The sequence below is a fragment of the Hippocampus bargibanti genome, linkage group LG19, assembly GCF_051943395.1.
Source record: "Hippocampus bargibanti isolate YZ-2025 linkage group LG19, ASM5194339v1, whole genome shotgun sequence".
Lineage (NCBI taxonomy): Eukaryota > Metazoa > Chordata > Actinopteri > Syngnathiformes > Syngnathidae > Hippocampus > Hippocampus bargibanti.
Genome location: NC_142752.1, coordinates 2,490,541 through 2,710,780, shown reverse-complemented (window position 1 = coordinate 2,710,780; position 220,240 = coordinate 2,490,541). Strand labels below are relative to the sequence as shown.

General features: G+C 39.9%; 11 protein-coding genes and 7 non-coding genes across 48 annotated transcripts in view; 16 read left to right on the top strand and 2 right to left on the bottom strand.

Annotated features, from left to right (window-relative positions):
- Window positions 1-1,591: 1,591 nt before the first annotated feature.
- kif3ca (kinesin family member 3Ca) lies at window positions 1,592-9,513 on the top strand. The gene is made up of 8 exons (XM_089022767.1): window positions 1,592-3,509; window positions 6,388-6,489; window positions 6,555-6,677; window positions 6,741-6,859; window positions 6,929-7,045; window positions 7,135-7,243; window positions 7,312-7,457; window positions 8,644-9,513. Exons 1-8 carry the CDS (start codon window positions 2,097-2,099, stop codon window positions 8,729-8,731), a joined length of 2,217 nt encoding a protein of 738 aa, XP_088878893.1. The 5' UTR covers window positions 1,592-2,096; the 3' UTR covers window positions 8,732-9,513.
- Window positions 9,514-13,749: 4,236 nt separating this feature from the next.
- dtnba (dystrobrevin, beta a) lies at window positions 13,750-33,024 on the top strand. Of its 9 annotated transcripts, none has more exons than XM_089022773.1 (21): window positions 13,750-14,002; window positions 18,492-18,596; window positions 18,666-18,746; window positions 19,671-19,884; window positions 19,965-20,050; window positions 21,536-21,690; window positions 21,823-21,922; window positions 22,004-22,170; window positions 22,262-22,368; window positions 23,385-23,456; window positions 24,522-24,602; window positions 25,129-25,207; window positions 26,071-26,150; window positions 26,227-26,340; window positions 26,551-26,647; window positions 27,976-27,996; window positions 28,791-28,938; window positions 29,011-29,100; window positions 29,198-29,245; window positions 29,715-29,745; window positions 31,055-33,024. In XM_089022773.1, the coding sequence occupies exons 2-20, from the start codon at window positions 18,506-18,508 to the stop codon at window positions 29,717-29,719; spliced, it is 1,836 nt and encodes a 611-aa protein (XP_088878899.1). In that variant the 5' UTR covers window positions 13,750-14,002; window positions 18,492-18,505; the 3' UTR covers window positions 29,720-29,745; window positions 31,055-33,024. The 9 variants fall into 9 exon arrangements, with proteins under 9 accessions (XP_088878899.1, XP_088878897.1, XP_088878894.1 ...); XM_089022771.1 differs by having other exon boundaries at window positions 13,751-14,002; window positions 22,244-22,368; window positions 31,059-33,024; XM_089022768.1 differs by having other exon boundaries at window positions 13,751-14,002; window positions 22,244-22,368.
- Window positions 33,025-33,876: 852 nt separating this feature from the next.
- Window positions 33,877-58,432, top strand: dnmt3aa (DNA methyltransferase 3 alpha a). 4 transcript variants are annotated; one of them, XM_089022696.1, is made up of 23 exons: window positions 33,878-34,021; window positions 35,968-36,049; window positions 36,539-36,729; window positions 42,525-42,702; window positions 44,261-44,298; window positions 44,455-44,571; window positions 48,176-48,382; window positions 48,645-48,803; window positions 48,891-48,998; window positions 49,646-49,793; window positions 49,870-50,013; window positions 51,105-51,149; window positions 51,309-51,388; window positions 51,555-51,667; window positions 52,791-52,974; window positions 53,785-53,869; window positions 53,944-54,089; window positions 54,169-54,259; window positions 54,337-54,485; window positions 55,571-55,656; window positions 55,758-55,827; window positions 56,976-57,094; window positions 57,169-58,432. In XM_089022696.1, exons 3-23 carry the CDS (start codon window positions 36,661-36,663, stop codon window positions 57,308-57,310), a joined length of 2,478 nt encoding a protein of 825 aa, XP_088878822.1. In that variant the 5' UTR covers window positions 33,878-34,021; window positions 35,968-36,049; window positions 36,539-36,660; the 3' UTR covers window positions 57,311-58,432. The 4 variants fall into 4 exon arrangements, with proteins under 4 accessions (XP_088878823.1, XP_088878822.1, XP_088878821.1 ...); XM_089022695.1 differs by having other exon boundaries at window positions 55,731-55,827; XM_089022697.1 differs by lacking the exon at window positions 57,169-58,432 and having other exon boundaries at window positions 33,877-34,021; window positions 55,731-55,837; window positions 56,976-57,082.
- A 3,453-nt stretch (window positions 58,433-61,885) lies between these two features.
- LOC148883551 (dihydropyrimidinase-related protein 5-like) lies at window positions 61,886-79,099 on the top strand. 2 transcript variants are annotated; one of them, XM_089022701.1, is made up of 14 exons: window positions 61,886-62,317; window positions 66,812-66,926; window positions 67,761-67,910; window positions 70,991-71,149; window positions 72,516-72,695; window positions 73,079-73,147; window positions 73,256-73,300; window positions 73,392-73,467; window positions 73,639-73,795; window positions 74,982-75,123; window positions 75,227-75,369; window positions 76,426-76,633; window positions 76,716-76,893; window positions 77,179-79,099. In XM_089022701.1, the coding sequence occupies exons 2-14, from the start codon at window positions 66,828-66,830 to the stop codon at window positions 77,262-77,264; spliced, it is 1,692 nt and encodes a 563-aa protein (XP_088878827.1). In that variant the 5' UTR covers window positions 61,886-62,317; window positions 66,812-66,827; the 3' UTR covers window positions 77,265-79,099. The 2 variants fall into 2 exon arrangements, with proteins under 2 accessions (XP_088878827.1, XP_088878826.1); XM_089022700.1 differs by having other exon boundaries at window positions 61,886-62,332.
- Window positions 79,100-79,233: 134 nt separating this feature from the next.
- On the top strand, window positions 79,234-88,979 carry LOC148883550 (microtubule-associated protein RP/EB family member 3-like). 5 transcript variants are annotated; one of them, XM_089022137.1, is made up of 9 exons: window positions 79,234-79,868; window positions 81,880-81,947; window positions 83,062-83,207; window positions 83,275-83,420; window positions 83,492-83,648; window positions 83,764-83,805; window positions 85,186-85,322; window positions 85,451-85,603; window positions 87,082-88,979. In XM_089022137.1, the coding sequence occupies exons 3-9, from the start codon at window positions 83,087-83,089 to the stop codon at window positions 87,151-87,153; spliced, it is 828 nt and encodes a 275-aa protein (XP_088878263.1). In that variant the 5' UTR covers window positions 79,234-79,868; window positions 81,880-81,947; window positions 83,062-83,086; the 3' UTR covers window positions 87,154-88,979. The 5 variants fall into 5 exon arrangements, with proteins under 5 accessions (XP_088878263.1, XP_088878264.1, XP_088878265.1 ...); XM_089022138.1 differs by having other exon boundaries at window positions 79,234-79,872; XM_089022135.1 differs by having other exon boundaries at window positions 79,235-79,868; window positions 83,055-83,207.
- Window positions 88,980-89,874: 895 nt separating this feature from the next.
- Window positions 89,875-103,748, top strand: tmem214 (transmembrane protein 214). Its single transcript, XM_089022474.1, has 17 exons — window positions 89,875-90,111; window positions 92,532-92,722; window positions 93,840-93,990; window positions 95,080-95,214; window positions 95,307-95,389; window positions 96,464-96,569; window positions 96,879-96,960; window positions 98,279-98,380; window positions 99,365-99,506; window positions 99,582-99,673; window positions 100,325-100,373; window positions 100,483-100,590; window positions 100,696-100,813; window positions 101,775-101,871; window positions 101,959-102,127; window positions 102,916-103,067; window positions 103,149-103,748. Exons 1-17 carry the CDS (start codon window positions 89,877-89,879, stop codon window positions 103,273-103,275), a joined length of 2,139 nt encoding a protein of 712 aa, XP_088878600.1. The 5' UTR covers window positions 89,875-89,876; the 3' UTR covers window positions 103,276-103,748.
- A 213-nt stretch (window positions 103,749-103,961) lies between these two features.
- Window positions 103,962-104,034, bottom strand: trnaa-agc (transfer RNA alanine (anticodon AGC)). The gene has a single exon. It is a non-coding gene; the product is annotated as a tRNA-Ala (tRNA).
- A 346-nt stretch (window positions 104,035-104,380) lies between these two features.
- On the top strand, window positions 104,381-104,453 carry trnaa-agc (transfer RNA alanine (anticodon AGC)). The gene has a single exon. It is a non-coding gene; the product is annotated as a tRNA-Ala (tRNA).
- Window positions 104,454-104,544: 91 nt separating this feature from the next.
- On the top strand, window positions 104,545-104,617 carry trnaa-agc (transfer RNA alanine (anticodon AGC)). The gene has a single exon. It is a non-coding gene; the product is annotated as a tRNA-Ala (tRNA).
- A 296-nt stretch (window positions 104,618-104,913) lies between these two features.
- Window positions 104,914-112,361, top strand: snw1 (SNW domain containing 1). Its single transcript, XM_089021534.1, has 14 exons — window positions 104,914-104,953; window positions 105,244-105,397; window positions 105,538-105,699; window positions 105,778-105,873; window positions 106,032-106,138; window positions 106,239-106,343; window positions 107,217-107,286; window positions 107,376-107,441; window positions 107,516-107,632; window positions 108,758-108,899; window positions 108,995-109,097; window positions 109,168-109,285; window positions 110,058-110,221; window positions 111,021-112,361. Exons 1-14 carry the CDS (start codon window positions 104,940-104,942, stop codon window positions 111,211-111,213), a joined length of 1,611 nt encoding a protein of 536 aa, XP_088877660.1. The 5' UTR covers window positions 104,914-104,939; the 3' UTR covers window positions 111,214-112,361.
- Window positions 112,362-113,468: 1,107 nt separating this feature from the next.
- Window positions 113,469-131,410, top strand: sptlc2b (serine palmitoyltransferase, long chain base subunit 2b). 2 transcript variants are annotated; one of them, XM_089021532.1, is made up of 12 exons: window positions 113,469-113,744; window positions 116,768-116,962; window positions 117,064-117,218; window positions 118,453-118,601; window positions 118,751-118,875; window positions 119,987-120,080; window positions 120,169-120,274; window positions 122,318-122,537; window positions 122,603-122,729; window positions 124,787-124,922; window positions 125,011-125,140; window positions 130,907-131,410. In XM_089021532.1, exons 1-12 carry the CDS (start codon window positions 113,601-113,603, stop codon window positions 130,949-130,951), a joined length of 1,626 nt encoding a protein of 541 aa, XP_088877658.1. In that variant the 5' UTR covers window positions 113,469-113,600; the 3' UTR covers window positions 130,952-131,410. The 2 variants fall into 2 exon arrangements, with proteins under 2 accessions (XP_088877658.1, XP_088877657.1); XM_089021531.1 differs by lacking the exon at window positions 130,907-131,410 and adding an exon at window positions 127,647-128,185.
- A 1,469-nt stretch (window positions 131,411-132,879) lies between these two features.
- On the top strand, window positions 132,880-148,163 carry ism2b (isthmin 2b). 3 transcript variants are annotated; one of them, XM_089021537.1, is made up of 6 exons: window positions 132,880-133,008; window positions 141,230-141,478; window positions 142,816-143,137; window positions 146,367-146,507; window positions 146,588-146,656; window positions 146,942-148,163. In XM_089021537.1, the coding sequence occupies exons 1-6, from the start codon at window positions 132,904-132,906 to the stop codon at window positions 147,457-147,459; spliced, it is 1,404 nt and encodes a 467-aa protein (XP_088877663.1). In that variant the 5' UTR covers window positions 132,880-132,903; the 3' UTR covers window positions 147,460-148,163. The 3 variants fall into 3 exon arrangements, with proteins under 3 accessions (XP_088877663.1, XP_088877662.1, XP_088877661.1); XM_089021536.1 differs by lacking the exon at window positions 132,880-133,008 and adding an exon at window positions 133,062-134,358 and having other exon boundaries at window positions 146,370-146,507; XM_089021535.1 differs by lacking the exon at window positions 132,880-133,008 and adding an exon at window positions 133,062-134,358.
- Window positions 148,164-150,131: 1,968 nt separating this feature from the next.
- Window positions 150,132-150,204, top strand: trnaa-agc (transfer RNA alanine (anticodon AGC)). Its single transcript has one exon. It is a non-coding gene; the product is annotated as a tRNA-Ala (tRNA).
- Window positions 150,205-152,435: 2,231 nt separating this feature from the next.
- Window positions 152,436-152,508, top strand: trnaa-agc (transfer RNA alanine (anticodon AGC)). Its single transcript has one exon. It is a non-coding gene; the product is annotated as a tRNA-Ala (tRNA).
- Window positions 152,509-153,093: 585 nt separating this feature from the next.
- trnaa-agc (transfer RNA alanine (anticodon AGC)) lies at window positions 153,094-153,166 on the top strand. The gene has a single exon. It is a non-coding gene; the product is annotated as a tRNA-Ala (tRNA).
- Window positions 153,167-153,401: 235 nt separating this feature from the next.
- Window positions 153,402-153,474, top strand: trnaa-agc (transfer RNA alanine (anticodon AGC)). The gene has a single exon. It is a non-coding gene; the product is annotated as a tRNA-Ala (tRNA).
- Window positions 153,475-168,553: 15,079 nt separating this feature from the next.
- Window positions 168,554-171,858, bottom strand: LOC148883538 (serine/threonine-protein kinase Nek2-like). Its single transcript, XM_089022299.1, has 5 exons — window positions 171,594-171,858; window positions 169,331-169,511; window positions 169,188-169,240; window positions 168,978-169,101; window positions 168,554-168,895 (listed from the first exon to the last, which is right to left on the bottom strand). The coding sequence occupies exons 1-5, from the start codon at window positions 171,791-171,793 to the stop codon at window positions 168,617-168,619; spliced, it is 837 nt and encodes a 278-aa protein (XP_088878425.1). The 5' UTR covers window positions 171,794-171,858; the 3' UTR covers window positions 168,554-168,616.
- A 43,464-nt stretch (window positions 171,859-215,322) lies between these two features.
- Window positions 215,323-220,240, top strand: part of nrxn3b (neurexin 3b) — a 181,692-nt gene continuing 176,774 nt past the window's right edge. For all 12 annotated transcript variants that reach the window (XM_089022743.1, XM_089022745.1, XM_089022742.1 and 9 more), the window contains exon 1: window positions 215,323-215,532. The gene's annotated coding sequence lies outside the window, so the exon portion shown is untranslated. The remainder of the gene's footprint in view (window positions 215,533-220,240) is intronic.

Genomic DNA, 220,240 nt, shown 5'->3' with positions numbered 1-220,240 from the left:
CATGTCATCCACCGCCAAGTACAGACTTGACAAGTTAAGAGACAACAGTCATATAAGAACCCGATGTTATGCTGCTGTGGCGCATAAAAAAGGGATCGATGAAGTGATCTGCAAGTACCTGATCAAATATGTGAACTTTATTTTTTTTTTAAAGGTGAGACATAGCTTTAAGGTAATGTTATGTAGACATAAATACATCCATTATTTTAATTAAATACAGTTCTCTTGCTTTTCATCCGGCGAAATGCATCTAATTAAATAAAACAAGTTGCAACGGGCTGACTAAAATCCAAACTCGCATCTATTCTATTTGTTTATCCGCACTCTGATTGCACAACTTCTCTTTTCTTGCTCGCACAAATTGTTCGTATCAAACTGCATTCTTCAGTTTTCTACAAAGTCCCCCCGGGGGATCGTATTGGATGACTTTGAGAAACAAGTATTGATAGTTTCACAGCTGCTGATCTTTAAGATCAGCGAGTTATAAAGAGTGAATTTTAATTTTACATTTATATTTCAATATAATAAAATCTGCGAATCTCACATGTGCATTATATACGTGGAGAAATAAAAAAAACTTGGGTTTTTAGCCTCCTTTCATGACATTGAGGAATTCAAGGTGAGTCTGTTCCACTGTTTGTCCACAGGAGGGCACTGATGAGTAACTGGGAATGCTACTACTACTACTACTACTACTACTACTACTACTACTACTAATAATACATGTCCTTTATAAGCGCATTTCAAAACTCTCAAGGTCACTTTACAGTCACGGGATACGTGTTTCTGTGGGTGAGCAGCGGCAGCCACACGCGCCAGCGTTCACTCAACCCAGAAGTAACTCAAATAGATAGAAAGCTAGCTAGCTAATAGATAGCTAGATAGCTAACAGATGGGATAGTGAAAATATATTCTTCCTCAGGCAATGTGCTTTCTTCTTCCTGTTCTTCTTAGATAGCTAATAATAATAAGTAGCTTAGAGAGCTAATAGACTGTATAGTGCCTCTTTGCAATTTTTTGTTGATGATACTAGTGCAGCGTGTTCTACATACTTGGCAATAAAGATGATTCTGATGCTGAAACCCAGTAAGTCTATTGCACTATTTGACCACAGGACGGCACTGTAGAGTAACTGGAGGAAAATCAGTTCTTCTATTTGTCCACAGGAGGCACTGTTGGGCTGGATTGTTGACGAACTGGTGAGTTTATTCCACTTTTCTCCACAAGAGGACACAATTTGACTGGATTGATAATCACAACCTAGTTAAGTAATGGTAGTAATTATTAATTTAATCTGTGACGAATTAAAAATAAATACATTTTAAAGGAACCAGTTGTTCTAGACTAATTTTGAGTAGATTTGACATTTTTTTTACTTACATATCAACTGCAAGGCTTCAAAATATGTATTTTTTTACTCAGAAATGTAAAAAGCTTTATTTTTCTTAATAAATTCTTTAATTTTTTACTGTAATTTCGTACTTTATGTGCTTAGTTCGGAGAAAATGTATCAAAACAACCGCTGCGTGATGAACTACATTACCCAAAATACTTTGCTCTACTCCGCAGTGATGTGGGGCGTGGAGCTCGAGCTGTGACTGCAAGCGTGTGCGTGTGTCAATGCGTGCGTGTGTGCGTTTGTGCTAAATAGGAGGATCCGTCTCTCGGAGACGCGCAACCGTACGCCTCACGCAGCATCATTGAGCGGAGGGAAGGAAGATGCGGATCCACTGGGCGTGCAAACAGAAGATATGAGCAAAATATCCGCCTTTTTGTCTCGGTTTCTGGAGGATTTTTTTTCAGCCTACATGCGTGGACACGCAACGGGAATGGAGCGTCGAGCCACTCAGTGAGAGCTGATACCATTTATGCTAATTTAACAGACAGTCAGGGCAATCGAGGCATTAGGATGGCCTGTCTTCATTTGCGCCATTAAATCCAAGGCTGTTTTCATTGAAGAAATGACAACGCTATTTTTTTATTTGTCACAAGAAAAGAAACAGTGACTCAAAGCTATTAGCCAGAAAGATTAAAAAAAATATTTATATGTAATTACATTTATCGTCATTGTGTGCTCGCTCGCAAGACGCCGAACCATGTCAAAGAATAAGAGCAGTGAGTCAGTTAAGGTGGTCGTTCGATGTCGACCTCTGAACCGAAAAGAAGAGTCCAACGGTCCTTCTGGGGAGATCGTACAAATGGATCTGCGACTGGGCCAGGTGATCCTCAGGAATCCCCGAGCGTCGCACAGCGAACCGCAAAAAACGTTTACATTCGACGCCGTTTACGATGCCGATTCCAAACAACGAGATCTGTACGACGAGAGCGTTCGGCCCCTGATCGATTCTGTGCTAGCCGGTTTCAACGGAACCATATTCGCTTACGGACAGACCGGAACCGGGAAGACGTACACCATGCAGGGGATGTGGTTGGACGCGGAGAAACGGGGGGTGATCCCCAACGCCTTTGACCACATCTTTACGCACATCTCACGCTCGCAGTCCGATAAACAATACCTGGTCCGGGCGTCCTACCTCGAGATCTATCGTGAGGAGATCCGAGATCTTCTAGATCCGGGCCACGCCAGCGCCCGGGGACTGGAGCTTCGAGAGAGTCCGGAAACGGGGGTCTACGTCCCGGACCTCACTTCTTGCGTCTGTAAGAGCATCAAGGAGATCGAGGAGGTGATGAACGTTGGAAACCAAGCCAGGGCGGTTGCGGCCACCCACATGAATGAGTATTCCTCCAGGTCCCACGCCTTGTTTCTGATCACCGTGGAGTGCGGACAACCCGGTCCGGATGGGAGGAAGCACATCCGGGTGGGACGACTAAACCTGGTGGATCTGGCCGGCAGCGAGCGTCAGGCCAAGACGGGCGTCCGGGGCGAGCGCCTGAAGGAAGCGGCGAAGATCAACCTTTCACTGTCCGCTCTGGGGAACGTGATCTCCGCACTCGCCGACGGGCGCAGTGGCCACGTGCCCTACCGGGACTCAAAGCTGACCCGCCTTTTGCAGGACTCCTTGGGCGGTAATGCCAAAACCGTCATGGTGGCCACCTTAGGTCCCGCCCCCCAACACTACGACGAAACCCTCACCACGCTTCGCTACGCCAACCGAGCTAAGAACATCCAGAACCGACCTCGGGTCAACGAGGACCCCAAAGACGCCCTCCTCCGCGAATTTCAGCAGGAGATCGCTCGGCTCAGGGCTCAGCTCAACCACAGGAAGTGGAGGAACAAGCAGAAGAAGGAGCGGTCGGACGATCGGGCCTCGGATCACGACGGGGATGAAGACGGCGAGTACGAGGACGAAGAGGAGGAAGCGGAGAAGGACCCCGAGGACTATGTGAAACGAGAAGAGCAGCGTCTGGAGATGGAGAAGGAGGCCATCAGAGGAGATCGATCGCTCCTGGCCGATGAGAAGACCAGACTTCTCGGCGAGAAAGAGAGGATGATGGGGGATCTTCGCAAGGAGCAGGAAGCCACCGAGCAACTGACCGCCAAGTACAAGGTGAGGATCCCAACCTTTGACAGCAAACTAGACACGTGTTTTTGCAAATTCTCACGTTTTACGCTGACTGCGGGGCTGCTGAGCGGCGAATCAGCAAAATTCAAGAGAATTTTAGATAGCGAGCTAGCAATGTATCTATCGTATCTTTCGAGCTAGCTAGCTAGCGAAGTATCTATCATTAGAGAAGGAGATGATTGACGTCAAGTATTTCCCGGCCTCCAAATTCAAAGCTTTAGTCGTTGCGCTAGCTCTCTGAGTCGCGTTTGTCAAGTCGCTTCTAGTTCATGAATCTTCTTCTCTTGCCCCACATCAGCTTGTATTTACAGTATTTATTTATTTATTTGTTTGTGTAGTTCTTTATTTATGTACGTGTTAATTCATCTAGCTAGCTATCTGTCTATCTAGCTATCTTGCTAGATAACTAGATAGTACTAGATAGACTAGATAGTATCTATCGTATCTTTCGCGCTAGCTAGCGAAGTATCTTTCGCGCTAGCTAGCTAGCAAAGTATCTATCATATCTTTCGAGCTAGCTAGCGAAGTATCTATCATATCTTTCGAGCTAGCTAGCGAAGTATCTATCATATCTTTCGAGCTAGATAGCGAAGTATCTATCAAATCTTTCGAGCTAGCTAGCGAAGTATCTATCAAATCTTTCGAGCTAGCTAGCGAAGTATCTATCATATCTTTCGAGCTAGTTAGCAAAGTATCTATCGTATCTTTCGAGCTAGATAGCAAAGTATCGATGGTATGTTTCAAGCTAGCTTACTAGCGAAGTATCTATCATATATTTCGAGCTAGCTAGTGAAGTACCTATTGCATCTTTCGAGCTAGCTAGCTTGCAAAGTATCGTATCGTTCGAGCTAGCTAGCTAGCGAAGTATCTCATATCTTTCGAGCTAGCTAGCGAAGTATCTATCGTATCTTTCGAGCTAGCTAGATAGCGAAGTATCTACCGTATCTTTCGAGCTAGCTAGCTAGTGAAGCATCTATCGTATCTTTCGAGCTAGCTCGCGAAGTATCTATTGTATCTTTTGATCCAAGATATGTTATGAGAACGTGAAACCTCCCCTGAAATAGCCCCCCGGGGGACTCATCTTGGAGTCACTTTTGTAGGTCAAAATCAGATTGTCGTCCTTTGTCTCTTCGCCATTCTTCGGTTTCTTTGCCGTGATGGCTGAGGGCCATCACAGGGTGGACTTTGGCAGACATCTTTTTCGATGGTGACTCACACCGCCTTACGTCATGTCGCGTGAGGGTGTGCCCCGTGACAAAACAGGATGTATTTTCAGCATCAACGGACCTCGACTTGGGTGCACGTGTACACAATACGTGTATTCTTCTCGGGGGTAGATTGACTACTTCCTGCTATACTTTTTTTTCCATCTTCCTGTTTCACGGTTGAAGGGAAAAAAACATGCGAGTTGGTCCCGGCTTGCGTGTATTTGTAAGCTGATGAAGACAAACATCCCGTCCCCGCTGCGTGTCTTTCAGCGGTGAAGAACTCACTGAAATATTGATGGAGTGCGCGTCTGTACAGTGAAACGACGTTGGGAGTGTTGCGGAGCTAACGGGAAATCGGGGAAGAAATATTCCCTTGTGTCGTGTCGTAAGAGCTAGTTTGAGCAAAACAACGTCGACTATTATCAAAACGATGGCTTTGTGAAATCAACTCATTCACTGCCAGTCGATGTAATAGTCATACATTTCATTTATAAGCACCTTTCAAAACTCTAAAGGTCATTTTACAGTCACAGGATATTTTTTTTATGTGGGTGAGCAGCGGCAGCCACATGCGCCAGTGTTCACTCAACCTGGATGTAACTCAAATACTGTAGATAGATAGCTGGCTAGCTAATAGTTATCTGGGTAGCTAATAGTTAGCTGGCTAGCTAATAGATAGCTGGCTAGGTAGTTAGCTAGTTGGCTAGGTAGGTACATTAGGTAGGTAGGTCATTTGAGTTACTTCCGTGCATTTAGCTGCTGCTGCTGCTCACCCATAAAAATGTATCTTGTGACTGTAAATTGACCTTGAGAGTTTTGAAAGGCGCTTATGAATGAAATGTATTATTATAATTATTATTGTCCTAGCAGAAATGGACACAAGCGCAGACAAAAAGCGCCCTCTGGCCAACTATAAACAAAGACGCTCTCTCTCCACTGTACTACTGTCGCATGTAATTATGTTTACGGTTCACGGAATGTTCGGCTGCTTACAATTTAACACACACATCATTGTTTCCCTTTTGACAAAAAAAAATGTGGCCTCCTCATCTTTAGGGGCTCTTTTCAAACTTTTCTTCCCCCCGGATGTATATTTAAAGGACAACCGACACCCCCAGACAAGTTGTGTCCATAATTTGTAAAATCACTTCAAATGACTTCTACTGAGCGCATTGTACAATGATTCCACGGCATATAGCTATATTTTACGTTTTAAGACTCGCGCTGAATATTCAGGAAGTCTTATTTTTGAGTTGGTGACGAGCCCCACGTGACGTCACCGAAGGAACGCCCCTGACAGAGAAAGCGACACACAATGCATTTTGCGGTACTTTGTTTGGTCTGAAAACTTCGTGTTGCACCAAAAAGAGGCAGAAGAGGGCGACAAAGCTCCTTGTAAGGAATTAATCAGCCTGTGAAAACGGGCCAAGGGGGCGGGACCTTCTGAAAATGGCCACTTCTGGGTTCATTTTTTTTTGGTGTTTTTATTGGTGTTTTGCATTTGACTAAAAATATCATACTGCGTGTTTTTGGTATTTTAGATGCTATCAAACGTTTTTCTGCCCTCAGTTAGGAAACAAAAAATGGGGTTGGTTGCCCTTTAATGGTGCTTTGTATGAAGTGTTTGACTGCGAGCTCTTGTTTCTTTCTTCCAGGCAATGGAGAGCAAACTGCTGGTCGGCGGGAAGAACATCATCGATCACACCAATGAGCAGCAGAAAATGCTAGAAATGAAAAGACAGGAAATTGCAGAGCAGGTATGTTTTTACGGCGGGTATGCCGATCGGTCGCAGGTTGTCATTTCCATTCATTTTTTTCCCAGTCGTGCAACGAGAGGGAAATGCAGCAGCAGATGATGGTGCAAGATGATGAGACATTGGAGCTCAGGGAGACTTTTACCTCTCTGCAACAGGAAGTGGAAGCGAAAACCAAGAAACTCAAAAAGGTACCCGGTTCAAGAACTAACGCCATCCACTGAGTCATTTCATTTGCGCTTTTCTCCCCCTAGTTGTACGCCAAGCTCCAATGCATCAAAGCCGAGATCCAAGATGTCAACGACGAGCACGTGAGGAGTCGTCAGGAACTGGAGCAAACGCAGAACGAGCTCACCAGAGAGCTCAAGTTCAAGTGAGGGAACGAGTTCTGAGCTAAATCCGCTACGCTACGTGTTAAAACCGCAAACGCTTTCTTGCTCAGGTACCTCATCATCGAGAACTTCATCCCTCCAGAGGAGAAGAATAAGATCATGAGTAGAATGACTTTTGACCCCGAAGAGGATCAATGGAAATTCCAGCCTCTGGTTCCCGCTGAGAGGTCAGTGTTAGAAATGGATCGATTGATTGGGCGGCGCGTGAATGTGCGATACCATTGATTTCCACCCCCCTACTTCTTTTTCTGTTCAGCAAACCCCTGCAGATGAAGAAAAGGCCAACATCTGCAGTCGGCTACAAAAGACCAATCAGCCAATATGCCAGGGTTGCCATCACCATGGGTGCTAAAAACAGATTCAGGGTAAGCCATGTGGGCTAGCGAATGACATAGCATGGTCGTGATGATGATGCAAGTGTGTGTGCGTTCAGGCTGAGAACATCATGTTTCTGGAGCTGGACATGAACCCTTCAAACTCCGCCTCATTGGGTCGCTTGAAGGATGCAGAGCTGAACCGGAGATTCTCTGTGGACAACTTTCCCACCAACGATAGAGGCGTTCACAAATCTCCATCCTGGTAAGTCAAATAGTCCAAACAAATATTGGCTATGAAATATGTGGGTGGTGGTATTTATTGATTTATTGACTTATTTGTGTGTTTATTTTTCTATGTATTTATGTGCATGTTTGTTTTTTTGGTGTATTTTTGTGTATTTTATTTATTTATTTGTGAGTGTATTTATTTATTTATTCATTCATTCGTGTGTTTCTTATTTATGTATGTATTTATTTATTTATTTATTTATTAGTATATGTATTTACTTGTGTGTTTATTTATTGGTTTGTTATTTATTTATTACTATATTTATTTATTTGTCTATTTTTGTGTATTTGTTTATTGTTGGTTTGTGTATTGATTTATTAGTATATTTATTTATTTGTCTATTTTTGTGTATTTGTTTGTTTGTGTATTGATTTATTCATTAGTGTGTTTTTATTTATTTATTAGTCTATTTATTTATTTGTGTATTTTTGTATGTTTATTTATTCATCAATTTTACATATTTATTTATTTGTGTATTTTTGTGTGTTTGTTTATTTATTTATCAATTTAATGTATATTTTTATTAATGCGTTTATTTATATATTTATTTATTTATGTATGTATTCATTTGTGCATGTTTTTATTTGTTTGCTTGTTTGTTCACTTATATATGCTATATTTATCTATTTATTTATTTATGTATGTGTCTACATATTTATTTATGATTATTTATTTGTAGTTATTTTTCATTTAAATTGAGTTTTGTGCATTACATTTGACATGATTCTGTTTTGTTAAAATATATACTTTTGTCAATTTTAAATGTATGCAAAAAAATATCTGGCAAGATCTAAGGTAAAAAAAAAAATAATAATTAATTATTAATAATTAATTATTTAATATTTTTTTTTAATGTGTCATTTTTTGCTCAACAGATGTAGCACTTAAACTCCCACAATGCATTAGCCCTTAATGGAAATCTCCATTTTTACTCATCAGCCCTTTTCCGCAAGTGCCGACGGGTTTCCGTATCGCATCGTAATGGAATTAGTCCGGATTAGACACCCTCATCACTCTCTCAGTAGCCTGTAATCTCATTGTTCATTTATAGTCTACTTAACCTGCGATTCGGATTTTCAGTCATTTATCTGACATGCTGATTTTTAAAAAAAAAAAAAAAAAAAACACATCTTTATTTTATTCTTATTTTTTTTTGCAGGTGTAAAAACCAAAAGTCTCTGACTTCTTCCTCTTCCAACGTTTCCCTTTCGTCTTGTATCACTGCCACGCTGGCGTCGGCGCAGTGAAACGCTAAAGCGTTGCTGCAAAATACAGCGCTGGGACATACAACAACACCCTTTGAGCAACACAACAAACAAACAAAAAAGGGTTTGCTGGTGTCCGAAGGACCTGAATGAGCTCATGAAATGAAACAAGGTAAAAGTTGGTCGAACGGGAGAGAGAATCGAGTCGTAAATGTCTGTGCGGGGGTGTGTATGTACAGTTACAGTATGCTTGTGTGTCACCAAAGTGGCTTCTATCCTGTGTACATACTTTAAAGGGTCAAACGAATAATCCTGATGCATTCCAAGTCATATCTGTGTGTTCTTTTTTTTTTCCTCTCACAGTGCAAAAATATAAACACGCTGTGTCACGGGTAAGTTGGCGACGTCGCCACGTGTCATTTAAACGCGACATATGCCTTAAAATGGATTTTCAAAGAAATTTGATATATTTATTCATATCGAGTCGTGATCTATATAATGCAGACGTACGAGCCACGTGAACTTAATTGCAAACTGCAGAGGGGGCTGTTGATTCGCAAATCAACAAATAAATACATTAATAAATAAATACATAAACAACCAAATGAATGAATACACAAATGAATACATAAATAAAAATAAAAATAGATAAACAAACAAATAAATACACAAATAAAAATCTAAATATGTATGTAAATAAATATTTAGATAAATGCACTAATGAATGCATTAATAATTACATTCATAAATGCATCAACAAATCAATATATACATACATTAATACATTAATAAATACATAAATTAATAAATACACAAACAACCAAATAAATGAATACATAAATGAATCTATGAATGAATACATAAATAAATAATATATAAATAAACAAATACATATATAACTAAATACATAAATAAAAATATAACTAAATATGTATGTAAATAAATACATAGAAAATGCACTAATAAATGCATAAATGCATTAATAAATGCATCGGCAAATCAATAAATAAATACATAAATAAATGCATAAATAAAGTACTAAATTAATACATAAATAAATAAATACATAACTTCACAATTTCATAAATGAAGAAATTAAAAAATCAAGAAATCAATAAATTTATGCATGAATAATGTAATAAATTAATACATGTATACATCAATAAATTAATACATTAATAAATACATAAATGGGATTATCCAAGGCCTACATTTTATTCCTCCTTTCGGGCAGTTTAATTTTGCTCAGCATGCTCCCATTTTGAAAACAGATTAGATTCCAACCACATTATCTCCTCACGTGATCAGAATTATGATAATAATTCATATGAAAATATTGAATATTTGTTAAGATCATCCCGTAGTTGCAACGTGAAAGGATTTTGCATATCCGTAAATGACATTTTAAATATCAGGGTGAATATTAATTAAGGTTCAGTCAAACTATTGGTTAAAATGTACATTGGTAATATGTTTTTTTTTTTTAAATGTCTGATATTAATTTATTCTATAACATAAAAAGAGGACAATATTTACATGATGGCGCTGACGGTAAAGGCGGGGTGAATGTGATTTAGACAAAAAAAAAATGTCTTTGTTCGTTGTCTTTGGGATAGCCTGTTAGACGTGCCGGTGATGTCACTGTTCTGTGTCGGCCTCTGCGATATATTGTATGACCGTGAGAGTGCTGGGGGGGAGGACTGATGGTGGGTCGGGGGTCAAAGGGCGGAGGAAATGACATGCCGATGGAAAAACGAGGCAGGGGGGCGGGGTTAAAGGATTTGGATGGAAGCAGTGAGCCAAAGACACTCAGGAAGTGAGGAAGGACTTTCGGGGGAGGAGGTGGAGGTTGAAATATGGAGCCAGTCTCCATGGTAACCTGCCAGTGGCGGAATGGTAAGAGGAGTAGGGGGTTGTGGGTCGACGAGGATGGGGGGGGGGGGGGTCGCATGTCTTTCATGGTTGTAAAATGGCAAACGCTCATCTGTCTGGGTAAAAAAATAATAATAATAATAATAAAATACATGAATAAAAACACTAACATGAGCATTGTGTTGTGTTATATTGAATAATAATAATAATAATAATAATACATTTAATTTATAAGCGGCATTCAAAACTCTCAAGGTCACTTTACAGTCACAGGTTAGGTTTTTCTGTGGGTGAGCAGCGGCAACCATACGCGCCAGCGTTCACTCAATCCGGAAATAAGCCAATTACTGTAGATAGAAAGTGAGCTAGCTAGCTAATAGATCGCTAACAGATAGCTAGCAAGATAACCAGCCAGCTAGATAGCTAGCCAGCCTGCCAGATAGCTAGCTAGATAGCTATATAGCCATATAGCTAGTAGATAGCCAGCCAGCTAGATAGCCATATAGCTAATAGATAGCTGGCTATATAGCCAGCCAGCCAGCTAGATAGCGAATAAAACCAATGAACAGTATTGACTTTAAGGACTACATAAAGACGCTCTTCTTTCATCGGAAAAAAATAGCTAATTCCTAAGTTATATGGGTGTGGAGTTATATGAGCTTGAAATGGGGGTACAATACATATTGATTAAAATTAATGCTATTTGTTGCCTTTTTTTTTTTGCTAATCATGCTCTAATCTAGCATGCCGCTAGCCTGTTCTATTCAAGCTTAGTGGCACTGAAAAAAGATGACTATTTATTTGTATTTACGTCTATTTCATCCATTTTTTGAAGGCGCACATGCGCAATTTCCCCCCTTTGTGCAACGTGAGTCTTCTCAGCAGATGATTTTCAGGCAAAGAAAAGGCCTCTCCATCACCTCCTGCCTTTGCAATTAAATATTTCATGATCCGTTTGCATCTTTATGACGACAGCGCGAGTGTATTTTGCAACCGTGTGCTTCTGCAATGAGCCGTTGATTTCACACAATTCCGATTATTGTTAATACTCAAAATGAATTAAATAAAAACATCATTTCAATGCCGTACTTTTTACTGTTATCCAAATAGCATTTATGATTCATTCCATTTTGTAATGAAATATTTAAACGTGCCTATAAAGCTGATTGAAATCAATATGGTGCTTGATGCAATGTCACAGAGGGGGCCACTGAGGTTGCCTGGTGGAAGGACAATGTCGTCCATCTGCTGGCTTTGGGAATATTAGCTCCATGCTGCTCTCTGCTGTTGAAAAGAAATACAGGCTTGCAGCTCCCACAAAAGCTTTCATCATCTTGAAGTTGGGAGGCGTTCCATGCACAAAAAAAAGTTGACCTTTGCCCCTTTTCACTATCATGTGTTGCCCTTATCACACTCATAAAATCTTATTCTAGCCTTTGGAAGTTCAGTACTGAACCGTGAATGAAAATAATAACAATAATAATAATAATAATAATAATAATAATAATAATAGTTGCTCAATCCGAAAATGCCCAAAACCTAAAACTGATTCAATTACATATTACATGCATTTATTTAGTTATTTTATTGTATTATTTATCTAGCTATATATCTAATCTAGCTATACTGTACAGTATAGCTAATTGAGCTAGCTTGCTTTCTTCAGTTTGGTTAGCCCGAAACATGACTTGAAACTGGATTTTCCCCCTTTGGAGTACATATTACTTGCATTTATTTTGTTATTTTATTGTACTATCTATCTAGCTATCTAGCTATGTAGCTATCTATACTGTATATCTAATCTAGCAAGCTAGCTATCTATCTAGCTATCTATACTGTATATCTAATCTAGCAAGATAGCTATCTTGCTATACTGTATATCTAATCTAGCAAGCTAGCTATCTATCTAGCTATCTATACTGTATATCTAATCTAGCAAGCTAGCTATCTTGCTATACTGTATATCTAATCTAGCAAGCTAGCTATCTAGCTATACTGTATATCTAATCTAGCGAGCTAGCTATCTATCTAGCTATCTAAACTGTATATCTAATCTAGCAAGATAGCTATCTATACTGTATATCTAATCTAGCAAGATAGCTATCTTGCTATACTGTATATCTAATCTAGCGAGCTAGCTATCTAGCTATACTGTATATCTAATCTAGCTATCTAGCTAGCTATATATCTAATCTAGCGAGCTAGCTATCTCGCTATATATCTAATCTAGCGAGCTAATGAGTTTTCTTCACAGTTTGGTGAATCCAAAATATGACTTCAAACTGAATTTTCCCCCTTTCATTTATAGATTCTGGTTTTGCGACAGGAGGAAAAATGCCTGGTATTCCAAAATGAAAATTAGCTTGGCAAATTCATTTTTGTTTCGTCTCGCTTGTTAGCATAAACTACAGTACGTTCCAATTAATGAATATTCAAAACACTACTGGTCTTCTTACAAATACAAACCAGTGGTTTTCACAGTCAGTCATAAAAATGCATGTGTATTTCGGATTATTAAAAAAACAGTAAATATAACACTCCAAGGATTTTAATCTCCCCAAATGTTTTGGTGTCTGCAAGTGTTTGTGTGCCATTTGATCACACATTGCTGATGAATTTCACGATTGGACAATGGAAGCTAGTTAAAGGGGCACTTGAAACATACAACCCCCCCCCCCCCCCCCCCCCCCCAACCACAAGGCCAACTCAATATTTGAAATAGACCCTCACAGTTTTGGAAATTGTTGTGGAAACATGCACGTCATGCAACAGGATGCGTTGGTTGCAGTTTGTATTGACTGCAGACCAATGGCGGATGACGTAAAAAGAAGCATTTCCGGTTTATTGTCGATCGGATTGGATGTACTATACCTTTATTCGTCTCGCAGTGGAGAATTTTACATTCCACATCAGCAAATTTATGAAAGGTAGAGGAAAAGAAAGAAAAAAGTAGTAGTAGAAAAACAAAATACAGGAGCTGCTGGAAAGGCAGCCACTTCCATCTTGAAATCAAAATTGTTATTATCACGATTGCGTAAGTGTCGTACAACTCCAAATTGTGCAGTGTGCAATCGAGGCGAAGCTTAAGCAGGAAATCACGAGAATGGGAGGGAACAAACTGCAAAGAGGAGTGTCTTCTTTCAAAAAAAATGAGAAAAAAAAAGCTCCTTTCCGTGCAGTCAGTCAGCGGTCACCCGCCCGTACAAGGCGGGCTGGAAGTGGGACGCCGTCGACCCGCAGGCTGCACGATCATGGCGAGCAACGACGACAATCTCAAACTGGACGTCCATGAAATGTTTTAAACAATAAACGAGGCCAAGAAGAGACATTGTGAGGGGCGCTGCGATCATCGTGCAAAGAAGGCAAGAAAAGTTGGAGGAGTACAAGTCGAGCCTCGTGTTGGTTTGTTGATATCTGCAGAGCTTCAAGGAATACCCGTCGGTGAGTTAAATTTAAGTTTTTATTTCCACTCCAATGCGTGTAAAAGTCGGTTAAATCAACACTTGGTTGTTTTTGTTGTCACCTTGTGTGTTTGTTTGTGGTGAGCGACTTTAATCAACAATAGTTGCTGACGTCATAAGCACGCAAGTCACTACATTGATTAAAATGAACTTTTTTTTATGTTATGGTAGTTTAAATCATCTTTAGAAGAGTTGTGTGTTTTTAAACAGTTTTGTTTTGTCCACAGCGGCGTCCCACCCTTCCTTGTGTGTCATATTACTCGAGACTCGTGCCCACTTTTGTTCCCCTTTTTTTTAAACATCAGGACCACTGTTTGACTTTGCTCTTGTTAGTAGTGCTCTATTTTACCCCCACCGGCCAAAAAAACGGACCCCAATCCAGAAATAGACTCAAAGTGTGAAAGTTTCAAGTCCACATCTGTGTCATGCAATGATTTTTTTTATTATTATAACGTTGATGGGCGAAGCATCTTTTTGCTTTTCATATATTTATTGCACATCTCAGTGTTGCGCTAGTCATTCTGGAACACATACACTAAGTAAATAAATACATAAATAAATACACAAAATAAATAAACAAAGAAATACTATAAATAAATAAATAAATACACAAAATAAATAAAGACATACACAAAATAAATAAATACACAAAATAAATAAATAAATACACAAAATAAAGAAAGAAATACACAAAATAAATACATACACAAAATACATAAATAAATAAATAAATAAATAAATAAATACACAAAGTAAAGAAAGAAAAACATCCACAAAATAAATAAATACACAAAATAAATAAATACACAAAATAAATAAAGAAAGAAATACACAAAATAAATACATAAATACACAAAATGAATAATTAAATACACAAATGAATAAATACATACATAAATACACAAAATAAATAAATACACAAAATAAATAAATAAATACACAAAATAAATAAATAAATACACAAAATAAAGAAAGAAATACACACACAAAATAAATAAATAAATAAATACACAAAGTAAAGAAAGAAAAACATACACAAAATAAATAAATAAATACACAAAATAAATAAAGAAATACACAAAATAAATACATAAATACACAAAATAAATAAATACATATATACATATATCCATGTATACATTAAATTAAAATTTCATATTACTTAATCTATCTAAATAATAATGATAATAATAATGATGATAATAATAGTGATAATAATAATAATAATGATAATAATAATAATGATAATAATTAATGGTAATGATAATCATCATCCCAATAATAATAATAATAATGATAATAATGATAATAATAATAATAATAATAATAATACATTTAATTTCTATGCGCCTTTCAAAACTCTCCAGGACACTTTACAGTCACGGAATAAGAACTTTTTATTTTTCATTTTTTTATTTGATCTATTTACTGTATGAGGGTTAAAGCGCCGTGGAGCAAAGATATACTGTAACCGTCGTGTGTATTTCTGGCACGTCTGTCCAGAGTTATTCTGATGGCGAGCGCATCATGCATCGTGCACGCACGCCCAGCGAAGAACCTGTCAGGGTACACATGAGAATACGGAGCAGCTGCAAATGGCTATGTGCTCATGTGGTTTGCTAGTGTACGTCTCTGTATTTGTGCGTGTGGCGTCCCAAAGGGTAGTAAACACCCTCTTTAGTCCGCCTTCGCCTGCTTGACGCCTCTTTCTTCTTGTCCGAGTCTTCCAACGGTTCTTCTGTGAGTTTGCTTCGCCTTCAACCGTTGTGGGGAATTCTTTTTGGGCCGCCAGTTCAGTAGTTTGCGTGTCTGTTTTAAGCCGGGCGCCACTGCCAACAGGTGTGTGTGTGGGTTTATTTGGGTGTGCAAATGACACATTGGAGTTTGCATTGAGTTGAATTTGTTGAAGTCTCCATTTTAATTGCATTTATTTATTTATTTATTTTTTGATTTGTTTATTTGTTTGTTGGTTGTTTATTTATTTAGTTTTTAGTCATTCATGTATGTACTTATTTTTTATTTATTCATTCACCTGTTTGGTTTATTTATTTATTTATTTATTTATTTGTGTATTTATTTGTGTATTTATTTATTTAGTTGCAAATGCCACTTTGGAGGTTGCATTGAGGTGAATTTGTTAAAGTCTCCATTTTAATTGCATTTATTTATTTATTGTTTTTTTTTATTTGTTTGTTGGTTGTTTATTTATTTTGTTTTTTTAGTTATTCATTTATGTATTTATCTTGTATTTATTCATTCACCTGTTTGGTTTATTTATTTATGTATTTAGTTGTTTGTTTATGTATTTGTTTTTTTTTTTAGTCATTCGTTTATTTGTTTATTCATTTATTTAGTTGTTGGTTCATTTATTTGTTTTTTTAGCTATACATTTATGTATGTATGCATGTATTTATTTATTTATTTATTTATTTATTTATTTCGTTGTTTATTTAGTTGTTTATTTAGTTGCTTATTAGTTTTTTTAGCTATTTATTTATTTGTTTATTTATTTATGTATTTATTTGCACGTGTGGTTGTCTGCGACCTGCAGTTAATATATATATATATATATATATATATATATATATATATATATATATATATATATATATATATATATATATATATATATATATACAGTAAAGTCTCGTTATATCGATATCGGATATATCGATAGTCCTGGTTATATCGATACTATTTCTATGCACGCACGGAGAAAATTACATGCAAACAGGGTCGGATATATCGATAGTCCCGGTTATATCGATATTTTTTCGGACTCCCTTGAATATCGATATAACGAGACTTTACTGTATATATATACTTTTTTTAATGTAGTTGTATTTACTGTGTGCCCGTTGCAGCTATTTCAGATGACAGTCATGGCGCGCTTACTTACTGTACTGAATTTAGTGGGTGGGTAACTGTGGCTTGAATTAGGATTGACCAAACATTGGTTGGCCAAAGTGTATTTGTTTCCAACACAGCTTGGTAAATGTAAACCATCATAAAACACCATAGTGGGAAAAAAAAGAGCAACACACACGTCGTCATCCGTGCATTTGTTTACGCTTTAAAAGGATTTTCCATCTGAAAACGGGCTAAAATATCGCAGTCCATTTTAATGTCCCACGAGCCCGCCGACATTTTGTTTCGTGTCATTTCAGAGAAACCGCTGGTAGCAACGACACTATTCCTGTCGTGACCTAGTTGGGTGTCATCAAGGCAAGGACGGTTTTAAACTTCTAAATAAAAAAAAAAAAGAAATGGGAGGACCTTGAATACCAAGCTCCTACACGTCAAGTAGTCCCACCGTAGTTGCGCCGCTGAACAAATTACACTGGACTAACCGGGATTAAAAACTAAAGTTTGTGCGTGTGCGTTGAGCGAAAGCCAGAATCTGTCTTTTGTCTGACAGAAGCAGCACGAGGCCTCCTGGGAAGTGTTCAAATCCTCTCTGGAATGTGCCCGTGGGGTGGTGGTGGTGGTGTGTGAATGGGGGCGGGGCTTAGCCTGTCACCATCTTTCCACAAGGAAGGAATGCTAATATTGGTGTCCATTTCACATTTCTTGCTTCCTTTTCCAAACAGATTTTCTAAAAAAAAAAAAAAAAAGACATCAAAACATTTTTTTTTATTAACTTCATCTTGCTTATCATTTGAATTACTTCCCGGAGTTTGTCTACTAGTTTTAGCTCCACGTCTCTTTACTCACATACAGAAAATAGCTCACATAATATAGAAAAATAGATTAAATAATATCACATCTCAATTTATTTATTTATTTATTTAATGTGTTTATTTATTTATTTATGTTACGTGTTTATTTGTCTATTTTTTGCTTATTTATTTATTTGTTTATTTATTTGTGTGTCTTTATTTTCCTATTTATTTATTATTTATTTATTTGTGTGTCTATTTATTTATGTATTCATATTTCATGTATTTATTAATTTATTTATTTATTCATTCATTTATGTATTTATTCGTTAGAAGTAGATTAAATAATATCACATATCAATGTTATTTGTATTTATTTATTTGTCCATCTATTTATTTTCCTATTTATTTATGTATTCATATTTCATTTATGTATTTATTTATGTATTTATTATTTATTTATTCGGTTATAAGTAGATTAAATAATATCACATGTCAATGTTATTTATTTGTCTATTTATTTGCGTATTTATTTATTTGTCTATTTATTTGCCTATGTATTTTAATTTCTTTATGTATGTATTTTTATTCATTTATGTATTTATTGTTCTTTTTTTATTTGTTTATAAATAGATTAAATAATATCACATGTCAGTGTTATTTATTTATTTAATATTTATATATGTTTCTTTGTTTATTTTTGTCTCAGCTGTGTATAAATGGCGAGTGATTTTTTTTTTTTTAAGAAACCTGATCACACAAGTGTCAAAGTAAGCAAACTACTAAGCGCATTCCCTGATTGTGTTGTAGGTGTTTGATGCAAGATGGTGATGGAGGAGCGGGGCCGATTCGATAGAAGGAGGGCGGATCCACTTGCCGTGGGAGCATCCAGAAGGCAGATCCTGGCGGAACTCGGTGAGTGGCGCGTTTGTTTGGCCTTTTGATTGAAGCTTTCGTCAAATGAATGTCACTTCTGCGTTACAGCGGATCAGAACCTGGATGCCATCTGTCTCTCCACATATCGAACAGCTTGCAAGCTGAGATTCATACAGAAGAGATGTAACTGTAAGTCTTTATATATATTATTCGAATATATAAATATATATACAGTGATACATTGGCTTACGAACTTAATTGGTTCCCAGACAGAGTGTGTAAGGCGAAAAGTGTTTATCCCAAAAATTAATTTTCCATAGGAAACCATTAAAATGAGAATAATCCGTTCCCAGGTCCCCATAAAACATTATTTTCTACAAAATAAGCCTTAAAACTACACAAAATATACCTTATTGTACATATAATAAATGTGCTATTGTATTGTAATGAAAGAAATGTACTGTATAATAAAGTTGTTTTATTTACGTTGGTGATGGTCGGAGATGGCTTAATGGCATGCATAGCTTTTTGCAAGTGTGTCAAGGACAAAATAATAGAGGACAAAAACAAGTTGGCTGCCATTTTATTGTTAGAAGACCGGGCTCGTTCGCGAACGACACATCACTCATTGTGGCGCTGCGTGTGTATCCCGAAAATGGTTCGTATTCCAAGGTTAATTTTTCATTAATTTAACGTTCGTAAACCGAAAAGGTCGTAAGCCAAGGGGTTCGTAAACCGAGGTATCACTGTGCATACAGGTAACATCCGACTTACGACCGAGTTCCATTCCGACAAAACGGTCTTAAGTCAGAATGGTCGTAAGTTGAAACCCATTCACAATGTGAATGGGTTCCCACTCTGGTGCCATCACACGGTCGATTGCTGTGCGAGAGTAAGATGCAGACTGGCTGGCCAAAATTGTCGTACGCGTTGCTACTAGCGAGCGGATTGGATTGGATTTGCCTTTATTAGTCTCGGTGCGGTGCCAGGCGTAGAATTAAAAAATTTACATATAGGGTCTGGAGGTCGTGGTCATAAGTCGAGTCGAATATTGGTCGTAAGTTGGATGTTACCTGTATTATCATTCAAACTTTCATTTCCCCCCTTTTGCAGTGCATCTGATCGACATCTACAACGTCATCGAAGCGGTGCGCGACGCCGGTTTGAATGCCGTAGAATTGAACGCTGGCATTTCTGTGACCAGGCTGGAGAACTTGGTGTCCTCCTTGTTCAACCAGTTAAGCAAGCGTCTGCCTACCACGCATCCAATCAAGCCACATGAGAGTACCAGACTGTTTGTTGATTTCGTACTGGCTGCCGTTGAAAGGTAAATAACGCCCAAAAAATTGTTAAAAAATAACTTTTCCTAGAAACTTGCAGGTAAATTTGGCATCTAATTTGTTTCAGTGAACCGCAGAGCCGCCTAACAGCGTTCTCGGTCAAGGCGATTCTGGCCGTGCTATGTGGAGGGAAACTAGTGGACAAACTTCGCTGTAAGTTCCGCAAATTTTCATTTTTGGTGGTCATTTATAAGCCACTTTGGGCCCAGATTTGGTGTGTTAACTCATTCATTGCCAGACAATGTGCAAGAATGTGTCCACTCCAGTGCCAGGGTTTTTGTCATTTTCACCCGAATTGCAAGACCCATAGAATATTGAGTTTTCAGACTACATAAACATTCAATTGAGCGTAAAAAAACCCTTAGTCTCTCTTCTTTCATCAGGTAAAAGTAGTTAATTCCTAAGTTCTATGGGTATGGAGTTATCTGAGCTTGAAATGGGGTGTACAAAATACAATACAACACATGCATCTTGATTTATATAGTGCTTTAACAACGACTAAAGCTGTAACAAAGCGCTAACATGAAAAAAAGGGAAATGCTGCCCCCTCGCGGAAACAGATGAACATTGCCACAGGTCTGACCAGTGCTTTATCGGCACCCAAACAAGAAAAAAAATGAATTCAGGAATGGCACTCCATGTCATATTATCCATTCCTGAATTATTTAGTTAATAATTAAACTTTTTTTAATAACAGTTGAACAGAAGTAATTGTTGCTTTGTTGATTTTCATTATTTTATGGATAAAAAATAGAAAATTGAAATGGTTTCATTCAGGGAATGACTCATATACTGTCTTACTTCCAGGTAGAGTGAACGCTGGCGCGAATGGCTGCCGCTGCTCACCCACACAAAAAAATCCTGTGACTGTAAAGTGTCCTTGAGAGTTTTGATAGGCGCTTAGAAATTAAATTTATTATTATTATTATTATTATTATTATTATTATTATTATTATTATTATCTAGCTGGCAGGCTTTCTAGCTAGCTCTCGGTTAGCTATCTGTTAGCTATCTGGCAGGCTGGCTAGCTATGTGTTGGCTATTTATTAGCTATCTATTAGCTTGGTGGCTCACTTTCTATCTACAGTATTTGGCTTACTTCCAGGTTGAGTGAACGCTGGCGCGTGTGGCTGCCGCTGCTCACCCACAGAAAAACCTATCCTGTGACTGTAAAGTGACTTTGAGAGTTTTGAAAAGCGCTTATAAATTAAATGTATTGTTATTGTTATTATTATTATTATTATTATTATTATTATTATTATTATTATTATTATTATTATTGTTATTATTGTTATTATTGTTATTATTGTTATTATTATTATTATACTAATTTGCTGTTCCTGATTGAGCCTCTAGATAGCAGCACTTAGCACATGCTAACAGCGCTACTGCCCAATGAATTTTACATGCAGGCCAGACGTTATTAATATCATAACAGAGACTGTGGGCCGAATGAAAATTGACCAAGGGCCACATTTGGCCCGCGAGCCGGTGTTTGGAAATGGCAATGCCTTCCTCCCTTTCAAAACTGAACCCATTTAAAATGGATCTAATAAATTTGCTGACCATCATTTATCCTGAAAAGCGTCCCGTTAGCGCCGATGTTCACCCCCCCCTAACCGGCGTTTGGTGCGCAAGATGTCTTTTCTCAGGTCTCAAATTCCCGCGGCGAAATGGTGACGTCCAAATTTGACCAATTTCTCATGGAGGCTCTCAATTTGCCTTGCGCCGTGCAAGAACGACCGTCTTTTGGCTACACCAACAACGTTGCTCACTCTTGCTTCCCCCAACAGGTAAAAGTGTGTTTTTTATTGAGATATTTAGATTCACCGGAGTGATTTTGTATGGATTCTTTATCCTCTTTTATGATTTTTTTTTTGGGTATTATTTCCGAATGAAGAATTTGCATATAATTGTTTTTATAGAAGAAAGTGATGCTCAACACCTTCCTGGACATTGTATCTGAGCCTCCTCCATGTCTTGTCTGGTTACCCCTCATGCATCGTCTCGCCAATGTCGAAAACGGTAAATGGCAAAAATAAAGAAATCCCCGCACGCATCCCCAATGTAATCTTTTTATCCATTTTTTTATTTTTTGTCTCTCAGTCCACCATCCCGTCTCATGTTCCTACTGCCGTAGCGACGGTATGACGGGCTTCCGCTATCGTTGCCTCCGTTGCCGTAGTTACCAGCTGTGCCAAAACTGCTTCTGGCGTGGAAATGCCAACGGTTCCCACAACAGCCAGCATCAGATGAAGGAACACTCGTCCTGGGTGAGTCTCGACGGTCACAAGGAAGTCAACCTTTGTGTACTTTTGACCCGTTTTTGGTTTGTCTTGAATGTAGAAGTCGCCTGCAACCAAGCTGGGCCGAGCTTTGGGGAAAACGCTGGGTTGTGTATCGTCCAGGGAAGCCCCCCACCCTGTTTACCCGGAAGAACCTGAGAAGACACTTAATCTTGCTAATATTGTGTAAGACTCCACACACACACACCTTTAACAAAGTGTCTCTTTTCCCACAGAAGTCGCATTAAAAAAACTGCCTTTCATTCATTCATTCATTCATTCATTCATTCATTCATTGTCTTGGATTAGCCTTTATTAGTCTTGCAGTGGAGAAATTTACATTTCACAGCAGCAAAGTGATGAAAGTTAAGAGGAAAGGAAAGGAAGAAGTAGAAAAACAAAATACAGGAGCTGCTGTAAAGGCAGCCACTCTCGCGGCGCCATTTTGAAGTCAACAACAACAAAAACTAAATAATACATAATCTAACACAACGCAAAAGACCATTTTTGTTGTATGAAGCAGTTCAAAATGGCCCTAGTCAGGCGCCATCTTGGACTTCTTTGTCTTTCATTCATTCATTCATTCATTCATTCATTCATTCATTCATTCATTCATTGAACTTCAATACCGCTTTATCCTCAATAGGGTCATGGGGGGGTGGTGCTGGAGCCTATCCCATCCATCTTCGGGCACTAGGCAGGGGACACCCTGAACCGCTTGCCAGCTAATCGTAGCCCACACATATAGCCAAACAAACAAATTCATGCTCATCATCACACCTCGGGACTATTTAAAGTGTTCAATCAGCCTTCCGTGCATATTTTTTGAATGTGGGTGGAAACCGGATAACCCGGGGAAAAACCCACGCGAGCCCGAGGAGAACATGCAAACTCCGCACATGGAGTTTGGAGCGGGATTTGAACTCACGACCTCTGCGCTGTGAAGTTGGTGTGCTAACCACGCCCCCTTTCTGCCATTTTTTTTTGGGTGGGGCGTGGCGTGGTACCTTGTGATCTTTGCCCAGTCTGTGTTTACACTGACTCGAATCATTCAGCGTTGCATGACTACCCCGAAGTGTGTGACAATGTGAGCCTTGAATGAGGTTAGCTTGAACGTTGCTCTTCACCAGTTGATGAATATTCACTTTTGTAGTTATTTTTTATATAGTTTTTCAACGTGATCATTGTCATTGTACACGCAGCCCTTCTCGACCCGTCGCCAAGCCGAGTCCAGTCATGCTGCTGTCAACATCCGCACCAGAGTCCTCCAAGAGGTAACGTTTGCGTAGCATTTGTGTCGTATATGCATCAGATGCGTGATTCGAATTGTTTTGTCTTACCCGCATGCGAATACAGTGATACCTTGGCTTACGAACTTAATTGATTCCCAGACAGAGTGTTTAAGGCAAAAAGTGTGTATCCCAAAAATTTATTTCCCATAGGAAACCATTACAATGAGAATAAACCGTTCCCAGGTCCACATAAAACATAATTTTTAAATTTTACAAGCCTTAACACTGCACAACATATACCTTATTTTATGTATAATAAATGTGCTGTGGTATTATAATTAAAGAAATAAATTGTACTGTAGAATAAAGTCGTTTTATTGACCTTTGTGATGTTCGTTGATGACTTGATGGAATGGGGTGGCCGGTTTCATCAGCATTAAACACTTGATGAGGAACGTAGCCTTCTTCTTTCACCATCTTGAGGAATGATCCCTTGTAGGCGCTTTCTCTGTGATAATTTTACCTTGTTCCTCATCAATTGTGTTCTGTTTAGCTCTGGTTGATAGCTTTTTTGCATCAAGTGTACTGTATGGCTTGTGCGGGTTATTTGTGGAGCCTGATTGATGGAAATTTTAACCTTGCAGTCTACACTCTGCCTTTGAACTATCAAAGTTGTAACAAGTCCAAATTCCACTGTTTTCTACCCATTTTGTCACTCTCTCTCTCTGTCGTCTGCCTGTCTCTTGAATGTTTAAACCACCTCCCCTCACTGCTGCATTCCTGACCAATCACGTGGCTTTAACCGATGACTGGGGGCGGGGAATAGAGGACCAAAACAAGCCGGCTGCCATTTTCTTTTAAGAGAACGGGCTCGTTCGCGAACGACACATCACTCATTGTGACAGCTCCGTGTGTATCCCGAAAAATAGTTTGTATGCCAAGGTAAAATTTTCATGAATGTAACGTTCGTCAACCAAAAAGTTCGTTAGCCGAGGGGTTTGTAAACCGAGGTATCACTGTAACTTCATATTACGGAGTGTCCCGAAACTTTTGCCCGTGGAGCGTCCACACGCCATGCTTAACTTTGCCGTGTGGGATTTTTGTCAGCAGTTTGGCGGCGGCTCAGCGCATGAATGAGGAGCACGCTTTGATCGCCGCATATGTCAACCGTCTTCAAAGTAGCCCACGGTGAGAGGCTTCAGCTAGCGGCTAGCGAAATCCGACTCGAAAACTCGTCGGAACCGAAGGTTCTGCTAGTTCGTTGTTTGTTTTTTTTAACTTTAACAAATGCGCTAACCGGCTGCTTTTGAACACGTTTGATTTTAATATTAATAATAATAATACATTTTATTTGAAAGCGCCTTTCAAAACTCTCAAGGTCACTTTACAGTCACAGGATCGGTTTTTCTGCGGGTGAGAAGCGGCAGCCGCATACGTCACTCAACCCGGAAATAACTCAAATAGATAGAAAGCTAGCTAACAGATGGCTAATAAATAGCCAGCTAGACAGTTAGCTTACCAGCTAGATATCTATATAGCTAATAAATAGCAAGCTACATAGCTAGCCAGCTAGACAGATAGCAAATACATAGCGAGCTAGACCGTTAGCTAACTAGCTAGAGCGCCACATAGCTAATAAATAGCATGATGTGCCTAAAAATGTGTTTTGGAAAGCGATGTTAAATTCGGACTCAATCTGTTCTCGTTTTTAAAGCGGCGTTCACAGACAAGACGAAGAGCACAAACTTATCGCCCGCTACACTTCCCGACTGGCAGAGACTGAAAGCTCAGGGGTGAGGTCATCCTTCCATTTACTATTTTCATTATTTTTAACTCATTCACGAATTTATTCGGCATTTGAAAATGTCACATAGAACGCCATTCCCGAATTTTTTCGGGTTTTGTGTTTTCATGCGTGGGTGCTGATAAAGCACTGGTCATGGCCTCTGGCAATGTTTTTTTTCCCTTCCACAAGGGGCAGCATTTTCCATGTTAGTGCATTGTTCCAGCTTCAGCTGTTGTTAAAGCGCTATATATACCAATATTATATTGTATTTTGTACATCCGCCCCCATTTTAAGCTCAGATAACTCCAGACCCATATACACATAACATCCGACTTACGACCGAGTTCCATTCTGACCAAACGGTCGTAAGTCAAAATGGTCGTAAGTCGAAATCATTTCAAAATGTTGAATAGAGACTTGGAGGCTAAACGACTCGCACCCCCCCCCCTCTGGTGCCATCACGCGGTCGATTGCTGTGCGAGAGTGACATGCTGGCTGGCTGGCTAAAATTGTCATACACGTTGCCGGCCTGCTAGCGCGTTGCGGTGCCTGGCGTAGAATTAAAATACAAAAAATAGGATCTGGAGTTCGTGGTCATAAGTCCGGGTGGTCGTAAGTCGAGCTGGTCATAAGTCGGATGTTACTTGTACTTTAAAAAATAACTTTTTTTTCTAATGAAAGAAGATAGTCTCAGGTTTCTTGCACTGTATTGAATGCTTACGTAGTCCTAAAACTGAATATTCTGCGGTTCCTGGAATTCAAGTGACAATGACAAAAACCCTGGCACTGGTGTGGACACATTTTTGCACATCGTCTGGCAGTGAATGAGTTAATCACACACAGAGTGATTGATTGGTTTTGTGCGTTTAGGTGATACCCACTCGTAGCATCAACTTCGATGTCAACAAACAGAAGCGAGAGCTCATCGCTCAGCTGGAATCCAAAAACAGGTACAAAAAAAAATCACCCCGGGTCATGTTGAGTTACCCTTTGACCTTGACCCATTGTTGTTTTGTCATCACGCAGAGAGATTTTGGCCGAAATCAAGCGACTCCGATCAGAACACGACGCCGTATGCCAATCCGGTTCTGAAAAGGGCGGTACCAACCCGACTCTCCTGGCTGAGCTTCGGCTACTGAGGTGCGACGCTGAAACGTGTCCGTGGGGGGGCCTTCGTAGCAGATGGAGATGACAGATTGATGTTTGGAAACACACACAAAAAAAAACACGGAAAATTCAACTAATGTAACAACAACAAACCAAGCAGGGGGTGGAAGAAGGGGTTCTATGTTGTTTGGGGTGTTACGAGACACTGATTTTACTTTGTCACGACTCCATTCTGCGTTTTAGACAGAGGAAAGACGAGCTAGAGCAGAGGATGTCGTCTCTGCAGGAAAGCAGGAGAGAACTGATGGTCCAGTTGGAGGGACTGATGAAGCTGCTCAAGGTGACACGCCTTCATTGGAAAGCGGGAAGCTTGTCATTTCACACATATACACACACACACACACAAACACACATTTCTGTTCCAATGGTTTTGTGAGGACCGGATAACTCCAGATAAAGGAGTGAGGACCACCGTTGCTGATGAGTTTAGAGAAAAAACAAGTGTTACATTTAAACACTAAATGTCACCATGCCATTTCCCACTTCATCTTCTTTAAAAACAAAGCAATAAAAAGTGGACTTGAAACTGAAATAACAGCAGGAGTGAGGTTTCTGAATGGCTACATTCAAAGTCCTCACCCCTGTTGTGAATTTGGTTAAAATATTTTACTTTTTGTGGTATGAACTTGTTCTTCTCATTAATAACGCACACACACACATACACACACACAGTGAGTAAAAAGTGTGTGTATCCAAGTGAAATGAAATTACACACACCCAAAAATCATTCTGGGTGAATTTGTGAGGACCTCTCTGAAACTTTAACAGATGCATATACAAGCCCTCTAGAAGCCTTTCGAATGAAAAACTTGTGAGGACCGGCCAAAATGTCCCCAATTGTCAAAATGTCCTCACTACGTATGGTATAAAATGTTAGTGGTCCTCACAAGACCGGTCATACAAACACACATATTCTCTCTACTCCACAGGTGTCAAAGTCAAGGCCTGTGGGCCAAATCTGGTCTGCCACATGATTTTATTCGGCCTACAAAAGTAGCTTCCATGATGCTTTCTAAAGTCCGAATCAAAATTTCATAACAGTCTTTATTTTTTTTTTACTTCAGATTTGAAAAGTAGTTATTTATTAATTTGGAAATTGAAAATATGCTATATAAATCAATATGTATGTATTGTGTTGTATTGTATTTTGGACATCCAACCCCATTTCAAGCTCATATAACTCCAGATCCATATAATTTACGAATTCACTCGTTTCTTCTGATGAAAGAAGAGAGTTTTTTTCATGTTTATGTCGTCCTGGAATTCGAGTGACGATGACAAAAACCCTGGCATTGGAGTGGACACATTTTTGTATGTGTGGCAGTGAATGAGTTATTTTGTTACGTACTCTATACTGTATGTAATAGTATGTGGAGGGGATGAAGCATTGAAAAAAGTTCCCCAAATTTAAAATGGCCGCCGACCAAAAAAAAAAGACTTTGACAGCCTTGCTTTACTCGCTGCTATTAATTTTCGCTAAAATTCACCTTGCTTCGTTTTCTTGTTCCACCTTGAAGGTCTCACTTGTTCTATCGCTCCTCATATCTAACATCTTTCTTTTCACCTTTTCTGCATTCGTTTCCACCTGCTCGTGCTCTGATCTGGCAGGATGAGGAACAGCGACAGGCAGTAAGTGTCAACCCCCCCTTATAATACAAATACTCCATGATCACAATCGTTACATATTTCCCCCAAATAATAATAAAAAATACATTTCATTTATAAGCGCCTTTCAAAACTCTCAAGGTCACTTTACAGTCACAGGATAAGTTTTTCTGCGGGTGAGCAGTGGCTGCCACACGCGCCAGCGTTCACTCAACCCGAAAGTAACTCAAATACATAGAAAACTTGCTATCTAAGCTAATAGATAGCCAATAGAAAGCTAGCTAGATATCTAGCCAGCCAACTAGAAAGATATACAGCTAGCCAGCTACATAGCTAGTTAGCAAAATAGATATATAGCTAATAGATAGCCAGCTAGATAGCAAATAGATAGCAAATAGACATTGGGAAATGGTTAACGTTTTTTTTTCCATCAAGAATAAATAATAATAATAATGATAATTCATAATAATCATTTTATTCAATAATTCATAACAATCATTTTTAAGCGCCTTTCCAAACGCTCAAGGTCACTTTTCAGTCACAGGATAAGTTTTTTCTGTGGGTGAGGGCAACGCACAAGTAACTCAAATAGATAGAAAGCTAGCTTGCTAACAGATAGCTAATGGATAGCCGATAGATAGATAGATAGATAGATAGATAGATAGATAGATAGATAGACAGGTTGGTAGCTGGCTATCTAGCTAGATAGCCAGCGAGCTAGGTAGCTAGCTAGATAGCCAGCTTTTATGGCAGTTGTATTGAAATAGAGCATACTCACTCACTCAATAGTGATAAGTCATTGCAAATCTTTCTTTTAGGCTCAAGCCGCGGGATCCCCTCACGCTTATCCGTCACGACCGAGCCCTTCTCCTTCCCGCTCGCTCGGTACGGCTTCGCCTCAGATGTATTCTCCCCAAGACTCCCTCGCCGGCGTGGGCGGAGATGTCCGAGAGGCTTTCGCCCAAGGTAACGTCGTCAAAAAATGATTCCGCGGTCACTTTACCGCTTTGAATTTTCCATGTCGTTCAATGTTTTCAGGCAGCAGGAGAAACTTGAGGAATGATCTTCTGGTAGCAGCCGACTCCATTACCAACACTGTGTCCTCATTGGTTAAAGAGCTTCATTCTGGTACGCATAGGCTGATTATTGCTCGGTTTTCAAAATAAAATAAATTAAAACATGGATAAGCTATTTACATCCCTCTCCCCCTTTTTTTTCTCCGCAGATGAAGGCCGAGAGGAAGAGGAGCGATTGATCAACGGGAAGGACAGAGGTAATATCGTTCGGTTGTGTTTTCCAGCATCAAATAACACCAACCGTCTTTTATTGTGAAGGAAATGTTCCCCAACCAAAAAAATCTGTTACAGACAGACCATAAATATATTTTCCTCATTAACCGTCCTCTGTAATGTACGGACTACTTCCTGGAGTCCCTCAGGGTTAAGCCTGAACGCTCATTAGGACGCTAACACTTTAACCCGATGACCTTTACACATAACAAGCGTTCCAGCTCGACATTATTCCACCTGGTTTTGATTTTCAGATTTTTATGAAATAATACTTTTCATGGGCACATTAGGGAATCCCGCTGTGATCATGCATCTGCATCTCTTGAGGCCCATGTGGTTCTTATGAAGTTTTTTGTGGTAGCAACATATTTTCACATGAGCGCTTTTGTTGTCTGTGGATTTTTTTTTTCCTCCTGGTTTTCTCATAAAGCATTTTTTTTTTCTATTCGACAGGTTAAATTTCACTACGGGGCAAATAAAAATGGTACGTATGATCCCTTTTTTTTTTTTCAAAATAATATTCATGCGAATACACCGGAAGGAAAGATGTCATTTACGAGTGGCAAGAGACAAAAATGCTACTTTTCCATCGTGTGAGTGTATCCACACCTTTTTTTCTCCAATGAACGATGCACTTGATTATATCTGATAAATGCTCACGTAAAAAAACAAAAAAACTAATAATGTAATTGATGCAGTGCATGCATACAGTGCTTAAAGCTGTTCAAACAGACCCCCTTTAATCCCCTAGTAGCTCGAAATACATCCCACCGGGTCTTTGTCGTGACAACGAGGCACTCTAAAGTGTCCGCATCAGTGCAAAACGCCGGTTTTGGCAGTCCCAAATAAATAAATAAATAAATACATAAATAAGTAGATAAATAGAAAAATATACAAATACATAAATATAAATAAATAAATACATGTATGCATAAATGAATAAATACATAAATGAATACAAACAAATACACATATAAATAAATAAATACATACATAAATAAAGAAATAAATATATAAACACATGAATAAAGATCAATAAATAAATACATCCATTAATAAATATATGTATATGCCATATAAACAAATATATAAACACATACATAAACACATGAATAAACATCAATAAATAAATACATCCGTAAATAAATATATGGATATGCTAAATAAACAGATAAATACATAAATAAATAAAAACATAAATACACATATGAACAAATACATACATAAATAAACAAATATATAAACACATACATAAACACATGAATAAATGTATCAATAAATAAATACATCCATAAATATATATATATATATATATATATATATATATATATATGAATGTATGAATGTATAAATAAATACATAAATAAAAGATGCATAAATACACACACAAATAAATACACAGATAAATAAATGAATAAATACACAGATAAACAAAAAAATAAATAAATAAATAAATACATACATAAAAAATGCATAAATACACACACAAATAAATACACAGATAAATAAATAAATAAATACACAGATAAACAAAAAATAAATAAATAAATACATACATAAAAAATGCATAAATACACACAAATAAATACACAGATAAATAGATAAATAAAAATAAATAAATAAATAAATAAATCAATAAATCGATCAATAAGTACATAAATAAATACATAAATAAATACATAAATAAACACAGTCACTCGACTGACAACGAGGCACTCTAAAGTGGAGAAAGCGGGGGATTAACACCCAAGCCGATCTTTGAAATCAAATAACCACAATTCCACTCTTCTCAGCCAGTGTGGTTTCCTCATCCCATCTCCAAAAGAAGAACGCAAAAGCGGAGACAAGAAACTTCCTCATTAGTTAGAATCGGAATGTTAAAAGCCAAGGAAGCAATCATCATGCTGGATACCAAACTTGAGTCGAATTTACTGATGTCGACCTCTGAATCAATGTTTGTCTTGTCACTGTGACATATGTGAGCATAGCTAAGGAAGCCAAAGCCTTGTTTTTATTCAAATGTGTGTGTTTTATTTTAAATGAGGGTTAAAAGTAAGTAAGAGAGAGGACGCAGATGTGAAGCTTTAATTCTTGTAGCGCAGGGGTGTCAGTCATTTTTTGCCGCGGGCCACATTGTAGTTATGGTTTCCTCTCGAGGGCCGTTATGAATTTGGGGAACCCTTTAGAATGTTTAAATTCCTTCAAATATTCCATATAGAGCACACAGCAAATTAATGAATAACTCGTTTTCAAATGTGAAGTCAAGAATAATGACTTTTATTGTGGTTGACATCCAAAAATATGAAATTTTGGCTCAGATTTTAGCAATCGTCATGAAATTTAACAAGTTTGATTTGCTTTCGCGGGCCGAAAAAAAAAATAATGTGGCGGGCCAGATTTGGCCCGCGGGCCTTGACTTTGACACCTGTGTTGTAGCGGATGTAGCGGATGAAAGAACAAAGAAAGTAGGTCAACTGTTAAAAGGAAAAAAAAAACAAACAAAGTGCGAAGAGATGAAATGATAACCTTTCAGCACTGTGTGCTATGTATTTATTAATTTTTGCTTCGGTTTGATTGATTTTTTTGCCAGCTAGTCGTTTGTTGTGAAAGTCAATATGCATATAAAGAAGTGGTCAGTCAAGCCCTGCTGAGACATAAATCTTGAATCTGCATTTTTATTTGTTTTTTTTTTTTTTGCCATCATGTGAACGATGCCACAGGTGCTCGTATTATAGCATCTCGGCGTGGCTGTTCTGGTGCTGAATTGAACTGAGAGTGTACAATCTGTGTGTGTGTGAGAGTGTGACAAAGGTTAAAGGACAACCGACGTCTCCGGACAAGTTGTGTCCATAATTTGTAAAATGGCTTCAAATGACTTCTACTGAGCGTATTTTACAAAGATGCCACGGCATATAGCTATATTTGACGTTTTAAGACTCGCGCTGAATATTCCGGAAGTCTTGTTTTTGAGTTGGTGACGAGTCCGTACGTGACGTCACTGAAGGAACGCCCCTGACCGAAAAAAGGACACATTGTAGCAGTCTTTCCGTCACGTCAATGCATTTTGCTGTACTTTGTTTGGTCTGAAAATTTCGTGTAGAACCAAAAAGAGGCAGAAGAGGGCGACAAAGCTCCGTGTAAGGAATTAATCAGCCTGTGGAAACGGGCTGATTAATTTCTTACACGGAGCTTTGTCGCCATTTTCTGCCTCTTTTTGGTGCTACATTTCCCCCCCCACCCAGATACCTCAAAATGGCACGGAATAAATTCTTTAATCGATTGCAAACATGTATGTAGGGGGCGGGACTTTCTGAAACTGGCCACTTCCAGGTTCATTTTTTTTGCAGATTTTGGACACTATAAGTCATTTTTATTGGTGTTTTGCATTTGACTAAAAATATCATACTGCCGTTTTGGGTATTTTAGATGCTATAAAACGTTTTTCTGATGTCAGTTAGGAAACAAAAAAGTGACGTTGGTTGTCCTTTAAATAAATATTATTACCGCAAATTGTTTTTATGTAAAACCAAAGTGAGAGGAGACATAAACACAGAAGTGAAGTCAATTCATTGTGTTAGCATGGAGGTTACAATGCTGCCTCAAACTGCTTTAATCCATTAGAAACAAAATGGCTGCATGTGCAAAAGCTGAACCAAAGAAACACGCGTGGCAAGTTCAAATGGCCTCAATGAGGAGCGGCGAGCAACAACAACTTATGTGAGCGATGTGTTCGAATCCGCAATAAATTCTACGCATGATCAAACTGGATCCAGTGTTTCTTCTTAGCGCCTACAACATGGCGGGACCATAAATGGGAAGTTGCCGTATGGACACTAACCAATTTTATTTTTGATGAGATTTTAACAATATATTATTATTATTTCATTATTTGTGTTAGTATTGTTAATTTCAGTATTAATATTAAATTAGTATTATCAATGTTAGTAGTATTTTGAATTTCATTCATTTTAATTTATTATTTTTATTAGAAGTAGTAGTAGTAATAGTAGTATTGTTGTTAATGTCATTATTAATATGAATTCATTATTATTTATGTTAGTATTACCGAGCTAGCTATTTGCTATCTATTTGCCTTCTATTCGCTATCTAGCTAGCTAGCTGGCTACCTCGCTAGCTATCTATTTGCTATCTTTTCACTATCTAACTAGCTAGCTGCTACCAAGCTAGCTATCTATTTGCTATATTCGCTATCTAACTAGCTAGCTAGCTATCTATTAGGTAGTTAGCTAACTTTCTATCTAATGTATTTGAGTTATTTCAGGTTGAGTGAACGCTGGCGCATGTGGCTGCCGCTGCTCACCCGCAGAAAAACTGATCCTGTGACTGTATAGTGACCTTGAGAGTTTTGAAAGGCGCTTATAAATGAAATTTGTTATTAATATTATTATTATTATTATTATTATTATTAGTGTTTTTGTGATGATGATGATTATTATTATTATTGTGATGCTGATGATGGTTATTATTATTATTATTATTATTATTATTATTATTATTATTATTATTATTATTATTATTATTATTATCAGCAATAACTTGGTCGGCTTTAGGACCCGGTGGAAACTTTCGCTGGTGTACCAGCGTCTGCAGCGAATGACAGAGAGAGACGGAAGCGGGGGGGAGGCTTGGAGGGGGCAGCGGACTGAGAAGACCCGGTTGAGCGAGGAAGGGAGGGAGAAAGAGAGGTCGGGAGTGATCGCGAGGAGGGGAGAACGACGGCCATCAGGTCGGACAATACGGTAAATACAAAGATTGCATTTGACTTTTGCAGCTCTTTGCGTTTCGCTTGCAAACACACCGCTTCGGATGGCGATCGTTGCGAAACGGGGGTTGAGGAAGGGAGCTTGGAGCTATTCGCGAAGCCCGTGAGTGAACTTGGGAGTTTTTTTTTTGACTAGGGTGGGAGGAATGTCAAATCCAATATGGGGGGGCGGGTTGGCCGTAATGCAAACATATTGCAACGCTGCTTCACCGCCTCCAAGTGACACCGCCAGGTGACGTGAAACCGGAACGATCGACGTGCGTTTTTTTTTTTTTGGATGGCAGATCAACGGGGACGCATCGGCGCGTTGCACCGTCGACTCCACGGCGGCGGCGGCGGTGGGGGCAGAGCGGGCACTTGGGGACGAGCCTCCGGGGTGATTGGGTGCGTCTTTTACCTGACCTAGCAAAGATTATCGCTCTTCCAGACGCACAAACAACTCCGTGTTTACGACTGTCGGATTAGACACTCCTTTATTTTTTATTTATTTATTGGGGGACATGTCACCCGAAGAAGGCCACCTGAGGTCCCTCCTAAATGCTGATTGTCACAAATTGGAGGTATGTCATCATAATACTACATTTTCTTTCAAGCGCCTTTCAACGCTCTCAATGACACTTGACAGTCGCAGACAAGATACAATAATCAATAAAATACAATTATAAATACAACACAATAAATACAATACAATGTTAGCTAGTCATGTTAGCTTCAGGACTAACCCCCTCTCCCCTCTGCTTGTTTCTAAAATAAAAGTTTATTCTCCTTATATCTCCTTTCGTTGACTTTAGTCCTCTATCTGCCACATTTGTTTTACATTTGCACCTCTATGCTTTTACATGTAACAAGACGGATTGTAGAAATAGCACCCCGGAAATGATTTTCAAGAGACATTTCCATAACTCGCTACATCTTGCTAATATTAGCTTGTAATATGTGTCACCTAACAATCTCCATAAGTTGATTTATCAATGCAGGATTTTGCTCTCCATTTGGCAACAATTTTCATCTCCCCCCTCAGTGGCGCAAGCAGGCTTTTTCTTTGGACCTTTGAATGGAGACAAATTTAAAAACCAGCTGGCAAAACAGCTGGAACAATTTTTGCTATATACACTTTCTATAGGAATGTAGGCTCTGAATGTGTGAGTGGGTGTGTGTATGTGTGTGTGAGAGACCTACATCCAACTGACTTAGAAGGAATTGGCCTGCAAATTGAGCCGTGCAGGATTTTTAAATCAAGATGGTGGTTTCCTTTTGTTGTGATGATTTCTAAGCCTTTCGATCTCATCTTGGTTTCCATGTTAAAAAGTCCGCCATTGATTTTGCTTGCATCGCCTAAGCAGGCTGTTGTACGAACGATCCAAATCGAACCTCACCCCACCATATCGGTTTCGTGAAGGATTTAGCTGTTTTATGAACATCGCTTCTTTTACTCCACTTTCAAACCATCTATGTTCTTTCGCTAAGATTTTAACCTCATTGTCGTCAAATGAGTGGTCGCTAGCTTTTAGGTGCATATGTACTGCCGATTGACGCCCACTATGGACTTTTTCCACATACTCCCCCACACACATTCTAAAAAAAAAAAAGCATGCTTGGTTAATTATAGACTTGTGAACGTCAATGATTGATTGTTTGTCTCTGTGTGTCTTGCAATTGGCTGGCGATGAGTGTCAGGTTCCATTTTTCACTATCTACAAATTGTTTAACGAATGATTTGTTTTGTGTGTCTACTTTCCGCTCACCGATAGCATGAATGTGAGTGTGATTATCCGGTTAGCCTCAACTAGCCGAGCGGTATTCTGGAAAAGTGATAGTTAGATGGAATTGTGTGTTATGGAATAGAAAATGGGCGGACTGAGTGAAATGTGGCAAAGTGAAGCGTTTTCTCACAAATGATCACCCGCTATGTCATCCTCGTAGGCTCCAGCTTATCCCCTAAGGAGGCAAAGCACGTCAGAAAATGGATGGATAGAAATGAGATTTATCCATGGCGCCAGATCAGGTGAGGTTACATTCAAACATGTATTTTTTTTTGTGTGCGCTTGAATAGGTGCAGTCCCCTCCCTAAAAAAAATAAAAAATCCACGCCTTCCGCCCCTTGATGGTTATGTCACACTTTCACATGACCAGTTGTTGCTAGGCAGAATTGTTGTCATTAATTTTCATGTGTGGAGCAAATCCCAATGTAAAAAAAATAACTATATAATAAATAAACAAATAAATACATACATACATACATACATACACGCACACACACACACACACACACACACACACATACATACATACATACATACATACATACATACATACATACATACATACATACATACATACATACATACATACATACATACATACATACATACATACATACACACATAGAGAGAGATAGACTTGCCTTTTTTAGTCTCGCATTGTCCAAATATCTCCTATGCAAGCTTCCTGTTTTAATTCATTCATGTTTTGCATATTTCCTCTGCGCTTTTAGGAAAGGGGGAGGACCGAGTGATTGTCGGGCAGTTTGAATGACGGCGCACCGGCTGATTCAGAGGGGACTTTGATTTTTCTCCATTTTTTTTGGCAATTCGATTTTGTAAAATTGCTTTGGTCATGCCGTCCAACAGTCCCGCAGTCACCGAAGTGTCTCGGACACCCGAAAACAAAAGCTCCAATGATGTGGTAAGTTGATTGTTTTTGTTCTTGTCGTTGGATGACAAATGAAACGGATGTCAGCGTTGTTGTAGATCAATATGGATGAATTTGGCAGTGGAAATTATATTATAGCTGTATAATTAACAAACGTATAATCAAGTTATATTCTAGTCGTAGGATATTTTTTTTTGTTATCGTCCTCTGCTGCTTCAACTAACGTGAACAAAGACGTTCATTGAATGTAGTGTTTTTAGAAGGACTTTGTCTTGCATTGGTTACTTTTGGTTTTATTTAAAGTCGAGTTGGGCAAATTTTGCACATTCCTATTTTATATTTTGAGCTATTAAACATCCTTGTAGAAATTCTTTAAAAAAAAGTCAAAAAGAAATTAAGCAATCCCTGAATTGTTGTATATATATAATTTATTTATTTATTTGTTTGTTTATTTATTTGTCCATTTCTCAATTTCTCTATTTATTTATTAATTATTTTTGTATTTATGCATCCATTCATGCATTTATTTACTTCTGTATTTATGTATGTATTTAGTTATGTAATTAGTTATTTATTTATCCATTTGTGTATTTCTCTATTAATTTATTATTTATTTTTGTATTTATTTATTTATTTATTTATTTATTTATTTATTTATTTATCAATTCGTGTATTTATTTATTAGTTATTTTTATTTTTTATTTATCTATCCACCCATCCATTCATGCATTCACCCACCCCTTATGTATGTATGTATGTATGTATGTATGTATGTATGTATGTATGTATGTATGTATGTATGTATGTATGTATGTATTTATTTATTCATTCATGCATTTATTTATTTATTATTTTTATATTTTAATTTATCCACCCATCCATTCATGCATTCACCCATCCCTTATTTATTTATTTATTTAAACTCTGTACTTTTTTTTTTCAACGGCTGCTTTTAATTTTTCCACGAGTCCCATTGTACTAAAGTAACATAAATCGTATTTGACTAACATTGTAACATAACGTAACATAGACAAATTAAAGCCTACCTTCTCCCCCCCATTTGGCAACCATCTTTGAATCGCAAAATGCTCCGTTGGCTCACACAGCGAGAGAGAAAGTAGAGAGAATAAGAGCCAGTTGGGTGCGGATATGGAAAGAGAAAGCGAGAGGACGAGCTGTCTGATGCTGATGGGATCCTCCTCATCCCTCCTGGCTTGCAGTCTGGTCGCTTAGCAACTGCAGTGGCCTAAAATAACCCGCCAGGAGTCAGAAATAGACTAAAGATATAGGAACAGATTGACCAACCTGTATGTTTGGACACTTGCTGATATGCATATGGCTGAGTGGGTTTTTCAATATGCTGCTCCAACAGCTGTTTCAAGATCGGAATATTCCGTCTTCTCGACAGCTAAGCAGGCTTTGGAGCCAGTACTTCCTGTTTGCTGTACCGTACGATCATCCAGGAAGTGGCACCGGCGCATTTAGTCAGCACGGCGGTCCAGTCGGAGACAGTTGCTAAGCAGTTTCTGCACCTTAGCAACCGTTCTCCTGAATAACATTAAAGGACAACTGCGGACCAGTTGTGTCCATAATTTGTAAAATCACTTCAAATGACAAGCGGCGAGTGGGTTGTCCTAGCAGGAAACAGTTTCTTCCCCCTGAGTACACGTCGGTTTAGGATATTCGGCCTCGAAAGTCAATTTTACTCCATAACGACCACTTTGATTGACATTCTCATGCTTTCCCGTCTTACGCAGTTGCGAAAGATCGCTGTCACTCTGTGACAAATTGCGTCTTTGGCATTAGACCGGTTGAAACTTGTAATTAGCGTGAATGCATTTCCTGCATTCCTGAGCATCAGCAATAAGACTCCATCTTTACTAAAAAGCCAAAACAGACGCCGCTTCTTTCTCTTTTTCATCGCCTGATTGTCTAAAATAGCCGCAAAACAGTCAATCATTGAGCTTTTTCGGCAAGACAAGAAGAACACGCATTTATTATACAAAAATAAGGTATATTTTGTGTACTTTTAAGGCTTATTTACTTGAAAATTATGTTTTATGGGGACCTGGGAACGGATTATTTTCATTTGAATGGTTTCCTATGCGAAATTAAGGTTTGGAATACACACTTTTTGGTATCACTGTATATGTATTTATATATCTATATATGTATATAGATATTACTTGAGTTACATTTTACAGCTGCATCAAGCAATGAAATAACACTGTATAATCAAAGGCATGAAGTTTGAAAGACTCCCCACTATACACCGCTGAGTACCTAAAATATATCTTATGAAAACATCAAGACAGTAAAAATGTTTTATAGACCCCCAAACAACGTCCGTTTTTGTTTTTTTTTTACTTTTTAAAGTCAAGGTCCACGTTTCAGCCCTCGATGTTGCTTTTCCTCTTGAATAATCTCCTCATAAGACTCATGTTAGATCAAGTGTCTTTTTCATCTCAATGCCTGACGTCAGCCTCTCATCCAAATGCCAAATATCCTCCAGAATTTGGCCTCCCCCTCTCCAAAAGATGACACACCACAAAGAATTTCCGCCTGAGGGCAGAAAAAAAGATCCTGATTAAAGTGACGGAAGTCGAAAGTGATTCTGGTGAACATTAAAGGACAACCGACATCACTTTTTTGTTTCCTAACTGACATCAGAAAAACGTTTTATAGCATCTAAAATACCCAAAACACGCAGTATGATATTTTTAGTCAAATGCAAAACCCCAATAAAAATGACTTAAAGTGTCCAAAATCTACAAAAAAAATGAACCCGGAAGTGGCCAATTTCTGAAGGTCCCGCCCCCTTCTTAGTGACATCATGGCAGGACGTCTTGCCTTGCTGGAGAATCAAAACAATAGCTTCAGATTCAGAAAAGATGCGTTCTTGTTACTCATCCAGTTATGAATATGATTAAAATAGTTCTGAAGAGGAAAGCATACATGTTTGCAATCGATTAAAGAATTTATTCCGTGCCGTTTTGAGGTATCTGGGGGCGGGAAATGTAGCACCAAAAAGAGGCAGAAAATGAACGGGCTGATTAATTCCTTACACGGAGCTTTGTCGCCCTCTTCTGCCTCTTTTTGGTGCTACACAAAGTTTTCAGACCAAACAATGTACAGCAAAATGCATTGACGTGATGGAAGGACTGCTACAATGTGTCCTTTTTTCGGTCAGGGGCGTTCCTTCAGTGACGTAACGTGAGGACTCGTCACCAACTCCAAAACAAGACTTCCGGAATATTCAGCGCGAGTCTTAAAATGTAAAATACAGTAAAGTCTCGTTATATCGATATTCAAGGGAGTCCGAAAAAATATCGATATAACCGGGACTATCGATATATCCGACCCTGTTTGCATGTAATTTTCTCCGTGCGTGCATAGAAATAGTATCGATATAACCGGGACTATCGATATATCCGATATCGATATAACGAGACTTTACTGTATAGCTATATGCAGTGGAATCTTTGTAAAATACGCTCAGTAGAAGTCATTTGAAGCCATTTTACAAATTATGGACACAACTTGTCCGGAGACGTCGGTTGTCCTTTAAGCAAACAGCATTATGATTTAAGTGGGAAAAAAAAACATGGCCGTGATAATATATCATAGTGAAAGTGATAGTCAAAATGTGCATATGTACAAATAATACAATTGACTAAATAAATGCCCATCGCCATTTTATGAGTTACACGCAAACGACATTGGGTCGTTCATCAACCCTTTTATGTGTCGCTAATCAATCCGACCGATCAAACGCTAGCAGTCAAAAAGAAAGATGGAGCTAAGCCGTCATCCATGTACGCGTCATGTGCAGTCATGTGCGAGGGGTGGGGGGTGGGAGGGCAGGTTTGAGCATGTTTGGCTGTCGAACTGAGTGGGAGGGCTTGTCTCTCACAATCCTGCACACATTGTTGCAGTTTATTCAAGCGTACTTGCGGTGAGTTCATATGACTTTAATATCTGTGACAATAGAGGGTTGCATTTGCCTTTATATATTTTGCCTGATATTTGATATCTGGCTATCTATGAATCAATCTTTCTAGTTTAGTGGTTACCATATATTGTATCACCATGATGCGTCATTTCTCTGTTTTATTGTTGTAGTTCTTTTTGGATAGAAGTATATAATTTGAGTAACATTTGAGTAAAACATGCACACACAAACACACTCACATGCAGACAACGCATGCATCCATTAAAAATACAGTAAAGTCTCGTTATATCGATATCGGATATATCGATAGTCCCGGTTATATCGATATTTTTTCGGACTCCCTTGAATATCGATATAACGAGACTTTGCTGTAATAATCATAATAATATTAATTATCATCATAATAATAACTATAATAACAACAGTAATAATAATATAATAATAATAATAATAATAATAACAATAATAATAATAATGATAATAATAATAATAATAATAATAATAATAATAATAATAATAATACATTTTATTTCTAAGCGCCTTTTAAAACTCGAGGACACTTTACAGTACGATTTTTTTTTTATATCGTGTGAGAGGGTGATGTAAGGTAATATAATGTAATATATAATGCAATATAATGCTATATTATATCATATCATATAAATACAACTTTGGAGTATATTGTAACAGTTGTTTCAAAGGTTTTTTTTCTTTCAACAAAATTTGCCTTCCCACAAAGGGAAGACCGTCGGATCATATAGAAGTACAAACAAACCAAGATTTTTAACCTTGCAGGGTGGGAACTAGGCCCACCATTTGCCATGTACTTTTATTTCACGAATGCTTCCTCTCTTTCTGCCAAATGAGTAAATAATGTGATATTTGCAACACTACAGTATTCGCCATACTTGCTCACGTGCTCCAGCAACCTACTGCTGAGTTTATGATTCGCGGGGAAATTGCTTAATGCCGCTTTAATGGCCCCCTGGGGGGGTTTCAAACAATAATTGCTGTGTGCTCACAACAAAGGCACTTGATACTATTCGACTCATTTCGAAGCAAATGACAAAACATTTGACTCCTATCCATTTGCAGCTCTTTCCATGAAAGTCAATTGCATGTCCGGACTATGTCAATTATTTTTTTATAACTCATTTTTAGACTCCATATGAGCTGGGGAAGTCCCCAGGCTCTTTTCGTCGACATATAATGCCTCCTTTCACCTGCTCATTACGGCCTCTTTCAGCTTGTTAGCACTTGCCAGCATTGAAGTACTTTGCCTCCTTTCCGTTTTTTGTCTTTTCCTTTAATTTAAACGATGTGTTTGTCAAACTCATCCGCTTTTTGCACATAAAACAGCTTCTGGCCACACAATTAGAGTGCTAATGGGGGGAAAAAAAACAATTGGCTAATAGATTTGTTCTTTACCGTGTGATTTTATTTAGCGATCTAGCTGGCTACCTAGCTAGCTATCTATTTGCTATCTATTAGCTAGCTAGCTGGCTATCTCGCTAGCTATATACTGTATTTACTATCAGAATCAGAATCATCTTTATCTATACACTATCTATAAGCTAGCTAGCTAGCTATCCATTAGTTATCTATTAGCTAGCTAGCTAACTTTCTATCTATTTGAGTTATTCGGGGTTGAGCGAACGCAGGCGCACGTGGCTGCCGCTGCTCACCCACAGAAAAACTAATCCTGTGACTGTAAAGTGACCTTGAGAGTTTTGAAAGGAGCTTAGAAATGAAATGTATTATTATTATTGTTGTTGTTGTATTGTGCGTATATTATTATTATTCCAGTTAGATGTTAAATGATTAAATCCTGACTGACAGTAGGTTACTCAAGCAGATTGCACCATCTGTTTTCCAGGAGATGGCAACGTCTGACCCCTCTGCCCCCTCGACTCAGCCGGGGGAGTTGGAACACTCCCCTTCCCCTCGCAAGAAACGCGGGCGTCGGAAACTGGAGCATAACGACGGGAATAAGGGGATTGTTTTTAGCGCCAAGTCATCTGGGGATACGGTGGAACCTGAGAAGCCTAACAAAGGTACTTGAACAATTATTTCACTTTCTATTTTAATATAAACGTTCCCATGACAAGCGTAAAAAAATAAAATTCTGATTACCTTTTAACCTTGCAGGCAATGTTAAAAGTGACACTTTAACTTTCTGACCTGCCACTCAAGTGCGAAAAACAAATAGATTAAAACACTATTTTCCCTTCTGATGACACATGCATGAGACGGTATCAGAATAAGTTAATTCGTATGATGCATGAAGTCTCCCGATATATGCTTACGTTTAGGATGGCGTCATGCATGCAACGTGGCGTTTTTCATAGCTTTTTATGTGACTTTTAATGCCGAGTTTAAGGTTCCACTGTACCTTGAACATGCCCATACGTACATTTTGATGCCTGTTGCCAATTTATGCATTCATTAGAATGAAGATATAATTCTATTCATTTTGAAAGATCTTGGCAAAAAAAATCAACTGAAAATGAAACAGTTGTTTAAACTCATTCACTGGCAGACGGTGTGCAAAAATGTGTCCACTCCAGTGCCAGGGTTTTGTCATTATCACTCGAATTCCAGGACCCACAGTTTATTGAGTTTTAGGACTACATAAACATTCAATTCAGTGTAAGAAATCAGAAAAAATGTTAATTCCTAAATTGTATGGGTCTGGAGTTATATGAGCTTGAAATGAGGGTGGCTGTTTAAAATACAATACAATGCAATACATACATATTGGTTTATATATGTGCAAAAATGTGTCCACGACAATGCCAGGGTTTTTGTCATTATCACTCGAATTCCAGGACTCACAGAATATTGAGTTTTGGGACTACATCAACATTCAACGCAGCTTAAGAAATCGTAGACTCTCTTTTTTCAACATAAAAAAAAGAGTTAATTCCTAAATTACAGTAAAGTCTCGTTATATCGATATTCTCGGGAGTCGGAAAAAATATCGATATAACTGGACTATCGATATATCCGATCCTGCGGCATTTAAATTTTCTCCTTGCGTTCATAGAAATATTATCGTAATAAGCAGTACTATCGATATAACCGATATCGATATAACGAGACTTTACTGTATATAGATCTGGAGTTATATGAGCTTGAAATGAGGGTGGCTGTTCAAAATACAATGTAATACATACATATTGTTTTATGTACCGCTTTAACAACAGCTGACGCTGGAACAAAGCGCTAACGTGGAAAAAATGGAAATGCTGCCCCCTTGTTGAAATTAAAAACATTGCCAGAGGCCATGAACAGCGCTTTATCAGCACCCAAACAAGAAAAAACAAAACCCGAACACATTTAGGAATGGCGTTTTACATCATATTTTCAATTCCTTTAATACATTTGTGAATGGCGGTGAATGTGTTAATGTTATTCTGAGTACTGAAGTAGCTGGGGTAGGGTGTTGGGGGGGGGGGGTAATGGCTGCAGCTAAAATAACTTCCAGATGGCAGTCTTTGAAGACTTTTGGACTTGTAATGTGTGCGCCAGAGAAAAGTCATAAAAGTATGGATCCTTATTAAGCCCCTTGTTAATTCAGTACAAATGGCCCATTTCCTGTCCTTTTTTTAGATGAAGCCGACGACAGAAGCTGCGACTCCCCCAGAGAGGTGAGTAAAATTGTTCCTTACCCATTCCTTTATTTTATTTTATTTTATTTTATTTTTCCTCTATACTCCCCCAAAATAAAGTGAAATACTCTCACAGTACAAGACGGTTATGTAGTCAGTTCAGGATCTACCAAGCTTTTGTGGCTGTGTGTGCAGGGTGAGACAGGGAGGTTGCGTAGGAAGCCGGTCCCCAGAGTGACTTTCCAGGCTGGAGACCCGTACTACATCAGCAGGAGACAGAAAGAAGAATGGCTCAGCCGCTGGAAAATGGAGGTGTGAGATGCAGTCATAAGAAAGATTTTCTCGACATATTTTTGTTCAATTTAAAGGACAACCGACGCATCCGGACAAGTTGTGTCCATAATTTGTAACATCCCTTCAAATGACTTCAACTGAGCGTATTTTACAAAGATTCCACCGCATATAGCTATATTTTATGTTTTAAGACTCCGGTAGTCTTGTTTTTGAGTTGGTGACGATTCGTCACGTCACTGAAGGAACGCCCCTGACCGAAAAAAGGACACATTGTAGCAGTCCTTCCATCACGTCAATGCATTTTGCTGTACCTTGTTTGGTCTGAAAACTTCGTGTAGCACCAAAAAGAGACAGAAGATGGCGACAAAGCCCCGTGATTTATTCCTTACACGGAGCTTTGTCGCCATTTTCTGCCTCTTTTTAGTGCTAAATTTCCCGCCCCCAGATACCTCGAAATGGCACGGAATAAATTCTTTAATCGATTGAAAACATGTATGCTTTCCTCTTCAGAACTATTTGAATCATATTCATAATTGGATGAGTAACAAGAAAGCATCTTGTCCGAATCCGAAGCCATTGTTTTGATTCTCGAGCAATGCAAGACGTCTTGGCGTGACACCACGAACAAGGGGGCGGGACCTTCTGAAACTGGCCACTTCCGGTTTCAAATTGAAGTAGTTTTTCGACACTTTAAGTCATTTTTATTGGTGTTTTGCATTTGACTAAAAATATCATACTGCGTGTTTTGGGTATTTTAGATGCTATAAAACGTGTTTCTGATGTCAGTTAGGAAACAAAAAAGTGGTGTCGGTTGTCCTTTAAATCATAAACAGAAATATGATCAAGGAGTCTTTTTGGTCATTGAGGCGTTGTCAGGATGTTCGTTTTGGGCTCAGACGTGAACCCGAGTAAGTTGCAGGAAGTTGTGGTTTTGTCTGTAGCACAGAAACGGAAGTCACCCCCATAGCGTCTTCAACAGAATGGGACTGCTTGGTTTTCTGTCATAAAAAAAAAAAATCTTTCTAGCACGCTACTCAAATATGGATTTTCTGAAAACTCCCGTCTCACCTAAATCCGCTTCAATTCCAAGCCGCGACACTTCCACATACGCATCGGCGCTTTGCGCTGACGCTCCTTTCTTCTCATGGCGGGCTCCTCAAGCCATGCTGGTGTATTTGTGCTGCCGAAAAGGCGCGATTTATTAGCATGCTAGGTTAAAACAATCCCATCCTATTTCTCATAAGATCGCGCATCACATGAGCGCATTTAATTTAGGATCTGTTATTCAGTAGCCATGTTGTCATCATCACACATAAATTCCCATCAGGCTTCCTTCCGCACATTGTGGGAGTTCACCTCATCGTGTGTGAGGTGAGGAAGCCTTGTAAATCAATCGCTACGTTCACGGCTAGCCAATCAGCGGAGCGTTAAGCCCCAAGAATGTTTGAGTACCACAGTCAAGGAGACGACCAGAGAGGAAAAAAGACATTGAAGAAAATGACAGAGAGAAAGAGAGCCAGGGAGGAACAATGCCATATCCTATCTGTAAGTTTTCATTGATTTTTTTTTTTTGGGCAGAATTTAAAATGTTCAGTATTATTTTCCGTGATTGTCGATTTAGTTCAGAAAATCTAATGACGTATTTTTTTGGGGGAGCACTTTTGATTTGATATGAAACATCCATTGGTGTTTTTTCTAGTTGGTTCAGAAAAACATCAATGAAAAAACAAGATGGCCGTTATTTGCAGATAACAGTTTTAGTTTAAGATTTAGTGTTTTCGATTGCAGCTTCTGTTGAAATCTGCCGGATTTCTAGTTTTGGTTGTTTGTGCTTTGGGCTAGCTGGGGTTAGCCACTTTTTTATTTTTTTTTGCCTCGTGACTCTTACCAGATGCGAACCTCGCAATCAAGGAGTTATTCTTTGTCGTTGTTGTTGTTTTGCAGCATATTGGCGAGTCAAAGATGAAACTCATGACGACTCGTATTTTGAAAGGATCTGTTGTGCAGGAAGTAAAAAAATAGCATCTATTTTTAATTGGACAGAAAAATAATAATAATACATTTCATATATAAGTGCCTTTCAAAACTCTGTCACTTTACAGTCACAGGATAAGTTTTTTTTTTCTGTGGGTGAGCAGCGGCACCCACATGCGGCAGCGTTCACTCAACCTGGAAGTAACTCAAATAGATAGCAAACTAGCTAGCGAATAGATAGCTAATAGCTAGCCAATAGATAGTTAATAGCGAGCGAATAGATAGCAAACTAGCTAGTGAATAGATATCAAGTTAGCTAGCGAATAGATAGCAAGCTAGCTAGTGAATAGATAGCAGGTTAGCTAGCGAATAGATAGCAAGCTAGCTAGTGAATAGATAGCAAGCTATCTAGCGAATAGATAGCAAGCTAGCTAGCGAATAGCTAGCGAATAGATAGCTAATACCTAGCGAATAGATAGCTAATAGCTAGCTAGCTAAAACTGTTGTATTTCCAAATATCATTCCGAAACAGCCACCTCCGTGTTTCCTCTTGCATGAAGTCACAAGATGTTCAAGAATGAAAGTCATTTTGCCTGTTGACAGTGTGAAAGGGGGTTTCAGGGGGGGTATTCACTCCTGTTTTAATGGTCCTGAACGTGTGTGCGTGTGTGCGTGTGTGTGTGTGTGTGTGTGTGTGTGTGTGTGTGTGTGTGTGTGTGTGTGTGTGAGTTCACTTGGAGGTCAGGGTCAGTCACGGGCGTTAAATGGGGGGTGTGGTTTTGAAAACGGTTTACTGGTGAGGTCACGGGGTGTGGTCAGGGGGTCACAGATCAAGGGGGGGTGAACACACTGGCCAGGTCGTAGGGTTCGTTAAAGTTCAAAGCTGTAACTCATGGCAACCTTCTTCGCGTCTTTGTTTGGAAATACTCGATGGACGCCATTTTTTTTTTTTGTTGTTGTCATTTTGGGATTATTTGAAGTAGCATCATTAGCCCCTCCCAGTTCAAATGTCAAGTTTTTGTGATGTTCAAAAAATGAGATAAGGTTGATGTACTTTGCCTCGCTGGGCCTTCTGTGTGACGCCAGTTTCCAATTGCCCATGTGACTTCATCCGCAAGGGTGAATCCTGCAGTTTAATACAATACAATACAATACAATACAATACAAATTCAACCAAATAGCTTTTACATATATTTTCATGATCTACTTTTTTGTGTCAGTGTATTGTCCGCATTTGGCCCACAGAACCGGACGATTCGAAGTTTGTAAGGTCAAAGGTCAACATCAACCGAGAAGAGTTTTGGGGTCAAATTGGGGGGAGAGTGAATGGCGGTCACTCTAACTTTTACTGTCTTTTTCAGTGAGTAATTTATGCCGTGGTTTTACTGTTGCGTGTTTCACACATTCATTCCTTTAAACATTGTTTACAGGCCATCTGGAGTCGTGAACAATGTGCTTCGTAAATTATTCTAACGTGACGAGCGCAATAGCAAATGCAGATCAGGAAGTTTTGTCTGACTTGGGCAGCATTACTTTCGGAAAACAAATATTTTTGGTTATGTTGCTTGACGTTTGGGTTACGTTTTTCACAGTGTTCCTCCCAAGTGGCCATTTTGTTTCACACCGGCCTCCATTTTAACCATTTCAGGCGGAGCGACGGGCTTACAGGGAAGCTGAGATGTGCATGATGGATGACCTCACGTCGGAAGGCGAATTTCAAAAAGAGGAGGAGCCAGCCAGTCCCGACCCTTTGCCATCCCAGCCGCAAACAGATCCCGCCTCGCCAACCGTTGCCGTAACGCCAGAACCGGTTGCCAGAGGCGACCAGGCCACGCCCCGCGAGATTGAGTACCAGGTGAAAACTCAGCCATTTTTTTTTTCTTGTTGTCATTTTAGCCATGAAACAGAGAAAAAAAAACAAATTTGAGCTAGCTGGCTAGCCTTCTATCTGTTTGAGTTATTTCCTGGTTGAGCGAACGCTAGCTCGTGGGGCTGCCACTGCTCACCCACAGAAAAACGTATCCTGTGACTGTAAAGTGACCTTGAGAGTTTTGAAAGGCACTTAGAAATGAAATGTATTATTATTATTATTATTATTTTGAAATTCCTGCATGTAGGATGGCAGAGGTTTTGGCATCGGCACGCTGGTGTTTGGCAAGCTACGAGGTTTCTCCTGGTGGCCCGGCAGGATCGTTTCCTGGTGGATGAGCGGCCGTAGCCGAGCCGCCGACGGGACTCGTTGGGTCATGTGGTTTGGAGACGGCAAATTCTCTGTGGTGAGTAAATTGATCAAACAGAGGTTCCATTTTATTCCTGATCCATCCCAAAAGCATCCACAACTTTCTTTTTCACCCTTTTTCCAGGTTTGCGTGGAGAAACTCATGCCGCTGAGTTCTTTCTCGTCTGCCTTTCACCAACCCACCTACAACAAACAGCCAATGTACCGGAAAGCCATCTTTGAGGCTCTTCAGGTTAGCGCATTTGCTTCTCCTCTTTCATAATAAACAAAGGAAAATGGCCGCTTGTCACGTTCATATCTTAAAACTAGCACTTATGTCTGTTACTGGAGAAAATTGATTTAGCAATGTTGTCATTGTTAAATATGAAAATATAGAGATAAAACCAGTAGCAATTTGTGCATTTCACACCTAGGCCTTCAGTAGTGCTATGCCTGAATCAATCCAGCCCTTAAAATCTATTTTATGACTACACAAAATTGATTGCAGCTGTCACTGTGACTCATAAAAAGTGTGGTGTGATTTACTACATGGCCACTAGAGGGTACCGTTACGCGCCAGCGTTCACTCAACCCACTCATAGCTAACGAGCCAGCTAATAGATAGCAAAATAATGGCTTAAATATGATTGGTTAAATGCTTAAATACAAAAACACGCATCCCGAAGCAGCGCAACAGGGCAAAAGCAATGAAAGGAAGCTAAGAGACAATTTAGAATTATTTCAGAGGCATTCATGGACAAAATATAATTAACATCAGTCTGTAATGCAGATATTTTCAGGCTCACAGAGAAGGCCTTGCAGGCCCTGATTGTCCACCACTGTACAAAACACATACTGTGTGCTCATGTCATTTTGGCCATATTTTTGTTCTGTATCAAGGTGGCAAGTGTGCGAGCAGGACGTCCAACCCCTTCCTGTGACCCGAGCGATGACGCCGAAGGTGTGGAGCCTCAGACCAGACAGATGATAGAATGGGCCATGACGGGCTTCTTACCCAACGGCCCCCAATCACTGGACCCCCCCGAAGGTATCTTCATACACCTACACGCACTTTAATTTCTGTGGATCTACATGGATATTTCATTCCTCGCTGATCTCCACAGAGGAACAGAACCCGTATAAAGACGTTTACTCTGAGATGTGGGCGGAACCGGAGGCAGCGTATACTCCTCCCCCGGCCAAGAAACCTCGCAAGAACGCCGCGGAAAAGCCCAAGATCAGAGAAGTGATCGATGAAGGAACCAGAGGTGAATCGGAGTTAACTCTGAAATGAACCGGCATTCTTTGATTGGCTGCTGGGTGGGTGACCCCGCCAATCAAATCAGCTCATCTGGGAATTAAAAAAAAATGGTTTTATAACAATAATAATAATACATTTGATTTCTAAGCGCCTTTTTTTCTGAGGGTGAGCAGCAACCCGTTCACTCAACCCGGAATAACTCAAATAGATCAAAAGCTAGCTAGATAGCTAATAGATAACTAGCGAGATATTTAATAGCTAGCTGGCTAGTTAGCTAATAAATCGCTAGCTAGATAGCCAGCTTGCCAGATATATAACTAATAGACAGCAAATAGATAGCCAGCTAGGTAGTAATCTCGGTAGCCAGCCAGATAGCCAATATTTCTTCCGCAGGATTCACCCTTGCGGATGATATGACGCGGGCAATAGCCTACTATTCGTTCTCAAATGTGGATATACTTAAATGGAGATTTGAACAGTTGTATGACATTGGAGGATATTGGATTAACGTAATACATTATTATTACTTTCTATCTATTTCAGTGACTTCCGGGTTGAGTGAACGCTGGCGCGTGTGGCTGCCGCTGCTCACCCGCAGAATGACTGATCCTGTGACTGTAAAGCGACCATGGGAGTTTTGAAAGGCACTTAGAAATCAAATGTATTACGATGATGATGATGATGATTATTATTATTATTATTATTATTATTATTATTATTATTAGCAATGTTACACAAGTGGGCAACATTTCCCCTTTTTTTCCATGTTAGCACTTTGTTCCAGCTTCAGCTGTTGTTAAAGCGCTATATAAATCAATATGTATACATTTCATTGTATTTTTCACATCCACCCCCATTTCAAGCTCAAATAACTCCAGAACCATATAACTTAGCAATTAACTTTTTTTTGGATGAAAGAAGATAATCTAAGGTTTCTAACACTGAATGTTTACGTATATAGTCCTAAAACTCAATATTCTGTGGGTCCTGCAATTTTTACAAAAAATGACAAAAACCCTGGCACCGGAGTGAACATATTTTTGCACATTGTCTGCCACTTGTGAATGAGTTAATCACACTTTTTTTTTGTTCCCCCAGAGAGACTTATACAGGAGATCAAAAAGAAAACGCGCAACATAGAAGGTATCATCTCCATTTATTTCTTTGATTACAGTATGCAGAAGTAAAAAAAATAACAGTATTTTAAATTGAATTTCGGTTCTAATATTGAAGTGAACACAATGTGTGATTATTCTATGTGGGTGTGTGTACCCCAAAACACCCATTTCACCCCCCCGATAGATATCTGCATCTCTTGTGGAAGCCTCAACGTCTCTTTGGAGCATCCTCTCTTCATGGGGGCCATGTGTGTGGGCTGCAAAGTAAGATGCAATTGTTGTCAGGGTAACATCAATCAACATATTTGACCAATTCAAGACAATATGTTTCGTTATCTTGTGAATAATATCGATTTTCATTTTTGGGTCAGTAAAGTATTCAAATGAAACATTGAATACCGTAATTTCATCCTCTATTCTTCTCCCATAGAATTCTTTTTTAGAATGTGCCTACCAGTATGACGACGACGGCTATCAGTCCTACTGCACCATCTGCTGCGGAGGCAGGGAGGTGCTCATGTGCGGCAACAACAACTGCTGCAGGTCAGTAATTGGTTCCCGGAAAGTGTGTGTAAGGCGAAAAGTGTGTCTTCCAAACATTATTTTCCCATAGGAAACCATTAGAAATGAGAATAATCTGTTTCCAAGTCCCCATAAAACATAATTTTATCCTAAGTAAGCCCTAAAACTACACAAAATATACCTTATTTTATGTATAATAAATGTGCTATGGGATTGTAATTAAAGAAATAAAACTTTACTGTATAATAAAGTCGTTTTATTTACCTTTGTGATGGTCGTTGATGGCTTGATGGAATGGATAGCTTTTTGCATAACGTGTCTCAAGGTGCTATGGGTTGTACATCTTAGAAGTTGTGACATTGCAACACACTAGAAACTTCATTGATAGCTGGTTCCCTTGCTTGTATTTTCTCTTCAAATTGTACAGATGACTTGTGCGGGTTATTTGTGGAGTCTGATTGATGGGATAATTTAACCTTGCAGTCTACACTCTGCCTTTGAACTATCAATAAAGTTGAAACAAGCTATTATATTGTAATTGAAGAAATAATCTGTAGTGTATAATAAAGTCGTTTTATTTACCTTTGTGATGGCCGTTGATGTAGTTGCCTCTTGATGACATCCGAGTGAAGTTGCCGTGCTTTCTCGGCGATAATACCCTCACTCACACAGTCCCCTGCTAGCTGCTTTCCGTTAATCCAAATCAACAGAAGTTTTTCAACCTCTTCTATTGCCTGAGACCGTTGCTTAGATAACACAGAAACACCCTTAGCCACACGTAGCAATGGTCGACTTAGCATACTGCTACTGGGACGCTAAGTAACACAAACGCACACCTCGTGTTTTTTGATTATCTCCTTCTTCTTCTTGACCGTAATTTTCATGGCGCTCCATGTGTTTCCCGAAAAGTAGTTCGTAAACCAAATTTATATTCTCGTGAATTTAATGTTCGTAAGGTGAAAATTTCCTTCGCTAAAGCGTTCGTAAGCCAAAGTATCACTGTATCTCGTTTAATGGGAAATTGTGATGAATAATTCTCGCTGGTGTATCTTGCGTGCCCATGAAGTCAACAGATATCAATCTAGCATCTCTTTGACCTTGAGAAAAAAAAAATCCATGTACTGTATACGCATTTTCCACTTAGGTGTTTCTGCGTGGAGTGTGTGGATCTACTAGTGGGAATCGGCTCGGCGGCGGCGGCCATCAAAGAAGATCCGTGGAACTGTTACATGTGCGGACCCCGAAACACCTACGGCTTACTGCGGCGACGGGACGACTGGCCTTGCCGACTGCAGCATTTTTTCGCTAACAATCACGAACAGGATTTTGTGAGTCTGGCGTGTTAACTTCCTGTCCCAAGTTAGCTAGCCTAATATTTTAGCCTGTCATTATTTCAAAGGCGCGTACAGTGTCGCCTATTTTTATCCAATTTGTAATAATAATAATGAGAATAATATTATTAATAATAATAATAACACATTTCATTTATAAGTGCCTTTTAAAACTCTGAATGTCACTTTACAGTCACAGGATAAGTTTTTCTGTGGGTGAGCAGCGGCGGCCACACGCGCCAGCATTCACTCAACCCGAAAATAACTCAATTAGATAGAAAGCTAGCTATTTAATAGCTATCTATTAGCTAGCTAATATATATATATATATATATATATATATATATATATATATATATATATATATATATATATATATATATATATATATATATACAGTAAAGTCTCGTTATATCGATATCGGATATATCGATAGTCCCGGTTATATCGATACTATTTCTATGCGCGCATGGAGAAAATTACATGCAAACAGGGTCGGATATATCGATAGTCCCGGTTATATCGATATTTTTTCGGACTCCCTTGAATATCGATATAACGAGACTTTACTGTGTATATATATATATATATATATGTGTATATATTAGCTATCTACATTGCTAGCTTGCTAGCTAACCACAAAGATAGCTAGCTTGCTAGCGAACTACAAAGATAGCTAGCTAGCTACATAGCTAGGTAGGTAGGTAGGTCGGTCGATAGATAGATAGATATTTTTTTTTTCACCTTGCAGTGTACTTAAATGATTTTCATCATTGTAACCGCAATCTTGTCGTTTTTATCTTTTAGGAGCCAGCGAAGTTATATGCTCCAGTCGCAGCAGAAAAGAGGCAGCCAATCAGAGTCTTATCACTGTTTGACGGCATTGCCACAGGTATGCAGTTGCAGCGTGCATCCGATGTTTATCCCCCCATACTACAAATCAAAATTTTAATGTTATTTTATCAGGACTTTTGGTGCTAAAAGATCTGGGCATCCAGGTTGATAAGTACGTGGCGTCCGAAGTGTGTGAGGACTCCATCACTGTGGGCATGGTGCGACACCAAGGACGCATCATGTACGTGGGCGACGTACGCAACGTAACCCATAAACATGTAAGTCGCATCTTTTTATGTTATTTCTAAACTGTATTGTGTCATTTTCATTTTTATTGATGTTAAATGTGTCATTCAGATCGAAGAGTGGGGACCGTTTGACTTGGTGATAGGAGGAAGTCCCTGCAATGACCTCTCCATTGTCAACCCTGCACGCAAAGGCCTTTACGGTACATATTGAAAATTCGGACTAAAAGCAACCATTTTACTCTAAATTTTTGATGACATCAAACGTTATTTTCCGCAGAGGGAACCGGTCGCTTATTTTTCGAGTTTTACCGTCTGTTGCACGAGGCTCGACCGAAAGAAGGTGACGAGAGGCCTTTTTTCTGGCTCTTTGAGAACGTGGTTGCCATGGGCGTCAGTGACAAACGGGACATATCTCGCTTTTTAGAGGTAAAAGCTTCAATGTGTGTATGGTGAAAATATATATTTTTTTTACATTTCCCCGCCAAAAACTGCAATAATAGTAAATTAAATCACATTAACTCACTCATACATGGTAGACATGTGCAAAAATATGTCCACTCCAGTGCCAGGGTTTTTGTCATTTTCACACAAATTGCAGTACCCACAGAAGATATGGATGCTACAGCATTCAACATTTAGCTTGTAGTAGACATGCACATTCCACCATGACGTCCCTGATCCACTGCTGAAAAGGATTCTTTGATCCTCTCCTCTTTCATTTAGAACTGCTTCATGTCACAAAGGGGGTACAGCAAGTGCGAAAGAATGAATGACTCTGTGTCTTTGTGTTGTCATATTATTTATTATGTAGGTTTTTTTTGTTATTCAATATGGCGCCGCGAGAGTGGCCGCCTTTCCAGCAGCTCCTGTATTTTGATTTTCTACTTCTTTCTTTCCTTTCCTCTTCCTTTCATAACTTTGCTGCCGTGTTACTTCCGGTTAGAGTGAACGCTGGCGCGAATGGCTGCCGCTGCTCACCCACACAAAAAAAAAAAAAATCAAAAATATTTTCCCGTGACTGTAAAGTGTCCTTGAGAGTCTTGAAATGTGCTTAGAAATGAAATGTATTATTATTATTATTATTATTATTATTATTATTATTATTATTAGTAGTAGTAGTAGTAGTATTGTGATTATGATAATGATGATGATGATTATTATATTATTATTATTATTATTATTATTATTATTATTATTATTATTATTATTATTATCGTTATTATTGAGTTTTAGGATGACATAAACATTCAATGCAGCCTAAGAAACCTTAGACTCTCTTTTTTCATCAGAAAGAAAAAGTTAATTCCTAAGTGAGATGGGTCTGTAGTTATCTGAGCATGAAATGGGGGCGGCTGTACAAAAGTTAAACGCGTGGGAAGGAAAAACATTGCCAGAGCTCTTACCAGCGCTTTATCTGCACCCTCTCTCGCATGAAAAAAAACAAACCATAACAAATTCGGGAATGGCAGTGAATGAATTGACGATTGAAAAGTAAATAACTCACTTTTCAGTGCAACCCGGTGATGATCGATGCTAAGGAAGTTTCTGCTGCCCACCGCGCTCGATATTTCTGGGGGAACCTACCCGGCATGTCAAGGTGAGAAAAAGACTCTCTCACACGCTATTGGACCAAATTCAATCCGCTTGAAAATAATGATAATTTTAAAGCAGCTTGTCGAACATATCGTCAACAAACAGACCCCTGAGCCCCATGACGAATGACAGGCTGGACCTGCAGGAGTGTCTCGAGCACGGTCGCACCGCCAAGGTATCAACGTGTGCGTCGATCCATGTCTTTGTCATTCTTTTGTTCAAAGTAAATACAGTGATACCTTGGCTTACGAACTTAATTGGTTCCCAGAAAGTGTGTGTAACGGCGAAAAATGTGTCTTCCAAACATTAATGTCCCATAGGAAACCATTCAAAATGAGAATAACCCGTTTACAGGTCTCCGTAAAACATAATTTTCTACTAAATAAGCCTTAAAAGTATACAAAATATACCTTAATTTATGTTTAATAAATGTGCTATTGTATTGTAATTAAAGAAATAAAATGTACTGTATAATAAAGTCGTTTTATTTACCTTTGTGATTGTCATTGATGTAGTGGCCTCTTGATGTTACCGTGCTTTCTCGATGATAATACCCTCACTCACACTGTCCCCTGCTCACTGTTTTTCATTAATCCAAATCAACAGAAGTTTTTCAATCTCTTCTATTGCCTGAGACCGTTGCTTAGACAAGACAGAAACACCTTTAGCTAGACGTAGCAATGGTCGACTTAGCATACTGGTACTGGGACGCTAAGTCACACAAACGCACACCTCGTTCGTGTTTCACTGCTCGACGGTAATTTTGTTTTGTGTCCTCTTCGGCTGACCACTAGCCTGTGGTGGGGTCTTTTTCAGTCCCAAAAAAAAGCAAACACATCCACTCGATAACAACCCACGTCTGCACTGAGTGCCGGTGACGCCGTTCGACCGTGTGGTTTGGTGTTTTTCCGCCGAAAAACAAGTCCGCCAGCCATTATGGCGCTCCGTGTATTTCCCGAAAACTAGTTCGTATGCCAAGATTACATTCTCACGAATTTAATGTTTGTAGGCCGAAAACTTCGTGAGCTAAAGCGTTCGTAAACCGAGGGATCACTGTACTTAAAATTGCATTTATGCCTGTTGTGCAAGTCAAGGTCCGGGGGCCAAATCTGGCCCTTCACATCATTTTATTCGGCCCGCATAAGTGTGAAATTCCACAATGCTTACTAAAATCCGCACCCAAAATTTCACATTGTCGTATGAAAACCACCATAACAGTCGCTCATACCCAATATCACAAGACACATTTGGGATTTAAAAAAAACAACAAAATATTTGTGTGTGTGTGTGTTTGTGTGTGTATGTCCTGGATGCAAATTCCAGTTTGAGAAGTTACGTACGATAACGACTCGCTCCAACTCTGTGAAGCAGGGGAAAGATGAGCATTTCCCCGTCTACATGGACAACAAGGAGGACATCCTCTGGTGCACTGAGATGGAAAGGTAATCCACTCCCGGTGTACATAAGCATGAAAATAGTGAATATTCTCGAAATCATAACGCATGTGTGCATCCAGGGTATTTGGTTTCCCTGTCCACTACACCGACGTGTCCAACATGAGCCGACTGGCAAGGCAAAGGCTGCTGGGACGTTCGTGGAGCGTTCCTGTCATCAGGCACCTCTTTGCCCCTTTAAAGGAGTATTTTGCTTGCAACTAGTCACGCAACAACTCTCTCTCTCGCCTCTCGCATACCCACACGACAGATGCAGTAACTGTACACAGCTTGCGTCTGTGTAAGCTCTCATTCGTACAGGAGTCGTCCATCGATGAAAAGGTTTCTTCAGCCGTCATCTGTACTTCTTTGAAGGTTTCGCTTTTCATCCAAGAGGCTTCGTCAGCGAACAAAAAATTTGCTGGTAGCTCTGACCCTATAGATATCTGTATATCCCTCCTGTCCAGAGTGGCGGTGCCAGACCTCTGATCTGATAGGTCCCTGCTCTAAGGTTGGGGGGAGCAGAGGACTATTTCCTAAAGCGACACTGATTTACTTCTATTGTCCTGACTGATTATGAAGATTGTAAAGAGCAATACATTGGGGAGACTAAACAAATTCTCAAGAAAAGGACTTTATCAACATCGCAGGGATAATACTAGTGAGCCTCAATCGGCAGTACATATGCACCTAAAAGCTAGCAACCACTCATTTGACGACAATGAGGTTAAGATCTTAGCGAAAGAAAATAGATAGTTTGAAAGGGGAGCAAAAGAAGCTATTTTTAGAAAACAGCAAAACCCTTCACTAAATCGCCACGGTGGTGTGAGGTTTAATTTGGATCGTGCTTACAACACACTTCTGAGATTGTTACCACATAGGGCCACAATGAGAAGTCTGACACCTTGAAAGAAGTAAAGATGACTGCTGAAGAAACCTTTTCATCGATGTACACGGCTTGTACATGAAGGTTGGCTGACGCAGATGAAACAGAGGACACACCACTTCATCCCTCGATCCCGTATCACCGACTGGCGAATCTTAGTCCCCAGGTGCTACATACTCGCACACATCACATCCCTCTCAAAGCATCACCAAAACATATTATTACAAATGTATGACAATACGGTAGAGGTGCTAACGTTGCAGTATCGATGCCATCCACCACATACACCAGCTAAAATCTGCGGTGCTAGCCGGGATGTCGTCAAGGTCAAAATGGTGCCATTTTTAGGTGACATTTTGATGAACTGTTCTTGGTGCTCTCTGAGATTTTGTACCTTGGCCTCGTGTGCTCCGCTGCTGTCGGGCATCAAACTAAAAGAAGGCTCGGTTGTAAATCGCTAACCAGTTGTTGCAGCTCTACTGTCTTATTTTAGTTCACAGGGATTTCAAAATGGCCTCTCGTTGTCGAGCAACAGCATCGCTGGCTTTTGCATCCGTCGGAGTGTGGAAACGGATTGTCTTGTGTTTACGTTTTGAAAATATTGCATCGTCGGTGCGCGGCGGCCATCTTGAAATTGAATGGAACACAAAACAGGGACTTTATTTTGTTACCTTAAGAAATCTTCAGTCTGGTGCTTTCGGTCTCACGTTGACCATCTTCCTCAAGATAGCAGCTAATAGTTGGACGCAAACAATCAGAAACTGTAAACTAGCAGTTTTGCTTATTTTATTGTTTTGTTTTTTTATTTTTGGCCATCATGTTTACTCTCCGTTTGTACAACCAAACTTCAGGTGCTTTTTTTTCAACCAACCTTCAGGTGCTTTTTCAACTCTACTCTTTATACAGTGCTATCTACAGTGCAGGTTACACACACACACACACAGTTGCTGGAAACACCCTCAGTGCAGTGCTGGTTTACTTAAACGACATCTACTGTTAACTCATTCACTGCCATTCACGATTTTTTTTTCGGGAATTGAAAGTATGACGTAGAGCGCCATACCCGAATTTGTTCGGGTTTTGTTTTTTTCATGCTTGGGTGCCGATAAAGCGCTGCACATTGCCTCTGGAAACGTTTTTTCTTTTCCACAAGGCAGCATTTCCCTTTTGTCCATGTTAGCGCTTCGTTCCAGCTTTAGCTGTTGTTAAAGCGCTATATGTGTGTATTTCACTGTATTTTGGACAGCCACCCTTATTTCAAGCTCATATAACTCCAGACCCATATAATTTATAATTTAAAGGAGAACTGACACCATTTTTTTGTTTCCTAACTGACATCAGAAAAACGTTTTATAGCATCTAAAATACCCAAAAATCGCAGGCTGATATCTTTAGTCAAATGCAAAACACCAATAAAAATGACTTAAAGTGTCCCAAAACTACTTCAAATTGAACCCGGAAGTGGCTAGTTTCAGAAGGTCCCGCCCCCTTGTTCGTGACGTCACCCAAGGACGTCTTGCCTTGCTCGAGAATCAAAACAATGGCGTCAGATTCGGAGAAAATGCTTTCTTGTTACTCATCCTGTTATGAATATGATTCAAATAGTTCTGAAGAGGAAAGCATACATGTTTGCAATCGATTAAAGGAGTCCTTCCGGAATCAATTCGAGCCGTCAGGACTCCAATGTAGCATCCCAGAAAATACACAAGATGGCGCCCAAGCTCCGTGGGTTGATTTGTCTGCTGGGAAAATATGTCAACTAGTATCAAATAGTAGTCTTGGTGCAAAACACAACGATTCACCATTGCGTTATTGATGTGTTTTCCTTCTAATTTCGCCATCACACGAAGTTTTCAGACCAAACAAAATACCCAAAATGCATTGTGTGTCGCTCCGTAGAAGTCGTTGCAAATGAGTTAATGCACAGAACACGCATAATCACTGTGTTTCTGCAGGACAACCGTCACCAGCAGGCCTTCTATGGCACTGCTGTTTGTGACGTCATAACCCTGCGCCGCCTTGATGCTAAAGACCCCACCCTCACCCCTCCCCGACAGATCTTTCCATTCCGATACCGCATGTCAATCTGTCCGTGTAATCTCATGTTAGATTAAGGAATAACGATGCCGATAATAATAATAATGGTCGTGTTTATTACAACAATAATCCGTTTTTGTGCGTGTGTACTGTTCCAGGTCGGTGCTCAATTCCGTTCAATCTCAGCCAATAGAGGGAAGGAGGTTTAAGGTAAAAACTCGAATTACAGTTAGTTGTCGTGACTTTGTCTTGTAAAGGAGAATTTGAGTGATAGCGAAACTAGCTCTCAAATAAGAAACGTGTTCAAGTGACACCCGGTTGCAGTCTTGCATCAAATGAGGTGAATTCAACCTTGAAATTGAAACTGGTGACATTGTTATTTGTAAAAAAAACAATTAGCGGTGATTTCTGACAGGACTACATTCCATTCTGTTGCAGCTTAAATGACAACCGCCACCATTTTTTTGTTTCCTAACTGACTGATCAGAAAAACATTTTATAGCATCTAAAATACCCAAAACACGCAGTATATTTTTACTCAAATGCAAAACACCAATAAAAATGACTTAAAGTGTCCAAAATCTGCCAAAAAAATGAACCCGGAAGTGGTCAGTTTCAGAAGGTCCCGCCCCCCTTGATCATGGCGTCACCCCAAGACGTCTTGCCTTGCTGGAGAATCAAAACAATGGCTTCAGATTCGGAGAACATGCTTTCTTGTTACTCATCCAGTTATGAATATGATTCAAATAGTTCTGAAGAGGAAAGCATACATGTTTGCAATCGATTAAATAATTTATTACGTGCCATTTTGAGGCTATAGGGCGGGTAAATGTAGCACTGAAAAAGAGGCAGAAAATGGCGACAAAACTCCATGTAAGGAATTAATCAGCCCGTTTCCATAGGCTGATTAATTCCTTACACTGAGCTTTGTCGCCCTCTTCTGCCTCTTTTTGGTGCAACACGAAGTTTTCAGACCAAACAAGTAGAGCACAATGCTTTGACGTGGTGGAAGGACTGCTACAATGTGTCCTTTTTTTCGGTTCAGTGACGTCACGTACGGACTCGTCACCAACTCAAAAACAAGACTTCCGGAATATTCAGTGCGAGTCTTAAAAGGTGAAATATAGCTATATGCGGTGGAATCTTTGTAAAATACGCTCAGTAGAAGTCATTTGGAACCATTTTACAAATTATGGACACAACTTGTCCGGAGGCGTCGGTTGTCCTTTAAGCCAGCGTAGACGGTTTGCCTATTGACAGCTTTGAGGTTGAGTTATGCACAATTTTCAACACTGATATCAGACTTTCAATCACACACACAAATAATAAGAATAAGAATACATGTAAATGACAGTTGTTCACATACACAAACGCAACACCGACAGACACGATGCCGCAGCGCATTCAGACGACACTCATCTCAAGGACTAAATAAGAAGATGAGCTTTTAGGTTAAAAAGTGGAACTGCTGGTGTTTTCAAAAAGGTGCTACATTTGTTTTTTTTTTCTCCTGAAAATAAGAAACAAAAATATATTGCTAGGAGTATAAAAAAAGTTTGTCTTGACAATGACTGTATTTAAGTTGGTTGTAGGAATGAAGAGGCACTATTATTATTTTACTCTTGTATGAATATGATTGAATTAAAAGGCATTTTATCTTTGTACTTGAACTATGTAAGGAAAGAATCGTGAATTAAAAAAAAGTTGTTTCTTGTGATTTTGGTCAATGGGTTTAATGTGTTTTCCATAACGTATTTTCTCTTATTCATACAATACACTTATAACACAGGAATGAATGCAACCCGGTCAATAATCTAAAATGAATGGAAAATTCCATTTTAATTCGGTGAAGGCGGGGCCGACAGCGCCACCCGTTGGTCGCCAACCAGATCGTGACACAATCTGGACCAACTCCTGTTATAAACAAAGTATAAAATATATATTTCTTTTTACATATCATTTATCTATAATATTTTTATATATTTGTTTGTTTAATTAATCTTGGGCCACTCATTGCGCTAGTTGCTCATTGTTGCACCCATGTAATATACAGTAGATGGAATCATGACGTCACATGAAAGACCACATTCCGATGGCATTTGAACACATCACATACGAGATGATGGACACGCCCATGTCGACCGCCATATCTCGTTCGCCATTGGTCAACTGTGTCCCCAAGTGTTGATTTCCAGGCTTCCTATTGGCTGCTGACTCGCCGTTGGTAGCATCTGTGCCTCGCGTTGTGCCCAGCTGTCCTCCTCGCACACACTGCAAGTATTCACCAAGGAGAGCAGTCTCAACAAAACGTAAGGAAATAAACGGTAAGGCACAATTAAAAAATATATACGTATAAAAATGGCAATTCCATGTTTGTTATTCGTCGTTGATTAGAATTCAGTGACAACCACCTGTCGTATTGATTATTCATATAGCCAAATTACCGTGATTGACAGCCGGGGTGTAAACGTCTCAATTTTCCGTGAAAATTATGAAAAAAAATACATATTGGTTACATTATGACGCGTTTTCATTGTTTATTTGTTTTTTTCATCTAATGATTTCATTGGAATGTGTCACTGAATTGGTCATTAGCGTTTCACAACGTGTTCACAAAATGCCCCCCCTGACGACTGTGTGTGTGTGTGTGTGCGTGTTGGCGTGCCATCATTGCAATGATAAAACCTGCATTACCCATTATGTAAGATTCGTATTCTCTTTTGCACCAAATACTGTTTTTTTTAATCATGTGTGTGTGAGCGGTGATGATGCAACGAGGACGCTCACCGGCATTCTGATTTGTCTTGTCATGCGCCTTCAATAGGAAATGTGCGCATTTGCTGATTTTATTTTATTTATATCAGCCTTAGCGCTATAATGTCTCGTTTCTCGTGATTTAACGTCTAAAATGGTGATTCACATCTATCAGGATGACATAATCTCCTTTGTAGGTGATGTCTATAAAACGTCTTTCGGTATAGGGATACGTTGCGGTTACACCTGCAGTCTATTTCTGAATTATTTCATCTCGATGAAGCTTAAATCAAATCTAACTGACTTTGATATTTTCATCAAACCCTGCTTTAATGTTTCTTTGATGCCATTTTGCTGTTATGCTAATGTTACAAATCCGCTATTTGTATGTATCAGTTCTCCACACCGGTCGTTGCTTGACAGAAGTCTTAATCCACCTTGTGTCATCTCTTATTTAATTAATCCTCTTGATGAATGAATGAGGTTGTGCCGCTATCTAAATTCGGGGAAACAGTGCAGGCGTTTTCATGAGTTATGATTAAGCAAAATAAACATTTTGTTGCCTTTTTTTTTTAGCAAAAACATGCCATGCATTGATGGGGTGAATATTATCTTTGATAAACGTGATATATTTTCATATAAAGGTCAATCAATCATCAATGCTCAATACTGAGGAGTATAAAGTTCCTTAGTCAAGGATCAGATTTCTAATAAGATTTCTATAAGATTTCTAATATTAAGAACACGGTGACACAATTGAGTTCCCTGTTTTATTGACAACTTTGAGTGAACGCTGGCGCGAATGGCTGCCGCTGCTCACCCGCAGAAAAAAATATCCCGTGGCTATAGTGTCCTTGAGAATTTGAAAGGTGCTTATAAATGAAATGTATAATAATAATAATAATAATAATATTATAATAATTATTATTATTATTATTATTATTGTTATTATTATTCTAAATTACACTGTACTCAACAAAATGAGGTATACAATACCGGGTAGAGTGAACGCTGGCACAAATGGCTGCCGCTGCTTACCCGCACAAAAAAAAATCCAGTGACTGTAACGTGTACATGAGTTTTGAAAGGCACTTAGAAATTAAATGTATTATTATTATTATTATTATTATTATTATTATTATTATTATATAATGATTATTATATTATATTATATTATATTATATTATATTATATTATTATTATTATTATTATTATTATTATTATTATTATTATTATTATTATAATGATTATTATATTATTATTATTATTATTATTATTATTATTATTATAAATGAAAAAGGTAGACACACGGGTTATTATGTTGTTACTGCCATCTAGTGGAAGCATATCGCATTGCTCTGCCTGTCACTTTAAGTGACTATCATAGATAGTTAACCAAACATGCCATGTCTATTTTTAAGCACCAATTGTCTCGTTGTCTGATATTCTGGCTTTTTATATATATATATATATATACATAGCCTACACACACACACACACACACACACACACACACACACACACACACATGCAAAATAACAAAGACATGCCTTGTCACCGCAGCAGTTTTTAAACCCCACATCAGCAGCTGTCTGCCAAGTTCTCGCTCACGACTCCAACACGTGCGTTTACTTCAGTTTTAATAGCGGAGACGGCGACGCCACTTGAACGACGACCCCCTGTGTATAATTCATGTCATATTTTGCATGGCGGATTTATTTTACCATGTGTCCATTTGTGTCCATCTGGGGATGTCGGAATGCACATGAACTGAAAGGCAGCTGGTCCGGGAGGGTGAGTGAGAAATGTCGCCTTGTGCTTGAATGAAGTACAGTGAGACCTCAACTTACGAACTTAATTGGTTCCCAGACAGAGTGTGTAAGGCAAAAAGTGTGTATCTCAAACAAAAATGTCCCATAGGAAACCATAAAAATGGGAATAATACGTTCCCGGGTTTCCATAAAATATACTTTTCAACTAAATAAGCCTTAAAACTACACACAACATACCTTATTCTATGTATAATAAATGTGCTATTGTATTGTAATGAAAGAAATACACTGCATTGTATCATGAAGTCACTTTATTTACATTTGTGATGGAATGGTGTTGGAGGTCGAAGGTCAAAGGGAATTGCTGTTTGGAAAGAGAGGCGCATTACATGAGGACTGTAATTAAACAAATAAACTGTGCTGTAAAATAAAGTTTTATTTACCTTTTTGATGGTCGTTGATGGGTGTGTATTATGAAAATAGTGCTTATTATAAGGTTTAATTTTCATAAATTTGACGTTTGTAAGAGGAAAAGTTTGTAAGTTAAGGTGTTTGTAAGTTGAGGTCTCACTGTATGCATTTGATCCCCAAATTCTTAAATCGTGACTCATTGTGACAGCAGCTAGCTCAGTGTCGCCGCTATCCTTCCGCGGCGCTGTCATGTGAACGTTTGCATGTTTATGAGCGTGTCAGGGTTTTGGGCCTTGTTTCCAATGAAAGCAGGCCACTTTCCATCTCCTGGGAAACCACCTTTTTATTCTGGCTGCCAAGCCCGAAGGACACTACTTACCATACCCTCCCTCCCTCATCCCCCCACCACAAAATATTCCCAGCATAGACATCCCGACATATAAACTGCATTGACACGGATGTCAGGTTCAGTTTGTGCTAAAGATCCACCTGAGTGACATTTGCTTTTTTGTTTTCCTCATTTGACTTTTTTATTTATTTATTTGTTTATTTATTTTCATTTGTTGACGACCCCCCACCACCACCCTGCCCCCATCCACTCTGCTCTGCTTCCCCCTCTGTTCTCATCCATCTCTTTGACTTGATTCTGTGTGACTGGGACTCAATTGTCTACTGCTTGCAAACAGGCATCCATGCAAGAACACGCACACACACACACACACACACACACACACACACACACACACACACACACACACACACACACACACACACACACACACACACACACACAATGTTTGTTCGAACCCGGTAAAGGTTTTCCCCGATATGTTAAAAACTTTAATTACATCATTTCAATCGTTTTATATCAGAAAAGGATTTTTAGCACATGCTGCAAATTAATAATAATAATAATAATAATAATAATAATAATAATACATCTCATAAGCGCCTTTCAAAACTCTCAAGGTCACTTTACAGTCACAGGATAAGCTTTTCTGTGGGTGAGCAGTGGCAGTCACACGCGCCAGCGTTCATTCAACCCGGAAGTAACTCAAATAGATAGAAAGCTAGCTAGCTAATAGATACAGTAATAATGATAATTATACATTTCAAAACTCTCAAGGTCACTTTACAGTCACAGGATAAGCTTTTCTGTGGGTGAGCAGTGGCAGCCACACGCGCCAGCGTTCATTCAACCCGGAAGTAACTCAGATAGAAAGCTAGCTAGCTAATAGATACAGTAATAATAATAATTATACATTTCATTTATAAGCACCTTTCAAAACTCTCAAGGTCACTTTACAGTCACAGGATAAGCTTTTCTGTGGGTGAGCAGTGGCAGTCACACGCGCCAGCGTTCATTCAACCCGGAAGTAACTCAAATAGATAGAAAGCTAGCTAGCTAATAGATACAGTAATAATAATAATTATACATTTCATTTATAAGCACCTTTCAAAACTCTCAAGGTCACTTTACAATCACTGTATTGGTGATAAATGTCATCATACGTCACAGGTGTCAAAGTGAAGGCCCGGGGGCCAAATCCGGCCTGCCACAACATTTTTTTTTTCGCCCACGAAAGCAAATCAAAGTTGTGAAATTCCACGATGCTTGCTAAAATCCTAACCAAAATGTCATATTTTTGAATGTAAACCACAATAACAGTCATTATTCTTGACTTCAGATTTGAAAACTAGTTATTCATTAATTTGTTGTGCGCTCTATATGGAATATGCGGAAGGGATTAAACATTGTAATGGCTTCTCCAAATTCATATCGGAAAAAAATGACTTTGACACCCCTGTCATATGTCATCGGCATGATAATTAACGTAATTATTTTGATTTATTTTTGTTGTTCAGGAGTCTGGCTGCCGACATGGGGTCCATGCGAATTCTTATTAAGGGTGGCAAAGTGGTCAATGATGACTTCACCCAGGAAGCTGATGTTTACATTGAAAACGGCATCATTCAGCAGGTACGTTGAACAAAAGTACGTATTCGGATTCAGGCCGCTCAATCCTCACCTCCATCCGCCGACAGCCATGATGGAAAATTCGGCTTTCTCGTAGGAGCATGTGAAGCGGTTTTACCTCTGCGTGCAGGCTGCAAATGAATGGCGGTCGCGTGAAGACACCGCAAGCTAATTGGAACATAAATTGCCCAATTACGGGCAGAGGAACTCGGTGTGAACTAGTTATTATGTAAATTACATAGTTCAGTAAAACTGGGCCAGAGTGCAACTCGCTAACAGGCCAGCAACAAAAGATTATTATTTTTTGTTTAATTGCACATTCCAATGGTGGGCAATGCAATCCAGAGAACAGTGGTGGACCGTGTACGTCTAGGCCTTCAGTAGTGCTACTTGTGACTAGCCAATCATAGTTTGCGAAAACTGACATTTCCAGTGCCTTCAATTGCCAACTCAAAATGTGATTGGTTAAAGCATCTCTTTGACATTTATTTTTATTCACCAGGGCCTGCAGAACTGATTGTGAAGGCGTCCAGGTCGATTTCTGACCCTGGTAACAAATGAAATGTGATTGGTTACTTGCTTAAATGCAAAAACACACATCTGGAAGCAGCGAAAAGTAATAAATGGAAGCTCAAAAATAATTTGCAATTATTTAATAAGAATTCATGGACAAAATAGAATTAACATCACTCTGTGATTCAGATATTTTTAGGCCAGCAGGGAAGGCTTTGCAGGCCTTGACGGTCCGCGACTATGCAGGCTATAAACAACAAATGTGCCCCAAGCTGCATGGTGACTCCATTTTTTGTTTCACAATACGTGTGACATGCGTTATAGGTTGGGAAGGAGTTGATGATTCCGGGTGGAGCCAAGGTTATCGACGCCTCTGGAAAACTGGTGTTACCCGGCGGGATCGACACCTCCGTCCATCTGCAGCAGACTTTCATGAATGCCGCCATCCAGGATGATTTTTACAGTGGCACTAAGGTACAAATTACAGACAAACGGTATTAAGCAGTCTTGTAATGTCGAACGGTCGAGTATATTTTATCGTTTCTATCTAGCTAGCTATCTAATTGCTAGCTAATAGCTATCTATTCGCTAGCTATGAGTTATCTATTCGCTAGCGAATAGCTATCTATTCGCTAGCTATTAGATATCTATTCCCTAGCTATTACCTGTCTATTCTCTAATTATTAGCTAGCTATTCGCGAGCTAGCTAGCTTGCTATCTATTTGAGTTACTTCCTGGTTGAGTGAACGCTGGCGCGTGTCGAAATTAAATGTATTATTATTATTATTATTATTATTATCCATTCCCTATCTATTAGATATCTAGCTATCTATATATCTATTTGCTATCTACTAGCTATCTAGCTAGCTATCTATGAATTATCTATTAGTTAGCGAGCTAACTTTCTATCTATTTGAGTTATTTCGGGTTGAGTGAACGCTCGCTCGTGTTACTATATATTAGCTCTCTACCTAGTTAGCTATCTATTTGCTTCCTATTAGCTAGCTAGTGGTCGATCTATTAGTTATCTATTAGCTAGCTAGCTAACTTTCCATCTATTTGAGTTACTCCTGGTTAAGTGAACGCTGGCTCGTGTTGCTATCTATTAGCTCTCTACCTAGCTAACGATCTATTTGCTATCTATTAGATATCTAGCTAGCTATCTATTACTTATCTGTTAGCTACATAGCTAACTTTCTATCTATTTGAGTTACTCCGGGTTGGGTGAACGCTGGCTTGTGTTGCTATCTATTAGCTCTCTACCTAGCTAACGATCTATTTGCTATCTATTAGATATCTAGCTAGCTATCTATTACTTATCTGTTAGCTAGATAGCTAACTTTCTATCTATTTGAGTTACTCCGGGTTGGGTGAACGCTGGCTCGTGTTGCTATCTATTAGCTCTCTACCTAGCTAGCTATCTATTTGCTTCCTATTAGCTATCTAGTGGGCGATCTATTAGTTATCTATTAGCTAGCTAGCTAACTTTCCATCTATTTGAGTTACTCCGGGTTAAGTGAACGCTGGGTCGTGTTGCTATCTATTAGCTCTCTACCTAGCTAGCTATCTATTTGCTATCTATCAGCTATTTAGCAAGATATCTATTAATTATCTATTAGGTAGCCAGCTAACTTTCTATCTATTTGAGTTATTCCGGGTTGAGTGAACGCTGGCTCGTGTTGCTATCTATTAGCTCTCTACCTAGTTAACTATCTATTAGCTATCTAGCTAGCTCTCTAGCTAGATAGCTATAGATAAGCAGCAAACAGGCACCACTGCGACTTAGCGCATCCACTAGCTTAACGGAATGCAGAGTGATATAGGGTGAGAGGAATCTTTTTGGGGGGCATACCCAATCCGCCACATGCCGCCTCGCCCCAGCAGTCCCCTAATCACCATCTTTCTACCCACTGACCTTGCTACCATGGCAACCAGCTTCTTGGGGGGAAGAAAAAAAAACAATCTGGATTGTGTTTGTGTGTGTAACGCGTCTTCTCACACTCTTTTGCCGCCATTTTCTCGGCATCGGGTTCTTTGCGTGTCAACTCCCTCCCCCACCCGACGACCCTCATCGAAACGCGTAGCTACTCGTTTCAGCTTTAACGCACTCATTATTTAGCACAAATATGGTGGGAAACGTTCCAATTTCTTTTTGATATTAAAAATTATACTATTGATCTTGTTTTTACCCAATTTGATGTCCCTGTTTGTCTCTTTTATGTTTCTTACATGGAGATTATTTTCACAGTAGGGGGTCTTTCCAAGGAAAGAGCGCATTTCATCTATTATTATTATTATTATTATTATTATTATTATTATTATTATTATTATTATTTCTATTCAGTTAGTACAGCTTAATATGTAAATATTATTTGCATATTATATGGGTGTTGCCTACACGCCAGGTGACATATGCAATTACTTCAAAGGTCAAACGTAATCATTTCCAGGAAGCTCTTCAACTTCTAAAATGGAAAATATATAAGGACAATAATCGGGTTTATAATAATAATAATAATAATAATAATAATAATAATAATAATACATTTATAAGCACCTTTCAAAACTGTCAAGGTCACTTTCCAGTCACAGGATAAATTCTTCTGCAGGTGAGCAGAGGCACCCACACGGGCCAAGCGTTCACTCAACCCAGAAGTAACTCAAATAGATAGAAAACTAGCTAGCTAGCCAATCGATAGCCAACAGATACCTAGCTAGATAGCCAGCGAGCTAATTAGCTAGCTCGCCAGCCAGATAGATAAATAAATAAATATTATTTTTTTTCTATCGCATTTTATATTATTAACTCATTCATTGCCATTCACAAATTTATTCCGAAATTTAAAATATGACGTAGAGCGCCGTTACCGAATTTGTTCGGGTTTTGTTTTTTCAAAGCACTGGTCAGACCTCTGGTAATGGTTTTTTTCGCTTCCACAAGGGGGTAGCATATCCCTTTTTTTCCATTTTAGCGCTTTCTTCCAACTTTAGCTGTTGCTATATAAACCAATATGTATGTATTGCATTGTATTTTGGACAGCCGCCCTCATTTCAAGCTCTTATAACTCCAGACTCATAAAACTTAGGAATTAACTCTTTTTTTCTGATGAAATAAGAGTGACAAAGGTTACTTACACTGAATTGAATATTTATGTAGTTTCAAAACTCAATAGTCTGTGGGTCCTGGAATTTGAGTGACAATGACAAAAACCCTGGCACTGGAGTGGCCACATTTTTGGACATTGTCTGGCAGTGAATGAGTTAATGGCTATACAATAAGTTAGCCATTGTAATATATTCCATTCTAGCACCGTCTGAACTGAAATAACCGATCAAAAGCGTGCAGTGATTGGAACGCGAATGTCATAGTCGAGCAGTGTCTGTTGTCATGGTTACGCAACATACTGCCTTTACTCCTGCGCTCGCGGAGGTGAGTCACGGCTAAGCGGCGCTTTGTCCTCATGTGTTTTTTCATCCCGGTTTCCTCGCCTTGTCGCTATATTACGTTCCAAATATTAAATGTCTTTCATTTTCTTTTTGTCCGCTCGACCCAGGCGGCTCTGATGGGCGGTACCACAATGGTGATGGCGTTGGTCCTTCCCGAGCAACACTGCTCCCTAGTGGACGCCTACGAGAACTGCCGAGCTCTCGCCGACGCCAAGGCGTGCTGCGACTACTCTCTGCATGTTGGCTTGACCTGGTGGGGTCCGAAGGTAAAGTTGAAGATGACGTGATATCGCTCGGGAAACACCTCTCGAGCTTTGAACCCACCGAACCAAAAAAAAAAAAAATACGCACATGGGTGAATGTGTCATGACCCAGATTACAAAGCCCACGCAAAGTAGGTTAACGCATATATTCATTGAGCACATTAGACACATACTGTGAGTCACCATCTTTTTTTTTCTGCCTTTAGCGGTGGCAACCGTGCCATATCTTCTAGTGAGAGAGTGCATATAAGGAAAGGGGGTAAAACTCTTTTTGCCACGGGCCACTTTGTCGTTACAGTTTTCCACATACAGTGATACCACGGCTTACGAACGCTTTAGCTAACGAACTTTTTGCCTTATGAACGTTAAATTCGTGAGAATATAATCTTCGATTTTTCGGGAAACACACGGAGCGCCACAATGTCGTTCGCGAACGAGCCGGTTCTTGGAGCTCCTAATCTGGAAATGGCAGCCGACTTTTTTTTGTCCTCCATTCCCCGCCCCCAGTCTTTGGTTACAGCCGCACGTGATTGGTCAAGATCCGTGGTAGAGGAGGCAGGGGACACACGCAGCAATGATGGGGTTAGGGGTTACTGAAACACAGAGCGGATTATTCATATTTTAATGGTTTCCTATGGGAAATTAATGTTTGGAATACACACTTTTCGCCTTACACACAATTTCTGGGAACCAATTAAGTTCGGAAGCCAAGGTATCACTGTACCTTACATTATACACATATCAGGTAATCCAGGAGCTAAATATCTCATCTCGTGTTCAAGTTTGATTTGCTTTCACGGGCCGAATAAAATGGTGTGGCGGGCCACATTCAGCCCCCGGGCCTTGACTTTGACACCTATTAATAGTATAAGGCAATCGGAGGCATGCCACCACTGTCTGAGATCCAAAATAAAATTCCGATTAAAAAAAGAGGGATTTGCTTTACTGTTAAATTTCACACCATTGACCGTAGTATTTGCACACGAGCAATTAAAGAGGGATATTTTTTCATTTTTCACTCATTCACTTCCAGACGACAAAAATGTGTCCACTCCAGTGCCAGGGTTTTTGTCATCGTCACTTGAATTCCAGGACCCATCGAATATTGAGTTTTAGGACGACATAAACATTCAATACAGCGTTAGAAACCTTAAAAATATCTTCTTTCATCAGAAAAAAAAAATGTTAATTTCTAAATGATATGCATCTGGAGTTATATCAGCTTGAAATGAGGGCAGCTGCCTAAAATACAATGCAATGCACACATAGCCGCGATGCGATCGCATTCTGACCGCTCTTCAAAGCTTTTTTTCACGCCCCATATAGCAAACGCGCTCATTCGCTGTGCCTCGATCTGCTGCCCGCTCAGGTACGTAACGAGATGGAGACGCTGGTGAGGGAACACGGGGTCAACTCCTTCCAGATGTTCATGGCCTACAAGGATATGATGATGCTGAGGGACTCGGAAATGTATCAGGCCTTGCAGACTTGTAAGGATATCGGCGCCATCGCACGTGTCCATGCTGAGAATGGAGAGTTGGTAGCGGAGGTACGTGACATAATCATATACTGCGGAACGAATACAAATTTGTATTTTAAGCTCTGAGTCAGGGGTTTCAAAGTCATTTTTTTGCCACGGGCCACATTGTAGTTATGGTTTCCTCTTGAGGGCCATTTTGAATTTGGGAAGACATTACAATGTTTCATCCACTCCAGATATTCCATATAGAGCGCTAAACAAATTAATGATGAACTAGTTTTCAAATTTGAAGTAAAAAATAATGACTCATTGTGGTTTACTTCCAACAATTTGAAATTTAGGTTCGGATATTAGCAACCATCATGTTTGATTTGCTTTCGCGGGCCGAAAGAAATTATGTGGCGGGCCAGATTTGGCCCCCGGGCCTTGACTTTGACACCTGTCATCTATAGGGTGCGAAAGAGGTTCTGGATCTGGGTATCAGTGGACCCGAAGGCATTGAGGTCAGCCGTCCAGAAGAGGTAAAGTCTTCTATTCTTTTCAATGAGACTCACATCACTGGGTTTGCGCCACATACCCATCAAACATATTTTGTCTAAATACCTTCTGAATGACTTTTTTTTTCATAGCTGGAGTCAGAAGCCACGCACAGAGCGGTCACAATCGCCAATCGGGTAAATCGTCACTGACGGACGGCCTTTTCGACGTGAATGAAGATGATGTGATCGATCTCACCGATTGATTATGTTTTTGGTTGGTTTTCAGGCTCACTGCCCGATCTACCTGGTCAATGTTTCCAGTATGCCTGCTGGGGATATGATTGCAGCTGCCAAGATGCAGGGTTTGTCACAGCACCATTAACTCATTGACTGCCAGACGATGTGCAAATATGTATCCACTCCATAGAATAATAATAATTAAAATAATTTATTTATTAGTTATATGGCTATGTAGTGAGTTAGCTGATTTTCTTTATTGTCTTTTTTTTTTTTCCTTTATTTATTTTTTAAAGGTAAGGTGGTCCACGCCGAGACCACAGTGGCTCACGCGGTGTTAAACGGCATGCAGTATTACCACCAGGATTGGGCTCACGCTGCCGCCCACGTCATCGTACCTCCTCTCCGCCTCGATCCCAACACGGCCGGTTATCTTATGGGACTTTTGGGCAAGTACGTGTGCAGTACCGTTGAGAATGTTTTGGAAACAATCGGCGCGAAAAAAAACGATTTGGATTGGATATACCTTTATTCGTCTCGCAGTGGAGAAATTTACATTTCACAGCAGCAAAGTTATGAAAGGCACAGGAAAGGAAAGGAAGAAGTAGAAAAAGAAAATACAGGAGCTGCTGAAAAGGCAGCCACTCTCGCGGCGCCATCTTGAAGTACAAAAAATGAAATACAGTGATACCTCGGTTTACGAACCCCTTTGCAGATGAACTATTTTTCGGGAGACACACAGAGCTTCCACAATGAGTGATGTGTCGGTCGCGAACGAGCCCGTTCTAAAAGAAAATGGCAGCCGGCTATTTTTGGTTCTCTATTCCCCGCCCCCAGTCGTCGGCTAAAGCCACGTGATTGGTCAAAAACGCAGCATTGAGTGGAGGTGGTTTAAACATTAACGAGACAGGCAGAAGACAGTGAGAGAGTTTCAACTTTGATAATTCATAGGCAGAGTGTAGACTGCAAGGTTAAAATTCCCATGAATCAGTCTCCACAAATAACCCGGACTAGCCATCAGTTCAATTTGAAGAGAAAATACAAGCAAGGGAACCAGCTATCAATGAAGTTTCTAGTGTGTCTGCCTGCATCTGTTGCTGTTGCAATATCACAACTTCTAACAACGCAGAGCTCCTTGAGACACTTTATGCAAAAAGCTATTCATTCCATCAAGCCATCAACGACCATCACAAAGCTAAATAAAAATACTTTATAATACAGGATAGTTTATTTCTTTAGTTATAATACCATAGCACATTTATTATACATAAAATAAGGCGTGTTTTGTGTAGTTTTAAGGCTTACAAATTTAGAAAGTAGAAAATTATGTTTTTTGGGGACCCGCGAACGGATTATACTCATTTTAATGGTTTCCTATGGGAAATTAAGTTTTGGGATACACACTTTTCGCCTTGCACACTCTGTCTGGGAACCAATTAAATTCGTAAGCCAAGGTATCACTGTAACAAATAACATGACGACACAAAGACACAGAGAGTCATTCATTCTTCAACACTTGCTGTACCCTCTTGCTTTACCCTCTTTGTGACATGAAGCAGTTCTAGATGACTAGGCGATTTGACTGCCGTGATGTCTTTCTAAATGTTTCACGGGCATCCCACAACCTTTTTTGTTCCAGTGACACGCTGAGCGTTGTGGCATCCGAGCACCGTCCGTTTAGCACCAAGCAGAGGGCCTTAGGGAAGGAGGACTTCACCAAGATCCCCCACGGGGTCCCTGGAGTCCAGGACCGGATGAGCGTCATTTGGGAGCGAGGGGTGGTACGCAAATACAATCGCTGCCATTGATATGTGTCGCCTTCACTGTCACCTACCAAAGCCCCTCTCACACAATCAAAAAATGTCTTTGTCCGTCCATATTTAGGTGACAGGAAAGATGGACGAAAATCGTTTTGTGGCTGTGACAAGCGCCAACGCCGCCAAAATCTACAACATGTATCCGCGGAAAGGTCGCATCATCCCCGGAGCGGACGCTGACGTGGTGGTGTGGGATCCAGATGCGACCAGGTGACTTCATGTCAGATTCAACCCCACCCTTCCCCCATCTTGTGTTATATAATAATAATACATTTCACTTCTAAGTGCCTTTCAAAACTCTCAAGGTCACTTTGCAGTTACAGGGTAGGTTTTTCTGTGGGTGAGCAGTGGCAGAAAACACGCACCAGCGTTCACTCAACCCGGAAGTAAATAGATAGAAAGCTAGCTAACTATTAGATAGCCAAGAGATATCCAGCTAGACAACTCGCGATAAAACTAATCGATAGCCAGACAGCTAGTTAGCCGGTCAGTTCTCTAATAGGTAGCAAATAGATAGCTAATAAAAAACTAATAGATAGCCGATAGATAGCCAGGTAGGCAACTAGCTATATAACTAATAGATAACCAGCCAGATAGCTATCTAGCTGGCCAGTTAGCTAATAGATAGCAAATATATAGCTAATAGAAAGCTAATAGATAGCCAGCCAGATAGCTAGATACCTAGCCAGTTAGCTAATAGATTGCAAATAGATAGCTAATAGAAAGCTAATAGATAGCCGGCTCCACAACTAGCTATATATTTAATAGACAACCAGCCAGATAGCTAGCTAGCCGGCCAGTTAGCTAATATATAGCTAATAGAAAGCTAATTGATAGCCAGTAGATAGACAACTAGCTATATAACTAATAGATAGCCAGCCAGATAGCTAACTAGCCGGCCAGTTAGCTAATAGATAGCTAATAGATAGCCAGCTATTCAACTAGATATATAACTAATAAATAGCCAGCCAGATAGCTAGCTAGCCGGCCAGTTAGCTAATAGATAGCTAATAGATAGCCAGCTATTCAACTAGCTATATAACTAATAGATAGCCAGCCAGATAGCTAACTAGCCGGCCAGTTAGCTAATAGATAGCTAATAGATAGCCAGCTATTCAACTAGATATATAACTAATAAATAGCCAGCCAGATAGCTAGCTAGCCGGCCAGTTAGCTAATACAGTGCCCGGCGAGTAACTTGCAGTCACTAAAATGATTCCATTTTGAAAACTAGTGACCTGTGACTCATGTCGCTCTTTTGTCCAGGACCATCTCCGTTGGAACTCAGGTCCAAGGGGGCGACTTTAACCTTTACGAGGGAATGCGCTGCCACGGCGTTCCTCTGGTCATCATCAGCCGGGGACGTTTGGTGTGTGAGAATGCCACCTTCATGTGCGCGGAAGGTTCCGGAAAATTCTACCCGCAACGGACCTTCCCCGATTATCTATACAAGAAGATGGTGCAGAGGGAAAAAGTATGTGTGCTCAGTAAGCATCTAAATCAGCTCGGATCTCCTCAAAGTCTTCTGACGTGATCTTTTTTGGACTTCTGGACAGGCTCAGGCGTATAAAGGGGTTGACAGGGATCCCTACTCTGGCGATGTGGTCAAAGTTGCTAACGCCGTGAAGAAGGAGCTTGGTTTGAGCCCCATCGATGGAGATGGCACTAATAAAGGTGTGGTGAGGATCCAACAGGGGGTTCGGGATCTCCACGAGAGCTCCTTTAGCCTCTCGGGTATGTTCAAAGAAACAAATTCTACCATATTTGCACAAACTAGCATTGTTCAATAAAAAAAAAAAAAAACATTCATTCGTGATGTTGTCACTCGGGCACTTGGAACAAAGGCTCGAACACAAGAAGATTGTATTTTACTGCCGGTAGGGGGCGAGTAGTTTTCATGAAGCCACTTTGTGTGCGCTTCTCAACTAACATCCGACCTCTGTAGCCCTTATAATAATAATAATAATAATAATAATAATAATAATAATAATAATAATAATGGATGTTCTCTCCCCATAGGTTCTCAAGTTGATGACCACATCCCCAAGAGGTCCTCAGCGAGGATCCTGGCCCCTCCAGGTGGTCGTTCCAGTGGAATCTGGTAAACTCTACCCCAAGGAAATCAGCCTTCCGAACCTCATTGTTTTTTTTTTCTTCTAAATAACCAAGAAAAGTGCACTGATTATAAAACACAAGTTGAACGGTAAAAAGGGAGATTGTTGTCAGCGATTGGCCATGCTACTGGCCACGCTACTGCTAGCGCCTTGCTAACTTGCTAATTTTTTTTTTCACCCCAAAATTTCAAACAAATGAAATGATGTTGACTTTAAATATTTAAAACAAGTACAAGTGGATTCAGTAGAGCATCTCGATCACACACAAAGCGTTAGTATATACACTGTAGTGACCCCCCCCCAGCGTCATTCCTTGGCTGTTCCTGTGTTTTTGTTTCCAACGGATGGACTGTGTTGTGTGGTGATGACATCCAACTGTGCGATATTTTCTGCGATTCTCCGCCCCTAACAGTCACACGTTGCCTCTTAGTGAGAAATACAAAATATGCCAGTGTAGTTCCTGTTAGAAAATTTACTGTAACGTTCTGAATTATTCATAACACACGACACAAGTCCAATACAAGTTATGAAAATTGTCATTTAAAGGACAACCGACGTCACTTTTTTGTTTCCTAACTGACATCAGAAAAATGTTTTATAGCATCTAAAATACCCAAAACACGCAGTATGATATTTATAGTCAAATGCAAAACACCAATAAAAGTGTCCAAAATCTGAAAAAAAAAAAGAACCCGGAAGTAGCCGGTTTCAGAAAGTCCCGCCCCCAGTTCGTGACGTCACACCAGGACGTCTTGCATTGCTGGAGAATCAAAACAATGGATTCAGATTCGTAGAATATGCTTTCTTGTTACTCCTCCAGTTATGAATATGATTCAAATAGTTCTGAAGAGGAAAGCATACATGTTTGTAATCGATTAAAGAATTTATTCTGTGCCATTTTGAGGCAATAAGGGGGGGGGGGTGTAGCACTAAAAAAGAGGCAGAAATGGTGACAAAGCTCCGTGTAAGGAATTAATCAGCGCGTTTCCACAGGCTGATAAATTCCTTCCATGGAGCTTGGTCGCCCTCTTCTGGCTCTTTTTGGTGCAACATGATGTTTTCAGACCAAACAAGTACAGCAAAATATATTGACGTGATGGAAGGACTGCTACAATGTGTCCTTTTTTCGGTCAGGAGCGTTCCTTCAGTGACGTCACGTATGGACTCGTCACCAACTCAAAAACAAGACTTCCGGAATATTCAGCGCGAGTCTTAAAACGCAAAATATAGCTATACGCGGTGGAATCTTTGTAAAATACGCTCAGTAGAAGTCATTTGAAGTGATTTCACAAATTATGGACACAACTTGTCCGGAGACGTCGGTTATCCTTTAAAGAGAGACTCCGCAGGGCAGGAAGATTGAGCTACACACGCTACTGAAGCACAGATCCCCCTCACCTCCTCAGAAATGTGTCATTCCATTCCATGTTTATTCCGTTTTTATTCATGACCATTTTTTGTTCACGTTACTGTACATTTAGGATGTTTTCTCTTAGTTAAATGAAGAAATGTGCCAATGTGAGTGAGTCACTCCTATTACTGCACACACCTTGCATGAAAAGAACCACGTCGAGACAGATGGATGGCCAAAGGTTCACAAGTGGTGCTGATTGTTTGTTTGTTTGTTTTTTTACAATGGTGTCAAAGGGTGTTCATTTTATTGTGGATGATCGTTGTTTCAAAGGCACTGTGAATTGTCAGTGACTGTGAGTTGTCAAGTTTGTGAATTGTTACTGTTTGGAAAGTGAACCTGTTGAAAATGTACTTTGACTGCTTGTTTCTTACCACAAAGTATTGATCAAACAATAAAAGCATTTAAAAATGTATCTTGATGATTCGATGTAAAGTCCCGTCATTTTATTTTGAAGGATGGCAATCACATCCGGATGTTGTAGCCCTGAGCGATTTGATCCAAATACATTAACATCCGGATATATGTCATCGTAGCTTTCTTGCACCCGAAGACCACGTTTTAACTCTCGAATTAACGACAGCCTACCTATTAAATCATCGTTATCGATCATAACGTGACTTTTTTGTTGTCGAATAAGTGCCAATTTGTTTGATGTCGAATAAGTGCAGCGGTTATTTAAACCCAAGCATGACCGAAGATGCACGTCAATGAAACTGAGGCGACACATTTAAAAGGAGGACCATCATCGTAGGAATATACTGTAGCCGTTGAGGAAGGAGCACACAAGACTGAACGCAGACACGTGTTTATTCCAACGACTAAAAAGTGGATCTGACTCGAACATGGAAAATGCAGTCAAATATATTTAACATAAACCCGCCCGCCCCAATACCCTTATTGTACAATATTAAACTTTCACAATGACTTCAAGGAAGCCGTTCGATGAAAAAAAGTGTTAATGACTCAAATTGGGCTTCGGTGGTTTTGCAGGAACCGACATGGAGCCCGTGCGTACAACAGTTTCACCAAATCCAACGAGAAAATAGTGCAACTGAGCTGCACATGCGCAATGGGCACCGGGAATTAAGCGTTTCGCAGGCAGAGCACTCGGTTTAGAGCAACGGAAAAGCACCTCATCTCGATCATCAGCACCGACTGCGGCCAAAGGGACTTGATCGCCTGTAAGTAAGTTCATACTTCACTTCAACGGCATTGTAATCGTTTTCGCGTCAGCATGTGGACATTTAGTGCTATGTCTGGTCTTTATTGTCGGGTGGACGGGCTAATTGCCGCAGCGTCACACGGGGTGACAGTCCTCCTTTCTTTTCGTAATGTGCGTCTTCGTTCGGGCCTCCAGAGGGGGTAACGTTAACTTGACGCAGAGCAAGTTTACGTTTTAACGACTCGTCTGTATATTTCCACTTTGATCTGAGGCCAAAGCGACGTTTGCACTCGCCACGACCCGACACCCCCCCCCCCCCCCCAAATCCCAATTTAGTTGTCCGATCGATGTTAGCAGAAGTTAGCAAGGCGCTAGCAGTAGCGGGGTTGTACTGTCAACTCGCCGAAACGCGTCCCCCTTGCATCCAAACAACATTTACGTGCATTATGAATGACTTGTCACTGCTTTGATTGTATTTGCAGCTCCCGTGTACGCTTCCGACGTTCTGTTGCTGTGGCGAAACATAAAATGCGTTCTGATCGGGTTGATGACGAGTTAGAAACGTTTTTTAATAACGATGCAATTAAATTCAATTGCATCACACCCGAAATATATTTTGCAGAGCAGCAGGTAGACACTCTCTTTTTTTCTCGGGAATTCAGTGTAAGAATCTGTATTCATTTTATCACGCCTGACGAAACACGAACAAATGGAGTGACTGGTGTGTCAAAGTTGCCTCCTTGACCCATTGACAAAATAAGTTTATTGGAAAGAAATTGTCATGCAATCGAAATGTAACTTGTTATTTAGCGTCCATTTCCAAAATGACACTCTTTATTTTCAGCTTTACAGATGCCATGTCTGATTTGCTACTAAGAACGTTTACGGTGACACATGCCGGCGGTGTAGTTGGCACAGATGACATATTTACTTTCCGCCACGCAAATGTCACAACTCGTGCAGCATGATATTAATGAACCGCCCATAAGTTAAACCCATAATTATGTATTTTTTTTGTCCTGAAAGAAAGAAGAGGTGTCTATTTCAGGTGCTGCATTTATTTATTCAGGTGGACACCTGGTATTCCCGTCGGACAGGATGTGTTTCTCTGTGTTGCCAATCGGAAAAATAATATTTGAAATGTGAATCTATTTTCCAGATTTCACTTTGCTGTGAATAGTCATGCTTCATTTCATTTAAATTTAGATTGTTTACTATAAAGTTTTTCTTCACGGTCATGCAAATTGTCTCTGTGAGTCTCTCCTGTCAGGAAATGATTATTCGGCGCAACATCCGGTGTTATTTTAGATGACGGGAAATGTTTTGGTGCTGTCTGTTTTTATTTTATTTTTCCTCCCCGTCCCCTATTATCACAGCTGCCTTTGTTAACTAGCTTTGGTTAAACCGTTAATTGGGGATTAAGCAAAACTGTTAAAGGACAACCGACATCACTTTTTTGTTTCCTTACTGACATCAGAAAAACGTTTGATAGCATCTAAAATACTCAAAACACGCAGTATGATATTTTTAGTCAAATACAAAACACCAATTAAAAATGACTTAAAACGCTGAGGTATCTGGGGGCGGGAAATTTAGCACTAAAAAGAGTCAGAAAATGGCGACAAAGCTCCGTGTAAGGAATAAATCACGAGGCTTTGTCGCCATCTTCTTCCTCTTTTTGGTTCTACACGAAGTTTTTAGACCAAACGCGGTATACAGCAAAATGCAATGACGTGATGCAAGGACTCCGACAATGTGTCCTTTTTCGGTCAGGGGCGTTCCTTCAGTGACGTAGGGTGAGGACTCGTCACCAACTCAAAACAAGACTTCCGGAATATTCAGCGCGAGTCTTAAAAGATAAAATATAGCTATATGCGGTGGAATCTTTGTAAAATACGCTCAGTAGAAGTCATTTGAAGCCATTTTACAAATTATGGACACAACTTGTCTGGGGGCGTCGGTTGTCCTTTAAGTAATTGAGTGCGTGACTGTCTTCATTCATGTTCCCTTTTTTTTTTTATGTGCCCAAGTACTTGTTTGAAGGTGATCAAGATTAATCTGCTCGGAGGCGGTTTACACCACGACACACCCGGTGAAGGTGAGCAATATGATTACATGGATGATTATTTATTTTAACCACGACAGTTGAGCTTCTCCATGTACTTTTCCTTTTAATACTCATGATATAGGGGTGCTTTATAGTTTGCTATCGATTTTAAATGACACACTCGGTGCTTCGGCTAGATGAGCTGTTGACCGCAGTACTTTCCGGCCCTCGATTAAATGTCGGTATGACAATGAAATACATTAATGTGGCGAGCACGCACTTAGCGACGGTTCACACCCAAACCTTCACACGGAGGCGAGCACTCCGCACTACCCGGCCCCGCCTCCTTAAGGCGCTGCAATTCTGACAGTGTTTTTCAAGGTCAGCTTTATTGTATTGTTTTATATAAGCCTGCTAGATAGCTAAAAGCTAGCCAGCCAGATAGCCAAAATATATTTATTTTTAGCACATCCTCATAAGTCCTGTTTGTACTATTTATTAGCTAGCTACTGACTGTCTATTAGCTATCTTAGCTATTTGTTTGCTATCCATTAGCTAGCGAACTAGCGTCCTATCTATTTGAGTTACTTCCGGGTTGAGTGAACGCTGGCGCGTGTGGTTGCCGCTTCTCACCTATAGAAAAAAACTTATCCTGTGACTGTAAAGTGACCTTGAGATTTGGAAAGGCGCTTATAAATGAAATGTATTATCATTATTATTCATTCTTCAGCACTTGCTGTACCCTCTTTGTGACATGAAGCAGTTCTAGATGAAAGAGGAGAGGATTAAAGCATCCTTTTCCGCAGTGGATCAGGGTCGTCATGGTGGGATTTGCACGTCTACTACAAACTTAATGTTGAAAGCAAACACGCAGCAATGAGGAAGGGGAAAATGCCAATACAAATGTAGTGGTGGGTCGTCAGGGCCTGCAAGGCCTTCTCTGCTGGCCTAAAAATATCTGAATGGCAAACTTGTTTTTTTCGGAGGCGTCCGTTGTCCTTTAATACAGTGATATCTCTGATTACAAAATTAATTGGTTCCAAGAAAATTTGTGTCAGGCGAAAAGTGTGTCTTCCAAACTTTAACTTCCCATCGGAAACCATTAAAAATGAGAATAATCCGTTTCCAATTCCCGATTAAACATAATCTTTTTTCAAGTCAACAGTGTTGACTTGATGTGAAGCGGGAGGATGGCGGTGAATGTCTACTCCACCTCGATGACCATTGAGAACCTGAGTCGCCACGACATGCTGGCGTGGGTCAACGACTCCTTACAGCTCACGTACACCAAAATCGAGCAACTCGGCTCAGGTAAGCGAGCGTTCGTTCGGATACGTACGCGCAATCCGGTGTTGACGTGATGATGTTTTCTTCACAGGTGCTGCGTATTGTCAGTTCATGGACATGCTGTTTCCGAGTAGCATTTTATTGAAAAAAGTCAAATTCAACGCCAAACTGGAACACGAATACATTCACAATTTCAAAGTCTTGCAGGCGTCGTTCAAGACCATGTCCGTCGATAAGGTTAGCCAAGATGGACGATTGTCGCCGGATTTCGCCACGTCTTCAAACTGTCCCCCTCCTTCCTCCCTTAGATAATTCCCGTCGAGAGGCTGGTCAAAGGCAAATTCCAAGACAACTTTGAATTCCTTCAGTGGTTTAAGAAGTTTTTTGATGCTAACGACGACGGCAAAGAATACGACCCTCTCCTGTTACGCCAGAGCCTCGAGGGAACGCCGCCGCCCAATTCAGGTGCAGTGCGGTTTGTTGTGTGTGTTTGTTGCGTGCATGTGGGGGGAAGAAAAAAAAAAATGTTCATTTCACCTTTCTTCCTCTCGACGCAACCACATCCCCACCTCCAACACAGGTCACCCCATTGTCCACAAACCCAACAGACCTGCTCGCTCAGGTAACGCCCATTTCATGGCAGCGTGTGTTACTCACTTTCCTCACCATCTTTGCTCTCAACCTGGATTGGTCTGTCCTAATGTTTGCTGTAGTGCATTGAGGCTTTCTTAATACAGTGATACCTCAGCTTACGAAATTAATTGGTTCCCAGAAAGTGTGTGTACGGCGAAATGTGTGTCTTCCAAACATTAATTTCCCATAGGAAACCATTAAAAATGAGAATAATCTTTCCAATTCCCGATTAAACATAATTTACTACTAAATAACATTTAAAACTACACAAAATATACCTTATTTTATGTATAATAAATGTGCTATTGTATTATAATTAAAAATATAAACTGTACTGTATAAGAAAGTCGTTTTATTTACCTTTGTGATGGCCGTTGATGTCGTTGCCTCTTGCTGATATCCGAGTGAAGTTGCCGTGCTTTCTCGGCGATAATACCCTCACTCACTGTCCCCTGCTAGCTGCTTTTCGTTAATCCAAATCAACAGAAGTTTTTCAACCTCTGCTATTGCTGCCGACTGTAATTTTCTTTGGTGTCTTCTTCGGCTTAACACTAGCCTGTGGTGAGGTCTTTTTTTTTGTCCCAAAAAAGTAAAAGTACTCTTCTCGATAGCAAACCACGTCTGCACTCAAAGGAAGAAGATCCTCCCACAATTATCAGTACAGCGATACCTCAGCTAACGAACTTAATTGGTTCCCAGAAAGTGTGTGTAAGGCGAAAAGTGTGTCTTCCAAACATTAATTTCCCATAGGAAACCATTAAAAATGAGAAGAATCCATTTCCAGGTCCCCATAAAACCTAATTTTCTACTAAAGCATTAAAACTACACAAAATATACCTTATTTTATGAATAATAAATGTGCTTGTAATTAAAGAAATAAACTGGACTGTATCCACTCCATTACAAACCATGTCTGCACTGAGTGCACTCAAAGAAAGTGGGTGTGGAAAAGTAGTCCGGCAGCCACAGTGGCGCTTTTCGGCCGTGTGGTTTGGCGTTCTTCCGCCAAAAACTAGTCCGCCAGCCATTGTGGCGCTCCATGTGTTTCCTGAAAAGTAGTTTGTATGCTAAGATTATATTGTCGCGAACTTAATGTTCATAAGGCAAAAAGTTCGTTAGCTACAGCGTTCGTAAACCGAGGTATCACTGTATCTGTGTTTTTTCTTGTGGTTGCCCCCGCTCCCGTCTCCTTATCTAACAATAATTATCTGTTCCTGAATAATTTCTCCAAGTGCAACTTCTGGAAATTAATATCTTGTCTGCTCTAAAAAATAAGGTTGGCATTTTCCAGGGTGATGGCAACTTTTTCCTCTTGATATCCCGGCAAGTGCGAAGGGATCCTCAAAGCTCTTTGTTTGTGTCTTTGAAGGCCCCATCAGAACATCTCCCACCGCAGCCAAAATTGTCCCCGCCCCGCAAAGGCAGATCAATGCGCCGGCAGCCCGCAGGAACCCCGCCATGATGCGCAACGGGGGAGACTCTGAGATGATGGAGCTCAACCAGCAGGTAGTGGCCAAAGATTTTCCTCGTCCGGGGTCCAACATAATTAAAGAATTAAATTCCAGTCGCAACCCGACTCGAATTTGATGATCATTTTATGCATTTTTTTTTTTCATCTTCTCTGCACAATGCAGCTATTGGATATGAAGCTGACCTTGGATGGACTCGAGAAGGAGAGGGACTTTTACTTTGACAAACTGAGAAACATTGAATTGATCTGCCAGGACGGAGAGAATGAAAGCAACCCGGTCCTCAACAAAATCATGGAGATACTCTATGCCACTGAGGTAAACAAACAAACAAACAAACAAACACAAATAAATAGATACATGTCAAACAAATAGAAATAATAAATAAACACACAGATGAATGAATAAATAAACACACACACAGATGAATACATAGTCAAAGTCAAAGTCAGCTTTATTGTCAAATATGCTAATATGCATGACATACAGCACAGATGAAACACATACAAATAAATTGATACACACAAATGAATAAATAAATAAACAAATACACAGATAAATAACTGAATAAGTAAATAAATAAACAAACACACAGATGAATGAATAAATCAATACATCAATACATACATAAATAAACAAACAAATACATAAATAAACACATATGAATAAATTGATACACACAAATGAATAAATAAATAAACAAATACACAGATAAATAACTGAATAAGTAAACACATAAACACACAGACGAATGAATAAATAAATAAAAACAGACGAATGAATGAATAAACACACACACAGATGAATAAATAATACATTAATCAATAAATCAATCAATAAATACATCAATAAATACATAAATAAACCCACAGATGAATGAATGAATGAATAAACACTAACACAGATGAATACATAAATAAATACATAAATAAAAAAAAATCAATACATAAATAAATAAAAACCAACCTAAATAAATAAACGCAGTAAACAAATAAATACACACATAAATAACGGAATATGTAAATAAATAAACAGAGTAAATAAATGCGTCAATAAATACATCAATAAATAAATGGATAAAGAAATACGGATAAATAAATTGATAAACACAGATGAATGAATATATAAATAAACAAACACATGAATAAGTAAATAAACACAGATGAATAAATGAATAAACAGACGAATTAATGGATTGGATGTACCTGTATTCGTCTCACAGTGGAGAAATTTACATTTCCCAGCAGACAAATCAGCCCATTTCCAACGGAGCTTGTGCGCCATCTTGTGCATTTTCTGGGCGCTACATTGGCGTCCAGACGGCTCGAATTGATACGGAAGGACTTCTTTAATCGATTGCAAACATGTATGCTTTCCTCTTCAGAACTATTCGAATCATCTTCATAACTGGATGAGTAACAAGAAAACATCTTCTCCGAATCTGAACTCTCTGAAGCCATCGTTTTGATTCTGGAGCAAGGCAGTGTGTGTCCAATAGTGACGTCATGAACAAGGGGGCGGGACTTTCTCAATCTGCCCATTTTTCGAGCTCATTTTGTGGCAGTTTTGGGACACTGGAAGTCATTTTTTTTGTGTGTTTTGCATTTGACTAAAAATATCAGCCTATGTGTTTTGGGTATTTTAGATGCTATAAAACGTTTTTCTGATGTCAGTTAGGAAACAAAAAAATGGTGTCGGTTCTCCTTTAAAAGTGACTCACCGTAATTGGAAATCCGAAAGAAACAACGTGCACAAGCATGTGGAAACATTTCCACTTGTTTTTTTTTTTTTTGCAGGAGGGGTTTGCACCGCCGGACGACGACGACGATGTTGAAGAAGGCGCACAAGCAGACCAGGAGGACTTCTGAGCTTTTTTTTTTTTTTTTAACCCCCCCGACCTTGTCTAACCAAGCTAACATAAATCCTAATCAGAGAAAAAAATCACATTTTTACAAGATTCCCTTTACTTCCATTGTTTTTTTTGTTTTTTGTTTTAGTGGCTGTTCATGATCACATTTTTCTAACAGTCGAGTCTGCAATGTTGGGGCCTGTTTGGTTCATAACCTGAGATGTCGCCGGCGGTTGGGTGTGCTTGCTCGGTTAAAACTGTCATTCATTGGATAGCGTCGGGATTACAACACTGATAGCACCTGGCCCAACATTGCAAGTTGTGTGTGTGCGCGTGCGTGTGTGTGTGTGTAAATAGTAGTTGAGGGTGGAATATGCAGGCGGCATTTTTTTCTTTCACCGTGCACTTTAATTGTCACCATATGCATATAGCTAATAGATAGCTAGCAGTAGCATTCATTTGAATTGCTGCATTTTTTTTTGCTATTTTATGGAAGCACATGTTTTCTATACAAAGTTTCTCAAGTTGGAGAATCTTCTGTGTCGACGGTAGCAATGTAGGTGAGACAATTAAGTGGTGCACATTTTTGCATCGTGAAGATGTATAAGTAGCCTGCAGACATATCAAAACAAGCTCACATGCACCGACATAAAAAAGCTGTAATTTCAATTTAAAGACTAATAAGCCTTGGTGGATTAAAAAAAAAAGTTAGCTTGTTTTTAAGAAAGCCTGATGTATTTATGATTTTATTTATTTTTCTTTTTAATCAGCTTGGTCACTTTTTTGAAAAAAAAAAAGATGGTTTGGGATTGTAAATTTGCACTAAAAGTAGCAAGAGAAGCCCACATATGTGATCTGAATTGCCAACCAGAACAATACAAGATGCAATTTTGTAGTTGAGGTTTCTTTTTTTTAATGTATAATTGCATTGGATTCCTTAAAAAAAAGGCCAAGTCTAAGTTGTCATAGTGAATTTTATTTTAACGGAACACATGTCAGGGTTTTAATTGTATTAATGGCGACCAACCCGGCCGGGTCAAAGACACTACTAAATGACTAATGGTTGACTTTTAAAAGGACAAGCGACGCCTCCGGACAAGTTGTGTCCATAATTTGTAAAATCACTTCAAATGACTTCTACTGAGCGTATTTTATAAAGATTCCACCGCATCTAGCTAGCTATATTTTACGTTTTAAGACTCGCGCTGAATATTCAGGAAGTCTTGTTTTTGAGTTGTGACGAGTCCGTATGTGATGTCACTAAAGGAACGCCCCTGACCGAGAAAGCGACACACAATGCATTTTGGGTACTTTGTTTGGTCTGAAAACTTTGTGTTGATGGCGAAATTAGAAGGAAAACACAAAAATAACGCCATGGTGAATCGTGTGTTGCACCAAGACTACTATTTGATACTAGTTGACACAAATTCCCAGCAGACAAATCAGCCCATTTCCAACGGAGCTTGGGCGCCATCTTGTGCATTTTCTGGGACGCTACATTGGAGTCCAGACGCCTCAAAATGAGACGGAAGGACTTCTTTAATCGATTGCAAACGTTTATGCTTTCAGAACTATTTGAATCATATTCATAACTGGATGAGTAACAAGAAAGCATCTTCTCCGAATCTGACGCCGTTGTTTTGATTCTCAAGCAAGGCAAGACGTCCTGGTGTGATGTCATGAACAAGGGGGCGGGACCTTCTGAAACTCGGAATTTCCGGGGTCATTTTGAAGTAGTTTTGGGACACTTTAAGTCATTTTTATTGGTGTTTTGCATTTGACAAAAAATATCAGCCCACATGTTTTGGTTATTTTAGATGCTAAAAAACGTTTTTCTGATGTCAGTTAGGAAACAAAAAAATGGTGTCGGTTGTCCTTTAAGCACTACATTTTAGCTGCTATCTGTTTTTTTTTTTTATGTATTTAATGGAGTTTTCATGTTAATCCACAGCACTAAAATGCCATAGTGTGGTATGTCATCACTGGCAGCCTGGCTGAGTGGTCTAAATGAGTCGGGCCTTTTCTTTGCTCGGTTTTTCTCCCAAGTGATTGTGGTCACAAAATTGTTGGAATGAAATAAAGCATTTGAGTAGGTGAAAAGCAATCAGCCGTTGTCTTTGCATTTTGTAATATTACAATAAATGATGAAGTCGTACATACTGTGTGACAGCAATATAATTTAGCATGCTTTTAACAAAGGGATGTTGTGATCAAACAGGTAGAACACAATATATGCATCCCAATTGTTTAAGGGCATGCAGATAGTTGGCTAGTTTCACCCATGTGTTTTGGTTCTATTGAATTATTGTATTTTTTTTATAATCATTTTTTTTTAACTATTTACACTGATGCATTTTGGGTCTCTTGAATTATTTTTGTTGTGCAAAAAGAATTCGTTTTTTTTTTTTTTACTTGACTATTTTCCCTGACACATTTTGCGTCACTTGAATTATTGTATCTTAAAATAAAAAACTTTTTTTTAACTATGAAAAGAAACCAAGTTTCGCTTTGCAACACACTTCATAAATGACAACAATGTGAGCGAAAATTGTATGACGAATTTAATTGCTTAAATTTTACAAATCGAATCTCACGATGTAATGATTCGGCCTTCAACGATGTCAAATATAAATATTGTTAGATATTATCCTGACAACAATGACACCTTTAATTACAAAAATGGCAACGTCATTGTAAACAGCCGTCACGTGCGTAAAGGGGACGTGGCACGTTGACGTTCATATGACCCCAAACTGCTCCTTGCATCTCCCAGCTTCTTTTCATTCACTGACACGGTGCGCAGTTCGGGCATTGATTGCGATCGGGATCATGGCCTCGAGTAATGGAGCGATCGGCAAATGGGAAGTGGTGAAGAAAGGCAAGAAAAGCAATGCGGGAGGTGTTAAAATCTCCGCGGAAAAGAAAGGCAACTCCGGGAACAGGAAAGCTCTGGGGGAGTCCAACATGCCATCCAGACGTAAGTTCACCACGGCCCGCTATGGCCCTTAGTTCACAATCTGAGCAGAGTCGTCTCGAATTGCAATTCGTAGCGATTAATCTGCCTTTGCAGTGCATTCGATTCCTACGACCAAAAGCTGTCGATTAAAGATGAACGAAAATACTGTTATAGATCTACCCCTGCACATTAGCTAACTAGTTAGCCTGTTAGCAAGCGAACTAGCTTGCTTAGCGTCATGTCGTACTTATTATCTATTCACGATTTCATGTTGTTTTACCACCCACGGGAACAATTTACTCTCTAAATAATACTCGAGTTCATAACTTTTCGAAATTCATCGCGTTTTGCACAGCATCTCCATTTTGTGCAGCTAGCATCGACGTGATGTGTCGAGAGAGGCAACGTCATCGTTCCCAGTTTGCATCTGTTAAGCCTGTTTTTTTTACATTGAAAATGCGTTGGTTTATTTTCAGAATAGTTAATCTAAAAATGTTTTCCCTGCAAAAAAATAAGTATAATCTTAAAAAAAAGTACACGATGCAGCCAATCTCTATGTAATAATAATACATTTTATTTCAAGCGGCTTTCAAAGCGCTCAATGACACTTTACAGCAGGGGCCAAGTTATACCATACGTGCTATAAATAACCAAAATATCACGTATTTCATTAGTTTTTGGTGTAAACAAGTACAAGAATGTTAGGAAACTACTACATTTGACCACGACATTCATCAAGGAGGAGACTATGCTGAGCGGTTGCGCCTTTTCGGCAGCATGAATATGCCAGTACTGTTTTTGAATGTGAGGAATGTGAGGAAGCCATTCGACTGCCATCGCTGGACACCAAAGGGGCCGTTGTGCTTTTTTGCGCCTGTAATGGGCAGCATCTTCACAGCCCCGCTTTGTTTAGCGGAAAGGTCAGTGCTGTTGGACAGTCTGCGGCTGGATGGATGCATGGCTTGAGGAACCCGCGATAAGAAGAAAGGAGCATCAGCGCAGAGCGCGATGCGTATGTGGAACTGTTGCGGCTTGGAATTGAAGCAGATTTATGTGGAACAGGAGATGTGAGACAATCTCTTTTCTGCTGCGTGTTTGCTTTCAACATTTAGCTTGTAGTCGACGTTCACATTCCACCATGCTGTCCCTGATCCACTGGTGGAAAGACGCTTTGATCCTCTCCTCTTTCATCTAGAACTGCTTCATGTCATCACAAAGAGGGTACAGCAAGTCCTGAAGAATGAATGTCTCTCTGTGTCTTTGATTTGTCATATTGTCTCTATGCTGTCATATTATTTGTTATTTCGTTTTTTTTTGTTCTTTTGACTTCAAGACGGCGCCGCGAGAGTGGCTGCCTTTCCAGTAGCTCATGTATTTTGTTTTTCTACTTTCATTCCTTTCATCACCTTGCTGCTGTGAAATGTAAATTTCTCCACTGTGAGACTAATAAAATCCAATCCATCCATTCCTTTTACACAACATTTCCTTTCGTGAACAAATGTGCAATTTACTTTTATCATTCACACATATGCATTGCAACCGATCCCAATGATTCTACAACAGCGTAAAACTGTATAACAATAAATTGGTGTCTAAATAATATAATAATGCACTTTAAGATTAAATAATATTTATAACGAAATGGATTTTCAAACCGTTGTTTTTGTTCCGGATATTTGTAACAGTACAACCTGCAGTGGACAATCCTTAAATCGCACCTCATTCAATATATGAATTCCATGTCGTTTGTGCATTTTTGCCACTTTTAAAATCCCGCGGGCCTGATTAAACCTCTAATTTAAAACAGATTCTTTTCTAACAGTGTTCAATTACCTGACACGTTTCGGCGTATACTTCGTCAGTGTCAACTTGCCCCCATTTTGGTTCCTGTGGCACAAAATGGCGACATCCATTCATCATGGCGCTGATTGTCGCCTCTCATCCACCAACTAAAAGAAAGAAATAGGGTGATTTTTGACACTGACGAAGGCGGAAGTATACGCCGAAACATGTCAGTTAATGGAACATTTAAAATATACTGTCTGTAAGAAAATAATCTGGTTTAAATTAGATATCAAGTAGACAGGATGAACGTAATACAACTGATTAAACCTCATTGGGGTCCGATTCCGGCCCACGGGCCGTATGTTTGACACCTCTGCTTTACAGTCACAGACAAGCATAGATACAATAATAAATAAAATGCAATTATAATTAGAATACACTAGATAAAATACAATTATAAATAGAAACAAGAGATAGTGTATTTTGTCCTGAATAATCCAACGTCATTATGAGGATAAAATCAGACGTGTGAGGGGCGGGAGGAAGAAAGTGGGCAGGGATTCCAACACGCTCATGACTCTAAAATACCACAGTCGGATATTTTTGCAAGTTTTGAGTGTGACCCGATCACCACTGCCTTGTGTCCCCCATCCCAGAACCCTCCGTGATGTCGGACACTTTATTTGAAGCTTTTGAGAAGATTTCAAAGCAACAGAATAAGGAACAAGTTCCACCCAGCCAGCCTGAAAACAAGAAGCCGTCTTCGACAAAACCATCGAAGAAACTCTCCCTTAAAAGTGTGCCCACCTCTGCCACTCACAAGACCCTGCAAGAGGCATTTAAAGTGGTGAGTACCCGAAATATTATGATAAACTTGAGTCATTTTGAGCTTTTTTTGTTTTTAATGGAACTTTGAAGTGTTTCAGAATACCATACCACGTTTTAAAGTTAATATGTTGACCTCATTTAAGACGTCTTGAAAATCTATTAGCTGGCTATCTTGTTATCTAGCTGGCTATCTAGCTATTTAGCTAGCTACCGTATCTATCGGCTATTTAGCTAGCCATCTATTAGCTATCTATTCGCTAGGTATTAGCTATCTATTCACTAGCTAATAGCTATCTATTCGCTGGCTAGCTTGCTATCTATTTGAGTTACTTCTGGTTTGAGTAACCCTGCAGGAGGCATTTAAAGTGGTGAGTGCCCTAAATATTATGATAAACTTGAGAAACACCACACCAAATTTTAAAGTTGTTAATATAATATGATGGCTTTGTCTATCTATCTCCTTCCTGTTGACCTCATTCAAGACGTCTTGAAAATCTATTAGCTGGCTATCTTGTTGTCTAGCTGGCTATATAGCTATTTAGCTGGCTACCATATATATGAGCTCTATAGCTAGGTAGCTATTAACTATCTATTCTCTAGGTATTAGCTATCTATTCGCTAGGTATCACCTATCTATTCCCTCGGTATCAGCTATATTCGCTCGGTATTAGCTATCCGCTCGTTATTAGCTATCTATTCGCTCGGTATGAGCTATCTATTTGCTCGGTATGAGCTATCTACTCGCTAGGTATTAGCTATCTATTCCCTAGCTAATAGTTATCTATTCGCTAGCTATTAGCTATGTATTCGCTAACTACCTTGCTATCTATTTGAGTTACTTCTGGGTTGAGTGAACGCTGGCGTGTGTGGCTTCCGCTGCTCACCCACAGAAAAAAACGTATCCTGTGACTGTAAAGTGACCTTGAGAGTTTTGAAAGGTGCTTATAAATGAAATGTATTATTATAATGCTTGGATAACGTGTACCGTTGTGGAACCGTTTTCCTATTGAGCAACTAGCAAAAAAAAAACTGTCCCGCAAGAGGCTGTGAAGCACGCGATCACATGCTGCATCCCAGTTGAGCTTTTTGCTCAAATGGCTCTTTGTTTAATGTGCTCTATTCATGTCTGCCGTTAGCTGGATCTCGCTGATCTGAAAGAACAGATGGCGAAGAGTCAGTCGATGTTCCCCAAAAACCCGTCGGTGTGGTCCAAAGATCTGGCAGGATACCTCAACTTCAAGCTAACGGCGCCGGCGGCTGAGCCGACACTCAGCAGCTATGCTCACGGTGTGTGTGTGTGTGTGTGTGTGTGTGTGTGTGTGTGTGTGTGTGTGTGTGTGTGTGTGTGTGTGTGTGTGTGTGTGTGTGTGTGTGTGTGTGTGTGTGTGTGTGTGTTTTTTTATGTGTACATAACTGTTTATGAAGTATGTCAATACAGTGTTTACGAACGCTTTAGCTAACGAACTATTCACCTTATAAATGTCAAATTCGCGGGAATCTAGGCATACAAACTATTTTTCGGGAAACATACGGAGCGCCACAATGAGTGATGTGTCGTTTGCGAACGAGCCGGTTCTTGCTGCTCCTGAAATGGCAAACGGCTTTTTTTCCCTCGATTCCCCGCCCCCAGTCTTCGGTTAAAGCCGCACATGATTGGTCAAGATCCGTGGTAGAGGCGGGAGGGGACACATGCAGCAGTATGCAGGGCGAGGGGTTACAGAAACAGAAACACACACACGAAAGGGAGATGACAGAGCTTGAAACAAAAAAAAAAAACAAAAGTGAAAAAAAAAACACAAGTGAAATTTGGACTCGTTTCAACTTTATTGATAGTTCAAAGGGCAAGTGTAGACTGCAAGGTTAAAATATCCCATCAATCAGGCTCAACAAATAACCGGCACAAGCCATCTGTACAATTTGAAGAGAACATACAAGCAAGGGAACCAGCTATTAATGAAGTCTAGTGTGTCTGCCTGCATCTGTTGCTGTTACAAGATCACAACTTCTAAGATGTACAACCCAGAGCTCCTTGAGACAATGCAAAACACTATCCATACCATCAAGCCTTTAACGACCATCACAAAGGTAAATAAAATGACTTTATTATATAGTACAGTTTATTTCTTTAATTACAACACCATATCACATTTATTATACACAAAATAAGGTATATTGTGTGTAGTTTTAAGGCTTATTTAGTTGAAAATTATGTTTAATGGGGACCTGGGAACAGATTATTCTCATTTTGATGGTTTCCAATGGGAAATTAATGTTTGGAATACACACTTTTCGCCTTACACACACTTTCTGGGAACCAATTAACTTTGTAAGCTAAAGTATCACTGTATTTTCATTTCTTTTTTGCTGGCTCCTCAGACTACCCATACTGTCTTACCAGTAAGGAGCTGAGAACGGTCATCAAAGGTATTCTCAGCAACTGCGGTGACTCCCTCCCGGATTTCTTGGACCACTGCATTTACACCATGCTCCGAGAACTGGAGAAGAACTCGGGTAAGGGGGCGGAGCTTGGAAAAATCGTCCGTTATCTGTCTTAATCAGTCAACTGTGCATTGGGATGATATTTCCGCCCGTTTATTTTCCAGGTGAGCCACTACATGGTTACAGAATTTGCATTCAAGCGGTCCTGCAAGACAAACCCAAACTAGCAACTCAGAATTTGCCTGAGGTGAGTCATGCGTCTTTTTATTTATTTATTTATTTATGTATTTATTAAAACACCCACGACTAATATTTTGATGCGTCAGTCTGTATTGTGTAACATCTTTCTTGGATTGGATTGGATTTGCCTTTATTAGTCTCGCAGTGGAGATATTTACATTTCACAGCAGCAAAGTTATGAAAGGAAGATGAAAGGAATGAAAGAAGTAGAAAAAAATTAATAAATAAGCTGCTGAAAAGGCAGCGCCATCTTGAAGTAAACAGCGGCAACAGCTACACGCGCCAGCGCTCACTCAACCCGGAAGTAACTCAAATAGATAGGAAGCTAGCTAGCTAGCCAATAGATAGCTAACAGCTAGTCAGATCGCTAGCCACCCATCTAGATAGATAGCTAATAATAATAATAATAATAATAATAATAATACATTTCATTTATAAGCGCCTTTCAAAACTCTCAAGGTCACTTGACAGTCACAGGATATGTTTTTCTGTGGGTGAGCAGCGGCAGCCACACGCGCCAGCGTTCACTCCACCCGGAAGTAACTCAAATAGACAAAAAGCTAGCTAGATAGCTCATAGATAGCTAGCTAGTGCTAATAGATAGCTAATAGACACTTAGCTGTAGCTAGAGCTAAAAAAATTGCATGAAAGTACATTTAATAATAATAATAATAATAATACATTTCATTTATAAGCGCCTTTCAAAACTCTCAAGGTCACTTTACAGTCACAGGATAAGTTTTTCTGTTTCCTTTCTGATAGTTAGCTAGCCAGATATCTAATAGATAGCTAGTGAGTTAGAAAATTAGATAGCTAGCCAGATAGCCAGCCAGATAGCCAGCTAGATAAGTTCTTTACAGTCACAGGATAAGTTTTTATTTTTCCTTTCTAATAGTTAGCTAGCCAGATATCTAATAGATAGCTAGTGAGTTAGAAAATTAGATAGCTAGCCAGATAGCTAGCTAAATAGCCAGATAGCCAGATAGATAAGTTAGCGAATTATGAGAGTGTGCTCCTTTATCTTGATTTTTATTTTATTTTTTCAGGAAATTAAAATAACAAGTCACTGTTGTCTCCTCAGTATTTGGAGTTGCTACGGTCAGTGCAGAATCATCCCATCAGGTGTTTAACCATCATGTGGGCTCTGGGCCAAGCGGGTTTTTATGACCTGAGCCAAGGACTTAAAGGTAACTAACGCTCCACTTTTGACGATGTTGTTTTGTAGATGCGATGAGCTAGTTCAAGCGTCGCGTCAGCACTGTGGACAGACTCACCTTTTTCCTACTTTGGCAATAATTTGCTGAATTTACACTAGAGGAAAGAAGTGGGGGGAGGGGCAAGGGTTAGTGAGGCAAGAGTGAATTCTTATAATTCGGGGCGAACTGCAACATAATCCTCTTTGGGCTCCGTATGAATGACATCGGGGCAATGTGAAACGCGATCCACGGGCGGCGCGGCGTCACCCGTGTGAGTAACGTTGTCGACTTTGTTGCCAGTGTGGCTTGGAATCATGCTTCCTGTCCTGGGAGTGAAGTCGCTATCGTCGTACGCCATTGCTTATCTGGAAAGGTTGCTCCAGTGAGTATTGTTTTGCCTTCCTTGGATCTTTTTTTTTTTTTTTTTTTTTTTTGGAATTTTTAAATTGGCCAGAGTGACTATTTTTCTTTCCAGTTGAGCACCGGTGTCAAATTCAAGGCCCGGGGGCTAAATCTGGCCCGCCACATCATTCTATTCGGCCCGTGAAAGCAAATCAAACGTGTGAAATTGATGATGCTTGCGAAAGTATGAATCAAATTTTCAAATTGTACCATGTAAACCACAACAACAGTTATTATTTTTGACTTCAAATTTGAAAACAAGTTTTTCATTAATTTGTTGTGCGCAATACAATATTGCAAATGTCCCCATTTTGGGACGAATAAAGGTTTTCTGATTCTCTCAATACATCTATACTGATTTACATTCTAATGGCTTCCCCAAATTCATAACGGCCCTCGAGAGGAAACCATAACTACAACCCCGACAAAAAATGAATTTGACACCTTTGCATTAGAGCGCAGGTGTCAAAGTTAAGGCCCGGGGGCCAAGTCCGGCCCGCCACATCATTTTTTTTCGGTCCGCGAAAGCAAATCACACCGTGATGCTTGCTAAAGTCCTCACCAAAATTTCATGTTATTTGATGTAAACCACAATATCAGTCATTATTTTTGACTTCAAATTTGAAAACTAGTTACTCATTAATAATTATAATAATACAATTCATTTATAAGAGCCTTTAAAAACTCTCAAGGACACTTTACAGTCACAGGATATTTTTACTGCGGGTGAACGCCACCGTTCACTCAACACGTAAGCAACTCAAATTGAAAGAAAGCTAGCTAGCTAATAGATAGCTAATAGCTAGCTCGGTAGATAGCTAAATAAATGAAAAAACTATAAACTAAAAATAATAAATAATAAGACAACGCAAACACACAGTCATTCATTCTTCAGCACTTTCTGTACCCTCTTTGTGACATGAAGCAGTTCTAGATGAAAGTGCAGAGGATCAAAGCGTCCTTTTCCGCAGTGGATCAGGGACATTGTGTGCTCTATATGCAATATGAGGATTAAACCATACAATGCATACATATTGATTTACATTCTCATGATGGCCCCCCCGAGAGGGAACCCTAACGACAATGTGGCCCGCGGCAAAAAAAGGAATTTGACACCCTTGCAGTAGAGTATTCACTTTTTTAAGTGACGATTTATGAACAAGGGACAATTTGTAACCCAGGAAATATATATTAGAACAAAATAGCAATCGACATGTATGAAGCTTCAAAACAATGCACCTGATGGAAATGCGCTGTTTCAAAATGGACACGTTAGCATGTTTTCTATCTTTTCGCAGCCTCCACGCAAACCTAACAAAAGGATTTGGCATCATGGGACCAAAAGAGTTTTTTCCTTTGCTGGATTTTGCATTCATGCCCAAGAATGCCCTTTCACCCAGGTAAACAAACAGCCATTTGCAAAATACAGTGATACCTCAGCTAACGAACTTAATTGGTTCCCAGGAAGTGTGTGTAAGGTGAAAAGTGTGTCTTCCAAACATTAATTTCCCATCGGAGACCATTAAAAATGAGAATAATCCGTTTCCTGGTCCCCATAAAACATAAATGTACTAAATAAGCCTTAAAACTACACAAAATATACATTTTTTTAACGTAAGTAACATAAATGTGATATTGTATAATTAAAGAAATAAACTACTATATAATAAAGTCATTTTATTGACCTTTGTGATGGTCGTTGATGTAGTTGCCTTTTGATGATATCCGAGTGCAGTTGCCGTGCTTTCTCGGCGATAATACCCTCACTCACAATGTCCCCTGCTAGCTGCTTTTTGTTAATCCAAATTAACAAAAGTTTTTAAACCTCTTCTATTGCCTGAGACCGTTGCTTAGCTAACACAGAAACACCCTTAGCCACATGTAGCAATGGTCAACTTAGCATGCTGGTACTGGGACGCTAAGTCACAAAAACCTTGTTCGTGTTTTTTGATGATCTCCTCCTTCTGCTCGACCCTAATTTTCCTTTTTCTCCTCTTGGCTTAACACTAGCCTGTGGTGGGGTTTTTTTTGTCCCAAAAAAAGCAAACGTACTCCACTCGATAACAAACCACGTCTGCACTGGGTGCACTAAAAAAAGTGGGTGTGGCAAAAGTAGTCCGGCAGCCACAGTGGCGCTGTTCGGCCGTATGGTTTGGTGGTCTTCCGCCGAAAACTAGTAAGAAAACTGGCGAAAAGTTGGTTAGCTAAAGCGTTCGTAAGCCGAGGAATCACTGTCATTTTCCCTGTAAAATGATTCAACTCCTTTCATTCATTCAACTTGATTCTTGCAAGAGATTTAAAAAAAAGTACACTTTCCATCATGCTCTGAATATGTGCTGGATTTCAAATTTGACATGTCGATTTGTGTTGCGTACGTCTTCCAGTCTACAGGAGCAGCTGAGGCGCCTTTACCCTCGTCTAAAGGCCTTGGCGTTTGGAGGCAAGCCCGAGAGCACCTTACACACGTATTTGCCATCGTTTTTGTCGAGAGCTACGCCCAACTGTCCAAAAGACATGAAGAAAGAGGTGCCAGGAAAAGATTTGTCGGAGCGAAAGCCATGCAGAATAATTCACATTGGGGGTCTCCGTCTTTTCTTTCAGTTGCTCCGTAGTATGACCGAGTGTTTGTGCGTGGACGCTCAGAGTTTAAGCGTGTGGAGGCAGCTCTACACCAAACATTTGGCTCAGTCCAGGTGACATATTCCCACATTTTTCTCCCTATCTAGCTATTGAATCTATTTGTCTGTCGAGCTGTCTAGCTAGCTGGCTAGCTAGCGGTCTAGCTAGAGCAATCTAGCCAACAATCTAGCCAACGATCTAGCTTACGATCGATCCTGCGTTCTAGCTAGCGGTCTAGCCAGCGATCTAGCTAGTGGTCTAGCTTGCGATCTAGCTAACTAACTAGCTATCAAATCTATCTATGTCTAGCTGTCTTTTCTGTATAGCTAGTGATTTAGTTAGCGGTCTAGATGGCGATTAAGCCGGTGATCTAGCTATCAATCTAGTTATCGATCTAGCTAGTTATCTATCTAGCTAGCTATCTCTCTATCTAGCTATCTCGCTGTCTATCTAGCTATCGCTATCTATCTATTGCTATCTATCTAGATATCGCTATCCATCTAGCTATCACGCTATCTCTCTAGCTATCTCGCTATCTATCTCGCTATCTATCTCGCTACCTATCTCTCTAGCTATCTCGCTATGTATTTAGCTATCTATCTAGCTATCTATCTCGCTATTTATCTAGTTATTTGGCGATCCATCTTTGTTTGTTTGTTTTTATTATTTTGTTTATTTTGTTAAAATGACGGTAAAATGCTGACTCTCACATTGCCCTTCCTTAGTCTGCTGCTGAATCATTTATTGGGCTGCTGGAATTCCCTACCACTCAAGGTATTGACAAGTCGAATTGGAACGTCGCGCCTTCGCTCATGACTAATTGCATCTAGTTGCAAACAGTCACTGTTGTGCCTTCTGATCCCCTTCCCTACTTCATTTGCAGCTGAGGAAGAATCTTGAAGAAACAATTCAATCTTTTAAAGTGACCAATGAAGAGATGAAAGAAAACAACAAGTCGAAGGACCTTAGCGACTGCAATAATCTGTGTGAGGTCAGTCACCTGTTCAAGTCCAAAAGTGTTTCTTTTTTTTTTGGTCAAAACTATGTCAGTGAACATTTGACGACGGGGGTGGGCGGTTGGAATTTTTGTTCCCAGAGTCTCCAGGTGAAGATGCGAGGACGTGGCTTCCCGTGGTCAAAGCTACTGTCTGTCCTGTTAGTATTTGTCGCCGGTTTGATCATTCAGGACATCCGATCTCATGGCTCCTTCGCCGGTATGTCAATTTTTTAGTTTGATTGTACAATTGATAGAAATTAGACAGAATAAGAAGTTTTCATATTTCAAAGTTTCATGCTGTTATATGCTTAGCTAACATGTGAGACTGAATACTCAATTGAAGCACAGACAACCTGGGGTCAATCAGGTCAACAGACACAGCGAGTTAAACTGTCAGCTTCATCTAGGTCAGGGGTGTCAAAGTCATTTTTTGCCGCGGGCCACATAGTAGTTATGGTTTCCTCTCGAGGGCCGTTATGAATTTGGGGAACCCATTAGAATGTTTAAATCCCTTCAAATATTACATATAGAGCACACAGCAAATTAATCAATAACTCGTTTTCAAATCTGAAGTCAAGAATAATGACTTTTATTGTGGTTGACATCCAAAAATATGAAATTTTGGCTCAGATTTTAGGAATCGTCATGGAATTTAACAAGTTTGATTTGCTTTCGCGGGCCGAAAAAAATGATGTGGCGGGCCGGATTTGGCCCGCGGGCCTTGACTTTGACACCTGTGATCTAGGAGATCTAGCCTTGCACAGAATTTAGGATTTGGGATACTCCTTTATCACCAAAGTTATTTACGACTTGAACATCCTGCACAGGAAGAGTTTATTAGCCAGGTTATCAGTTCATGCAAAAGAATGTTTTATTGCTTACAGCTGTTCGCGCTTAGAACGCCCAGGGTTGTGGTATTCTAATCAAGAAAACTATGTTTTACTAATGTATCACTTAAATTTGCATATACTCTCAAGAAATAGCTTGGCAGAGGGCTGCAGGATTCAGACGTCTGTCATGAATGGCTGCGTCTCCTGCCGGCAGTAGGGACAATATTTCTGGGTTCGAGTCTTCGTCCACGGTGTCGTCTGACTGTCATATCTTGTCTCTGGCAACAATCGAGCACTTTAAATGTGTTATTTGGGTTTTAATTAAGCCTTATTGCTTGTGTGTTTCAGATTCAACCACAGCCAAACATCTACACAGAACGGGTGTGATGGCCGCGTCTCAGCAGGCGTGGGGTAAAATTGTAGACCACTCAAAGCAGGGCTTCAGGTTTGGATTTTTTTTCTTTTTCATGGACTTGATCAAACTTGGAGACATCGTTGTTCATTTATGCCTTGTGAATGTGTATGTTTTTAGCTGGCTGGAGACAAACGTGCCATATTATTACTCTGAGAGTGTGCGCGCATTGGAACCACTGTTAGAACAAGGTCTGGAGAAAACCAAATCGGCAGCCCAGGTCATGTCGGAAAACAGCCAACATGTCACCGTGTGGGTCAAAGAAAACGTCCCGCTGCTCATAGAATGGGTGAGGAGTCTTTTGTCTAGAATTGAAACAAACACCCGCATACCAAATGCATGTTGAGGAGGCGGTGGGTTAGCGTTAGCAGCCTTGTGAGACCGTATCCGTCAGCTACGGAAGTGCATTAGGCTGCTAACCCACCGCACGACCGAATGATGTATCTTCAACTCTGAAAGTTTGAATTTAGCACATTTGTGAGTTTGAATGTAGCAAATTTGCCAGTTTGAATGTAGCAAATTCGCGAGTTTGAATGTAGCAAATTTGTGAGTTTGAATGTAGCAAATTTGTGAGTTTGAATGTAGCAAATTTGTGAGTTTGAATGTAGCAAATTTGCCAGTTTGAATGTAGCAAATTCGCGAGTTTGAATGTAGCAAATTTGCCAGTTTGAATCTAGCTTTTTTTTTTTATTTTAGCAAATTTACGACTTTGTATCTAGCAAATTTACGACTTTAAATCTAGCAAATTTGCAACTTTGAATCTAGCAAATTTACGGCTTTAAATGTAGCAAATTTGCGAGTTCGAATCTAGCAAATTTGCGACTTTAAATCTAGCAAATTTGTGACTTTTAATCTAGAAAATTTGTGACTTTAAATCTAGCAAATTTGCGACTTTGAATCTAGCAAATTTGCGACTCTGACTCTAGCAAACTCGCGACTCTGAATCTAGAAAATGTGCAACTTTTTTTCTCAAAATAATACCCCGTCTCTAAAAAAAAAGATATTTCAATCTGGCCCTAACGCTCTTCCGTACTTTTCTGACCTTGGAATGCATGATTTTTTTTTTTTTTTTTGCAGGTGAAGACGAACACGCCTGACAGTGTGTACGAAGTTTTAGCTTCTCTGAAAGCAATTCTCCTCTTCATCCACCGAAACTACTTCTTGCCAGTGTTGGTGTTTTTAATTGAACTGCTACAAAAAGCCTGGACCAACCTTCAGAACTCTTGCGAGTAAGTACCTTCTTCGCTCATGCTAATATTTTCTTGATAACCGAGCACAAGATTTAATCATTCCATTTTGACCCACCACAGTGGTGAAGTATCTGTCTCATGTCTGAGAGGCCATGCGTTGTCCTTGACCAATTCAACATGGCAGCTGCTCCAACACACGACATCTGCCATCACGACGTGGGCTCAGGAGCTACTGACCGCCGCGTAACCCGCGACGCGCTCGCACTCACAATTGTCTTTTTTTTTTCACACCGCGTCCACTTTTCTTTAAAAAACTGTGATTGGACGCCTTTTTTTTAATGTATTGAGCCGAAAATAAAATATATTAAAAAAATAAAATATTTTGGGGTCCAACTTTGCTGTTAAACGGCACGACGGTCCAGTGGGTCTCCGGCTAAACCTGTGCTTCACATGTTTTTATTTGATTTCAATTTGTGTCTCGTCTGCTAACTGAAATCAGAATCCCCAAGTTTTTTTTTGTCAAAGTTTATGTCCTCCATAGATTCTTATTTCGTACCAGGATCTTAAAGGAACAGTGTTCTCAACCACGTGACAGTATAAAAAAAGCCCCCCTCCCTTCTACACGAAAACATTGTGCACTAGCTGATCCTCATCACTTTCCCCGTGAAAGACGGTAGAATGGATGTGGAATTGTGTCAATAAATGATTTGTAATAAAGAATTCCTTGACTTCGTGTGTGTATTTTCTTCAAATAAATGGAATAATGTCAAACGGGGCCAAAGTAATGTAGCAATAATCTTGGAACAACGTGTTAAAGATATAAAATAAAAAGTTGCCTTCATAATTAATATCACCCACTAAATTAGAAAAAGAATGTTTGCAACTGAAATCCCCACAGAAATATTTAAGGTTTGCAAAAAACATGGAAAACATTGGAGGATGCGGGCATCGATCCCGCTACCTCTCGCATGCTAAGCGAGCGCTCTACCATTTGAGCTAATCCCCCACGATACCAAGAAAGGCAGAAATATAAATATAACGACAGACACATGCCAGTAGCGTTCGAGTCTAAAACCTGGCATGGCGGTGCAGACATAAGAACTGACGGTACGTGCAGGTCGAGTTCTGGATCTTTCGTTGAAACGTGCAATTGCTCCATACAACAGCGGAAGAAATACTGGCTACATAGCGGACGTGATCGAAGATTTTGGTTCAGCGCCACACATAGTCTCGACCGTCAGTGCTTGATTTCGTGTCATTTGTCATATCTTCGTTCAACATTTAGTTGGACATCGTGAGCCCATTCCATGGATTGATATATATTTAGCGTATCCCGACGTAACGTGTCGTGAGGGGGATTAGCTCAAATGGTAGAGCGCTCGCTTAGCATGCGAGAGGTAGCGGGATCGATGCCCGCATCCTCCATATTTTTTTGGAGCATTTAATTGTGTGCCTTTTTCCGCACAGAGAAAGTCCATACGCCGAGAAGAACTCGTATTACATGAAGGTTCAGCATGGGGGATTAGCTCAAATGGTAGAGCGCTCGCTTAGCATGCGAGAGGTAGCGGGATCGATGCCCGCATCCTCCAATGTTTTTGGAGCACAGACACTATACATAAATTCTTTCAGATATTTTCACCAATAGAAACACTTGCACAATGTATTGGTGCAAGTATACAAACTGAAAACCAATGTTTACCAAGACTTATTGAGCCAGTGCCTATTTTAAACCAGAAACATCATTGCATAATTTTGGAGTATAATAATCACAAACAAAATTGTCAGAAAAAGATATGGACTCGAATAGTAGTGTAATTGCGATCTTCAGCCAGCAGGTGTGAGTAATGCGATTGAATGGATGCTTTTTCACCAACGAAGAAGAAAACCGGAAAACGGCCGCTACGGAAAAAAATGTCTCTAACGAGGTAAGCTTCCCGTCAAGCCTTTTTTTGTCATCTGAATTGAATAATCTTTGAAAAATACAATTTACGGCTACCCTACCGTGTCAACCGATATGTTTGATGTTTTAAATCGGTCTGATCCGTCAACGATTACCAAAATGAGCTGTTGGGCAGTGTTACGATCGCGAAGCTAACGATAGCATAGCAGGCCACACATAATCGCAACATGCCGACGTTTGCACATCATACATATCAGCCACCTTTTTAACAATCGATCCATTGAACTTGAATAAGATTCATTATTTTGTGTGTAGCTTTCTACCGGCGCCCACCCAGCTGTCACAAGATCAACTGGAAGCAGAGGATAGACTTCGTGCCCAGAAGCCGTTCTCAAATGCCTTGGTTGCTTCCCGAAGAGAACCACCACCTTATGGACATCGTACTGGATGGATACCTCGCACTGTCGAGGTAGGAATCGGCGTTCAGCTTCAGACATGCAGATATGTGGATTTTGCCAGTTAAGGACAAAGTCCTTGCCATGTATTTATGAATGCATGACACCACGTCAGTGGTTCTCATTATATTCTCCAAATGTTATTGTTTTGTAGGACTTTGGAGATGGGGGAGCTTTCCCAGAGATCCACGCGGCACAGTTTCCTCTGGAGATGGGTCGGCAAAAGAAAACCTCCAATGCATTGACCATGCAGGTGGATGCGGAGGGAAAAGTAAAATATGATGCCATTGCTAGACAAGGACAAAGCAAGGACAAGGTATGCAATCAAAACCATTTTATAGATAATACCTGACAAAATCTAACACGGTTATTTACTGCCTTTTCATTGTGGTAGGTGATCTTCAGTAAGTATACAGATCTGCTTCCCAAAGAAGTTATGAATCAAGACACCCCAGAACTACAGAAGCCTGATGAGGAATCCGTTCAAGAGGTAAAACGCGGTGCATTTTACTCAAGAAATATTGTTTCCTTGCTGTATTGTGGCATCTGAAGGGTTTCTATTCGCGATGTAAACAAAACGACGGCACATAAAAGTATCCGTGTTCTGTGAGATTGACTTTTTTTATGCTACGTGGCTCCTCTTTATAGCTGACGGAGAAAACCCGTGCTGCCCTCAGCAAGCAGGTATCGCAAAAGATTGCTGCCGCCATGCCTGTGCGAGCAGCAGACAAACAGGCCCCGGCACAGTACATCAGGTATGAAATTTCAATTTTCATACAGCCCCAAAATAAAATAAAAACGTTATCTTGTTGTAAATAAAACATTTTCACTCATCTGCTTCTGTCTGTCCGTCAGGTACACGCCATCCCAGCAGGGAGTGGCTTTCAATTCCGGAGCCAAACAAAGAGTCATCCGCATGGTGGAAATGCAGCGAGACCCCATGGAGCCGCCACGTTTTAAGTAATCCTCCCCCCCATCCCCTCCTTATATTCAACATACATTAGCTTACGAAGGCTTTAGCTCACAAACTTCTCACCTTTTGAACATTAAATTCGGGAGACTATAATATTGGCATACAAACTCGTTTTCAGCGAACGAACCAACCCACACGGTCAAATAGCACCACCGTGGCTGGCAGACTAGTTGTTTTTTTCTTTCTTTGAGTGCAGACGTGGTTTGTTATCAAGTGGCGTACTTTTGCTTTTTTTGGGACCGAAAATGACCCCCACCACAGGCTAGTGTTAAAACAAAGAGTAGGTTAAGACAAGGTTAAACTGTCCCATCAATCAGGCTCCACAAATAACCCGCAAAAGCCATCTGTACAATTTGAAGAGAAAATACAAGCAAGGGAACCAGCTATCAATGAAGTTTCTAGTGTGTCTGCCTGCATCTGTTGCTGTTGCAATGTCACAACTTCTAAGATGTACAACCCAGAGCTCCTTGAGACACTTTATGCAAAAAGCTATTCATTCCATCAAGCCATCAACGACCATTACAAAGGTAAATAAAACGACTTTATTCTACAGTACAGTTTATTTCTTTAATTACAATACCATAGCACATTTATTATACATAAAATAAAGGATATTTTGTGTCGTTTTAAGGCTTATTTGGTCGACAATTATATTTTATGGGGACCTGGGAACGGATTATTCTCATTTTTAATGGTTTCTTATGGGAGATAAATGTTTGGAAGACACACTTTTCGCTGTACACACACTTTCTGGGAACCAATTAAGTTCGTAAGCCGAGGTATCTCAATGTTATCCAGCAGCTGCTTTTGAGTAATCTGCCTCACCTTAAAGAACCTGATTTTGAGTGGATTTGTGACAGGATCAACAAGAAGATCCCTCGTGGACCTCCGTCACCGCCGGCACCTGTCATGCACTCTCCAAGCAGAAAAGTATGAATGGAATTGAACCTTTTATGATTGTGTACATTGGCTACTCTGTGACTTTACTTCTGTAACCAAATAATTGTCTTTTTTTTTAGATGACAGTGAAGGAACAGCAGGAGTGGAAGATTCCACCGTGCATCTCCAACTGGAAGAACGCCAAGGTAACGAACGCATCACCAAAATCACATTAGTGACTCTGCCGCTTTCTAACCGTTCATTGCTGTCTTGGTTTTAGGGTTACACCATTCCTCTCGACAAGCGCCTGGCGGCTGATGGCAGAGGGCTGCAAACGGTCCACATCAATGAAAACTTTGCCAAGCTGGCCGAGGCGCTCTACATCGCTGATAGAAAAGTAATCATACGCCTGGTTCTCAAAAGTCATCGGTTCACAAACATTATCTGGAATATTTCATTTCTTGCGTGATCAAAATGGGTGCTTTTGTTAAATACAGTGATACCTCGGCTAACGAACGGTTTAGCTAACGAACTTTTTGCCTTAGGAACGTTAAATTCGCGAGAATATAACCTTGACATAGGAACTATTTTTTGGGAAACGCGGAGCGCCACAATGAGTGATGTGTTGTTAGCGAACGAGCCGGTTCTTGGAGCTCCTGAAATGGCAGCCGGCTTTTTTTCCCCTCTATTACCTGCCCCCAATCTTCGGTTAAAGCCGCACGTGATTGGTCAAGATCCGTGGTAGAGGATGGAGGGGACACACGCAGCAGTGAGCGGGGGCGGGGTGTTTACAGAAACACACACACACGAAAGGGAGACGACAGAGCTTCAAACAAAAAAACAAAAGTGAACAAAAAACTAAAGTGAAATGGCGAGAAAATAGAAAGAAAACACAGTGAAATTTGGACTCGTTTCAACTTTCTTGATAGTTCAAAGGAAGAGTGTAGACTGCAAGGTTAAACTATCCCATCAATCAGGCTCCACAAATAACCCGCACAAGCCATCTGTACAATTTGAAGAGAACATACAAACAAGGGAACCAGCTATTAATGAAGTTTCTCGTGTGTCTGCCTGCATTTGTTGCTGTTACAATGTCACAACTTTTAAGCTAAGATGTAGGTGCTTGAGACACTATGCAAAAAGCTATCATTCCATCAAGCCCATCAGCAACCATCACAAAGGTAAATAAAACGACTTTATTATATGGTACACTTTATTTCTTTTATTACAATAGCCTATCATATTTATTATACATAAAATAATGTATATTTTGTGTAGTTTAAAGGCTTATTTTGCAGAAAATTATGTTTTATGGGTACCTGGGAACGGATTATTCTCATTTTAATGGTTTCCTATGGGAAGTTAATGTTTGGAAGACACACTTTTGGCCTTACACACTTTCTGGGAACCAATTAAGTTCGTAAGCCAATGTATCACTGTACAGCAACCCTTTTGATTCAGATTTTGATATTGGGCAGTGTTTTGAAATGAACGACACCCGTCTTTTGGGTGATGTCTACAGGCCAGAGAGGCGGTGGAAATGAGGGCCCAGGTGGAAAAGAAAATGGCACAGAAGGAGAAAGAAAAAAAAGAAGAGAAACTCAGGGAGTTAGCCCAAATGGCCCGAGATCGCAGAGCGGGAATTAAAAGTCACGGGGATAAAGGTGAGATGCGTGTGTCTAAAACAAGTTGGATGTCTAGATTTGGGGTTTGGCATATCCATTGAAACACATGTTTTCTCTTTGTTTTTTGGATCAAGGTGGCGACGATGGAGAGGCAAGGGAGCGTGACGAGATCCGCCATGACAGAAGGAAGGAGAGACAACACGACAGAAACATTTCCAGGGCAGCTCCTGACAAGAGGTGCTGGACTATATTGAAGTAGAAAGTCCCTTTTTTTTTTGAGTCTTAAAACGTTTTCTCTTTCTTTCAGATCCAAACTCCAGAGGGACCAGGACCGAGACATCAGTGAGCTCATCGCTCTGGGGGTGCCCAACCCTCGCACCACCAACGAGGCCCAGTATGACCAACGACTTTTCAACCAGAGTAAAGTGAGTTTCTTGTCTATGGCTTGACTCAAGATGAGCAAATAGTCATCTATTTTTTTATTTTTTATTTTAAGCCTGGAACGGTTTTTAACTCATTCACTGCCAGACAAGTTGCAAAAACGTGTCCATTCCAGTGCCAGGGTTTTTGTCATTGTCACTCAAATTGCAGGACCCACAGAATATTGAATTTTAGGACTACATAAACATTCAATGCAGCGGAACAAACCTTGCACTATCGTCTTTTATCAGAAAAAAAAGAGTTAATTCCTAAGTTTTATGACTCTGGAGTTATCTGTGCTTGAAATGGAGGCAGCTGTGCAAAATACAATGCACACATATTGATTTTTTATTATAATAATAATACATTTCATTTAGAAGCGCCTTTCAAAACTCTCAAGGACACTTTACAGTCGCTGGATATTTTTTCTGCGGGTCAGCAGCGGCAGCCACACGCACCAGCGTTCACTCAACCTGGAAGCAACAATGGTTTCTTATGGGAAATAAATGTTTGGAAGATGAACGTTTTGCCTAGCGCTTTAACAACAGCTTAAGATATAACAAAGCGCTAACATGGACAAAAGGAAAATGCTGCCCCCTCATGGAAGGTAAAAAACATTGCCAGAGGTCTGACCAGCGCTTCATCAACAAAAAACAAAACCTGAACAAATTGGGGAATGTCAGCGAATGAGTTAAAATGCTGTGCTTCAAACGGATCGGCCATTTTGATAGCCACCTCAAATGTCCGTTCCCTCCCCCGTCGTCGTCGTCTTCGCAGGGAATGGATAGCGGCTTTGCTGGCGGCGAGGACGAGACGTACAACGTGTACGACCAGCCATTCCGCGGCGGGCGTGACATGGCCTCCAACATCTACCGGCCCAGCAAAGCCATCGACAAGGACGCCTACGCCGATGACTTTGACACACTCATGCAAAACAACAGGTATTTGCAAATACGGTGATACCTCGGCTTACGAATGCCTTAGCTAATGAACTTTTCGGCGTACGAATGTTAAATTCGCGAGAATATAATCTTGGTATACAAACTATTTTTCGGGAAACACACGGAGCGCCACAATGAGTGATGTGTCGTTCGCGAACGAGCCGGTTCTTGGAGCTGGATATTCAAAGGCAGAGTGTAGACTGCAAGGTTAAAATATCCCATCAATCAGGCTCCACAAATAACCCGCACCAGCCATCTGTACCATTTGAAGAGAACATACAAGCAAGGGAACCAGCTATTAATGAAGTTTCTAGTGTGTCTGCCTGCATCTGTTGCAATATTACAACTTTCAAGATGTACACCCAGAGCTCCTTGAGACACTTTATGCAAAAAGCTATCCATTCCATCAAGCCATCAACAACCATCACAAATGTGAATAAAATGACTTTATTATAATGTACAGTTTATTTCTTTAATTATAATACCATAGCACATTTATTATACATAAAATAATGTATATTTTGTGAAGTTTTAAGGCTTATTTAGTAGAAAATTATGTTTTATTGGAATCTGGGAACGGATTATTGTCATTTTAATGGTTTCCTGTGGGAAATTAATGTTTGGAAGACACACTTTTCGCCTTACACGCACTTTCTGGGAACCAATTAAGTTCGTAAGCCAAGGTATCACTGTATGTCACTTGATTCCGTTCAAGGCAAGCTTTTATTTTGGTGACACACATGATAGCATACGCGCTAATTCCTACATTACAGAAACAAATGATGCTTTCTTCTTTCAGGTTTGTTCCCGACAAGGAGTTCTCGGGTGCCGATCACGGGCAGAGGCGCGAGGGGCCTGTCCAGTTTGAGGAGGACCCCTTCGGTCTGGATAAATTCTTGGAAGAAGCCAAGCAGCACGGCGGCTCCAAGAGAGCGTCCACCAGCAGCCGCTCCAAGGACGACTACCATGATAAAAAGCGGCGAAAGGATTGAGAGCCCTTCAATAGAGGTGTTTGTTTTCCACACACTCACATCTTTAAAGGGAGTTGTCTTTTTCTTTTTCTTTTTTTTTCCCCTGCAGCCTGCGTCAAAATCACACTTTTAATTCTCTTTTTTTATATACATATACAGTGCGACCTGTGCCGAAGATAAAATAGCAACTTCTGTCCTGCAAATGTGTAGATTTAGGTAAATTGTAATTTCACATACATCAAAACTATGTTTTCCCCTTAACACGCATTGTTTTTGTGTTAGTTGTGTAAAATTTAAGTTGCCCGCATCGGTGTTGTTAAACCTTTTCCAACATTTGACGCCATCGATGTAAACACGGCTTGAAAGTAAAAAGATCCTTGTCATCCTTGATAGAATAAATTTCCTTCAATCTGCAGTACATATGCACCTAAACGCTAGCAACCACTCATTTGACGACAATGAGGTTAAAATCTTCGCGAAAGAAAATGGATGGTTTGAAAGGGGAGTAAAAGAAGCTATTTTCATAAAACAGCAAAACCCTTCACTAAATCGCCATGGTGGGGTGAGGTTACATTTCGATCCTACAACCGACTTCTTAGGCAACATAGGCTTAGTTATGCTGATGAGGTGATACCACATCAAATGGGGCAATCAGGCCAGTCGTGGACCCCATACTCAGTCAGGACAATAGAAGTAATCAGTGTAGCCGCAGGGGGCTGTCCTCTGCTCCCCCCAACCTGAGAGCAGGGACCAATCATAGCAGAGTCCGGCACCGCCACGTCTGGACAGTAGGGATATATACCTTAACTTAACTACCAGCAAATTTTAGTTCGCTGACGAAGCCTCTTGGATAAGAAGCGAAACGTCCGACACCTTCGTAGAAGTACAGATGACGGCTGAAGAAACCTTCTCATCGATGGATTTCCTTCAATATTTACACATCTTTTTGCAGTTAGTGCTTGTCCAGCTCGATAATGTCTTTCCACGCGGCTCTTGTCTACCTTTATGATTTGACGAATAGGATTCTCATTCATGACACAAAGAGGAAATTGCTTCCCTGGCATTGTTTTTGTTCACTGGGGAGGGCCACAATGGAATTCTCAGGTTGCAGATAGAAAGCGTGATAGATTGTTGCTTAGCCCAGAAATAATAAACAATATGTCTCTTGAGATGTTCCATCTTTCCTTCTTCCTCGCAGTAAAAAAGAAATAACCTGGTTGATAAATGATCACCAAGTTAAAGGACAACCGACACCACTTTTTTATTTCCTAACTGACATCAGAAACACGTTTTATAGCATCTAACATACCCAAAACACGCAGGATGATGTTTTTAGTCAAATGCAAAACGCCTATAACAATGACTTAAAGTGTCTAAAAACTACTTCAATTTGAAACCGGAAGTGGCCAGTTTCAGAAGGTCCCGCCCCCTTGTTCGTGACGTCACGCCAGGACGTCTTGCCTTGCTGGAGAATCAAAACAATGGCTTCAGATTCGGAGAAGATGCTTTCTTGTTACTCATCCAGTTAGGAATATGATTCACATAGTTCTGAAGAGGAAAGCATACATGTTTGCAATCGATTAAAGGAGTCCTCTCATATTTTGAGGGGTCTGTTAGAGAGATAGTCATTAGACAAATAGTCGATAGATATCATCAGATTAAGCCATTCCTAAGTAAAAATTATTATTAAAACTTGCTGTTGATCAATCAATATAAGCAGAAATTGCTGGCCCCAAATTAATGGGTCCCAGAATTACATTGCTGCGTGATGTATTTATCTTTGCATTTTAGTTTTGTGACGGTGCGGGCACCGATAGCGATTGCCGTACCTTTCTTTACAGCATCATATACTGACATATAACATTCATAGCAACTTCCGATGACTCACTCTTGGGATACCCTTTGACCTTGTCCTGCTCAGGTGAATAATTGCGTCATCAACAGGTTTAATGTTGACATCTGACTCGGGGTTACTATAGGTTGTTTCCATCGGAAGAGCTTGACCGGGATGTTTAAAAAAACAAGGAAGATGGCTCACTCTGTCTTCCTACAAATGTTGCCGTTGAAAAATTCAAATGTTGAGTATGACTCATGATATTGTTTTGTTTGAAAGGCAAAAACAGCTAATTAGCAGAGCTTAATTTAATTTGTCTGACAGCCCACCAATAAAATCCCGCGTATTGTATTTGGTGGCCTTCAGTTTTTAATAAACGATCTTTGTCGGTGACTAAACGCATTGGCGAATGGGAGCGCACGGGGGCGTGTACTTCCGGTGTGCTAGTGCAGACGCATCGCGGTGGGCGTCGAAGCGAACCTTTCTCCGAGTTCATACATGACTTCCCGATTATCCGCACCCAAGTTGGGCTACTTCAATTTGTGAACCGATCCGCCGCGGTGATCCGACAGAAATGACGGAAAGCTCCGCCAACAAGCTACTCAACGGAGACGCCTGTCGTCGGACATCGAGTGGTCAAAAAGCGAGCAAAAATGGCTTCGTGAAGAACCACTGCCTGTTTCAACAGCCGCAGAAGTATCGACGCCCCGGGGAGAAGGTGAATACCCGCCCGCCCGGGCCCAATCGGCCGTCAACAGTTCCGTGGAGAACGGCCCCGAACTATTTCAAACAATCGCAAGATATATTTATATTTTTAAAAACACAACTATTATAAACAGCTGGATGTGTTGGATACTTTCTAATTCGAGCAAGCAATACGGCGTTGTGTTTATGAATCGATTACTTCATTTATGAATCAAACCCAAGATGGCCCGCGTTAGTAAGCAGACTGTGGAAAGTTCATATTTGCATTAATGACAACATCTCCAAAGAGAAGCAAGTTAAGATGCTTTGATGAATAAAAAAACAATCATCGATCGTAATGATAACGTATTTGGGGTTTGTCCATACGAAAAACACTGGCACGTGTTTTGTAGTGTAACCGATGCAGGATTTCTGCAGACTTGGCTTGGTCGTATTCGTTATGTAAGTAATGTTTAAATCATTTCCGGTACTCCGTCGTCCACATTTGAGTTCATTTGTAACAATGTGACTTGATGCCTTGAAATTATTTGAATGCCGTTTATAATGTTTGTTTGGGTGTTGTGACGTGTTCTATGCATGTAAAACGATTACTAAAAAGCTGTAGTTATTATTTTCACTTTTGAGAAGATACACTCACTCATCTCAGTAGGGAAATGAAAGTTGTTGTTCTAGTTAATCATTTTGTAACAGTGGCCTACATCACCCGAAGGTCCAACGTTGTGTAGTTCTTTGTAACCTTACACTCAATTGTTTTGTTGTGGTTTTTTTTTCCTGTCCAGTAAATGTCATTGTGAAGTCTGACAGGTCTATGTTTACCTTTGCTAATGAGAAGATGAAGACCAAGGCCTGTTGTGTTAGGATTTGGTGTCTCCCGGGAGAGAAGAGCCAGCCCTTCGTCCACATGACACTTAAACGAGGAGGAATGTCTCTTCGTTGTCAAGGGTGCGGCCGCTTCTACCGCTGCAATCGAAAACATAGTTTTGTAACCGAGGTTCCGCATCCACGTGTGTTTTTTTGTATTTCCAAGTTATAAATATCCACTAGAAGAATTTACACATGCATGCCAATGAAAAAAAAAGCGAGACTCTTGATTTTGTATATCAAAATAGCAATGTGGCTCGGATCTGTTGACTTCAGTGTACTGTATGACATCAGATGCCAAGTGAATGCGGATGTTTGGATTCTGATGGGCGTCCGTACGCCCGCTACAACCTCTTTCGGGCCAATTTCCTGCATCCTCCATAAGGGGAAGGTCACGTCTAAACTGGTTTGAAATGCTCACGCAAGGAGAACGGCATGACTGATCACATGAGCTGCTGCCAAGCTGCTACACTCCACTTCCCAAGTGATGTTGAGCGCTGTAATTTGCTTGCTTGTTGGTCTGTTTCAAGACAATTGTTTTATCGCTCTTCCTGTCTTGTTTTCCGTGCAGGTATTGACGGTTCGCTTATCTGTCAACGGTTATAAATAGTATTTATTTATTTATTTATTCATTTGGTTGGTAATTATAATTTATATTTATTTGTTTATTTTTTTTGTATTTATTTATTCTGTTTATTCATTTATTTATTCATTTATTTTTATTTATTTGATTTATATTCATGTATTTATTTGTGTATTTATGTATGCATGTTTATTTTTCTGCTCATTTATTTATTTATTTGTTTATCCATTTATTTATTTATATATGGTATATTTATGTATTTGTGTCTTTATGCATGGATGTTTTTTTTTTATTTATATGTATGTATTTATTTGTCTATCTATGCATGTGTTTATGTATTTATTTATGTATGTTCTTATTTATTTATTTTATATTTATTTATTTATCTATTTGTGTGTGTTTATATGTGTGTTATATGTATTTATTTCTTTGTGTATTTGTGTATGTATGTGTTTATGTATTTATTTATGTGGTTGTTTGTTTATGTATTTAAGATTTATTTATCAATTTCTGTATTGAAGTATGTTTATTTATTTATACGTGTTATATTTGTGTATTTAGTTATATATGAATGTGTTTATTTATTTTATTTATATTTATGTATTTATTTGTGTATTTATGCATGTGTTTATGTATTTATTAATATATGTTCTTGTTTATTTTTTATTTATTTCAGTTTTATTTATGTATATTTATTTATGTTATATTTATGTATTGATTGTATTTATTTGTGTATTTATGTATGTCTGTTTATGTATTTATTTGTTTATTTTTGTTTATTTATATTCATTTATTTATGTATGTTTATTCATACGTGTTATATGTATTTATTTCTTTGTGTATTTATGTATGTATGTGTGTATGTATTTATTTATGTGGTTGTTTGTTTATTTATGTATTTAATATTTATTTATCCATTTATGCATTTGTGTATTTATTTATGTATGAATGTGTTTATTTATTTTATTTATATTTATGACTTTTTATTTGTGTATTTATGCATGTGCATATGGATTAATGTATGATCTTGTTTACTTCTTTATTTTATATTTATTTATTTGTTTTATTTGTGTATGTTTATTTATTTATGTTATATTTATGTATTAATTGTATTTATTTGTGTATTTATATATGTACTTATTTATTTATTCATTTGTGGATTTATTTACGTCTGTTTATTTATTTATATATGTTATATTTATTTATTTGTGTATTGATGTATCCATGTGTTTATTTATATTTATGTATTTATTTATTTGTGTATTTATTTATGTATGTTCTATTTATGTATTTATTTGTGTATTTATATATGTATTTATTTATTATATTTATGTATTCATTTGTGTATTTATTTATGCTTCTGTTTATTTATTTACGTTTTTGTTTGTTTGTTTGTTTTTTTTTAATTCTCCCCGAGGAGTACAAGGTGTCGGGGTAACCGCAAGTCGGCATGAGCATTGACAAATGTCAACTGTTACCCCCAATTGCGTGACAACCACTCTACCCCGCCGCATTTCAAAATTGCGCCGGAGGAAACGGAGAATTGTCGGATTGATAATGCTTGTTTTGTCCCCCCTCCCCCTCTCTCCCAGAACCAACATGGCGCACACAACTCCAGCCTGTACAAGAGACCCTTTGTGGAGTCATTTGAGCAGACTCCTCTACTGGTGGCCGTGCTTACTTACGTGGGCTACGGTATCCTCACCATTTTTGGCTACCTCCGGGACTTTCTCCGACACTGGAATATCGGAAAATGCACCATGGCCCGAGAACGGGAAGAGCAAAAGGTCAGTGGAAAAGTCATCCGAATGCAAATCAGTGGATTGGCTGTCATCTAGTGTGTTTCCTTTTGTATCACGATGGCTGCTTTCACCCCCCCTTTTACTAGGACTTTGTCCCGCTCTATCAAGACTTTGAGAACTTCTACACCAGGAACTTGTACATGAGGATCCGAGACAACTGGAACCGACCCATCTGTAGCGTTCCCGGGGCAAAAATGGACCTCGTGGAGCGGGTTTCCCCAGATTACAACTGGACCTTCCAGTAAGTTGATTTTGAATGGTGACGTACGCAAGAGGCTTAGTTTACCGTGGAATGAAAAAAAAGGCCTATTGATATGCCAAGTCACATGACATAGTAATTTAGCCTGTTGTGTATATTGGATGAAGAACGTTAACTAATACCCAACCCCCACTCCCAGGTTGGATTACTTCATTTGTTGACTTTGTTTAACTCAACGGTTACATGATGTGAACCGGGAATAACTCAAATAGATCAAGTTAGCTAGCTAGCTAATAGATAACTAAGAGATAGCAAGCTAGCTAGTTAAACAGCTAATACATAGCTACCTAGGTAGCCAGCAACGGTGACCACGTTCAACCGGGAATAACTCAAATAGATCAAGTTATCTAGCTAGCTAATAGATAACTAAGAGATAGCAAGCTAGCTAGTTAGACAGCTAATAGATAGGAAATAGATAGCTAGCTAGGTAGACAACAACGGTGACCCCACCCCGTTCAACCGGGTATAACTCAAATCGATCAAGTTAGCTAGCTAATAGATAACTAAGAGATAGCACGCTAACTAGTTAGACAGCTAATAGACTGCTAGCTAGGTAGCCAGCAACAGTGACCCCGTTCAACTGGGAATAACTCAAATAGATCACGTTAGCTAGCTAATATACGACTAATAGATCGCTAGTTAGACAGCTAATGGATAGCAAATAGTTAGCTAGCTAGGTAGCCAGCAACGGCGACCCGTTTCACCCGGGAATAACTCAAATAGATCAAGTTAGCTGGCTAGCTAATAGATAACTAAGAGATAGCAAGCTAGCTAGTTAGACAGCTAATAGATAGCAAATCGATAGCTAGCTAGGTAGCCAGCAACGGTAACCCCGTTCAATCGGGAATAACTCAAATAGATCAAGTTAGCTGGCTAGCTAATAAATAAATAACAGATGACTAATAGATAGCTAGTGAGCTAGTTAGACAGCTAATAGATAGCTAGCTAGATAGCCAGCTAGGTGTTTCAAAAGGGGGTGCTGGCTTTCCCCCCACACCCCCCTCCCGCGCCACATTTTTTAATCACGACCGGAATGTGTCAAATACGCCTTGTTGCGCTGAAGCTAAATTGCCCCTGATATAAAATGTTGCGCAATCTCCCGCCGCTGCTTGACCGGGGCATTTAAACAACAACGCCGAACAGGAAATATTTGCGCAGCTACCGCTGACCTTGGGTTGTTGTGCCCCCCGAGTTTCATTGTCTCGCTCTCCTCCAGGCACACGGGCAGCGTGGTGAAGGACGTTATCAACATGGGCTCGTACAATTACCTGGGCTTTGCCGAGAACACCGGCGCTTGTGCTGACGCCGCCGTTGAGGTCACGCAAAAGTACGGAGTCGGCGTGGGCAGCACTCGTTGCGAATTAGGTGGGAGAAGGAACCGTGTCTGTGATCACTGAATTAGTTGTATTTTTATTTTCGTTGACAAATGAGCGATGAAAAAAAAATGGTTTCAATCGCAGGTGTCCAAGTCAAGACCCGCGGGCCAAAATGACTTTGACACCCCTGCGTTATAGGGAACCTCGACATCCATGAGGAGCTAGAACAATTGGTCGCCAGGTTCCTCGGGGTCGAGTCAGCCATGGCCTTCGGAATGGGCTTCGCCACAAATTCCATGAACATTCCTGCGCTTACCGGAAAGGTACGGAATTTTTTTCTTTCTTCCTTTTTTTTTTTCCGCATTGTCCACCTTGGCCTGTAATCTCAGAAGGACAAATGTACTCGTTTGAACTGCAAATAAAACGAACGCGGAACAAGCCAAGACAGTTCCGATCATTCAAAAACGGTTTGAGATGAGCTGCAAATCGGCGCTACCGTTGGACCGAAAACACAATCCGATCACTTTCGACTGAGTTTGTGAACAGGAAATAGTAAAAAGCGGCACGCAGAGGTGCAAACGGTACGTGCTGAAAGAACCACCGCCTTTGGCAAGAAGCCACCTACATTCTTTACTCTAATCCTGTTGCGGCATATTTTTATTACCCCCCCACCCCCACCCCCCGTTTTTGTTTCTTCCCATGTCTCTGCTTTCACATATTTCACGAGGCTTATTTATTCCATTGGCCGATGTGACCCGCTGGCATGCTCATGTGCAAAATGAGAATCTCTTCGCTATCGGGCTCTCTAGCTGTCTGGCTGGCTATCTATTAGCGATATGGGTATCTTGCTGGCTGGCTTTTTAGCTAGCTATCTGTTAACTATCTGGCTAGCTGTCTAGCTGCCTATCAATTGGCTATCTAGCCGCCTGGTTATCTAGCTAGCTAGCTATTAGCTAGCCAGCTCGCTTTCTATCTATCTCGCTGGCTATCTGTTAGCTATATGGCTATCTAGCTGGATGGCTTTCTAGCTACCTATCTGTTAGCTATCTGGCTAGCTATCTATTGGCTATCTAGCTGGCTTGTTATCTAGCTAGCTATCTATTAGCTATCTATTACAGTGCCAGCTCAGTTTCTATCTATTTGGGTTACTGGCATGTGTGGCTGCCGCTACTCACCCACAGAAAAACCCATCCTGTGACTGTAAAGTGATCTTGAGAGTTTTGAAAGGCGTTTATAAATGAAATGTATTATTATTAGTAGTAGTAGTATTATTATTATTGTGAAATGTGCCTTAGATTGTGTTAATTTCAGGGAAGCGGTTTCAGTTCATGTGTCCCTTTGCAAATTATTGCTCCCAAAATCAACATGTATTGTATTGTATTGTAATGTGCCTGATTAAACTTGATTGACCCCCCACCCCCCTCCTTGTTCCAGGGGTGTCTCATCCTAAGCGACGAGTTGAATCACGCATCACTCGTACTGGGCGCCCGTCTCTCCGGCTCAATGATTCGGGTCTTCAAACACAACAGTAGGCGACCCATCCGTAAAACCGTTGACGACGACCCCTGCTCCGACGTTCTGCGTTTTTAACAGCCCGCGATTTCCGTCGCTCGCAGACATGCAAAGCCTTGAGAAGCTCCTGCGAGACGCCATCGTACACGGACAGCCGAGAACCCATCGTCCATGGAGAAAAATTCTCATTTTGGTGGAGGGCATTTATAGGTAAGGATCATCATATATGGCATTGGTGTCAAAGTCAAGGCCCGGGGGCCAAATCTGGCCCGCCGTCACATTGTATTCGGCCCGCGAAAGCAAATCAAACTTGTAAAATGACAGATGAGATCAAAGTCGGCTTTATTGTCAAATATGCTAATATGCTAATATGCATGACAGACAGCACAGATGAAATGACAGTCCTCTCGGACCCAGTGTGCAAGGCACTTATAATGACTTTATAACAAACATAATAAACACGAAAATGCCAATTTGCAGGGAGAGAGAGGGGAGCCGCTGCGTGTTCATGCGCCGCCATCTTGGAAAAAAAAAACAAAATCACAAATATGACATCACAAAGACTCAGAGAGTCATTCATTCTTTTCCACGACCCACAGAATGTTGAGTTTTAGGACTACATAAACATTCAATTTCGCGTAAGAAATATGAGACGCTCTTTTTTTCATTAGAAAGAGTTAATTCTTAAGTTATATGGATCTGGAGTTGTATGAGCTTGAAATGGGGGCAGATGTACAAAATACAATACAGTACATACATAATGGTTTATATCGCGCTTTAACAGCAGCCGACGCTGGAACAAAGCGCTAACATGGGAAAAAAAGGGAAATGCTGCCCCCTCGTGGGAGGGAAAAAAAATGCCGGAGGTCTGACCAGCGCTTTATCGGCATCCCCGCAAGAAAAACCAAAACCCGGACATATTCGGAAATGGCGCTCTACGTCACATTTTCAATTTGTGAATACATTCGTGAATGGCAGTGAATTAGTTACTATCAACAAGTCTTTGTAAAATAAAAGTCCTTTTTGTCAAAATATAAAACCTCCAACAGTCTGGAACCATTCCCGCTCTCCTCGAAATGCATTTCTTGTCGAAATAAGTCACGGGGGATCAATAACCTTTCCAAACAGCCGCTACAACTTAATCAATGTTCTTTTACTAATGCAACGTTAATGGAGTCTGATTTGCGCCGGGCTTCCCGAGCCAAACAGTCGGGTCGTTAAAATGGATCGATGATGGCGCTTACGCGCAGCCAAAGAAAAGATCTTCCCGAGCCAAATCGGCACTCTTCACCTTCATCCAACCTCCATCCAAGTGAAAAATGTCTTTCATTCAAATACAGTGATAACCTCGGCTTACGAAAGCTCTAGCTCACGAACGTTTCGCCTTAAAACGTTACATTTGCGAGAATATGTAGTGAAATTTGGACTCCTTTCAACTTTATTGATAAGTTTGAAGGCAGAGTGTAGACTGCAAGGTTAAAATATCCCATCAATCAGGCTCCACCAATAACCCGCACGAGCCATCTGTACAATTTGAAGAGAACATACAAGCAAGGGAACCAGCTATTAATGAAGTTTCGAGTGTGTCTGCCTGCATCTGTTGCTGTTGCATCCTCACAACTTCTAAGATGTACAACCCAGAGCTTCTTGAGACACTTGATGCAAAAAGCAATCAACCCAGCTAAAGACAATACAACTGATGAGGAACTGGGTAAAATGATCGCAGAGAAAGCACGGCAACTTCACTTGGATATCGTCAAGAGGCAACCTGGAAGTTCGTCATTCTTTGATGATATCAAGGCTAGCCACGGATACTTTGAGAACTTTAAGTGTCGTACAGGGATTCATAGTGTCATTCGTCATGGTGTAATAATCACAACTTCTAAGATGTACAACCCAGAGCTCCTTGAGACACTTGATGCAAAAAGCTATCCATTCCATCAAGCCATCAACGACCATCACAAAGGTCAATAAAACAACTTTATTATACAGTACAGTTTATTTCTTTAATTACAATACCATAGCGCATTTATTATACATAAAATAAGGTATGTTGTGTGTAGTTTCAAGGCTTATTTAGTTGAAAAATATTTTTTATGGGGACCTGGGAACGGATTATTCTCATTTTAATAGTTTCCTATGGGGAATTAATGTTTGGAATACACAGTTTTCGCCTTACACACACTTTCTGGGAACCAATTAAGTTCGTAAGCTAAAGTATCACTGTATGTCCTTGACTTCCTTCCCGCAAAGCATGGAGGGTTCCATCGTGCGCCTGCCGGAAGTCATCGCCTTGAAGAAACGTTACAAGGCTTACGTCTACCTGGACGAGGCCCACAGCATCGGCGCCCTTGGCCCCAACGGCAAAGGCGTGGTGGACTACTTTGGCCTGGATCCCACAGACGTGGACGTGATGATGGGGACGTTCACCAAAAGCTTCGGTGGCGCCGGGGGTTACATCGGAGGCAGAAAGGTGAGCGGAAAAACCGATTCCACGCAATTGGTCCATGTTCTTAATATGTTCTTGCGCTGGTGTAGGAGCTGATCCATTACCTGCGGCAAAACTCCCACAGCGCCATGTACGCCACCTCCATGCCCCCACCCGTGGCCCAGCAAATCATCACCTCCATGAAAATCATCATGGGAGAAGATGGCAGCACGCTGGGTAGGTTCTAAAAAAAAGCCGAACGCTAAGATGGCTAGCTATCTAGCTGGCTAGCTATTAGCTATCTATTTTCTTGCTAGCTAGCTTTCTATCTATTTGTCTTACTATTCTATTTGAGTTGTTATCATCTAACAAGGCGCTCGATTGGAGCGTCAAAGGAAGTTCTGGACTCTGAACACAAGATGTCAGTAGAATCCAGAGTTGGCTTTGCTTTTTTTCACCGTCATCACTCTGGTGGCTGAGAAATGTCAGAATGATTGGCATTCATCTTTACTCGTGTGTTTACAAGTTGGTTGCAAAATAATAATAATAATAATAATAATAATAATAATAATAATAATAATAATAGTAATAGTAATACATTTCATTTCTAAGCGCCTTTCAAAACTGTCATGGTCACTTTAAAGTCACAGGATCAGTTTGTCAGTGGGTGAGCGTTCACTCAACCCGGAATAACTCAAAAAGATAGAAAGCTAGCTAATAGAATGCTAGATAGCTAATAGATAGATAGCTAATATGTTTCCTGACTCAAATAGCTAACTAGGTAGCTATATTGCTAATATAGGTCACTATTGCAAACAGGTTCATTACTAAACATTTTTTTTTAGATTTAAAATGTAATCACCTGGTTTTATTGGATTAGTAATATCTTTAACTATAGCTAGCTAGCTATCTAGCTAGCTATCTAGCCAGATAGTTGGAGGCATCTCCGTTCATAAATAAAGCACAAAATTGTATTTTGGGCGAAAAGCCAAAAATCGGATTACGTATTGGTTTTATTTGTACCGACGCCGAATATCATATAGGACAGCGGTTACCAAACTGTGGACTGTGGACCGGCAGTGGTCCGTGGGTCATTTGATATCGGGCCACACAGAAAAATAAATGACTTACAAGACCTGTGTTTTTTTTTTTTGTATTTTCGATGTTTTATTTTGAAAAATGACCAGATCCACTGTTACATCTATGCATAGCACAGTTGTCAAAGTTAAGGACCAGGGGCCAAATCTGGCCCGCTTCATAATTTTATTCGGCCCGCAAAAGCAAAATCAAGCATTGTCAAGTTCCATGATGCTTGCTAAAGGAAGGTCCCTGCAAACATTGTCTAACATTAAACCGGTCCATGGGGCAAAAGATTTGTTACAAAATCTAAAATAGAGCGTGTTACAAGACTCTTGTAATAATCCACCTGAGAGCTTTTTTTTTACTGGCAGACGGTCGACGTCGTCTGCCGTGAAGATAACCAGAACGGGCGAGCCGGCTGGAGTTTTCCTTGTAGAAGAATTACAATGACGGCGTGATATGTTGCAGCCCCCCCGTCCCCTCCGCCCCCCCCTGTCCGTCACCTGCTTGGAGTCTTTGAAGATCCAGACACATTGCACCATTCGGGCGAATCTGCGCTGCGTGTGGATGCCTGTTTAACTTCACCTCCCCCGCTCATTCCCTCCTTAATGAATTCTGGCTGTCTTCAAAGCCAAACGCCGCGGACAAACTCCATTTTTTTGTTTTTCCCCAGATAGCCACATTGTTCCACCATTTTAAGGCATCCTGTGATGACTTGAGGAGTCATCAAAGTAGTGATGTGTCGTTCGCGAACGAACCGGCTCTTAAAACCAGCTCTTGGAAGTGAACAACTGGAGCCGACTCCTAATAGGGAGCCATATCAATTAAAAATGATATCATGATAATAATAATAATACATTTCATTGATAAGCGCCTTTCAAAACTCTCAAGGTCACTTTACAGTCACAGTATAAGTTTTTCCGTGGGTGAGCAGCGGCGGCCACACGCGCCAGCGTTCACTCAACCCATAACTCAAATTGAAAGAAAGCTAGCTAGCGCGCTAATAGATAGCTAATAGCTAGCTCGCTAGATAGCTATATAGCTTATTGTACATTCTTTACATTAGAAATTCGTTTTCCATATAATTTACATTATTTTTGGTCGTAAATTAATTTATTTAATAAAAACTGAGGAGCCATTTTGGAGCCGAAAAAGCGGGAATTCCCATCACTACATTAAAGTGGCTAACGTTGATATCTGTCCATCGTCTCCAGGTGGCGACCGCCTGCGCCAGCTGTCGGAGAACACCGCCTACTTCCGCAGGAAACTTTGCGAGATGGGCGTCATCATCTACGGCAACAGCGACTCACCCGTCGTGCCCGTCATGCTCTACATGCCGGCCAAAATCGGGTACGTCGTCACGTCCATTTTGAGAAACATGACCGCGTAGAGTCAACTGCCCCTCCCCCCCATTGTATTTATTTTTTCCTCGTTTCAGGGCCTTTGGCCGAGAGATGCTGAAGCGGAACATCGGCACGGTGGTCGTCGGCTTTCCGGCGACGCCCATCATCGAATCCCGAGCGCGCTTTTGCATTTCGGCAGCGCACACCAGGGAAATGCTCGACACAGTAAGTCATCACGTTGTGAAAAATAGTCATTTTCATTTTAGCGACGCTTTGACACGTTGAAGTTTTTGGATTGGATTGGATGTACCTTTATTCGTCTCGTAGTGGAGACATTCACATTTCACAGCAGCAAAGTTATGAAAGGAAGAGGAAAGGAAAGTAAGAAATAGAGGTCATAGGTGACGATGACATTTATGCCCCCCAAAAATAAAACCAAATAAATCGATTAAGTCTACTATAAATAAATAAATAAATAAATAAATAAATAAATAAATACATTGATAAATAATAAATAAAATAATAAATACAAAATTAAAAAATAAATAAAATTCCATGCTGTGATATGGTCCGGGTGCCCCCACTAGCTTAACTCATTCGCTGCCAGACCATGTGCAAAAATGTGTCCACTCCAGTGCCAGGGTTTTTGTCATTTTCACTCAAATTGCAGGACCCACAGAACACGGAGTTTTAGAACTACATAAACACCCGATGCAGCGTAATAAACCTTAAAATCACTTCTTTCATCAGAAAAAAAGAAGTTAATTCCTAACTTATATCGGTCTGAAGTTACCTGAGCTTGAAATGAGGGTCGGTGTCCAAAATACATTGCAATACATACATTGGATTGGATTGGATGTACCTTTATTAGTCTTGCAGTGGAGAAATTTACATTTCACAGCAGCAAAGTTATCAATTGAAGATGAAAGGAATGAAAGAAGTAGAAAAACAAAATACACGAGCTGCTGGAAAGGCAGCCACTCTCGCAGCGCCATCTTGAAGTCAAAACAATAACAACAAAAACTTAAAGGACAACCGACACCTCGGACAAGTTGCGTCCATAATTTGTAAAATCACTTTAAATGACTTCTACTGAGCACATTTTACAAAGATTCCACCGCATATATAGCTATATTTTAGCTTTTAAGACTCGCGCTGAATATTCAGGATGTCTTGTTTTCGAGTTTATGACGATGCCTGACATGACGTCACGCACCTGACCGAGAAAGCGACCCACAATGCATTTTGGGTACTTCATTTGGTCTGAAAACATCGTGTTGATCGCGAAATTAGAAGGAAAACTACATAAATAACGTGACGGTGAATCGTTGTGTGTCGCAGCTAATTGCGGTAACACGCATAAAAAAGATGAAAGTTGACACAAATTCCCAGCAGACAAATCAGCCCGTTTCCAACGGAGCTTGGGCGCCATCTTGTGCATTTTCGGGGACGCTACATTGGAGTCCAGATGCCTCAAAATGACACGAAAGGACTTCTTTAATCGATTGCAAACATTTATGCTTTCCTCTTCAGAACTATTTGAATCATATTCATAACTGGATGAGTACAAGAAAGCATATTTTCCGAATCTGAAGCCATTGTTTTGATTCTAGAGCAAGGCAAAAGACGTCCTGGCGTGACATCACGAACAAGGGGGCGGGACTTTCTGAAACTCGCCATTTCAGGGGTTATTTTGAAGTAGTTTTAAGTCATTTTTATTGGTGTTTATCATTTGACTAAAGATATCAGCCTGCGATTTTTGGGTATTTTAGATGCTATAAAACGTTTTTCTGATGTCAGTTAGGAAACAAAAAAATGGTGTCGGTTGTCCTTTAAGTGTTGTTGTTTGTTATCGTCTAAATGCGCTCGGATCACAGCGGATGTCAATCGGCTATGCGCGCGTCGGAGTGAGCGGCGTCGGATAATAAGAGCTCCCAGTTTGCCCTTTTATTTTTAATAGCACTTGGAAGCTGTCGGCGGGTATTACGCTGAAGCTTTTATTACGAGCTGCCGTGACTCTCCAAAGGCACTTCATTCATCTTACCGTCGCGCATGTCAACGCTAACGTCGGGGCGGGCGAAAGCCTTTGTAGATGCAGTCGGAGGAGCCGCTTTTTCCGTCTTTGGAAAAGCGGCCTTACTGTTGCGAGTCGGGATGAGAGGGGGGGGAGAAAAAAAAAAGAAAAGGTCACGGGTGGGGGTGGGGGTGGGGGGGAGGTAAATTGTTTCCAGGTGCTTTGGAGTACAGTGATACCTCGGTTTACGAACGCCAGCTAGATAGCCAGTGAGCTAGCAAGCTAATAGAGAGCTAGCCAGATAGCCGGACAGCCAATGGATAGCCAGGCTCCACAAACAACCCGCACAAACCATCTGTACACTTGATGCAAAAAGCTATCAACCCAGCTAAACAGAACACAATTGATGAGGAACTAGATAAGATTATCGCAGCGATAGCACCTACAAGGGATCATTCCTCAAGATGGTGAAAGAAGAAGGCTACGTTCCTCATCAAGTGTTTAATGCTAAGGAAACCGGCCACTCCATTCCATCAAGCCATCAACGACCACAGAGGTAAATAAAACGACTTTATTATCCAGTACAGTTTATTTCTTTAATTTTAATGCCATATCACATTTATTCGTATTATTAAAAATTCGTATCAATTCCGTAGGCGTCGTTTCCCCCGCGTCTGTTCAATCCCGATGATGACATGACTTGTGATGCCGTGCCAGGTATTGGGGGCCATGAATGAAGTGGGCGACCTGCTCCAGCTCAAGTACTCCAGACGTCAACAGGCTCCTCCTCCTCCTCCTCCCATCAGGTGGACTTCGGAGGAAAGTCATTTTCGGGACTGAGCCGCACAAAAAAAAAAATGTTCCCGCGCCGCCGTCGTCGTCCATGTATACGCGTGCTTTCACGCACGTACTGTACGTACACGCGTCATGCTCTGATGAAGCTTCCTTTCCGGCTTTTTGCTTATGCACCCACTTCTTCTCGACCTCTTTTCAGCATTCTCTAAACCTCAACGGACTTCATCAGAGCTTAAATGGTGGATATCAAAATATCAAATGACATATTTTCGTGAAAATTCGAAACGAGCACATTTAATGTGTTTGGTGATTACGCAATAGTTAGCCCCCGACGCCTCCAGACATTATTTGTGCAATTCAAACAAAAATGTTGGTAGCAAAGATGCGGTGTATGTAAATAACTCTTTACAAAGTCGGGTAGCATTCCTACGCAAGAGGATTAGGGCCTCCGAAGGAAAATGAAAAAGGTTGGTAAGATTCTCACTTTATTCTCAGAATTCTGACTTTAAAGTGAGAAATCTGACTTTATGAGAATAAAGTGAGAATTCCGTCTTTATTCTCATAAAGTCAGAATTCTCACTTTACAGTCAGAATTCTGAGAATAAAGTCAGAATTCTCACTTTATTCTCAAAATTCTGACTGTAAAGTGAGAATTCTGACGTTATTCTCAGAATTCTGACCTTATTCTCAAAATTCTGGCTTGAAAGTAAATGAGAATTCTGACTTTATTTTCAGAATTCTGAGAATAAAGTGAGAATTCTCATGATATTCTAAGAATTCTGACTTTAAAGTGAGAATTCTGACTTTATTCTTAGAATTCTGACTTTAAAGTGAGATTTTTGACTTTAATCCTCGAAATCTGAGAATAAAGTCAGAATACTGACTTAGAATTCTGAATGTAAAGTGAGAATTCTGACTTTATTCTCAGAATTCTCACTTTAAAATGAGAATTCACTTTAAAGTGAGAATTCTGACTTTATTCTCTGAATTCGGTGTTTAGAGTCAGAATTCTGATTTTATTCGCTGAATTCTGACTTTATTGACAGAATTCTGACTTTATTCCCAGAATTGTGACTTTAAACTGAGAATTCTGAGAATAAAGTCAGAATTCTGAGAATAAAGTCAGAATTCTGAGAATAAAATCAGAATTCTGACTTCAATCTCGGAATTCTAACTGTAATGTGAGAATTCTGAAATTATTCTCAGAATTCTGACTTTGAAGTTAGAATTCTGACTTCATTGCGAGAATTCGGACTTAAAATCAGAATTCTGAGAATCAAGTCAAAATTCTGACTGTGACGTTCGTGGCGCTATAGTTATAACTCTACAAAGTCAGAATTCTGACTTTAATCTGAAAATTCTGACTTGAAAATGAGAATTCTGAGAAAAAAGTCCGAATCTTACCAACCTTATTTTTTTTCTTCAATGTCCCTCATCCTCTTCCGTCCCATTCCAAACATCTCACAAAAGTATAACAGCATATATGCTCGACATATTATCACACGCAAACACCCGCATAGAAAAAGCTCAACAAAGTGCAGAATATTCGCTTCTTTCACTGACAAAGCAACCACACACACACATATATAAAATAAATAGATATATTTTATACCGTTCTCTTCAAATGTAAATGAAATAAGGAGGAAAAAAAGATCCCAGGAATTAAAAAAAAAATGACAGAATATTTTTTACTGCTTCTTTTCTAAAGCTATTTTGCAACTTTATTGACCTGCTCTCAAAAACGTCACAGTCTGGTTATTTTCTTACCCCTCCTTCCTCATTACCCTCTTTGCCGTGCGTTCAATTTTTATAACGTCCTTTTATACGTTTCAAACTGTATGTATGACGATATTGCCCTCACACATATCTGATATACAGATTTTATTTATTGAAAATTTTTATCTTATCATTCAGCTGTCCCATTTTTTTTTTTACGCCAGAAAATTGTCACGGTTATCCAATAGGCAGCTTCACGTAGTGTCACTCCCCCCCCTCCCCCTATGGGTGTGCAGATTTTAAAGGACAACCGACAAGTTGTGTCCATAATTTGTAAAATGGCTTCAAATGACTTCTACTGAGCGTATTTTACAAAGATTCCACCGCATATAGCTATATTTTGCCTTTTAAGAATATTCCGGAAGTCTTGTTTTTGAGTTGGTGACGAGTCCTCACGTGACGTCACTGAAGGAACGCCCCTGACCGAAAAAAGGACACAGTGTAGCAGTCCTTCAATGCATTTTGCTGTACGTTGTTTGATCTGAAAACTTCGTTTAGCACCAAAAAGAGGCAGAAGAGGGCGACAAAGCTCCATGTAAGGAATTAATAAAATTATATTGGTCTGGAGTTATATGAACCTGAAATTAGGGCAGCTGTCCAATATACAATACCTATTGGTTTATATAGCACTTTAATAACACACAAAAGGCAAACACTGCCCCCTCGTGGAAGGGGAAAAAAACATTGCCAAAGGTCTGACCAGCGCTTTATCAGCACCCAAACCCGAAAAAAAAGGGAATGGCGCTCAAGGTCGTATTTTCGATTCCCGAATAAATTAGTGAACGGCGGTGAATGAGTTATATCAACATTTCTTCTTAGGTGCTCGCACTACTGACAGGCATTGTGAATGCGCAGGTGATGACATCATCATGATGTCATCACTGAAATATGCACGAGTTGTTCTTCGTGTGCTCAATGTGTCCCATTTTTTTTTCTTTTCACCTTTCACAGTGATTGTTGTTCTAAAAAAACTGCATTCCAATTCTGCTTCGGGTATTTTATACGGGCCATTTTATTGATTTATCGATGGGTTTTCGAGTCGAGCCAACGTACTGAATCTACAAACTGTTTTTGTATCCTTTTATTATTATTTTTTGGGTGACTTTTGTTAACCGCATCTGGAGAATATTTGTCTTGTATATCAAATCATCATCATCTCGTCAATCTGGTGCGTTTTCATCCATTGATACGTGACGTCGTCGTGGCTCCGAATTCGTCGGCGCCGTCCGTGTGTTAGCGGTAAAAAAAAAATGTCCCGAGCGGCGCAGAATGTTCAATGTTTATGGAGGAAAAGACTTTTTTTTTTTTTTTTTTGCAAACAGCAACGTTTCTGTTCCTTGTAGCCCCTCCACCACCATCCAGTCGAACTGCTTCCACCTTTTTAATAGATTTTTTTTTTTTTTTAGGTCAGCAACCACTTTAACGAACTGAAACCCCTTCGAGATGAATGAGACGTTGCCTATCTGTTACACGATCCCTTGCAATTTTGCGTGATTTGAATTTTAAGTGTGAAGGAAGCCATGATGTTTGTCCATCATGCTGTTCTAAACAGATTAAATCACTAAGTTGTCAGTATATCAAGTTGGCCGTTTGTGCATATTTGAGCTCCAATTGTTATGGCAATGAACTGAAGTACAGTCAAATCTCGGTTTTCGGGCGTCTTGGTTCTCAACCGATTTGCTTTTCGACCAAAAATGTCCGTTTTTTGGGGGGTTCTCGACCAAACTAAGCGCACCTAAATGCACCACTGGACTCCCATCCGCTTCCTTATACGTCACTTCCTTGTGTCGCGTCTCATTGTCGCCGATGCGTTATCCTCGTGGAGCGTTCCATTGTGAGCAGGCGTGTTTGTATTGTTCAATCACGATAAAAAAATCAAATAAAAAGCAGATATTGATTATAATACAAAATGTTTTGGTTTTCGAACAGGTTTCTGAACATGAAAATAGAAGGTATCCTACGAAGGAAACAAAGAAAACTAGTTCCTTAGCTATCTGGCTATCTATTAGCTAGCTAGCTGGCTATCTATTAGCTATCTATCCAGCTGGCTGGCTATCTATTGGCTGGCTAGTTAGCTGGCTATCTATTCACTATCTATCTAGCTAGCTGGCTACCTATTTGCTATCAACTAGCTATCTGTCTAGCTAGCTGCCTATTAGCTATCTACACAGCTGGCTAGTTGGCTGGCTATCTATTTGCTATCTATTGGCTAGCTTGCTAGCTATCTGGCTATCTATTAGCTATCTATACAGCTACCAGCTATCTATTAGCTAGCTCTCTGGTTAGCTGACTATCTATTAGCTATCTGTTAGCTAGATAGCTAGCTGGCTGGCTAGCTACAAGCTATCTAATGGCTAGCTAGCTAGCTTTTTATTTATTTGAGTTATTCTGGGTTGAGTGAACGCTGGCGCGTGTGGCTGCCGCTGCTCACCCACAGAAAAACTCATCCAGTGACTGTAAAGTGACCTGAGAGTTTTGAAAGGCACTTAGAAATTAAATGTTTTATTATTATGCAATGGATTATGGTCGAAAACCTAGATTTGACTGTCTACGCAAAGCGTGTTAAAACACAACCGCAGCACTCGAACAAACAAACTTCACTTGATTTTTTTTTTTAATACGGTGCGCTTGTGTGACCGGATTACAAGGCGTACATTTTTTTCTTTGTTTTCACGTTGTATATGGACGCAACGGGGGACAAAAATAGAACACAAAACATTTGATCTTCGCGTCTTAAAACTGACAAACATTTCGCTAATTAGAGATATCGCTCGACTTTCAACATCAATGGCGCAGTTTTTTTACGTTTTAAGACCGCTTGCGAGACTTGAATATAGGCTTTAATCCGGTCAACGCCCGCCACCATTTACTACTATTCTTTTTTTTTTCCCCTTTGATGTAATGGCCAAGTTTCCATTTGATGATCATCCTTCAGATGTGTTTGATCTATCTTGTTTTCTTCTTTCTTCTCCAGTTGGGAGGGCGGTGTGCAGTCCACATCCTTCAGTCTTGTCACTTAAAAGAAAATGCAGATACTGTACAGTAATACCTCGGCTTACGAACTTTTCGCTTTACGAACGTTAAATTCGCAAGAATATAATCTTGGCATACGAACTATTTTTCGGGAAACACACGGAGCGCCACAATGAGTGATGTGTCGTTCGCAAACGACACTTTAAGCGTCGTACAGGGATTCATAGTGTCATTCGTCATGGTGAGGCAGGCAGTCTGACGATAAATGACGATAAAGCTTACAAGGAATCATTCCTCAAGAGGGTGGAAGAAGAAGGCTATGTTCCTCATCAAGTGTTTAATGCTGATGAGACCGGCATTTTTTTGGAAAAAGATGCCTAACCGGACTTTTGTTACACAGGAAGAGAAGTCCGTCCGTAGGCATAAGCCTATGAAAGATAGGCTAACCCACCTTCCTACAGTCCTTATGGAATGTGACTCTCCCTCCCACCTCCTCCCACTCCATTCCATCAAGCCATCAACGACCATCCCAAAGGTAAATAAAACAACTTTTTTTTATACAACAGAGTTTATTTCTTTAACTACAATACCATAGTACATTTATTATACATAAAATAAGGTCTATTTTGTGTAGTTTTAAGACTTATTTAGTAGAAAATTACGTTTTATGGGGACCTGGGAACGGATTATTCTCATTTTAATGGTTTCCTATGGGAAATTAATGTTTGGAATACACACTTTTCGCCTTACACACACTTTCTGGGAACCAATTAAATTCGTAAACCAAGGTATCACTGTAAAGGCCATGCTCACTCGACTGTCTCCCCCTTTCTGCATCTAAAATAGAGGTTGATTCTTGATCGTGCGAATCCAAGTTTTTGTTTTGCAGAACCCCCCAGACAGCCTTGACACCCCCCAGGGATTAAAACATTAGTTCCGCCACTGGTGCAGCACTGGTGTATTTTATCAAAGTAGTAGGGAAATAATTTAATATTAATTTTAATGAGTTTTTCAAAACAAAGGGTCCATAAAGCTGCATAAAAAAAATCGATATTTCCAAAACGAAAACTACTTGAACGACCAAGTAATCGTCATTCATGACTTCCCACCACACACACACACACACACACACTTTGCCGAGACGCGCACGCGCACACACACACGCACAGCTGTTGGTAATGAGCATCCCACCCCCTACTCGCAAAGCTTCGGCCCAGTAAAACTCGTGCGTCAAAAGGCAACATTCGGATGGCTGAGCGGCGCGCGCACACGCACGCACGCTCGCTCGCTCGCTCGCTCGTAACGACGACGCGAAGTCTTCACGCATCAGGCAGTTGACGTAGACGCGCAAGCGAAACCTCCGAGCTCCAGATGTCCGTGCGTCGGAAGAAAACAAGCACCCACCCACCCACCCACGTCGGAGTGACTCACGTTTTTTAAAGTAGTTGAATAAGCGATCGCCGGTGCGGACTGGGTGAGATTTCTGCGTGAGGTGATCCGGCTTCCTTTGTGCTCCTACTTAAAGCCGAGCCAAAGCCGCGTGCTTTTACCGAAGGGGGGCGGAGAGGCGTTGAGTTGCAGCCGGCGACACGTATGGAAGACACGCGTGCGGCTCTTGGTTAAAACGCCACGCTTTTGGATCGCCCCGAACTTTGCTTCCATCTCCGAAAAGTTGTCGAACGGCAGACGAACCACCGATTTTAGCCACAGAGGGACAAAAAAGACTTTCAAATACTTTTGGAAAACGAGGGGGAGAACTTTATCCGTCAAGAAGATGCGTCAGGAGGTCGAGAGGAGACTTCAGATGTCGCTCGTCATGCTGCCCATGCTGCTGCTGAGCTTGGCCACGGGATTCCCGAGCAGGCATAGGAACGCTGCTCACAAGGTACGCTTGACACTTGGTGGAAGTTGTCCAAAAAATGTCCTCCAAATTCCCTCTAAAAAGTCCCGGAAGAAGATAAATCGATGAAGTGTATGGATTAATGAAATTTATCGGTTCTGTATTTAATCTACAATTATCAAAAAAAGTCCTCGAAACTCCCTCTAAAAAGTCCCGGAAGAAGCTAAATCGATCAGGTGTATCAATTAATCGAATTAATCAGTCTCTAGTTAATCCACGATTATCGAAAAAGCCCTCGACACTCCCACTAAAAAAATCCCGGAAGAAGCTAAATCGATCAGGTGTATCGATTAATCCAATTAATCAATTTGATAGTTAATCCACAGTTATCAAAAAAGTCCTTGAAACTCCCTCTAAAAAGTCCCGGAAGAAGCTAAACCGAGGAGGTTTTTGGATTAATCAGATTAATCGGTTTGCTAGTTAATCAATGACTATGAAAAAAATAATAATCTTCCTCTAAAATCCCCGAACAGAAGTTTGATCGAAGAGGTGTATCGATTGATCAAACTAATCGGTTCGCTAGTTAATCCACGATTATTGAAAAAGTCCTAATCTCCTTAAAAAAAGTCCCGGAAGAAGCTAAATCGATGAGGTGTGTGGATTAATCGAATTTATCGGTTCTGTATTTAATCTACAATTATCAAAAAGTCCTCGAAACTCCCTCTAAAAAGTCCCGGAAGAAGCTAAATCGATCAGGTGTATCAATTAATCGAATTAATCAGTCTCTAGTTAATCCACGATTATCGAAAAAGCCCTCGACACTCCCACTAAAAAAATCCCGGAAGAAGCTAAATCGATCAGGTGTATTGATTAATCCAATTAATCAATTTGATAGTTAATCCACGATTATCGAAAAAGTCCTTGACACCCCCTCTAAAACGTCCCAGCAGAAGTTTGATCGATGAAGTGTATCAATTAATCAATTTAATCGGTTCGCTAGTTAATCCACAGTTATCAAAAAAGTCCTTGAAACTCCCTCTAAAAAGTCCCGGAAGAAGCTAAACCGAGGAGGTTTTTGGATTAATCAGATTAATCGGTTTGCTAGTTAATCAATGACTATGAAAAAAATAATAATCTTCCTCTAAAATCCCCGAACAGAAGTTTGATCGAAGAGGTGTATCGATTGATCAAACTAATCGGTTCGCTAGTTAATCCACGATTATTGAAAAAGTCCTAATCTCCTTAAAAAAAGTCCCGGAAGAAGCTAAATCGATGAGGTGTGTGGATTAATCGAATTTATCGGTTCTGTATTTAATCTACGATTATCGAAAAAGTCCTTGACACTCGCTCTAAAAAAGAAGAAGCTAAATCGATGAGGTGTAATTTTAATCAAATTAATCAGTTCGATAGTTAATCCACAGTTATCAAAAAAGTCATTGAAAGTCCTTCTAAAAGGTCCCGGAAGAAGATATATCGACGAGGTGTGTGGATTAATCAAATCCCCAATAATCGATTAATCGTTTCAATACATTTAGTGATTTTTCTTTAAAAATTGTCCAGATGTCCAGAATTTGTCAACAGTGATTATCCAATTCCTGTGTGCATTAAATCAGATTACCGATACAACTTTTATTTTGGAAATCAATGCTGAACATTTTGGCCAATTTCCTCTATTGTTGCGAACCGATCATAATGTCCTGTTTTGGAGTTAAGACGTTGCTGGCGCCCCGTTTTGCGAAACGCTTTTTGTTGCACGTGGACCTCTTTTGGGATCAAAGTATATTTGTGTCAGGGGTCACTTGACGCTCTTTCTTGTGTGGCCTCCCGCGGAGGCTCTTTGGCCCCCCCACACCCAACCACCTCAACCCTATCAAAATAAAGGCTGAAGTTGTATCTTTAGTCTGTGCGCCACCTAAAATGCCGGAATTGAGCGATTCGCTGCTGCTGGCTATCTAGCTAGCTATGTAGCTAGCTATCGATTCACTATCTAACTGGCTGGCTATCTAGCTAGGTATCTGTTGGCTATCGATTGGCTAGCTAGCAAGCTTTCTATCTATTTGAGTTACTTCCGGATTGAGTGAACGCTGGCGCGTGTGGCTGTCGCTGCTCACCCGCAGAAAAAACTTATCCTGTGACTGTAAAGTGACCTTGAGTGTTTTAAAAGGCGCTTAGAAATGAAATGTATTATTATTGTTAGTAGAGGTAAAGAAAAAGAGCAATAAGCTGATAATAAGGTGACCCCCCCTCTAAATGTGTCGCATTGCGATTCAGGTCAAGTGTCATTCATCCGATTGTTTACGTTAGCCCCTTTTTTGTGTTAATGTGGAATTTCCTGTTTTGGGGTCACCCCCCCTGCCCCCCGCCACCCTTATTCACGCCCCTATTTGCCCCTCCCATATAACACAAGAGGAGTCGAATATTGCGATGTTTTCCCATCCTGACCTCTATGACCTTGCCCCCGATTCTGCCATCCGTTTTGTTTTCACGTTTTTGCCCTGTTGCGATCAAAGTGGGCGGGGCTAATGGTTTATTGTTGTTCTGGAATGGTTTGGAAAAAGGCAAGTATGCACATAAATCAAAGTTGCCTCATCGCTCGCCTTCTCCACACGCCTCAAACTTCCAATTTGATCCCCTCACCTCACCCTTTGCCGGATCCATCCCATCTTCACTTCCTTTCTCTGATGGACATTTCTATAATAACAATAATAATAATACGTTTGATTTCTAAGCGCCGTTCAAAACTCTCAAGGTCACTTTACAGTCGCAGGATAAGTTTTTTTTCTGTGAGTGAGCAGCGGCAGCCATACGTGTCAGCATTCACTCAACCCGGAAGTAACTTAAATAGATAGAAAGCTAGCTAGCTAGCTAGTAAATAGATAGCTAATAGCTACTGAATAGATAGCTATTAGCCAGCGAATAGATAGTGAGTAGCCACCAAATCGATAGCTAATAGCTAGCTAATACCTAGCGAATAGATAGCTAATACCTAGCGAATAGATAGTTAATACCTAGCTAATAGCTAGCTAATACCCAGTGAATAGATAGCTAATACTTAGCTAATACCCAGAGAATAGATAGCTAATAGTTAGCTAATACCTATCAAATAGATAGCTAATTCCTAGCGAATAGATAGATAATAGCTAGCAAATAGATACCCAGTAGCTAGCAAATAGATCGCTAATGGCTAGCTAATACCTAGCAAATAGATAACTAATACCTAACGAATAGATAGCTAATCGCTAGCTAATACCCAGCGAATAGATAACTAATAGTTAGTTAATACCTAGCAAATAGATAGCTAATACCTAGCGAATAGATAGTTAATAACTAGCAAATAGATAGCTAGTAGCTAGCAAATAGATCGCTAATAGCTAGCTAATACCTAGCAAATAGATAATGAATAGCTAGCTAGTACCTAGCGAATAGATAGCTAATACCTAACGAATAGATAGGAATTAGCTAGCAAATAGATAGCTAATACCTAGCGAATAGATGGCTAATAGCCAGCGAATAGATAGCCATTAGCCAGCTATCTAGCTGGCTAACGAGCTTTATATTAGTTAGCTATTAGTTATCTTTCTGACTATCTGGCTAGCTATCTAACTGGCTATGTAGCTAGCTCGCTAGCTTTCTATCTGTTTGAGTTGCTTCCGGGTTGAGTAAATGTTGGCGCACTTGGCTGCCGCTGCTCACCCACAGAAAAACTCAAAAGCGATTATTATTATTATTATTATTATTATTATTATTATTATTATTATTATTGAGTTTTAGGACTACATAAACATTCGATTTAGCGTAAGAAATCTTAGACACTCTTTTTTTTTCATGAGAAAAAAAGAGTTAATTCCTAAGTTATATGGGTCTGGAGTTATATGAGCTTGAAATGGGGCCAGATGTACAAAATACAATACATACATATTGGTTTATATAGCGCTGAAGCTGCAACAAAGCGCTAAAATGGAAAAAGGGAAATACTGCCCCCTTGTGGAAAGGAAAAAAAAAAACATTACCAGAGGTCATAGCCAGCGCTTTATCGGCACCCAAGCATGAAAAAACAAAACCCGAACAAATTCAGCAATGGCGCTCTACGTCATATTTTCAATTCCTGAATAAATTGGTGAATGGCAGTGAATGAGTTATTTTTTTTCAATCGGTTCCTAACTCTTTTCGACTCGTATCTGAAGTGTGAGAGTAATTTTTTGGCGTGAATGTCTGAGAAGAAGGTTTGGGTGAGGCGAGACGGCGTCTTGAGGCCAGGCAGAGGCCCCCTGACAGCATCCACACGGCGTTCCTGTTAAACACACCGCATGGCGTCAGCTTTTTGTGCCTTTGATCTGAACGGAGGAGGAAAGAAGGATCGCAGAAGACCAGGGGGAGGAAAAGGATGATATACAATGTAAAAAGAAAAAAAGAAAGAAAGAACACAGGATCCAGATGTGGAGCGAAATGGGAAAACAAGCAGTCTCGCACGCGGTTCCGTAAATGTGAAAGGTGTGAAGATAAGCAGGGTGTAATGGAGATCGCTTTGACGCTGACGCAATGTTAAGAAGCGCTAAGTAAGTGACTTCATTGTTTCCGATTTCGATATTCATTTGCTGGGTGTCGGGCGTTTGCTTGAAAGTGATTTGTACAAATATACTCAGAGTTAGATACACAAGCAGCTTTGCCATGTATATTATTATTATTATTATTATTATTATTATGTTTTCTATTAATGTTTTATTTATTATTTAATACTATGCAGTTATAATTACTTAGTATTATTTATAATGTATTATTTATTATTCTTATTTATGTATTACTTTTTATTTCTAGTCTTATATTTATTATTATTATTATTATTATTATTACTATTAATTCATTTTACATTATTATTATTTATATTGTTGTTTACATGTCTAATTAATATTTTATTATTATTTTTTAATTTATGTCTTATTTATTACTATGCAGTTGTTATTATGTATTATTAGTAATATATTATTTATGATTATTTATTTATTGCTTTTTATTATCTATCGTCTTATGTTTATAATTTATTACTATTATTAATAATTTATTTTACATTAATATTTATAATCTTTACATGTCAAATATTTATTATTAATTATTAATACTGTTACTATTATTTTTTTATTCATGTATTATTTATTATGATGCAGTTGTTATTATTATTATTATTAATGTTTTATCTTTTATTTTTTATTTATCACTTATTTTGTATTTATTATATATTGAAAATATATATTTATGTATATTTTTTATATTAATATATTTATATTAACATGATTATTTATAGTGTTGTTTACATGTGTAATATTTATTATTATTATTACTATTACCATTTTTTTTATTAGTGTATTATTATTATGCCGTTATCATTTATGATTAGTAATTTGTTATTTATTATTTATTGTTTATTTATTACTTTTTATTATTTATAGTCTTATAGTTCTAATTTATTATTATTAATTTATTTTACATTATTATTTATAGTGTTGTTTTCATGTTTAATCTTAATATTATTATTATTAATAATAATAACAATTTATTATTATTATTATTATTATTATTATTATTATTATTATTATTATTATCATTATATAACCAATGGGTTATCATGTCTGACTACCGCATCACATTTAATTGAATGAGAAGCAATTTGACAACAGCGGTGACCATTCCCACGGCGGCGCAGCCCCCCCTATTTGAATCTTACCGAACATCAACTGAAGTCTGAATTTACCAAATTTGACGTGTTTGATATGAATTTGTAATTCTACTGTGCATGACTGCCATAAAACAAAATTGTCTAGGGCGGGGGGGGGGCTTCTGTTCGTGTGCCGTTCATCATGCTTAGCAAAATTCTTCACTAAACAGGCTTTTTGTGTTCAAATGCTTGCATTTGACCCCCCCCCCCCCTCCCCCTAAAACTGCTTTACGGGACAATCACAGGCACGGAGTAGAAAGTACGACCTGTTCTGGGTGCCATGACGGTAAATCATCGTCCATTTGGTCATTAGCGTAGACTTTGCCCCCCCCCCCCCCCCCCCACTGCCCCCCCTAGCTGCCACCAGCCTATGTAGGCCACAAACTGATACCATTTTCAAATTCCACCTCCCTTCATATGTTTGAGTCCGTTTAGTGTGCATACAATGACACAGATTTAAATGAGGGGGGGGGGGGGGGTTGGCATTTTTGCGTTTCAATTCCGCACAAATGAACCGCCGCTGAATTGTGATCGACATTGATTCTATTCTCGTCCCCTCATTCTTCCGCTAAGGTTAAAAAAAGTGTCGGACGTAGCAGCCGGCACATACACAAGCGCGGGGGTCTCACGCCACCCAAGCCCCCTCTCATTAAAGCTAAAAGAGGATCGTTCTGGCACAGACCCCTCTTTGTCCAAAAGCCTGGATGCCATGAGCGTTGTGGGAAAAAACAACAATGAAACTTACCAAGGCCGTTTAGTCACTTGGTTGGTGAGACGGGCGCCTCGGTTGGGGGTCTCCGAGGAGCATTTTTCACATTGTTTCTGAAAAAGAAATAATTTCGGATTTCAGACAGAATGAACTTAACACAACTAGCTAGCTAGCTAGCTATTAGCCATCTTTGAGCTGGCTAGCTTTCTATCTATTTGACTTACTTCCGGGCATTTCGGGTTGATTGAACGCTTGCGCGTGTGGCTGCCGCTGCTCACCCACAGAAAAAAATTGACCCTTGACTGTAAAGTGACCTTGAGAGTTTTGAAAAGCGCTTATAAATACAATGTATTATTATAAAGTAACTCAAACAGATAGAAAGCTAGCTTGCTAGTTAATTGATAGCTAATAGCTTGCTAGCCAGCTAGATTGCAAATAGAGAGCTAGCTCGATAGCTTCTTACTAATATCGATCTCTCTCTCTCTGCTCTCCGATAGGGTCACGGCCACCCGATTCCCAGCGGCGGGATCCAATACGATCCAGACGCTTTGGAGAAGCAGAACCAGGTGCAAAGTATGCCGGAACCCTACGGCCATCCGAGAAAGTGGACCCACCCTCAGCACCGCTCGGTCGGCGTACTCCCTCAACCAGAACCCGAAGAGGAGACGAAACCCTTCATTCTGGATTTGAAGAACTTCCCAGACCTGGCGAACGCCGAGTTGAACTCTCAAAACCCGAACATACAGGTGAGTGCCGTGGGTGTCGGACGGAACCTTTTGTTGACGAACGCCGACAAAATGTGTCGACGTCCAGCAAAACGCCGTCGGAATTGGAAACATTGGGTCTTTCTTATCCTTGACTGTCAAATAACGGCAAAAGACCCCCCCCCCACCCCCCTACACCCTCCTGACTTTTTCCATCCGCACCGTTGCATCGAAGATGACTCACGGGGGTAATGAGAAGTAGTTGCTTGGAACAAATGCTCGCATTCTCTCCTTAAGAGGATTATTTCAAGCGCCTAAACGCTCACGTCTGGCTGGCTTGTGCGCCATCGAAGCCTGACGATGTCGTCATTGGACGCTTCATTTCTCGTGACGACATCGCGAGAGGCCAAGCGTCAACAGTCACCGATGCAACAACTTTTCGCATCTCAACGCCACCTTCTTCTTCTTCTACTTGTTTACATTTGTGATGGTCGTTGATGGCTTGATGGAACGGGGCGGGTGGAGGTCGGAGGGAATTGCTGTTTGGAAGGAGAGTCACATTCCATGTATTCATCTATTATATATTTATTTATTTGTTTGTTCACTTCCGGGTAGAGTGAACGCTGGCGCGAATGCCTGCCGCTGCTCACCCGCACAAAAAAAAAGCCCAGTGACTGTAAAATGTCCTTCAGAGTTTTGAAAGGCGCTTAGAAATTAAATGTATTACAGTAAAGTCTCGTTATATCGATATTCAAGGGAGTCCGAAAAAATATCGATATAACCGGGACTATCGATATATCCGACCCTGTTTGCATGTAATTTTCTTCGTGCGTACATAGAAATAGTATCGATATAACCGGGACTATCGATATATCCGATATCGATATAACGAGACTTTACTGTATTATTATTATTACTTTCTTTCAGGCGTCGCCACAGTGAATCAGAGTCTTCCATCTAACCCTGTTTTATGCTTCCTCTTGTCTCACACCTGCTACTCCCATCTCCTCTCTGACAACATCCATAAACCTTCTCTTAGGTCTTCCTTTTGGTCTCCTACCAGGTGGTTCAAGGCTCAGCGTCCTTCTCCCAATCCTTCTTTCCTCTGGACATGTCCAAATCATCTCAGTCTGGCCTCTCCGAGTCTCTCCAATACCTCAAATATGAGTTGTACTACTCATTCCTGAACCTATCCAACCTGGTCACTCCTAAAGAAAACCTCAACATCTTAATCCCTGCTAACTCCAGATCTGCTTCCTGTCTTTTCTTCAGTGGCACCGTCTCCAGTCCAAACATCATACCTGGACACGCTACAGAGTGTTCAAATTCTGGACGGTTACTCCGTCGTATTTGTATAATGACTGACTGTCTCCACGCAGGTCACCATCGAGGTGGTGGACGACCCTCAAATGGAAGTCGAGATGGACCTGGCCCAGGACAACGAGTGGATACCACCCTCGTCCTCCTCTCCTTCTTCTTCGGTCGACTGGCTAGGAGGGAAGAAGCTATTCTGGCCGCTTTTCTGGAGTTACACCGACTCTGGCGAGGACAGCAATGGCCGAGCGACCTTAGAGGAAACCAGTGAAGAAGAGGAGGATGATTATTCTCTCTACGGAAGCGAGGAACCTTCACTCAGCGGAGTGGGTGGCGATTGGGGTAGTTACTGGAACGAAGGCTGGGATCCGGTACAGACCTACTATGGTAAGTGTCCGCATTCTTCAGTGTCCCTATTTTGTGGAATTTGAACTCGGACAAAGAGCGAAGCGATGATGGGAACTGCCCGATTGTCGTATGACAGGCAAAGTGGTTTTCGGAAAACTGCATGACAAACAGTCCCAGAGCGTGCGAGGCGGGACGAGCGCTGGACCATCCAAACATTGCGGCGCTCGGGGGGCCGCTTTGAAGTCGACACTGGTGGCGATGGTCGCCTTTTGAAGAAAGCTCCGATGCGCTTGCTAATGGCAGCGTGAGGCGGCCACTGTTCCCAGAGACAAAACAGTCCTCTGCTTGTGGACAATTAGAGGGCGCATTGGGAACGCAGACTGACAGGGGCCATTCCGATGGGCCTTTCATCCTTTCCCGGGTCCCCACGGGCTCCCCCTCCACCCCCCCCCCCCCCCCCCCCCCCCCCCCCCCAACGGCCCTCGCTGCCCTCCGCCGCTCAGCCTTTTGAGCCGGTTCAAGAATTTCGAAACGGGAGGGAGATCCGCATAACTCATTCGGCTATCAGCCCCCCGCTCCCCTTTTTCCCCTTCTCTGTTTTACCTCATCCGAAAATGTTGTGTCAGCTCATACTGTACTCGAGCGTCATGAGAGGCAACAAAAAGCGCTAAGCCATTTGTGTTCCTACTGCACAAATAGCAGGAAAAATGTGGAAATAGATGTTGAAGCAGGTACCCCCCCCAAAAAAACATATTTTAATAATAATAATAATAATAATACGTTTCATTTATAAGCGCCTTTCAAAACTCTCAAGGTCACTTTCGCTTTCTATTAGATATCTATTTGCTATCTATTAGCTAACTGGCCGGCTAGCTAGCTATCAGGCTGATTATCTATGAGTTATATAGCTACATAGTAATAGCTTATATAGCTGGTTGTCTAGCTGGCTATCTATTGGCTTGCTAGCTATCTTTCTATCTATAAAAGTGACTTTGAGAGTTTAGAAAGACGCTTGTAAATGAAATGTTTTATTATTATTATTATTATTGAATTGGATTGGATTTGCCTTTATTAGTCTCGCAGTGGAGAAATGTACATTTCACAGCAGCAAAGTTCTGAAAGTAATGAATTATTATTATTATTATTATTATTAGTAGTAGTAGTATTTACAGTCACAGGATAAAGTTTTTATGTGGGTGAGCTGCGGCAGCCACACGCGCCAGCGTTCACTCAACCCCGAAGTAACTCAAATAGATAGAAAGCTAGCTAAAGGATAGCAAATAAATAGCTAATAGATAGCCAGATATCTAACAGCTAGCTAACTAGACAGCATGCAGCCACTCAGCTAGACAGCTAACGGCTAGCTAGACAGCTAATGGATCGCTAATAAATAGCGAATAGATAGGCAGATAGCCGACAGCTTACAGCCAGTCAGCTAGACAGCTAACAGCTAGCAAGACAGCTAATGGATAGCAACTAAATAGTGAATAAATAGTGAAGGTAGACAGCTTACAGCCAGTCAGCTAGACAGCTAACACCTAGCTAGCCATCTAATGGATAGCCACATAGCCAACAGCGAGCCACGTAGACAGCTTACAGCCAGTCAGCTAGACAACTAACAGCTAGCTAGCCAGCTAGTGGATAGCAAGTAAATAGCGAATAGATAGCCTTGCCCGTAAACATCTCGCTCGCACAATACGCCAACCCGAAGCAACAATGCCCATTAAGTGGTCACTTCTAAAGACGTTGCGCATATAAATCAAGGCCGCCCGCCATGGCGTCTTCTGTAATTAAGACGCCTTCCCGAGACGTCGTTCCCGTACGGCCACATGACTCGGTGGCGACGCCCACCGAGTCCAATTCGGACGCACGCTACACCCACGTTGGTATTTCTGTGCCCTGCTTCTCCTTTAATCAAGAGCGGCTTGTTTTCGGTGTTATTGACGCGGCGGCGCGGACCGAGGAGAGCCGCAAGCGGAGCTTCGCTCTTTAATTTCACTTTGGGTGTTCTGGAAAAGAATTTCGGCTTTGTATGGGAAAGGTTAGATCAAGGAGGAAAAACAAACCCTCGCGTCCGTGGAAGTGGGGCGGCACGGAAACTTTTCAAGACCTTCCGCTGCTCGGGTGCACGTCGGGTTCACTGCAGGACGACATTTCAAAGTGTTTGGGTTCATCATGCCCGTAAATTAATTTTTTTCTAACTCTTTCACTGCCATCCCCGAATTTATGCGGGAATTGAAGATATGATAATAATAATACATTTATTCTACATCTAAGCGCCTTTCAAAACTCCCAAGGTCACTTTACAGTCACAGGATAAGTGTTTTTCTGTCGGTGAGCAGCGGCAGCCACACACGCCAGCGTTCACTCAACTCAGAAGTAACTCAAATAGTTAGAAAGCTAGCTAACTAATAGACAGCTAATAGCTCGATAGATAGATAGCAAATACATGTGGAGCATCATTCCCGAATTTCTTCGGGTTTTGTTTTTTCTTGCTGGGGTGCAGATAAAGTGCTGGCTAGACCTCTGGCAATGTTTTCCCCTTCCACAAGGGCGCAGGAGTTCCCTTTTTTCCCATGTTAGTGCTTTGTTCCAGCGTAAACTGACAACCGCCCTAATATCAGGCTCATATAACTCCAGACTCATATGATTTAGGAATTAACTCTTTTTTTTATAATAAGAGTGTCTAAAGTTTCTTGCGCTTCATTGAATATGTCATCCTAAAACTCAATACAGGTAACATCCGACTTACGACCGTGTTCTGTTCCGACCAAACGGTCGTAAATCAAAATGGTCGTAAGTGGAAATCCATTGAAAATGTTGAGTAGAGACATGGAGGCTAAATGACTCGCAACCCCCCCCCCCCCCCCCACCCCCAGTCCCATCACACAGTCGATTGCTGTGCGAGAGTGAGATGCTGGCTGGCTGGCCAAAATTGTCGTACGCGTTGCCGGCCTGCTAGCGCGTTGCGGTGCCAGGCATGGAATTAAAATGTAAAAAATGGGTCGTGTTCGTAAGTACGGGTGGCCGTAAGTCGAACTGGTCGTGACCCGAGCTGGTCGCAAATCGGATGTTACCTGTATTCTGCAGGTCCTGGAATTGTACACATTTTTTCACGTCTGGCAGTGAATGAGTTTGGCTGTTTTTCACCGCGGAGCCGCTCTCATCTTCGCTCTCGTCACTGCGTCGATTACAACATAGCCTAAACTTCAAACGCTATCTTGGTTGTGGAGCTAGCGTTGGTCTGAGTTTCTGTTTACGACTCCAGCAGAGAAGGAGATGGACGAGTGGACTCCTTGGTCACCTTGTTCGGTCACTTGTGGACCTGGCGAGAAGAAGAGGACCAAGTCGTGCGGCTACTCTTGCACCCTGACGGAAGCCTCAAAGTGCGATCTGGAACCGTGTCCTGGTGAGATAACGTCGCAGTAGAAAAATGGGGTACGGTGACCATCCCGCACGTTAAACAACGAGCGCCGTTCTGCTCCGCAGGTGAAGTCAACACCGTGGTCGTGCCATTCCCTTTTGACATGGAGAACGGCACAGAGCCCTTCGGAACAGGTCAGTTGGTGGTCCGTCTTTGTTTGTTTGTCCCGAATTGCTCCTCTCTCTAAACCAGTGGTTCTTAACCCGGGTTCGATGAGTCGGTCTCAGGGGTTCGGTGGATCCTCCACCACAGAGGTCCATCCCTCAGTCTAGACCGCAGTTAGTAGGCACAGTCATTGGAAGAAGGGTTCTGTGAATGAGCATATGATACTGGTGGGGTTCGGTGCCTCCAACAAGATTAAGAACCACTGCTCTAAACTGTGAATGGTCTCCACCCATTCCACCCCGTTTGTCTCGCAGACGTGGACAGCTGCGAGAAATGGCTGAACTGCAAAAGCGACTTCCTCCAGAGGTACCTCCGCCAGGCGTTCCTCGAACTGCCCAGCTGCCCCTGCTCCTTCCCCTCCGACGTAGCCTACACGGTGGTCAGCGTCTTCGACGACGCTCACGGACGGACGTTCCGATGGCGCGACGCCAGTGGCCCCAAGGAACGCCTGGACATCTACAAACCCTCGGCCCGCGCCTGCATCCGCTCGGCGCTCTCCGGCGATTCATCCACGTTGGCGGCGCAGCACTGTTGCTACGACGACCGCGGGCGCCTAATCACCAGGGGCAAAGGCGCCGGTATGCCGAACTTAATCAGTACCGAGTTCTCGCCTGAGCTTCACTTCAAAGTGGACGTACTTCCTTGGATCCTGTGTAAGGGTGACTGGAGTCGCTTCCACGCCGTGCGACCGCCCAATAACGGCCTCGAGTGTCCGGAGAACCCCCACCAAGATGTGTTTATGAATGAATTGGAGGAGGCCCGGGAGTACTGATGGACTGCGGCCAAAAATGGCGGGCCTACCTTAAAACATCACGTCCTTTGTGTCCTAAGCATGCGGCATAACCATTGTCATGCGGTACCAAGAGAATCCCTTTCCCCGATTTCCTCACGACGGGCTCCCTCGAAGGAAGAAAACCGGAGCACCTTATATTTACTTATTGACTCGCTCGCGTCTGTCATGGTGTTGAAGTTCAGCAAGATGTCTTGGTGCCAAGACGTGAATGATTTTACCTCGAATAGTTGGACCTGGTAAGAAATCGGGCGGTATCAGGGGTGGCTCATCCGGATCACAATGATCGGACAGAAAGGGCGTTCCTGTTCCTGCTACTTCTATGGATCCTGGGTCCAAATCCCTCCACCCCCCTACCCTAAAACCCCCTTTTGTTTTTCAGGAACTGATCTGAAATGGAAGGCACTTTATTTAAGTTCTGTAACTGTATATAGAAAAGATTTATCGATTGACCTGATCAAGTCTTAATATGGATCATTTTTTTGGTGGTTTCGCAATCTAGTTTGACATCGGTGGTCTTGTACAGTATTTATTCTTCTGATCGCTACGTTTTTGATTGTTCTTTTTGTTTGTTTTTTAAGCTATTGAACTTGTGTGTTGGACTGACATGAACGCACCACATAAAAAGTGAATAATTTGCATTGCTTCATTGATGTGAACTATATAAATATATATATATACATATAAAAAAGTGCATTGAACATGCTTTTGGTGGCATCTCTTCTTTCTGCTGACGTTAACAGGCTCTTCCGTGTAGTGATGTGTCATTCGCCAACGAGCCGGTTCTTATAGCCGAATCTCTGAAGGTAACGAAGTTAGCCGGCTCCTAATAAGCAGCCGGAAATGGGAGCGACTTTTTCCCCCTCTATTCCCTGCCCCCGGTCTTAAGTTAAAGCCGCACGTGATTGGTCGATATCCGTCGTAGAGGAGGCGGGGAGAATTCCAGACACATGCAGCAGTGAGAAGGGGTGGGGACCTTAGGGTAGACAGGTGGAAGGAATGTTATTACATTATTTATTTTTATTCAATTGAGATTTTTTAGTAGTTGGTATGATAGCATTAATATGAAAAGCAAATTAGTGATATCCGATCATCAGAGTAACCACAGGGAAAGTGAAAGTTTGTGGATGCTCTCTGTGCACATGTAAATCATGCTGAAGAGCCATTTAGGAGCCAAAAGAATCAGATCTTTTTAGTGAGCCGAGCCAAAAGAACCGGCTCTCTGAAAAGAGCCGCAATTCCCATCACTCCTTCTGAGGGATTGGAGGGGGGGGGACGCTTAATGATCTGTGACGCTGCGGTTTGTACCCCTCTTGATGAGAACTAATGGGGCTGTTTGGTTTATGTACGTTGGGGGAGAAAAAATAACTCAATGGGTGGGTGAGGGGGCTGCGAAAACAAACAATGAAACCGCAACTTTTTGTTATCTGCCAGGCTCACCTTTTCTCACCACATTATTTTGAAAAACCTTTTATTTACACGAATTTACCACAAAACCCAGAAAACATAAGCCAATTATACTCAGCATGTATGTCAGCCAAGAGGGGAGATTTTCAACAATGATAGAACAACCCGCGGCGGCTAAAGTGACCAGAATCGGTGTCCTTTCACAAGGATTTGCGACATAAATAAATGATTTAACGTAGAAAAGGTGGCGACTTGGTGCCTACGCGTGTGTTTACTTTGAGTGGCTGGCAGCAACACGAGATTTCCTGTAGGTGAACCGCAGATGCAAACAGCGTAGCCTTGTTTCAAAAACTATGCACACACACAACGAGCCAGCCAGCGCCCCCTAGCAGCCATCACCTCCATGGCAAACAAATCAAACACACAGTGCATCAATGCTAGTTTGTTCGGTCTACCTGCCAACACGCACAATAAATAAATAAAAAATACCGGCGCGCCTTAAATCTTGTGGATTATGCAGTCTTGGATTTATCCCATTCCTTCGGTGGTTAGAAGCACTGAGACGCTTTGTCTGCTGGTTGAAATCTTAACATTAAGAGAATTGACGTCAATGTTTTTTTTACCGAGCAGCTTAGGACACATTCAAGTTTGCATGTTGGCTGAATGTCAATAAACGCAATTGATTTAAAAGCATCTTCTTATGTCCACAAACAATGACTGTAGGGTGTCTGCGGACTGTATGCTCTGTTTTTGGGTTGCGGTGTCATCTAATTGCTGTTTTATTGTGAAATCCTTTACGTCAAGTATTTAATTGTGGATGGTCGAACGGTACGTCAAGCAAGCCTCAATCTTCATCTTCCAAGTATTTTAGAGCACTTCAATATCTATATTTGCTGCACAAAGAAGGTTTACTAACCAATACCTGCTTCGTGGCAAGATTAAGTTCCTGAGGGTGATTAGCTCAAGTGGTAGTGTGCTCGCTTAGCATGTCATAGGTACTTGAATCGATACCTGCAACCTCCAAGTCAAGTTTTGGAGCACATCAATTTTCCCATTGTTCTGCATGCAGAAGGTCTCCTGACCATCATGACCTTGTTGGAGACATCCAGTTCTTGTGGGGAATCAGCCCAAATGGTAGAGCGTTTGCTCCTCCAAGTCACGTTTTGGAGCACATCAATCTTTCCATTTTTCTGCATGAAGAAGGTCCACGAACCATTACAGCCTTGGTGGACATAACAAAATCTTGTGGGGGATTAGCTCAAATGGTAGAGCGCTCGCTTAGCATGCGAGAGGTAGCGGGATCAATGCCCGCATCCTCCAAGAACTTTGGGGCAATTCAATATCTACATTTTACTGCACAGAGAAGGTCCACTGACCAACACCAGCTTCGTGGCAAGAGCAAGTTCCTGTGGGGTATTAGCTCAATCGGTAGAGTGCTCACTTACCATCTGATAGGTCCTGGAATTGATACCTGCATCCTCCAAGTCACGTTTTGGAGCACATCAATCTTTCCATTTTTCTGCATGAAAAAGGTCCACTGACCATTACAACCTTGATGGACATAACAAAATACTATGGGGGATTAGCTCAAATGGTAGAGTGCTCGCTTAGCATGCGAGAGGTAGTGGGATCAATGCCCGCATCCTCTGAACATTTTGGGGCAATTCAATATCTACATTTTGCTGCACAGAGAAGGTCCACTGACCAACATCAGCTTCGTGGCAAGAACAAGTTTATGTGGCGGATTAGCTCAAGTGGTAGAGTGCTCGCTTAGCATCTGATAGGTACTGGAATTGATACCTGCATCCTCCAAGTCATGTTTTGGAGCACATCAATCTTCCAATTTTTCTGCATGAAGAAGGTCTACTGACCATCACGACCTTGTTGGAGACATCTAGTTCTTGTGGGGGATTAGCTCAAATGGTAGAGCGCTTGCTTAGCATGCGAGAGGTAGCGGGATCGATGCCCGTATCCTCCAAGCACATTGGGGCAATTCAATATCTACATTTTCCTACACAGAGAAGGTCCACTGACCAACACCAGCTTCGTGGCAAGAATAAGTTCATTTGGGATATTAGCTCAATCGGTAGAGTGCTCGCTTAGCATCTGATATGTACTGGAATCAATACCTGCATCCTCCAAGTCACGTTTTGGAGCACATTAATCTTTCCATTTTTCTGCATGAAGAAGGTGCACTGACCATTACAGCCTTGGTGGATATAACAAAATCTTATGGGGGATTAGCTCAAATGGTAGAGCGCTCGTTTAGCATGCGAGAGGTAGCGTGATCAATGCCCGCATCCTCCAAGTACTTTGGGGCAATTCAATATCTACATTTTGCTGCACAGAGAAGGTCCACTGACCAACATCAGCTTCGTGGCAAGAACAAGTTTATGTGGCGGATTAGCTCAAGTGGTAGAGCGCTCGCTTAGCATCTGATAGGTACTGGAATTGATACCTGCATCCTCCAAGTCATGTTTTGGAGCACATCAATCTTCCAATTTTTCTGCATGAAGAAGGTCTATTGACCATCACGACCTTGTTGGAGACATCCAGTTCTTGTGGGGGATTAGCTCAAATGGTAGAGCGCTCGCTTAGCATGCGAGAGGTAGAGGAATCAATGCCCGCATCCTCCAAGTACTTTGGGGCAATTCAATATCTCCATTTTCCTACACAGAGAAGGTCCACTTACCAACATCAGCTTCGTGGCAAGGACAAGTTTATGTGGCGGATTAGCTCAAGTGGTAGAGCGCTCGCTTAGCATCAGCTAGGTACTGGAATTGATGCCTGCATCCTCCATGTCACGTTTTGGAGCACATTAATCTTTCCATTTTTCTGCATGAAGAAGGTCCACTGACCATTACAACCTTGGTGGACATAGCAAAATTTTATGGGGGGATTAGCTCAAATGGTAGAGTGCTCGCTTAGCATGCGAGAGGTAGCGGGATCGATGCCCACATCCTCCAAGTATTTTGGGGCAATTCAATATCTACATTTTGCGGCACAGAGAAGGTCCACTGACCAACATCAGCTTCGTAGCAAGAACAAGTTTATGTGGTGGATTAGCTCAAGTGGTAGAGCGCTCGCTTAGCATCTGATAGGTACTGGAATAGATACCTGCATCCTCCAAGTCATGTTATGGAGCACATCAATCTTCCCATTTTTCTGCATGAAGAAGGTCTACTGACCATCATGATCTTGTTGGAGATGGCCAGTTCTTGTGGGGGATTAGCTCAAATGGTAGAGCGCTCGCTTAGCATGCGAGAGGTAGTGGGATTGATGCCCGCATCCTCCAAGTACTTCGGGGCAATTCAATATCTACATTTTGCGGCACAGAGAAGGTCCACTGACCAAGATCAGCTTCGTGGCAAGAACAAGTTTATGTGGCGGATTAGCTCAAGTGGTAGAGCGCTCGCTTAGCATCTGATAGGTACTGGAATTGATACCTGCATCCTCCAAGTCACGTTTTGGAGCACATTAATCTTTCCATTTTTCTGCATGAAGAAGGTCCACTGACCATTACGACCTTGGTGGACATAACAAAATCTTATGGGGGATTAGCTCAAATGGTAGAGCGCTCGTTTAGCATGCGAGAGGTAGCGGGATCGATGCCCGCATCCTCCAAGTACTTTGGAGCAATTCAATATCTACATTTTGCTGCACAGAGAAGGTCCACTGACCAACATCAGCTTTGTGGCAAGAACAAGTTTATGTGGTGGATTAGCTCAAGTGGTAGAGCGCTTGCTTAGCATCTGATAGGTACTGGAATTGATACCTGCATCCTCCAAGTCACGTTTAGGAGCACATTAATCTTTCCATTTTTCTGCATGAAGAAGGTCTACTGACCATCATGACTTTGTTGGAGACGGCTAGTTCTTGTGGGGGATTAGCTCAAGAGGTAGAGCGCTCGCTTAGCATGTGAGAGGTAGCGGAATCAATGCCTGCATCCTCCAAGTACTTTGGGGCAATTCAATATCTCCACTTTCCTACAGAGAGAAGGTCCACTGACCAACATCAGCTTCGTAGCAAGAGCATGTTTATGTGGCGGATTAGCTCAAGTAGTAGAGCGCTCGCTTAGCATCTGATAGGTACTGGAATTGATACCTGCATCCTCCAAGTCATGTTTTGGAGCACATCGATCTTTCCATTTTTCTGCGTGAAGAAGGTCTACTGACCATTACAACCTTACTGGACATAACAAGTTGTTATGGGGGATTAGCTCAAATGGTAGAGCGCTCGCTTAGCATGCGAGAGGTAGCGGGATCGATGCCCGCATCCTCCAACGTTTTTGGAGCACTTCTACGTCTCCAGCACACAGAAGGACCTTTGATCAACAAAACTGCATTTGGCTTTTTCGTTTGTTGTGGGAGAATATCTCTAACAGCGCACCATCTGTTTAGCATGTGTGAAATTTTGGGATCCTTTCCTGCGTCGTTTCTAACGCATATACTGGCAATTTCCTGCACAACCAATGTCTTTTGGCCAACATGAGTTCGGTATACACACATACTCTGCATGGGGGATTAGCTCAAATGGTAGAGCGCTCGCTTAGCATGCGAGAGGTAGCGGGATCGATGCCCGCATCCTCCAACCATTTTAGATTCCTGCGAACGAGTTTTGACTTCAAGAATGATCACGGTCCAGATGTATCTCACCCTTGACCAGGAGGGGGCAGTCCAAGTCCTGGAGAGCCACTATCCTGCATGTTTTCAACACACCAGATTCTAATGACCAGATCATCAGGAAGCTCTGTGGAAGACTGCTATTGAACCTGGAGATTGGAATCATGTGCGTTACAACCGTGAGGGATACTGACCCTACCGGACTGGGATTGACCATTGCCTCCCTCCGCATGTCTTTGTTCACCAGTTGCCTGACCAGAGGTAAGTGTTCGCGCATTCGTGTATTTGAAAATATGCCACTTTTGCTCAGTGCATTTCCTGTTACCAGGTGCAAATGTTTGGATCTTTACGCTGCAAATTGAGATATTGAAGGAGCTTAAGGAGACATGACGTTTCTTTTCAGTTGAACACCAGTTTCACTGGTGTTTCTGCTGATTTATCAGATCATTTGAATCAAGCGTGTTGAACCAGGGAGGGTCGAAGACATTTGCTCCATGAGGCCTTTCTCGTCATGTGCTTGTTTGTCCTGATTTTGTCCACTAGATGGTGCCAAAGATCCTTGATCTATGCCAGTTGTCCTCTTGGAGGTTTGAACCTGTTGCAAAATACTAGACTGTTTGTTGTGGGCGACGCTGGTGCAGGCCATCAAGAAACATGACGTCACTACGAATTTGATGTCTCACATCTGGCGCTGACAGGTGATGGAAGCTACATGCAAAACGCATGTAGCTTCTATCACCTGTCAGCTGATTTTGATTTATTTGTTTGTTTAGGTGTTTGTTGAGGGTTTCTGATTCTGATTGTTTAGGTGTTCGTTAAAGTGTTTGTTTAGGTGTTTGTTTCTGTGTTTGTTTATGTGTTTGTTTATGTGTTTATGTGTTTTTTCGGGATTCTGATTCAGATTGTTTAGGTGTTTGTTTACGTGTTTATTGACATGTTTATTTACCTGTTTTTGTGTTTATTATTTATGTTCTTATTTATAGGCTCATTTCCGTGTTTATTTGTTTAATAATTAAAATGTGTATTTTTAAATATATGTACATTTTTATTTTAATTTTTTTGTTTTATTTGTATTTGTGTTTTTTAATTTTAATTGTATTTCAATGTTTAAATTGTAATTATATTTTAATTTTATTGAATTAATTTGGTCATTACTTTTAGTTAACCTTTATTATTTGCATGTTTTGCTTATTTATTTATTTATTTATGCAAAACGTAGCTAGTGGAGTGGCGGACGCTTATCGCAAGAGGTGCACAGCAGGTGAAACAAAGTGATGCAATCTCACAGTGACACGTTCCTCATTATGTGTCGCACTGCGGTCTTTCACCTGATGTGATGATCTCATAATGTTTCCTTACCCCACGCGTGCCACATTTTCCTTTCCTGTCAAACATGATTATGCGCTCATCATCACAACCTTTTCAGCCGTGCAACTGTTCCCCAACAATGGAAAAAAACGAATATGAATCCCTGCAGAATCTTTCGTTATTGTTATTTATTGAGTGTACATAGTAGATGACCCAAAAAAAGGACTAGCAGCACCAACCCAGCCTTGCTTTATGACAAAGTGCGCGAAAGAGGTCACGCCAAGTCGGACGCGTTACTAAAATAAACTGCAGGCTCTGCAAATAGAGAGTTCAATTCATAGGAAGAAAAGGAAGGGTCATGGGTCACGCTGAGCAAGATTCATGGTTATATAAAAACAACAAAAAATGACTTTTCTGAATTGATTCTCTCTCAATGTATGTAACCAGTAATCAGTTCTTGCAGTTTTACATAAGACCGCGCTGAGCCAGAAGTTGCCATAATGGCCGCTAGATAGCAGACACACACAAAATGGCTCACTGTGAACCAGACGTTCCCATACTGGCCGCTAGATGGCAGACACACACACACACACACCCAAAAATGACTTCTTTTTCGGACAGCCAATCCCAATCAATTCTCCAAGGGTTTCACAAAATACCTGCTTGAATTTGCATATCCATATCTGATTTGCATAAAAAAAAGACACGGCATCATTTTGCATGATGTCGTTGCTTTGTATGCGCGTATTCTTCTCGCGTGTGGGTTTGCTTAACCGCGAGACTGTGTGTGAGAGCAAGAGAAAGCATTAGCAGTCTGCACTTGATCCAGCCAGTGCTGGCCGGTCAGGGCCGCTTTGCATCAGCAAACAAGTGGCCTGACATATTATTTTCACCTCTGTGTTATTTTTTGGACTTTATCCAAGCTCACTAGTGCATTCAAGGTGCTTCAATGCCATCAAGATGAGACTTTCGATCACAAATGATTCATTCATGAACCGAAAATGTGCTTTGTTGTTAACACGACGAGGGGGAAATACGTCGCGGATCGGATCGAAACGCTCATACATGAACTTCACTTTGATAATAATCATAATAATAAGAATACATTTCATTTATAAGCCCCTTTCAAAACTCTCAAGGTCACTTGACAGTCACAGGATATGTTTTTCTGTAGGTGAGCAGCAGCAGCCACACGCGCCAGCGTTCGCTCAACCTGGAAGTAACTCAAATAGCTAGAAAGCTAGCTAATAGATCACAAATGGTTATCTATTCGCTGGCTAATAGCTATCTATTCGCTAGCTATTATCTATCTATCTATCTATCTATCTATCTATCTATCTATCTATCTATCTATCTATCTATCTATCTATCTATCTATCTATCTATCTATCTATCTATCTATCTATCTATCTATCTATCTATCTATCTATCTATCTGAGTTATTCCGGGTTGAGTGAATGATTGCGCGTGTCGCTGCCGCTGCTCACCCGTTCACTCAACCTGAAAGTAACTCAAATAGATAGAAAGCTAGCTAATAGATCACTAATAGCTATCTACTCGCTAGCTGTTAGCTATCTATTCGCTAGCTAGCTTGCTATCTATTTAGTTATTCCGGGTTGAGTGAACGCTGGCGCGGTGGTTGCCGCTGCTCACCCACAGAAAAACTTATCCTGTGACTGTAAAGTGACCTTGAGAGTTTTGAAAGGCAAACGCGCCAATGTTCACTCAACCCACTCATAGAAAGCTAACTAGCCTGCTAATAATAATAAGAGTAATATAATAATACATGTCATTTATAAGCACCTTTCAAAACTTTCAAGGTCACTTTACAGTCACACGGTAAGGATATCTAATAAATATCTAGCTAGATAGCTAGCAAAGCAGCTACATAGCTAATAGATAGCAAATAGCTAGGAAATAAAGTGCTCGCTAGACTTTGAGGTCATTAGTGGTGTCTACCGTGTGTGTGCTTACAGAAAATAACGCCTGCTTCGTGACTTTCAACACTCGGAATTCCGCTGTGACCTTCAGAGTCGGTGAAAAGGACATAAAGGCATTGGCGGCGGCGGCGGAGGGAACGTCGCACACGCCTCTTAATCTCCAGAGGCTGTTTGCTCGATGAGGTAGGCTGATAAGCGAGCGTCGTCCGTGTTGTCTCCAGCGGTGCAGATAAGAATCGCTCCAAATTGTGGAAGTTAGAGGAAAAAGGATTTGAACACTACTTGGAAGACGCGACCTCATTTCCCGCTCCGTTTCACGTTCGATAAGTGCAACGCAACTGAGTCTGAGCAGTCGATACCGGCCGGCGCATGAGGGATGACACGCTTGAACTTGTCTTCATTTTTTTTATCTTTTCATAGATCTACATTGGAGGATAGTTTCGCTTACACAGCGATACCTTGGCTTACGAACTTAATTGGTTCCAAGACAGTGTCTAAGGCAAAAAGTGTGTATCCCAAAAATTAATTTCCCATAGGATACCATTAAAATGAGAATAATCCGTTCCTATAAAACATGATATTCTACTTTCTAATTTTCTAAGTCTTACAGCTACACAAAATATACCTTATTTTATGTATAATAAATGTGCTATGGTATTATGACTAAAGAAATAAACTGTACTGTATAATAAAGTCATTTTATTGACCTTTGTGATGGTCGTTGATGACTTGATGGAATGGAGCGGCCGGTTTCATCAGCATTAAACACTTAATGAGGAACGTAGCCTTCTTCTTTCACCATCTTGATGAATGATCATTAAGCATAACTGTACAATCGCCACAACAGCGTTGAAACCCCTCCTGATTTTTTTGGGTGAACTTCGATAAGCCTTTGTAAATGTTTCCCATTTTTACTGTTTTCCTGAAAAAAAAAAAAAAAAAACGCATCACGATCCAGTTCCCGCAACAAGTCATGACAACATTAGAGTACGACAAAAACCCACCGTGACCGTGTTGCGTATCGCTTCGCCGAATTGCACGCAGACAGATGAAGAGAGAATACGGATAACCAAAGCTTCTAAGCATCGAAACGCAAGTCTATGTTTTTAACGCGCAAAATATGCTCGAGTGATTTTCTTTTTATTTGTTGCCAAGTCATTTACATTTCTTTCCTCGTCAAAATGGAACCGCAGCAACCGTGTCACCCTTTGGTTTTTTATCTCGCTCTCTGTGGATTAGCGGCGGTATATAAAAGTATATGCTAATAAGGACATGCCAGTGTGTAGTAACCCAAGCGCGGCCAATCTGGGATTGCAGGTAACGGCGGACTCGTAGAGATCACAGTGCACGCATTTCGCCCTACGCCGTGAAGTAGTCATGCGTGACAGAAAAAGAAAAAATAAATAAATAAACACAAGGCATGAAATTAGCTACTCCTCCATGATTTTTCTCCGTGGATGCATCAGGCCCCCTTTCTGTCAATTGCGCAGTATTTCCCTTTCAAATGAGGCAGCGGATTAGATTCCATATTGAGGGTCAGCTGTGGAAAGTCGTCTCCAATGCGGTAGCGCTATCGCGAGGTGACGTTATGATGAAAGAAATATCGAAAAAAATATGGGATGCATTTGAAGTGAATGAGAATAGATGGCGGCGGCGCACAGGCGTCCGTAAAAAATCTCTCCGGAATGTAGAATTTTAGATTCGTGCGTGACTGTGGTGTAACGACATCCAAGCAGTGGTGGGTCATCAGGGCCTTCTCTGCTGGCCTCAAAATATGTGAATCACAGACTAATTAATTATATTTTGTCCATAAACCCTTTTTAAATACAGGTAACATCTGACTTACGACCAGCTCGACTTGAGACAACCCGTACTTACGACCACAACTTCCAGACCCTATTTTTAAAATTTTAATTCTACGCCTCTCACCGCAACGCACTCGCAGGCTGGCCAGCCAGCTAGCATCTCACTCTCGCACAGCAATCAACCGTGTGATGGCACCAGAAGGGAGGAGTTTGTGAGTCATTTAGCCTCCCAGTCTATTTTAAATTTTGAATGGATTTCGACTTACGACCATTTGGTCGTAAGTCAAAATCATCGTAAGGTCGTAAGTCGGATGCTACCTGTAATTTAAAATCTTGTCTTTCAGCTTCCTTTCACTACTTTTCCCCTGTTGCACATTTTCCAGGCATGTGTCCAGACGTCTATCCAGACATGTATTTAAGCATTTAACCAATCACATTTCAGCTATAATTTGCTACCAAGGTCAGAAATCTACCTGGACGCCTTCACAATCAGTTGGACCATAAACATCAATGTCGATGAAACAGTTGGTTAAACCAATCAGAGTTCGAGTTGGCAACCCAAGGCCTGCGCGAAGGCATTGCAAATTATTTGGTTAGTTACATGAATGGCTAGTCACTAGCCAATCATAGTATCACTAGTCATTAGGTGATAAGCGCATACTGGCCAGAGCTAGCACACAGTATCCATAGCGAGACGCATAAGCAAATACATTGTTGTGTTGATTTAATAGCGGTTTTGTCAACCCACAATGGCCGAAGGAGATATACTGTTAAAGCTATTTTCAAGAATAGATGGACATCATTAAACGTTAAGCAGCTCAGAAGCTAGCAAAAATAGCAAATAATATTCCAATTTTATGTGGTTATCATGAATTCACATGTTCACAGTAAAAATTCTAACAGTTTAATGACAGTATTTCTTGGCCAATGGCACCCTCTAGTGGACGTGTAATAATATCACACCAAACTTGATTGATTCAGACATAGTACTACTGAAGGCCTAGGAGTGCCATGCACGCCCCTCCACTGGCGTAAACGTAGCTAAACTCCATCTGTGCTGAAGGGCGTTGTTCTCCTGTCAACACAGATCCCGTTAATTACTGCTGACTTTTATACCCGGCAGGTAAACAACAGCTAGCCGACGGAAGCGGCTAACCTAGCGGAAAGACCTCCCCTTGGATAGCTTCCATTATCTCCCAAACGGGCAACTTGCTCCAACCAACCATAGCTGCTCATTTCCTCTCCTTTCACCTCTATCTTTTCCCAACACCTTTCTGGCGTGACATTAATTACGCGTATTGCTTTAGCATCAAATGTGGAAGCTTGATGAAGTGTTTTATTACATATTTAGGCCAGAACGCCAAGGTTGATTACCTTTTGTGCACGCTGTTTACCGTTGCTACTGTGGCGCATCTCAAGAGGTGTGGATTTGTGTGTGTGTGTGTGTGTGTGTTGATCTTCAAGCAATCAAAGTGTGTTGCTGAAGGCAATGAAGTTGAGATTGTCTTGGTTACTCCAACTCACTTATGACTTGAGGCTGTTATTTTCCTGCGAGTATCGGGGTGTTGTCTGAATATAAGAAAGTGACAGGAGTAGTTATAATAATAATAATACAGTAAAGTCTCGTTATATCGATATCGGATATATCGATAGTCCCGGTTATATCGATACTATTTCTATGCACGCACGGAGAAAATTACATGCAAACAGGGTCGGATATATCGATAGTCCCGGTTATATCGATATTTTTTCGGACTCCCTTGAATATCGATATAACGAGACTTTACTGTACATTGACGGGCCGTGGATTTCATCGCGAGGCCTTCAGTAGTTCTATGCCTGAATCCATCCAGGCCTCGTTTATAACGCGCACCCCTTTGAGTTCTATCATAGGTAGAAATGTTTCTGTGTTATCCTCGAATAAATACGGTAGTTGCATTTCAAATACAAAACTGCTTTGATTGACACGATGTTTTTTTCTTGCCTCTTATTAAAAAACAAGAGTAGTCTGTGTCGTCTCAACACTCTCGAAACTAAAGGCCCGCTGATCAATGGAACCTAAATTCTAGTGAGGATTATAATAGAGGCATTAAGGTCTATTGATTAGAGCTGCCAGTGCTTGCTGCACAATGAATGGAAAGTCGATAGAAAGCTGACAAAGTCCGTAGACCCCCCCCCCCCCCACCTCCCCGTTGACCCCCCTCTCTGTGTGATACAGAGGAACTCTTCTGTAAATGTCAAGAACACAGTTCATTACGACAGAATTTGAACACATTTGGCTCGACTTCATTGACTTCATTTTTTCGTAATTACAAACTCAGGATATAATTCTGCACTCTCTCTTTGCGCCGCTAATAAAAGCGAACAGATCACTCGTATCCTCTAAACCCCCCCCCCCAATGATTGCCAATTCATCAAGGCACTCGCTTCAAAGTCATTCTTCTCCTCTTCAAACGCCCTCCGGCGCGGCGCGGGATGATCGTATCTCATTGACATGCTACGAAAACGTATCCCAAATTCCGATTTTTTTTTTTTTCATTGTGACCGATTTAGATGAAAATGACAACCGGTGGGCTGCATCCCACCGATGTGTTTCACGTAAGGGATGCCGCTTGCATCTGCAAACTGTATTCAAGTGTGTAAAAAGCAAGCGGCGTTAGCTTAATGACAATTTGTCTTGTTTCAACAAACGACAACACATTTGCAATCGCAATTACAGCAAATCTGTGTACGCAATCTATAATTATGATCTCTTTAGCCAGATAACGCGCATCTTTCTCGTGTCATGTCGTCTGCCTAATAAGAGATAATGGACAGTCATGCAACAATCAGCAACCAGCAGTCATTAAGCAGACAATGGAGAGAGACAAAATATGGAGCCAAACGTCTTTATCGCCAGGCAGCACATTTCTCATCAACATCCTCTGCTGCCACTCATGCAAACTATATTTAACTCCTCCAAATTGCCCCTCAGTGTTCCCGCGCAGTAAATCAAACTGCTGGGGACTATTTGCTTTCATTTTTTTGTGTTTGTGATGATAATAATAATAATAATGTAGATCTTATTTGTGTGCGTGTGTGTAGGCATCCTATGGGGAAAACAATTAATGTTGCAGAATAGAGCCTAGTTTATGGAAGACACTCGCACAATGCACTCCAGCTCTCATGAGAAAAATAATTAAAAAACTTTTACGTTTATATAGTTTGCTATCGGAATGAAAGGCAAGCATAAATTGCCACTTGTGCCATTTATTTATTTAGTTATTTATTTATTCTTTTTTTTTATTCATTTTTTGTATTTATTTATTTATTTATTTATTTATTTATTTATTTATTTATTTATTTATGCATCTATTTATCGATTAATTTTACGTATTTATTTATTCATCTATTTATTTATTTACATATTTAGTTAGTTATTTTTTTTACTTATTTACTTATTTATTTATTTATGCATGTAGTTATCTATAATTTTATTCATTTATTTATTTATCTATGGATTAATTTATTTATTCATCCATTTTATTATTTTATTTATGCATCTATTTACCTATTAATTGTTTTTATTTATTCATTTATTTATGCATTTATTTATTTATTTGGTTAGTTTGTTGGTTGTTATTTTTGATTTGTTTACTTATTTATTTATTTATGCATGCATGTATTTATCTATGAATTTTTTCCATTCATTTATCTATGGATTAATGTATTTATTCATCAATGTATTTATTATTTTTATATTTATTTACATTTTTTTAAAGTAATCTATTTCTGCATCTATTTACCTATTTTTTTTCATTTATGGATGTATCTATGGATCAATTGATTTTTTTCATCGATTTATTTATTTATTTCATTTATTTATGTGATTATTTGTTTAATTATTTATCAATTCAATCATTCTCTCATATTTTTGTGTATTTTATTTTATATTTATATTTTTATTTACTGAGGTACACCAATGTAAGTTCTGTTTGAGTTGACTTGCTTCATCCATCTTTTTTCTTACTTTAAAAAAAAAAATTATCACACGTCTAGACATAGGTCCAAAATATAGCCAGTCCAACTAAAATGTAATACAGCATGTAACTTTTCTATAAGAAAAAAAACCCCTCACTGGTTAACACATTCTATCTTTATTCCCGCAGAGGTTCATGGTAAAAGATGCAGCCGACAAAATAGGTGGTCTAGCGGGAGATCTGCATAAAAAAAAGGGAAGAAGAAAGAGGAATATGAGCTTCGGGCATTAGTAGGTGTGTTACATCACAGGACTGTAAAAAAGATTGGGTCAGGAGGGAGTTTATATCCCCCCCAGGACTGAATTTAAAAGCTGTCTTATAGTTCATAAAAGCATCCCACGACAGTAACTTTGAGATTATTTTCTTCTTTTCATTTCATTGCCGTCCTCTGATGTTGTCTTCACGTCCAACCCAAAACGCGAATAGTAGTACGAAAAACGGACCCTGTCACCAAGTTCCCCAACGGGTGGACCCCCAACTCACGCGATTTCTAGCTAGCTAATTGATACATAGCGAGAAAGCTAGCTAGCCAGATATATATATAACTAATAGCTAGCTAGCTAACCAGCTAGATAGCTAATATATAGCAAATAGGTAGCTCGCCAGGTAGCTAGCTAGTTGATACATAGCAAGAAAGCTAGCTAGCTAGATAGATATATATAACTAATAGCTCGCTAGCTTACCAGCTAGATAGCTAATATATAGCAAATAGGTAGCTCGCCAGTGAGCTAGCGAGATAGCTAGCTAGTCAGATACTTATATAACATATAGATAGCCAGCTACATAGCTAATACATATCAAACAGATAGGAAATAGCTCGCTAGCCAGTGAGCCATCTAAATAGCTAGCTAGTTAGATAGCTATATAACTAAAAGCTAGCTAGCTAACCAGCGAGATAGGCAGCTACATAGCTAATAGATATCAAATAGATGGGAAATAGATAGCTAGCTCGATAGCTAGATAGCTAGCTAGGTAGATGTATAGCTGGATAGTGAGAAAAATGAAAAGAAATGAAGTTCGGAAAAAATAAGAATAAAGCCAAGTGAAAAGACAAAAAAAGATAAATAATTACAATATAAATAAATAATTAGATATTAAAAAAATAAATACAATTCTTATCCCGTGACTGTAAAGTGTCCTTGAGAGTTTTGAAAGGCGCTTATAAATTAAATGTGTTATTATTCGCTTGCATGTTTTGCATTTTCGGCACAAATGGACGCTATCGTTCAAGTTGGCGGCTTGTTTCTTCACATGGCCGAAACTTTACCGTCGCATTTAGCATGCTAGCTATGCTAGTTAGCATTGTTTCGCGTCCACGTTGCGCTTTTCGGCACGATAGCGTCCATATTGTGGCGGACATTTCACAATATTAAATTCTTTATTCCGTTTATGATCTCCTTCTCTCTGCATTGTCAGCACTTTGCTCTCTCTTTCCGACCTCTTCTTCTATCCACACTAGGACTCATCCCTCTCACTTTATTTCCCGAGTGCCTCCGCTAATTGTGTGATTGCAATCGCTCCGCCGCTGTTACCGTGGCGACGGGTCAGGTTCATTCCTTTTTTTATTTATTTTTTTGCAAGTTTTACCACGTCGCGGATGTCATATACCGTGAAGAGGTAATGGTACCTATACGGTTTGAAAGCATCTACCGTATTACGCTACGTTGTGTACGATCAAAAACAGCGATACCTTGGCTTACGAACTTAATTGGTTCCTAGAAAATGTGTGTAAGGTGAAATGTGTGTATTCCAAACATTCATTTCCCATAGGAAACCATTTGAATGAGAATAATCCGTTACCAGGTCCCCATGAAACATAATTTTCCACTAAATACGCCATAAACTACACACAATATACCTAATTTTATGCATAATAAATGTGCTATGGTCTTGTAATTAAAAAAATAAACTTTACAGTACTGTATAATAAAGTTTTATTTAGCTTGGTGATGGCCGTTGATGGCATGGATAGCTTTTTGCATAAAGTGTCTCAAGGAGCTCTGGGTTGTACATCTTAGAAGTTGTGAAATTGCAACAGATGCAGGCAGACACACTAGAAACTTCATTAATAGCTGGTTCCCTTGCTTGTGTGTTGTCTTCAAATGGTACAGATGGCTGGTGCGGGTTATTTGTGGAGACTGATTGATGGGATATTTTAATCTTGCAGTCTACACTCTGCCTTTGAACTGTCAATAAAGCTGGAACAAGTCCAAATTTGACTGTTTTCTATCAATTTTCTCACAATTTCACTTTTTTGTTTTTTTTTTCACTTTTGTTTTTTTTTGTTTCAAGCTCTGTCGTCTCCCTTTTGTGTTTGTGTGTGTGTGTTTCTGTTTCTCTAACCCCTCCCCCCGCTCACTGCTCCATGTGTCCCCTCCCTCCTCTACCACAGATCTTGACCAATCACATGCGGCTTTAACCGAAGACTGGGGGCGGAGAATAGAGGGAAAACAAATCCGGCTACCATTTTAGGAGCTCCAAGAACCAGCTCGTTCGCGAATGACACATCACTCATTGTGGCGCTCCGTGTGTTTCCCGAAAAATACTTTGTATGCCAAGATTATATTCTCGCGAATTTGACGTTCGGAAGGCAAAAAGTTCGTTAGCTAAAGCGTTCGTAAGCCGAGGTATCACTGTATTGTCGGACGCTTCCCTTGGGTTCCTTTCCGAATATCATTTTCAGGCTTTGGTGTTGTGATTGTTTGTCTTCATATTCTTCCTGTCTCGGGTTATTTGCCAAGGTCTGTAGCGTCTTGTGTCACGCGTTGACCTTTCTGGCTCGTATGTATTCTGCCATTTTTTCCCCCTTCCTGTTCTACTTCTCAAGGCGCCGTGGGAGGATCGTAAAGTTATTAGAGAGGCTTAACCTCCCCCAACCTGTGCGTTTTTTTTGTGTTGTACCTCTGACAATGATTTGTGCTCCCTGTCCAACTTCTCTTCCGTTTTAATTTGACAAGATGGTGGTATGAAGAAAAAAAATCAACATTTGCTCCTTTTCTAACCAATATATCATTTTTTTTCCACCCTGATGCACAAATGTTCTTTTTTTTAACTGCACTTTTGTAATTATTATTGTGTGTTTTTTTGTGTGTGTGAAAGCTTGTATATTTGTTGCCCTTTGGTTCCAAAACATTTTTTGTTTTGTTTTTATGAGTGTCTGCGTTTGTGTAGTTTATTGCACCTCTGTGAGCAATAGAAAGATGCTCTTGTTCGAGTCAAACCAGGAAGTCAGAGCAACCTGTTATAAATCAGGCGAGAGTGGGAGGAAAAAAAAGTAATTCAAGTAGTTCTGAAGAGGAAAGCATAAATGTTTGCAATCGATTAAAGAAGTCCTTCCGTATCAATTCGGACTCCAATATAGCGCCCAGAAAATGCATAAGATGGTGCACAAGCTCCATTGGAAATGGGCTGATTTGCCTGCTGGGAATTTGTGTCAACTAGTATCAAATAGTAGTCCTGGTGCAACACACAACAATTCACCATCGTGTTATTTATGTAGTTTTCCTTCTAATTTCGCGATCAACATGCTGTTTTCAGACAAAAAAAAGTACCCAAAATGCATTGTGTGTCGCTTTCTTGGTCAGGGGCGTTCCTGACGTGACGTCACGAATCGTCACCAACTCAAATACAGGACTTCCTGAATATTCAGCGTGAGTCTTAAAACGTAAAATGCGGTGGAATCTTTGTAAAATGTGCTCAGTAGGAGTGATTTTACAAATTATAGACGCAACTTGTCTGGCCGGAGGTGTCGGTTGTCCTTTAAGGGAATTCATTGCAGTAGAATTTTGCATTTCAATGCCGTTTATGCAACTGCTAACTTTTAGCTTTTCAGACATTACAAGAAAGAAAATTCGCAGGGACGTCACAAAGTTCTTGACAAAAGCCGGCAGTCGGTGGTGACCCTGTCACCAAATTCCAGACAACTAAATTAAAAAGCCAGGTTTCTTTGGATGACCTCAACTGGAGGACTATCTGCCCCCCCCCCCCCCCCCCCCCCCCCCCCCCGCCCGTCCGCCGTCTCTTTCTTTTCAGTTTACAAGTTTCAATATTTCCCTCATTCCCATCTGCGCTGCATCTCTGCTCTCCTACACTTTTCATTTCCTTCGCCGCCATTTATCTTTGCTTCGACTTCACCGCGTGACGAGATTTGATGTCACACTTTGTTTCTTTTCCTACCTTCCTCTTTCATTTCCTGTCAACGGCTCCTTTTTAGTATGACGTTTACCCTGAGGAATAATAATAAAAATACATTTCATTTATGAGCGCCTTTCAAAACTCTCAAGATCACTTTACAGTCACAGGATAGGTTTTTCTGTGGGTGAGCAGCAGGCAGCCATTTGCCCCTGCGTCCACTCAACTAATAGATAGCTGATGGGTAGCTAGCTAGATAACCACCCACCTAGATAGTCAAAAGATATAAAGCTAGCCAGATAGCTAACATATAGCCATATAGCCAATAATAGCCTGCTAGATAGCGAATAAAACCAATAATAATAATAATTATTATTATTAATAATAATAATTTCTAAACGCCTTTCAAAACTCTCAAGGTCACTTTACAGTCACAGGATAGGTTTTTCTGTGGGTGAGCAGCGGCTGCCACATGCACCAGCGTTTTAAGGCTTATTTTGTTAAAAACTATATTTTATGGAAACCCGGGAACGGATTATTCCCATTTTAATGGTTTCCTATGGGAATATTTTTTTGAGATACACACTTTTCGCCTTACACACTCTGTCTGGGAACCAATTAAGTTTGTAAGTTGAGGTCTCACTGTATATTAAAAAAAAACCCAGATACAATTTGGATCTTGACAACAAGGAACAAAAAAAGGTGCATTTTTACACACAATGGCGCTCTATACGTGTACGTGTCACAAGTGACTCGCTGATGAATGATTGCATTGTTCTTCCCACTGTGCAAACTACACGGATGAAGAATTCTTTGCATTCAGGTTGTTCTTATGCGTGGGTTAAACCACTTGTGCTTCTCTCCAAGGTTATGCGCTTCCATTAAACTGTTCTTTTGTTTGTAACCCATTCATTAAAAAGCGGTCTTAGTTGCATTCGTGCAACCTTGACAAAACAAACAAGGTGATTATTTTGAAAAAAAAAAAAAAGAAAAATAAATGACAAACAAACATGAACTTTCTTCCATTTGAAAACTTTTTTTTTCTTTCAATTTTCATCCAGAGATTTGCTCTACCGGGAAATACATGTATGTATTTCATATGTATTTATTTATTTCATGATGAGCGAAGCACATGCAAAAATTACACAAGATCAGCGCAGTGTTCGTATTTATTTATTTTGTTAATTTATATTTAGTTGTTTTTATATTTATTTTTCAGTTTTTCAGTGTTTCAGTTTTTTTTGTTTTTCATGTTTTTCATGTTTTTCATATTTTTTCATGTTTTTCATATGTTTTCATATTTTTCATATTTTTCATATTTTTCATATTTTTAAAATATTTTTCATATTTTCCCATAATTTTCACATTTTTAATATTTTTCATTATTATCATATTTATTCATCTATCTATTTTTTATGTATTCATTTTTTATGGTTTTGTTTTCATTCGTTCATTTTTGTATTTTTGTATTTTTATATGTCATGATGGGCGAAACACATGCAAAGTACACACATGAAGGTCAGCGCTAAGAGTCAATATGTATTTATTTATTTTGATGTTTTTATATTTATTAATTTCAATTAATTTCAATGTCAATTTTTGTATTTTTCAGTTTTTCACGGTTTTCACGGTTTTTAGTTTTTCACGTTTTTTCAAGTTTTTCACATTTTTCATATTTTCATATTTATTGATCTATTAATTTTTTTATTTATTCATGTTTTCATGTGTTCATTTTTTTATTTTAGTATTTTATTTTTATTTTTTATCTTGTTATTTATTTATTATTTATATTCATGATGGGCAATGTACATACAAAGTTTACACATGATGGTCAGAGCAAAGAGTCAATATTTATGTATTTATTTATGTATTTCACGATGGTCGTCCGTCGCGTATTTTTATACAGGTCAAAAGCGAAGGCCACCGCCACACCGGCCTTTGTCCACTCGACTTGCATGCCGATCGTCTATCCGGAGCCTTCGAGCAACATTGCGAAGCGTGCCGAGCTGTGGATGTCCGGGTTCCAAGTTTTCCTTATTTTTACGAGAAGAGCATACACTCTTATTCCTCTCTACTTTTTCTAAACGGCTCTTGAGCCGCCGCTGAGCCTTCTTCTCTTCCTCCTCCACTGCTTCAGCCAGCAGGTTGCTTCGGAGGATGGAGTCTGTCGATGGTCTCGGGTCATCCTGGTTAAAAGTTCAAAGTTCACAGCTATTTATTGATGTATTTATTTGCATGTGTACAGTCATCGACAAATAAATGACTCACCGTCAGGTTGAGCATGTTGTTGATCAGCATGCGGAGTTCTTCAGAGTAGTGTCCAGGGATTCTTCTCAAAGTCTCCGCTGGCGTTTTATCGGCAAGTATTTTTTGGTCGGGGGTGGGAAAACGGCTATCATGGAGGAATCAGGACAACATGAGAGATCTTTCGCTTAAAAAAAACGATCAAGTTAGGTAGGCCGACATTGAAAAATTTACCATAGAGTGCAGAGCTCGTATAGTAAACAGCCAAGTGACCAAATGTCACTTCCCTGAAAAACAAACGAAGCGCTTTATGAGTTGCAAAATCCACACAGTCGCTCCCCCCCCAAACCCCCAAAAAAAACGATCACTCTCCTCACCGCCGATGTGTGAGAGGGCTTTCCAAGTTTGACATTCTGCTCGCTGTCACAGAAAATGTTGTTTGCTTTCAAGTTATGATGAAAGAAGGAAGTCCCGCCGTGACTTTTCCTGTGAAACTTTTTCAGGGCGGATGTAAGCTGGGCAATGACGCGCAAGATGAATCGTTCATCCAAATGACGCCTGCCATTAAAATATTAAAAAAGATAAATAGGTGGGTAGGTGGATAGATAGATAGATAATAAAAAAAATAAACGATGAAAAATAAAAATAAACGATGAAAAATAAAAAATATGAAAAATAAAAATAAACAATGAAAAATAAACAATAAAAAAGAATACAAATTAATTACAAAATAAAAATAATAAAAAATAAAAATAAACAATAAAAAATAAAAATAAACAATATAAAAATACAAAAAAATATAAAAATACAAATAAACAACATAAAAATAAACAATATAAAAATACAAACAATATAAAAATACAAATAAACAACATAAAAATAAACAATATAAAAATAATAAAAAATAAACAATAAAAAAATAAAAATAAACAAAAAAATAAAAATAAAAATAAGCAATATAAAAACAATAAAAAATAAACAATAAAAAATAAACATGAAAAATTATAAAAAAATAAAAATTAAAAATTAATAGAATATTAAAAAATAAACAATAAACAATAAAAAATAAACAAAGAAAAAATAAACAATAAAAATAAACAATAAAAAATAAACAATAAAAAAATGAATAATAAAAAAATAAACAAAAAATTAAATTAAAAATTAATAATTAAACGTTAAAAATTAAAAATTAAAAATTGAAAATTAAAAATTAAAAATTAAAAATTAAAAATTAAAAATTAAAAATTATAAATTATAAATTATAAATTACAAATTAAAAATTAAAAATGAACAATAAAAATGAACAACAAAAAATGAACAATAAAAAATAAACAAAAATACATAAACAAAAATAAAGAAATACATAAAAAATTAAATACATGAATTCAATAAATAATTCATCAATAAAATAATTAAATACATAAATACATACAACAGAACAATAACCAAATAAATAAATATGACGAGAAATTATATTGCACACTACCTATTGAATGCCATATTTTAAAAAGTGGAGAATAAAAACAATTACAACAATGATCTGGATTACAAGCAGAACATTTGATTGTTTAATCATAATTTGTTTAATTGCAAGGGAGATTCATGCACCCCAAAAAATAAGGGGAACATAATCAATATTTTGACATATATCATATCATATCTGTCAAAATGTCATTTTTGACAAACGTCGCATTTGAACTATGCACTGCACAGACAGAGTTCTGTCATGATTCTCTTTTTATTCCAATTTTCTCCCCTTTTGTGCCTTTGTTTGCCTTGTTTAGACTCTCCTTGTCATGCGGGTCCCTTGCGTCAACCAATCAGCTCCCTCAACCCCCTGGTGTCTCACCCAGGTGCTCCTTGTGGTCTCGTCAGTCCTTGTTGGATCACTGCAGACCTGTCTTATCGTTTGGACTTCTACCCTTTGGATTTTTGTTTGTTTGTTTTCACATTTTTCTTTATTTGACACTTTGTTTTTCTCTCGCCATGTTTTTGTGGGATATTACACTCCTGCTTTCCTTGCCTGTCCGACTGCTCCTCAACCACGACAAGTTCAACCGGTAGGTGATCCGATTTTAACCACTCGTTGCATAAACAAACATTGTCAACACACACTGCGATGACCCTCGAGATGGATGCACTTTACACTGAATAACTTTCTGTCAGCTTACTTGTGCAATGTTTCACTTCTGATGTCATTAGATCACATAACCCTGGAGCTCTGAAATGATGCAATGTCTTGATTGTACAGCTGCGGCCTAACTGCTTGGAATGGATATGTCTGAAATTACATTTAGAAACTACTGTATATTTGCGTTCAAGAATTTAGTGATGAGTAACAAGAAAGCATCTTCTCCAAATCTGAAGCCATTTTTTGATTGTCGAGCAAGGCAAGACGTCCTGGTGTGACGTCACAAACGAGGGGGCGGGACCTTCTGAAACTCGGCATCTCCGAGGTCATTTTGAAGTGGTTTTGGAACACTTAAACTCATTTTTATTGGTGTTTTGCATTTGACTAAAGATATCAGCCTGCGCGTTTTGGGTATTTTAGATGCTATAAAACGTTTTTCTGATGTCAGGAAACAAAAAAAATGGTGTCGGTTGTCCTTTAAGCTTCCTGCAAGTTAAAAAAAAAATCACCTTTCCCTTGAAGCGGAGGCGATGATGCTCGCCAGGGTGTCACCGGCGCAATCCTCCATCACGACGTAAAGCTTGTCGTCGGCGGCGTCATCGATGCAGTCGTAGCATCTCGCCACGTTTGGGTGCTTCAACTTTTTGAGGAAGTTGAGCTTGGAGATCAGCGTTTGCGTCTCATTCTCGGTCAAAGTGTCGTAACGCATCTCTTTCCATACCAAAATCTTTGCGCGACATGTCAAAGGAGAGATGAATTGATCACAGGCGCAGTGAGGAAATGAAAAGGGATATTTTTTTACTCACTTTTCCATCAGATTTGCGTCGTATTTTCTGGCATCTTCCGTGGAATCCCATCGCAATTGTGTAAAGGACGTCGTAGCGGGCTAGTATGGACGCCATTTTGTTGTTGTTTGCTTAGTTTAGCACCCGCAGCGAGTCGACATTTTACAAAACAGCGCAGTGTCTTTCGTGATAGTTTTGCATGGTAACTTTTAATTCATTTTTGATCAATCGATTGACGGGATTTTAAAGGTGCAATAAAAATGATACATTTATGGTGATCGTGATATGAATTATTGCAGATGCTTCAGTACTTTTAGCATCTGGCGTTGTTTCCAAAAGTCACCGACACGCTGCTTTATATACTCTGGATTAGTCGGTCAATAGGTTTTCGTCGTCATCAACGCAAACAATCGCATGATTGGATTTGAGGTCATTTGAATTAACAGATGATTCACATGCAGGCCTTTTAAGGTTTTGCCCTTTGTTATAAAATAATTAAATTAAGATTTGTCATTCTTTAGCGACCATTTAATCATCCGCGGAGTCGTTTTTACCTGAGATCATGTTGTGCTTTGTTATCATGAGGATTTTTTTGGGGGGGTGGGGGGGGGGGTTGTATTAAAGTTTCATTAACCCAAAAACTATGCACTGAGTCTAGAGCTAAAGTGTGAGGAATTTTGGAAATTAATTGGTTCCCAGAAATTGTGTGGTAGGCAAAAAGTGTGTATTCCAAACATTAATTTCCCATAGGGAACCATTAAAATGAGAATAATCCGTTCCCAGATCCCCATAAAACATAATTTTCTACTAAATAAGCCTTAAAACTACACAAAATATACCTTATTTTACGGATAATAAATGTGCTATGGTATTGTAATTAAAGAAATAAACTGTACTTTATAATAAATTCATTTTATTTACCTTTGTGATGGTCGTTGAGGACTTGATGGAATGGAGTGGCTGGTTTCATCAGCATTAAGAACATAGCCTTCTTCTTCCACCATCTTGAGGAAACTGCTATTTAGTCAAAAACACTTCATATGTATTCTTTTTTTTTCAGTCCCCCAAAATGACTTTTGCTAAGTAAAACCCCTAATCTGCCCCCTACCGAATAATCCATCCAACCCCGGCACGACAAATGGCTCTTTGTAACATTTAATGAGTGGAATTTGCTGAGTGGAAAAAAGTTTAGGAAAAGCGGCCCTTCAGAGAAATACATAAGCATTTATCCCGAAAGGGGGAAGAAGGCCTGTGGTTGTTTGCTCTGTAATTAAGGACACCATATCTCCTGCAGCGACGCAGCTCTCTCTTTCTCTCATTCTGCACTATTGGCAGCAGCGCTTGCTCTAATCTGTGGCTTTAATGAACACATGCACATACATGAATACTCACACACACACACACATACGCTGGCTGTATTTTCATTGTGAAATCCCTTTAGCTGGAAAGCATGACTGTCTTAGTAGCCTTCACCACGCACTGCGGTTGCGGTGGCTATATATAGAAGTCATCATAGTTGGCTTTCAGACCCCACCCCCCTCCCCCCACTCATCTATTTCCCCTCTTCTTCTTCTTTTTCTTCTCCTCCTTGTGTATTAACCGTATCAGTGCTTTTCTTATCCTAAAGTGCTTTCAATGCCGGACGGCCCCGTTGCGCCCTTGAAAAGGTTACGGGCGCGTTTCATTGTTGTCCCCCCCTCCCCCACCACCGTTTTGTCTCTCGCCTCCCGAGGGAGAGAAGGCGAACGAGATTCTTGATTGAGGATGATTTAAAAAGCAACGGGTTGTCACGACCCGACGATGGAGATGACATGACGGAGCGACGTCATGGGACTCCGAAATGAACCCCGGTGATGGCGAGATGGTCTTGAAATCTCCCGGTCCGTCTTGATGTCAGCCCTCGCCACGTCGGTGACCTCATTATTTCCCTGTTTGACCCGAAATCTCGATACATAAACCCCCCAAGCCCACCCCACCCCGCCGGACCCCATCCCATTAAAACGATGCCCTATTTGAAGATCGCAAAGAGAGCGACAGTGCGGCACTTGTATTCGCCGTTGGAGTGATGTCGTTCAAGTGAATGTCGCATGATCCCGCCATCTGGACATGGCAGACGTTAGCGTGCTCCAAGTCGCGCCGCTGCTTTATTAACACAGAGCACAGGTGTCAAAGTCAAGGCCCGGGGGCCAAATCTGGCCCGCCACATCATTTTATTCGGCCCGCGAAAGCAAATCAAACTTGTGAAATTTCATCTATCGAGCTAGCTAGCGAGAAAGCTAGTTATCCAGTGAGTTAATCATCCAGCGAGCTAGCTGTAGACCGAGCTAGATATCGACCGACCTAGCTATCCAGCGAGCTAGCTATCCAGCGAGCTAGATAGCTCTCTTTCTATTCAGCTAGCTGGATAATCCCTGCCATGACAGGTGTCAAGGTCAACCTGGGCGTGTTCAGCTTTAGGCTGCGTTGATAACAAAGTGCGAATAATAATAATAATAATAATAATAATAATCCATTTCATTTATAAGCGCCTTTCAAAACTCTCAAGGTCACTTTACTGTCACAGGATCAGTCTTTCTGTGGGTGAACAGCGGCACATTTTTGTCCATAATTTGGAGACTGGCTATCTGTTAGCTATTTGTTAACTATCTGTTAGCTGGCTGGCTATCTATTAGCTATATAGCTATCTGGTTGGCTATCTATTAGCTATATATCCATCTGGCTGGCTATCTGTTAGTTACCTATTAGCCAGCTAGCCAGCTTTCTATTCACCTGAGTTGTTTAGGTCATTTGTTTAGAGGGAGAGGAGCATATCTTACATGATGTTTTCATTGGAACTGTGGTTCGGGGTTTGACCCATCTCTGTACATTTTGTGTGAAAGGGGGTTGATTTAAAGCCAAAATAGAAGTCACAGCTTATCGTTTTTGTCGGTGGCAGAGGACGTGTTATCCCTTTTTTGTTCTATTGACGGCTGACGGTCCCTAGTTGGATCTGTTTTGCTATTCATCGATTTGAGCCTTCTTGCCCCGGTGCCCCTCCGGGGGCTTGATTTACATGCACAAACCGTGGCCCGGCTCAGATTTGGTTAACGAGCATACGTGTGTTCGCATGCCAATACGCCGTTGACTTGACCCCGTCGCCCGGTGTGCAAACAGTGCGCCAATCGTGTTTTCTGCACAAATCTTCGGCGCAGGTGTCTTTGCTGACACGAATCTCTAGCCTCTAGCTCAACCAATAGAATGTGGAGAACATCAGACGAAGCCCAAAGTTATCTCACACGGAGCTAAAGCAAGATCAAATTGACACATCTGAGCCAACTATTGCCTCTCATACGCATCATCTCGCACTAAGGGATTGGCAATAAAAAACACTTATGCTTTTCACACATACAGCGATACCTCAGCTTACGAACTTAATTGGTTCCCAGAAAGCGTGTGTAAGGCAAAAAGTGTGTCTTCCAAGCATTAATTTCCCATAGGTAACCATTAAAATGAGAATAATCTGTTCTCAGGTCCCCATAAAACATAAATTTCTACCAAATAAGCCTTAAAACTGCACAAAATATACCCTATTTTATGTATACTAAATGTGCTATTGTATTGTAATTAAAGAAATAAACTGTATTTACCTTTGTGATGGTCGTTGATGGCTTGATGGAATGGAGTGGGAGGAGGTAGGGAGGGAAGGAGTTACTGTTTGGAATGAGAGTCACCTTCCATAAGGACTGTCCCCTGCTAGCTGCTTTTCATTAATCCAAATCAACAGAAGTTTTTCAACCTCTTCTATTGCCTGAGACAGTTGCTTAAAAAACAGAAACACCCTTAGCAACACGTAGCAATGGTCGACTGGGATGCTAAGTCACATAAACGCACGTTCGTGTTTCTTGATGACCTCGTGTGTTGCCTGAAAACTAGTTCGTATTTAAATTTAATGTTCGTACATTTGTGAGCTAAAGCATTCGTAAAGCGAGGTACGACTGTATCTTGAATTACCTTCACTAGTTGAGAGCTTTACTTATGTATTTTTTGGGGGAGGAGAAGGGGTGGTGGTGGTAGCGGTGGTATCAAATTTGCAAAAGAGCATCCAGGAGGATTGCTCGTCGTCAGGCTGATGTCATGATTTGCATCCTCTACCTGGAAAATTTCCCACTGGTGCATGAGAAAATTTCCACGATGTCTTACATGGAAAAGCTCATGGGACAACCAGACTGCTTAATGAGACCGCCTGTATGCCACGCTGGCTTTTATTTGGGAACATCACCATCCAAGTTGTTGACAAGGAATTGAGTTTTGGTATCCATGTGTGGAATTTGTATTTTGATGCCTATTTGCTGATGGCTTACTTAGATTAAAAAGAAATCTCCCGATTTATGCAAAATAAATCGACATACTGACGTGACGTAAATCCCGCCTTGCATTCCTGACATTGCTCGCATCACTTTTCACATTCGATGTTGAATGTGCAGCTAAAAGCGCCAACCGAATAGCTTTATTCACTTTTACGGACACGTGACGGAACGCCATCCCATTGAAATCTGCTTCTTTTAATTTGTTGCAGAAAAATTTCCGGTCATAATATTTAATAATAATAATAATACATTTCATTAATAAGCGCCTTTCAAAACTCTCAAGGTCACTTTACAGTCACAGGATCAGTTTTTCTGTGGGTGAGCAGCGGCAGCGACACGCGCGCCAGCGTTCACTCTTACCGGAAGTTAATCGTTTGAAAGCTAACTAGCCAGCTAGTAGATAGCTAATAGATTGCCAGATAGATAGATAGCCACCTAGCTAGCTAGATAGTTAGCTAATACACTGAATGTCACAATTAAATACACAGATAGAAAGCTAGCTAGCCAGCTAGTAGATAGCTAATAGTTAGCCAACAGATCATGAGCTAGATAGCTAGCCACCTAGATAGCGCTATAGCTAGCTAGCTAGATAGTTAGCTAATACACTGAATGTCACAATTAAATACACAGATAAAAATCTAGCTAGGCAGCGAGTAGATAGCTAATAGATAGCCACCTAGATGGCTCTATAGCTAATACCTAGCTCACTAGATAGTTAGTTAGCTAATACACTAAATGTTACCATTAAATACACAGATCTAGATATCTGCTAGCTGGCTAGAAATGCCAACTTATGAATAGCCAACCGCTTACGATGGCATACTGGCGATTACTCTCGCAGTCAATTTGGTCTAGTGACGAACATTTCGTCAAGATTGCGCTTCTTAAACCACATCCTCACTATGACCGCTGAGCATTAGCATGTCCAACTTGTTGGTAATGCTCCACGTATCCAGCCCCAAACACGGAAGGTGTCCTTTTCAGGGAGACACATCGATCGTTGTCTGCCGACATCAAAAGGTTTATTGAAAGACATCAACCCCGGCATGGCCCGATGCAAAACGCGTTGACAAGAGACGACTGACACACGGCTGGAATCGAATCCGCCGCACACAATTTGGCCCGAGATTTACTTCACCCTCCGACTTGATGAAGTGTTGGCGGGATGCTGTTACTCACTTTGCTGAAGTGCCTCGACAAAAGCAGGGAGGTGTGACTGGAATCTGCCACCTGCAAGGTTCTAAAATGGAAAAAAAAATATTATAAATACATTTTGCAATATTATATCTGCTCTGGAAACACGGTTATGTGTGGTCCATGTGCTTTACTCTTTTATCCTCTGCAATCTTCTGGTTGTCCGGGTTCTGATAGTAATAATAATAATAATAATAAAAATGAAAATGAAAAACAAAGAATTAGAAACAAAAAATACTAATAGTAATAATTATAGGAAAATATAAATAATATAAATATATATATATATATATATATATATAAATAACAATATAAAATATAAAAATACTATAAGTAAAAATATAATAATAATAATGAAATAAAAAATACAAATAATATTAGTGATAAAATATAATAATAATAATAATAATAGTAATAATAATAATAATAATAATAATAATAGCTATCTATTCGCTAGCTATTAGCTATCTATTTACAAGCTAGCTAGCTTTCTATCTATGTTAGTTACTTCCGGGTTGAATAAACACTGGTGTGTCTGGCTGCCGCTGCTCACCCACAGAAAAACACTTATCCTGTGATTGTAAATTGACCTTGAGAGTTTTGAAAGGCGCTTATAAATCAAATGTATTATTATTATTATTATTATTATTATTATTATTATTATATTAATAATAACAATAATAGTAATAATAATAAGAATAATAGTAATAGTCATGATAATAATAGTAATAATAGAAATAATAATAATAGTAATAATAGAAATGATAATAGTAGTAATAATAGTAATGATAATAATGATAATAATAGTAATGATAATAATAGTAATGATAATAATAGTAATAATATAAAAAAATGTAATAATAGAAAAATATAAATAATATCAATAATAATAATAATAAATAATAAATGGTAGAAGTAAAATAATAATAATAGTAATAATAATAATGAAAACAATGAATAACGATAATAAAAAAATAAAATAATAAACAATATAAAAACTAATAAAAATAATAATTACTAGAAATAAATTAAAAATAATAATAATAAAAATAATAATTCAGATAATGAATAAATACAATAAATAATAATAATAATAATTGGAACAATAATAAAACCACTTTACAAGAGCTTAAAATGCAGACTAAAAATGCACAACTAAAGACAAGCATACACAATTGACAACAAAACATTTAAATGAACAAAATGAAACATAGGTAAAATGTATATGTGACCGATAAGCTCTCGTTGTTCATCCATCTCTGCCAGCAACCCCAAGTGACAGGCAAAACTTTTTTGGGACACGCCGAGCAATAAAAACTGTACATCCTATAAATTGAATTTATGAGCGTGACACGATATAAAACAACATCTTGGTAAATGGCGTGCCCATAAGCAAAGGCTCTCGACTCAATGTTTTCATGTTGCCAGCCCCCAATGGAGCACTGACTTATAAGCACACTCAATAATAAAAACTGTCCCGTTGCCATTTTGGTTGTCTCAAGGCAAAAAAACCAAAGGGGTAATTTCATAGAACACAGAGATTAATTTGTCCCCCCCCCCCCTGTTAGATAGAAATGCAGACCTTCCTGACCGAAGCTTTGGACTGCAAATCATCAAATCCTCATTACAATTTAATATCCATATTAGCTTTGCATAAAATATATTCGCTCTGAGTCAGTCGGCTTTCAATTACCGCCCCCAAAGAACTGTTTAAAATGTTCTGACAGCTGGAAGCGGACAACCCGCCATGACAAGAGACCCGCTGTCATTTTTTTCCCCCCAACCGTTATATTCCTCAGAAGTTGCTCGGTGCTTTTGTGAAAAGCTGTTCTTTCCTGTGGAGTGGGTACTTGAAAGCTGTCAATCTGCCTTGCGAGAACGCACATCACGGCCTCCTGCATTAAACTTCTAACGTGCTCTTTTCGACAGCAGTAATCGCTCGCAATACAGCGGGGAAATTAGCATCTTCTGACGCTAGTGCAATCAGTTAAAAAAATTGTAGCTCGAGAAACGTAGCAGAAAACTGAAGGCGACAAGGTACTCGTAGGCTTTTGTCACAAATCACTTCCCGACAATCCCAAAAAAATACAGTGATACCTCAGTTTACGATCGCTTTAGTTTACGAACTTTTCACCTTACGAACATTAAATTCACGAGAATATAATCTTGGCATACGAATTAGTTTTCGGCAAACGAACCAAACCGCACGGAGCGCCACAGTGGCTGCTGGACTAGTTTTCATCACCAATTTCCTTGAGTGCAGATGTGGTTTGCTATCGAGTGGAGTACTTTTGCTATTATGGACCCCAACACAGGCTAGTGTTCAGCCGAAGTGGACGCAAAAGAAAATTATGATCGAGAAACACATACGAGGCGTGTGTTTGTGTGACTTAGCGTCTCAATACCAGTATGCTAAGTCGACCACTGCTACGTGTGGCGAAGGGTGTTTCTGTGTTGTCTAAGCAACAGTCTCAGGCAATAGAAGAGGTTGAAAAACTTCTGTTGATTTGGATTAACGAAAAGCAGCTAGCAGGGGACATTGTGAGTGAGGGTTTTATCGCCGAGAAAGCACGGCAACTTCACTCGGATATCATCAAGAGGCAACCTGGAAGTTCGTCATCCATCGACAACTACCATCATATATATGATCAAAGATAAATAAAATGATACAGTTTATAATGTACAGTTTATTTCTTGAATTCTAATACAATAGCACATTTCTTATACATAAAATAAGGTATATTTTGTGTAGTTTTAAGGCTTATTTAGTAGAAAATTATGTTTTATGCGGACCTGAAAACAGATTATTCTCATTTTTAATGGTTTCCTATGGGAAATGAATGTTTGGAAGACACACTTTTCGCCTTACACACACTTTCTGGGAACCAATTAACTTCGTAAGCTGAGGTATCACTGTACGTTTAAATATTTTACTGTGTCTATAAATCTGAAGCAAACATTTTTTCTACCCAGTGAAGAACAAACACGCTGTAGGGCAATTGTGTGTTCCCGTAACTAGACATGAAGAAAGTGAAGCAGCATATAGATATCATGCGCCACACGCGTGGGACAAAAATACACGAGTACATCACGAGTTATTGTGCGCGCGTAGGTGACGAGATGGATAGCGATAAGAATGCGAAGGCACGGTGGGAGGAGGGATGTTTTCTGTCATTTCCTTTGTAATTTGACCGCTGCCAGGAGACACGAGTGGAGGGCTCGGCGTACACCAGGCGAGCACTTTTAAAGTGAAAGTGGCACACTGCTGGGCCCCTGGGGTGACCCCTGTAAACACACATCGCGTGGCGCTTTGATTACACACTGAGCCGGCGATACAGAAGGGGGAGGGTAAATGAAAAAAAAACACGACTCAGTGGAAAGGGATAGAGGGACGAGGTTGGGGTCACAAGTGGGATAAATCATCGACACAGTCTCTAGATGAGAGAGTAAATGTTGTAGGGGGGACATGAACGGCATGAGAGAATAAAGTGTGGACAGCAAAAAACCTGTTTGTGTGTGTATATATGTATATACATTATATATATGTATATATGTATATACAGTATATATATGTATATAATGTATATATATATGCATATAATGTATGTATATATATATATATATATATATGTATATATATATATGTATGTATATGTATATATGTATATATATATATATATATATATATATATGTATGTATATATATATATATATATATATATATGTATATATATATATATATATATATGTATATATATGTATATATGTATATATGTATATATATATATATATATATATATATATATATATGTATATATGTATATATATATGAAAGGCACTTAGAAATGAAATTATTATTATTATATATATATATATATATATATATATATATATATATATATATATATATATATATATATATATATATATATATATACACACATATTTAAAAAAATATTACATTTATATATTTAAAATACATGTCCATAAAAAAATTAAATCTACCTATCGATTGAAAAAAATATATTAAATAATATATATTAAAGTAAATAATAATATATATTAAGATAAATATTGAAATATATATATATCAAAATGTATATATAATAAATTGTGAATATTACAAACATATACATTGAAAAAAATATTAAATGTATATATTTAAAATATATATATAAAAAAACACTTCTATATCTATCTCTAGCTCTCTATCTAGCTCTATAAAACATTATTTAAAAAAGAAAAAAATGTGTATGTGTGTGTGTGTGTGTGTGTATATGTATGTACTGTATGTATGTTGACCACATCAGACAATGCCTCAAGAACAGGAAGTGACAAAAACAATAGGAAAAAAAAAATCCCCAGAGACGGTGCAGCATATCACTGCAAGGTATCAGATGCACACAGGACCCATGAAAAAGAATATAAAAGTACAGAATGAATGATTATTACAATTTTTTTTATTCCCCACTGGTGCAACATCTACTGGATGTGAGGGAATTCATGTTCCGGCTTCTTGATTTGAAAGCAGCATCCAGTTTTGAATAAAGTGATCGGTTCCTTGGTTCAAAAGTTGGACTTTTAGTGGGGTGTGGTGATATGCATTAGCGGAAAAGTAAGAAATGGACGTTGCATCAAGTTGTGGTTAGCAGACACTCTGCAACCCTAATGCTGTTTATCACTTCCTGTTAGAATGTAGACAGCAAGAAAAATAAATAATTGCACTCACTCTGTAACCTCAAGCCTCCACAGACACACACAAACACCTCTTTTTCCCCGATGCATCGCTCACGACGAGCCGCTTCTCCCGGACTGACACTGTGGATGATTGCTCCTGTCAGCTCGCCTTTAAGTGGGCACTGTCACGCCGTAGTTGCCGCTGCCCACCGTCAGCAACCTATCCCACTTCTATGTGTACTCTGCCTTTTTTTACTCTCTTTTACTCTCCCCGTATGTCTTCATTAGGCCCTTTCTGCAGACTCGCTAATAGCGCCGCTATTGGAATTTGCTTCCTAGATTGTTTAGGAGTGCGACGGAGATGAAAACAATTGCCTCAATAGCTGAGAAAATCCAAATGGCGAGACGCCATTGTAAGATGCTCATTGTATACCACGCATTGAGAGACAATAATGGTCAAAGGCAGAGAGACGGAGAATTGGACAATCTGGGAGGGAGACATGTCTGCAATTATAACGGGAAAGACTCGATACAAGCAGAGAGTGAAGAAAAAAAACAGTGAGCACTCTTACTGGAATTATTATTATTATTATTATTATTATTATCATTATTATTATTACATAATAGTGTGGCTCGTCAGTTTGTTCTTTTTCCAAGCATGTCTGGCTCATTTCCTGAGCCTTTCCCACAGAAATGGCCAGCGTTGATATTGGAACCGCGCGCATCAACAAATTGACATCCGATAAGCGAGCCTACTTAAATATTCGGCCATTGCGGTCGTAAACGGGCATTGCTCTCAAACTGTACTGCGTAACGTTTAGCTGCATATTTTACAAAAAAACGTCATATTGTTGTGGAGAGACCAGTTGATATACAGTAAAGTCTCGTTATATCGATATCGGATATATCGATAGTCCTGGTTATATAGATACTATTTCTATGCACGCACGGAGAAAATTACATGCAAACAGGGTCGGATATATCGATAGTCCCGGTTATATCGATATTTTTTCGGACTCCCTTGAATATCGATATAACGAGACTTTACTGTATTTTACTTGGAAAAAAAAAGAAATGGAAAATCATCTCAGCACACCACCAAACATAAAATGCTACAAAAAGAAGGAAAAAAAAATCAGTAATTTACGACCTTTCACCCTTGTAAGTCTAACGGTGTTTGTTCTCTGATGAGAAATAAATAGTGAAGCCCGGGGCCAGTTTTTGCGACGATTCACCGCAGGAGAGTTTTCTATTTGCCTACAAAATGCTTTATGATTTGTTTCTTTACTTTTTGCTTTTTTTGCAGGGCAGATGTGATGATCAAAAAAAAAAAAAAGTGGCGAGCGGTGTTTAATTTTAAAATGTGTCTCTATTGATTTATTTATTGGATCTGGTCACGTAAAATAAATAGACTACTGCAATGTACTGCGTTTATCAACGACAAACAATACAATAACACAAAAAGTCATTATTTTAATCTGGCTAAAAAGTTTATTTAAAGCCAGCTACATAGCCAGCACAGCTAGCCAGCAAGATAGCCAACAGCTAGCCAGCTGGATAGCCAACAGCTAACTGGATAGCCAACAGCTAGCCGGCTAGATAGCCAACAGCTAACCAGCTAACAGATAGCTAATGGATAGCTAATACAACAATTATTATTATTTGTAACGGAATGGCTATCTAATAGCGATCTATTAGCTGTCTAGCTGGCTGGCTAGCTGTCTGGCTGGCTACATCCTTTAGCTATCTAGATAGCCATCTAATAGTTATCTAATAGACATATATTGGCTATCTATTAGCTAGCTAGCTTTCTATCTATTTTAGTTGCTTACGGGTTGAGTGAACGCTCGCGCGTTTGGCTGCCGCTGGTCACCCACAGAAAAACTGTAAAGTGACCTTGAGAGTTTTGAAAGGTGCTTAGAAATTAAATGGATTGTTATTATTATTATTATTAGCTCATATCCAACATGGCGGACGAGCTACACTAGCTTAAAGGTTTATATAAACGATCCATAGGAATAAGTCATGCCCGATGGAATTGGCATCCAGCACACAAATACCTTTTGTGCTCAAAGTGATCAGTCCCCTTTGTATCCCTCAAAGCGCTTTTACTCTGTCTCACTTTACCACCTGTCTTTGCTTCTCGTCTTCTTTTGCCGACTTCTGTTTGTGCTTTTACGCCGTCCCCCGAGACGGCAGCTCGGCTTTTGACAGTCATTGATAGCGCTTTCAATGCCGCGCCACTTGCAAAGTCATAATGTTAATTTAAGAATAAGGAGATGGATGGCATCGACTGGGAAAACGCTTTTATTTCCCCAACCGCTCTTTTGTCGATGTATCATGTTTAACTTATTTTTTTTATTTTTGCAATTTCAAACAACAGACACCTGTAAAACAGAGAAGGAAATTTCCAAGAGGCCCGAGAATGAGACATAAAAAAACAATGACGCAATGCAAAGCGTCTGTGCAATGAAACAAATGAAAATCTTTTTGCCGTTTCATCGCAGGCACCTGGCTAATGTCAAGCTTTTTTTTTTGCAACAGTATACACATTTTTCACAGAGAGCCGATGTGGATGCGGAACGGTCGCGGCTTGGAATTGAGGCGGATTTAACGTGGGGACAGGAGATGTGAGACAGTCTCTTTTTCGTCAATGGATGCTATAGATTCGCGTTTGCTTTTCAACATTTAGCTTGTACCAGACGTGCGCATTTCACCATGATGTCACTGATCCACTGGTGAAAAGGAGGCTTTGAACCACTCCTCTTTCATCTAGAACTGCTTCATAAAACAAAGAGGGTGCAGAAAGTGCTTAAGATTGAATGACTGTCTGTCGCTTTTGTGTTGTGTCACGTTATTTGTTATGTAGTTTTTTGTTGTTGTCTTAACTTCAAAATGGCGTTGCGACAGTGCCTGCCTTTACAGCAGCACCTGTATTTTGTTTTTCTACTTCATCCCTTCCTTTCCTTCCATCTTCCGTTCATAACTTTGCTGCTATGAAATGTAAATGTCTCCACTGCAAGACTAATAAAGGCTCGTCCAAAATGTATTGTTCTTTATTAGATTTTTTTAATTGACAATGAAAAAAAATCCGCTTATTGAATGATTGGCGGGAATTGGCGGCAGATAATCAACACCAAGTTAATTAACTCTATAAAATAGTTGGGGCAATACAGGACGTAACATGAAACAACGCTAAATTTAAGCAAACAAAGTACAGGGATACCTTGGTTTACGAATCCCTTGGCTTACAAACTTTTTGGCTTACGAATGTTCAATTCATGAAAATTTTACCTTGGCATACGAACTATTTTTCGAGATACACACGGAGCTGCCACAATGAGGTATGTGTCGTTCGCGAACGAGCCCATTCTCCTGACAAGAAAATGGCAGCCGCTTGTTTTGGTCCTCTATTCCCCGCCCCCAGTCTTCGGTTAAAGTAACGTGATTGTTCAAGAACGCAGCAGTGAGGGGGCGTGGGGTTTACAGAGAGAGAGAAGCCATTCTCCAAAAAGAAAATGGCTGCCGACTTTTTTTGTCCTCTATTCTATATACATACCCAGCTAAACAGAACACAATTGATGAGGAACTAGATAAAATTATCGCAGCGATAGCACCTTAAAGGGATCATTCCTCAAGATGGTGAAAGAAGGTTACGTTCCTCATCATGTGTTTAATGCTAAGGAAACCGGCTAATTATAATACCATGGTACATTTATTATACATAAAATAAGGTATATTTTGTGTACTTTTAAGGCTTAGAATATTATAAAGTAGACAATTATATTTTATGGGGACATGGGAACGAATTATTCTGAATTTACTGGTTTCCTATGGGAAATTAATTTTTGGACATTTTTCGCCTTACACACTCTGTCTGGGAACCAATTAAGTTCGCGAGCAAAGGTATCACTGGAAATGGATATTTAAAAAAATGTCATAATTCATCAATAAATGGCGATATGTAATTCAGGCATCAACTCGATCACAAATTCCTCGATGGCATCGGAAATAGTCCGACATTTTTCTCACTGGCCAATAAATATGTATTTGATAGGATCATTTTCCTCTTCTGTTGACTATCACCCAGGGGGATTTGTAAAAAAAACATATTTTCATAAAAATAAATACCCCACCCCCTTGTACTCGCAATTATGTTAAATGCCAATAACAGCGGCATGTTTATCTTCAATCGGAGAAAAAATGTGAAAAGTTTACACAACAAAGTCCTTCTGGATGGTTAAGGTCACTTGAATGCCACTTGCCACTAAGTTGCCCCGTATCTCACCACCTGCTCCTCCTTGCGAGATGGCAATCTCCCCATTTCTTGCACCCCCGCTGAAGTTCTTGCAAGTAGTTCAGTCATGGTTCCGTCCGCCAAGATATCCTTAAAAAATGACAATTAACCCCCCCCCCGCCCTCGAGCCATTTGGGTAAAGCCACTGGGTGGTCACAGCGGGTTCAAACCACCGTCGTATTCTTTTGTGCTGCTGTAAGTGGGGAATTATTGAGATTTTTTTTTTTTTTGTGTGCTTGTTGTTGGATTTTGCTTTGATTAAACGGTTGCCAGTTTGTGCTGTGAAATCAGTGGCAAGTTCCTTCGGTAAGTGCTCTTGAGGTGCCCTTGCTAGCATGTTTTAACCGCGTTTTGATTTACAAAGCATCGCTTGCAAAAGTATCCAATGGAAGGGAGGCAATGGCTTCCATGAGCAAAAGCCAGAATACACATATATACATACATATACATATATAACACACATATAAAGGTTCGCATAGAAACGTTAAACACTTTTACCGAAGAACAAGACCAAATAGATTATCTTTTTGTTGTCATGGCAACCAATGACAATATAGCCGCCAGTTACAATTAGATTATTCCGCAACCTTCAATGGTGGAACTACGTGCTACGTGGAAAAAAAAGTAAAACAGTCAGAAAGAAATCGAGGAATATACCGTATTCGAGTATAACGCGCATAATAATACATTTCATTTATAATCACCTTTCAAAACTCTCAAGGTCACTTTACAGTCACTGGATATGTTTTTCTGTGGGTGAGCAGCGGCAGCCACACGTTCCAGCGTTCACTCAACCTGGAAGTAACTCAAATAGATAGAAAGATAGCTAATAGATAACTCATAGATAGATAGCTAGATAGTTTAATAACTCAAATAGGTAGAAAGCTAGCTATCTAATAGATAACTAATAGATAGCTAGCCAGATAGCTAATAGATAACTCCTAGATAGTTAGCTAGATAATTGACTAACTCAAATAGGTTGAAATTTAGCTAGATAGCTAATAGATAACTAATAGATAGCTAGCCAACCAGATAGCTAGTAGATAGTAAATAGCTAGCTAGCTAGGTAGCCAGCTAAATAGCCACCTCACTTGCTATCTCAAATGAGCAACATGATGTCAACAAACCGGGAATGTAACTCCACACCAAAGGTAATTCATATGACCAGCTCAAGTGTTACCGGTAAATGTGCGGGTGTGTCATACGGTGTGTCAATTCTCGGAAAGACCTGGATCACGCACGTTCCTTTTCTTTTGATTGTTGATTAGCATTTCTTTAGCTACGCTTCATTTCCTTTCCTCGCCCACACTGATACGTGAGTTAAGCATTGCTGCTTTGCACAATTACCAATATCCAGAGTTTCCATTCAGTGTTCTTCATATTTTAATTGATATACTGTTTCCGAGCCGAGAAAAAGTGAAAATTTGATGCCGATTTTTAATTGAAAATTAGGGGTGCGCATTATACACGTGTGGGCGTTATACTCGAATAAATACAGTAATTAAAGTCAAAGTCAGCTTTATTGTCAAATATGCTAATATGCATGACATACAGCACAGATGAAATTACTGTCCTCTCGGACCCAGCATTCCAGGCACTCATAATGACTTTAACAAACATAATAAACACGAAAACGGCAATTTGCCGGGAGAGAGGGGAGCCGCTGCGTATTCACGCGCAGCCATATGGAAAGCTACCCCCCAAAAAATCCCAATGGCTTCCAGCATCTGAGTCCCGGTAGCCAAAAGATACAAACCGGAAGTGTTGTATGGAGAAAACGGAACACATTGGTTGAAGTCGACAACATCTACTGTTTTACATTTAGAGAGTCCCATTTCGCATTCATGGCGGCGGATCGTTTTTGTAGGGGAGTGCAAATTACACCAAAGGAAAAAATAAATAAACAAGTGCATTCAGCATACTGATATAGTCTATATGATGCATTTGCAGGCAGGTTTCACAGATTGCATATTGTCATGCTACTTGCACGGTTTATCTTTCCAAGAATACATATTCGCCATTTTGGCTTTCCGGGCTCTTGTATGACTTTGCAGTCTGTATTGACCTCGTTGTTGCAAACCCGTTTTCCTTACTGCTTATCCTGTTCGATGTTCTGGGTAGCCAATTTTTTCGAAAACCAAAACATCACTTTCCATTATAATCAATATAATTTTTTTAATCAGTTCCATATCTAGAAAAGTACCTTTTTAAAGCACGTTTTAACTATTTTACAGCATAAACGAGAAAAGACTGTAGGTTTGACTGTGTGTGTTGACACAAGGGAGTTGGAGGCCATCGGCTCTGCTTCTTTGTAAAAAAAACAAAAAAAACTTTATTCAACAATGGTGTTTCAGGACGTGATTTAAGGAGCCTTGTTGCACTTTTATAAAAACCCCCAAAATTTTGGTTGAAAACTAAATTGGACGAGAACTGAGGTTTGACTCTGTTACAAGGGCCCGGCTGGGTGTTTGTTTTGGAGCCTTGTTGCACTTTTATTTATTTTCCCAAACCTTGCAAAATTCATGATTATGTCTCCCATTTGTTTTACTGCACAACACCACCACCGACTATGTACCCATCTGGCAATAATAATAATAATAATAAAAAAAAACATCATTTGTCGTACAACAGTAGCAAGAAACACAATCACCAGAGTAATGGCACAGATGTTGCAAGGAATAATTTGACTAAAGGGAATGACGTCAAACCTCTTACTGAAATAAAATTGAGTGGCTATGATCACCCTCACCCCCCCTTTCTAATAACAGTCCCTATTTGTTCCCTTTTACACAAGGTTGACAAACATCTGCTTGTAAGCTAAATTGTGACCATGAGCAATGATCGAGGGCATGACCCCCCCAGTTTCATTTTGTCCCATCTGTGCCTCTCAATAGGCGTCATTGGTGCATTTACAGGTGAACATGATTGTTGTAACAAAACAAGGAGATAAAAACGACACATCAGAGTGGGTGTGGCGTTTTAGAGCAAAATCGTTCAGCCTCACAACTTGGTGGTGATTGGCGGGACCTCCCCGTGGTGAAAGGGGAAGTATCGTGGTGAGATCAAAATGGCTCTTTCCCAACATCCTGATCGCATTACTGCTAATTACTTCCCATCATGTACAATAAAATAAATAAAAAGCGCCGCGCGGATGCTCGCCGCCTGCATGAGACGATTTGTAGCATCCAAATGAGATCCCGCAAGCAATGCGGAAAAAAAAATCACTTGATGTATTTATTACTGACTGATTTATACTGCTAATTAACACTTCCATTTACCCGTGAGGCTGCGACTTAAATTGCACAGATGTTCGCGACACTTTTTTTCTGAAATGAGTCGTAAGCAAAGTTGCTTTAAAAATCTTTTCCGCCTCTGGGAGCTTTTTCACAATCGACTGATGACTTGTGTGAAAAAAGGCGGATCAAAAGACATTATCAGCTGGAAATGTGATTGGGAAATGATGGATATGTTGGTGCGGATGGAAGTGGAAATTCAGGAGTTCCAAATTGGAGTATACATGTTCTTATTATGCTTGTCGGAAGAAAAAAATGGCTATTATATTGCTATTTGCAGCTGCGGTGACGAAGGTGTTTAGGCTTTAAAGGAGAGAGCGAAATTTAAAGTTGAGTACTTTTAAGGAAGAATCTTCAGCAAAAAAAAATAAATCATCAACATTTTTATATACAGTGATACCTCATCTTACAAACTTAATTGGTTCCCAGAAAGTGTGTATAAGGTGAAAAGTTTGAATGCCAAACATTTATTTTCCATAAACCATGAAAAATGAGAATAATCTGTTTACAGGTCCCCATAAAACATAATTTCCTACTAAATAAGCCTTAAAACTACACAAAAAAACTTATTTTATGTATAATAAATGTGCTATTGTATTGTAATTAAAGAAATAACCTGTACTGTATAATAGTTTTTATTTACATGTGATGGTCATTGATGTAGTTGCTTCTTGATGATATCCAAGGGAAGTTGCCCTGATTTCTCGGGGATAATACCCTCACACACTGTCCCCTGCTAGCTGCTTTTCGTTAAGTCAAACCAACCTCTTCTATTGCCCCAGACCGTTGCTTAGACAACACAGAAACACCCTTAGCCACACGTAGCAATGGTCGACTTAGCATACTGGCACTGGGACGCTAAGTCACACAAAAACGCACACCTCGTTCGTGTTTCTCGATGATCTCCTTCTTCTGCTGACCGTGATTTTCTTTTGTCCTCTTTGGCTTCACACTAGCCTGTGGTGGGTTTTTTTTTCGGTCCTATAATAGCAAAAGTACTCCACTAGATAACAAACCACATCTGCACTCAAAGGAATGGGGTGAAGAAAACTAGTCCGCCAGCCTCCGTGATGCTGTTCGACCGTGTGTCTTTCGGAAACGAATTGACGAATTTAATGTTTGATTGACAAATTGACGATTGATTAGCAAATTGACCAATTTATTGTTTGTAAGGCGAACATTGGCTCATTTAATGTTCATAAGACGAAAAGTTCATAAACTAAAGCATTCGGAAGGTGAGGTATCACTGTACTTAATATTTTTTCCTTTAAAAATTACATTCATGATTACTGATAATGACAGAAACCCTAAAGCATACGTGGTCTGACCGTCACCAAAAAATGATCCCATAATGGGGTAGCATCAAAAGTCCAAATATTCTATGCTCATGTTTTAAACATTATTTTTTTTTACTTTAGCTATGCAAAATAACTTATGTATGAAATCTGCTGCATAACAGTGAAATGAAATCTCATTCTGGGTATCGCAGCCAAAAAAAAAAATATTATACAATCAGATTCACACAAAACCTATGAATTAAATAGCACAAAGGTCACATTTATGAACTGAATATGAATTATGAATCATTCTATGACAATGACTAATTTAACTTATTTACCTAACACGATGTACGCTGTGTTACAATGACGTATTTAATTATGCTAGGACGCACCTCCGGAATCCATTTTAACATAAAAGCTGGCTTCATAGCGTTCTGGTCCCGTTGGCGTAAATAGAAACGCAGTGTGTCAAATCCGATATGCATCGTACAAAAATAATAAGCTGGCGTTCACACAGCAATGGGATTAAAAGATGGACGACCTGTCATCGGAAACAAAATAAATGCGCAAGAATAATTCCTCACTGATTAGGTTTTGCTTTTTGATACTTTTATTCCACGCTTGTCTTGTTAGCAAACCGCATCCGTGCGTGTTATAATAGATTAGCAATATTTGTCATAGTGCTAAACTGTCTGACCGCATTAAATAGGGATGCTTATACTCCCGTGCGCCTTTTACACTGAAAAATATGGTCGTATTTTTCTAAATGAAATGGGTAGCTTTGAAAAACTTCCATCCATCCGTTTTCAACAACGCTGGTCCGGAACAGGGTCGCCAGAGGCCGACAATAAGGAAAAAAAAAAAAAACAATTGCACGTCCGACACAGCTCGCTGTCTTTTTCAATACTTGACAAGCAGGAGCCGCCATGGCAATGGTTGTTACGCGAATGGATCACGACGGCTTGAGGAAAGGCAGCGAAGGAAAAGGACGGTGGAAACATTACTCGTGATTGATCTGCTGATTGCCCGCTGCAATTGGCACTCACATCAGGCAACCCTTTTCCGTTAGATCCGTTGCTTCGGAGCCCCGTCGGCGTATACCGACCATATCGGTGGACCGGCTCGCTTCTTCCTTTCCTTGCTATGATCCATCACAACATCCCGTTTGTAGGTCCCCATCGGCGGTATTATTATTGGGTTTGTGACCTCAGTCAGACAGCAAGGGTGAAGGCATTTCAGAACGTCATTTGTTATCAGGATTTATTGTCAACACGGATACACGTTCACGTTAGCCTAAAGCGGGCAATTTTATTTTACATTTTATGACTCTGACTTCCTGATGCGAAGATTTATAGAAGCGCTTGAACCTGTTTATGCATAAAGCATATATTCAATAGTTGACGGCCATTACATGACGATACTGTGAGACAGCAGTGGACAAACATGCGGTTTCTTGTAATAATAATAACAAAAACTAAATAACAAATAATATGACAACACAAAGACACAGAGAGTCATTCATTCTTCAGCACTTGCTGTACTCTCTTTGTGACATGAAGCAGTTCTGGATGAAAGAGGAGAGATCAAAGCGTCCTTTTGTGAGGATCGAAATGCATTGTATATTTGTTTTAATTCATTCACTGCCAGACGATGTGCAAAAATGTGTCCAGTCCAGTGCCAGGGTTTTTGTCATTTTCACTCAAATTCCAGGACTCACAGAAGATTGAGTTTTAGGACTACATAAACATTCAATTCAGCGTAAGAAACCTTAGACTCTCTTCTTTTATGAGAAAAAAAATTCCTAAGTGATATGGGTCTGGACTTATCTTAACTTGAAATGGGGACAGCTGTAAAAAAAACAATTCAATACATATACAGTATATTGATTTATTTAGCGCTTTAACAACAGCTGGAACAAAACGCTAACATGGACAAAAGCCAAATTCTGCCCCTTCATGGAAGGAAAAAAAAAACATTGCCAGAGGTCTGACCAGGGCTTTATCAGCACTCCCTCCTCCTCTAATCTCCCACTTCCCACAAAAGCCCTTTCCAATTTCAACGTGGAATAATTGGCTGCACTTTCGCGACTAAATTTGCCGCAGTGAGTTCCGCCAGAGTTCAAGAACTCAATGTTCTACTTGACTGGGGACAATCACATGCTAAATCCCAGCATCATGCAAATGAGTCCAAATAGCTTCGGTAACTTCAGTAACTCCATCGACCGAGGTTCTGCCTCTTAAAGGACAAGCGACACCATCGACACCGCCCAAGCTCCGTTGGAAATGGGCTGATTTGTCTGCTGGGAATTTGTGTCAACTAGTATCAAATAGTAGTCTTGGTGCAACACGCAACGATTCACCATCATGTTATTTATGTATTTTCCTTCTAATTTCACCATCAACACGGATCAACACGAAGTTTTCAGACCAAACAAAGTAACCAAAATGCATTGTGTGTCGCTTTCTCGGTCAGGGGCGTTCCTTCCGTGACGTCAGGACTCGTCACCAACTCAAGAACAAGACTTCCTGAATATTCAGCGTGAGTCTTAAAACGTAAAATGGTGGAATCTTGGTAAAATATGCTCAGTAGAAGTCATTTCAAGGGATTTTTACAAATTCTGGACACACTTGTCCGGAGGCGTCGGTTGTCCTTTAAAGGCTAAAAATCTAAAATCTGAGTGCTCATGTACAATTAACATGATATGAGATTAAATGTGAACAAAGAACCTGTTACTGTTCATCATGTTCCCTCGTGAAGGGGGTTTGGAAACATAGACATGCAAAGCCTCCCTTGACGGCCTTTCATTTAATATAACGAAGACCTTAAGAGGAATTCAATTCCCTGTTATGAATTCTCATAGCATGTACATGAATTATCGAAAGTACAAGCATGAATATAGCGAGACGTTGGCTTTTCTGCTCATCCGATGTTACGCAACGTGAACGTTTGATGGCGCACGTTTAATGAGCACGGTGTACTGATAACAGGAGCGCATTTGTGATGTTTTTTTTTTTTTTTAAAGCAACGACGCGCAATGATCGGACCTTAATTTGACCACTTTAAAGGACAACCGACACCATTTTTTTGTTTCCTAACTGACATCAGAAAAATACCATTAGGTTGTGTATACTCTATAATCGCTTTCAGTTCCCCCTTCGGGTCTAATTTACACCTAAAATGCTTCCGAGAATTTTCTTTCCACACCTTTGTATTCAAAATTAAACCCGGTAACGTCTGCTGATTTCAAGTGCAAGATGTATATGATGCGTGTAGCATAGCAGAAAGAGAAAAAAAAAAACAGTAGGGATAGTAAACAAAAGTATAATCTAATCGTGGAGGCGCACGTACCCGCTGCTTTAGCTTTAATCGCCAAGAAAACAATTACTTGGTGTACCATCTGGGCTTACGTGACACTAAGAAAATAATCAGTTTAATTTCCCCTGCGAGTGCAGGTGCTACCGTTTACCGCATCCAGGGAGACTTTGAAAGCAGATCGATTCTCTTCTTAGAATAACAAAAATCATAATCAATCCAAATGTTTCACCACAGTCCGTTTTATGCCATCGGAGAAGAACTTTTTGATTGGATGCGTTTGATTTATTAGTTGACATGGTGACATCAGGCTCACCGGAAATTGTGATTATGTAATGATGACATCATCAAAGGCCATGTCGTTGGATTTATTAGCACAAATTTGAAATCTTTCATAGCTTAAAGGACAACCGACACCTCCGTATAAGTTGCCTCCATAATGTGTCACTTCAAATGACTTCTACTGAGCGCATTGTACAAATATTTCACCGCATATAGCTATATTTTACGTTTTAAGACTCGCGCTGACTATTCATGAAGTCTTATTTTCGAGTTGATGACGATGCCCTAAGTGACGTCACAGAGGGAACGCCCCTGACAGAGAAAGCGACACACAATGCATTTTGGGTACTTTGTTTCGTCTGAAAACAACATGTTGATCGCGAAATTTGAAGGAAAGGAATGGCTTGTGCGTCATTTGTGTATTTTCTGGACGCTACATTGGAGTGCAGATGGCTCAAATTCATATGGAAGGACTTCTTTAATCGATTGCAAACATTTATGCTTTCCTCTTCAGAACTATTTGAATCATATTGATAAGTGGATGAGTAACAAGAAAGCATCTTCTCCGAATCTGAACTCTCTGAAGCCATTGTTTTGATTCTGGAGCAAGGCAGTTTGTGATGGAGTATCCTGGCGTGACATCACGAACAAGGGGGCGGGACTTTCTGAATCTCCCCAGTTCCTAGCTCATTTTGTGGCAGTTTTGGGTCATCATTTTCATTGGTGTTTTGACTAAAAATATCAGTCTGCGTATTTTGGGTATTTTAGATGCTATAAAACGTTTTTCTGATGTCAGTTAGGAAACAAAAAAATGGTGTCGGTTGACCTTTAACATTGTCCAACTGATTCGGAAAACACTTTGAAATTTGAGTGACAGAAATATGACATAAAAAAAAATCAAATACACGTACTGTAACCCAGACCAATTGTCATTTATATTTCATCACCAATACACTGAGGTGTTTTTTTTTTAATTAGACATGAGTAAAAGTAATCACACCGAATTAATGTTCCACAAATTACATTTGCGCCCAATGGGCGGTTAAGCATATCCGGTTCACAGCTTGCATGATGCAAATTCAGCGCAGTGGACAACATCCCTGCATGTGCGCTCTTGCATGTATGTTTCATCTCCGTCCGCGCCCCCCAAATTTAACTTTTAACTCATTCACTGCCATTCCCAAATTTATTTAGAGGATTGAAAAGCATGATGTGGCGTGCCATTCCTGATTTTTTTTTTTTCTGCTGGTGCCGATAAAGCACTGGTCAGACCTCGAGTAATGTATTTCCCTTCCACAAAGGGGCAGCATTTCCCTTTTTTTCATCTTAGTGCTTTGTTCTAGCTTCAGCTGCTAATGAAGCGTGATAAAAACCAATATGTATTGTATTGTATTTTGTACAGCCATCCACATTTTAAGCTCATATAACTCCAGATCCATTTAACTTAGGAATTAACTCTTTTTTTCTGATAAAAGAAGAGAGTCTATGGTTTCTTACGCTGCATTAAATATTATGTACAGGTAACATCGGAGTTACAACTCGGTTCCGTTCTGACAAAATGGTTGTAAGTCAAACGGTCGTGAGTCGAAATCCATTTAAAATGTGATGTTTACACGACAGGATTGTATATAATGTCAGTCGGTTGTTTTTAAGCAAGGTTTCTATTGAATACTATGATATACAAAACTGTTTACAGTGAATTTATAAATTGTATAATATTTCGTGTCATTTTTATCATTTTATATTTCATATGATCGATTTTTATTACTGTATAACTCTACCTGTTATTGTATACAAAACGGTTTACTGTAAAGTTCATTTAGAACTGTTATACTTACCCTGCTTTCCCTGCTAACGGCCAGAAGAGGTCGGTCGACATACAATCTCGGACTCAGGCAGTCGCCAAATGGAAAAAAGCAGTCCACAATACTACAGGAGGTGTTGCTGAGACGGTATCTGCACTTTATAACTCCTGAAGTGTGTAGTCAAGCAGTAGATTGCTGTGCGAGTGTGTGACATGCTGGCTGGCCAAAATTGTAGGACGCGACTGCTTGCGCGTTGCGGTGCCAGGCGGTCATAACTAAAATTTTTACACATCTGGCAGTGAATGAGTTCAGGGATTTTTAGTATTAGATTTGTTTTTGTTTTTATCACACCAGGATCATTTTATGCCATTTTCCAAAACTTAACTTTACAGATCTTTGCTTCGACTGAATGCCATCAATTAAAAAAAAAGCACTCCAAATGCCCACCCCGTTTCCTGTAAATGCACTATTCTGAAAACACACGAGTATGTGAACGGTATGACCGGAAACACTGACGAATTAGCACGGCGGTGCGCCATTTTTTTTTGTTCGTCCTTCAAGATATCGAGCAGATGCAGTCCACGGAGAAAATGCGCCCTAGCTGCAAAGTGCTCTTAGATTAATTAAGTTGACAGCAGTTTGGCTCCATCGTCTCCACGTTGAGTGCGTGTCATGTATTACGCTCATAACACGCTGCAAATTGCCTTGTCATCGCAATGACGGGCACTTTTTTGTAACCTCGGCGAATCGTTTTCTTGCTGACCGCCATTCAGATGGGGCAGGAGGTCCCTAGCTTTTGCCCGACTGCCTTTTGTTCTTGTGAAATGAATGAAATTACCTTATTTTCCGCTGTATAAGGCGCACCCCCAAGCAATGGTGTATTTTCAACTTTTTCCATATAAAATACAATACAATAATTTATATACGTAACATCCGACTTACGACCGAGTTTTGTTCCGACCAAACGGTCGTAAGTCAAAATAGTCCTAATCGAAAGTCATTCAAAATGTTGAATGGAGACTCTGATTTTTTTTTTTTTAAATAGGGTCTGGAGGTCATGGTCGTAAGTACAGATGGTCGTAAGTAGAGTCGGTCGTAAATTGGATGTTACCTGCATAGCACTCGTATTCGCCGCACTAGAGTATAAGGTGCACCCCCAAGGAATGGTGTATTTTCAACTTTTTTCCATATATACAGTACAATACAATACATATTGATTGATATAGCACTTTAACAACACATGGGGTTCACCAGAGTATAAGGCGCACCCCCAACGAATGCTGTATTTTCAACTTTTTTCCATACAATACAGTACAATACAATACATATTGATTGATATAGCACTTTAACAACACATGAGTTTCACCAGAGTATAAGGCGCACCCCCAACGAATGCTGTATTTTCAACTTTTTTCCATACAATACAATACAATACAATACATATTGATTGAAATAGCACTTTAACAACATATTATGTGCACCAGAGTATAAGGCGCACCCCCAACAAATGATGTATTTTCAACTTTTTTTCCATACAATAACACTACAATACAATACATATTGATTGATATAGCACTTTAACAACATATAAGCCGTACCAGAGTATAAGGCGCACATGTTAGTGCAAAAAGCGGAATGCCAACTTGCCTGCCATAATCGTGATGCGTGACCAGCTGCTCATCTGAATTCCAACCTTTTTCTCCGCCTCGGTGTTTGATTTGATAGCTTTGTAGACGCCGCTGGGCCAGCGGTTGTATAAAGTCCGTAAATTCAGTCCATAACATCGTGGAAAAGGACATGAACAAAAAAAATGGTGGACGCTGTGAGAGGCTGACCCTTACGCGCTCGTGACAAATTAAAATGGCGGCAGGTTCGTTTTTCTGGGACAAACAAATCGTCCACAAGGTTTTTTTTTACCCCATTTAGCTTTTTTATCTTTTCTCTTGACATTTTTTTTCCTCCTTTCACTTCTTTTTATTTATCTTGCTATCCAGCTATCCATCGTTCTAGCTAGCTATATATTTACTATCTATTAGCTATTTGGCTGGCTCTATAGCTATTTAGCTGGTTATCTCATAGCTATACTGCTATCTGGCTGGCTGACTATCTCGCTAGCTATCTATTAGCTAGCTAGCTAGCAAAACGTCCTAGTTTTTTTAATCCCATTTAGCTTTTTTTGTCTTTTCTCTTGACTTTATTCTTATTTTTTCTTCCCTTCACTTGTTTTTATTTATCTAGCTACCCAGCTATACATCTATCTAGCTAGCTACCTAGCTAGCTATCTATTTGCTATCTATTAGCTACTTGGCTGGCTATATAGCTATTTAGCTGGTGATCTCATAGCTATATTGCTATCTGGCTGGCTGGCTACCTCGCTAGCTATCTATTAGCTAGCTAGCAAGCTTTCTATCGATTTGACAGCTCCTTGCCCATGAACATTTTTAACACTATGGGCTAAATCGGTATTACGTCCTGAGACATCGGCCTCCACGATGGAAATTTCAACCCGAAAGTGGATTGTTCTGCCTGTGTAAACAGGCAATCACATAAATCCACTTGCGCTAGGAGCTTAGCCGGAGTCTATTTATGGTCCCTCCTCCCTGATTGGGGATTAATTTAAATTGCTGAAGGAGGACGTTTCAATTATTTTTGTGGACCGAGACCCTTCACTGAATACTTTGCTCTGGGGATTGATTGGGAGTCATTACAATTTGGTCACTGCGTGCAAGGACGCCACAATGTCAATAAAAAAAAAAATCTTCTGACAACCATCCTTGTCAATATGGAGATTGGTCTCTTTTTTTGGACAGCAGCATTATTTCTGACACTTTAAATTGTCATGTCATGCCTTTGTCTTCACCTCATAGGACAAAGTCAATACATTTTCTTGAATGTTGACATTAACAAATCATCGGCAGTTTCACCGCAAACTCAATTTCGATTGGTCGTATTATCATGCTAGACAGAATTCGTGCACATTTTAAATGTGCACGACCCTTAAAAGACCCTTTTTTATTTTTGTCTTTTGGCCTTTTGCTTATCTTATTTCAGACCCTAAAATTTTAGGACTCAATTACCGGCGGCTTTTGTAGAATTTGGTAACTGTCTCCAAGCACCCCCCCCCCCCCCCCCGCCCCGCATCCCCAATTTAACGACTGGGCTATGATAAAACTAATGACTCTTGGAATGGCGAAGATGACAACAATTACGTATGCGAGCAACGCTGACAAACGCACGAATGCCAGGGTCATTCTGCTCGGGTGCTAATTGGCTATTAGCGCAGAGTCAGATTGTTGAGGGGCTAATGCGTTGCCAAACGATGTATCCTAAAAAAAAACAAAAAAACAAGTGAACACGCAGTCAAATGCGTAATTAACTAAATGAATATGTGTGGTATAAAGGTTACATTTGATCACAGTGATGGGAAGTTAGATGTTGCGTTTATTCATTTGCTGCATGCCAAATTCAGCATCTATTATTGTGTCAATTGCAACCCGCAGTACACTTTAACACATGAAATCTTACTGAATAATTTATAGATATTTATTTATTTGTTTGTATTTATTTATCTATGAATTTATGTGTGCGTATTTATTTATGTATTTATTCATTTATATGTGTATTTATCTATCTCTCTGTATTTATGTATTTATTTATTTATTTTCATTTGTGTATTTATTTATGTATTTATTTATGTGTGTATTTATCTGTCTGTATTTATGTATCTGTTTTTATTTATTTAAATTTACCTGTGTATTAATTTTTTTATTTATATGTGTATTTATTTAACACTATATTTATATATAGAAATTTATATATATGGATGTATGTTTTTATTTGTGTATTATTCATATGTGTATTTATTTATCTATCTGTATTTATGTATCTGTTTTTATTTATTTATTTATTTATTTATTTATTTATTTATTTATTTATGTGTATTTATCTATTTATATGTATTTGTTTTAATTAATTAATTATTTAAAACAAATACATAAATATAAATAGATAAATACACATAATTAATTAATTAATTAATTACATGTGTATTTTAATTTACCTGTGTATTTATTTATTTATTTATTTATTTTTTTGTTTAGAATATTTATTCATGTATTTATTTTTATGTGTATTTATTTATCTCTCTGTATTTAAGTATGTGTTTTTATTTATGTATTAATTTATACATGTATTTATTCATCTATCTGTATTTATGTATCTGTTTTTATTTATTTATATTTATGTGTATTTATTTATGTGTCTATTTATCTATTCGTATTTATGTGTCTGTTTTTATTTATTTTAATGTTTTATTATTATTATTATTATTATTATTATTATTATTATTATTATTATTATTTATTTATTTATTTTTATTTATTATCACTCTGAAACCCCCCAAGGAAGCTCCCAAATTAGGAAATCATGTCATTTCTGGCGTCTTTCTCTTGATGTCCTACTGGACCCTCCGCACCCTGCCCACCACCTTTTCCAGCTACTCCCCTCAGGCAGGCGCTACCGATCCATGCGCACCAAATCCAGCAGACATTTAAACAGGCCATGAACTCTTTGAACTCTTTCAACAGTAGCAAAATGGAACTGTATAGTGCCACTTAGCAGTTTTTTTGACAACGATACTAGTGCAGCGTGTTCTACCGGAAACAAATTCCTTGTGTGTTCTACATACTTGGCAATAAAGATGATTCTGATTCTGATTCTGATTCTGATGTTTCGCTGAAAATACACATTGCGTACACCCCACTATTTTGTTTCCCTGAGATAGATGTTCTCTGTGTCATGTTGACAGTGTAATTTGTCTGGAGTGAGGATTATGTGGTTGTGATCAACACTGTGAGTGCACGCGTAGTCAGTACGGAGGGTGGAACTGGTACAAACTCCCCTTTACCACCCCCAACCAGCCCCAGTAATAATCTAGTCGCGGAGAGATCGGCTGCTAAAGAAGCTTACCGTCATTGTTTACCCCCAGGGGGTCCCCCGGATGTACAGCGCACGACATACACATGGCTTCATGGACGACACTTAGGACAGAGCGGTGGAACAAAATTAGGGCATGTAAGAGGGGACGGGGGGGGGGGGGGGGGGACAAAAATATTTCCCAGAAAAAAAGGACATGTAATGAGTATCGAGGGAAATCAATAGAATTTCGAGTGAATGGAAAGAGGTTGTTATTGGGTATTGACTTCAGCTCTCTTATTTTATCATCATTGCTTCTGTGCAATGTAAAATTCTCCACTGTGAGACTCATAAAAACTAATCTAATCTAATAATCTAATCTAATCTGATGATAAAAATAGTCTCAAAGGGCGTTTTGGTGTCTATGCATTGAGGCATCATGTCAGAATACTGTCCAAAACCACTCGTGCATTGCTGTTTATACCCACTTCATAAGAATATGAATAAAAAAGCCTTGAATAGTCCCACAATGGACACATTTGAATTGATAGACATAAAGCCTTTGACCCACCGCACCTTCGAGTTTCGTTCTTGAGAAAATACTCCCCACTCTCGATGACTTGCACACTGCAAGAATCGAAAAAAGGGCATGGAAAATCCTACTACTACTACTAATAATAATACATTACATTTATAAGCACCTTTCAACACTCTCAAAGACACAGGATATTTTTTCTGTTTCTATTGGTGAGCAGCGGCAGCCACACGCACCTGCGTTCACTCAACCCGGAAGTATTTATTTATTTATATGTGTATTTATTCATCTCTCTGTATTTATGTATCTGTTTTTATGTATGTATGTATGTATGTATGTATGTATGTATGTATGTATCTATGTATGTATGTATGTATGTATGTATTTATTTATCTGTATTGATGTATCTGTATTGATGTATCTGTATTTTATTTATTTGCGATGTTGCCATAGCTAGCATATGTTAGCATGCGGTGAGCGAGAAGAGCCCGTGGATGGCCACCCGCGGATATGCGCGTTTTTTTTTTTTTTTTTTTTTTTGTCAAGTTCCTCGCACTCGACTGCAGAGAGGGAGCACGGTGTGCAAGGGGATGACTCTTCTTACACGTAATGAGTGCTACTGCCACATGTCACGTTGAGTCACGCTTCCGGTCAGCACTCTGCGCTCGAGCACCTCTCAATGTGTGCAGGGCGGAGTGAGTGCATGAGAGAGAGAGAGAGAGAGAGAGAGAGAGAGAGAGAGAGGGTGGTCTGCACTGTGGGGGATTGTTATTGATTGCTTTGCTGCCGCTTTTAATTAAGTCTGTACCCAATCAATGCTAAAGACGGTGGGAGTGGAGGGGGGGGTGGTGGTGTGGAAAGTTACATTTCTCCACTCGGATTCCTCACGTCTACTTTGAGTCCTTTTCTTTGACATCCGTCTGCGGTTATTTTGCACTTTTGTCATAAATAGCGTATCATACAAGAGATTTGGCCCCCGACTTTGACACCCGTGGTCTAAGGTTTCTTTCTGACACTGTACTGAATGTTTATGTAGTACTAAAACACAATATTTTGTGAGTCCTGGAATTTGAGTGGCAATGACAAAAACCCTGGCATCAGAGTGGACACATTTGTGCACGTCTGGCAGTGAATGAGTTAAATATTTGATTTGCAGATATGCGGAATTGGTCAAGTGTTGCAATCTGCCTAGAAATTCAGTGTTTACGACCTCTTGTATGGATGTCCTATGCTATCCCAGACCAAAGACAAAACCCGGTTCTCTTCCCATGAAGTGCAAGAATCCCCCCCCCGCCCCCGTTTCTCCACTTGGCTATCTACTTGCTGTTTTTTTTTCGCAGCCAGGAATCATCCATCAAGGCAATGAGGAAATAATTGGTCGTCCCTCTCGCTGGCCGGGCCCGAAGTGCTTGCTGTTGCTTCCACCGAAACGGACGTGAGTGATGGCCTCGCCGATGGGAGGCGGGCCATATGAATGAACTCCTCCGGGTGTAACGTTCGGACAGACAGACAGACGGACGGACGGAAAGCGCCTCTGTTTGGAATAAGTTAAGCGAGGGATTTCGTCTTCCCTGATTCGATATCATTCCACGGCTTTGGTTCTCTTCTTCTATTGGACTATTTATCTTTGTTCAAGCCAATGCTACCCCCTAAAAAAAGAGACATTATTGACCCTTTTGACCTGAGGATAAAGAATATATGCATGGGGTTTATTGGGATATTACTCTGCAGTCGCTGTTCTCATAATCATTGAGGGTGGCTATCTCGCTGGCTGTCTCGTGGCCTGTCCGTTGGCTATCTGGCTGGCTATTTGCTATCTATTAGCTATCTGGCTAGCTGGGTGGCTATCTCGCTAGCTGTCTTGCTGCATATCCATTGGCTTTCTGACTAACTGGCTGGCTGTCTGGCGAGCTATCTATTAGCTAGCTAGCGAGCTTTCTATCTATTTGAGTTACCTCCGGGTTGAGTGAATGCCGGCGCATGTGGCTGCCGCTGTTCACCCGCAGAAAAACGTCTAACAGTGACTTTTAAGTGACCTTGAGAGTTTTGAAAGGCGCTTAAAAATGAAATGTATTATTATTATTATTATTATTATTATTATTATCCGGGTTCAGTGAACGTTGGCTCGTGCTGCTATCCATTAGCTCTCTACCTAGCTAGCTATCTATTTACTATCTATTAGCTATATAGCTATCTATCTATTGATTATCTAATAGTTAGCCACCTAACTTCCTACCTATTTGAGTTATTCCGGGTTGAGTGAATGCTGGCTCGTGTTGCTATCTATTTGCTCTCTACCTAGCTAGCTAGCTATCTATTTGCTATCTATTAGCTATCTATTTGCTATCTATTAGCTATCTAGCTAGCTATCTATTAATTATCCACGAGTTAGCCACCTAACTTTCTGTCTATTTGAGTTATTCGGGGTTGAGTGAACGCTGGCTCTATTAGCTCTTTACCTAGCTAGAAAGGCGCTTATAAATTAAATGTACTATTATTATTTTCAAATTTGAAGTAATAAATAATGACTGCTATTGTGGTTTATATATGCGAATTTGAAGTTTTTGTTGCTACTTTACCTAGCATCATGAAAATTCACATTAGATTTGCTTTCGCGGGCTGAATAAAATACTAAGGCGGGCCGGATTTGGCCCCCGAACCTTGACTTTGACACCTGTGTGCTACGGGCTTTCCAGTCCAATTGCTGAGTGACATAAAGGATCGTATTTGATGTTGCTTTGCGAGCAGACGTTCCCTCGGCATACAAAAGAAAGGCTTTTTCAAAAGTCTTTTATCACTTTTTTTTTGTTCACATGGCAGCTTTTGTTTCACCCACTGGCAAAGTTTTGGAGGGTTGAGAGAAGTCTTTTCATGTTTCCCCGTATTCAAAATGCCGTACGTTGCTTGTATTTTTTTTTTTTTCTGAATGACATGTCACTTTTTTGTCTCCAAAAACGTGACGGAGGAGGACGGGTGAAACAACAGTCACGACTTGCGCTGCTCAAGGATTCTCTTTGATATTTGCACTGTATACCAAACAGCTGTTAGGAAAAATAAAAAAAAACAAACAAAAAAAACGCCTTTGGGCGTTGTAAGGGATTAAGCAGCAGGTGTACATAAAGCACACGTGTTTTCTTTCCATGTGTTTAAGACTGTTGAGCCGGAGTGCATCTGGCCCGCATGAATTATTTGTAAGAGGAAACTCGACGCCGAACTCGGTGAGGCTGAGACTACGCCGCCGTCTACGTGCGTATTTCATCACGCAACCATCTGGCTCAGAGTCTCGGACACTTTGCCGTCACACAGTTGGTCCAAGCAGGTGGCTAAATATGCGTCGTAGCAGGTGGAAATCGTCGCTTGCCAAGACCTTTGGCTTTCTGGATCCGTGCCACCTCGGGCTACACGACTAATATTTCCTTCATTGATATTTGTGGTTGGTTTTACTTAGTGACACAGTCACCTTGACCACGGAAATGGTGGAAATGAAATGCAGCCTTTTTATTCCACTCTTGGAGATCATCAGTGCGGAGAGGCGGGAGGGGAGGTGGTGGTGCACCGTGGGATGAGGTGGAGGGGGGTGTCGAGTAGCCTGTGATCTATTAATCTGTTTGCATTTACTTGGGTGGGTTTTGATATGTGATAAGATATTCCCTTATTAGCCACGCTGTGGGAAAACCTATGACTTGGCAGCAGAAAGCAAAGACGGAGCACAGAGTTCATAAAATAAATCTGTCGGGTTTGGGAAGAAATTGCTAATACAGACACTGCTGACACTATGGTGCTTTACCAGGGGATTATTATTATTATTATTATTATTATTATTATTATTATTATTATTATTATTACAGTAAAGTCTTGTTATATCGATATCGGATATATCGATAGTCCCGGTTATATCGATACTATTTCTATGCACGCACAGAGAAAATTACATGCAAACAGGGTCGGATATATCGATAGTCCCGGTTATATCGATATTTTTTCGGACTCCCTTGAGTATCGATATAACGAGGCTTTACTGTATTATTATTATTATTAGTAGTAGTAGTATTAATAATATTATTAATAATATTTTATAGTCATTCTTGTCATGATTGTTTTTACCATTTGTATTATTTTTACCATTATTGTTTTTAATCATTATTATTATTGTTGTTGTTGTTCTGATGATTATTGTATTTATTATTATTATTATTATTAATAGTTTTGATCCTTTTTTATTATTACCGTTAGTATTTTTACAATTACTATTATTATCATTATTATTTCTATAAATTTCATTATCATTATTATTTCTATAATTTGTATTATTTTTATCATTATTGTTTTTATCATTTGTACTATTTTTATCAATATTGTTTTAATCGTTATTGTTATTGTTATTATTATTATTGTTATTGTTGTGTTCTGATGATGATTAGATGATGATTATATTATTATTATATATAATACATATATTATTATATTATTATTATTTTATATTATTATTGTGATTGTTATGCTGATTAATATTAGTTTATTATTATTAATTTTTATTATTATTATTATTATTATTATTATTTTTTTTTTTCTTCTCAGTTGCTGTTGTGCAAACGAAAGGGGTTGATTTTTCCTAATTTTACCAGTACCTCTACTTAAGAACAGTGCGAGTACACATTTAGCGTAGAAGCATATGCATGTGTGCTATTTTGTTGATCTCGTCAACCTGTCAGCATCAGAGCAGGTCCTCAACCTGGCGCCATCGACGACTATAGCAACCGAGCCCAATACATATCCCTACTCGTGTTGTCACAACACACCTTTCCTGTCTGCATAGCACTCGTTCACCTCCATGCTCGTTCCAGCGAAATGGCCTAAATTAGCTATGACCTTCTCCATTAATAAAAGGGAAGGGAGTGGGGGGGAGGGGCAGCACACGGCCTTATTACAGTTTCAGGGTTGAGTGCATGGATGTGTGTGTGTGTGTGTGTGTGTGTGTGTGTGTGTGTGTGTGTGTGTGTGTGTGTGTGTGTGTGTGTGTGTGTGTGTGTGTGTGTGTGTGTGTGTGTGTGTGTGTGTGTGTATGTGTGTGTGTATAAAATGGCATGCTGTTACTCACGAGCCGGGAGGGCTTGCCAGCATTTGTGAGACTAGCAGGTGGCCCTTTTTAGATTCGACAGGCGCAAGTGACAGTGAAGTAAACACAGACTTCAAAAAAACATTTTTAGGCCGTGCTTTGGTATTTTATTATTGTGATGATGATGATGATGATGAAGATTACTATTATTATTAGAAGTAGTAGTAGTAGTAGTAGTCGTAGTAGTAGTGTCAGAATCAGAAAGCGTTTAATAGTCCCACAATAGGGAAATTTGCAATCTACAGCAGCCAAATTGAAAGGGGGTGAAAAGATAATAATAATAATAATAATAATAAATTTCAAGCGCCTTTCAAAACTCTCAAGGTCACTTTACAGTCACAGGATAAGCTTTTCTGTGGGGGAGCAGCGGCTATCTATTAATTAAAACTCAAAATGCATGAAATTAATTCAACTGTGAATGTAGAAAATACATAACGTAAGCTGTCAGAATCAAATTGATTCCATACGCCATTTACAAAACACATCAACTATGAACACTGGGAACGTTTGCTTGCAACGTACCCGACCAAACCGCAAGACGCCATATTAATCAAGCGCTCAAAAAAACACTCCCCGAGTGCGCACGTGATGTGACGCGCCATTGTGAGGTTGATTGCCCTCATCCGAGAAAAGCAGTTCCGTCCGCAATCGACTATTCAGGCTCTAAGGTACACACGCTAAAAAAAAATAAAAACAAACATGGCGGTGCCCTGCAGTGCAGTGAGCGCTCGCTCCTTCTCTCATCTCCCTTCTCCTTGTCCCTCTCTCAGATGTTTGAGGTGTTAGTATCGCTACACTCGGTGTATCAGGATAACCAAACCAGACAGGTGCTTCTCCTCATTATTCAAATAGGCCGTCACTGCCGTTGCGAGGGGCGCCCGGTGAAGATGTAGCTTTTTATCCGATAGCCCACGTGCTCTCTCTTCGCACTCCGGGTGATATTGCAGTGACATTTACAATGAAATATCACCCCTTGTGTCATCCGCATATGCCGAACGTATTGATCTATAAACATCCCATCTATCCCCTTTCCACGCAACGGTTCCCAAACAATTGGAGATCTATGTCGCTAGTTAGCCGCCCTAACTTTGAGGAGCGCAACCTGGCTAAATTGACTTCCAATAGATCCCCTTGATAGTCTAATCACTTTGACCCACTAATGGCCGCCGCCGCCATCCTGGGATTTGAGATAAAATAAGTACAATTAGATCCAATCAGCATGATTATGTGTGAGAGGAGGCGGGGAAACCAAATCAAGCTAGTGACCTTTTTCGATGCTAACGATGATGGATTATTGATTGTATGATAATAGGCGGTGACCGATGCAGTCCCTCAACTCCTCAAGTAGGTTACTTAGACCTGGTTGGGTAGCCTTAGTGGTGTCATGTCATCAGGCCTTCTCTGCTGGCCTAAAAGTATCTGAATCCAAGACTAATGTGAATTATATTTTATCCATGTTGTGATGCTTCTAGATGTGTGTTTTCGTATTCAAGCATTTAACCAATCACATTTCAGCCATCATTTGTTTGTTACCGGGGTCAGAAATCTACCTGTACGCCTTCACAATCAGTTCTGCAGGCCCTGAAGCATACAAATTAATGGTGATGAAACTTTTACGGAGTTCGAATTGGCAACCTGAGGCTTGCTGGAAGGCGCTAGCAACGTCACAGGTTTCTCAAATTATGATTGGCTAGTCAAGAGCTAATTATAGTATCACTAGCCGCTAGTGATGACAGCATACTGGCCAATGCTAGCACACTGTATCCTTAGCGAGCTGCTTAAGCAAATGTATTTTTGTGATGTTTTAATAGCAATTTTGTCAAGCCACAATGGCCGAAGGAGCTATCTATTTGTTATCCATTTGCTATCTATTTGCTATCTGTTAGTTATCTGGATAGCAAGCTAGCCATGTATCTGGCTATTTATTAGCTATATGGCGATCTAGCTAGTTAGCTAGCTGGCTAGCTGGCTATCTATTAGCTATATGTTAGCTAGGTAGCTAGCTTTCTCTCTATTTGAGTTACCTTCAGATTGAGTGAATGCTGGCGCATTTGGCTGCCGCTGCTCACCTGCAGTAAAACCTATCCTGTGACTGTCAAGTGACCTTGAGAGTTTTGAAACACGCTTAGAAATGAAATGTATTATTATTATTATTATTATTATTATTATTATTATTATTATTATTATTATTCCATTTTCAAGACGGACTCTTCAAGAATAAATGGACGTTATTAATAAAGGTTGGATAGCTCCAAAGCTAGCTAATATAGCAAATAATAGCGCAATTTTATGAGGTTATTATGAATCCACGCGTTCATCGTAAAAATTCGAACAATTTAATGACGGTATCTCTTAAGTTTCTTCAAGTTACAAGTTATTTTCTGGCCAAAGACACCCTCTAGTGGACGTGTTGTAAATCACACCACATTTGCAGCTGATTGATTCAAACATAGCACTACTGAAGGCCTAGGAGTGACATGCACGGCCCACCACTGTATGTCATGTACTATTCTGTGTGCAAAATCCAGCGTAAAGACCACGGTTGCCGTGGCAGCACGACATTTGTAGCTTTATTGCCGAATAAGCAGATGTCTTTTTTTTATTAAAGTAAAGCAGAGCTTGTGTGGAATTTGGTTCTAGGGGGAAATTCATTTATCGCATCTTTTAGTGAAGAAGGAAAAAAAAAGCAAGGCGTGCAGAAAATGACGCTTGGTCGAGCCACTTAGCGTGTTTGATCTGGGTAATTAATTTTACTTGAAAGAAAGTCATTCATTCGCTATTGTGTTGGCGAGGATTTTCGGGCGGAATTGTCAAGGTCGGGCACGTTGTCTGTGTTTTCGTGTGTCACACCGCGGTGTGCGTGTGACACTCCATTTCTCCAGGGATGTTCTTCTCTTTCTCTTCACCCCCCCCCCCCCTACCTCAACCCCTCTCAGCCTCTTTCTCGCTCTTCGCTGCTTCTGCTTCAGAAAGAGCTGTTGGTCTTTTCATCATTCGCCCCTAAAACATAATTAATATGTCACTGGCTATGCAAGAAAATGCCAGCATGCGTTTGGTCAACATGACAAATTTGAATTCTGCATTTAAAAAAAAAGCAGATTTACTCAACCTTAAAGGACAACCGACACCATTTTTTGGTTTCCTAACTGACATCAGAAAAAAGGTTTTATAGCATCTAAAATACCCTAAACACGCAGTATAATATTTTTAGTCAAATGCAAAACACCAGTAAAAATGACTTAAAGTGTCCCAAAACTGCCATAAAATGATGTTGGAACTGAGCAGATGCAGAAAGTCCCGCCCCCTTATTGGTGACGTCACTATTGCTCACACACTGCCTTGCTCCAGAATCAAAACAATGGCTTCAGATTCGGAGAAGATGCTTTCTTGTTACTCATCCAGTTATGAATATGATTCAAATACAGTGTTCCCAGACAGAGTGTGTAAGGCGAAAAGTGTGTATCCCAAAAATTAATTTCCCATAGGAAACCATTAAAATGAGAATAATCCGTTCCCAGCTCCCCATAAAACATAATTTTCTACTTTCTAATTTTCTAAGCCTTAAAACTACACACAATATACCTTATTTTATGTATTATAAATGTGCTATAGTACAATGTAGTTCTGAAGAGGAAAGCATAAATGTTTGCAATAGATTAAAGGAGTCTTCCCATATCAATTCGAACCGTCAATGACAGCAATGTAGCACCCAGAAAATGCAGAAGATGGCGCCAGAGCTCCGTTGGAAATGGGATGATTTGTCTGCTGGGAATTTGTGTCAACGAATATCAAATAGTTGTCTTGGTGCAACACACAACGATTCACCATTGCGTTATGTGTTTTCCTTCGAATTTCGCCATCAACACGAAGTTTTCAGACAAAACAAAGTACCGCAAATGCATTATGTGTCCTTTCTCAGTCAGGGGCGTTCCCTCTGTGACGTCACTTCAGGCATCGTCACCAACTCAAAAACAAGACTTCCTGAATATTCAGTGCGAGTCTTAAAACGTAAAATAGAGCTATATGCGGTGGAAGCTTTGTAAAATACGCTCAGTAGAAGTCATTTGAAGTCATTTTACAAATTATGGACACAGCTTGTCCGAAGGCGTCGCTTGTCCTTTAACTGGCTGAAACATGTTTATTTACCCCCCCTCGCCCCCACACACACCCAGTGGGACATGGTTGCGGTTTGGTAAATGGAACTTTTTTTTCCAGCAAACCTAATCTAGTCTGGTACGTTATTGTTAAAGGTCTAATAGGCACAGATTAAACAAAGCTGCTCAAATGTTGATTTAGCCACAAAGGCTCTTTCAAAGCCGCACCTCATTTTCTGCACATCAGATGCCAAAGTTAAGCTTCCCTTTTACGCTCGCAAATGTCATAGGTTGAAGAGTTGGACGTAGCTGCCTTGTATGGATGGGAATTGAAAATAAGACATTTGTTCATGCTAGGGTGCTGATAAAGTGCTAGTCATGGCTTCTGGCAATGTTTTTTTTCCCTCTCAAAAGGGGGCAGCCTTTCCCTTTTTTCCATATTAGCGCTTTGTTCCAGCTTCAGTTGTTGTTAAATAATAATACATTTATTTTCTACGCGCCTTTCAAAACTCTCAAGGACACTTTACAGTCATGGGATTTTTTTTGTGCGGGTGAGCAGCGCAGCCATTCGCGCTAATGTTCACTCTACCCGGAAGTAACACAGCAGCAAAGTTATGAAAGGAAGAGGAAGGGAAAGAAAAAAAGTAGAAAAACACAAAACACAGGAGGTGCTAGAAAGGCAGCCATTACAAGAAAACAAAAACATTACCATTAAAAAATACAGTGTATTAAAGGATAACAGGTTATTAAATATTACATAAAATAAAATAAATCACAAGTAACAATGCTTATTCCATTAAAATTGTAATCAAAATAAGTACAAATCATTTTAATTGTTAAAATATATAAATGGATTAAAGCGCTATATAAACCAATATGTATGTACAGGGTGACCCAAAAAGATGTGTACCCATGAAAATGTCCATTGTGGCTTTGATTAAAAAGCTATTTATTTCAAATTACAACCACACATTCTTCAGTTGATGGAAGACCATTGACCAGAGTTTCAGCTATTTCTGTCAATTTTTAGTCAATTCATGGCTTTCCCAAGATGTGTTCCAATTGTCCACCATTTCATTGCCAGCAAACCTGTACTCGTCTGACAAAGTTGTCAACCTCTTTTACACGTTTCTCTTTCAGGAGAAAACATTGCTGCAGTGAGCGACTCAGTAGGACGCATCTTTTTTTGGGTCACCCTCCCGAAAGAGGGGTGTGTAGAACTGATTGACAACTTTGTCAGACGAGAACAGGTTTGCTTGCAACGAAATGGTGGATAATTGGAACACATCTCGGAAAAGCCATATATTGACAAAAAATTGTCAGAATTTGCGAAAACTCCGGTGAATGTTCTTCCATAAACTGAATAATGTGTGGTTGTAATTTGAAATAAATAGCTTTTTAATAAAATCACAATTGAAATTTTCATGGGTACGCAACTTTTTGAGTCACCCTGTATTCCATTGTATTTTTGACACCCGGCCTCATTTCAAGCTCATATAACTCCAAACCCATATAATTTAGGATGTAACTTTTTTTTCTGATGAAAGAAGAGAGTCTATGGCTTCTATGGCTTCATTGAATGTTTATGTCATCCTAAAGCTTAATATTCTATAGGTCCTGGAATTCGTGTGACAATGACAAAAACCCTAGCACTGCAGTGGACACATTTGTGCACGTGAGTTAAATATTTGATTAGCAGATATGCCGATTGCATATTGTCTGGTAGTGATTGGGTTAAGATTCACAGTCTTTCAGTGTTGTAGAATTTGACTTCTTAAAGGTCTTTTAAGTATCCATTTTTTTTCACGTTTGATAGTAAGATAGGTCAGTCAACATACATCTGTGCCTCAAGCTGTTTCTCAAAGCAACTGTGAAAATTAGAACCCATTCCAGCACACGTGTTATACTATTTCGTCTATATACACTTTTTGTCTTTTCATATTTATTTATTTTTTTGCTTGCGTTCGCTATATCTTCCGACCTTTTCTACCGTCCACATCGCGTATGCGACAACGCCTCTCGTTTCGCTCCCAACTCGCAGATCAAGTCGAGGCCCTGAGGCAGCCTCAGCATCTCGGCACCCACATCTTAACCGTTTGGCTTCCAGCTCCGCGTGAGCTGTTTTTAGCACCTGTCTTCAACTCCGCTATACAGCTGTCAACTTCAAACATTCTTCTTTTTTTTGTTTTTAAACCATCTATTGTCACTTTAAGCTATTTATGTTTCATTTAAATAGGTTGTTTCTGTTAGAGTTATTTTTTTCTGATCTATTGTTTTTCGTCTGATTTACATAACAAGAGTTAGAGTCGACATCAACCCTTATTTTGACAAGCTGCTGCGGGTGTTGGATCTTTCCTGTGCACAAAAAAAACAATACTTTAAAACTGAGAGAATTTTTAATTATATTAAAATATACACATATGTCGTTCAGCCATAATGTCCAGATTGCAAGGAGCAGTGCTTAAGAAAATGCTTAATTATTATTTATTATAATAATTCTTATTTTTTTGCTATGACTAAACTATTTACACACCTGCACCTTAGCTCCAAACATCAGAGTGGAATTTAACTGCTTGAAGGGAACCTGGTTTCAGAAGACGGGATGCAAAATTCATGAAGCTTCAGCACCATGGACAGCGATGTAGGATGCATTTACGGAGTCCTGTCCAGGGTCCTGATCCATACAATACTAATCTTTGGGTTTCAAGCTCTCATATTCCCACTTCCCACTGGTGTATTTGCAGTCCAATGAGCCCGAAGCAAGCCCGTTGGGCTAATTAGCACGCTGTCAATGCATTGACCTTTTTGCTGGTTTACTACATCAGCCCACGAGGCTATCGTGAGGAGAGTTCACAGAGGTTGGCGTTTGTAGGTCTTAAAATCTTGCTCAGTCACAACATATATTGGTGTGAGAATGTTATTTTATTTCCTAAATGTTTGTAATTGTAATAAACCCTCAATGATCAAGATTTATTTCTACTTTGAGGAAGTAGACCAACGCTACGTTGATCATGCGAGCCCATTTGTGACTTTGCACTCGGTTGTCACATTAGCATAAACCTTGCGAAAGTGCTTATGATTAGCACGAGCAGAACCCAGAATGGGGAAACAAAATATGGAACCTTAGAAAGACAATAAAAGTATTTTTACTTGCGGAAGAAGAGCTGAAGAAACTTTATGCAAAAAGCTATCCATTCGATCAAGCCATCAACGACCATCACAAAGGTAAATAAAATGACTTTATTATAGAGTACAGTTTATTTCTTTAATTACAATACCGTAACACATTAATTATACATAAAATCAGGTATGTTGTGTGTAGTTTTAAGGCTTGTTTAGTTGAAACTTGTCTTTTATGGTGACCTGAGAACGGATTATTGTCATTTTAATGGTTTCCTATGGGAAATTAATGTTTGGAATACACACTTTTCACCTTACACACACTTTTATACATATAATAAGGTATATTGTGTGTAGTTTTAAGGCTTATTTAGTTGACAATTATGTTTTATGTTGACCTGAGAACGGATTATTGTCATTTTAATGGTTTCCTTTGGGAAATTAATGTTTGGAATACACACTTTTCGCCTTACACACACTTTTATACATATAATAAGGTATATTGTGTGTAGTTTTAAGGCTTATGTAGTTGAAAATTATGTTTTATGTTGACCTGGGAACGCATTATTCTCATTTTAATGGTTTCCTATGGGAAATTAATATTTGGAATACACACTTTTTGCCTTACACACACTTTCTGGGAACCAATTAAGTTCGTAAGCCAAAGTATCACTCATCATGTCGACATGCTCACTTACACTGTTAGCAAACAACGTGTTGGCCCCACGGGACTCCATCTCTTGACTTTGACATGAAGCCCACTCTGCGGGAGCCAGCCCAAAGACCCATTTTAAGAAATGGGTGGGTGATAAAATGCTTACTTGACACTTGATGGGCGAGAAAGCACTGGAGGTCAAATCCTTTTGCATATAAAGGATACAAACGTGCATTTTCTATCATCTTTTAAGTACATTTTTCCCTCTCGTGCACATAATCATTCCATTTTACTCCAAAATAGCACGCTGAACCACAATAGAGTCCACGAATGAGTCCCTATGTAAGTATGTATCATAGCCAAGCCATGAAATCTAGTTCATTGGCAAAATGATGAGTTTATGTGAAGCGTTCTGGGGAGGACAGGTCGCCCTCCTCCACATCAAACCCACAATCGCATCTCTCCACAGTTCCAGTGAGCGAGCCCAGCTGGCTGGGAAATGCGCGCTCAGTGAAACAAACGGGAGGAGGCGGAGGAGGAAGAGAGACTGAAGGCAAGAGGACGTCCGCCTTCATCGCGTATACTCGTTCATGTTCACGCCGTCATCCGCGTCGGCATCTCTCCAAACCGGGCTACATTTCAACGATATCCCGACGGATTTTTGCCTTGGATTGTTTTAAAAATTCCATTTTACGCACGCACGGATGCGCCCGTAGCTGTTCCTCTCCGTTCACCGCGAGGAGGTAGGCGCGTTACACTTCACTCTAATCATCAAAAATACTATTATTGTTATTTAAATATGCTCTAGTGCATCGTCGATAGCCCCGCCGTTCATTAATGGTGAAGTTTTTTTTCGTTATATAATCCTAATCTGGTGCATTTTCTGACACGAGCCTTTTGGATGAACGCGCGTCTACTCGGGTCACGCAAACGGTAGCGATTTGCCAAAAGACACGCACATTAACGATTGCAAATTTGTCTTGAGGACGTAAATATTTTTTTTTTGTGAGGGTGTGAGCGTTCGTTGCGTGATGCAATGAGAGACTTCGCGAAGTGGAAAGTTTCAGCAAACACACCACCCGCGCTCATCAACTATAGCAGGGGATTAGCGACATTTCAAATGTTATATCCTTTAAAAACACGATGCACGCGTTAATTACAGCCTTAGTTTCACCATGGGGGTGTTACATTTGCTCGTCGTGATGCCGCGTTTCCAAATTACGCACTCTATATCCTCCCCTTCCTTTTTTAAAATCGCTATGAAATCGATGTAAATCTGTTTTACATGCAGGCAATACGGCGTTGGGGGTGTTGGTGGGGGGGGGGCTTCTTTGATGGGAATATGTGACTGATCAAAAGTTACAAGTCAGCTCACGCAACCGAATGATGAATCTCTGTTTACGGCGAATGCCTTCCGATAGCAGAATAATCATTAGAGTGGTCCATGGGGGCAATCCAAGACTTTTTTTTTTTATCACACTCAAATGTGTCTATTTAATGGACAACCGACATCACTTTTTCGTTTACTAACTGACATCAGAAAAACGTTTTATAGCATCTAAAATACCCAAAACCCACAGTATGATATTTTTAATCAAATGCAAAACACCAATAAAACTGACTTAAAGTGTCCAAAATCTGAAAAAAATGAACCAGGAAGTGGCCAGTTTCAGAAGGTCCCGCCCCCTTGTTCGTGGTGTCACCCCAAGACGTCTTGCATTGCTGGAGAATCAAAACAATGGCTTTAGATTCGGACAAGATGCTTTCTTGTTACCCATACAGTTATGAATATGATTCAAATAGTTCTGAAGAGGAAAGCATACATGTTTGCAATCGATTAAAGAATTTATTCCGAGCCATTTTGAGGCAATGGGGGGGGGGGGATGTAGCACCAAAAAAAGAGGCAGAAAAGGGCGACAAAGTTCCGTGTAAGGAATTAATCAGCCTGTTTCCACAGCCTGATTAATTCCTTACACGGAGCTTTGTCGCCCTCTTCTGCCTCTTTTTGGTGCAACACGAAGTTTTCAGACCAAACAAGTACAACAAAATGGAATGGAATGGAAGGACTGCTACAATGTGTCCTTTTTTTCGGTCAGGGGCGTTCCTTCAGTGACGTCACGTACAGTCTCGTCACCAACTCAAAAACAAGACTTCCGAAATATTCAGCGCGAGTCTTAAAACGTAAAATATAGCTATATGCGGTGGAATCTTTGTAAAATACGCACAGTAGAAGTCATTTGAAGCCATTTTACAAATTATGGACACAACTTGTCCGGAGACGTCGGTTGTCCTTTAAGGCTTATTTTGTCTTTTTTGTAGCAGCTTTCCACATAATTGTTGACCTTATATGGCTGCAAGAGGGCCCAAAATATGAGAACCCAGTCTTGGTACAATGTAGCATCGTAACATGTGAGTCAGCTGACACATACAATGATCAAAATCACCTCAATTGCGGGAATGACTTGCTAGGTTGCCACAAAAGGTGCTCTGGTGGGCCCCTAACTGGACCTCGGCAGTAGTAAAAATAATTTTAAAAAACAGCCGGTGATTGATGTTGAATTAAAAAGGGCCTTCTGGCCAAAGATTATGATTGACAGCCGAGATGGGAAGAGGGGAGACGCTGAATGGAGAAAAGGTCTCCAAAGCGTGATGAGGTCTTGGTTGGATTACATGATGGGAAAAAAAAGGATGCACGGATCCTGAATGCATCAATGCATCATTTAGTGACTGTATCTTATGTGGGGCTTCTTATGTCCATCGTTTTAATAATTCAAACACTATTTATCCCGGAATAATCACTTATTTGAATTGCATTTTGAAAATAAATTTGTGTAATTTATAAAAGATGCTCTATACTGCAGTGGTGGGCCGTGCGGCCCGTGCATGTTATTTCAAGGCCTTCAGTAGTGCTATGTCTGAATCAATCAGCTTCAATTGTGGTGTGATATTACTACACATCCACTAGAAGGTGGCGTTGGCCAGAAAATAACTTATGAATTGAAGAAACTTAAGAAATACTGTCATTACTCTGTTCGAATTTTTACTATGATTCATAATAACCACGTAAAATTGCAATATTATTTGCTATTTTTGCTAGCTTCGTAGCTGTCCAACATTTCTTCATGATGTCTATTCTTGGAAAGTCCATCCTGAAAATGGCTTTATAATAATAATAATAATAATAATAATAATAATAATAATAATAATACAGTAAAGTCTCGTTATATCGATATCGGATATATCGATAGTCCCGGTTATATCGATACTATTTCTATGCACGCACGGAGAAAATTACATGCAAACAGGGTCGGATATATCGATAGTCCCGGTTATATCGATATTTTTTCGGACTCCCTTGAATATCGATATAACGGGACTTTACTGTAATAATAATAATAATAGATAAATAATAACCAGCCAGCCAGCTAGATAGCTAATAGATAGCTAGGTCGCTAACCAGCTAGATATTTTACAGTAAACATCAAATTGGAGTGAAAAATAGTGTGAAGTGTTCAAAAAAATAGCCAGCTAGATCGGTAATAGATAGCAAATAGCTAGCTAGCCTGTTAGCTAGCCAGATAGCCAGCTAGATATTTTACAGTAAACATCAAATTGGAGTGAAAAATAAAGTGTCAAGTGTCTTAACATTGAAGGTAAGAAAAGGTTCCGCTAAGCCGATTTTGATCCGGACCCCAAACCGCAGACGATAGGACACTCACAAACCCGTGAGACCCGACACGCCATTTTTTTTTTCCGCCGCCTCGGTTCAATTAACGTGTCTTCCTACGTGTCTCGCTGAGGCAGCCGATATCCTATCCTGGTTTGTCCTTGGAGTTGAGTTAAAGCGCAAGTCGTCTCTTCGTTAGCGCTTTCAAATGACCCCCGTTGTTGTGCGCTGAATGATGAGATGTTGGACACTTTGGAATGACCCTCTTCTTTCCCATGTAGGGCCTTTTTTTCCCGGACAGCTGGCCTCTCGGCGAAGTTAATGAGGCTTACGCGGTGACATAAATTTCACATTGACTATTTCACTGACACTTTCTCCCTAAAGGACTGGGCTCAAAAATGCCCTTCAGCCAAGCATAAGAATATCAGCTCAAATTCTAGGCTAGAAGAACCACATTCAAAAAAAGCAGCTAGCCAGCTAGCGAGCGAATAAATAGCTAATAGCTAGCGAATAGATACTGTATTAACTAGGTACCTAGCTGGCTATGTATTTGTTATCCATTTGCTATCTATTTGCTATCTATTAGCTATCTGGCTAGCTAGCTCTGAAGCTGGCTATTTATTAGCTATATGGCTATCTAGCTAGCTACCTTTCTATCTATTTGAGTTACTTCTGGGTTGAGTGAACGCTGGCGCATGTGGCTATCGCGCCACACCAGCAGAAAAACCGATCCTGTGACTGTAAAGTGACCTTGAGAGTTTTGAAAGGCGCTTAGAAATATTAATATTATAAATGAAAATGTATTATTATTATTATTATTAAGACAAGGAAAACGATCATGTCAGCCATGATGGTGTTGTCAGGGAGACACACGCAGGGACCCATATGGGTCCGCTGATAGCACGTTAGCGTAGGTATCAGTGAATAGTTTGACGCAAGATTAACTATGCAGAGCAGGTGGTTGAAGGTTCCATTGTGTGGCACATGGCGGAGGACTGACAAACGTCTGCATTTTGGGCTTTTGTCATGGAAATGGTCCTCGGCGACGCAATTCAACAGCTGCGAGCGCCGCAAGGACGATGTTGGTATTCCGTCCCCTCGCAGCGCCATCTGTAATGGAAATAACGAGGAAAATTCCACAAAATGTCACAGTTGACGGCGGATTTGAATACCCGTATATAAATTGCACCATCCTAAAATCTGCTGTGAATGGCTGGTGATGATTGTAATCCCTTAAAGACATGCAAATGAGCACGGTAGAGGATAATTAGTTATATTTACCAGGAGTCTAGCAGGCCTTCCGTGCCGGTCGGCGAAAGTCGTGTTCTAGTTCTACAGTTCGGAACTAAAATTCAACAATGCCGCTTTGCGCAATTTTAAAGCTTGATCTACATGACGCTTTATTTGAAATGACCGTATTTTCTGTTCTGTAAGGCGCACCTAAAAGAAAAACAATTTTCAAAAGCGGACCATGCGCCTCATCATGCGGTGCGCCTTGTGCATGGGAAACGTTTTAAAATATGTGACGATGTGCCGAAAAAAACCTTCCAGTGCCGTTTTTTTGTCATTTTTACTGAAATTGCTATCTGATAGCTAACTAGCTGGCTAGCTATCTATATATTAGCTATATCGCTATATAGCTAGCTAGCTATATGGCTATATAGCTAGCTAGCTGGTTAGCTAGCAATATATTAGTTATATAGCTATATAGCCAGATAGCTATTTAGCTATCTAGATCCTGTGACTGTTAAGTGACCTTGAGAGTTTTGAAAGGCGCTTATAAA

Coding starts and splice junctions, on each gene's coding strand:
- kif3ca (XM_089022767.1), top strand. CDS start 2,097: ATGTCAAAGAATAAGAGCAGTGAGTCAGTTAAGGTGGTCGTTCGATGT. Junction 6,490..6,554: donor GACAGGAAATTGCAGAGCAG/GTATGTTTTTAC, acceptor TTTTTTTCCCAG/TCGTGCAACGAGAGGGAAAT. Junction 6,860..6,928: donor ACCAGAGAGCTCAAGTTCAA/GTGAGGGAACGA, acceptor TTTCTTGCTCAG/GTACCTCATCATCGAGAACT.
- dtnba (XM_089022771.1), top strand. CDS start 18,506: ATGGTGATGGAGGAGCGGGGCCGATTCGATAGAAGGAGGGCGGATCCA. Junction 18,597..18,665: donor GCAGATCCTGGCGGAACTCG/GTGAGTGGCGCG, acceptor TCTGCGTTACAG/CGGATCAGAACCTGGATGCC. Junction 26,648..27,975: donor GACTGATGAAGCTGCTCAAG/GTGACACGCCTT, acceptor CTGATCTGGCAG/GATGAGGAACAGCGACAGGC.
- dnmt3aa (XM_089022695.1), top strand. CDS start 36,661: ATGCCGTCCAACAGTCCCGCAGTCACCGAAGTGTCTCGGACACCCGAA. Junction 49,794..49,869: donor ATCACTGGACCCCCCCGAAG/GTATCTTCATAC, acceptor TGATCTCCACAG/AGGAACAGAACCCGTATAAA. Junction 52,975..53,784: donor ACAATCACGAACAGGATTTT/GTGAGTCTGGCG, acceptor TTTATCTTTTAG/GAGCCAGCGAAGTTATATGC.
- LOC148883551 (XM_089022701.1), top strand. CDS start 66,828: ATGGGGTCCATGCGAATTCTTATTAAGGGTGGCAAAGTGGTCAATGAT. Junction 71,150..72,515: donor TGACCTGGTGGGGTCCGAAG/GTAAAGTTGAAG, acceptor CTGCCCGCTCAG/GTACGTAACGAGATGGAGAC. Junction 73,148..73,255: donor AGGTCAGCCGTCCAGAAGAG/GTAAAGTCTTCT, acceptor TTTTTTTCATAG/CTGGAGTCAGAAGCCACGCA.
- LOC148883550 (XM_089022137.1), top strand. CDS start 83,087: ATGGCGGTGAATGTCTACTCCACCTCGATGACCATTGAGAACCTGAGT. Junction 83,208..83,274: donor AATCGAGCAACTCGGCTCAG/GTAAGCGAGCGT, acceptor TTTTCTTCACAG/GTGCTGCGTATTGTCAGTTC. Junction 83,806..85,185: donor CAACAGACCTGCTCGCTCAG/GTAACGCCCATT, acceptor GTGTCTTTGAAG/GCCCCATCAGAACATCTCCC.
- tmem214 (XM_089022474.1), top strand. CDS start 89,877: ATGACCCCAAACTGCTCCTTGCATCTCCCAGCTTCTTTTCATTCACTG. Junction 93,991..95,079: donor ACTCAGCAGCTATGCTCACG/GTGTGTGTGTGT, acceptor CTGGCTCCTCAG/ACTACCCATACTGTCTTACC. Junction 103,068..103,148: donor AACCTTCAGAACTCTTGCGA/GTAAGTACCTTC, acceptor GACCCACCACAG/TGGTGAAGTATCTGTCTCAT.
- snw1 (XM_089021534.1), top strand. Junction 105,398..105,537: donor GGATACCTCGCACTGTCGAG/GTAGGAATCGGC, acceptor ATTGTTTTGTAG/GACTTTGGAGATGGGGGAGC. Junction 105,700..105,777: donor AAGGACAAAGCAAGGACAAG/GTATGCAATCAA, acceptor TCATTGTGGTAG/GTGATCTTCAGTAAGTATAC.
- sptlc2b (XM_089021531.1), top strand. CDS start 113,601: ATGACGGAAAGCTCCGCCAACAAGCTACTCAACGGAGACGCCTGTCGT. Junction 113,745..116,767: donor ATCGACGCCCCGGGGAGAAG/GTGAATACCCGC, acceptor CCTCTCTCCCAG/AACCAACATGGCGCACACAA. Junction 120,081..120,168: donor TCGGGTCTTCAAACACAACA/GTAGGCGACCCA, acceptor CGTCGCTCGCAG/ACATGCAAAGCCTTGAGAAG.
- ism2b (XM_089021535.1), top strand. CDS start 134,248: ATGCGTCAGGAGGTCGAGAGGAGACTTCAGATGTCGCTCGTCATGCTG. Junction 134,359..141,229: donor ATAGGAACGCTGCTCACAAG/GTACGCTTGACA, acceptor GCTCTCCGATAG/GGTCACGGCCACCCGATTCC. Junction 141,479..142,815: donor CTCAAAACCCGAACATACAG/GTGAGTGCCGTG, acceptor GTCTCCACGCAG/GTCACCATCGAGGTGGTGGA.
- LOC148883538 (XM_089022299.1), bottom strand. CDS start 171,793: ATGCGTTACGACACTTTGACCGAGAATGAGACGCAAACGCTGATCTCC. Junction 169,512..171,593: donor GCCTCCGCTTCAAGGGAAAG/GTGATTTTTTTT, acceptor TTTTAATGGCAG/GCGTCATTTGGATGAACGAT. Junction 168,896..168,977: donor ACAACATGCTCAACCTGACG/GTGAGTCATTTA, acceptor ACTTTTAACCAG/GATGACCCGAGACCATCGAC.